The following is a 256,435-nucleotide window of genomic DNA, read 5'->3' as shown; positions in this document are numbered from 1 at the left end:
ACTCAAGTCTTTACTTTCAAGACCGATTTCAGAAGAAGAAAACCAACGACCTATCAACCAACACATACAAAGGCATATCAATCCCATTAATCCGTTTTCTTATCAATTTGAAGGCTTCCCGGATTTTGTTGAGGGTGGGTTGGGTGTTTCACGGTTTCTCATCAACTACATGTTAAATCACCCAATTACCCCCCAACGGACACTAGCCATAACCCTAACCCTAACCCTAACCCTAACCCTAACCCTAACCCTAGTTATCTGGTACCAGATTGGTTACCATATAGTACCAGAACAAAACAAACAAGAAAGCAGTGTGAATTGTCTGGAACCAGTGGCGCAGTGTGTTAGAACGCTGCCACATGATCGGGAGATGGTGAGTTAAAACCCCACTCAAGTCTTTACTTTCAAGACCGATTTCAGAAGAAGAAAAGCAAAACAAAAGCTGTGTGAATTGTCTGGAACCAGTGGCGCAGTGTGTTAGAACGCTGCCACATGATCGGGAGATGGTGAGTTCAAATCCCACTCAAGTCTTTACTTTCAAGACCGATTTCAGAAGAAGAAAACCAACAAAAAAGCAGTTGAATTTTCTGGAACCGGTGGCGCAGTGTGTTAGGACACTGCCACATGATCGGGAGATGGTGAGTTCAAACCCCACTCAAGTCTTTACTTTCAAGACCGATTTCAGAAGAAGAAAACCAACGACCTATCAACCAACACATTCAAAGGCATATCAATCCCATTAATCCGTTTTCTTATCAATTTGAAGGCATCCCGGATTTTGTTGAGGGTGGGTTGGGTGTTTCACGGTTTCTCATCAACTCCATGTTAAATCACCCAATTACCCTCCCAACGGACACTAGCCATAACCCTAAACCTAACCCTAACCCTAACCCTAGTTGTCTGGTACCAGATTGGTTACCATATAGTACCAGAAGAAAACAAACAAGAAAGCAGTGCAAATTGTCTGGAACCAGTGGCGCAGTGTGTTAGAACGCTGCCACATGATCGGGAGATGGTGAGTTCAAACACCACTCAAGTCTTTACTTTCAAGACCGATTTCAGAAGAAGAAAACCAACAAAAAAGCAGTGTGAATTGTCTGGAACCAGTGACACAGTGTGTTAGAACGCTCCCACATGATCAGGAGATGATGAGTTTAAACCCCACTCAAGTCTTTACTTTCAAGACCGATTTCAGAAGAAGAAAACCAACAAAAAAGCAGTTGAATTGTCTGGAACCAGTGGCGCAGTGTGTTATGACACTGCCACATGATCGGGAGATGGTGAGTTCAAACCCCACTCAAGTCTTTACTTTCAAGACCGATTTCAGATGAAGAAAACCAACAAAAAAGCAGTGTGAATTGTCTGGAACCAGTGGCGCAGTGTGATAGAACCCTCCCACATGATCGGGAGATGGTGAGTTCAAACCCCACTCAAGTCTTTACTTTCAAGACCGATTTCAGAAGAAGAAAACCAACAAAAAAGCAGTTGAATTGTCTGGAACCAGTGGCGCAGTGTGTTAGGACGCTGCCACATCATCGGGAGATGGTGAGTTCAAACCCCACTCAAGTCTTTACTTTCAAGACCGATTTCAGAAGAAGAAAACCAACAAAAAAGCAGTGTGAATTGTCTGGACCCAGTGGCTCAGTGTGTTAGGTCGCTGCCACATGATCAGGAGATGGTGGGTTCAAACCCCACTCAAGTTCAAACAAAAAAATAAAGGTCCAGGCTGCAATCCCACCCCAGTCTTTACTGTGACACTTTGCTTTCCACACTGACATCAAGTAGCACAGAAAAGCTGTGTTGTAGTAACCATCAGTTAGCTCAGTGTGATGAGAGGCTGTCCTTGGGAGCCACAGGTCCAGTGTTCAAATCCCACATTAGGCATAACTGTGACACTTTGCTTTGCACACTGATTTCCTGAAGGTCAACTTTAAAGCAGCCCAGAAATTCACCATGATTGTGTGCCGGTAAGTGGCCCAGCGGATAAGTCAGATGATATCCGTAGTATACCTAGTAGAAGTGTGCCGGTTCAAACCCGACATACTCCTAGTAGGCGGTGATGGTTCAAATCACTGACACCTAGAGTAGGAGAGGCCCTGTGGATAAATCAGATGATATCCGTAGAATACCTAGTAGAAGTATGTCGGCCGACATACTCCTACTAGGATGGTGCTAGTTCAAATCACCAACACCTACAGTAAGTAGGAGTGTGTGCAGTTAAGTGGCCTGGTGGATAAATCAGATAATATCCATAGAATACCTAGTAGAAGTCTGCCGGTTCAAACCCAACATAGGATGGTACTGGTTCAAATCACCATCACCTAGAGTAGGTAGGACCGTGTGCTGTTAATTGGCCCGGTGGATAAATCAGATAATATCTGTAGAATACTTAGTGGGATGGGGTTGGTTCAAATCACCATCACCTAGAGTAGGTAGGACCGAGTGCCGTTAATTGGCCCGGTGGTTAAATCAGATAATATCCGTGGGATGGTGCTGGTTCAAATCACCATCACATAGAGTAGGTAGGACCGTGTGCCGTTAATTGGCCCGGTGGATAAATCACATAATATCCGTAGAATACCTAGTTGGATGGTGCTGGTTCAAATCACCATCACCTAGAGTAGGTAGGGGGTGAGGTAAGAGTATGTAGGGGCAGAGTAGGTTGAGGTGTAGATAGGGGTAGAGTAGGAGAGGGTTGGTCAGTTAGGTGGAGGAGTAGGTGAGGGGGGTCAGGTAGGGGGAGATTAGGCGAGGGGGGGGTGGGCAGGCGAGGTGGAGAGTAGGAGAGGATGGATGCCAGGCAGGGGGAGAGTAGGAGAGGGGAGAGGCCAGGCAGGGGGAGAGTAGGCGAGGGGGGAGGCCAGGCAGGGGGAGAGGGGGGAGGCCAGGCAGGGGGAGAGTAGGAGAGGAGGGAGGCCAGGGGAGAGTAGGAGAGGGGGGAGGCCAGGCAGGGGGAGAGTAGGAGAGGAGGGAGGCCAGGGGAGAGTAGGGGAGGGGGCAGGCCAGGCAGGCGGAGAGTAGGCGAGGGGGCAGACCAGGCAGGGGGAGAGAGGGGAGGCCGTAGGAGAGGGGGGAGGACAGGCAGGGGTGCTCTTCCTATTTTTTTTTTTTTTAATAATTTAGAAAAAATAAAAAATATATATTTTTTAACTTATTTACTAAAAAAAAAGTCAGGAAGACCCATGCCTGGCCTCCCACCTCTCCTACTCTCCCCCTGCCTGGCACCCCTCACCTACTCTTCCCTCTGTCTGGCCTCCCGCCTCTCCTACTGTCCCCCTGTCTGGCCTCCCGCCTCTCCTACTCTCCCCCTGCCTGGCCCCCCTCGCCTACTCTTCCTCTGCCTGGCCTTCCCCTCTCCTACTCTCCCCCTGTCTGGCCTCCCGCCTCTCCCCCTGCCTGGCCCCCCTCGCCTACTCTTCCTCTGCCTGGCCTTCCCCTCTCCTACTCTCCCCCTGCCTGGCATCCCTCCTCTCCTACTCTCCCCCTGCCTGGCCTCCCTCCTACTCTCCCCCTGCCTGGCCTCCCTCCTCTCCTACTCTCCCCCTGCCTGGCCTCCATCCTACTCTCCCCCTGCCTGGCCTCCCTCCTCTCGTACTCTCCCCCTGCCTGGCCCCCTTCGCCTACGCTCCCCCTGCCTGGCCTCCCTCCTCTCCTACTCTTCCCCTGCCTGGCCCCCCCCCTCGCCTACTCTCCACCTCGCCTGCCCCCCCCTCGCCTACTCTCCACCTCGCCTGCCCCCCCCTCGCCTAATCTCCCCCTACCTTACCCCCCTCACCTACTCCTCCCCCTAACTGGCCTCCTCCCTCTCCTACTCTCCCCTTGCCTGGCCTCGCTCCTCTCCTACTCTTCCCCTGCCTGGCCCCCCCCTCGCCTACTCTCCACCTCGCCTGCCGCCCCCCCTCGCCTAATCTCCCCCTCGCCTACTCTCCACCTCGCCTGCCGCCCCCCCTCGCCTAATCTCCCCCTACCTTACCCCCTCACCTACTCCTCCCCTTAACTGACCAACCCTCACCTACTCTCCCCCTATCTACACCTCAACCTACTCTGCCCCTACATACTCTTACCTGACCAACTACCTACTCTAGGTATTGGTGATTTGAACCAGCACCATCCTACTAGGTATTCTACAGCTATTATCTGATTTATCCACCGGGCCAATTAACAGCACACGGTCCTACCTACTCTAGGTGATGGTGATTTGAACCAGCACCATCCCACTAGGTATTCTACGGATATTATCTGATTTATCCACCGGGCCAATTAACGGCACACGGTCCTACCTACTCTAGGTGATGGTGATTTGAACCAGCACCATCCCACAAGGTATTCTACGGATATTATCTGAGTTATCTACCGGGCCAATTAACGGCACACGGTCATACCTACTAGGTGATTTGAACTAGCACCATCCTACTAGGAGTATGTCGGCCGGCATACTTCTACTAGGTATTCTACGGATATCTGATTTATCCACTGGGCCACTCCTACTCTAGGTGTCAGTGATTTGAACCATCACTGCCTACTAGGAGTATGTCGGGTTTGAACCGGCACACTTCTACTAGGTATACTACGGATATCATCTGACTTATCCGCTGGGCCACTTACCGGCACACAATCATGGTGAATTTCTGGGCTGCTTTAAAGTTGTCCTTCTGGAAATCAGTGTGCAAAGCAAAGTGTCACAATTACGACTAATGTGGGATTTGAACCCTGGACCTGTGGCTCCCAAGGACAGGCTCTCATCACACTGAGCTAACTGATGGTTACTACAACACAGCTTTTCTGTGCTACTTGATGTCAGTGTGGAAAGCAAAGTGTCACAGTAAATACTGGGGTGGGATTGCACCCTGGAACTTTATTTTTTTGTTTGAACTTGAGTGGGGTTTGAACCCACCATCTCCTGATCATGTGGCAGCGTTCTAACACACTGAGCCACTTGGTCCAGACAACTCAATTGCTTTTTTGTTGGTTTTCCTCTTCTGAAATCGGTCTTGAAAGTAAAGACTTGACTAGGGTTTGAACTCACCATCTCCCGATCATGTGGCAGCGTCCTAACACACTGCGCCACTGGTTCCAGACAACTCAACTGCTTTTTTGTTGGTTTTCTTCTTCTGAAATCGGTCTTGAAAGTAAAAACTTGAGTGGGGTTTGAACTCACCATCTCCCGGTCATGTGGCAGCGTCCTAACCCACTGCGCCACTGGTTCCAGACAATTCAACTGCTTTTTTGTTGGTTTTCTTCTTCTGAAATCGGTCTTGAAAGTAAAGACTTGAGTGGGGTTTGAACTCACCATCTCCAGGTCATGTGGGAGCATTCTAACACACTGCGCCACTGGTTCCAGACAATTAACACTGCTTTTTTGTTGGTTTTCTTCTTCTGAAATCGGCCTCTAAAGTAAAGACTTGAGTGGGGTTTGAACTCACCATCTCCCGATCATGTGGAAGCGTTCTAAAACACTGCGCCACTGGTTCCAGACAATTCACACTGCTTTCTTGTTTGTTTTGTTCTGGTACCATATGGTAACCAATCTGGTAACAGACAACTAGGGTTAGGGTTAGGGTTAGGGTTAGGGTTAGGGTTAGGGTTAGGGCTAGTGTCCGTTGGGGGGTAATTGTGTGATTTAACATGGAGTTGATGAGAAACCGTGAAACACCCAACCCACCCTCAACAAAATCCGGGAGGCCTTCAACTTGATAAGAAAATGGATTAATGGGATTGATATGCCTTTGAATGTGTTGGTTGATAGGTCGTTGGTTTTCCTCTTCTGAAATCGGTCTTGAAAGTAAAGACTTGAGTGGGGTTTGAACTCACCATCTCCCGATCATGTGGCAGCGTCATAATACACTGCGCCACTGGTTCCAGACAACTTAACTGCTTTTTTGTTGGTTTTCTTCTTCTGAAATCGGCCTCTAAAGTAAAGACTTGAGTGAGGTTTGAACTCACCATCTCCCGATCATGTAGCAGCTTTCTAACACACTGTGCCACTGGTTCCAGACAATTCACACTGCTTTCTGGTTTGTTTTGTTCTGGTACCATATGGTAACCAATCTGGTAACAGACAACTAGGGTTAGGGTTAGGGTTAGGGCTAGTGTCCGTTGGGGGGTAATTGTGTGATTTAACATGGAGTTGATGAGAAACCGTGAAACACCCAACCCACCCTCAACAAAACCCGGGATGCCTTCAACTTGATAAGAAAATGGATTAATGGGATTGATATGCCTTTGAATGGGTTGGTTGATAGGTCGTTGGTTTTCCTCTTCTGAAATCGGTCTTGAAAGTAAAGACTTGAGTGGGGTTTGAACTCACCATCTCCTGATCATGTGGCAGCGTCCTAACACACTGCGCCACTGGTTCCAGACAATTCAACTGCTTTTTTGTTGGTTTTCTTCTTCTGAAATCGGTCTTGAAAGTAAAGACTTGAGTGGGGTTTGAACTCACCATCTCCAGGTCATGTGGGAGCATTCTAACACACTGCGCCACTGGTTCCAGACAATTAACACTGCTTTTTTGTTGGTTTTCTTCTTCTGAAATCGGCCTCTAAAGTAAAGACTTGAGTGGGGTTTGAACTCACCATCTCGCGATCATGTGGCAGCGTTCTAACACACTGCGCCACTGGTTCCAGACAAATCACACTGCTTTCTTGTTTGTTTTGTTCTGGTACCATATGGTAACCAATCTGGTAGACAACTAGGGTTAGGGTTAGGGTTAGGGCTAGTGTCCATTGGGGGGTAATTGTGTGATTTAACATGGAGTTGAGGAGAAACCGTGAAACACCCAACCCACCCTCAACAAAATCCGGGATGCCTTCAACTTGATAAGAAAATGCATTAATGGGATTGATATGACTTTGAATGTGTTGGTTTTCTTCTTCTGAAATCGGTCTTGAAAGTAAAGACTTCAGTGGGGTTTGAACTCACCATCTCCCTATCATGTGGAAGCTTCCTAACACACTGCGCCACTGGTTCCAGACAATTCACAATGCTTTTTTGTTGGTTTTCTTCTTCTGAAATCGGTCTTGAAAGTAAAGACTTGAGTGGGGTTTGAACTCACCATCTCTCAATCATGTGGCAGCGTCCTAACACACTGCACCACTGGTTCCAGACAACTCAACTGCTTTTTTGTTGGTTTTCTTCTTCTGAAATCGGTATTGAAAGTAAAAACTTGAGTGGGGTTTGAACTCACCATCTCCCGATCATGTGGCAGTGTCTTAAGACACTGCGCCACTGGTTCCAGACAATTCAACTGCTTTTTTGTTGGTTTTGTTCTGGTACCATATGGTAACCAATCTGGTACCAGACAACTAGGGTTAGGGTTAGGGTTAGGGTTAGAGTTAGGTGATGGACAAGATGGAAGTGATGATGAATGATAATTTTAACTGACAAGAAAGGAAACGGGTAACAATCAGTAGTGCAAAAAAAACAAAGGCATAATCAAGCAGCTTCTTGCTTCGTGCTCCCATGTTATCTCTATGTATACCAGCTTTTTCGTTTTGAAGCTTGGAATGAACAACTTTTTTTTTTCGTGCTTTTTTTCTCCTGAAAACTCAACTTTAACTCAACTTTTAAAAGCTGGGTTTTGGCTTCGAGTTTTCACATTTTTCAAATCTGAACAAAAAAAAAGGAAAAAAATAGCAAATTTCTGTTTGCTGGACTCAAACAGAATTATACTAAGGCACCACCATTTTTGTGATTTTTCGGTTAGTGTTTTCCCATTTTTCAATTCTGAACAAAAAAAGGAAAAAAATAGCAATTTTCTTTTTGCTGGATTAAATTGAACAAACATACTTATACTAAGGTCCCATGACCAGTTTTTGTGATTTTTCGTTTAGCGTTTTCCCATTTTTCAATTCTGAACAAAAAAAGGAAAAACTAGCAAATTTCTGTTTGCTGGAATCAAATTAAACGAACAAAAATCACAAATATGTTTTTTATATGTTGGATTCAGATTCAAATAAGGCAATTATACTAAGGTCCCCTGACCCTATAGTATGCCGTCCGAAAAAATATATAACTTTGGCATGCTACTAGTCCTACATACTTACACCTAGAATCCCCATTCAAACCTATTTAGGTTCATCTTACGGTGGACATGTTTGCCTGAAAAGGAATCTTTGAAATGTTTCATCGTTTTAGAAATATAGTGCTTTAAATTTGAGAAATTTATAATGGCAGATAGTGGCACGTCAAAAAAATCACTTTCACCTAGAAACTCCATTCACACGTTTTATAATTCAGCTTACTGTGGAGACACATGCTGGAACTTTTTACTTTGAAATGTTTTGTAGTTTCTGAGTTATTTAACTTAAACGCCCAATGCATTCCCAATGGCAATAGCACAAACTTTGGCATGCTACTAGTCCTACATACTTACACCTAGAAACCCCATTCAAACCTATTTAGGTTCATCTTACGGTGGACATGTTTGCCTGAAAAGGAATCTTTGAAATGTTTCATAGTTTTAGAAATATAGTTCTTTCAAATTTGAGACATTTACAATGGGGCTCAATGGAAGATATTGGCACGTCAAAAAAGCACTTTCACCTAGAAACTCCATTCACACTTTTTATAATTCAGCTTACTGTGGAGACACATGCTGGAACTTTTTACTTTGAAATGTTTTGTAGTTTCTGAGTTATTTAACTTAAACGCCCAATGCATTCCCAATGGCAATAGCACAAACTTTGGCATGCTACTAGTCCTACATACTTACACCTAGAAACCCCATTCAAACCTATTTAGGTTCATCTTACGGTGGACATGTTTGCCTGAAAAGGAATCTTTGAAATGTTTCATCGTTTTAGAAATATAGTGCTTTCAAATTTGAGACATTTACAATGGGGCTCAATGGAAGATATTGGCACGTCAAAAAAGCACTTTCACCTAGAAACTCCATTCACACTTTTTATAATTCAGCTTACTGTGGAGACACATGCTGGAACTTTTTACTTTTAAATGTTTTGTAGTTTCTGAGTTATTTAACTTAAACGCCCAATGCATTCCCAATGGCAATAGCACAAACTTTGGCATGCTACTAGTCCTACATACTTACACCTAGAAACCCCATTCAAACCTATTTAGGTTCATCTTACGGTGGACATGTTTGCCTGAAAAGGAATCTTTGAAATGTTTCATAGTTTTAGAAATATAGTGCTTTCAAATTTGAGACATTTACAATGGGGCTCAATGGAAGATATTGGCACGTCAAAAAAGCACTTTCACCTAGAAACTCCATTCACACTTTTTATAATTCAGCTTACTGTGGAGACACATGCTGGAACTTTTTACTTTGAAATGTTTTGTAGTTTCTGAGTTATTTAACTTAAACGCCCAATGTATTCCCAATGGCAATAGCACAAACTTTGGCATGCTACTAGTCCTACATACTTACACCTAGAAACCCCATTCAAACCTATTTAGGTTCATCTTACGGTGGACATGTTTGCCTGAAAAGGAATCTTTGAAATGTTTCATCGTTTTAGAAATATAGTGCTTTCAAATTTGAGACATTTACAATGGGGCTCAATGGAAGATATTGGCACGTCAAAAAAGCACTTTCACCTAGAAACTCCATTCACACTTTTTATAATTCAGCTTACTGTGGAGACACATGCTGGAACTTTTTACTTTGAAATGTTTTGTAGTTTCTGAGTTATTTAACTTAAACGCCCAATGCATTCCCAATGGCAATAGCACAAACTTTGGCATGCTACTAGTCCTACATACTTACACCTAGAAACCCCATTCAAACCTATTTAGGTTCATCTTACGGTGGACATGTTTGCCTGAAAAGGAATCTTTGAAATGTTTCATCGTTTTAGAAATATAGTGCTTTCAAATTTGAGACATTTACAATGGGGCTCAATGGCAGATATTGGCACGTCAAAAAAGCACTTTCACCTAGAAACTCCATTCACACTTTTTATAATTCAGCTTACTGTGGAGACACATGCTGGAACTTTTTACTTTGAAATGTTTTGTAGTTTCTGAGTTATTTAACTTAAACGCCCAATGCATTCCCAATGGCAATAGCACAAACTTTGGCATGCTACTAGTCCTACATACTTACACCTAGAAACCCCATTCAAACCTATTTAGGTTCATCTTACGGTGGACATGTTTGCCTGAAAAGGAATCTTTGAAATGTTTCATAGTTTTAGAAATATAGTGCTTTTAAATTTGAGAAATTCAGAATGGGGGTCAATGGCAGATTTTGGCAAGTAATGATTTGAGTGGGGTTTGAACCCACAATCTCCAGATCATGCAGCCAGTGTGCTAAGTCACTGATCTACTTGCTACCTGCCACAACACAGTCTGTTGTTCCCTTTGAGTACAACATTGATACAAAAATAAAATACAAAAAATAAAATAACAGGAGATTTGTCTATTGTTTCTTTTGCTGTTGTTTATCTCTAGACGTTCGAATGTTTATGAACCACAATGGAAACAAGTCTCTGGCTCTTCTGTCATTATCTATTCGGCCTTTTAAGAACAGCATGCACAGTGGCTCACTGGGTACAGAGCCTGCCTGGGAATCAGGAGGCTGCAGGTTCAAGTCCTGGCTCTGACATAGTGTCCCAAAATCATGAAAATACGACAAAATACATCATGCCGTCCCAAACCATGGACTATAGTATGTTGTTTTTTCATGATTTTCATATTTTTTTCAAATCCTCCAAAATCATGAAAAACGACATGCTATAGTATGCCGTCCGAAAAAAGATTATAACTTTGGCATGCTACTAGTCCTACATACTTACACCTAGAATCCCCATTCAAACCTATTTAGGTTCATCTTACGGTGGACATGTTTGCCTGAAAAGGAATCTTTGAAATGTTTCATCGTTTTAGAAATATAGTGCTTTAAATTTGAGAAATGTATAATGGCAGATAGTGGCACGTCAAAAACACTTTCACCTAGAAACTCCATTCACACGTTTTATAATTCAGCTTACTGTGGAGACACATGCTGGAACTTTTTACTTTGAAATGTTTTGTAGTTTCTGAGTTATTTAAGTTAAACGCCCAATGCATTCCCAATGGCAATAGCACAAACTTTGGCATGCTACTAGTCCTACATACTTACACCTAGAAAACCCATTCAAACCTATTTAGGTTCATCTTACGGTGGACATGTTTGCCTGAAAAGGAATCTTTGAAATGTTTCATCGTTTTAGAAATATAGTGCTTTCAAATTTGAGACATTTACAATGGGGCTCAATGGCAGATATTGGCACGTCAAAAAAGCACTTTCACCTAGAAACTCCATTCACACTTTTTATAATTCAGCTTACTGTGGAGACACATGCTGGAACTTTTTACTTTGAAATGTTTTGTAGTTTCTGAGTTATTTAACTTAAACGCCCAATGCATTCCCAATGGCAATAGCACAAACTTTGGCATGCTACTAGTCCTACATACTTACACCTAGGAACCCCATTCAAACCTATTTAGGTTCATCTTACGGTGGACATGTTTGCCTGAAAAGGAATCTTTGAAATGTTTCATCGTTTTAGAAATATAGTGCTTTCAAATTTGAGACATTTACAATGGGGCTCAATGGCAGATATTGGCACGTCAAAAAAGCACTTTCACCTAGAAACTCCATTCACACTTTTTATAATTCAGCTTACTGTGGAGACACATGCTGGAACTTTTTACTTTGAAATGTTTTGTAGTTTCTGAGTTATTTAACTTAAACGCCCAATGCATTCCCAATGGCAATAGCACAAACTTTGGCATGCTACTAGTCCTACATACTTACACCTAGGAACCCCATTCAAACCTATTTAGGTTCATCTTACGGTGGACATGTTTGCCTGAAAAGGAATCTTTGAAATGTTTCATCGTTTTAGAAATATAGTGCTTTCAAATTTGAGACATTTACAATGGGGCTCAATGGCAGATATTGGCACGTCAAAAAAGCACTTTCACCTAGAAACTCCATTCACACTTTTTATAATTCAGCTTACTGTGGAGACACATGCTGGAACTTTTTACTTTGAAATGTTTTGTAGTTTCTGAGTTATTTAACTTAAACGCCCAATGCATTCCCAATGGCAATAGCACAAACTTTGGCATGCTACTAGTCCTACATACTTACACCTAGAAACCCCATTCAAACCTATTTAGGTTCATCTTACGGTGGACATGTTTGCCTGAAAAGGAATCTTTGAAATGTTTCATCGTTTTAGAAATATAGTGCTTTCAAATTTGAGACATTTACAATGGGGCTCAATGGCAGATATTGGCACGTCAAAAAAGCACTTTCACCTAGAAACTCCATTCACACTTTTTATAATTCAGCTTACTGTGGAGACACATGCTGGAACTTTTTACTTTGAAATGTTTTGTAGTTTCTAAGTTATTTAACTTAAACGCCCAATGCATTCCCAATGGCAATAGCACAAACTTTGGCATGCTACTAGTCCTACATACTTACACCTAGGAACCCCATTCAAACCTATTTAGGTTCATCTTACGGTGGACATGTTTGCCTGAAAAGGAATCTTTGAAATGTTTCATCGTTTTAGAAATATAGTGCTTTCAAATTTGAGACATTTACAATGGGGCTCAATGGCAGATATTGGCACGTCAAAAAAGCACTTTCACCTAGAAACTCCATTCACACTTTTTATAATTCAGCTTACTGTGGAGACACATGCTGGAACTTTTTACTTTGAAATGTTTTGTAGTTTCTGAGTTATTTAACTTAAACGCCCAATGCATTCCCAATGGCAATAGCACAAACTTTGGCATGCTACTAGTCCTACATACTTACACCTAGAAACCCCATTCAAACCTATTTAGGTTCATCTTACGGTGGACATGTTTGCCTGAAAAGGAATCTTTGAAATGTTTCATCGTTTTAGAAATATAGTGCTTTCAAATTTGAGACATTTACAATGGGGCTCAATGGCAGATATTGGCACGTCAAAAAAGCACTTTCACCTAGAAACTCCATTCACACTTTTTATAATTCAGCTTACTGTGGAGACACATGCTGGAACTTTTTACTTTGAAATGTTTTGTAGTTTCTGAGTTATTTAACTTAAACGCCCAATGCATTCCCAATGGCAATAGCACAAACTTTGGCATGCTACTAGTCCTACATACTTACATCTAGAAACCCCATTCAAACCTATTTAGGTTCATCTTACGGTGGACATGTTTGCCTGAAAAGGAATCTTTGAAATGTTTCAGAGTTTTAGAAATATAGTGCTTTCAAATTTGAGACATTTACAATGGGGCTCAATGGCAGATATTGGCACGTCAAAAAAGCACTTTCACCTAGAAACTCCATTCACACTTTTTATAATTCAGCTTACTGTGGAGACACATGCTGGAACTTTTTACTTTGAAATGTTTTGTAGTTTCTGAGTTATTTAACTTAAACGCCCAATGCATTCCCAATGGCAATAGCACAAACTTTGGCATGCTACTAGTCCTACATACTTACACCTAGAAACCCCATTCAAACCTATTTAGGTTCATCTTACGGTGGACATGTTTGCCTGAAAAGGAATCTTTGAAATGTTTCATCGTTTTAGAAATATAGTGCTTTAAATTTGAGAAATTTATAATGGCAGATAGTGGCACGTCAAAAAAATCACTTTCACCTAGAAACTCCATTCACACGTTTTATAATTCAGCTTACTGTGGAGACACATGCTGGAACTTTTTACTTTGAAATGTTTTGTAGTTTCTGAGTTATTTAACTTAAACGCCCAATGCATTCCCAATGGCAATAGCACAAACTTTGGCATGCTACTAGTCCTACATACTTACACCTAGAAACCCCATTCAAACCTATTTAGGTTCATCTTACGGTGGACATGTTTGCCTGAAAAGGAATCTTTGAAATGTTTCATAGTTTTAGAAATATAGTTCTTTCAAATTTGAGACATTTACAATGGGGCTCAATGGAAGATATTGGCACGTCAAAAAAGCACTTTCACCTAGAAACTCCATTCACACTTTTTATAATTCAGCTTACTGTGGAGACACATGCTGGAACTTTTTACTTTGAAATGTTTTGTAGTTTCTGAGTTATTTAACTTAAACGCCCAATGCATTCCCAATGGCAATAGCACAAACTTTGGCATGCTACTAGTCCTACATACTTACACCTAGAAACCCCATTCAAACCTATTTAGGTTCATCTTACGGTGGACATGTTTGCCTGAAAAGGAATCTTTGAAATGTTTCATCGTTTTAGAAATATAGTGCTTTCAAATTTGAGACATTTACAATGGGGCTCAATGGAAGATATTGGCACGTCAAAAAAGCACTTTCACCTAGAAACTCCATTCACACTTTTTATAATTCAGCTTACTGTGGAGACACATGCTGGAACTTTTTACTTTTAAATGTTTTGTAGTTTCTGAGTTATTTAACTTAAACGCCCAATGCATTCCCAATGGCAATAGCACAAACTTTGGCATGCTACTAGTCCTACATACTTACACCTAGAAACCCCATTCAAACCTATTTAGGTTCATCTTACGGTGGACATGTTTGCCTGAAAAGGAATCTTTGAAATATTTCATAGTTTTAGAAATATAGTGCTTTCAAATTTGAGACATTTACAATGGGGCTCAATGGAAGATATTGGCACGTCAAAAAAGCACTTTCACCTAGAAACTCCATTCACACTTTTTATAATTCAGCTTACTGTGGAGACACATGCTGGAACTTTTTACTTTGAAATGTTTTGTAGTTTCTGAGTTATTTAACTTAAACGCCCAATGTATTCCCAATGGCAATAGCACAAACTTTGGCATGCTACTAGTCCTACATACTTACACCTAGAAACCCCATTCAAACCTATTTAGGTTCATCTTACGGTGGACATGTTTGCCTGAAAAGGAATCTTTGAAATGTTTCATCGTTTTAGAAATATAGTGCTTTCAAATTTGAGACATTTACAATGGGGCTCAATGGAAGATATTGGCACGTCAAAAAAGCACTTTCACCTAGAAACTCCATTCACACTTTTTATAATTCAGCTTACTGTGGAGACACATGCTGGAACTTTTTACTTTGAAATGTTTTGTAGTTTCTGAGTTATTTAACTTAAACGCCCAATGCATTCCCAATGGCAATAGCACAAACTTTGGCATGCTACTAGTCCTACATACTTACACCTAGAAACCCCATTCAAACCTATTTAGGTTCATCTTACGGTGGACATGTTTGCCTGAAAAGGAATCTTTGAAATGTTTCATCGTTTTAGAAATATAGTGCTTTCAAATTTGAGACATTTACAATGGGGCTCAATGGAAGATATTGGCACGTCAAAAAAGCACTTTCACCTAGAAACTCCATTCACACTTTTTATAATTCAGCTTACTGTGGAGACACATGCTGGAACTTTTTACTTTGAAATGTTTTGTAGTTTCTGAGTTATTTAACTTAAACGCCCAATGCATTCCCAATGGCAATAGCACAAACTTTGGCATGCTACTAGTCCTACATACTTACACCTAGAAACCCCATTCAAACCTATTTAGGTTCATCTTACGGTGGACATGTTTGCCTGAAAAGGAATCTTTGAAATGTTTCATCGTTTTAGAAATATAGTGCTTTCAAATTTGAGACATTTACAATGGGGCTCAATGGCAGATATTGGCACGTCAAAAAAGCACTTTCACCTAGAAACTCCATTCACACTTTTTATAATTCAGCTTACTGTGGAGACACATGCTGGAACTTTTTACTTTGAAATGTTTTGTAGTTTCTGAGTTATTTAACTTAAACGCCCAATGCATTCCCAATGGCAATAGCACAAACTTTGGCATGCTACTAGTCCTACATACTTACACCTAGAAACCCCATTCAAACCTATTTAGGTTCATCTTACGGTGGACATGTTTGCCTGAAAAGGAATCTTTGAAATGTTTCATCGTTTTAGAAATATAGTGCTTTCAAATTTGAGACATTTACAATGGGGCTCAATGGCAGATATTGGCACGTCAAAAAAGCACTTTCACCTAGAAACTCCATTCACACTTTTTATAATTCAGCTTACTGTGGAGACACATGCTGGAACTTTTTACTTTGAAATGTTTTGTAGTTTCTGAGTTATTTAACTTAAACGCCCAATGCATTCCCAATGGCAATAGCACAAACTTTGGCATGCTACTAGTCCTACATACTTACATCTAGAAACCCCATTCAAACCTATTTAGGTTCATCTTACGGTGGACATGTTTGCCTGAAAAGGAATCTTTGAAATGTTTCAGAGTTTTAGAAATATAGTGCTTTCAAATTTGAGACATTTACAATGGGGCTCAATGGCAGATATTGGCACGTCAAAAAAGCACTTTCACCTAGAAACTCCATTCACACTTTTTATAATTCAGCTTACTGTGGAGACACATGCTGGAACTTTTTACTTTGAAATGTTTTGTAGTTTCTGAGTTATTTAACTTAAACGCCCAATGCATTCCCAATGGCAATAGCACAAACTTTGGCATGCTACTAGTCCTACATACTTACACCTAGAAACCCCATTCAAACCTATTTAGGTTCATCTTACGGTGGACATGTTTGCCTGAAAAGGAATCTTTGAAATGTTTCATCGTTTTAGAAATATAGTGCTTTAAATTTGAGAAATTTATAATGGCAGATAGTGGCACGTCAAAAAAATCACTTTCACCTAGAAACTCCATTCACACGTTTTATAATTCAGCTTACTGTGGAGACACATGCTGGAACTTTTTACTTTGAAATGTTTTGTAGTTTCTGAGTTATTTAACTTAAACGCCCAATGCATTCCCAATGGCAATAGCACAAACTTTGGCATGCTACTAGTCCTACATACTTACACCTAGAAACCCCATTCAAACCTATTTAGGTTCATCTTACGGTGGACATGTTTGCCTGAAAAGGAATCTTTGAAATGTTTCATAGTTTTAGAAATATAGTTCTTTCAAATTTGAGACATTTACAATGGGGCTCAATGGAAGATATTGGCACGTCAAAAAAGCACTTTCACCTAGAAACTCCATTCACACTTTTTATAATTCAGCTTACTGTGGAGACACATGCTGGAACTTTTTACTTTGAAATGTTTTGTAGTTTCTGAGTTATTTAACTTAAACGCCCAATGCATTCCCAATGGCAATAGCACAAACTTTGGCATGCTACTAGTCCTACATACTTACACCTAGAAACCCCATTCAAACCTATTTAGGTTCATCTTACGGTGGACATGTTTGCCTGAAAAGGAATCTTTGAAATGTTTCATCGTTTTAGAAATATAGTGCTTTCAAATTTGAGACATTTACAATGGGGCTCAATGGAAGATATTGGCACGTCAAAAAAGCACTTTCACCTAGAAACTCCATTCACACTTTTTATAATTCAGCTTACTGTGGAGACACATGCTGGAACTTTTTACTTTTAAATGTTTTGTAGTTTCTGAGTTATTTAACTTAAACGCCCAATGCATTCCCAATGGCAATAGCACAAACTTTGGCATGCTACTAGTCCTACATACTTACACCTAGAAACCCCATTCAAACCTATTTAGGTTCATCTTACGGTGGACATGTTTGCCTGAAAAGGAATCTTTGAAATGTTTCATAGTTTTAGAAATATAGTGCTTTCAAATTTGAGACATTTACAATGGGGCTCAATGGAAGATATTGGCACGTCAAAAAAGCACTTTCACCTAGAAACTCCATTCACACTTTTTATAATTCAGCTTACTGTGGAGACACATGCTGGAACTTTTTACTTTGAAATGTTTTGTAGTTTCTGAGTTATTTAACTTAAACGCCCAATGTATTCCCAATGGCAATAGCACAAACTTTGGCATGCTACTAGTCCTACATACTTACACCTAGAAACCCCATTCAAACCTATTTAGGTTCATCTTACGGTGGACATGTTTGCCTGAAAAGGAATCTTTGAAATGTTTCATCGTTTTAGAAATATAGTGCTTTCAAATTTGAGACATTTACAATGGGGCTCAATGGAAGATATTGGCACGTCAAAAAAGCACTTTCACCTAGAAACTCCATTCACACTTTTTATAATTCAGCTTACTGTGGAGACACATGCTGGAACTTTTTACTTTGAAATGTTTTGTAGTTTCTGAGTTATTTAACTTAAACGCCCAATGCATTCCCAATGGCAATAGCACAAACTTTGGCATGCTACTAGTCCTACATACTTACACCTAGAAACCCCATTCAAACCTATTTAGGTTCATCTTACGGTGGACATGTTTGCCTGAAAAGGAATCTTTGAAATGTTTCATCGTTTTAGAAATATAGTGCTTTCAAATTTGAGACATTTACAATGGGGCTCAATGGCAGATATTGGCACGTCAAAAAAGCACTTTCACCTAGAAACTCCATTCACACTTTTTATAATTCAGCTTACTGTGGAGACACATGCTGGAACTTTTTACTTTGAAATGTTTTGTAGTTTCTGAGTTATTTAACTTAAACGCCCAATGCATTCCCAATGGCAATAGCACAAACTTTGGCATGCTACTAGTCCTACATACTTACACCTAGAAACCCCATTCAAACCTATTTAGGTTCATCTTACGGTGGACATGTTTGCCTGAAAAGGAATCTTTGAAATGTTTCATAGTTTTAGAAATATAGTGCTTTTAAATTTGAGAAATTCAGAATGGGGGTCAATGGCAGATTTTGGCAAGTAATGATTTGAGTGGGGTTTGAACCCACAATCTCCAGATCATGCAGCCAGTGTGCTAAGTCACTGATCTACTTGCTACCTGCCACAACACAGTCTGTTGTTCCCTTTGAGTACAACATTGATACAAAAATAAAATACAAAAAATAAAATAACAGGAGATTTGTCTATTGTTTCTTTTGCTGTTGTTTATCTCTAGACGTTCGAATGTTTATGAACCACAATGGAAACAAGTCTCTGGCTCTTCTGTCATTATCTATTCGGCCTTTTAAGAACAGCATGCACAGTGGCTCACTGGGTACAGAGCCTGCCTGGGAATCAGGAGGCTGCAGGTTCAAGTCCTGGCTCTGACATAGTGTCCCAAAATCATGAAAATACGACAAAATACATCATGCCGTCCCAAACCATGGACTATAGTATGTTGTTTTTTCATGATTTTCATATTTTTTTCAAATCCTCCAAAATCATGAAAAACGACATGCTATAGTATGCCGTCCGAAAAAAGATTATAACTTTGGCATGCTACTAGTCCTACATACTTACACCTAGAATCCCCATTCAAACCTATTTAGGTTCATCTTACGGTGGACATGTTTGCCTGAAAAGGAATCTTTGAAATGTTTCATCGTTTTAGAAATATAGTGCTTTAAATTTGAGAAATGTATAATGGCAGATAGTGGCACGTCAAAAACACTTTCACCTAGAAACTCCATTCACACGTTTTATAATTCAGCTTACTGTGGAGACACATGCTGGAACTTTTTACTTTGAAATGTTTTGTAGTTTCTGAGTTATTTAAGTTAAACGCCCAATGCATTCCCAATGGCAATAGCACAAACTTTGGCATGCTACTAGTCCTACATACTTACACCTAGAAAACCCATTCAAACCTATTTAGGTTCATCTTACGGTGGACATGTTTGCCTGAAAAGGAATCTTTGAAATGTTTCATCGTTTTAGAAATATAGTGCTTTCAAATTTGAGACATTTACAATGGGGCTCAATGGCAGATATTGGCACGTCAAAAAAGCACTTTCACCTAGAAACTCCATTCACACTTTTTATAATTCAGCTTACTGTGGAGACACATGCTGGAACTTTTTACTTTGAAATGTTTTGTAGTTTCTGAGTTATTTAACTTAAACGCCCAATGCATTCCCAATGGCAATAGCACAAACTTTGGCATGCTACTAGTCCTACATACTTACACCTAGGAACCCCATTCAAACCTATTTAGGTTCATCTTACGGTGGACATGTTTGCCTGAAAAGGAATCTTTGAAATGTTTCATCGTTTTAGAAATATAGTGCTTTCAAATTTGAGACATTTACAATGGGGCTCAATGGCAGATATTGGCACGTCAAAAAAGCACTTTCACCTAGAAACTCCATTCACACTTTTTATAATTCAGCTTACTGTGGAGACACATGCTGGAACTTTTTACTTTGAAATGTTTTGTAGTTTCTGAGTTATTTAACTTAAACGCCCAATGCATTCCCAATGGCAATAGCACAAACTTTGGCATGCTACTAGTCCTACATACTTACACCTAGGAACCCCATTCAAACCTATTTAGGTTCATCTTACGGTGGACATGTTTGCCTGAAAAGGAATCTTTGAAATGTTTCATCGTTTTAGAAATATAGTGCTTTCAAATTTGAGACATTTACAATGGGGCTCAATGGCAGATATTGGCACGTCAAAAAAGCACTTTCACCTAGAAACTCCATTCACACTTTTTATAATTCAGCTTACTGTGGAGACACATGCTGGAACTTTTTACTTTGAAATGTTTTGTAGTTTCTGAGTTATTTAACTTAAACGCCCAATGCATTCCCAATGGCAATAGCACAAACTTTGGCATGCTACTAGTCCTACATACTTACACCTAGAAACCCCATTCAAACCTATTTAGGTTCATCTTACGGTGGACATGTTTGCCTGAAAAGGAATCTTTGAAATGTTTCATCGTTTTAGAAATATAGTGCTTTCAAATTTGAGACATTTACAATGGGGCTCAATGGCAGATATTGGCACGTCAAAAAAGCACTTTCACCTAGAAACTCCATTCACACTTTTTATAATTCAGCTTACTGTGGAGACACATGCTGGAACTTTTTACTTTGAAATGTTTTGTAGTTTCTGAGTTATTTAACTTAAACGCCCAATGCATTCCCAATGGCAATAGCACAAACTTTGGCATGCTACTAGTCCTACATACTTACACCTAGGAACCCCATTCAAACCTATTTAGGTTCATCTTACGGTGGACATGTTTGCCTGAAAAGGAATCTTTGAAATGTTTCATCGTTTTAGAAATATAGTGCTTTCAAATTTGAGACATTTACAATGGGGCTCAATGGCAGATATTGGCACGTCAAAAAAGCACTTTCACCTAGAAACTCCATTCACACTTTTTATAATTCAGCTTACTGTGGAGACACATGCTGGAACTTTTTACTTTGAAATGTTTTGTAGTTTCTGAGTTATTTAACTTAAACGCCCAATGCATTCCCAATGGCAATAGCACAAACTTTGGCATGCTACTAGTCCTACATACTTACACCTAGAAACCCCATTCAAACCTATTTAGGTTCATCTTACGGTGGACATGTTTGCCTGAAAAGGAATCTTTGAAATGTTTCATCGTTTTAGAAATATAGTGCTTTCAAATTTGAGACATTTACAATGGGGCTCAATGGCAGATATTGGCACGTCAAAAAAGCACTTTCACCTAGAAACTCCATTAACACTTTTTATAATTCAGCTTACTGTGGAGACACATGCTGGAACTTTTTACTTTGAAATGTTTTGTAGTTTCTGAGTTATTTAACTTAAACGCCCAATGCATTCCCAATGGCAATAGCACAAACTTTTGGCATGCTACTAGTCCTACATACTTACATCTAGAAACCCCATTCAAACCTATTTAGGTTCATCTTACGGTGGACATGTTTGCCTGAAAAGGAATCTTTGAAATGTTTCAGAGTTTTAGAAATATAGTGCTTTCAAATTTGAGACATTTACAATGGGGCTCAATGGCAGATATTGGCACGTCAAAAAAGCACTTTCACCTAGAAACTCCATTCACACTTTTTATAATTCAGCTTACTGTGGAGACACATGCTGGAACTTTTTACTTTGAAATGTTTTGTAGTTTCTGAGTTATTTAACTTAAACGCCCAATGCATTCCCAATGGCAATAGCACAAACTTTGGCATGCTACTAGTCCTACATACTTACACCTAGAAACCCCATTCAAACCTATTTAGGTTCATCTTACGGTGGACATGTTTGCCTGAAAAGGAATCTTTGAAATGTTTCATAGTTTTAGAAATATAGTGCTTTTAAATTTGAGAAATTCAGAATGGGGGTCAATGGCAGATTTTGGCAAGTAAAGATTTGAGTGGGGTTTGAACCCACAATCTCCAGATCATGCAGCCAGTGTGCTAAGTCACCGATCTACTTGCTACCTGCCACAACACAGTCTGCTGTTCCCTTTGAGTACAACATTGATACAAAAATAAAATACAAAAAATAAAATAACAGGAGATTTGTCTATTGTTTCTTTTGCTGTTGTTTATCTCTAGACGTTCGAATGTTTATGAACCACAATGGAAACAAGTCTCTGGCTCTTCTGTCATTATCTATTCGGCCTTTTAAGAACAGCATGCACAGTGGCTCACTGGGTACAGAGCCTGCCTGGGAATCAGGAGGCTGCAGGTTCAAGTCCTGGCTCTGACATAGTGTCCCAAAATCATGAAAATACGACAAAATACATCATGCCGTCCCAAACCATGGACTATAGTATGTTGTTTTTTCATGATTTTCATATTTTTTTCAAATCCTCCAAAATCATGAAAAACGACATGCTATAGTATGCCGTCCGAAAAAAGATTATAACTTTGGCATGCTACTAGTCCTACATACTTACACCTAGAATCCCCATTCAAACCTATTTAGGTTCATCTTACGGTGGACATGTTTGCCTGAAAAGGAATCTTTGAAATGTTTCATCGTTTTAGAAATATAGTGCTTTAAATTTGAGAAATGTATAATGGCAGATAGTGGCACGTCAAAAACACTTTCACCTAGAAACTCCATTCACACGTTTTATAATTCAGCTTACTGTGGAGACACATGCTGGAACTTTTTACTTTGAAATGTTTTGTAGTTTCTGAGTTATTTAAGTTAAACGCCCAATGCATTCCCAATGGCAATAGCACAAACTTTGGCATGCTACTAGTCCTACATACTTACACCTAGAAAACCCATTCAAACCTATTTAGGTTCATCTTACGGTGGACATGTTTGCCTGAAAAGGAATCTTTGAAATGTTTCATCGTTTTAGAAATATAGTGCTTTCAAATTTGAGACATTTACAATGGGGCTCAATGGCAGATATTGGCACGTCAAAAAAGCACTTTCACCTAGAAACTCCATTCACACTTTTTATAATTCAGCTTACTGTGGAGACACATGCTGGAACTTTTTACTTTGAAATGTTTTGTAGTTTCTGAGTTATTTAACTTAAACGCCCAATGCATTCCCAATGGCAATAGCACAAACTTTGGCATGCTACTAGTCCTACATACTTACACCTAGGAACCCCATTCAAACCTATTTAGGTTCATCTTACGGTGGACATGTTTGCCTGAAAATGAATCTTTGAAATGTTTCATCGTTTTAGAAATATAGTGCTTTCAAATTTGAGACATTTACAATGGGGCTCAATGGCAGATATTGGCACGTCAAAAAAGCACTTTCACCAAGAAACTCCATTCACACTTTTTATAATTCAGCTTACTGTGGAGACACATGCTGGAACTTTTTACTTTGAAATGTTTTGTAGTTTCTGAGTTATTTAACTTAAACGCCCAATGCATTCCCAATGGCAATAGCACAAACTTTGGCATGCTACTAGTCCTACATACTTACACCTAGGAACCCCATTCAAACCTATTTAGGTTCATCTTACGGTGGACATGTTTGCCTGAAAAGGAATCTTTGAAATGTTTCATCGTTTTAGAAATATAGTGCTTTCAAATTTGAGACATTTACAATGGGGCTCAATGGCAGATATTGGCACGTCAAAAAAGCACTTTCACCTAGAAACTCCATTCACACTTTTTATAATTCAGCTTACTGTGGAGACACATGCTGGAACTTTTTACTTTGAAATGTTTTGTAGTTTCTGAGTTATTTAACTTAAACGCCCAATGCATTCCCAATGGCAATAGCACAAACTTTGGCATGCTACTAGTCCTACATACTTACACCTAGAAACCCCATTCAAACCTATTTAGGTTCATCTTACGGTGGACATGTTTGCCTGAAAAGGAATCTTTGAAATGTTTCATCGTTTTAGAAATATAGTGCTTTCAAATTTGAGACATTTACAATGGGGCTCAATGGCAGATATTGGCACGTCAAAAAAGCACTTTCACCTAGAAACTCCATTCACACTTTTTATAATTCAGCTTACTGTGGAGACACATGCTGGAACTTTTTACTTTGAAATGTTTTGTAGTTTCTGAGTTATTTAACTTAAACGCCCAATGCATTCCCAATGGCAATAGCACAAACTTTGGCATGCTACTAGTCCTACATACTTACACCTAGGAACCCCATTCAAACCTATTTAGGTTCATCTTACGGTGGACATGTTTTTTTTCTTTTTTTAAACATCTGTTTATTATGAATTTTTTGTATACAGGCATTCCAGTAGTTACAGTTACAGATTGGTAAAAAAAAATAGCAGAAACATATAAACAAGACAAGACTTACAATAAAAAGAGACAAAACATAACCGTCAAAGAAAAAGACAAAAACAATAAAATAATAACCGACATGGCTGATGACTACACCGCACTCCGAGGACAGAAACATCACAACACAATCTAAAAAAAAACATTTACAGTAATTAGATGACATTACGGGGCAGAACAATATCGTTTCAATCACTTCAGTCCAACACAAGCATCTCAATAATGGGTGACCAGATTCTTTGAAACAAGGGTTCCCTTTTCGACAGGGTAAATCTAATTTTCTCCAAATGCAGCACTCCTCCCAGCTCCCCTAGCCACATATCAACTGTCGGAGGTTTATCCGACTTCCAGGCCTGTAGTATTAACTTCCTAGCTAGCAGTGTAGCGAGCGAAATGGCCCGTGCCTCATATTTGTTCTGAACCTGATCTGGTTCCACCACACCGAAGAGTGCAACTAGAGGTGGACATGTTTGCCTGAAAAGGAATCTTTGAAATGTTTCATCGTTTTAGAAATATAGTGCTTTCAAATTTGAGACATTTACAATGGGGCTCAATGGCAGATATTGGCACGTCAAAAAAGCACTTTCACCTAGAAACTCCATTCACACTTTTTATAATTCAGCTTACTGTGGAGACACATGCTGGAACTTTTTACTTTGAAATGTTTTGTAGTTTCTGAGTTATTTAACTTAAACGCCCAATGCATTCCCAATGGCAATAGCACAAACTTTGGCATGCTACTAGTCCTACATACTTACACCTAGAAACCCCATTCAAACCTATTTAGGTTCATCTTACGGTGGACATGTTTGCCTGAAAAGGAATCTTTGAAATGTTTCATCGTTTTAGAAATATAGTGCTTTCAAATTTGAGACATTTACAATGGGGCTCAATGGCAGATATTGGCACGTCAAAAAAGCACTTTCACCTAGAAACTCCATTCACACTTTTTATAATTCAGCTTACTGTGGAGACACATGCTGGAACTTTTTACTTTGAAATGTTTTGTAGTTTCTGAGTTATTTAACTTAAACGCCCAATGCATTCCCAATGGCAATAGCACAAACTTTGGCATGCTACTAGTCCTACATACTTACACCTAGAAACCCCATTCAAACCTATTTAGGTTCATCTTACGGTGGACATGTTTGCCTGAAAAGGAATCTTTGAAATGTTTCATAGTTTTAGAAATATAGTGCTTTCAAATTTGAGACATTTACAATGGGGCTCAATGGCAGATATTGGCACGTCAAAAAAGCACTTTCACCTAGAAACTCCATTCACACTTTTTATAATTCAGCTTACTGTAGAGACACATGCTGGAACTTTTTACTTTGAAATGTTTTGTAGTTTCTGAGTTATTTAACTTAAACGCCCAATGCATTCCCAATGGCAATAGCACAAACTTTGGCATGCTACTAGTCCTACATACTTACACCTAGAAACCCCATTCAAACCTATTTAGGTTCATCTTACGGTGGACATGTTTGCCTGAAATGGAATCTTTGAAATGTTTCATCGTTTTAGAAATATAGTGCTTTCAAATTTGAGACATTTACAATGGGGGTCAATGGCAGATTTTGGCAAGTAAAGATTTGAGTGGGGTTTGAACCCACAATCTCCAGATCATGCAGCCAGTGTGCTAAGTCACTGATCTACTTGTTACCTGCCACAACACAGTCTGTTGTTCCCTTTGAGTACAACATTGATACAAAAATAAAATACAAAAAATAAAATAACAGGAGATTTGTCTATTGTTTCTTTTGCTGTTGTTTATCTCTAGACGTTTGAATGTTTATGAACCACAATGGAAACAAGTCTCTGGCTCTTCTGTCATTATCTATTCGGCCTTTTAAGAACAGCATGCACAGTGGCTCACTGGGTACAGAGCCTGCCTGGGAATCAGGAGGCTGCAGGTTCAAGTCCTGGCTCTGACATAGTGTCCCAAAATCATGAAAATATGACAAAATACATCATGCCGTCCCAAACCATGGACTATAGTATGTTGTTTTTTCATGATTTTCATCTTTTTTTCAAATCCTCCAAAATCATGAAAAACGACATGCTATAGTATGCCGTCCGAAACCATGAACTATAGTATGTCGTTTTTTCATGATTTTCATATTTTTTTCAAATAGTCCAAAATCACGAAAAACGACATGCTATAATATGCCGTCCGAAAAAAATTATAACTTTGGCATGCTACTAGTCCTACATACTTACACCTAGAATCCCCATTCAAACCTATTTAGGTTCATCTTACGGTGGACATGTTTGCCTGAAAAGGAATCTTTGAAATGTTTCATCGTTTTAGAAATGTAGTGCTTTAAATTTGAGAAATTTATAATGGCAGATAGTGGCACGTCAAAAACACTTTCACCTAGAAACTCCATTCACACGTTTTATAATTCAGCTTACTGTGGAGACACATGCTGGAACTTTTTACTTTGAAATGTTTTGTAGTTTCTGAGTTATTTAAGGTAAACGCCCAATGCATTCCCAATGGCAATAGCACAAACTTTGGCATGCTACTAGTCCTACATACTTACACCTAGAAAACCCATTCAAACCTATTTAGGTTCATCTTACGGTGGACATGTTTGCCTGAAATGGAATCTTTGAAATGTTTCATCGTTTTAGAAATATAGTGCTTTCAAATTTGAGACATTTACAATGGGGGTCAATGGCAGATTTTGGCAAGTAAAGATTTGAGTGGGGTTTGAACCCACAATCTCCAGATCATGCAGCCAGTGTGCTAAGTCACTGATCTACTTGTTACCTGCCACAACACAGTCTGTTGTTCCCTTTGAGTACAACATTGATACAAAAATAAAATACAAAAAATAAAATAACAGGAGATTTGTCTATTGTTTCTTTTGCTGTTGTTTATCTCTAGACGTTTGAATGTTTATGAACCACAATGGAAACAAGTCTCTGGCTCTTCTGTCATTATCTATTCGGCCTTTTAAGAACAGCATGCACAGTGGCTCACTGGGTACAGAGCCTGCCTGGGAATCAGGAGGCTGCAGGTTCAAGTCCTGGCTCTGACATAGTGTCCCAAAATCATGAAAATATGACAAAATACATCATGCCGTCCCAAACCATGGACTATAGTATGTTGTTTTTTCATGATTTTCATCTTTTTTTCAAATCCTCCAAAATCATGAAAAACGACATGCTATAGTATGCCGTCCGAAACCATGAACTATAGTATGTCGTTTTTTCATGATTTTCATATTTTTTTCAAATAGTCCAAAATCACGAAAAACGACATGCTATAATATGCCGTCCGAAAAAAATTATAACTTTGGCATGCTACTAGTCCTACATACTTACACCTAGAATCCCCATTCAAACCTATTTAGGTTCATCTTACGGTGGACATGTTTGCCTGAAAAGGAATCTTTGAAATGTTTCATCGTTTTAGAAATGTAGTGCTTTAAATTTGAGAAATTTATAATGGCAGATAGTGGCACGTCAAAAACACTTTCACCTAGAAACTCCATTCACACGTTTTATAATTCAGCTTACTGTGGAGACACATGCTGGAACTTTTTACTTTGAAATGTTTTGTAGTTTCTGAGTTATTTAAGGTAAACGCCCAATGCATTCCCAATGGCAATAGCACAAACTTTGGCATGCTACTAGTCCTACATACTTACACCTAGAAAACCCATTCAAACCTATTTAGGTTCATCTTACGGTGGACATGTTTGCCTGAAAAGGAATCTTTGAAATGTTTCATCGTTTTAGAAATATAGTGCTTTCAAATTTGAGACATTTACAATGGGGCTCAATGGCAGATATTGGCACGTCAAAAAAGCACTTTCACCTAGAAACTCCATTCACACTTTTTATAATTCAGCTTTCTGTGGAGACACATGCTGGAACTTTTTACTTTGAAATGTTCTGTAGTTTCTGAGTTATTTAAGTTAAACGCCCAATGCATTCCCAATGGCAATAGCACAAACTTTGGCATGCTACTAGTCCTACATACTTACACCTAGAAACCCCATTCAAACCTATTTAGGTTCATCTTACGGTGGACATGTTTGCCTGAAAAGGAATCTTTGAAATGTTTCATCGTTTTAGAAATATAGTGCTTTCAAATTTGAGACATTTACAATGGGGCTCAATGGCAGATATTGGCACGTCAAAAAAGCACCTTCACCTAGAAACTCCATTCACACTTTTTATAATTCAGCTTACTGTGGAGACACATGCTGGAACTTTTTACTTTGAAATGTTTTGTAGTTTCTGAGTTATTTAACTTAAACGCCCAATGCATTCCCAAGGGCAATAGCACAAACTTTGGCATGCTACTAGTCCTACATACGTACACCTAGAAACCCCATTCAAACCTATTTAGGTTCATCTTACGGTGGACATGTTTGCCTGAAAAGGAATCTTTGAACTGTTTCATAGTTTTAGAAATATAGTGCTTTTAAATTTGAGAAATTCAGAATGGGGGTCAATGGCAGATTTTGGCAAGTAAAGATTTGAGTGGGGTTTGAACGCACAATCTCCAGATCATGGAGACAGTGTGCTAAGTCACTGATCTACTTGCTACCTGCCACAACACAGTCTGCTGTTCCCTTTGAGTACAACATTGATACAAAAATAAAATACAAAAAATAAAATAACAGGAGATTTGTCTATTGTTTCTTTTGCTGTTGTTTATCTCTAGACGTTTGAATGTTTATGAACCACAATGGAAACAAGTCTCTGGCTCTTCTGTCATTATCTATTGGGCCTTTTAAGAACAGCATGCACAGTGGCTCACTGGGTACAGCGCCTGCCTGGGAATCAGGAGGCTGCAGGTTCAAGTCCTGGCTCTGACATAGTGTCCCAAAATCATGAAAATATGACAAAATATATCATGCCGTCCCAAACCATGGACTATAGTATGATGATTTTCATCTTTTTTTCAAATCCTCGAAAATCATGAAAAACGTCATGCTATAGTATGCCGTCCGAAACCATGAACTATAGTATGTCGTTTTGAAAGTAAAGACTTCAGTGGGGTTTGAACCCACCATCAATCAATCAATCAATCAATACTTTTTTATAGCACATTTCAGACAACGAGTGCAGTTCAAAGTGCTTTACAGAAAGAGCAAAAATATAACAAGAAAGAGGAAAAACATACACACTGAGCCACTGGTACCTAGGCTAGCTTCCCCTAGCGGTGGGTCCGGCACAAAAAATATTAACAGGCATCTGTCAAAGTTTCACAATGTAGGCCTACTGAAAAATATCTTGATGTAATAAAGGAAGTTTGCTGGTTGTTCATACACCCCTACACCAGTGTGCCTATTAGAGCACCACCAGACCGGCTTGGAGTGATGAGGGTTAGGGTTAGGGTTAAGGTTAGAGTTAGGGTTAGGTGATGGACAAGATGTAAGTGATGATGAATGATGATTTTAAGAAAGGAAACGGGTAACAATCAGTAGTGCAAAAAAACCAAAGGCATAATCAAACGAAGGTACAAACTAACTTAGGCATAATAATTCAAACTATAAAACTTAAACATGAACAAATCAAATACTAAAAAAGGACATTCTGGTAAACAAGGAGCAAACTTACGAATAATGCATCAACATCAAACACAGGATAGCTGTGGTGTCCCCCAGCACCTCTCCAGTGAGAAAAGCAAATGTTTGTGGCACCTGCCAAATTAGTATTATCTCCAGCCCCTGTGATGTCAATACAGGCCTATCCCGGGGGCACGGTGGCACAGTCGGTAGTGCTGTCGCCTCACAGCTAGAAGGTCCTGGGTTCGATTCCCGCTGGGGACGCTGTGGGCACTGGGGACGTGTTCCCTCCTCTGTGTCATCAGTACCCATACCCGAGGCGGGGTTGGCGAAAGGGCCCTTCTGTGTGGAGTTTGCATGTTCTCCCCGTGTCCCCTGGGTAGGTACCCTCACAAAAACATGCAGTAATCCTGGTCTCTAAAACTACCTCCCCCTGGCCAGCCGGGGCGCCTGATGGAGGGGAAAGGAACTGGTCGGAATAACGTGTTCCTTCCACGTGCTACGTCTGGCCGGGGAAACCCCCCCATCAGGTGAAAAGAAGCAGCTAGGACTCCTCATGCATAGAAGGAGGCATGAGGTCAGTCCGCTGCCCCCCTCGGTTGGCAGAGGAAGTGTAGCACTCAGGATTACATTAGATAATTGGCACTGGGTGAAAAAACTGGGTTGCAAAATCGTGGGATAAAAATCTATCTATCTCTAATCTCTCAGCCTTGGCTAAGATTCTGGAGGGCCAAGTATCGACTCAGGTTAAACTCTTTCTTGATGCACATAAAATTATAACATCAATGCAGTCTGGTTTTAGGGCAAAACACCCTAACCCTAACCCTAAATCCTTCTGTGCAGCCTTATTCATTGACCTTAGCAAGGCATTTGACACTTGCTAAATGTCCTCTCGAATACTGGTTTTCGCCACAATGTGCTAGGTTGGTTCAAAAGCTACTTATTCGGCCGCACACAGTGTGTTACATTTGGTGATACATTGTCTGATTCTATCATTATAGAGAAAGGAGTACCTCAAGGTGCCATTCTAGGGATATTGCTTTTTCTTCTGCTGTATGTAAACCATATTTGTAGTCAATCCAAGCATAGTAGGTATCATATGTATGCCGATGATACAATTCTGTATCCTCTCCACCTTGGGCCCCCTCAGTACCAATATTCACTCCTCAGTTAAGAACCTGGGCATAATATTTGACAATAATTTAAAATTTGAAAGCAGATTAGCTCGGTGGTCAAGACTAGCTTTTTCCAATTTAGGCTGCTGGCCAGGATTAAGGGCTATCTCTCCCAACCCGATCTTGAGAGGGTAATTCATGCCTTTATTTCATCGAGGCTTGATTACTGCAACTCACTGTACATTGGCATTGACCAGTCTGCCCTCAGACGCCTCCAGCTTGTACAGAACGCTGCCGCCCACCTCCTCACCACCACGAGGAGGCGTGAACATATTACCCCGGTCCTCGCCTCACTCCACTGGCTACCCGTTAGATTTAGAATAGATTTTATGTTTTTATTATTTGTTTTTAAAGCCCTAAACGGGCTCGCTCCCCAGTATCTATCACTGCTTCTAAACCTATACACCCCAGCCAGGACCTTTTCAACGATAAAAAAGGTGAAAATCATCGGCATACTGTTGTTTTTCATGGTTTTCGAAAAGCATAGAGGATTCTGGGTGGTTTTGGGCTGGTATAAATGGAGCCAAGGAAATGGGTGGAGAGTGGCGTGAAGGGCAGGGTTAAGATGTGTTTCTCTGCCGCCATGCCGTCTGCAGATGGTGACAGAGTGATGGTGTAGTCACTGTAGTGGACTGGTCCAACAAACTCGCAGTGCAGAGGTTCCATGATCAAATCCCAGTCCGAGTATTTAAACTTTACTAACTGAAGGCTAACATACAAACGAACGCTTCAACAGTACTAAGACACAGAGTGATGTGACCACTACAGCACCATTCTCTGTCACTGTGAGTAGATGTCTTAGTACTGTTGAAGTGTTCTTTTGTATATTAGCCTTCAGTTAGTAACGTTTAAATACTCCAGCATTGAACTATAGAAGGACACGGATTTGAACATTGGGTAACACTTTATCATAAGGGACAAATTCATACACATAATTACGGCTTAGCTTTAATTAAGCCTTAATTATGTGTATGAATTTGTCCCTTATGATAAAGTGTTACCGAACATTGAACCTCTGAGCTGAGAGTCCAATTGTTGGACCACAAATGGATTTATATAGCGCTTTTATCCAAAGCACTTTACATTGATTGTACAATACATTCATACACCGATGGCAGAAGCTAAATTCCCTCACTCACACTCTGTCACTCCAGCATGGTGGTGTTACGGGGAAATTGGTGACCTGCTGAGATATGTGACAATCTTGTGGATTTCACATGGAGGACTTTAAATTTGTGGCCTAGGTTGAACTCTGCTAATTAGCAAACGATTACAAACAATAGTAGTCTGGCAGCGGGGGGTGTGGAGTGGGAAATTTTGAAAATCGTTTTTGTATTGGCCTAAAATATTCATGAATCCACTTGCTGACTGGCTGTCAGCATTGAGCAATTTGTTTTATAGGGGTTAATATGTGACCATACCATTAACAAACTATAGCCTAGGCCTATATGGCAAAAATGTAAAAAATGACAAAATGTCATCATGCTTTACGTAGCATGAGACATGTCAAACTAGGGGGTTTTCATGATTCTGAATCCATTCCAAGCATTCGTTTTGCACAAAAAAACACTCCTTTGGCTAAAAACGGCCATAGCCGTCATCACAAATGTGATTAGAATAGCACATTTTGGGCACATTTGTGGGCAAGTGGCTATGGCCGTTTTTTGACCCCCTAGTTTGACATGCATGTCACAATGTACATAAAGCATAATGACATTTTTAAAAGCTTGCCTTATACAGGATGTTAATTTCCCACTTTAAACAAAAGAAACCTGTTGGCTGCCGGACTATAACAAAATGATTTACATTCGGACACTGACGTTATGTGATTGTCTACAAGATTGTCACATGTCAGCAGGTCATCAATTTCACCACCTCCATGCTGGAGTGACCAAGTGAGCGAGTGGTCGAGATTTTGGGTATTGGAATTTGGCTAGAGGAAACCATGCAAGGGACCCGGGATCGAACTGGGAACCTCATGGTTCCACTCTACCACTGAGCCACGCCCACACCATCACTCTAGCTGTTGCCAGACCTTGGCAGACAGGCACATTCTGCTCCCGCGGCAGGGCAAGCGTTTACGGGAATCTGGCCGCTGCGGCATTCAGCCGCGTGGGTGGAGCTTCTTTTCCATCCACCAGCTGTCTAAAAACCCGGAAAAGACGCCGGCAGACAGCAGAAAACGGCCGCGCCTGTCTGCCCAGGTCTGGAAAAACTGTCTGTCTGCCTAAGCAGATGTCATGAAGCTGGAACAACGTTAAAGGTTACTTTAGTAACCACGGTTGTATATATAAATTGAACGAAATACCTTTCGTTTATGGGTAGGTTTCCTTCAAAACCTAGCTGCAGAACATTATTTTATGTACTCCCAGGACAGAAAATTCTAGAATTTTCGCTGTCCTGGGCTCTAAGGGTGACGTAGGAAGCCACGCCTATCCCGTATAGATACCTGCGTGGCTACGTCAGCCCTCATTCGGAACTTTTCTTCTGCTTTAGAGAACAGAAGGGCGTTCCACGAAAGGTATTTCGTTCAATTTATATATACAACCGTGGTTACTAAAGTAACCTTTAACGTTGTATTATATAGAAATTTCACGAAATACCTTTCGTTTATGGGACTTTATGAACTCCCGTGACCTGAACTTCCAGTGGGTCCCAGGTAAACCTTTTGGGAGGGGCTCGGACCCTTTTGGGTCCAGAACCTAGTCCTTGTGGAGGGCAGGAGGCAGCGCTATGCTGCCCTGATGCCTTACTGAGCAGCGGCCCCCAAGACCGCGTGCGCTAGCGAAGGCGCTGCCACATCTAGGTTATAGTATGTGGCGAAAGTCGAGGGTGTAGACCAGCTTGCTGCTGTGCAGACTTCCTGAATGGAGACACCCTTGTAGAGTGCCCAGGAAGCTGCCACACCTCTTGTGGAGTGGGCCCTCAGGGCTTGAGGGGAATCCACGCCTTGGCTAGTGTAGGCCAGACGGATGGCTTCCACTATCCAGTTAGAGATAGTGACCTTCGTGACGGGCTTTCCTTTGGTCCTGGCACCCCAGGACACAAAGAGTTGGCTTCCTTGTCTGAAGGGAGCCAGTCTATCCGCGTATATGCGTAAAGCTCTGACTGGGCAGAGGCAATTAAGCCTGCTGTCTTCGTCAGAGGAGAACGGCGGGGGATGGAAAGCCTGTAGGTTCACTGGCACACACACTGAGAGAGCATTTTTGGGAATGAAGGCGGGGTTTGCCTTTAGGGTGACCTTGGTCGACCCCTCATCGAACCTCATGCAGTCTGGAGAGATCGAGAGCGCATGTAGGTCGCTGACCCTTTTTGCTGTCGTGAGTGCGATCAGGAGAGCCACCTTCAGGGTTAGGAGCTTGAGGCTCACGGTTTGTAGTGGTTCAAAGGGTGCTGTAGCCAGCGCCTTTAGAACCAGGGACAAATCCCACGAGGGAACGAGGGATCTGCATGTCCTATGTTCCCTGCGTACACCCTTCATGAATTGTTTTACCAGCGGGTGCTTCCACACCGTCTGGTTATCAAAGCCTGGGTGGCAGGCAGAAATTGCCGCCAAATGGACCTTGACTGAGGAGAGGCCTAGACCGTTGTCTAGGAGCTCCTGCAGGAATGACAGGACGTCGATCACTGAGGCCTGGTAGGGGACTGTTTGGTCTGGTCTTCGTGAGCACCAATGCTCGAAGACGCGCCAGGCTGTGTCGTAACGGTCCCTTGTTGACTGGGCTCTGCCTTTCTGAATCGTTTCGATTACGTTCGGAGGTAGACCCACGGCAGTCAACATCACCCTTTGACGGGCCAGACCCATAGGTCTAGGTCCTGGGGGTGAGGGTGGAAGATCTCCCCCCTCGCTTGAGAGAGGAGATCCGCTCGAAGGGGAATTCTCCACGGCTGGTCGTAGAGGAGAGGGGTTATTTCCGACCTCCAGACCCCCCACGACGGGGCTATTAGGAGCACCTTCAGACCCTGAGTCCTCGCTCTGTCCAGAGTGGGGCTGATGAGGGATAGCGGGGGAAAGGCGTAGAGAAGGGTTTTGGGCCATTGGTGTGTCTAGCCCCAACGTTGATGGTCCCCTGATTGCGAAGAAGAGGGGACACTTCGTGTTCTCCTCTGTGGCAAAGAGATCCACCTTGGATTTCCCAAACCTGCTCCAGACCTGGGCCACTGCATGAGGGTGTAGTGACCAGTCTGAGTAGCGGAGAGGTCCTCTGGACAGCAGGTCTGCCCCTGTGTTCAGAAGACCTGGGACGTGACACGCTACTATTGAGAGGACGCGTGTGTTGCACCACAGGATCAGTTTCTGAGCCAGTTGATGAAGACGAGGGGACCTGAGTCCACCTTGTCTGTTGATGTAGCACATGGCCGTGGTGTTGTCTGTCCTGACTAGGACATGGCAACCCAGGATGCGCTGCTCGAAGTATTTCAGGGCGAGGAAGACTGCCATGAGCTCTAAGTAATTTATGTGAAGGGCACGTAGTGGCCCCAACCATAAACCTCTGGCTGTGAGTCCTTCCATCGTGGCTCCCCAGCCTGTCATGCTGGCGTCTGTAGTGATGACTTTCCTGATCAGAGGCTTTCCCATGGGGACGCCCTCTGAGAGGGTTTTCCTGTCTGACCACCATTGAAGGGCTAGTATGCATTGTGATGTTACTGTTACCTTCTGGTGCCGACGGTGCATTGGTACATGTAGAGAGCCTATCCATCGTTGGAAAGGTCTCATATGTAGCCTTGCTAGGCGGATTAAATAGACCGCAGAGGCCATTAACCCCGCCATCCGGAGGCATGCATGAAAAGGAATCGAGCGTCCCCTTTTGAATGACGCCACGCACTGCAGTGTTGCGTCTATTCTCTCTTGGCTCAGGCGGGCCGTGTAGGAGATTGAGTTCAGTGTTATGCCTATAAAGTCTATTGACTGTGTTGGCATAAGCATGCTCTTCTCGTGGTTTATTATAAACCCAAGCGAGTCGAGGTGGCTGAGCACACGATGTGTGTGCGACAGTGCTTCTCGTGGAGAGTCTGCAAGTAGGATCCAGTCGTCTACGTATGTAGCGAGACGGATCCCTTGCTGTCGGAGCGGAGCGATAGCTGCCGCGGTGCACTTTATGAAGACTCTGGGACTCAGTGACATTCCGAAGGGAAGGACTGTGTACTCGTACACTTTTCCTCTGAACCCGAAGCGCAGAAATTTTCTGTGCGGCGGGTAAATCGGAATGTGGAAATATGCGTCTTGCAGGTCTATCGACGTAAACCAGTCCCCTTCGCGAATTAGGCGTAGGAGGACTGGTGGAGTAAGCATTTTGAATCGCAGCTTTTTTAAGTGACGATTCAATGCCCTCAGGTCTAGAATGGGACGGAGTCCGCCCCCCTTTTTCTTTACCAAGAAATAGCGGGAGTAAAAACCGTTCATTGATTGGTCGAGGGCCACCTCTGTGATGGCGCCTTTCTGCATTAATGAATTGATTTCCTCTTGCAGAATGGCGGCCTTTTGCCCGCTCGCTTCTGAGAAAATAATTTTCCTGGAAGTGGGCGGTTTGGAGGCGAACTGTAGCCTGTATCCTGTCTGAATTGTACGGATTATCCACGGGGAAGCCCCGGATATCCGCCATTGTGACAGATGACGTGACAAAGGGTTCCCTGTGCTTGTCAGCGTGGTGCATGGCCTGCCTAGGGGAAGACTTACTTTGTGTGAAATGTCTCCCTCTAGTGAATTTTTTCGGTATTGAGTTTGGAAAAAATTGGCGTGGAGTTCTTGGCCTGTGACAGCTTTAGCTGTCACAGTGTGGGTTATCTTTCCCACTGGGCCTATGCCCTTCAGAGTTGGTTTTATTGTTTTTTGTGTTTTTTGTTTTTTTGTTTTCTTTATTGAACAACGTGGAAAAACATACACATGTGAATTGCACATAACAATTTTCGGGGTCTGTACAACGGTGCTCACAGCACTGTGTACAGGCCCCCTTAAGCGCTTCAGCGCAGGCTCTGAGGTGAGATCTGTGATCCCCACCTCTGGCCTTGAACTCTGAGTGTGGTGGGGAAGATGACCCGGCCCGGGCAGGTCATTTGCGCTTCCCCTGGCCTCGGCCTCTGGGAGCGCTCCTGGCCTTGTAGGGCGGCGGAGAGGTGCGGCGGTCTGCTCTGCCTCGGCCTGCAGGCTGTCGCTGTCTATCTCCGCTCCGGTCCTGGGACCTGGGTTTGTCATCGGTCTTGGCCTTCCAGGGTGCCTTCTTAGCCTTGGGGCGGCCTACCGGGGCGGCCTGGTTGGCCAGCGGTTCGAGCGCCTTCATCGTCTTGGTGGAGGACTCGAGCTGTTGGATGGTCTCTGACATCTTGGCCAGAGCGTCCTTAAACATACTGTCTGGGTGGATATTTCCAGCCACAAACTCTTTCTTTGTCTCCAGGGAGATGGCGCTGGTCTGATCGACCCAACGCCATCTCTCCTGGAGGATGGAACATGCCATTGCCTTGGCGTTGTGGAGAGTGGAGTCCCTCTGGAGGGTGGCCATCTCGTGATTCAGGCGGCGTAACTCGGCCAGGTCTTCTGGCAGTTCCGCTAGCTGGACTTTAATGGACTTCTGTCCCATCTCAATGAGGAGGCTCTTCATGGAACCCTGGAGAAGTGCTCCTGCATTGAGGGCCTTCGCCACGAATGACATGTGTGCATACTGCCACTTGTTCAGTTTTGAGGCTTCCCTCATGCTGCTGGACAGGAGCTGCGGTTCCTTTACGTGGTGATCCACTCTAGGAGCTGCAGGGTTGGCCAGGTAGGCCGCTATAGCCTTGTCCATAGCTGGCATGAAGTCTATGGCGAGGGTTTGTTTATCTGGTATGTCGTTGGGCCCCTTGGCGCTGGCCTTGGGAAAATCCACCTTCAGGAGGGGTTCGTCCCAGGCGTGCATCATGGCCTCCTCGAAGCCCTGTGCCATAGGGAGCTTCTGTCTTCTAGGTGCAGGGGGGGGGGCGGACTCATCAGTCCTGCCTTCCCATGGTAGTACCTTGACAGTTGACTTAGGCCATGTGTGGTTACAACGTGCACTAGCCTTCCTGTATATCTCGTAAATATTGGAGTCATCCATGGGGGGTACAGGAGGCGGGGGGACAGGAGCCCTGGCTTGCTGGTGCTCCTGTATGTCCATGGCATCCAGGTCGTCGAAGGGGCGACGAGTGGTGCTGACGTAGTCCCCGGGGGAGAGGTCATCATGGCCATCTCGCTCGTCCGCGTAGGCCTCGTCCAGGACGTGGTAGTCCTGGAGTTGCTCCTGGAAGGAAGGGAGCTCGTCATCACGAAGCTCCCCTTCCTCCCTGGTAGTCCAATGCTCCCCACCGGGAGACATTGCGCGGTCTGGGGAAGGGTCCAGGCGGTCCACCATATAGCTGGGTGCAACGGCAGGCTGTCTGCGTCTAGCTGTATGTCTGGGCGGGCACTCAATGGTGGCCTGCACGACGTGTTGTCGAGCACGTGGAGCTGGGGAAGAGCGGCGCGGTGCGAAGGTATCCCTTGGCCTCGCGCCATGAGCCTCGTAATCAGTGGCCTCGTGAGCCCTGGTTGCAGAGGCTGAAGTAGCGTACCTGTCTCGGCTAGCGCCGGCAGATGCTGCTCTTGAAGAAGAGGCTCCGGTTGGGGCTCTGTTGCCCGAGTAGTCGAGCCTCTGTCTCGGGGTAGCTCGTTGTCCCTCTCCGGTGACGCGGGGCCAAAGCCCCTTTGGCGGGACTTGTATGCGAGCTCGTCGCGGGGGAGGAGTGGGGCTCCTCTCTCGGAGTCCGTGGGCGGCAAAGTTGTCATAATACCTTTGGACACGTCCGAGCCTGTTGTTTAGGACGTCGTCGTCCATTTTCTCACAATGGAGGCAAACGGGACCGATTTCCTCCATGGACTCACGGGTGTGGGTGAGGCCGAGACAATACATGCACTCGTCATGCCCGTCTTTGCCCGACATCGTGTTCCCGCATCCCCAGGTGGAGCACGTCTTTTGTTTGGGGCCTTCTTGACAGTCGGCGGGCACCGGCTGTCCTCGATGGCGTCTTTCCCCGGGCTGGGTCTCCCTCGTCAGCGACATGGTTGCTTGTAGAGAGAGGAGTCCGAGTGCTTAACAGCCACAGGTTTATCTTCCTCGTGGCGTGTAATAGTAGACCACAGGCGTATCTGCCTAGTAGCGCTAAGCTAACTATGGATAGCTTTAAGCTAACAAACGCTAGCTTTAGCGAGAGAGAAAAAGAGGCGCGAGCTGTTTTTTCGACAAGCTAGCGTAGCAACAAGTTGCCTAGAACTCACTTGTGTCGAAGTTCGGCTTTTTTTTCTCGAGAAGTATCCTTCTGTTTGCTTCGAGAGTGTGCCAGAGATCTCACGGTCCTAAAGAATTAATCTCTCGGCCGAGTTTGCGAGATATATTACCCTGCACACACTGGAATGTTAAAGTTCGTTCTCGCAGCTTAGCAGAAGAAAAGTTGAATGAGGGCTGACGTAGCCACGCAGGTATCTATACGGGATAGGCGTGGCTTCCTACGTCACCCTTAGAGCCCAGGACAGCGAAAATTCTAGAATTTTCTGTCCTGGGAGTACATAAAATAATGTTCTGCAGCTAGGTTTTGAAGGAAACCTACCCATAAACGAAAGGTATTTCGTGAAATTTCTATATAATACAACAGATGTTCAGGAGGCGGAGAAACATGAAAAACGACATACAATTTTAATTGAAAAGAATTATCGTCAAAAATACGACATACTGTAGTATATACGTAGTATATTTTTTATGATTTTCATGATTTTCTTATCGTCAAAAAACGATACTATAGTATGTCATTTCTCATGCTTTTCGGCGAAAAATAAGGTGAAAATCGACATACGACATACTATAACAGAATGTACAGTAAGTGTGGTCACATGGAGGTTGTTCCATGTGTATAGTAGCTGCAATGCTTTGGGGATTCTATGCAACTGCAGCTTAATGCTCTCAAGGAGAGCCTGTTCCTCTGTTGTCAGCCTCCAGCGTAGGTACAGTACTTTCATTTTTCAGTGTGTGACTGACAGCTCATGTTTTTTTGTTTTACACTGTAGGTGACTTTACTGTTGAAATGTATGTAAATGAGTGTGGATGTTAAGGTGTGCTTTCTTCAACCTGTAAATAACTCAAAAAACTAAAAGCACTGGTTTGGCACTCAGTTTACTGTGATGAGGTTTAATTACCTGCAGTGTCCCATCCGCTGATTGTTTTGTCATTTGTATGAAAACATATTTGTACTCAATGCATTGACATATTGTTATTAAGTTACAAATTAAAAATGTTAATGCAACTCACAACCGTTTACAACTTCAGACACCTCAACTGAAAATCACTTCATGTTTTTCAGTGTGAGTGAAAGGGCTTCAGAGTTTAGTAGTAGGCCTAATAGAAGTATTATTTGTATTAGTCATCATCTGATACAAGTCATACTTTTTTTTGTATCACCCATGAAACATTGCAAAAGCCAGACATATTGTTTAAAAAAAAAACACACATTTGTATCATGCCAGTATCATGAACGGTATCATGGTCAGCATCATGTCAATATCATTGTTAGGCATGGCCATTATTATGTCAGTATCATGGTTAGTCATGGTAATTTTCATGATTAGGGATGGTCAGTATGATGTCAGTATCATGTTAATTCCAGGCTGGATTACCACAACTCGTCACTCATTACTTGGCTGCCCCAATAATTCTCTAAATACTCTCCAGCTGGTCCAAAATGCTGCTGCACGTGTACAGACGGATACTTGGAGAAGATATCATATCTCTCCCTCATTGGCTTCTCTGCACTGACTCCCTGTAAAATACAGAATTTAATTTAAAACTCTTCACCTACAAATTCCATAAAGGTCAAGCATGACCATAACTTATGGTGCCCATTGTGCTTTATAAGCTTGCTAGAACACCGGTATCCTGCCAGTAACCCATATATAGGTTTAATTGAGGTTCCTTGAATATATAAGAGTAGAATCGGAGACGGAGCCTTTAACAATCAGGGTCCTCAACTGTGGACCCTTCTTCCAGCTTTGGTCTGTCAGGCAGACTCTCTCTGTGGGGTTGTGCCTGCAGGTGACAGGACAGTATGTCAGCCACAACATAATATACTCGCATTCTAGAGGGAAACGTGTTGCCTCTTTCTGCCTCCCTCCAGTGTTCTCTAGTTACCTACAGTATCTAAATAGAAGCGAGAAAAATGCCAACAAGTGGCTGGTACATCCCAAAATCATTGATGTTATCCAAACAAAATGTTTTCAAACTTCAGATCTTCACTGTCATTAGTGAACAAACATACATAGGGATTTCCATCTTTGACTGGTCAAACATAGCTGAATCAAGCAAACATTAAAGGTCCAGAACTAAATATTATATATAAATATTAGAATAATACTCACCATTTGAGTACCACAGACGAAAAACAGTCTAAGTCCAAATTTCAGATTGACCCCTCCACGAAAAGGCCTCGTTGTCCTGAACCCTTATCTATCATTTATACATTATGGATCAATAGTGTGGACTTAGACTGTTATTCGTCTGTGGCATTCAGTAACAAAATGTTCATGCTTGACATAAAAGTGAGATTGAACATACTTTCTTTGACTATATGATTGAGGTATATCCTTGATCATCCTCATCAAATTGCTCTGCTCTCTCCAATGCTCTGCTGTTCTCTAAAACCCTTGACTATAAATCAGTCTTAAACATCGGGGAGCCAGCATAAACTGCATGTCTCAAATGTTATTGGCCTTGCGATACTGCATCCATAACCACTCAGATCTGTCAGAAATTCCTCTCGTTGTGAGAAACAAGCCGCCACACAAGAATTATGACCCGAGGGTATTGTGTTGGACTCCCATCAAGCTGCCTGCTCAGTCACGCCTGTGTGGGTTGTCCGACCTGCTTCATCAATAGGAAACGGCCCTGCTCCTAGTACTGAGGCTGGAATACCTCCACGGTAATACATGATGTGTGCCGATTTCAATCTTTGTCTGATGAAACAGCAAAGAAATATGCCGCCTACTATCACAGAAAAATGCATAACCTCATCAAAATGACACTTCGCACCTCTGCATTTGCGGCATATTTCAAAGTCAGCTTTGCTGTTGGTTCTGTCAAGACAAATAAGACACACTACAGGCTACTTTAAAGTGATGTTGTGTGCCTGCAGACCAGCAAACCGTAACAGTAATCATGACAGGGCTATAACATTTTGTAATGCCCGACTGCTCTTTAGTCGACTACTGTCAGACAACCAACGCTGAAAGATCATATTTTATTCACAATACATTATTTGAGGCGTTGCTTGATATTTCACCCACTGAACATAAGGTAAGTCTCCAGTGTAGGGAGTGAAGAATTGTGAAAAAACAAGCCCTGTGGTTGCCATGATGGTACTAAGAGTTAAAAGCTAAAGGCATGAAATACTGTACACTTTAGGGCTGTGACGGAGTGGCAAGCGTTTAAACAACCTGGTGCAACTAGTGGGGAAACTCATTATGTATACAGTTGGAGGCCATCGATATTGTCCTTTTCTTTTTGCTGAGGTTTGCGTGATCTGCGCAAAAGGACAGTTAACCCATTTTGGGCGGGAACCCCTTTTGGTGTTTTAAACATTATGTTATAATTTAGCTATTGAAAAATAGCAGATCTACAAGCTCATAGCGCGCCACCGAGTGGCGCGCTACGAGCTTGTAGGTCTGCTATTTTTGAAAAATCGTGAAAATATTTATTTCAGAAAACTGGAGGATTTAGAAGGATTTTTAAAAATGTTGAGGTCAGGCCTAAATGGGTCAAATGATAAGGGACAATATCGGTGGCACCCAACTGTAACTCACACAAGATTACCTGGCTCAGATGGTGCGTGCGGTCACTCCCGTGGCCTGCATTAAATCACTTTGCAAGCCTGCTGTGCCATACTGTATGTTCCATAAAAAGTGAAAAGGCATGTCATATTTGATTATACTTTAATGACCCAAAAAGCCTATCCCACGGCTACAGCATTGTTAAAACAGGATTAACTTTAAAAAATAGGATGACAAACAAAAAGAAACTAACAAAAATCATCAGAAATAAGCAAAACAGGTAACTTCTATACATATCCAACCAACAAAAAAGAAAAATCTCTAAAACAGGAATCACATACAGTATACTGTCATTTAGATCCTGTTTTTTTTTAGGTTTAGTCACGCGTGCACTTTATTTCACCCACAGGAGTTTGTAAACAATTCTAACACTGAGCTCTGGCAGTTTTACATTTCATGTGCAATATAATACCACTACCCTTGTACCGCAAGTGTATTTGGAGTTATAACTTATTACTATTCTGTACCTTGAGTTCATTCTTATTCTTAGAATTGAATTACATTAATAATAACTAATTTATACAGCATGAAGCCCTAAAACAGATGGATCACAAATCTCAGAACATTTCTCAGAGCATTTCGGTCAAACAATAACCAGAAAATTCAGACTACACTATCACAGTGAGTCACTGTGATTTCAATTATTTAACTGAATTACTGAATTATCATTTCAGATATGTGGGAATCTCCACCCACATGTTGCCGTTTTCCCAAGCATGTTAAATATTCACTGTCACCAGCTGTTGGATGTTTGGATTGCATAGTCGTACTGTATGAATCTCTTTTAAACCAAGAATAATAATCTGATTCAAGATAAAACTTTAATATTCAAGTACATTAAAAAGGAAAAACACAGAATCCAGACTGTGGCTTTATTACTACGAGGAAATCACAGGCAGGAACATATCACCATATTAAGGTGGAAAAACAGGTTAGTTGTAAAATAGGGCCATTCCTACTACAGACATAAATCTGGGCTTAGAAAACAAATAAAAATACCAAGGCCGTTTCCCATGATTTATAAAATACCTGAAAGCAGTCTTCATACAGTATGGCACCACTCCTCAAGTCAAGTGCAAATAATCTAAGAAAGGCAATGAGAGTAAACACACAAGGGTAAGAGTGTACCAGAGTTATTAAAAATGACAAAACCTAGATAATTGCCTTGTGGCTGCTCCATTAATCTTTGAGGCTGTCAAATGTACCCGTGTGTCCAGCCGGTGCTGCAAAAACCATCAGCACTAGAAAAGGGTGAATCGTCCCTGCTTCAAAGTTTAAATAAGTTTACTTTACAAGAAATTCACATTGAAATAATGAATGTTTGTTATTGCGTAAAGGGGGCATTTGAGGAGTCACCCAGCAGCCACCCACCCAACAAATAAAAACTGAATATCATCACGCAGGTCCTCTTGACACTGCATGGGCACAATGAACAGACCCAAGGCAAATGTGATGGGAAGGAAACAGGGACGTGCTGTAGGGGTCAGCCCTGAGGTCAGGAAGAGTAAACGCTCTGCCGGTGACTTCCTGCTCTGCCCTTCGCCTTGTCGTACTTGACGGACACGATGAGGAAGACGAGCAGCGTGAGACCCTGGATGGCCGCCAGCAAAAAGAAGTAGTAGTGCAGTTGGCAGTCGTTGATATTACCTAGAGAGAGGGAAGAGGGGAGAACGGGATCACAGTTACATGCACAGCACTGTAGCATGGGAGAGCAAAGTGCTACTGGAGCAGAAAACAAGACTCGCAAGGGCCAGCATTCGGATGAAAACACAAATTATCTTTGCCATGGAAAATAAAGAAACAATGAGAAATACAGGGATACAGAGGGGGGGAAAAAAAGAATAAATCATGGCATGCTCAGTAGTGGCTGACACTACCTGCAGGGCAGATGGAAGACGGCAATGTAATTCCTTTGCTACAAGGTGCTGTTTCACATTAAAGGAATATGACTTTGAATGCAAAAGGGCGTAACCCGCTATAACTTCCTTTGGCATGTTTCCATGGTTCTGCTCTCATGCGTGGTAGACATAAAGAGCCACCATGAAGAGCACCGTGGCTTAGAACAGTGCTTCTCAACGTCTTCTGGATCAGGGCCCACATGGAAATATCTTAACGTGTTAACACAGCAGCCGAAGTGGCCAGATGGGTGGTGTCCATTCTCAGCGCATGTTTGTTTTATTGATCAATCAATCGATTGATTGTGTTCCAGCTTGGATCAATGGAACTAAACTAATATACTTTAAGTTAGTTTTATCTGCATCACATTTTTCAAGGTTTTAACAAAAATACCATTACCTTTTTCCTCTTTAATTAATATCGTATTATCATTAAAATCGTAGTGTTTTGCTAAGTATTTGGGGGCTTGCAATACCCACACGGCCCACAGGTTGAGAATCACTGGCTTATAAGTAAAATGGGGTTCTGTGAGGAAATGGGATTCCGCGGTGCAGCCTCAAGTCACAACTGTACAAGTTTCTACGTATGCAAATACATTTGACCCTGCACATAGATGTTTGTAGAAGACTGTATTGATGATGTGGGCCACAGCTGTGAGAAAACACACAGGAATGTGGGCCCTCAGCTCTGATCCTAGTCAGTGATTTTCTTTAATTCTTTGATCAGTAAAATGCCATAAAGAGAGCAAAGCATGAACGGATGTTTCCAGTCTGATTCACTGGAACCGTGGAAGGCTAATGTGACTTGTGCAGAGGAGGGTCAAACTAGAAAGACAGACCAACTTACTGACAAGGACAGCTAGAGAGAATGTGTGGAATGTGACAAGCTTGGTAAAAAAAAGCTGAAAGCACCATGTTGCCGATTTGATGCAGGGCTACAGTATGACAATACAAAGAGATAAACTACAAGAGAATTGCAGTGAGCCAATGAGCGATTTGGCGTCCATAACAATTGCCTATGACTCGTTTCAGTTTGCTGCTATTCTAACTACAAGCAAACATACTGTAATTACTAGACATGTATGTCTAGTAATTACAGTAATGTCTAAAGTAAACAACTTTAGACATTATTTACAGAAATGACTTTGCAGTTGCAGGATCCCACACAGACATGCACCTTCTTGCACTGGCCTCTGCATATTATTGTCTCCACCAGGCCGAAGGCATGGGGAGAGAGTATGTTTTGCACTCCGTCCGTGTGTCCGTCCGTCCTTCCGTCCTTCCTTCCGTCCGTCCGTTACCAGCTAATCTCCGGCACCGTTAACCCGGTCGATGCCAAACTTTGCACACACACTCCCTGGATGCCAACGATGAACCTCTGCCCCACATTTTCCAGAACGGCCTGTTATAGCGCCACCATGAGGCAGCTTTTCACATTTTTTACCTAAAACTGCACCCACGATCTGCGTGAAACGTTGCATGCACACTCCCTAGAGGCCAAGGACAAACCTTTGACCTGCATTTTCCGCATCTGCCTTTTATAGCGCCACCAGGAGGCCGACTTTTGTAAAACACATATTTTGATATTACTCCTCCAGATTCTGTCCAAAAATCTCACAAATCATTACACAGTATCTCTATGGTCTTGCAGTTTGCAAGATTTTGATCAAAAGCCACAAATCATGAACGCAGCATGCAATGTACGTGAAATCTTTCACACATTTTCTTACTAGGCTGAGGAATATATCCCACCCTTTTCACATTGGCCTGTTATAGCGCCACCAACAGCTTGATTTTTGCAAAACACATTTTTGGAACAAAATGCCTCAAATCATCCAGTTGCCATCAAAGGCGTATGAAGAAATGGCAATCGGTACACATGATCTCTGTAGTCATGTGATCAAGACGAGTCTGTTGGATTTCTCAGATTGTACACTGATTGGCTAAGATTGCCTTCCAAAGTTTTCAGGAGTGGCCCGTTGTGTACAAAATGCTGCACATGTCCTACTCATCCAGAATTATATCCTCAGAGATGCTATGAGTGATCTGGCTCTGCATTTCCTCAACAAAATGAAGAAAATTGTTGCAAAAACAAACAAAAAAACATCCTCCTAAACATTTTGCCAAACATCACACACACTCCTATCCTCCTGGTGGAGACCTGTGCCCGGAAGGGCACTTTTTCTAGTTATTACTATGACAAGCTGAGAGCTTGCAGTTGCAGGATGAGGCCAAGTTGCACCTTTATGCACTGGCCAGTATTTTTACTGTGACAAGCTGGGATTCAGTGCCTTGTTCAAGAGCATTCCAACAAAAGGGCTCCTTCACTTCCAAACAGCTTCCATCGTGCACTACCACCAAACACTACTTTACTGTTGATGGGAATGGTTGTCCTCATTTAGAAAAAAAAAAAAAAAAAACACTACAGGGGAGAACTAAACAAATCCTGTTTTCCCCAGCTAGGGTTTAACATGAAGGGCGAAGCCGACAGCCATGGTAACTCATCCATTTTCATACTTGAACAATGGACCAGTTGTGTTGCCATTAAAATCAGCTTTTCACCCCTGACCATGTAAAGTTGACATTCTAGCCTACTTTTTGAGAGGAGTATGGGTACTGGCCCGACTGCTTAGAATAGCCAGCAGACATTCAGAGGATAGCTCGTCATTAAAGGCTGTAACTGTTCACATGCTGGGCAACTGAGGGTTTGTATTACTCTTCCTGTAGCCAAGCCGATTAAAACAGCTTTGGTTCCTGTAAACCAATGCCCAGTGTGAGGCATAGTTGTATAGCTTTAATACCATACAATTGATCGGGTAGCTATAGGCTACATCATTTTCCAAATGAGAAAATATCAAAACGTGAAGCAATTTATAAGAAAGGCCACCTATTAGGTTCTCCACATGGGAACGACACAGGCAATATGGAGCCAAAGAAGGAGACGTAGGTTGGATTTTAATTGGATGAGGTGTAATGCCCCTGAAGTTCTGTCATTTCCCATGGTGGTGAATGCAGGTGGTGGGTGCAAGGAGAACAGGAAGTGGATTCTGACAGCCAAAGGGGTTCCAGACTGTAGTTTGCAGTCTACAGTAATTACACCTGTCCCTTAGAGTCAGCAGTCCTCTGGGTCAAGGGGATACCCGTGTGCTCATACAGCCAGGCTACCTACATATTTCCATTCCATTACCATCCATCCAACTCCACTACCCTTCCCGCTCATTTAGATCAGCCAACACAGTCAGGAAGGCTGTTCAAACCTTCCCCAAATCATGGCAACGCTCCACAGTGCACACATCCTAGAAGTATTCTCCCTCATGGCTCCCAAGCTGTGGAATAAACGCACTCGTCATTTTCTGCAACAGTTGCACTCCTTACTCCTCGTATCCATTCTTGTCACCTTGTTAGATGCTAGTTATTGCGACCGCACGTCACACTTACTATACAAACGAGCACTGACGCTGACACACACACACACACACACACACACACACACACACACACACACACACACACACACACACACACACACACACACACACACACACACACACACACACACACACACACACACACACACACACACACACACACACACACACACACACACACACACACACTAATATCACAGTGATATGTCAGACACTACAACTCGCTTACAATTAGCGGACCTGGCAACACTGCATCACGTCATTCCATTGGCTCCGCCGCCACCATTTTTGCCACGTCTATGAAAACAAGCCCGCAAACCCTGACTTTCTACAGCCTACTTACACACACTAACACTCGCTTACAATACGTGGACCTGGCAACACTACGTCCCGTCTTTTCATTGGCTCTGACGCCACCACGTGACCCACGGGTTTCCATGTTACATTGCCGACTTCCAGCAGCACTCATGGAAGACACCCCCCCCCCCATCTGGATCCCCTTTCACTTATTGAAACATTTGATCTTTCATTACTACCGACTAGAAACCTTGCTCATGTAGAGATTTTTTTTTCCTCCTGTGGTTCAACAATTTTGTACAAGCTCTGCCAGCATGAATGGAGGAATGGCCCACAATTGAAAACTCCACAGACTCGGACTGAATAACAATTCCAGCCTACTCCGTGGGTCCTATCCATCTAGGAGAAGGTTTAAAATATAAGAAATAGGCCAAAAAACTAAAGCCCCGTTTGAATAATTCATGAAGTGCAAAACCATGTGCTCGACGGGAGAGCGCGGGTTAGTAGTGGATTTGCAGCACGCGTGCTGATATTTCCAATCAATAATTCACTATAAACGACACTAAACTGAATGTCTACCACGGAAGTCTTAATTAACAGCAGGGTATGGCATATAGAAACTCTTCAAAAGGCACATTTAGATTGTGTGCGATAACATCGGTAAAAAAGACCCCGTTAGACTGACTGACAGTAATGGTTTCCAGACTATTAAATCAATTGAGATTAATGTCAGCGGCGAGAAGAGTGCGAACAAAATGAAAATATGGAGATTCATTGACTTGATTTACTCCTCTACCTTAAGCATGCATTATATCCCTCGTCCTCATGCGGTGGACTGGCCTTACAATTTCATTCAATACCAATTGTGTCCCTTCATTGTTACCACCTCTTCAACAGTCCGTTTAGCCTCGAGGAGTGAGCAATTTGTTCCTACGATTCCCTCTATGGTTGGAGATGTTGATAAGGATCGTTCAGCCTGAATAGTTGTGAATCAATAACACGTGCAGTGGTCCATTTATTTTTTCTTAGATCACCACTGATGTAGATAGTGAAACTCCACACTATTAATATTGTACAATGTTTTGAATTGGTTGGCTAGTTGGTTATCATCATTGGGATGATGGTACATTATCTTTAAGCATCCTCTAAGCCAGTGGTTCTCAACCACTTTATTTCAAGGACCCCCAAATTGACACTCATTAGCCTGTGGAAATAGCCTGGCTCCAGCCCCTGAATAGTTAGCCACACGCATTAAAAAAAAGTTATGTTCTTGCTATTTAGGCTCTGGTGACTATGGCGGAGTTAGCCTCGGTTGAAAAAATGATATCGCGCCTATGGCCAATCAGTGATGACGTCAAACAACAGCACCGGACCAAACATAAACAAACATGGCTGTACCCACTACGGTAACTTGCGACCGTATCGATCTGGCTATTAAATAGCCCTATGATAAATAGTTTTAGAGAAACAACAGGTTTTAGAAACATCATCATCCGACATATTACATGTATGCAGTGTTTGTTTACATGGTAATGTAGTAGCGCTTGTTGACTGTTTGTTTGGTTAGCACCCGGGTTAGCCACATTGACAACGATATCATCTGCTTTTCTACTATTTGGATTTGTCAGTGTGAACCAATCGCCGAAGACATCCGCTTTAGCAACGCGCAGTCGCCCATCCCAGAAACAGCTACCGTGGGAAGGGCTTTCAGTCTGAATAATGTAGTGAAACGAAATGAGATTTCACACCGAGTGTCAGGCTACCGCGGACACCCATTTGATGGCATTTCTATCTCTGGGACCCCAATGTATATTGTAAAATCAATGTTAATTTAACTCTGAGTGTACAAATGGAACGGGTCGATTGGGTTCGATTTGTACACTCTCCAATTGGTTCCTAACTATCATTTAGCTGGGGACCCACCGGAACTCCCTCTAGGACCACTGGGGGTCCCCGGACCCCACTTTGAAAACAACACTTATTCTCCAAGTGATTCAGAATGCCGCAGCTTGCTTGGTCTTCTCACATCTCCCCCCTTCTCTGTTCCCTTCATTGGCTCCCGGTCACTGCCCGCAGACAGTACAAAACTCTGATGCTGGCCTTCAAAGCAACCAAAGGTTGCACCCCCATATCGTGCAAGTCTGATCGGACACTACAAACCCTCCCACGCACTCAGATCAGCCAACGCAGGGAAGTACATTCACTAAAAACGTTCACTCACTCAAACTCTTCTCCCTTCAGGCTCCAAAGCTATGGAATGCACTTCCCATTGCAAAATTGAACTGCAGACTCACTCCCAATCTTCTGCCGTAGTCTGAAAATCCACCTAGACTTCATCTTAGCCCGTAGCACTTGCCCTAGCCTTGACAACCTGACAGGCGTATGCAAATGCTCAATTTATGTAATATATTGTAAATCGCTCTGGATTAAGAGCGTCTGCTAAATGCCTAAATTGTCAATCTCATCAGTATCACCCTACTTTATATAATTCCTCCTCCTCCTCTTCAGTATTCAGTTCCAATTTTGTTTACAATGTCCGCCATTTTTTCCCCCCCAAGCTGTCATGGAATGGAAACAAGCCTGGGTTTATCTAGCATCAGTATTATAATGACTCAAAGATCAAATAATTTGCATATCAGTGCCCACACCACCTCAGGACATTGTGGTACTGCTTCAGAAGCCAGCAAGAAATGACATGGACTGGTTATATCAGAGTGGTGATTTAGGCTCAAAGTACCATTAGAAATATGTTTGAGGGACATAAACAATGCGATATTAAATATTAAAAACAGTTTTAAAATGCATGTACTAGGCATGTTCCTTTAATTAAACATATTCAGGTGGTGCCGGGGATTGATAATAGTTAATAGATTAACCATAAGGTGTCCCTAATTCTAAAGTTGTATGGAACAGCCTCTGAATAACTACAGTTGTCCCTTATAGAAAAAATAATTAGCAAAAACTGCCCTAATTTCTTAGTAACATCTCCGTTTATGGAAGAGGGCAGGGGAGTTTAAGGTTTAACATTTCTAATGGTTCTGCTCTAATTTCATTACATAGTAAGTCTCTACCTCCTCTTTCCAATCCAAGGCCCCAGGGCCCACTTGGCTGCAAAATACTTTCAAAAGTACGGTGGGCTAATTATGGAAGCAAAAGACAAAACAATGACTTGCTGTAAAAATCCATTAACAAAGTCCATAAACAGGTTTTTAACACAATTAACTGCCAGGTATTAATTAATTAATTATTCCGCCACTGCCAGTGTTTTTCAGTAAAGACCCTAATTGTCATGGGTTACGGTAGGGACTGACCAATTATCGGCAACGGCTGATTATCGGCACCGATATCACAGATACCGGAAATCGGTGGAAAAACGATTTTGACTGATATTTTGGCCGATATTTGGCAGATTTTTCCTCTCTATGCAACAAGGCATAAATTAGGCGTATGTGCTCCTCTCTGCAACTGGTGCTGTTGAATGGGAATAGTCCACTGACATCATAATATACTGTACCTGTATAATATATACTGTTGGTTGGTGCCAGGATGGGACATTTGTGCTTTACAACCTGGTGCTGCTGAATTGAAGAGACCAGTTTGATTAGTTTGTTATTTATTTTCATTGTTATTTTTACAGGGGAAAAAAGCTTTGTCGTGTTTAATTTATAATTCAGTTTTTAAGTGATAACTAATTATAATGTTGCATTTGATAGAACAAAACATTTGAGGGTATAGTATTTTGTTCATTATTTAAATTTCAGTTCAATGTATAATAAATTATGTTAAATAGAGCTCCCTGCACTCCCTACACAATTAAAAAAACAATTTAAATGAATTAATATCATTTTTTAATATCGGCTATCGGTCTCTTTGTTCACTACTAATCGGTATCGGCAAAGAAAAACCCATATCGGTTGATCAGTAGTTTATGGAATGTAAACAAACGCTGTATGGTGTGACGGACGATCGTCTTTGCTTTCACCCGGAAAATACATTTTGTAACTGCGATCATTGGTTCTTTAGTTTTAGGCCGTTTGACCAAAAACGCAATTTGGGAAAATAACTCGAGATATGTCATTTTGTAAATCTGTTTAAAACCACCGTTGGCGAAGAGCAACGTTGAAAAGTAAACTACTGAAAAGACCATTGAACGTAATAATCACCATCTTTGAGAGAGAAGCATTGGTTTTGATAGGACGAAAATAACCGTTCTTGGCAGTCAATGTGATACGAGGCACGTGCTATTCGTGCTAAGCAGGTGCTAAGCAAGTGTGAGAGATCAACGTGAAGGGATGTGATACAATACTCATAACAGACCTGCCTTAATGTTATGACTTGCTTTTATCTGAAACTGGGCTCTGAGTTCTGCATGAAGACTCCAACGGATCGGACCAACAACTCTACGATCACCTTGACCTCCTCCAAAATAAGGGGTCTTTCATCAAACATGGTTGTTGAGTCAAATTACCTACAAATGGGGCCGTTCGAACACATCATGTGAGGAGAGATGTGGCAGGTCAATATCAATTTAAGGTTTGAAAATGGATCAATAACTGTAGTCCTTCAGTGCAATGTCCCAACATTTTAATGCTTCAATGCATTCAATACCACCCTCAGCTCAGAATGAATTCAGAGAGAGGATCAATGCATGTTTGCTTTTAAGAGCTACTTTCAGCAGCTGTCTTCTTCTTCGTAAAACTTTTTGATTGATGTATGAGTTTTGCACACCACCATCGCATACAGTACAAGCTGTTCACCTAGGTGCATCCACTCTGGAACCGGAACTCTCCTTTCTCCTCCGGTTATTGTTATGTTTTTATAATGGACCAAGAGTCCCAGTCTGTAATGTCTCGCGCACACACGCACGCCATTTCCGATGCATCCCGTGTAGGCCTTCTAAAACCCATATTGTATGAACCCGTAGAATACCAAAGGAGGCTGAGGAGAGCTCGTTTCAACAGAAAAAGAGGGACTTTGACCATTTGCCTCGACTGACATTAAAGGCCCCTATTAAAACATTGACATTTCATGAAGTATAATCCAGCAATTCATGAGCAGGATATGTGAATGTCAGCTCACTATGAGTGCCTGAACATGTCCTAGGCATCTGATCTTTGTCTAGTCAGTACTTACACTGGACAAAGAAAAGGCCATTTCCTTTCATGCGACCACTGCTATTTGCAAACACCAATGGCCGAAAATGAGGGAAACTGAAACACGTCCCTCGTTTAAGTACTATATTATCATGTGAGGAAGAGTGGAGTGAAGTTTGACCTTTCATTGATTTAGTCTCTGGGGTTAAAAGATCAACACTCCAATTGTAGTTATGCAGGGTGAGATGACTTTCTGCTCTGCCTGCTTTAAGAAGTACCGTACAGGAGCAACATGTCCACTGGGATGTTGTTATGGGTCAATCATTATTATACCGTACATTGACTTAAGGGGTCTTTTTTGTCAAGTGTTACATAAAGTGTGCAAATTTGCAAATGCTACAAACTATATAATAAATACCATTGCATTTAACAAACATTCAGAGGCACTTAATTCCACTTGTATCCACATGGTTAGGTTGTTCAGAAGCGGGTTTGCAGTCCGTTTCTTAACCCATTAAGACCGGGAAAGCATCTGTGTCATTTTAGATACAGGCATCTTAAAGGGATAGTTAAGATTTTTTTAACTTCAGCTGTATGAAATACTTGCTATTAATATAGTGGTTGCAACTGTATTAATTGATTGCCCGAGTCCCGTGGTGGGAGTTCTGCTCTGGTTTTGGTGAAATATTAAGTAGTTCCGGTCATTTTGTGGGGGGCACAGGGGGCCACGCATTAAAAGTAAATTAATCCACAAAAGTATTTTTTTTATTTATAAAATATTAGTGCAACTTTTGTTAATTTTTTACCCCTCTATCACACGGAACTATGTTATTTGTGTCAATATCACTACGCCACAAAAAATATTTCCATGTATTTCATACAGCTTATATCTGCAATGCTCTGGAAGGCTCTCTACTATGAGAGGTTAAATTAAATGTATATTGATGTTGATCCTTGTTTATAGGGAGTTTAAAGGGTAAGACCACTTTTTTAGAGGTTTGGGTTGTTTTCTTACCTTATTATGGTCAAACTAGTCCAGTCCAGGAGTTATTTCGCTCCATAGTGCAGTTTTACAGAAAATAGCGTTATAAAAATACCAGCCCATTGACTTACATTGTACACTGAAACAGCTCTCAAAATCACTCTTTTAGTTCGTAAACAAACACAAACAAAGTTGTTTCAGACAATATAGAGCAACACCAAACCTCATGTGGTTTTTTTTTTTCATAAAAATGTTAACTTCCTGTTGATTTTACTATATGAAGATCTGGATCCGGATCCATGGATCCAGTCCGGGTTTTCTTCTGAATAAAAATGGACAAATCAACAGGAAGTTAACATTTTTATGAAAAAAAAAAACCACATGAGGTTTGGTGTTGCTCTATATTGTCTGAAACAACTTTGTTTGTGTTTGTTTACGAACTAAAAGAGTGATTTTGAGAGCTGTTTCAGTGTACAATGTAAGTCAATGGGCTGGTATTTTTATAACGCTATTTTCTGTAAAACTGCACTATGGAGCGAAATAACTCCTGGACTGGACTAGTTTGACCATAATAAGGTAAGAAAACAACCCAAACCTCTAAAAAAGTGGTCTTACCCTTTAAGTAGACCTGACATCACAAAACGGAATGTTGGGGGCGGGGCAGATTTAGCTGTTTCAAACATTTATAAAACATATTTATTGTTTATGAGAAGCTCAAATTGTAGTATTGTAGTAAGTATTTTTTTCCCCACATTATTTGAATAGCCAACATGTACAATTATCCGTTTCCCAACACAATCAGTGCTGGGATTCCTTCAAAATAGAAGCTCTGGGGTGCCGGAAAGGCATGGCCGATTTTACCGCAGATCAAAACCACGGAGAGCGCCCTAGATGAGCAGATACGAGGCATTTTCTGCCGCGCTAACAGCTAATCGAACGGTAAGCTAATATGACTGAAAAGCGAAGTACGGTGGCCGAGAGTCCGACTGAATTTTTCTTTTTTTTTTTTTTTTTTTAAAGGAAAAAATTCAGAATATTCTCCCCTCGCCTGATATCATTGAGGATGCGCTAGGACACACGTCCAATGCACCCCTCCATTCCCTACGACGTGTGGACACGTCGGATGAACGGAAACGGTTAACCAGCCATACTGTATACGACAGCTGATCTACTAGATCATTGTGAGCTCATAGATCGACAATGTCCTATTTAAAATAGGCAGTGGGCACGGCAGGGTTAATGTGAGCAACACACAAGTTAACATGAATTAACAAAACATTTACACTCCTAGAAATGCCACAAAATGGAAAGCAGAATACCCCCATAAATGGTCCTTGCCAATTCCCGGTGCTTTTGGCAGAGCACTCCAGCGGAAGGCACCTGTCTCTAAATAATCAAAATGATAAATGAGGCCTTGTTAAGCTTGTGAGCCACTTACCATCCTTGACACACAAAAAAGAAAAAAAAGAAAGAAAATAAATAAATGAAAATAGTAAAATCCTGCCCAGTCCCTCAAAATATGCCCATGAGAATTTCTATAATGGTGCAAGATGTGCCATGGTCAATTGGCCATATCTAATTTCTGTTTGCTAATATTGTAAACAAAAACGGGCTTATTTGGCACACATTTCTTGACACAAACTGGCTTGGCTCACATTTCATGAGACCTGCTGTGCATAAGATTAGAGTTCACAAAGGATACTTGTGACTGAAGCAGTGCCATATGAAGCAATCTACCCTCACGCAGCAACTACTACCAAGGGACCATTGAGCAGGGCAACGTTCAACTGGAATTCAGCTGTATTAAGCACCTTCCAGGTTTAAATGGTTGTACTGTAAATGCATCATGTGAAACTGGAATGCTTTCACCTAAGGTGAAAGGAAGCGGTGGTGGAGGAGCATGACGAGACAGGTGACCCTAAAATCTGGCGACAGGTTGAGTGAGCAGTGCCATCCCTAAGCAACACCCAAGGGCCAGCTTTACTCAAATGGAAAGTGGCTATGTAATCAGGCCACCAGCTTGTGATTAATGTCGGTCGTCTGTCCCTGGGTCTGCTCTGCTCCGTTCAGTACAAACAGCCAAGATACTGTTTACAACATCTCACAGTGCCGCCCCTCAACCGTGGAAATATATACGAAGACCTGTTGAGCCATGTGGCTGGTGGAATGAGACAGGTCACAACCCAACAAATTATGTCAGGACAGAATGGAAGACTCCGCAGCCGCAAGAAAATGCATGATTTCTGACTGCCTTTTAGGCCAAGGCTTTGTGCCATCTGTCAATGGCTACCAGGATTTTTTATTCCATTTTTTCAGCTTAGTCACCCTTTGTCTGGGAAAAACGAAGAAAGAAAATGACTCTCGGGGGCAAAGCCGACGTTAGTTTAACAGTCAAATGATGCTTACTAAACAAACGGCCCCTCGGGTGAGGCAAGGCTGCGGCAAGGGATGGATTTATGAAGTCGTGCCGAGCATCTCTGAGTGCTAACATCATCAAAAAATACCTCCCAACCTGTCGGCACGTTGTATTAATGAGCTATTAGGTGTTTGTGGGTAAACAATTTACAGTGCTGGCTTATTTACCGCTCGCTCACAGGAAAGTGCATCTGGAGCTGGGAGCCTGGGCTCGCCAGGGAACCCATCCATCTGCTGCCACAGCCACGCTATTCATTCCACCACTTGGACAGATTTACACAAACCTTTTGTCGTTAGTCTGACATGTCTATTTATTACGGGAAAGACTCTTAAAACAAGAGAATTGCACCGGGTGTTGCCCAAGCGCGCGCGCACGCACGCACGCACGCACGCACGCACGCACGCACGCACGCACGCACGCACGCACGCACGCACGCACGCACGCACGCACGCACGCACGCACGCACGCACGCACGCACGCACGCACGCACGCACGCACGCACGCACGCACGCACGCACGCACGCACGCACGCACGCACACACACACACACACACACACACACACACACACACACACACACACACACACACACACACACACACACACACACACACACACACACACACACACACACACACACACACACACACACACACACACACACACACACACACACACACACACACACACACACACACACACACACACACACACACACACACACACACACACACACACACACACACACACACACACACACCTAATTTACAAACTCCTTAAGTGGATTTTAAATCAGGACGAGGCATAAAAATTCTGGTGGCCTGTCCCTGGGAAAATAAATTTCTGTATTGCAAATCCATACGTCCTCCTTCTATTGAGAATGCATAATGTAACTGAGATGTCCACATGTGCAAGGCATCTAACAGCTGGACTTGACAACTGTAACACTCCAGGCATTCAGATGGTGTAGGAATTGGGAGGAAAACTGGCCTGGCAAAGATCAGTGGCCAGTGAGTTGACGGCAGTTTCATGAGATTCAGGGTCATAGTCAAGGTCAAATTCAACAGTGGTAGATATGCAACCCTAACCAAGTGGATTTCAAACTTCTTGTGCCCAAGGCACATGAAAGGGCAGGTCAAAGGGCATGACTGCATTCATATCTGTTCAAAATAACATAACACCACTCCTTAACAGGTCAAAGGGCATGACTGCATTCATATCTGTTCAAAATAACACATGATGTTATCATTACTCCTTAACCCATTTTGACCTGAGATCAGATTCTAAAAATGTCTTCTACATCCTGACAGTTTTCTGAAAAAGCTATGTTTCTATGTCAGTCATTCTTTGATTTTTCAAAAATAGCAGACCTACAAGCTCTTAGCGCGACACTCGGCTAAAGCATAACATAATGCTAACACCAAAAGGGGTTCCCGCCCAAAATCACTTTTATTTACAGATGCCGAATAAAAGTTATTATAGTGAATATAATTAAAATATAAGAAAACAATTTAAACATTATTCACAATGTTTTGTATAGTTGTATACAGCAGTGGTTCCCAAACGTTTTCATATCAAGGACCCCCAAATTGACACCAATCAGCCTGCGGACCCCTATTTGAAAAGATATGCCAGGGACCCCCATAAGAGAACATTTTTACGGCTCTAGCAGTGATTCTCAACCCGACCCCCAGTTTGACATGCATTAGTCTACGGACCCCCCATTTAATGGCATTTCTATCTCTGGGACCCCCAATGTATATTGTACAGTCACTGTGAGTTTAGCCTCGGAAACCCAGACGTTTTTATTTCCAGGGAGAAAAAAAAGTCTGGGTCCGAGTCCACTTCAATTTGGCATAGAGTAGCGCAAACGTCGATCACTCTCTGCTGATTTCTGATCGTCTGCACCTTTGTTAAATTGACGCACACACGCACACCCGTATGCACACACATTCCTCTCTCTCTCTGTCCTCTAACTAATTAGTCTCATGTCCAGCAGCTGCGCACAATTTCTGCCGGCGGATCCTGCCGGGAGCTGCCTATGCCATAGAAAGCATAGGTGAGTTCCAGGCTACTGTGAGTTTAACTCTGAGAGTGTACAAATGGAACCAAATGGACCCGTTACGGTCCATTTAGCTGGGGACGCCCTGGAACTCCCTCAAGGACCCCTGGGGATCCCAAGACTCCATTTTGGAAACCACTGGCACACAGTGTATTGCAATAATACTGTGGGCGTAGTCACAACATCCCAGGGCACAGTTCACACCATACCGTTTGGGAACCAACGGCCACAGATCATACTGAACCTTACAGTGTTGATTTTGACAGCAAATTTTTATTTTGTTTTAGTCATAGCCTTTTCAATACAATTTAATTTAGTTAATATTTTAGTCACCCGAAATGTTTTAGTGTCAGTCTAGTTTTAGTCGACTAAATATCATACGATGTTAGTCGACTAAATCTAGTCGATTTTGTCGACTAAAATGGATTTTGGTGTCATACTGGCAGATTTTACACTTTGTTGGATGCTAAAAATAGCCGAAGTACAACCTCACAACGCGTCGCAGTGAGCTTGTGGATCGGCTATTTTTAGCATGCAACCAAACATAAAATTACTTTTTTTAGTTCCGTTTTCATTTGTTGACGAAGATTGTCAGTATATTTAGTCTTAGTTTTCCTGAGTGAAATAAGGTAGTCGACGAACATTTTTCATCATAGTTTTGGTCGATGAAATCAACACTGCTCAATTTCTTACCAAAGTCTCTGGTGGAGGACATCCAGCCAATCACTTTGAGGGAGACGATGGCCAGCAAACCGGATCCCACGAACGAACCGATACCAGAGAAGAAGAAGAACAATCCCATGATGGCACTCTGCATGGACTTGGGGGCAGCAGAGTAGGCGAACTCCAGACCTTCAAAAAGACAAAGAGACAAATAGATGTCGACAGTCCTCAGAGATAACAATATTATGTAGCGCATGCATTGTATTCATAGGGTACAGTGATTAACATATAATACATGGCGTAATCATCTGTAGAATATAATTTAGTCATTGGCATGCTGAACATGCTAATAAAGTCTGATCCATGCGTAACTGCCTCAGTTATCCACGTAAAGCACATATTAATTTCAGACAGAGGACAGAACATGCGGTCCATGTTTATCTCTGTGTGTGTCGGTGTCCTACCCGCAATTCAAACCGGGATCTCCAGTGTGAGAAATCAATTATCATTTACCACTCAATCAAGAGCCAATCGCCTGTTGGACAGGGGAAATATTGCACTTATGAGCTTCAAGCTCTACTACTTGTCAACAAGCATCTACATTCTTCAAGGGTAAATGGTAAAATGGTAAATGGTGCATTTATATAGCGCTTTTTATCCAAAGCACTTTACATAGATTGACAAGATTGTGCTTTACATTCACCTATTCACACACACATTCATAAACCAATGGTGGAGGAAACCATGCAAGGCACCAACCTGCATATCGGGAGCAATTAGGGGTTCAGACCATAGATATATATAAACTCTAGATAGCTCACCCGCGCTGTTGGCCAATGGAGAGCGACGTCGTTACGTGGCGGCCATCTTACCTTGGGCCACATAACATTGTGTCTATGGGGCATGTACTCTTAAATGACCATAACTTGCTCAATTTTCAACCGATTTCCAAACGGTTTGGTTTGTTATAAACGTCAGAGACGTCCGCATACTTATACGACGTTCATATAAAAATAGAAAATTAAGCAGATAAGCGTCCTGAATCATAGCCACGTTGACAACGTTTGTAATAAACCAACCCGTTTGTAAATCTGTCAAGATTTGAGCGAGTTATGACTGTTTCTGTTTGAGCTGCCATTGAACATACTGTACTGTAGCCCCGAAGTAAGATGGCTGCCGGGTGAACGACGTCAGAAACTCCGCCTTGAGCCATCTAGAGTTTATATATATATCTATGGTTCAGACCGTCAAGGACACTTGGACACTAACTCTGGGGTTCCCATCCGGCTGCTCTACCGGTCACTCTACCCCTGAGCCACTGACACTAACTCTGGGGTTCCCATCCGGCTGCTCTACCGGTCACTCTACCCCTGAGCCACTGACACTAACTCTGGGGTTCCCATCCGGCTGCTCTACCGGTCACTCTACCCCTGAGCCACTGACACTAACTCTGGGGTTCCCATCCGGCTGCTCTACCGGTCACTCTACCCCTGAGCCACTGACACTAACTCTGGGGTTCCCATCCGGCTGCTCTACCGGTCACTCTACCCCTGAGCCACTGACACTAACTCTGGGGTTCCCATCCGGCTGCTCTACCGGTCACTCTACCCCTGAGCCACTGACACTAACTCTGGGGTTCCCATCCGGCTGCTCTACCGGTCACTCTACCCCTGAGCCACTGACACTAACTCTGGGGTTCCCATCCGGCTGCTCTACCGGTCACTCTACCCCTGAGCCACTGACACTAACTCTGGGGTTCCCATCCGGCTGCTCTACCGGTCACTCTACCCCTGAGCCACTGACACTAACTCTGGGGTTCCCATCCGGCTGCTCTACCGGTCACTCTACCCCTGAGCCACTGACACTAACTCTGGGGTTCCCATCCGGCTGCTCTACCGGTCACTCTACCCCTGAGCCACTGACACTAACTCTGGGGTTCCCATCCGGCTGCTCTACCGGTCACTCTACCCCTGAGCCACTGACACTAACTCTGGGGTTCCCATCCGGCTGCTCTACCGGTCACTCTACCCCTGAGCCACTGACACTAACTCTGGGGTTCCCATCCGGCTGCTCTACCGGTCACTCTACCCCTGAGCCACTGACACTAACTCTGGGGTTCCCATCCGGCTGCTCTACCGGTCACTCTACCCCTGAGCCACTGACACTAACTCTGGGGTTCCCATCCGGCTGCTCTACCGGTCACTCTACCCCTGAGCCACTGACACTAACTCTGGGGTTCCCATCCGGCTGCTCTACCGGTCACTCTACCCCTGAGCCACTGACACTAACTCTGGGGTTCCCATCCGGCTGCTCTACCGGTCACTCTACCCCTGAGCCACTGACACTAACTCTGGGGTTCCCATCCGGCTGCTCTACCGGTCACTCTACCCCTGAGCCACTGACACTAACTCTGGGGTTCCCATCCGGCTGCTCTACCGGTCACTCTACCCCTGAGCCACTGACACTAACTCTGGGGTTCCCATCCGGCTGCTCTACCGGTCACTCTACCCCTGAGCCACTGACACTAACTCTGGGGTTCCCATCCGGCTGCTCTACCGGTCACTCTACCCCTGAGCCACTGACACTAACTCTGGGGTTCCCATCCGGCTGCTCTACCGGTCACTCTACCCCTGAGCCACTGACACTAACTCTGGGGTTCCCATCCGGCTGCTCTACCGGTCACTCTACCCCTGAGCCACTGACACTAACTCTGGGGTTCCCATCCGGCTGCTCTACCGGTCACTCTACCCCTGAGCCACTGACACTAACTCTGGGGTTCCCATCCGGCTGCTCTACCGGTCACTCTACCCCTGAGCCACTGACACCCAAGGGATGAGTAAAGAGAGCACCTCCAACCACTGCAGCTGTGCTAGTTACATTGCATGAACATACTGTACTCTACCGGCTAAAATGACGTTGTATTCATTAAAATAAGTTCCAGATCACAGCTTTAAGCTGACTTTGTAAAATGAGAGTGGCTGTGGGTTGTAGTGGTCAGCAATGTTTCCCCCACTGTGAATGATTCATTATCACAGGTATGGTCCATTACAAAATGATACACATCACTATGGGGTGCCACTTGGTATCTTCTAAGGTACCAAAAGTAGAGAATTCCTTCATAATACAGGCCTTTTACAATACATGAGGCCAAAGAGACTCAGTCAGCAGTTGTTACACTGTGGTGCTCTGAGAGGCCTTTGTTCAGCATGGGTCAGCAAAAATAAAACACCTATTAACACCCCGATCGCCCAGAACGAAGTTCACCGTCCTTTCAATTAGTAACACTCAGCGCCCAGGACGATTGATCAAAAAGACGGAGGTAATTGATATCAAAACCGATCGCATCGCTCCACAGCCTGGGAGCGCCTGTTGCGCAACACTCGATGTTGCGCAACAGTGGAACGTCATCGAAAATGCCCCCCCCCCCCCGTTTAGCCGACGAGACCGAAAATCTTAAAACGTTAATAACGCCCACCGCGGTCCTGTCGCTAGTCGCGGTAAATTTAATCATACCTCCCGTTGTTGTTGATCGCCTATAGAGTGTTTTGGCTACATCTAGCTGCGACAGCCACATCGGTAAAAGTGCTCCGCTGCTATAAATCGCTGGGCGCTATGATTTAATGGATTAAATAACCCCGGGCGACGGGAGCCCCTTTTGGTGTTTTAAACATTATGTTATAATTTAGCTATTGAAAAATAGCAGATCTACAAGCTCGTGGCGCGCTATGAGCTTGTAGGTCTGCTATTTTTTAAAAATCGTGAAAATATTTATTTCAGAAAACTGGAGGATTTAGAAGATTTTTTTTTTTAATTTTGAGGTCAGGCCTAAATGGGTTAAACTTATTATATTAAACTAAATTATTTACTGTCGTGAAAGATCGGAAGAAAGCGATTGAATAGGAAGAGAGGAGTGAAGGGAAAGATACACATGGAGATAAAGACCAAATCTTTCTCTTTGTGCTTGCAGATGTCTGCCTGCAAGCTGACACTGATAATTTCATGGCACCTTGAACATGTGATTTTTCAAATGAGGTCCTACTGCTACACATGCCAGAAGAGATTAGGAATCCTTGGTTAAATAAGGTTGCCTTCTAAGACATTCCTCGGAGTTGGACATTGCACAAATGTACGTGACAAACTGCATCATTGCAGATACAGACACTGGCACCATGAAAGCAACACTGCTTCCATATGAGATGGGATAGAAATGTGGCAACATATGGCTATTATTTAGAGGAAAACCAATTACTTTTCCTGTAGTTTGCACAAGGAAACATTTATTTATATCCTGGGATATCCTTTCGATACCATCAAACACAAGTCAATGGCTATGCAATGCATATCGCAGGGGACCACATAGATTGGTGAACTTCCCCAGAATACTGTACACCACTGCACAGCTAAGGGACTAGGAGAGCATAGTAACATTATGTTCAACCTAGTGCTTGTCCGTCAGTGAATGCAACGATACTACAGTTGGGTGCCACCGATATTGTCCCTTATCATTTGACCCATTTAGGCCTGACCTCAAAATTTTAAAAAATCCTTCTAAATCCTCCAGTTTTCTGAAATAAATATTTTCACGATTTTTCAAAAATAGCAGACCTACAAGCTCGTAGCGCGCCACTCGGTGGCGCGCTATGAGCTTGTAGATCTGCTATTTTTCAATAGCTAAATTATAACAATGTTTAAAACACCAAAAGGGGTTCCCGCCCAAAATGGGTTAACTGTCCTTTTGCGCAGATCACACAAACCTCAGCAAAAAGAAAAGGACAATATCGATGGCCTCCAACTGTACGTAGAATTATAATTATGTCCATAGCACAACAACACAAGAAACAGTCTGACCTTTCTCGACCAAGAGGTGGAATTATAAATAAAAGGGGGGTAAAAAAGAAAAAAAGAGCTGGACTTAAAATATCTTATTTTTGTTTCTCCTGAGGGCAGTGTTGGCGGGGTGATTTTTCTTTCACTGAAAATAACATTAGCCTTTAACATTTTCAAAAGAGCAATACATAATTAAAAATCCCACTGGGAATCATTATTGCAAAGTTTTTTGGATATTCGTATAGCCCAAAGCAGACAAACTGCTGGGTGGTGTAGAAGCAAAGAATACATAGAAGATGTGGATGGGAAATGTGTAAGCACTAAGCACCTGAGATTTTAAACTGATTTATTCAAAATGAATAAAACTAGGGGGGAATGTTCCTTTCCATCAGACATATGTCACAATTCTGTCAGCCAATTTTCCTTTCGGTAAACCCCCAGGGGGACGGTATGGAGAGTGAGTGGAAGAGTATTTTAAGGCTCCCAACAGCTTTGTTATGCCTCTATTTGACTTTCATGGGGACCCTAATAGTCAGGGGTGAATGCCGTTGGTTTGTAGGATCCTTAACAATCCAGAGGTGCAAGAACCTGTACAATTCCTAGGTTCGTTAACCACATGAACCCCAGCATCCCTATTCTGAGTATGTCGTAAAAGGCGAACATTTGGCAAAAACAGGCAACATTATCAAAAGTTGCAGATCTACAATTTCCCAACATGTTGCAAAGAGACATGTAAACTTGATATTTTCACTATTCTTTGTACAACAAACTATATACAGTAGGCCAGGGCTTAATTGGTTAAATGCATTTCTAAAGCGGATAGTGAAATTATGCTTTGATACAATGCAAACACCTTGGAGTGAGTGGATGAAAATAATTTCGTTGAAAAGAAGTTTCTTGCAGGGTGTAATCTTATTTTCTGATACTGAAAGCGGAGAGCTACAGTATATGTGTGATTATAAGTGATTAGAGCAACAGAAACAAAGAAACAATATTAATAATATGACTTTATCACTGCAGGAAGCATGAGGCCTAATAAACCCAAGCCATCAGAGTCATTTAAACCTGCACGGCCAGTTATGATCATGACTGCAGAGGAAATGGCAAATCAAAATAAATGACCAGGCAGATTTCTATTGATTTCTATTGTGCACCGTTGCTTAGACAGGAAGATTCAAAATGGTGCCACTGCTGTTATGCTACAATGTTTCAAGAGTCTAAATCACCTCTTTTATGTAAAGACAGTACCCATATTGATTTTTTTTGGCTCATTTCCCTCATCACAACTCAATTTCATAGTATCGCCCAGTGTTTCTCACTGCAGGCCATTATATTCTGGAGAAAGATCCCTTTAATTCTCATGAATTATTTTTGAATAGTAATTTTCTTTTTTATTCCTTAACAAAAGTCTTAACAAAATCATGATAGTTTGAACACTAACTTTGGCTTATATGCAGCATGTGTCAAATACACATTTGCAGTCAGCTCAGCAGCTGGCCTTTTTTCACCCAAGAAATCTCTTTTTATATTATGCCAAAGATATCGTCTGAAAAGAATAAGGAACCTATTTCCCCATGGAAAGCAAACCCCACTAAATTGTGAAAATGGAGGCAGTTGCTGTATCGATGAGCATGTCTCTCAGTGAGATATCTGATGATGATCCTCAGAACAGGAGGAATAGGTACAGGCACACCTAGTGCCTATGTATTGATTTAAAAGGTACATATATGATGTAGGTGGCTCTGGGGTCCACTCTGAAGCAACAGTAAAATAAGCTTAGATAAGCGAAGAAAACTCAACAAATACTGCTACTGTATGGAGGCTAATAGAACTAGGTGTTCTGTTCTATACAATAAAATCACACCCGTGTGAACTGAGCGTTGCAGGCTGCTCAACACCGCTGGCTGGCTGCAGTTATAGTTATAGTGCTCAGTGTGAATGGCCCTTTAGGCTACTCAACAGTGCCCCTTTAGGTCACGCAGCGGAATTGCAGCTGTCCGTACCCCAAACAGACAGACAGACAGACATACGTACATACATACACACGTGGCCAGTCATTGGAGCGGTCAGGCACCGTTCAAAAACCACCCTGTTATTCTGTAGCTGCAAATAAAAGGTCTGCTAGCTGACTTTAAAGATCTGACATCTCTGACATACTGTTAAAAAAAAAAAAAAAAGCTTTGTTGGCTATGCAGATTATCTGTGAATGACTGAATGAAGAATGGTTCAAAGATCTTCAGATCTTCTCTCCATTCTGACACCCATAAAGAGGACTCCTTTTTAATCTTTTATCCTTTTATAATATGTATCTATGGAAAGTTAACTAAGAACAAACGGTTTGTTTTTTTAACAGAATTGGGCTGGGGGTGTAGCCGTGGAGAGATTCATACTGGGGAGCAACACGATAGCTCATACAGAATACTGTAAATATGATGTACAGTTTGCCACTGAGCAGTTAACAGGGCTAGTTAAGAGGTTCTTACTTATTTACCAGTAGGCATTTTAATGAATAATTTAATTTAATAATAAAGTCCAGAATAGCATATAGTTCTGGTAATTGCTGAGCAGTTGTAATTCATTACGGTAATCGGCGCTGTCTGACACAAGGCTTCCTGCATACTTGACTTGTTTGCACAGCTAATCACTGTAGCCACTGACATGTGGACAATAATCTGTGTTAGCACCAATGATTTGATTAATTAAATGACCACGCAAAAGTATTTAGCAAACTTTTTATGGAAATAAGTAATTTATAAGAAACGTGTTCCTCGGACAACAGATTTCTGCCAGGCCTATAACCATGTCCCGCAAACTATGACAGGCGGAATGGGATCAGATACATTTTGATTGTTCAACCTACGGTTCAACAGTTATAGGCCAAAACGTGAACCAGGCTCTTATACTGCCACCATGATCACACTGGGAGTGTGCGTCCAAGTGCATAGGACTGGAAAACCCAGGGAAACCACCAACACCAGGCCACGCTCAATTGTGGTCAAATTCCTGAGGTTTAAGGACAGGGACGCTGTATTGCAAAGAGCAAAAAAACTGCAAGGAACCAACATCTATCTGAATGAGGACTTTACAGAGGCTGTGCGGCAGAAACGGAAGGAACTGCTGCCAGCCATGAGAGCTGCAAGGGAGAGGGGGGACATAGCCTATCTTCGCTATGACAAACTTATCTCTCACCCACCAAGAAATGGAGGTAACACTGAACAAGAAGAGGCATAGGCAGCATTATTCACTCAATATTTTTAGGAATGTGTCTTTTACATAAACCATGTCAATATCAACAAAATTACCTAGGAAAGGACTGAAATTGGCTCATATAAATATTTGTAGCCTCAGGAATAAACTGACTGAAATAAATGACTTATTAATTTCAAATAATATACATGTTTTGGCTATCTCTGAAACGCATATTGATCACACAGTGTCTGATAATGCTGTGAATATACAGGGATATAGTATTTATAGGAAAGACAGGAATATACATGGAGGCGGGGTGGCCTTATATATTCAGAGCCATATTCCAGCTAAACTAAGACAGGACCTTATGCCAAGCAGCATTGAGGCTCTGTGGTTGCAGGTTCATTTACCACATGTCAAACCATTACTGATAGGATGTTGCTATCGACCACCAAGTGCTAAGAGTGAATATTTAGATACATTGTGTGAAATGATGATTGATGTGTGTGACATTGGACATGAGGTTTATTTAATGGGAGATCTAAATATCCACTGGCTATCACGTGAATGCCCACTAAAAAACAAAGTTGAGTCTGTAACTAATGCATGTTTTTTAACCCAAGTTATTAAACAAAATACACGCATATGCATAAATAGCGCTGGTAAAATGACATCAACATGTATAGATCACATCTTCACTAATGCTGTTGATCTCTGCTCTAAGGGAGTATCAGTTCCCATTGGATGTAGCGATCACAACATAGTGGCCATAGCAAGGAAAGCCAAAGTGCCTAAAGTGGCCCCTAAGGTGATCTACAAGAGATCATACAAGAGGTTCTGTCAAGAATAATTCTGCAAAGATGTAAGTAATATATGTTGGTCAGAAATATATGAGGAGAAGAATCCAGATGAGGCACTTAAAGCCTTTGAGAAGGTATTTTATGAAATTATTAATAAACATGCACAAATGAAGACATTTACAGTGAAAAATGTTAGAGCTCCATGGATTGACCAAGATCTGAAAGAATGCATGGTTAAAAGAGATGTGGCAAAGGGGGTAGCAAATATGACTGGCAGCAAAGATGACTGGCAAATCTACTGCAAACTGAGAAATCAAGTCACCAAAACAAATAGGAAAAATAAGAAGATGTATTTTAAGTCAAAATTAAATGAGTGTAAATATGACGGGAAAAAGCTGTGGAGTACTTTAAATGATGTAATGGGCCGGAAACCCAGTTCAACTCCATCATTTATTGATACTGGTGAATCATTTTTAACAAAGCCCAGTGAGATAGCTGATTATTTTAACAATTTTTTCATCAATAAGGTGGATAAATTGAGAAGTGAAATGTCATCCACAAGTAATGCATCAGCATATTCCAACATACAAGAACAAATTATGAAAGGTAAGAACTGTCATTTTGAATTAAAGAAAGTAAATATAGAAAAAGTGAAACAGCTACTATTAAGTATCAATAATGACAAACCAGCAGGTAAGGATAATTTGGATGGTAAACTTCTAAAAATGGTGGTCAATGATGTGGCTAGCCCTGTCTGCCACATATTCAATGCCAGTATAGCAAGTGGTGTATTTCCGGAGGGGTGGAAAGAAGCAAAAGTAACTCCTCTGCCAAAAAATACAAATGATAATTTCAGTGGAAAAAACAGTCGTCCAATCAGTCTGTTGCCGATCCTCAGCAAACTATTGGAAAGAATTATAACTGACCAAATACAAAGCTTTTTTACAGTGAATAAACTATTTTCAAACTTTCAGCATGCTTACCGCGAAGGACATTCAACTGGTACAGCACTAACACAGATAACGGATGACTGCTTAAGACATATAGATAATAAAAAGGTAGTGGGCGCAGTACTATTAGATTTTAGTGCAGCTTTCGACGTTATAGATCATACTTTATTATTGAACAAACTGAAATGTTATAATTTTTCACATAATGCTATAGAATGGTTTAAAAGCTATTTGTTAAGCAGGAAACAGTATGTTTTTTACAATGGCAGTTTTTCACAAGTGGGACAGCTACAGTGTGGGGTACCACAGGGCAGTTGCTTAGGTCCTGTTTTATTTTCCATTTTTACCAATGACTTACCATTAGTTTTAGATCAGACAACAGCAGTAATGTATGCTGATGATACAACTCTATATATGCCAGCAAAATCAATTGATTATCTAACAGCCACTATGAACATAGAATTACAATCTGTCATAACATGGGTCAATAGTAATAAACTAGTTCTTAATTTAGCAAAAACAAAAAGTATTGTATTTGGATCAAAGTTTGCGATGAAAAATAAACCTCTGTTGAATCTATTAGTCAAAGGGATGCCAATCCAACAGGTAGAGGAGACAAAATTGCTAGGCATCTTTTTAGATAGTAAATTAACATGGTCAAAGCAGGTTGATAAGACTGTTGCAGCAATGGGAAGAAGTCTGTCTGTTATTAAGAGATGTTCCAAATATATACCACAACAATGCATTCCCCAAATTGTGCAAACACTGGCACTCACTCATTTGGATTATTGTCCAATTGTATGGTCTAGTGCTGCAAAAAAGGACTTAGTGAAATTACAATTGGTCCAAAACAGAGCTGCACGTATTGCTCTGTGCTGTACAAAAAGAACAAACACCAACAGAATGCACGCCACTTTGGGATGGCCACTGATTGAGGACAGACTTCATATTTCCCTGCTGTCTTTTGTCAAAGGTATTATTACATCTAAAGTTCCGGCTGTCCTGTATTGCAGGCTGAAGTTCAGCTCTGACGAACACACCTACAATACTAGACATTCAGCACAAGGTCTTTTTACGTTTCCCATCTCAAAAACTAATGCAATGCAACACACAGTAATATATAGAGCAATGAAAGAGCTGCATAGTCTTCCATCACAAATCAGACAGGCAACAAGTAAATCAGATTTTAAAAATAAGTTAAAGAAATATCTCATGTCACTTGCTTTTTGAGTCATTGAGCACTGTTTAAAATATTTCATACTGTAACGGTAGGCTACTCAAACTGAAATTGTATATATATGCAATGTTATTAATCACTTGTTTTATATTTAGTTGTATTTTATTTTTTTTAACTGTTTTTCTTACAGTCTTGTAAAATGTATTTCATATGACTGTATTGATTGTAATGTATTTTATGTGTGGACCCCAGGAAGAGTAGCTGCTACTAAGGTAGTAGCTAATGGGGATCCAAATAAACAAACAAACAAATAAACAAACAAACAAAGACTCACAACATTCGAACGCTGCATTCATGATTTGTGCCATCTTTGTGTGAAACACCCACAAACAGTGGTTTCTAACAGTAGAAACAAAAAGTGTGCTTCGAAGAAGACACACACGCGAAACTCTTGTCAGGTGGAAATGGGCATGGCCTATGCAGGAAGTTGCATCATGATCCAAGGAATCCAGGAAAAAAATAGAAGGGCCCTGTTATAGCACCACAATTAGGTAGTTTTGAAAAATCTGGGGCAGAGGTTCTGCTCCGGCCTCCAGGGAGTGTGCGTCCAAACTTTCACAACGATCGGTCCAATGGTGCTGGAGATCAGCTTCTCACAGACAGACAGACACACACCTACAATAAGGCGAGGCCAGGTGGCCGCCTGGCCAAATCCATTTGAAAAACACGACTGAGAAAAAAGAGAGGACAAACACCAGACCTGAGAACTATTAGTGGGCAGCGGATTGGCCATTGCGCACAGCGCGACCCTCAATCACCCATTGGAATGCAAATGCTTGCCTTCAGGCATTAGCGTGAATGGAAACGCCAAAGTGATTTCTAGTAGGCATAACGATGATTGACCCAAGGCCATTATAGTGACCCTCTATGCATTGGCATTCCATTGAATAACAAATAGCTGCAAAAAAGATGACCCAGATCTTATCTATCTATCTATCTAGGTACTTTAGCATGTTATCTATCTATCCATCCATCAATCCCTTAGCATGTTAATTAATTACAAAGATTGTTTAATTCTATAAATCCATCCATCTATACCAGTGGTTTTCAACCAGTGGTCCTTGGGTTTCAGGTGGTCCCCAGCTAAATGATGGAGAGTTGGTAACCAAATGGACCGGTCCCTTATATAGATCTTTCACTCAAGAGTGTTATATTATTGATCAACGTTTGTGTCTCTCTCCTATGGTACCACATCAATACAGCATGGAATTGTGGACAAAATTGTACGTTTGGGGTCCAAGAGGCTAAATCTCATCAAATGGTGGTCCGTGGCTCAAATTCTGAATAAACATATGAGGTAGGCTACCGTAGCATGTTATTGAAATATTCCAAGAGTTAAATTGCGTTAAAATACGAACTAATATAACTATTAAAACTATAAATACACGTTTAAAACGGAAGCTTGTGTAATGTCACTTCCAAGTTCCAACCAATGCTTCTCATACGAGGAAATCAAGAAATCACTTTGGCGTTTCCATTCGCATTAATGCCTGAATGTTAAAAACGTTTCGCTTGTGAAGTAACAGCGATTATGTTCTTACCAGCAGTGCCTGCCTGCCCATAGACATAAACGTAGACGCCCTTTCCGGCTCTGGAGCGTATGTGCTCAAGGGAGGGCAAAACTTTACCGAGATTCCTTGCGAAGCCCCGCGGAAGCATGAGCATGCGTCACAGAGCGCATGTTCAGGTCTGTAAGTCCCGGAAAAGATGTGCTGTGATTGGCCAGTAATCACTTGAGTGGCAGCGTGACATAACGTGCCTTCCACACTTCTGGCGTACTTCCTCTCCCAGTGTAAATTATTCTGCTCCTCCTTCAACACACATCGCTCCAACGAACTGCAGCGGCCAATGAGGCATCTATTTTTTTAATATCCATGTGCCTGCCTGCCTGCCTGCCACTCAAAACGGCCGTGGGCCTGCCTCTAAGCGCAAAGGCCGCGCCTCCTTGTTCTTTTGCAGCAGGATCCATAATCAAGCGTGGGGGGTCTGGGTGGACCATCACCTGTAGCCTACTCGTCTGGCAGGTATATCTCTTTGTAAAGCTTTAGTGCTTCTGATTGAGCGGGTGGACAGGACGGGGGGACAGGACGGGGGGACGACGACACATCTTGCCAGCCCAAAATGTAATTCCTGTAAACGCCACTGACACACACACTAGAATAGATGACCGTCGCACATAAAAGATGATTGGTTAATTAAAGCCTAAAAGCCCTCATAAATGTTTTATGTTTTCATACACACGAAATGTATCTTCAAATCCCTAGCAATTTGAGTGGAATATATCATTATAAATGACTATTAATAATAATTGAATAAATGAAGATACTTTAGAAATCATTGCTTTTCATTCACAACGTTATTTTCTTCCTTACAAGATAAGCATAAATTGCCTTAATAATGAAAAAAAATCTCACAACGGGGTCGATTCTTCATTTATCAAACTCAGTTTGACAGTGACAGGTTAATAAGTTTACTTTGTAAGTTTGTATACAAAACACCACAGGCAGATTGTATGAAAACAAGTTTACAGTCAATTTATAAAGTCTCCCACATTCTCACCCACGCAGTGGGGTTCCCGCAGGCTTCGCTTTGTCTTGCAAATGGTTGATTAGCTGTGTTTACACAAAAAAGATCAAAAAGTGAAACTGTGGATGCATGTTTGAGAGCCATGCACAACAGTTACTTAGTTATTTTGCATTGAAAACTATTTGAATATAAAAGGAGTAATACAAAATAAGAAAAGATGAGTCATATTTCACCAGCTGCTTAAAACCCCAGCGCCGCTGGGTTTCCTTGTGCTATATGCACGGGCCCGCCTGCAGTTCCAGCTTTAACCAGTAGACTCGGCGGCCTCAACGTTGGCCAGCCGTTCTGGGGGTTTGGTTTCACCAGGAGGGTTACGTATGCAGAGGCAAACGTTACACTTCCTAGTTCCATAGCCCACTGAACAGCATCCTGACAACAGTTCCCTCTACCTGCCTGGCATCCCTTCTGCAAGCACAGCAAATTGTGTTCTTTGGAACAGCCAGCCAATACAAGCCGGAGGCACTGCAGAGGATCTGAACCCCTAGTCTCCGCAATAGTGAGCAGGAACCTAATGCTAGCGCCCACGGCAATTGATCTTTTAGATTATCATGACCGTATAGAGATTTATTAACAGGTAATACTGTACATGCAGTCATGTTTCAGTATGGAAAGCCAATCAGTTAAGAAAATGTCATGATTTTAATACATTTACAACATATTGACAATACGTTAACAGAAGGGGCATTCCACTCATTTTCAACATTTTACTATGTCAGCAAATTGACCAGTTTGTATGAGTGAGTGTCATAAGTTCCTATTGGCTGCAGAGTAATAGGGTTAAACCATTCCCATAAGCCTAGGGGTTGCTTACAACCACTTAGTATACTAAGAACAAAATGTCATTGTCTTGATCTTTCTTTGTGTATAAAAAGGAAATATTTGGATTGAAATTTGAAGAGATACAAGTACAAATTGTAGCACTCTTTTGCACTTCAGTCAAGCTTGATTGCCCATTGCCTTCTCGGGAACGATGCAAGTTGGAAATGCAAGTCCCACCCGGTTATGCAATACCCGTCTGCCTGACATTGTCCCTTTTATGCCCATATATGGAGATTCCTTTATCTGTCTGTCTGTCTGTCCCTTATATTACCTCATATACTGTATGGAGTTCCGTAACAGGCATGCCCAAATATGAATTCCAAGCCAGTCTATAGACTGGTGAAGATGTGAGCTCTGCCCAGTGCCCAGTGTCTATTTTATTGCACCTGTGTTGTTCGAAATGTTGTGATCTGTCTCTAATAAAGTTAATTGGGTGCTTAGAAGACGGCGTGTAGATATTTTCTTCATAGTAAATTACGGAGACTAACCAAGCATTCCGGCGTGGGAAAAAGCCAACTCCTGTATTTTTGACTTGTCTAATCACCAATATAATCATATTTATTTACAGCATGTGAGTGTTTAAGAATTGCTGTTTGCACTGTCACTAAATTATTACTGTTTTAGGCTGCTTCTTTACATTTGCCAGGGCATAATTATCAAGCCAGACCAGAGTCAGACCCCCAACTGGGGTGGTTTGATGCTAATATTCCTTGTTGTTTACGATAGTCAGAAATTGCATAGTATATTAGAACAATATACAAAATATATTTATCATTTTTTAGCCAGTAAGAAATCGCCCAGATCTTTCCCAGATCTGTCCCAAACTTCTCACAGTGGTGTTAATTAAGGAACCCTTAATGACCACTGAAGTGCTTCATTTGTAAAACGATTAGGTGCCCGGAGATTATGAACCCGACTAAGACTCACTGCTCTCTCTCACATTTGTCAGGCACAAAGTCACAGAACACGGACAGATACGCACTGTCCAGCTCGGTTAGCAACACAGACAAACTAGAGAGCGAGAGATGCACATGAACGTAACGTTATTTACTGACATCAAACACTCATGTTTTTTCCTCTCTCTCTCTTGGGTTCGATAAGGATAGTTCCACATGTGCTCTCATCAAGTTGTAAACAATAAACATTGACAACTGTTTAGATATGAGAGGGAGGCATTATTTGCGGAGCCCTCCACAACCAACAGTTAAAACTAAAGTAGTTAATGTGAAGATTTACAAACCAAACTCAGTTTAATTTCATCCACAGTCCTTTTCCGTTGCAGGAAGGAACATTGAGAGGAATATGTGAAAGCGGAATTAACTCATTCGCCTTCCCATTTTTCCCGTTTACTTCCGTCGCACGGAAACGGAGCGAAACAGATGGGTGCAGAACAGCGTTATGAAACTAATCAATAAAAAATTTAAAAGGACATCAAAAGGATGATCTCGACGCCGAGGGCCAAAGGACGAGAAGAAGTCAAAAGACATTCTAGGTGGCGAATGAGTTAATAAGAAATACCCTAAATAAAAACGTATTGTATTGTATGTGCATTTGAGACGACGGAACACCTTTTAGAAGTCCCAGAGCGCAGGAGGCACGTCCACAAATTAAGCCCAGAGTAGGAAGCACATTGACTGTATGCTGTCAGTGGGGCATATCATTGTGTGGCCCAAGGTATTGCAGCTCGCAGTTATATTTGAGAATTGAGATCAAATTGCACTCTTGTTGGCTAAATCAATCCTGCTGTTTGGTGTGCCTCTGTCGATTCTACACGTCTCAATTTCAGCAGCGACAATGACAAGAGCAGCCCAGTGTAAATAGGGCATTGTTTTAGCAAAAGAATATTGATTAGATGAACCACTTAAACAATGAGCTGAGGAACAGTGTTACTGTCAGACTGAGGGAAGACCATTCATCACTTAAGCTCTAAAGGTTACTTTATCATTATAAACCACACTTCACCTCATTTATAAAATGCCTCATTATTTAACAATAAACTTGAATGGTGTAAGAAATGAAGACTGTCAACGGTCAGTCAATACCTGGGCCAATTAGCACTCACTATGATATCATTCACCTACCCACAATGGTATCAGGTACGGTCACCCCTAAACCATTTCACCCCTCGATTTTTTTTCCACCGACCGCTCGGTGCTGCGGTTCTTGCATTCTTTATTTTGTTTTACTGAGAATAAGGTTAGAAATAAGTTTAGGGTTAGGCATAGTTTTACAGGGGTTAAGTTTAGGTATCGGGTTAGGTTTAGGCATAGTTTTATTGAGGTCAAGGTTAGGAATAAGGTTAGGCTTAACCGTTTAAGCATAATGTACTTAGGTTACTTTAGGAACACCAGGCCGCGCCGTTCCACCGGCTGTAAATGATAAATGGTGCATTTATATAGCGCCTTTATCCAAGGCGCTTTACAGAGATTGTGCATTACATTCACCCATTCACACACACATTCACACACCAATGGCGGCGGAAACCATGCAAGGCACCAACCAGCACATCAGGAGCAATTAGGGGTTCAGTGTCTTGCTCAAGGACACTTCGACACCAACTCTGGGGGAGCCCGGGTTCAAACTGGCAACCTTGCGGTTACCATCCAGCCACTCTACCCCTGAGCCACCGCTGTACACCCGGGGCGAGTTGGTAAAGGGGCAACTCGTTTGGTATTCCCCACATTCACATCAGAAAGGTAGAAGATAGGGATATCATAATTACAATGTGAATTGATTAATGTACAGTTATTATAATCTATTATAATTGTATTAATGTAATTGTCTGTATGTTGCATGTTGTAACAGAAAAAAGTACTTTTGACACCACCGGGTAGAAGATACATTGAACCAATTATAATTGCGCAATCAAAATGGGTTTGTAAATTTGGCTTTATGGTATTGTTAAATTTAGTTTGCACAGCATGGAGTATACTGTAGTTCAAAACCCTCAAAACAGTGACAGCAAATCATACCGATTACAATTATGCACTGGAAATGTGTATTGTATTGCATATTGTATTCCTCTTTGTAGTGATAATGGTGAAGTGAAAGTATGACTTCACTGCAGTGTAAAATCACAGCCTGACTTCTACTTCCACTAATTATAAGTAAATCAATCTGACCATACCTGCAATACTGGCGAAGATTTCACTGATTCCAATCAGCACATACTGAGGCACCTGCCACCATATGGGTAAATCTGCAGCATAGTAGATGACGTTGCCAATCTGCTGGTCGATGGTACCGTTTGGGGAATTGACTACATCAAGTCGTTTAGTCTCCAATATTCCTGAAAGGGAAGAGGCAGGAACTAAGTGTTAAAGTTTGAAAGTGGTATACAAGGGCATGTGTAGTATAGAGCAGCGGTTCCAAAACTTTTTTTTAGCTCAAGACCCAAAAGAGAAATTAGACGTTTGCCAGGACTCAAATTAGTGAAAACATTTGTTTTCTAATTTATAGAATTTCTTGAATTTTTATTTGATTTCTTCATGAAATTACTGAAAAAAAGAAAATATGGGAAACAAAAAACAAAGGGACCCATAAAAATCCACGACCCTTAAAATGTGTCCGTGACCCCCAACCCAGTGTTTGGGAACCAGTGCCTGACCAACTTATCAGTAAGCCAGTTCTATCAGCTGATATTAGCCTATCACAGATGTATTGATGCAGAAGTTGTTTAACATAATGCAGAAAAATGTGTGCAATTGTTTTTTATAGTTATTTATCATTGTTAAATTCCCAGTTTGTTTCAGTGCATTGATACATTTTTGGAAAATGAAGTTTACTGTTAAACTGTTAAATATCCTGCCTTCCTTACATACAGTTGTCACAAGTGTCACCACTTTTGAGAGATCACTGCAAAAACAGCGTTTTCCCAGTATCAGGTCAGGCTCTGAAATATACTCCAGAGCTTGGTGTAAAATGGTAACATTGAATTGCAAAATCTGCAAAAGTGTTCATTACACTCTTGAGATGGACTGCAGGTACAAACATTAGATTAACACACTTTGCAATGTACAGTACCCTGTTTATGTTGTTATTGTTTTGCACCAGACATACTAACAGTAGTTTAAAGGAATGGGAATACATACTGTAGGGAACAATATATATAGGCTACAACTTTGTGTATCGGTATGTAGACAGATTATAAATTGCTAGGCAATCTTCTTCATAAGAATCTAAATGCGTAAAGTTAAATGTGTTGTAGTTAAAGAGACTGAGACACATGGGAGCAGGTTGAAAATAGGCAGCAATGCATGTTTGCATTAAGGCAATTTCCAAAAAAGCAGTATACTCAAACATATGCATGCAGTAGGGCTCGGTTCGGTCAACATTAAATTGACTTTTTGCTCAATCAGGCCAGTGACCTAAAATGAGTTTGACAGCCCTGGATTAGTGTTTATGTTGGGATCCAATTTGAAATCCTGTCAATTTCATATCACTGGAAAGGAAATGTGATGTAGTGTAAACATTAGATAGACACACAACTAATTCCTTCTCTTTCATTAGTCCTACCAACCCTCCCCAATAAATCTAGGTGCAATAAAACAAACAGGTAATTGTGGATATATATCGGTTTATATAATAGTCACAGTGAGGAGGCTCTTGTAAAACGTATTAAGCACCCTAAAGTCCATGAAACCAACAAACAGCCAAATATCGCAGGAGTTAAAGGATTCACTGACACTCCATTAGGGATTTAGCTGGTTTCAAGGCTACACTACCACTTCATTAAGATCACATCTGCATGCTCACAGATTATGGCAGTTAGTAGTGGAACAGTACAGACAGCTCGACAATGAGAGCCAAGCAGTCATCGTCAAACCACTGCCGCTTCCTAAAAGCTTCATTCGATAACCATTATCATGTAACCAGCAGCTATTTCCAGATAACACCCAGAGACAGCCTCCTATCATAACCACACTTAATGCTGTATTTGAGAGGAGCTGCAGCCTTGTAATCCAGCTATCCTATAATACCAGCCGTCCATCCCAGGCAGGGCAAGCAGCCTCCGGGTTGCCCAGAGCAAGTCTAGGGCTCAGCATAAACATACACCACCCATATCACACATCAGACATCCAAGTGCAATCCCCGAGAACTTTGCAACAGCTTTTATAAAAGCGTCCCACTTTTAGACATCAAAACGTCACTGGGCCATAACTAAAACAGATTATATAAATTACAAAGAATGTTATAAAAAGAAAAAAATTAAGATTTACTTCAAAAGCAAATGTCTATGCTGCTTTTGAATATCACCCAGCATGTAGTTGAAGTCAATGTTTCTAGTGGTAGCCTATTAGATAAATACGAGCTTAGGATGGCATGGCCAACTGTGCAGTCACACAGCATGGCACATTTACAATGTTGTGAGTGTTGATCCAGGCTGTGTCCAGGGCAAACAATGCCACTTCAAGCTGGTGTAGAGCTGTCCATCTCTCTGTGATTTCCGAGCACAATGGCTTATGCTTGTGGACGGACACCGATAAACCCACAGGAAACACGGAACACCAGCTAAGCAAAATAGGACATAACTTCATAACGGAAGACACACCATAGAGCGCCGAAGTCTGACGGCAATATCGGTAGAGGGCGCTAAGTCCACGGGTTCATGTACTTTTTTATTTGTATTATAATCCCCATGGGGGATTTTAGATCGCCTCATATAAGAACTGTGTTTGAAAAATAAACAAATCATCCTGGCCATCCTCATATGGATATGAAGAATCAACAGACTGTGAGAAAACGCTAATGCTACTGCTGCTGAATTAGTTACATTTTTGCTAGAAACCGACTATCAAATATGGCTGGCTGACTGTCGTAAACGATACAGAGACACTTCCCCGACAATATCGCCAAGACAGTTTGTTTATTTTTGGACCACAATGCTTATATGAGACGATTTTAAGATGACCCCATGTTATTCTCCATAGAGAAACACTTCCGTGAACCAGGGGAAGAGCGAGTGACGTCAGGACTTCGGCGCTCTATAGGGCATTGCCGTGGCAGACATTTTGTTGTTGGCTTGCCGACAAAGCGTTCACGGATCACAACAAACTAAACAGTGGCAACGGATGGACCTAGAGCACTATTGCTCCTGTGAAATGACATCCAGACCGGTGTTGTGGTCCCAGCACAAATGAGTGCTGTTCAAATGTAAAGAATCCACCAGTTAATATGACGCAGAAACTGGGGTTCAACATAACTGCAGTGGGGCGGAGGAGTGAAAAGGAGACGCCTGCGGTCTCCGAGGCTAGCAGAGGAGTAGCCTACACCTACAGACATGGCTGTGGTACAGTAATGAATGAACCCCATTTCAAATGGCGCATCTTACAACACGTAGCGTTGCCTACTGAAACTAGTTGATTACTTGATTCAATAACAGCCGTAACCAATTAAAGCCAACTGCATTGCGCATTGCGAAGCCGCGGTAAAAGTAAAACTTCTTTCCCTTTCTGTTGTGTGTGTCTCTCTCTTTCTCTGTTGTCTCTCTCTCTCTCTCTCTCTCTGTTGTGTGAGTCTGTCTGTCTGTCTGTCTGTCTGTCGTGTGAGAACTGCCAGTTTTATTGTTCTTTTTTTTTGGAACTATGGAAAAATATATTCTTATATTTTTATATATTAATTAGAATAAATGTGAAGAAGATGGGATAGGTTAGGTGTACGCACCCAGAACTTGAGGCAAGTAAATTGACTCTATGGGAGCCAACCCAGGGCAAAGCCAGGAGGGGACGTGCTGCGGCGCGACAGCTTGGCTAACAACACTGCAGAGCTCAAGAACCTGATGTTGGATAGGAATTTGTGGAGGGCAGAGATCCAGGAATCCCGAGTTGGTGTTGGCTAGACCTCACTCTCGCAGCAACTAACTAACTAGGTGTACACTACTGTATTTTAACTTAAGTCATAATGGTGGTACCCGGAGAGCCGAATATTTTCTGAGGTGGTACTTGGTGAAAAAAAGGTTGAGAACCACTGGGTGGATTGTGGTGGATTAGATTCGGCCCTGGCTAGATTCTAGCTGGAGAAATGTACTGCATGTTTCCCCCCTCCCTGCAATTTGCTCAAATTCCTGCTTCTCATTTTCAAAACCAATTTTTTTTAAAAGATTTTCAATATCTGAAAAAGAAACATTTTACAACCTTTCCCTCTCTGCAGTCATTTTAAAAGCATGTCCTAGAACCGAAAAATCCCCTCATTAGATTTGGTTAACAGGCACTTTACAGTAGAGGAAAAAGGGGGGAAAACTTACACTTGCTGAAAGTATTTGGCACATTTCAAATTAGACTACACAAGAACACATTCAGTTCCACTTCACAATGTCTGCATGGTACGTATGTGGAACAATCCAGGGGTGCGTGAAAAAAGATAAATTAGTCCAACATAATAAATGTACACTCGTCCTCTCTTTTACATGCACACGCACACACACACACACACACACACACAACGTGGAAACTACTTCCTCCAGGAAAGTGCTTATGGTTACTATTTTTCCCCCTGTTTTCTTGTTATGACAAAGCAACAGTAAGTGGGCTCCAGCAGCTTTGTGCACTCCCTGGAGGTGTACCAGAAAGGAGTACAGTGGTGGTGGCTGTAGCTGTTGTGTCTCGGAGGCTCTCATTAGTGTCTGATCACATCCTCACACCTTAAAGTACTTTAGAGGACCATACTGCCAACACCTCAGAGCAGTGGTTCCCAAACTTTTTAGCTTGAGAGACCGACCCAAAAGAGGTACTTGATGTCCTACCAAAAATGTACTAAAATGTATTATGAATTAACCACTTAAGCCCTAGTGGGAATATTCTTTTGAAGAATTTATGATTTGTCTTTTTTTATTTCTGAACATTTTTGATTATAGAAAATGTTTTGATTTAGTTTTCTAGTAAAAAAAACAGACCCATAACAATGACCCAAGAATGGGTCCCATCCCACTAAAGTCTGATTTACACTTCCCCACACGATGATGTCGCGTTTCAAATATAGCAGATCTACAAGCTCACAACATATACATGACACAATGTGTTGCAAGCTTGAGAACGACGGAGTATAAATGAAGCAGAAAGTCACTACACAGTTAATGTTTTAACTCTGCATAGACCTGCAAGGCCTCAGGTTTTGTCCGAGTTTGACTAGAGCTGACAGATATATCGGCCATTATTATTTCACTTTGATCATTGGCATCTGAATGTTTATCACATGCAACCTGGCCACCCAATTGTGGGCATGTCTTTATAGGTGACCATTTGCAAAAATGTTCAGAAACAGCAGATCTACAAGATCACATGATGTGACACGTTGTGAGCTTGTAGATCGCCTGCTTTTGAAGCATTGTTCAATAGGGCTTAAGTGGTTGAATGAAATAAAGTTACCAATCTGCTGAGCACTCCAGTCAATACTAAAAAGGTCAATGTGTTACGTGTGTTTATTTATATCTATCAAAAGGTTATTTCAATGTATTTTATTGTTTGCTTATAAGCTAATGCACTCAAATAGAAACTTTAATCAAATCTAAGTTTTTTAAATGTATTAGAATTTCTTTTTCCTTTTTTTCCCGAACAAAATAGCGGTCAAAACATCAGTAATTGGTGGTCTAGGACTCTCCAAAATCAGGATTGATTGATTGAATTTATTTGGTGATAAAAGAAAGGGCAAATCACTTCCGAAACACCACACATCAGATTAAAAAAACACATTAAAGCCCTAAGACTTATTTCCATTTGGTCCTCTAAAAAGCTACATTTGATCGGCATTGGACCAAAAACTCTGGCATCAGAGTAAGTTTTATACTTAAGAGTTCAATTCATTCTTTGTAGTATTAAGTGGACATGTGGGCGTGCTGCTTGGGGCTCTTTTCAAAATCATAATCAATGATGAATTATTATTATTAAAATCTAAACATCTGTGTTATGTTAGCCTTTCAGGATTTGCATGGAATTAATTAACTGCCAAAGATACACCTTGTTAACCAGAAGTCCTAATAATGCTGGGATGGCTTGTTTTGTTCTTTTTACTTTGAACTGCTTCACAGCGAAAGTAGAGTTCTTAGTGTAAACAAACCATTCACAACACACTAAATATTAATTGCTCCTCCTCACACAAAGAGCTATTAAATATGATTTAGTACATGTTTAAATATGAATTACCAATCTGCTGAGCACTCCAGTCAATACTAAAAAGGTCAATGAGGACAGAATGCATTTGCATTCTACGGTGATAGGAGAAGTAATTCTGAGAGGGAAACAGGGAGGCAGTCGCTGTGTAAAATATAATATGCGTTGGTTGTGAATACTGTTAGGGATTTGCTTTTCCCCTGCCCTGCAGACTTGTCTCACTCAAAACATTTTAGCCTGAATATATCAATGCAGGACTGCAGGAGCACCCACGACAGGCTGGGCAGAGAGTTATTTAAGATAATCCACAGGCTGGAACCGAATTGGACAGAGCAGTGCTGTCGGTCGGATGCGGGTGCAGTCAAACAGAACCAAAGTGCAGGGATGCTCTATACTGTATGTACAAAGGGAAAAAAAGAAAAGGCACCTTTGGGGCGCTTTATTTTATTATTTCTTTGCGAGGTCTGTAACTCTGTATGATAACAGCTTTCTAGAAAGTGGCGCTTTGATAGAAATAATATGAATACATTTCTGACAGACTACCTGCTGAGTCCTGGAAGAACAACGCTGTGAGGGTCAATTCCTTGTAGTTGTAACATCAAACCTGGTCAAATGCACGTGTATACATGGTATTTAGACCGCATCAAGAGATATCTCTCCTGGGGGACCAAAACTATGTGCATGAGACAAACCTTCTTCCTTTTTTGTCAAATACTTTCATTCTACATTATGGTTATTCAAACACGACGCTACTTTCAAATGACGCAGATCTATGGCATGCGTTGATGCGTGGTGTTGTTTACTCCATGCTGACATTTAGCATTGTAAACAAAGAGAGGAGGGTGTTTAGTTGGCCTATTTACTCATTTGACGGCGGCGACAGGGCATGACTGTTAGAACACTCACTCACCCGCCGCAACGGCCGACCACATGACAAAGAACATCCCCACTGCAATCCTCTTCAGGGAGGAGGGCAGCAGGCCCCGGCGCTTGAGGATGGGGTCCACTACTTTGTCCTTAAGGGGGATCAGCATGAGGATGAGCACGGCATCAAACATTGTCAGCCAGGCTGCAGGAAAGCGGAATTTGATCTGCCAGGGAATCCAGCAGGAGAAACATGAGGGAAGAGTATGTGTTAAGAGCACAAGGCATGAAAAACAACACTGAGAATGTCAGTGCATTCGAGTCCACTTCCCCACAGGTGAGCCTGTGTGTGTGTGTGTGTGTGTGTGTGTGTGTGTGTGTGTGTGTGTGTGTTGTTCTGGTCTTGTCTTGATATTGCTTTGGCGCCCCCATGTGGCCGGACACAAAACTGAACGTAATGACGAGAGAGGAATGTTGACGCAATTCACATAATCAAATGCACACACATTTGAACTGTTAAACACAGAGATCAGCCATCAAAGTGGTGGCATTGTCTATAGATGTTTCCCACTGAATGTGCATGTGTAATTTGACACACTTGACACTTTGTGCTACTACCTTACCCAAATTAATATTTCTGAGCAGAAATTGCAAATGTATTATCATGAAGTTTTATTTATTAATAATGATCAGCCTAATAACACATTATCAATAAAACAGGAAAATACATTTGACGCATACATAGACACATTTATGCTATACTGCATTTCGTTCACCGAGCATTGATGGAGCCACAAATTCCCAGAGATCCGTTTTGCAATTCAAATCCTGCAAGCCATCTGAGCTCCCAATGTGTCGGGTTTTACACTTTTGATAGTTCCATTTATTTTCAAATTGAATTTCCATTTCCTAGAGTAACTGCTGGCAAGTCATACACAGTGCTTCCGATGGTATCCCCCCCCCCTATTTGCACATTATCATATTCAAAATGACAGAAAGTGCTAAGTGACAGTATTTTCTCACACCAGGGAAAGAATGGCTGGAGTGGCAGAGAGCTGCCCCTGCGGGCTTGGTCTCAGTGGGTATTGGGGGGGGGGGGGGGGGTAGTTTATAGAGGGGTCTGCTGAAGAGGTGTTGCAACAAAAAACAACTCGTGTGTAATAATGTTGTAGACATCATGCTGGTTCGTCCATCACTACAGTCTTCCCTATCATAAAGAACGTTTTAGAACTAATGATGACATTTACCCAACATACAACGATGTTGTTGAAACCCCTATAAAACAAATTGGACATTTTTGATTATTGTTCCCCATTGCCTCTGGGTAATGCTCTTATGACCAGATGATCTCATGGGGCGTAATGGCATGCTGCTTGCTCCCACTTATCACTTGTAAGAGCGTGCCCTGTTAAAAATAGTTACGTTTTCATTTTTTACTGCAAATGTACTGTCAGTGTCAGGTGAAGCAAGGGGATGAGTCACAGGGGCGATGGCATCTAATCTCACTTCCCTTTTGATCTTCAGAAGCAGTTCAGAGACTGGAAGCGAGAAAACACGTACAGTAGTTCCTTTTCTGATAATAGAACTATAGCATGTGAAGGGGGGGGGGGGGGGGGGGCAACTGCCATTCTGAGAACTTGTTCGTGACACACAAGTGGAATACAAAAAAACAACTTCACAATTCACTGAAGTCTATAGAGTTCCCCTTTTCAAGCATGCCGGTCCAGAAAGCAGAACGGTGATGCTGAACGGCCAGAGGCTATGGCATGGAAAGGTTTGGGGCACCCTGACCTACTGTACAATACAATATCAAGCTGCTGTGTGGAGAGACATTGCCAGGTTGCTAATCTGAGAGGTATTAGTACAGTATATAGGGAGTTGTTCCTATTTAATCCCCTGGGCATTAACAACCTTTGCCATGTCCAGCTGTTGCCTGTGACTGTTTCACAGTGACCTACTGACTCTTTTTACGTTCAATGGTCTAGGATCGAATTCAAAGCCTACTCTCAAAATCAGTCGCATTGTCTTGTGTGTTTATAAAATACTGCCGTTGGCCGTAGAACATGCATTACCATTTTTACATAAATATATCCATAGATTTTGCCACTTGATCACCATCACTGTGTTTATTAAAGAGCACGCAGGCAATCTGACTTTCCTACATGCATTTACCTCGCTGGCATCAGACGTGCTGTTGGGTTCAGTGCCAGGAATCCTCAGATGGAGGCTCTGCAGAAAATATGTGGTCTGCATCTGCAACACAGTGAGAACATGTAAAACAGCAGTGAGGTCTATTAAACCTGATTTATACTTTGTCTTCTGTTGTGCATTGAAAAAAGGTGATTTACAAGCTCACGTGTTGCATGCCAGTGCATTATGCTTTTACACACACACACACACACACACACACACACACACACACACACACACACACACACACACACACACACACACACACACACACACACACACACACACACACACACACACACACACACACACACACACACACACACACACACACACACACACACACACACACACACACACACACACACACACACACACACACACACACACACACCTTGGCATATAGTGAACCCAATACCTATATTATCAAAGTCACTTGATGAATACATGTTGGTATGACATTCTCACCTGGAAATACACTGTCCAGTATGGAATGAGGGCAAGAAACACTGGCAGGACTTTTACCAGAGCTTTCAACTCCTCTACTTTCTCCTCTGGGAACTTCCCTCCATAGGTCACTTTGGCAGTATCCAGCAACGTCGGCTTAGGCCTTGGTCAAAAAGGAATGGAAAAGTTCAAAGCAGCCTGAAAGTGCTATGGCATGATTGATCGCAATGAGAGGGGGGAGAAAAAACTCCGTAAATAGCCAATAAACATTGGCTGGAATTAAACTAAACTCTTGAGATGAGAGACTTAATCAGCCTTTTTTATGAGTGCCTCCTCCTCAAATAACAGCACTTCTAGAGATAGGACAGAAACTTTATTCTAAAGCCTATAATCCCCATCTCTGGAGAAAACGCCTTAATAAGGAATTCTTGAAAGGCTGTGGAATTGGCCAACTTAAAATATTCAATGTCAGGTTTTTCAACTGATTGTGTTACTTGGGTTCAAAGTCAAGTAGCAGCACTTAGGAATAAGTTTACACCAGAGGGAATGATGATGAATGGCTGGACCAGAGGAGAAATTCTAAAGGAAAGTGAAAGGGGATATCAAAGGAAGTGTTAACATAAAGGTTCAATACCAACACCTACTGTAGCTGAACTAGTCTACTGGATCAAAGATGCCATATTCCAAAGTTTGGGTAGCTGCGAAATTGATGTTACACAGCTACGTACAAAGACCCTCCCCAGTGAGATTAAGTAGTTTGCTGTACCAAAAAAATGTTGTGTGTTTTGATAGCCAATCTGTATCAAAGATTCTCATTCAATTCAGTAAGACTGATTTTTACCCCCATATACATTATGCACTAATCCTGATTTGTAACCCCGTCCCTCTCACCGGAGAAGGTTGGGTTCCTTCGGTGGCTGTGACGAACAGCAGACAAAACCCAGGATCTTGAACATATCCGTGAAGGCACTGCCGTCCGCGGGCTTGGTGATGAAGACAGTCCGGCCCAGGATGAACACGAGGAAGGACACCCCCAGACACACGGTTGGTATGATGTAGCCTAAGTCAAAGCTGATGTTCTGTTGGATGTAGGCCACACCGCCCAGGGACACGATGGCTCCAAGGTTGATGCACCAGTAGAACCAGTTGAAGAACCGGCGAGTGGCCTCTGGTCCTCTGTCTTTGACCTGTGAGGAAAACGGGGTGCATACGTTGGTTATACATACCAACAGTCCTACCTACGGTCATTAGTCAGACAACCCTGTGCTGCCGGTTAAAAATCACCCGTGCTGGGAGTTAAAAATCACCCGTGGCTCCCGACATGCATGGCGGGTTAAAACGTATCCGTGCTGCAGATTACAAATCACCCCAACCTGTGAGGTTAGGGTTAGGTTAGGATTTGGGGAGGCATTTAGACAGCCATTTAGTGAACGAATGAATAGCCATAGCTTGACAGCCTTACCATGTTACCATGAACATAGTTACATTTTTTTTAAACTCATCAAAAATTCAACCAATGAGCAAGATCAAAACAATCAACTGTGTAATTTCTAGTTAATCACACTTATCCAAAATAGATGATCATCTCCCCTGTGTGTCCGTCTTTGGGTCTGGAGATAATTTCACACTGCGAGTAGGCCAAGGATGTCACTCCCCTCATATTTATCAAATCGGTGGTGCTATACCAGCCCAGCTTTTGGCCATAGACAAAAAATGTCCTTTCTGAATTTCCCTTGGTTTTTGCAGTAAACTCCCCATAAAGGAATGTCTAACTGGATTTCCGCATATTCTTCAAAACACACTTTTTGCTACTTCTCCAACAGATTTATTTTGTCCAACACTCAAACCACTTGCTACTACCTACACAGGACCCATGTAATAACAATGTATCATACACATTTTTATATACCATACCGACTGGCTATAATTAGCTTCCAAAGTTTGTAGGAGGGGCCTGATTTACAGAAAACTTTAATCTTGAAGTTGAAGCAGAGTAAAAAAGTGATTTCACTTCAATTCGAAGGGTGTGCCACAAACATGAAAGATATTTTTTTTGGGGGGGGGTCAATCTTCACCAAATTAGATACACATGATCTTGGGAGTCATGTGACAATGAGTGTACTCTGGACACAGAAAGGGAGAGGGCACAGTTTGACATTACTTCTCCAGAAAGTGTCTAGGTTCTGGGGATGGGGTGTGAGTCCTGGTACATGATCATGCTGTCAAGACAAACATTATGTAACATTGCTACATGCAATAATAACATGTCTGCCATCCAATGATGCTATGACAACCAGTTGCATTTATTCCACTAATCTATAGCTCTTTATGCTCCATTACTCAAACAATATATTAAACCCCAGTCGAATACCACAACACCTAATCTAAAAACATATTATGATATCGACCCTGAAATGTCACATTCTGTATCTTACACCATCCTGGGTAGGCCACCAGGCCTGGCAAAGTCATGGGCTCTCCCTGTTTCTGGTCCAATATGAAATAGAATATTATAAAATAAATGTTGTGATGAGAATCATTCTGCATTCTGCAGCCCAATTGCACACAGCTATGAAAGCCTAGACATAAAAGTCAAGCTGAAATGAGGTTTTGTCCATGGTTTTTTCTAGTGTTGTGATTTGAGGGGGGAGAAAAGACAAAACATTGGAGGCTGTGAGATGGATTTTTCAGTGTAAGAGAACTTGAACTGCACAAACAAGCAGCCTCAACCTCTTATTCACAATTCTGGAGTCAGCCCATCTCCTTATCCAGACATCAGTCATATCAAAACGTCACTCTCCTTATTGGCCTTCCGGCATGTGCACTTAAGCCTCCAATTGATCCAGAATGCCGCAGCATGCTTGGTCTTCAACCAGCCAAAATTCTCACATGTGTCCCCCCCTTCTCCGCTCCCAGTCCGTTGGCTCCCGGTTACTGCCCGCACAGTGTACAAAACACTGATGCTGGCCTACAAAGCAATCAACCTCTCCCCCACTCGCTCATATCAGCCAACACAGGGAGGCTGGCAGAACATTCACTAAAACAGCCGGGATAACGCTTCACAGCTTCTCAGTAACCTTCAAGCATGGATAGAGGTTTTAGCATTATATCCTAGTTTTCCAGTTTTCAATCAAAGCGCTGATGGAAAATTAGGTCAAATTCAGACGAATGTGACATCTGCATGAAAATAATAGATCAAGATTAACATGCAAGCAAATGACACAAAGATATCCATGTAAATCATGATTTACCAACTGAAACTGTGCAGAATGTGGATAAGTATCCCTGCGTTTGTCAGTGTATACCAAAAGTGTGCCTATCCAACACTAGAATGAATCCTGCTTTTCAATCCTGCATATGAATAAATAGAAAACAAAATGTTGAAAATGTATAATATACCAGTATATTTGAAGGTTTGAGTTCAGCATAATTTATACTCGCCCTCTATAAAGCCAACACAGTACATTTGAATTCCAATGTATTTAACATTCTGTCACTTCTGTGTACAGAACATTAACATGATCAAACAAAGTGGCTAAAGAAGCAGCACTGGCTGGAACATGTGTGACAGCAGTGGGTGTACTGCTAGTGCTAATCAAAGTTACTCTCCTTAGAAAGGCTTTACTCTTGCTTAGATTAATTTAAAAACAATGACTGCATTGATGAACTCGGTTCATATTATGATGCATACAGCAGGGGTCTACTGAGTAATAATAATACTTAAGTCGAACATTATTTTCACCAAACAAATCTCAGTTCCTCTGTTTGGTTGGTGTGTGCACGTGGGCGCGTGTGTGTGCGCGTGCATTTGAAAGAGAAAATGGTTGACAGAACACCTGACCATCGTGAAAAATCTAAACCTTGTGAGGCATATTATCAATACTTTAAATCAGCAGGGGTATGTGTGTCTAATACAGTGCTCACAGTCCCACAGCAAACAAATTGCATGTATGAACAAAAAGATGTCACCCTGCCTGATCTTGTACAGGTCTGTCCTACAGTACGATCAGAATTTCCTTCATAAAACCACTCCACGCATTGCAGATTCAATGACTTTCTAATCTGAATTCCACCAGTTTTTGAAAGCCTATTTATACTCTACCTGGTCTGCTCCAAAAGGTGTGATGTTGGACTTCACAGTTCCGACCCCTAATGCAATTAGGGCAAGTCCACAGTAGATCACTGCGCTACAGTAAGGAGCACGGTTAGGTGGGCAATCGGTGCCTGGATGGGCAATGCTTGTGTTCAGACAGTCAACTGGTGCGACTGGGAATGCCATCTGTTCACCACATAGTCCAGGCATGGTGCTTTCATTTGAAACGAATGGAAAAAATAGCATACCAGTGAAATACAGAATCAAACTACAAGCAATTGTCCAGAATTTTCCAAGGTAGGCATCGGCCAACCACCCACCAAATGGTGAAATTAAGTAAGTAATCCCCATGAACATCAGAGGTGCCTGGCTCGCCTGAGTTCCCTCCCAAATAAAGGGGCTACTCTGCAGGAAAAGGACCAAGTTGGAAGTGATGCCATAGAATGCCACCCTTTCTAATGACTCAGCCAGCAGGATGGCAGCACAAGCCAGTCTTCTGCCCTCGAACACTGATGGTACCACCGGTCTGTTCACACTAGTCACTGAATCCAAAAGAGGAGTGTTTTCACCGACATCCCGGTTGTTGGCCATTGTCAATGGCTTTGGATACTTTCCTTCCAGTTACAACCTAAAATCTGCACAGAACACAAATTACATTTAGATTAGTTACAATTAACGTTGTCATTTTTGCTAGCATGGCTTACACAGCCAAACAAACATTGTAGATAGCAGTATTACTATTAGTATTATCAATCTTAACTTCATACATGATGTAGTGTACATTTAGCCTACGGTAAACAAACATAATGATTGATTAGCAATATAAACGCTAGCTTGACGAAATAATGATAAACAGTACCTTAAATTAGTCAAACAGGCCCCCAAAGTTCCCCATTAACCTAAATTACTTAGGTTACTTTAGTATATTCCAAATAGATAGTTCGACTCCAGAGAAAAGTGGAAATAAACAAACACACACACACTGTCACAGTACTACCGCGTGACACCTCGCTCGCTCGTTCAACACACAAATTAGCACGTCGACACAGCGCGTGCCCGCGAAGCACGATCTATAGATCTCACATCTGCTGGAACGACGTCTGAGTCGGCGTCGACAGTCGATCCATGTATGTTGTAGTGCTGTTGTTTTTTGCCGACGCGGCACGCACAAGAAGGAAGCGAAACTATAGTTCCTTTTGACGATGCCACCGGGCTGAGCTGACCACTATAACATGCACTTCTGTGTCGTTTACTTGGTAAAATGTTAACTGTGTAATGAAGCGTCAGACAAAATAATAAAGGGAGCACAATGTGCTGTCTAAAAAAGTTTGTACACGTTTCCACGATAACTTGTTTCCGGGGAACCGTTTAAGAGACGGACATGTAAACAATCCAAGCGTGCTAATGTTGCTAACCGAAGGGCTAAAAAAAACCTAAAGGCTGGTACTCCGTCGCACGACGGTGTTGCGGGTCATAATCATATATCGCAGATTTGCAAGCTCATAAACGGTTGCGTATGCGAGGCGATTCAGTTTGAGGATCTACTGTTATGATAGTATTTAATCGTGACGTTGCTAACTGGTCGGCATGGATATGGTCAGGGAGGAAATGTGTGAGACCAGAGATCAAAGATACAGTATAATAAAACTGGTTCCTGGGGTTCCGCCTACTATTCACTAGTAATATAATTTGTGAGAACGTACTTGTTGATTAGTCAGCAACGAGTCATAATTAGATAATGAGGTTACTGTTTCTTGCCTGCCTCAGTCCAAAGACTGGGAACTGCACTACAGCAGACAGAATCAGGTAACATAAGGTTACTGTCCTAACGACGTGAAAGATCATTTTTGTCATGACAGCAAAGTCCAACGTGGCAACAGCTGTTGCAACACTTTAGTTTGTGTATTACAAGCTTGGTTTTGTCATTTGTATTGTATATTCTTTTAGGCATTTTTTCACGAAGTATAGGTTGTAGTAGTAGTAGTATGTTATTAGTAGTAGTCAAAAAAATATGTGAACATTCTGGTGAATGTTTATTTAATATGGAGTTATGGACAACAAAACAGGATATGTTGACATTGAACCCTTACATGTTGATGTGGGCTTTCTTGCTAGTAATAACAGATTAAGTAAAGCAAATCAGTAACAGAAACTAATGTGTTTTATTTTCTTTAGCCAGCTAAAAGTTGTAAGCATATTTTTTTCATGATGAAGGGGTTGGATGAGTTATACAGATCAAATCAAACGTCATTTATAAAGCACATTTACAAAGACCAGTGGTCAACCAAAGTGCTCTACAGATCACACGTGTGATGCAAGTTCATTTAATATGTTCTAGTTAAAACTTTTACAAGCATTGCTTTACCATGCTACTTTAACTTTATATTTAGTTACATTTATATCCTTTTTTATGATTATTGTTTTCGGCACATTGAATACTGTAATTCTCATTTCATTTCAGGGCCCACATTGAATCTGCAGGTCACACCTGTGAGCTCTATGACATCTCAGAGTTTAAGTCTTCTGCTGAAGTGGCAACTCTAATAACTCAAAAGCCAGCCTTTGAGGGTGCAGTTGCCATACACCTGTTTAAAGCCGGCAGACTTCTCCTAGGTGAACACCCTCTTTGAAAAGTAGATCTGGTGTATGGTAACCTGAAGGCTCGCCCCAAAACACACTCAAGTCACCCCCATTTATTTTGCCCCCAGCGGTTCTTGTATTCTTGTGTTCTTTGTTTTACTGAGGTTAAGGTTAGGAATTAATATTCCTGCTACGCGCTCCAAGTCCTACCAGGGAAACCCCCCCCTGTCAGGTGATAAGAAGCGGCCTTCTCACTCCTTATGCATTGAAGGAAGCATGAGCTCAGTTCGGGGCTCTCCCCAGGTTGGCAGAGGGAGAGAAGAGCGCCCAGGATTACAGTTTAGGCAATTGGCAACGGGTGAAAAATGGGTTACAAAATCGTGGGATTAAAAAATAGTAAAATATTATATATATATATATATATATATATATATATAAACCTATATATTTATATATATAAACCTAACCATGTTCCTAAACGTAACATCAGTAAAACTATGCCTAACCCTAAACGTATTCCTAACCTTAAGAGTGTTTTGAGGCGAACGTTCCTGTTACCCGGAACGTTATGAGGGTGTGTGTGTGTACATAAATGGTATTATCCTATGAGCGAGGACACATTACGGAGAGCTGATTTTGTCAAGAACCGCACATTTTGTCAAGAACTTTGTGTTTTATGTCCCTTTACACTAGATGTCCAAGTGCCCTTTGGTGTCATATTTGGTGGAACAGACTTAAATGAAGATGTGAAAGTTGAGCAGAAGCGTGTGGTTATGGAGCAGGTGCTGCAGAGAGCCAGGTGATGATCTCAAGATAGCAACATGTGAAGGAAGATATGCACTGTTTGCACACACAGCTTAGTATAAGACAGGTTAATAATAATAATGCTGGCGACACTACAAATACATGTATGAGCATTGAGCATGTGATGAATCTTGTGATATACATTATATACATATTGTACATTTAAAAAATCACATCAACCTGACTGTTAAGCTGACACTGACACTTTATTTATTTTGTATCATATCCTAGTTAAATCCAACCCCCTACCTACCACAAGCAGCTTCACCACCCTCGTCTAGTGAATCTCAGCCTCAATTTATTTTAAATAGTGCCTTTTTTATCCTCTGTTGATAATCTCAAAATCTTAATGCTATTGCTTGGAAAGCCGGGGTCAAAAATCACCTGAATATTCAGTTGTTTCATTATAGTACCATTTTACCCTTATTATGTGTGATAATGTTATACTTTATCTTTTGATGTATTTGGATCAGGTTTGCTGTTGCATTTACTAATGAACTGAAAGAAGCTGCAGAGGTATTTTTGGTATGATACTGTTTTATATTATACTCTATCTTGCATAGACCAGTGCACGAGCGTAGACAATGGGCTTATTGGGTCTGTTACTACATGTATCGCCATGCATGATGGTAAGATGGGAGGAAACTCACCACTAAGTGCTGGACTTGAAAATCATCAGAGCACTGTAATCTATAGGTTGGTGTCAATCAGCAGTGTTTCTACAATTGCCTAGGGACAGACAACAATGGAATTTTAATGTAGAACAGAATTTTGCCCCTATATGTTCACCCTTATAATTCCCTATATTTACAAAGCTTACAAAAACAATAGCAAGACACTTTGAGATCATTGTGAGCGAGAGTGAAATGTGTTTTTCAATTCAATTTTTACAGCACATTTCACAACATACAGCCGGGCCCTGACAGCCCCAATAAATAAAACAGAAGGGGTTTTTACTACGCAAACACAATATCCTGCCCCGTCCCATAATGGTGTGGCATTAAAACAGTATTACCATGTTTTCAGATTAGATTCTCCCAGTGGGCTACAGATTGAGGAGAATGGCATGCTTTATCTTTGTCATTTAGTGCTGACAGCAGGCAGGCAAGGACAGGTGCCGAGAGGCATCGCTGTGCCTTTTATTGAGACAGAAAACACACATAGGAGATGGATCTAATGCAACTTACTGTGATAACATCCAGTCAATTTCCTTTCCATCACCCCTGATTTATTTTTTGCGGGCTCATCTCCAGCATTTAGGGATGACTTCTTTCCTGTCTGCCTTCTTTTTAAGGCGGGGATTCAGAGCAAATTTTTTTTGAGTAGTGCTAGGACTGTTAATTGTTATCCACTGTTTGGCATAACAAGAACGAAGAATTTTAAAAAGAATGTTGCCTACAGTTATTCATTATTCAATGCATTTCAATGTATTTATTATGATTGCTTTTTAAGTTGACATTTCTATTGTTAACTCTGCAGCTGTCGCCAAGCAGTGAAGTATATGTCCAGCCCCAAGGTAAACTGTTGTTTAATAATCATCATTCATTGTTTTTCCCTATTATCATTGGCTGTTATGCCATGCAGGACATCCTCGTACTTCATACTGTTGTGTTTCATCCAGTAACATTATAGCAACTCGTGCTACTACATAGAGAGTGGCGAGTACTTGGCCAGCCTGAGTTTGCACTAATTGATCCATATTATTCATGCTTTGCCAGTTGCCAGTGCAGTGCTTTTCATCACACACACATTACAGGGGTTTACAGCAATTGATTTTTTGTTTTGTTTTATTATTAATGGAGACTGTTTCAAGAGGGTACTTTTAGTTTAAAAGGCAGAACAATTTAGGGGAATATATAGATTTTGATATCTATTTTAGAGTTTTAGATGTTCCATCATGTAAGACCTAATAGCCTAATAGCTTTGTGCATATGCGCACACTGGATTACAGCTCCCAGTACTTTATTAAAATGAGCAATGTTTTAACCTCATAGGGTCTTCATCAGGCATTCTTCTTTATTTTTCTTCCTTTTTCCCATTCTTATTTTTGCCTAATGGTAAAGACCCGTATTAATTTAAGCAATATTACACGAGAGGGGGTGGTTTAACGTCATGAATGCACGCCTGTGATGCTGCAGGAAAGTTCCGAAAGCAACGCAGAAGTGCATTAATGACGTTAAACCACCCCCTTGAGTGTAATATTGCAATTATACAGCAGTTACCCTTAAAACTAAGAAAATCGCTGAAAAAACATATTGTGTTAATGACAGATGTAGCAGTAGCTAGCCACTACGACCACAAATGTCCCAAGAAACTAGTTAGCCTAGCCACAGAGTTTGCAGCGCTCTGGGTGAATCTATGATGCTGATTTGAAGCACGGCTAGAAGGCTGTTTCAACCATCAGATTGCTTCCTCGAAACGACCTGTTGTGTAATATTAATTTGAGAACTGTAATACAGTCTGCTGCTAGCCCATTTTGGTTAATGCAGTACCTTTAAACTACATTTGGCCTAAACAGGAGCTGCTTTACTGTACTAGATATTAGATTTAAAATAACTACACCTACTAAAACTAATTACCTATTGATTAAATGCCATCAATGGGTAGTTACTTGCTACGGCATAACTAATTAGCAGTTACCACTAATTGACTTGTCTAATTCCTGATTTATGCTAGGTTGCGCGCCATGTTGTACACTGAAAATGCAACTCAGATATTGTAGACAGACTATTTTCATTGCACAACCTGGGCTCTCAACTAAGTATAAATCACTTTGCTGTGATGTCATTACATATTGCCTTTCACATTTTATGTTCCTTGATTATAAAGGCATCCAGACTGAAGTGGCTGAGAAGTTCTGCTGGAGTGAATTCCTGAAGAGCTCAGGTATTGATTCTCATTGGTTTGTTTTCCAAACAGCAGTTTTCTTGAGGGATTAATGGTCAACTATGTTGGAATGTAATTTAGCCCAAAACACAAAATACAAAATGTTCAATGATACAAAAGTAAACTTCCAAAGATTCTCCACAGTTTCCCCTGAAGCATTATATTTTTGTGTTGACTTTGTTGTTCAGCAGGTACTCTGCTTGCAGGGTAAGTACTTTCAGCTGAGCCCCAATATAGAGGAGGCCACTCAGAAGAATGAAATTAGACTGCACTTTGATAGGCCCATTGGGAGGGTTTAATTGCAATGCTGAGGTCCCAGAATTCCTAGCAGCAGCACCTTCTTTAGCCTTTTTTATTTTTTTTATTTTTTACTGTATACCAGTTTAAATGTATCATTACTGTCCACTGATCCAGCGTATTGTAGATAACATTCAGCCTTTATTATAACAACTAATAACAGCAACTAACATCATCTATACATCTTACAACAGTATTTTTGCGAGAATATCCGCTAAGAACGGCCATTAGAATCTAACTAAATAATATAATTTAAGGGCATTAAACCTTTACTTGTATGTGTAGATTAGACTACAGTTTAATCTACACAATGATTACCGGCTGCAATAGATACATTTTTCATCTCTCGTTCCACCACCTCAACAAATGTGACATTAGTCAGACCATCTTTAAGTACATGGGCAGGCTTGACTTGAAATTGGACGTGGCGAGATGATTTCCAGTGCAGGTATATCAGTGCTCAGGCAGAGCCACAGCACTTGATTAATAGCTCCCCAGTGTTAGACCATTTGTCACTATGCATCTTCAATGGTGGCAGTAATACTAATTGCCCAAAGTCACTTAATGCGTTAAAATGAGAAAAGGTCTGCACTATTGCATTTTCCCCTCCAAATGTGATGAAACTACCATTGTGTTTTCAATTTCATCACATTTTGAGGAAAGAATAGTGGTTTGCAAATATATGGCTGCAGTGTGTGTGTGTGTGTGTGTGTGTGTGTGTGTGTGTGTGTGTGTGTGTGTGTGTGTGTGTGTGTGTGTGTGTGTGTGTGTGTGTGTGTGTGTGTGTGTGTGTGTGTGTGTGTGTGTGTGTGTGTGTGTGTGTGTGTGTGCGCGCTCATGTGCGCGCATGTGTGCATACAGTATGCCTGTGTCCATGTAGACAGGCATTACAGCTACTGTATAACGATAGCTCCGTGATATTTACCAGATTAGTTGTTATATCCATTTCTCCTCATTGGACCTTTTCATAACACCCATCGTTGCCTCCAGAAATTATTATGAATCAGTCTTTTCAACTTTAGTTTATTTGTTCAACGCTCCTTAGACTAAACACATACAGACTCACAGAATCAACAGCTCCTGTTGCAATCTGTATTCTTTCTTTTCAACTCTCATCCTCCTCTTGCTTTCAGACACACTCAAACACAGTGTGGGACACTGTCATGTCTGCCTATTTATGTTTCCCCAGCGCTGAGCTGTCTTGTTTTCCTTTGGTTTAGTTATATTCTGAATCTGAAGAAACATATTTTGCTAAAAACTCAAATATTTTCTTCGTGTGTGCGTGCGTACGTGCGTGCGTGTCGTACCATACTGTGACATATTCTTTGTTTGGCAAATAACGACATCTCCCCCATGTATATATAGCTTTCTTATCATACTGGATCTTTGAACATAGAGACCAAAGTTAGAGAGTAGCTCAGAGGTGTACTACCAAAGACCTCCTGTAGATAATGACAGAAGTAAGGCACGCTGCAGCCCCCCCCTGTGTGTGTGTGTGTGTGTGCGTGCGTGCGTGCGTGTGTGTGTACGCGTGCGTGCGTCTGTGTTGAATGGATGCATGTATCTGTGTGCATGTAGGCAGGAATCACAGTGCTGGAATCTAGAATCTGCAGGTCCATCAAAGGCACCAAGTAAGCGTTGGGTGTGTGCCTCCTGCTGTGAGCCTTAGGGGTGGGGTTAAGGGGAGTTGGGGGGCTGGTCTTGGGAAGAGTAAGCTTGTACGTGAGAAGGCTCTCTGGAACACCAGTGAGCTATGAGCTGCAGGTAGGGAATTGTCAAAGGTGGAGAAGAATTGAACGCACTGAAGGCATGAGTGACTCTGTCTGCAAGGAGTATTGTATATCAACGCCGTTCTAATCAAATTACCCGTGACACCATTCTCTTTACGTTTTCAGTAGTTGGCATGTGAAGAGATCAAAATGAGTAGAGTCACAGGTCTAACATCAGCTCTAAACGTTCATTGTTATGCTTCAGTGAAAAGGTGTGACTGACATGTCACTCGACAAAAAATGACATATTTTCAGTATGTCAGTGAAGCATAAACTAGGCTTAACCCGCCACCCCCCAGTAGATTCCTCCAAATACTGTAATGTTGTTTGGAAGCTTTGATGTGTGTTCTTTAGCCTCTGCTTGTGTGTCACAGTGTGGCGGCTGTTGTCAAAACTGACAGGAACCAACACATTCATACACACAGGAAGCAACCAGCAGGGGGCTGAGCAGATACTTCTCTCATATAACAATATTAATAACTATGTATAAAGCACTTACTCAAAATAAGGTTTCAATGTGCTTTAAATACAACTGTAGGAGCCATTATGATTCAAATACAATTAAGAAGATGCATTAAAAGAAACATAACATTTAGTGAGGGAAATAAAACATTAAGATAATCAGAGAGTCGAGGTACCCTGACAGTTCCCACCCGAGGATCTCAGGCTGTGTACAGGCTTGTACAGGGTTAATACATCAAAAATGTAATTATGGGACAACCACAAAATGCCTAAAAAACAAGTAGTAAATTGTTCAAATCAATGTTAAAGCTGTCTTATGTAAAGAAGGGAAACGATATGCACATCCCAGTTTCAGAATACGGTGCTGGACCCAAACAATGACAAACAAAAAAGTGGAATGTCCGCACACGATAAGCTGTCTTATGTCTCTTTTCTTAGCGAATAAAATGTTATTTTGTCCAATCTGCATGGCAGAGTATGTTAATACAATATAATAACTTAGACAAGTGGGGTTGTTGTATTTGGTGTCCCTGCTCTTGGCTCCTGGGATCAGGGTCAGACTCCACTTCACGTCATTTTAAGAAGCTCTAAATCTGCCTTAACCTCCTGATCTAGTCTTATCTGCCAGCAGGAGGATTTCACCTGATGCACACAATGCTTTAAGCATATGTGTGTGTCTGTTTGTGTTTTATTTTTTACTTTCACGCATGCGTGTCTATCATCCGCCTTTGTACAATGGATTATTGTGTGTGTGTGTGTGTGTGTGTGTGTGTGTGTGTGTGTGTGTGTGTGTGTGTGTGTGTGTGTGTGTGTGTGTGTGTGTGTGTGTGTGTGTGTGTGTGTGTGTGTGTGTGTGTGTGTGTGTGTGTGTGTGTGTGTGTGTGTGTGTGTGTGTGTGTGTGTGTGTGTGTGTGCGCGTGTTTTTCTTTTCTTTTCTTTTTTGTAATGAGCTTAAATGTTCCTGGAACAGTGGATTTCCAGCATAACCATCAGGTGTCAGTCTCCAACCTTCTATAGGTTCATCCATCTGGGTCACTGACAACCTTAATACCAAGGATTTCTTGATATTTTATACCATCTATTGTTTCAAACAGGGAGGGATCAGCTTCAGGGCCGTGCATAGACTTTTGTTTTAGGGCAGGTGCCATAGTGTACAAAATAACTTTATACGCTATATTAGTCTCCAAATGTGGTTGATAGTGATTAATAATATTTAAGACCTAAGAATTCTGACAGATTAGCCCTGACAATGGAACCCTGGCAAGTTCACACTTTTTAATGTGTGGAATAGATATGCTATTCACATCCTAAAACCAGACTTATCAGGAGGGGAAATGTGGGACCCTGCCAACAAATTTGCCTGATGAAGACCTAGTGGGTCGAAACTTTGCAATTTGTTGCCTCTAAATAAAGTACGTCTCGGAGCTCTAGAAACTAGTGTGCGGATGTTCTTTCTCTTCCTTGATGTTTAGCCTGCCAACAAAACAGCAGGGCAGAGAGAGCAACTGAGATTCTTTTTTGGTGTAGGTAGGTATAAAATAAAACTGAACTTTCTTGTATGAGCACTCGTTGGCTCTAATGTTCACCTGCCTGATCTGCTTGTTTGTGTGTTTATATTGAGCCAGTGTTTATGTTGAGCCAGAGTAGACCTTTAAGAGATGTGATAACTACTGATTCTGTTCATTAAGAAACAGAGATTTTATTTAAGCATTCCAAGTTGATATGGTTGATATGTTGCTTCAATTACACATCTTCGATCCTTTATTTGTAGATGGTATTGAAATTACTTTGCCTCTAGTATTTATCTGTCTACGTACTCCGAGCAATTACTTAACTAGGAATGACTGAGTCCCTACAGAATTTGAATAAAGCAAATTTCTTTGTTGCCTGCTTCATGTTCTCCTGTGTTTTCGTGTTGATGTACGTGCGTCATGTTATGATGTACTCAGTGCATACTGCATATACAGTAGCTAGATTATTTGGGTCAACACTCTGAACTTCTCTATCTTTGTCATGTCTAGTAGTCTACGGTAGTTACTGGCATAGAGCAAGTCTACTAGTTCCCCACTAATTGTAAGGATTGAACAGAAGATGTGTATTACGCAAAGGAGTGATTTTGGTCCTTCTTGTGTCCTCAATTAACGGTAGTTTCCCCAATACATTTAATGTAGTTAGAATTATATTTCAATCTGCAATGAAAGAATTGGCTACCCAATTTAAACGCATGTTCTGCCCATGCGTTTATAACGCCTGTGTTGCTCTGACGGCTGGCGGCTACAACCATCCAGTGATATGAGCAGATAGACCACTTCCCTGCTTGGTGCGTGCGTGAACACTGAGCAGAGAATTATGTGAGAGCATTAGTCACTAGCTGTCTTATTTTCCTCACGACCTTAGATGATGAATTGCTTTCATTATCTGCTGGTGCGGTTTGGATGTTCATTATGCAGTGTGTTGATATTGTGGTGCTATCGTTTTATTGTCTGTCCTCTCCCCAGGTGTGAGCAGCGAGGAAGTGGAGGAGCTGCAAGTTTTCCTATTGGTCTGTGGCTTGAGAAGAGTCAAGGACCCGCTGTTCCTGGTGGAGGAGTTCTCAGGTAACCAGCTTTATAGCAAGAGTTTATTTGATTATTTACAAAATGTTTACATGTTTGTAATGTTTACGGCCACCAATTTAAATAGGCCGATTTTCACTCCAAATGATCAGTGATCGGCAATTTACCCAATCTGGAGAAACCGATCTTGTATACCATTTAAGTGTTATAAAAGTCAACCAGATAGTATAATATCTTTTAGCATCTTTGTGACAGGCCTAAACATTCTGCCCTTCCTCCCCACACACACACACACGCAGGAACAGTTTTCACATGGGTTTTATACATAATAGTTTTGGAAATATTCAAATTTTCTCCTTACACACAAGATACTAACCTAACCTAACGGACACAATCTGAACTGTTCCACCCACGTAGGTTAAAACAACAAACAACTTCTGTTTCTGAGAAGACAGAGAATACTGCTGATTATTGTTGTCCTACATGTTCTTAGTGCCAGTGTGTTGATCTATTGCTGTCTTTCAGAGTGGCATCGTGAGAATCCTCTGAATGTGTTGGTCATTATTGGACCAAAGGTCAGTAAGTACTCACAACACTCACACACTTGCAGAGCTGTCATGTTTTCACCATTTGCATAGTTTGCTGTCTGTTTTGTGGAAGACAGTTGCCAAGCATTCTGCCTTAGAGAGTCCACTGGCCTGCTAATTGGATGTAGCAGAGATAACAGCATTATATGTTAAGCTGGCCTTATGGCCGACATTGAGAGGGGATGGCAGTCGTCTGCAGACAGGGGAGGGAGGTTGGTCAGCAACAGTGTTATCTGTTTCCTTTTATGCTTGACTGACCCACTGACTGAATGCCTGATGTATGATTTATGATGTTTTTAGTCTAAACTTTAGAATTGCTTTAGACTCTAAAGCGATTCAAAAAAATTGCCTCATTGTAAAAATGCATTTTCAAATGACTAATTGATTTAAAGAGTAATTAAACTCGACATTTCTGAAACAATATTATACAGGGGAAAAAAACGGCATAAAAGTGTCGTAACGTATTGCCGTAACGTTTTATTCTGCTGCCCATTCTGGAGTCTGGACCAACCCCCTTTTTTATGTCAGAGTACTTATTTGGAGATATTCTTGTGTCGGGGTCGACGTCAGCAAGGGCATGTGGTCGCAACAGGTCCTAATGGCAAATCAAATGGGTTCAGATCTGTGCCAAGTCTCTGCAGGATCGAGGCACGTCTGAAGCCTGTCCTGCACAGTTTTCTGCCACAAAGGGAGGGACTTTTGCCCTATAGTTTTAGACCACGACGGAGGGGCACCACCGAGCCAGCTAAAGCCAGCGAGTTGCCTCCCTCCAGCAAGCACTCACACCACTATGATTGATTTTATTTGTATTCTTTTTTTGCACATTTGTACAATCTATACAACCCCGCTCACACTCCTATCCAATGCAGAATGAAATTAGGCATGTGGAATCACGCTGACTATTGGTAATTGCACATACTTACAGGATATGTATAATTAGATGAGCAAAATACATTTGAAGAATCAATATTTTATTATTTGAATTCCTGCAGTCAAAACACGTAGCCAGCCAGCCAGTCAAATGCCACCACCAAGCAAACCTGACAGACAATCAAAGGCTATATTACCCAGGAGGGAGTGTTGATTACCTTTAAAGGTTTATGTCACATCTTTTCTCAGTTGAACCGATTATACTTTTATGTTGGATGCTCCAATATTGATCTGCTTAGCATTGCAGTTGCATTGTGACCATCAGTGGTAGCCTTGACATTCTCTCAGTTCTCTCCTGTTCTTTTCACCTCGTCTCATCTCTAGGACATTTCACATTGATTTCTGTCCTACTTTTGTCTCTATCCTGTTATCTCTCCCTACCTCCCTCTGGTTTATGTGACATTGAAATATGTTTCACGTCTTTATTTTATTTTTTATTTTTTTCAAGCCTTGTGTTTCTTTTTATCTTCCTCTAAACAGTGGTGTCAAACTAGAAGGTATGTTCTGTTTTAGCTTGATTATAGTTGGCATGGCGTGTGCCACTGTTTCCACTTTCCACTGATGGCTTATGCTCTTACTCTGCCAATGCTTTGTGTCTCTGATTAGAAAGCTCAGTGAAAACAGATATGTTGTTGGTCTGATTCATGTAGACCCACATGAATCCCTGTGTTCTTTTAATGATTCTCTTTCCTCTATTTAAATATTTTTTATTGAAACCTTTTTATTTACTGGTTCTCTTTCCTGATTGGCAACCCACCTGAAAATTAAAGAGCTGGAGAGACAGACCCTGGTTGTTACTGAATAACTGAACCACCACTCCATTATCAGAATATAGAGTTTATAAAGTATAAAATGTTTTTTGCATTCATCTAATAATATCACTAGTAGGCCTACCGTTGAGCAACCTTATGAAGAGTGTTGTTTAACCTAGGTTTTCTCACCTGGGCTACGTATTATTGTTTTTGTAAGAACATTTATCAGCAAACCCATATCGTATGAAATTGTTATTAACACTTAATTTCACCCATGGCTGCCACCTGCTTGCTGCTCAATAATTCAGTCACATTCAGATTATAATGTGTATTGTGTATACATTCATAATGAAGTAAAATGTAAACTATAAACATGAAATGTCCAGAATGCAGCTAAGGCTGTTACAGTAAAACATTAGTCATTTATAAATAATACAAGGATAATCTATCTTTGTGTACTGGATGATAATCCAAGATTACTCCAGAAACGCAAAGATTAGATTTGTTTGATTATTTTTATTTTTATGCATGTGACATATATCAGGTTTCAATTCAGAAAAAAAGCAGGAGCTAAAGGAGGAAAAAGAAGCAGCTTGCTTGGCATTTTGACCCAAATAGCTATGCAGGACTTTGCCATGGGCAAGCTAATGCACGCAAATCCCACATTGCATTTAATCAGATTGGGTGCCCACCCCAACCTGACCCCAATCTCTGAAAATTACAGGATTTTCAGAGATAATAATTTGGTCATGATATAAATATAATTATTGTTTATCAAATAGCCTCAATTAAGTCATTGCTGGCATCGTCCGTCATGACAACATTTTGACATTAGGACTGGACTTCTCTTCATCATTTTAATATATATATTTTTTCTTTTCAGATTGATCCTGTGTTTACTGATGAAGTTGAAGCTGTTGCTAAAAGGTAAGATTTCCTTTTCTTTTTCTTGTTTTCCCTTATCGATTCAACAGCTCGTGAAATGCCAAACTTAAGGAGCTTTGCTCCTTTGAGAAATTCCAATGCCTTATCTGCTTATCCCACACTTTATCCTATGTGGCACAAGAAAATATGTCAACAAACTTTGCTTGCATTGCATACACGATAATGTGAGCAGAATGCAAATCAGAGGCAAGTTTAGTACTTCCTCCCACTTCCAAGTCACTGGCTAATCTCTCTAGCCAAAGGGCTTAACCAACACGACAGTGTTATCAAGACAGGAAGCTGGCTGCCCTGTCTTGTTAGGACTTCTTACCAGTGTTCAACTATCTTCCCTCCTTATAATTAAATAATTACTAACCTGTCAAATACTCAGATTATCCATATATCCTATTCATGCATCTTTCAGCACCACAGAGATCCCCCCCCCCCCCCCCCCCCCAATGCGGGCTCTGACAGACTCACTTCAAACAGCTGGACTGTGCAGCGTGCTTGTGCCACTGTTTCAGAACGTATCGTCGTTCATCAGTGTGGACGCTCGTATAGTTGTCGTTATTGTGACTGTGCTCTGTCTAAACAGCGCTTATGTTCCGTGTAGTGCACGTATAGTAGTATAGTATTGTACCTGAGCCCTGAGAGTCACAACACACTCTGTGATACTGCTCCTGCAGAACAGTGGGAGTCTTTCTGGCCCAGGAGAGGAGCCAGAAAGAGCTCCACGCTGCCATGAAGAGGTGTTGTGCCGTGGTCAACAGTTCTGTCTCAGAGGGAATGTCTGCAGCCATCTTGGAGGTAAACGTCCTTGGGACATGACGGTGGCCGCTAGATGAGAGCATGATTTTGTACAAACGGTTGTCCTGCCATGACTTTTGGTGCCTGTACTCAATGTAACTCTGGCTATAATTAGGATATTTAGCAGTATTTACAGGTGTCCTTATCTTACAAGCGTCAGTGTTATCTGACCACTACAGGGGTTTATTATCCAAATTAATTACTTGGCTATCTTTCCATTCCTCCAAGGGAAGCACAATTGTAATCCAGGTAGTCTCTTCTAAACACTGTAGATTAAGACAGTCCACAAAATGTTTAAACTCTTATTAGCGTGTTAGAAGTCCCTAAGCATGAGCTAAGTCGCCCCCACCTGACCCTCAGGTGGGGGCAACATCTCACATTCACTTTAACCACAGTTAAAGTGAATGTGAGATGAGTTATTTGGGAGTCTGTGCTGTGTAACCTCACTCCCAGGCTTTCTCAAAGGTCTCTGCAGTTCTAGGAGGTGAAAAGACTATACTTGATCAGTTCCACAGGTTTTGGCGATTGATTAATATTATTGAACATTTAAATGTCATGTTGTTGATCCCTCCTTCGATTTCCCGGGAGAATGTAAACACTAGCGAGTGAAGATTAAATGGAAATCCCTTAACACCACTGGATCTTTCTTTTTAATGGTTTATATAGCGCCTTTATCCATAACGATTGTACTGTGTCACCCATTCACACCGAATGAGAGGAAACCATGCAAGGCACCAACCTGCTCTTAAATGAGTTCCGCTAATGCAAGAAATGTGGGACATTAGGAGTACTAGACTAGTCTGATTATTTATTGGTATCTCTTGTGACAGGCCATGGATCTGGGAGTACCCGTGTTGGCCAGAGACATTCCTGGGAATGCAGCCGTGGTCCGGAATGAGGTCACTGGCTTGCTTTATTCATCTCCTCAGGTATACAGACACAAACATTGACCAGAACCACTACAGTGGTACTGTACAGTGATAAGCTGTGATAAATACCCAATGTATATACATACAACCCCTCATCTCACCTCAACTGACCTGGAATTCTGGATGTTTGTTGCAGCTAATAACAAAACAGATGCCATTGTGTCAGTTGTTCTTTTACATGGATTCATCATGTTCAGTCTGCCATTATCCTGTCTTTTCTTTTTCTTTTAAACAAAGAAGGCATCAACTTTACACCATTCTGTGGACCCTGCTACTTTAAATTACTATTATCATTAGTCCTGTCAAAGTACAAAAAAAAATAACAAAGCTGGACATTCATACAGTATGTTTCTATAGGGGCTTTGATTTGAATCAGGAAACACAGCCGTCATGGAATGACAGTCTGCTGAATCACATACTGATGGAACTGCATAGCAGCTAGCAAACAAACACAACTCCCACAAGGGGCTCTTGCACCTGATACCTGCAGAGGTTTCGGGGTGATAAAGGAAAATGCACAGGTTAGGGCCAGTCAACAGAGGGGAGTTGTGGAATGATGGCGTGAAGATGTCATGCTCTTGCCTGATGGTGCCTCATGATATCAGATAAATCGTCTCCAGGGGGAGGTCACGTGCCCTCAGTTCAGCCATAACACTGCGAAAGATCCCCTGCCTGGAGAAACCCTTCACAGATGGTAGGAGCCAGTAGGGTCGGATAAAGCCACGACCTCAGCCTGGAAGTTATTGACAGACTTCAAGTGCTAGCCTCTGAGCCAGAACTCAGAGAACTGGGAGTGTAATTACAGTGCGTTTTAACAGCGGGCGACAGTCAGACACATTTTCCGGAAGTGCATTATTTGTCTATGGGACCCAGCAACTACCACCGATAGCAGGCGAACGGCCGATAGTCGACAAGTGGGCGGAGGAACGTTTTACATTTAAAATCATGCAAAAAAAATATGTTCAAACACTTGAAATAAATAAATGGCATGCTTAAAAGAGAAAATGGCATTTTCATTTTAGCTGTACCATATGAGGCAAGAGTAGTTAGTTGTCCTAGGCCAAGCCTGGACACTGCTCATAACTTGAGCTCTAATCCTGTTTGAGGATTTATAGTTGTTTGGCCAAGCACTAGATTCATGTTCAACCAAGAGCCTCTTCAGACATGATCTCATCAGTCAAGTCACTGGTGCAGCTTCTGAGCTGCATGACACAATGAAAACAGCTTGGAGCATATTCTCAGTCTCCTGGCCCGGCAAACGAGACACATGAACTAAAATAAGGCTATATGGGAATGCCATGTCTCAATCCGTGCAAAGGGATAGGATCATTACTCATGTTTTTATTGCTTTATATTTCTACTCATTATTTCTCTCTCTCCCCATGACAGCGGTTGTGACAGTGTTGTTTAATAGTAGCAGTAGCTCCGTTTGCGTTCCACTCTCTTCATTAGCAAATGGGAGGTGGCAGTTATCAGAATATGCTGCAAAGGACTATTGGACAGGCATATTTGGAACCTGTCACAGATGTTCTCATTTGCCACATTTTAATGATTTACTCAACATACTGGCTTTCATTCAATTCTGTGGGTAAGTTTTAGAACAGCTTTGATAGACTTGTCTTTATGTCCTTTCAAAAAGTTCTGGTCAACTTTGTTCTTTTCAACTGGCATTCTGCTTTGTGTCTCTCTCAGGACTTTGTACACCAGTGCAAGAGACTGTTGTCAGATGGCGAGCTCAAGGAGAAACTGGTGAGGAATGGGAAGCTCTATGTGGACCAGTATCATAGCCTATTGGAGGAGAGGGAGACCTATCAGAGGCTAATTGAGACTCTACACTCAGAGTAGAGACCCCATCACTCAGCCCCACCCTTTACACTCAGGGAATTCATTGACGTCTTTTTCCTTCTTTCTTTTTTTCCCGATAAAGTTGTTTTTTATTGCCTATTCCCCCCATGAAACCACCACGTGTCTCCTGTGATGCACATGGAGTCGCCAGCCGGCCAAGCCGGAGGCGCCCTAGGGAAATTGAACCCCACTCTTCGTTGTGGTGGTCAGGAACTTTACTCCGGCACCACCCGGACATTCCATGGCAGTCTATTGTATGTGACACTGATAGTCTTCCTTGAATACAAATAGTGATAGTGGCTCCTGAACCATCAGTACCCTAACCACAATGCATTGTGTGAACAGCTAGAGCGAAGCAGAACAGGCCTAAGTGTAGGTATTACATTCCAAATGTTTAAGTGTAAGGTTAAAATTGTGTTTAGGCATTAGGTTAGAGTTTGGTGTAGTTATGATTAGGGCAAGGATCTGGGGGCATTTAGCCAATGCGATTGTGACCTCAAACTCCCAGATTTTGAGTTTGTAAAAAGTGGGTACCAGTACAGGTTCAGGAGCTATGACCTAAAAACAAACAATTCCTACCTTCTACAGGGATTGGATGGAACTAAGAAAGTTGCATTAGTCATTTGTATTTATGATGGTAACGTTTAGAAGCTTATTCTATCCAGGGAAGTTTTCGTTTTCTTTGAGAGAGGGGGCATTTCATTCCCCCATTTATTTTCTGTTTTTATTGAGACACTTTGGAAAGTTGAGATTTATGCAAACGCACAGGTACCGTTCAATTGTAGGACAGATTGGGTACATTCACTGTCTTAACTATTATATCATCGATGGGCACTCATCCAGGGAACGTTGACTGAGCACAGATGCTCTTTTACAATAATGTCATGCTTCACTTATGCAGTTACACACATTCACACCTGGGAATGTGCTATGGCTGCCCATTGAGCACCTCCACTGGGGCCATTAGGACTTAAGTGCCTAGTTTGAGGGCACCTCGGCAGTATTTGTTGAGGCTGTGGGGGGGAAACATGTCTTATTCATTGGCACAGGGATTCGAATCAGCAACCTTCCAGGCACAATGACACATCTAGCTTCTTTCCCATATACATGGAGTATAAATAGCTTTAATTTCCCTGCATCACCAGGGTCTTTATTCAAAGTCTTTCAAAAGAAATCCAGGCTGTAAATCACGTCTATGCAGAACAATCCACAAACAGTCTTATCTTAGCTGACAGGTTTGGAGCACTTTGAACCAAATACCTGATTGGTTAGTGGGGTGCAATCAAATTGTATGCAAATTCAAGAAGTTTATCTTGTACTGTTATGTTTTGTAAGAAAGTTTTAAAAATACAAAATATATATTTTGCTGTGCTCATTAAAATGGATGGAAAGGGATGATGATAAAATGGTTTAATTTCCTTCATGTGCATGCAACTCTCAATTTGTATTGTTTTATATTATACATTTATTGTATTTGCATATTAAATTCATAATGTATTGAATAATTCATCAGTACAGGAAAAAAAACGGCAAGTTCTGGCTTTTTCCCCCAGACAAATGTGCTCAGTATTTAGGTAGTGCAATCCTCTGTCCCCTTCAGTCACCACACCACATTCATTCTTCATGAAGTGCAAAGGTCGTGTCACGCACATACAAGGCATGGCGAAAACACAATTCAGTTTAAAGGTTAGGTGGTCACGAAAGGTTCATGTAATACATCGTCAGGGTCATTCTGGCTGCATGACAAGGACAAGGACTCGTTAAGACAAATTGAAACTGCACTGTAGTCTCCAAACTTGACTTTTTACATTGTGTAGGCTGGCCACCTACAAAAGTAAACTTTAAAGCAAAAGCAGTTGCATAATTTAGTCTTATAATTGGATGTTTTATGAAATTGTGCCTAAGATGGCTGGAATTGGGGAATACATTCTTTGCAGAGCAATGATTATATATTTCATAAGGCTGAGACAAATTACTGAATTATCATGGATATTCTCTCACAACTAAGGGGTACATACTGTATACTGCAATGTATAATAATAGAAGAGCAATTGCAACATGATATTCAAGATAACGTTTAATGAAAAGACAAAATGGAAATAAGATAAAACTAATAGAAAAGCTTGATCAAAGTCACATCCAAGTGAGAGCTTTCACCGCATTATGTTACATTTGGACCAAACAAACATGAGTAATTCTGCATACTGTATGTTTATTGGGCACCTCTGCATATTGGAATACCATCTGTGAGTGCAAAAAGTCTTAAGAAAAGACATGCAGTTTAGCTGTCTACTTACCCTGGCCACGCATTTGAAGCTCCTCCACGCGCATCCTCTCTGCAATATTAGCAGTAATTACACATGTAAAGTAAAAAGGCCTTGACACATGATGAGGAAGAGATTCATTGCTAAATCAGTTTCTTTTTTTATATTCTACAACAGGTTGGAGTAAACGAAGGCATTGAGGTGTTCGAAGCAACATCCACATACGTTTTATTTTGTTATGTTAAAATTATAATTGCTGCTCAGGCTCTGTGATGGGCACTTGTAGGGTCTGTCCCTCGTAACTGTCTACCTTCCCAACCCAGTGGATGCCGTGTCCGTTCTCTCTGGGAGAGTGCTGGCGTTCCAGGGTGGAGAAGGTGGTGAACTGGACCCTCTTTCTCTTACTGGTGGGTGAGTTGAGGGATTCGGTGTGCATGGGCTTGCTCCCATGAGGGCCAATGAAGCCCAGAGGAGAGTCCGTCAAAGAAGATATACAACTGGGCCTGCTACTGGACAATGAGGCAGTGTTGTCGGGAGTGATGTCGATCACCGTAGTCGCCGTAAGGTTGTCCTGCTGCAGGGGATCGCACGGCACGCTCATCACCAGCTCGGCATCTGTGCCGAGCCACACCCAGTCGTGCCTGTGGCCCGCATGTTCCTGGCCATGAGAGGTGGGTCTCTTATGCCCGAACTTAACCACATAGGAGATGCAGTTGATGAGGAAAACCAGGATGGCCAGGCAAAAGACTCCCAGCAGGCCGTACATGCCAATCTCCAAGTCTGTGAGAGGCCTGTCGGCCAGCATTTCCTCACCGCTCATATCTACGTCCGCCGCCCCCCGGTCGGGCGTATTGCCCCGCGGAGGGAAGTTGTTGTAGTTGACCAGGTTCCCAGGGGCCTTCACAGTGCTACCGAAGCCTGCGGTGCCCGTGCCCTCTGCTACCGTGTTGCCTTGGCCGTAAGCTCTGCTGCTCTCACTGGGACTGCTCATCACGTTGACATTGTTCACGGGCCTGCTGGGTCTTCTTGTGTTGCCGTTCTTGCCCACTCCGCCTAAGCTGCCGCTGGTAATGATGGTGCGCTCTGTCGACTTGATGATGGTGGTGGTGATCTGCGAGACGCGCTCCTCTCGCTCCATGCCGTATGAGGTGTTGTATCGGGGATCCCAGGAAGGGCGCGGCTGCTCCCTCTCGCTGTCCGTCACTACCCTGTCATTCCCATAATCGCTGCTGCTGTCCTTGCTGGCTCTGCCGCTGCCTCCACCCACTCCTCTGTCACTGCTGCTGGCACGGTCGCTGACGTTTGGCCGGCCACTACTGACCTCAAACTTGACCTTCAGGCTGCCGTTGCCCACAGCCAGGATGCTCTTGCGTTTGGACTTCTCGCAAGCTTCACAGATTGATATCTCCACCCTAACCAGGACCCCCTGGCCCTCACCCTTAGCCACCACCCGCGGAGGTGAGCCTTGCACAGACACCACCCTTTCATCCAGAGATGTCACCACAATGCGGTAGAAAGAAGGATCATAAATGTCCAGTGGCGTCTGAGAGCCATCGCTGAACTGCACCCAGGAACTGACCAAAGCTTCCTGTAAGAAACAAGCAAAAGATATATTAAGGACTTAATGTGAATCACAATGTCACAATGTGCACTAATGAATTTCAGTCCTTCACAACTAGGTGCATTCGTTGCACTATACTGTATTTTCAAAGGAAATCAAGTGTCAGGGACTGCTGAAAGATAATGTTTTTAAGACCCTAGAAGAAATAAAACATCATATTTTCTTTGGTCCCATCTGCAGTTACTGCTTTGATAAATGATCTATGCTGCATTGAAGTCTATTAATGTGCAGTATATCTCTGACTTTAAATGCTGATGAGACGAGACATTTTTGTCTTTCTGACAATGTGGCACCTACCTGTTTGGGGATCTGCAGAACGTCCTGTGTAGTGGTGGTAGCCAGGATGGCCCTGTTGCTCCCCGGGCTGAGCTGTAGGGACAGGGAGAGGCCAGTGACCAGCTGAACCCCCAACCCTGTAATGGTGACTTTGTCATCCACTACCCTGATGGTCTTCTTAGCCAGTATGATGTCAGAGAGTGGTGAAAACACCTATAAATGTCATAATCAGGGTTAGTTGGTGGTTGGGCACATCATATTCTCTTTATTGCAGACAGTGGACCCGCGTTGCTACCTGGATGGAGGTTGTCCCTAGGTCGCGTCCTGACAGGACTCTTCCGGCCTCTAGCCTGGCGACACGGGGGTCCTCCACTTTCATGAAGTAGCGCACTAGCCTTGTGACATCCACCTGCCAATCAGAGCCCAGGAAGTAGGCCTTGGGTTCCCGAGGATCGACCTGCTCGGCTGTGAACTGTGTGAGCACGCGCACCAGTGCATGCTGAAACTGCAGCATGCAGCCCTTCCCCTTTCTGTCTTCCTCACTACTCCAGCCAGTCCTGGAATATGAACACAATACAGGTCATGGTTGTATGACAACACACACTCCAATCACTGCACCTTGTCTCTTTACTTTATTGGATCGAGTTATTGCAATGCATTAGGTAATGGTATTAGAACACCCAAACCATCTTAGAGATATGTTGGAATGAAAATTGTTGGCAAGCTGAGCTGAGGAATGATCGTAAAACAAAAAGAAGAAAAAAGAAAAAAAAGTTTTTTAATTATAATTCCAGAATCATCTGGGTCGCGAGAGTGTCCTACCTCTTTGTGGTGCCTATAGGCATCCTCCAGCTCTTAATCTGACTCAGCTCGGAGTCAGACACCTCGATCTGTAGGGGCAGTTCTGGGGACCACACGTTGAGCTCCAGCTGAGCACTCAGGTAGCTGTACGTGAAGTTCACCGTCATCCTCACCTTACCCTTTGTCTCCTTGCCGTTCACGAACACATAGTCACACCTGTCAGACACCTGTAAAACAGTAGAGATACAGAATGAAAAACAACATTCCATCACGAGGGAGCACGGCGGCGGGACACACATTTCAGGTGCCATTATTTTGCTTGTGCTTCAGTATTGAAGGCTTGGATAAACTATATCAATCAAATGGGATACACTCCAGTCCAGTGGAATACGTGTTTATCTTGTATCCGATGACATTAAAGGTATCAAGATATTCACATATTTGTCACAATGTTTAACAGATAGGCCATCTACACAATAAATGGTGTCGCACTGGTCTTGCAGTTTGTGTGCCATAATGTCATCTAGCTGTAATAAACTACACAGGTGATCACCAGTTTGACGATTTAACAAGACACGGCATAGCCATTTTATGTTAATCAAAATATCATGAGGTGCAGTGTTGAACATTAATCCTTCACCACCAAGTACATTCATTACATTATAATTTCAAAGGTAACCTTGGCAACTTTCAGTCACTGCTGAACGGTCTCATTTTCAGGGACTTTTTAAGACCCTGAAAATGTGATACGCTCTCAGGTTTTCCTTGGTCCTATCAACAGTCACTACTTTAATGAATAGGATAATTTAGGCTGCATTGAAATTCAGTCACCAGCCACAGAGAGTGCACAGGGGAGTGGAGAAAAATGACTGTGACTTTGACGGACAGCCCAAGGATGAATGCAAATATACTGTTGTTCCCTTCCTGAACTAAGCAGGTAAGTTATAGAGAATGTGCTGTTTTCCGGTAATTACTTGTCAGATGATCCTGTACCATCATAGAATATGCACAGTCAAATCCAGAGTTAAACTACTACTCTGGATTTTACTGTGTGTGTCAATCATTTTGCTTTCAAGACCAGGCCTCTTCTCTTGTGGATGATCCTATCCTTGCCTTTATCCCAACGGAGGAGATTTTACAATATGCAGCACACACAAATGGCTGTTAATGCCGAGTTATGGAGAAGTGCCTTTGCAAGCATGAAATTGTCGACTAATCTATTTCCAGTGATGTCATCTGCAGTGCTTCTGTTTTGATATACAGTGAAGAGAGGGCATAGGCGACTGCTCAGCCATGCATCATTTGAGACCTTCTGCTCAGCCTCAGAAAGCCCCTTTGCCACGATCTGTCTCATCATCCTACTCTCTGACAGAATCCCAGAACAGTGGTTCTCAAACTTTCTCATGTCAAAGACCCCAGAATGATCATGTAATTGGCCGTATAACCCCATCTGAAAATATTTTGTCCCAGGGACCCCTGGCACAAAAGTCTTGCGATTTTTGGTCATTGCAATGCGTTGTGAACTTGTAGATGGCTATTTGTTATAGCCTGATGTACAGTTGGAGGCCATCGATATTGTCCTTTTCTTTTTGCTGAGGTTTGCGTGATCTGCACAAAAGGACAGTTAACCCATTTTGGGCGGGAACCCCTTTTGGTGTTTTAAACATTATGTTATAATTTAGCTATTGAAAAATAGCAGATCTACAAGCTCATAGCGCGCCACCGAGTGGCGCGCTACGAGCTTGTAGATCTGCTATTTTTGAAAAATCGTGAAAATATTTATTTCAGAAAACTGGAGGATTTAGAAGGATTTTTTAAAATGTTGAGGTCAGGCCTAAATGGGTCAAATGATAAGGGACAATATCGGTGGCACCCAACTGTATAGTGTTAAAGTGGTTAAACGGATCTTGATGCTATATTAACTGATGTCGATGCTATATTAACACATTTTGTTGGGGACCCCCTGGGATCCCCTAGAGGACCCCTGGGAGTTCTCAGACTCCACTTTGAAAACCACTGGCCTAGGGTGATTATCTTTTTGTTTGTTTTTTGTTTCATTTTATTAAAGGTCCCAGTTTGATATGCATTAGACCACGGACCAACATTTGATAGGCCTACTTTTCTTTATTTTATTATTTTATCTCTGTTACTCAAATGTGTTACTCGTTGTAAAAAAAGATAATAAATTAAACAGACTCAGTGTAAAGGTGCTATAGAGCATAGCAGTGGGCGTGGTTTTCTGGACCCACTGAAAAATGGCCCATTCATTTTTTACCCATAGAGATTTACAAAAATATTTATAGGCTATCAATTATTTTAAGCCTAGAATCAGGTCATCCAGGATCCTGGTGAGTCATGACCATAAAACCTTTGATTCTGTGAAAATGTTTAAATGAAAAACACTAAACAAAGGGTATTTATTAAATGTAGTATATCATATAATTAAATATTCAATTATATAGTTTTATGGTCATATGTCACCAGGATCCTGTATGGCTTGATTCTAAGCTTACAATAATTTATATAATACTTTTGTAAATCTCTATGGGAGAAATGAATTAGAGTTTTCAGTGGGTCCAGCAAACCACGGCCACTAAATCTATACAAGAGTAAATCTGTCCCTGGAAAGGACAAAGAATAGGTAGCTATTTAACTCACATCTTGAAACTTAAAGGTGTCCCCTAAGTCTACAAATTGAACCAAATGGAAACATAGTGGTCCATTTGGTTCCATTTGTACACTCTGAGTTACAGACCTGTAAGGGACCATTTGGTTTTTAACTATCAATCATTTAGCTAGGGACCACCTGGAACCCCCTCAATGACCACTGGGGGTGCTCAGACCCCACAGATCACATGACTATAGAGATAATGTGTATCGTTTTGCATGATATTTGGAGTATCTGTAGAAGTAATATCCAAAAATGTGTTTTACAAAAATCAGCCTGCTGGTGGCACTATAATAGGCCAATGTGAAAAAGGTGGCATTTGTTCCTAGTGGGAATGTGCGTGCAAGGCTTCACGGCAATCGGACGCTGCGTTCATGATTCATTTTGTTCAAAACGAGCCACTCCTGCAAACTTTTTATGCCAATCTTAGTAAAAAATCTGACAGATCTGTCTTTATGTGTATTGCAAAAACAACACTCGTACACATTTGAAAGGCCCTCCATGTCATACACAGTAAAAGGAAAGCCATTCCACCACTCCAGATTAAACTTTTGCAGCGACACAATTGTGAGCATGGGTTGTGAGCTTGTAGCTATTTTCGGTGGGCGACACGATGCGCAACCAAATATATCTCAAGCTTAAGGACGTCATTCTGTGTAGCGTCGATGAATCTACCCCATCTATGGCTGGCAGAGATGACACCCCTCAGTCACACCAACAGAGAAAACATCCCGGTCAAGCTGGTAGGCTAAGAAGATTAAAGGGATTCTTTTGTGACTGATGCTGAGAACTGGTCAGCAAACACAAAGGTTATCTGAGAACAACAAAATACTAATAGAGTGTAGAGTGAATGGATCATATAATAACACTCCTTGACATCCATTTTCTCTTAATAAATTAGACTAAATTAGACGATTTCGTAATATTAACTGAATCACCACTTAGCCTATCACTTGATGATGAGAATAATAATAATAAGGGTAATAATAATAATAATAATAACAACACAAATACTAATAATTTATACTGTATGTTACAAAGTACTAGTAGTAAAAACGAATAAATAAATAAATCAAATAAAACAGGTCAAACAAGAGTCAAAACATGATGACATGTATAAAAAACATGTCATCATGAGGAGCCAGAGGCGCCGCAGAATCCTCTGCGGCGCCTCTGGCTTGGCCAGGCATCCATCCGAGGAGTCTTTGTAGCTGCACCAGGGACTCCTACAGGTTGATCAGGGCGCCTGACTGTCAGCGGGGGTGCTGAACTGAGCCGAATAGGGTACCGTATTCCACCTCACACGCCATGTCCTCCTGGTGAGGATCCTCATTGGCAGGTGAAAAGAAGCAGCAGGCGATTCCATGTGTGTCAGAGGAGGCATGTGGTTTCAATAACATCCCTATGACCAACCAGTCAGGAAGACCCAGCAGTGACAAGACTGCACAAGTATGTGGGGAATTTGGGAATTGGCATAGCGACTAAATTGGGAGAAAAATGGGGGGGAAACTGCCAGAAAATAAACAAACATCTGTTGTTTGTTTTTTTCTTTTCTTTTTTCCTGGACATTTCAACTTGACAAAGCCTAAGGAGTGGTTTAACAGGAAAATATCAAGAGAGCTGCTTCTCACAAACCTTGGATAAATACATTCAAGCCCTTTGACATCAGGAGCCACTGGTCTTTGCTTCCCCTTGCTTTACAATCCATCAGTAAATACAGCTCAGCTGTCCTCATAGGTTCACAGAGAAAACAGGGCAATGTTAGTGGATGGAGGCAGTGATGTATGAACATTGAGGTCAGGTCTGGCAAGAAGGTCAGCTCAATATCTGACGGTTGTAGTGGGTATATGGTTGATGGGAAATGTCACTGGGGCGCACTCAGTTTGTTTTGCTGGTTGGGGGAAAAAGGAGGGGGAGGAGAGTTGACTTTGGTACAACTTCTTTGCCCTGTAGCAGACTCCCTCGTGTCACATGTTCGGCCAACTACCCCCCCTCAGGAGCATTCTGTTATTTTTACACCGAATTGACTCTTTGGAGACCTCTTAAACCAAATATTATGCTTCATAGTGCGGCTGAAAATAACCTATTTTCTGCAAGCGACAGTAATACGACAAGGTATAAGTTAGGTTTCATGCCTCAGCAACAAAGTGTTGTGCAGTGGTATAAAGTAACTAAGTACATTTACTCAAGTGCTGTACTTCGGCTATTTTCAAAAGATTGTTTCATACATTTTGAACTTGTGAAATGCGACATTCTGCACAATGAGTAGGCCTACTTTTACTTTTGCTTCTTTAAGTATATTTTGATGTCGATTCTTTTGTACTTTCAATCAAGTACATTTTGAACACGGGACTTGTACTACAGACTTGTAACAGAGTATATATACATTGCTGTATTGATACTTTATTTATTACTTAAGTAAAACGTTTTCCATCACTGCTGTTGTGTGACGTGCTGCTCAACAATAGTGTTTTTGTATAGCAACAAATCTTTGTCGCTGAAGCATAAATCAGCCTTTAGGGCTGGACTGACTGCACACAGACATCCAGAATTCCACCATTTACAGGTGGCTAAAGCAATTTTCTCTTTCCACTTCTTAGTGATTGGACATTTGGTCACAGTTCTGTGAAGCACAAACTGTGATATCTCAGGGTTAGGGTTTGCCAAGGATGCAGTTGAGATTAAATCCAAAGTAGTGTTTAGATGTTTGCAGAAACTATGTTTGACCGCAACATGCTATTACCAATTTATTGTCCAAGAGCCAAGCGCATTTATTGTGAAATAGTTTACCATTGGTATCAGTGGATTGAAATAGATTGACAAATGCTAATGCAAACTGCAGATTTGTTCACAGTAATGAGCAGTATCTGGAGATCATCTGGGAACCCATCTGCAAAAAATAGATTCCACTGCGGAGCTCTGAATCTGTCTTGAGTTTTTTACTTTAACCACTTAAACCCTATATACGTCCTGGGTCCCCCAGGGGTCCATACTGGGTCCCCTCCTTTCTCTCTTCACCGAAAATAACAGCCTGTAGATTTGCTATTTTGACCAAATGTATTCCTATAATGACATGTGTTGAAAAGAGACGCTATAATAGGTTTATGTGTAAAGCGTAAACCCCGGCAGGACCTGTACTAAATCCTACCTTGAGGACATCTTCATCAGAAGAGCTGCAGTCTGTGTAGTCAGACACGTCAGTGACTGCTCCATCCTCCTCCACTGCTACTGTCCTCACAGGCACCACTACCCTCTTCCCAGTTAGTACAGCTGTGTTTAGAATCTCTGTGTCCTGCAGAGAGACCAAGAGAATCAGGAATAGTAAATTAAATTCACTTAAGGCCGAGGGTGATGAAAATTACTTACCGTGTAATTTCATGTTACGTATTTACATTTTAGGCGTCTGACCTACAATATCAGTTTCATGCCATGGCGTGGGTTAGCATTCAGCGAGTGAGAGATCATCACTAGAATTAGCTGAAATGCAGAGAATGCCAATTTTACAGTAATTAAACCTTCCCAATGCCACACGTTTCTTTGTCCTTAGATTCATGTATATTTATGAAGCGCTTAGTAAAGAAATACAAGCCAGGCAGAAAATGCTTTTTTAAGATAAGCATATCAGATGCAAATGGTGTGCAAGTAAGGAAAAAGGACCAGGGAACGCGACATGTTTCCTGTAGAGATGTGATTTTTGTTGAATGAGTCCCAACTGGAGTGGAAAGGTAATGACATGATACTGACCACCATTATACTGACGTGATACTACTGACCATGACTAACCATGATACTGACGTGATACTACTGACTAGTGATGTGCAGGCCGGCTTTTTTTCATAACCCGCCCGTCCTGCCACGGGAGCCAGCCCGCACCAATTGACCCGCCCCGCAAAACAATATATTAATCAACGACCCGCCCACCCTGCGGCCCGCAAAAATAAAAAGTAGCCTACCATACCAACTGGCTTTTCAACACGCAGTCCAGTTTAGAGAGAGAGGGGGGAGGGGGGACTGGGATATTAACCCATCAATTTACATCTGTGCAGCATTTTGTTCATAATGTTGGCTTGGCTACTGACAGCAGATGGAGGAGACCTCAAAACAATAAAATAAGCAAATAAATATGTGTAGGCTAAAACCTACACAACCTACACGTTTTAGTAGGATAGACAATTCCTATTGTCCCTGTCTTTTATAATTGTGTAGGCTAGGCAACAAAGTCTTAGTGCAGACGGTGTGCGGGTCTTTATGCACTTGTGCATGTTTTCTGAATAATTGTGTAGGCTACAATACATGAGAGAACATTGAACGATGACGGTGAGTGTCCTGCCCTACAACATTACATGGGACATTCAAATTAAGTTGACGTGCAGCACAGGGTCGGGATATCAGGATAATGAGGATATCATTGGCAGCTGGGCCGGCCTGCGCAGCTGGGCCGGCACGGGCCGGCCCGCGCATCACTACTACTGACCATCCATGACTAACCATGATACTGACGTGATACTACTGACCATGACTAACCATGATACTGACGTGATACTACTGACCATCCATGACTAGCCATGATACTGACATGATACTGACCATGATACTGACCATGACACTATACTACTGACCATGACTACGTTAGCCATGATACTGACATGATACTACTGACCATCCATGACTAACCATGATACTGACCATAATACTGACATGACACTGACCATGATACTGACCTGACACTGACCATGATACTGACCATGATACTGACCATGATACTAACATGATACTGACCATGATACTGACATGACACTGACATGACACTGACCATGATACTGACATGATACTATACTACTGACCATGATTACGGTAACCATGATACTGAGATCTTTCGTCAATATATAGTCTGTCTCTATAGTAGTGGTTACACAACTACAGCCAGAGACCTTAGTCTCTTTGACAAGAGACTAAGGTATTTATAATGATCAAATATCAACTAATCAATAATTAAGACTAAAATCTGATAACTCTCTCTCTCTGCGTGCGTGCGCATGTGTTTGCATGCAGCATGCATTGCACAGAGAGCAGAGGAGGGCAGTAGTCTAATGTGTTTAAGTGCAGCATGCATTGCACAGAGAGCAGAGGAGGGCAGTAGTCTAATGTGTTTAAGTGCAGCATGCATTGCACAGAGAGCAGAGGAGGGCAGTAGTCTAATGTGTTTGCATGCAGCATGCATTGCACAGAGAGCAGAGGAGGGCAGTAGTCTAATGTGTTTAAGTGCAGCATGCATTGCACAGAGAGCAGAGGAGGGCAGTAGTCTAATGTGTTTAAGTGCAGCATGCATTGCACAGAGAGCAGAGGAGGGCAGTAGTCTAATGTGTTGAAGTGCAGCATGCATTGCACAGAGAGCAGAGGAGGGCAGTAGTCTAATGTGTTGAAGTGCAGCATGCATTGCACAGAGAGCAGAGGAGGGCAGTAGTCTAATTACACATGTGTTTAAGTGCAGCATGCATTGCACAGAGAGCAGAGGAGGGCAGTAGTCTAATTACACATGTGTTTAAGTGCAGCATGCATTGCACAGAGAGCAGAGGAGGGCAGTAGTCTAATTACACATGTGTTTAAGTGCAGCATGCATTGCACAGAGAGCAGGGCAGTAGTCTAATTACACATGAACTGCTGGACTCAAATTTAAATAGACAGGTGGCTTGAATTGAAAGGCATAACAAATAACCAGATGGTAAACTTGCATTTCTATGTAAACACAGCTATTTAATCAAACACATGCTTTAAGAACTAACATATTTCACTATCCCTTTTCCACAGAATACCTAGAATTGACAGGAGATATTGAACATTGAATTATGCATTTAGGAATGAGTCGCTTCTCTCCAAAGAAGGTTATAGCTTTGAAGCAGGTCCATGTAGCTAAAATAGGGAGAGCAGTGTCTGTCATTAGGTGTGCCTATTTCCTGACAGACCACTCAACCAGGCAGGTTTTACAAGCAATGGCTTTGTCTCATCTTGACTATTGTTTGGTGGGGTGGTCAAGTGCAACAAAAAGAGATTTGCACAAGCTTCAAATTGTACAAAACAAAGCTGCATATCAGCTCTTCACTGTTCAGACATTCAGGGTGAGTGTTGAGGCCATGCATGATGTTATCTCCCGACAAAAAATTGAGGACAGATTTTAAGCAATCTCCTAGTCTTCTTTAGAAATGTTTGTACTTGGAATGTAAGTGGTGCAGGGGTAAAGTTCCTGCCCAAAACGATTGCTATGGCTGTCTCTTCCACACAGCACCTGAACTGACGCGCGCACACACAGGAGAGAGTTATATTAGAGTGACAGAGAGAGAAGGAGAGAAGAACAGAGATAGGCACTGTCAAGCCCATGTGTAATTAACATAGAGAGTACATTTATAAATGTATCAAGTATCAACCTATACATACTGTGCAGTGTGCACCATGCATTGCACAGTGTGAAGTTGTGCCTCATGCCGAAGGTTATGTAACCACTGTTCCTACCTACGGTAGCAAGTTTACACATTATAGCTATAATTGACCACACGATCAAATATTAGACTGTCTCGTGCACGGGACACAGACAGACACAGATGTTCACAGAGTTTTGATATTTGTGCATCAGACAGTGTGAGTATTATTGGGGCATGTCTCCTGGCAGAGATTTGTACTCCAGTGATCGCAACTGTCTTGTTGTTTTTTTTAAATCAAAATCCCCAGCAGATATCTCTGCCCATTATACTATGCAGCTGTTTCAGTACTTCATTCATTAAGGCTAAATAGTGATCAGACCGAGCTAATGTTCCCCCTGGCTCACCATCAAATGGCCTCATGTTTGGCCTTCAGCCTGAGGTCAGCCTCCAGTCGCCAGGAGAGATGAACCATGTCAAATGTATATCACAAATCAAACTAGCACGGTCTCGTATTTGTACGCATTCCAAGCTGTACTGTAATGGAAATGCAGCACGCAGCACTGCTCCTGGCACACAGCCAGTAGCTTATCAACTGAGATACTGTATATCGTCATGTAAATTATTACATATAAACATTTGTTGCATCAATATATGATCAAAGTTACTCAAATTCAGAGCTGGTCTGCACAAAAAATAGTTAGCTTTATGAAGTATTTGAAACAGTATGGTTGTTATAGGGGGAAATGTTCACAAATAAATTCTAAGAATTTCAAAAATGTAGACATTTTCACTAATAGCAAAAATAGCTGAACTACAAGCTTGTGGACACACCTTTTGCTTTACTCATACAATGTTGCCCTAAATCGGAAGATATTATTTGATCAGTCAGATTTCTCAGATTCCATTCCAATTGGTGATGTAAGAAAACATGGGTGACCACATAAAACATGGCAGAATGGAACGGAACAAAATAGAACAGAGGCATCAGCAATCTGACAGTTGACAACACAAGGTCAATTTCCCTGCCTCAAAATAGAACCCATTTACTAAATAATCCTAAGGCATCAGCCTTCAGTGTGTTAAGATACCAGACAGGAATCACAACAAAGTGCATTTTAATTATATATTCATATGCAACGACTCAAAGGATGAAATTAAGGCATAGAATATTATTGGAAACATTTCCTCCCCCCCTTCAATACAGACACAGATGTTATTAATAGTTGGTATATGATGCTGCTGATCTGGCTGTATACTCACCATTACAAGAGGGGCCAGGCCTACAAAGTCTCTCTGGGTTGTATAGATCCTCATGGGTCCTTCGGTCTTCACTCCATCCTTGGATCCGGGAGGTAGCTCCAGCTTCCATACGATCACCTGGCTGTCAAGAGGACTGCTCAACTCGGCCACCTCAAAATCCATCTGAAGCACCTCCAGCAGACTGCCGTCAAGCCTGGTGGTGAGCAGCATAATAGGGGGTTACAAAACAAATACTGGTATTTTAACTACACAGGTAAAACCTGGTATTTCACAGTACTGTGCTTTCAGTACTATGCATGTATATGCTTGGAAATATACCATATGTAAATATCAGTACTGATATACTGTCACTTTTGCCTTTAGTGTACAGTAGACACTCGGGGACTCGAACCCACGACACGCTGTATCAGCAGCCTAGGTGCCCGGATGTCTATGCCAGCCGTCCAGGCCAATATACATGTGACTTACATAAATAATGTACATTATATGTTCAGAAAAATAGGAACAGATTTTTCTGCCTGCCATTCGAATGAGATGGTACTACATGTAGTTGACCTTGAGGCGGGAAGATTAGGTAATTTTGTGAGGAAGGAACATGCAATATCTCAGTGGTGACAAAAATGGAGCTGAACTGTGCCATGTTGGTTTGGTTCCTATTGACAACAGATGCCTGGGGCGATGCAAGCAGCCTGCATGCATTAAACAAATAGGCCACTCAGTGACAATACCTCGATTTTATGATTCTATTGATGCAACATAAAAATCCAGAGATACCCAGGACACACTGCCACTAACTACATGGTGGAAGGCCATGTCTGTACTGTCTATTGTTCCTACTCGACTATAATATTGTGCTTACAATGTACAGTACCCAGCTAGGAAATCCTTTAAAATATCATACTATGTTAGTCTGTTATTATTTTATTAAGTAAGTCAACAATAAAGGTTGGGAATTCACTGTTCAGTTACTTCCGCTTTCATGCACTGCCATTAACTAGAGTTTAACTAGAGGTTCGGGCCGCGTACATCTAGAGTTAGAGCCACTATGCAGCACACACTTACATGCATGTCTGCATCTGTCAAGTTAGTGTCGAAGTGTCCTTGAGCAAGACTCTGAACCCCTAATTTCTCCCGATGTGCAGGTTGGTGCCTTGCATTGGTGCCAATTTTAATATAGATAAATAACACTACCTAATAATTATTAATATTGTAGGGCAAAACAGAGATTTTACATAATTAAATAATCTCAACATATTGCAATGAGATAAAGACTACAACATAATGGTCTTCTGGTCAAGTATCAAAACATGACATGTTCATTTCCGATAAGCATGTACATATCCCTTTTAAGCATGCATTAACACAGATATTCCCATTTTAATCTGATCCGATGAATTGGGGGGCTGAGTGGGTGACACACTGTCATTCTAGTGAAGACAGCAGGATAATTGTGCTTACACAGCTGGCTTATAACCAGCACTCTATCTATAAGTGGCAGCATTGTGTCTGAAGATCCAAAGCAAGCTGTTGTGACAGAGAATAAAAAGGTTTTAATGTACACTACAGTCAGATATACAGCTATAATTCTTAGTGCTTTAGTATTGCTAGGACCAGAGAGACAAAACACACATGAAACACCCTCTGAGTCTGTAACCAATCAAACCCTATGGATTAGGGTCCCCACGGGATCTGTACTTGGCACCCTCCTTTTTATAGCGTGGCTGTGAGATCAACGTAAAGCCACGCCATTATTTGGACCCAAGTCTCTTGTAGCAGAGTCCCAAATCTCTAACGAAAATAGTCGATCTAGCCGGCTATTTTAGATGGATGTTCACCTATTATGACATGTCTGATGGGTATTGTCCGGAATAGGTATGCTAGGTAATTCTGTGACATACTGCATTTGTCTAACTGCCTTTGAGAAAAATAATATGCTACCAAAAAGTGGCTTTGGCAGCAATGGCTTAATCCTCAGTGAACGGTGAAAACAACTTAATGAGGTGAAAGCAGTAATGACTTCCACAGTAAAGGTGAGCGTCCATTGCCTTTTGATGTTTTATTAGTCAACTTTATCCATCCATCCATCCATCCATCCATCTTCAACCGCTTATCCGTAGTCAACTTTAGTCCCTCAAAAATGTTTCAGCTGAAATAGGCAACAACTTTATAATTATTATTTCACATTTTCAGGAGTGTAGTGTACTGTGACGAGTGACCCAGTTATTTATGCTTATCCTTGCAATGATGCAAGAATAAGATTCATGTTCACCGTCTTAAAGAATAGTGAACATAAATGTTTTACTTTCTGTAACCTACACTTGTTATGAAAAGATGTTGTTTAGCGCCACTGAGCAAAGGCTTTATTTAATACATTTAGGACCTCAAATCAGCTCAGCTCAGCTGTTCTATATAAGGTATGTTATTTCTTCCATCTAATGATTTCCCACCGGCACCAAGCAACACTGGAGTTACTATCCTATTTACACTTGTTTTGCGACCAACTTTAGATTTTTGCTTACATTTAGAGCTCAAATTTGGGACAATTATACTATTCAAATAAAAAGTGCATATTAAACTATTGTATGCTATTTAACAGTTCTGGTATAACTGCTTCTTTATTATGGAGAATCCTGTCGTTCCACTGTACTCATTCTGTTGGTAAAATAGACTGGCAATACAAATTTCTCCTGTGAATAGTATACTTGTCTTCAGAGCATGAGATGTCCTCCCCTCTAAACCTTTGATAGACTTACATCAAAGAGTTTAAGTAAAAGCAAAGACAGTAACTTTACTTAAAAGGTTAACACGGAATGTAATATGCAAACCTGTTTTCATATTAAATATTTAAAAGGTCTGCTCCAATGTCTTTCTCCGGCAGAAAAACCTGACTATCGTTCAGCAGAAGGAGCATTTTATTAGCAGCACACTATGTTTTATGTATTAACTTAAAACCTATATACATAGGGTCCCCCAAGGGTCTATATGTCTTTCCAAAAAATAGCCAATCTACAAGCTCACAACACGCCACGACAAGTTGTGAGTTTGGAGTCTGCTATTTCTTACCCAGAATAGGGACGCTAGCTAGGGCTCATGTGGTTAAATCTGCAACACAAATAAATGTACCTTGTCTTGAGAAAAATCATGGTGCTATTATAGTTACATGTGACTATACAGACTTTTGCCTGTGGATTATACCAGGGACAGTGACTTGGGCAGGATTATACCAGGGACAGTGACTTGGGCTTGTTCTTTTGCTCTTCCTCATGGGCCTGCCTTCGGATTATACCAGTGCCAGTTTACCCTATGTGGATTATGCGGTTGACACGATCTGACACTTTGCACCTTAATCCCATGTACAGCGCGGGGACTTTTGGTTTTGTGTTTTTCTCGCACCTTAACTAACGTCCATGTCTACTTAGAGCATTCTACAGCAGCAGCACCATCGAGAATGTTCTGACGAGTTGCACCACTGCCTGGTCCGGGAACTGCACCGGAACGCAAAGCACTGCAGAGAGTGGTGCGTATAGTGCAGCGCATCGTGGGAGGGGTCGAGGGGAGCTTCCCCCCTCAAGGGAACACACGATAGACGTTGTGTGACTAAGGCTGAAAGTATCATCAAGTCAAAGATAGTAGAGAGATGGAAAATGGTGTACTGCAGTGAGTGTACACACCAGCGTCACTGACAAGCAAACTTACGAACTACAGACTGGCAGGCATGTAGCGTATACCTGTAGGCAGGAAGATGGCACCCAAATAAGCCCAAATCCTACCGAATGCGTCACTATGCCCTCCCCCCATAGAACAGACACATGCCTTTTTCCAGGTGTGGGGGTCTTCCTCTGACATATCACAGAGATGGTTCCATCTGCTGCCATATCCAGTGTGATGTCCCACTGCAATGAGTTGCTGGCCCTCGCTGTGCGAAAGGTCACACCTTTCTTCACTGTTGCTCTGTGAAAAGTCAAGAAGGAAAAAGGTCAGAAAACAGTACAAAGGTAAAATGCCCTGTGTTGTAAACCAGTTTCAGATCAATGTTTATTATTTTCTTTTTTTTAAGTATACATATTGGAGTTACATTAATTGAGAATGTGAGTTACACTGATATATTGTTAGAATTCAAATTATGTTTACTGACTGCTAACTTCAATGTGAAATTACCTCGTTAGCCTCGTTAGCCACCAGGACATACAAGCAAAACAGAAGATTTACGGCAAACAGATTGGTCTCAACATCAACACAGACAAGACTAAACTGATGAAGTTAAACCCCAAATCTGTCCAACCCTCATCATCATTAACGATACTGTGGAGGAGGTTCAGGAATTCACCTACAGTGTCTGGTCAGTAAGTTAACAACAGACGGAGGTTCAGGGGCAGATGTTCAGAGTTGGATCTCTAAGGCAAGGGGAGATTTTGCCATATTGAAGACCATATGGAGATCATCAAAGATCAGCACAAAAATTAAGTTGAGGATTTTCAAGAGCAACGTCCTTGGGGTTCGTCATGTATGGGGAAAGTTACACAGGCCATCTGTCACAAGCTGGACGTGTTTCAGACAAGATGTCTACTGAGGATATTTTGCACACAACAGTCTGCAATGAAGACTTATAAAGGAGCACAGACCTGACCCCACTGTCTTAGTGCCATCGAGCTCAGAAGGTGTATGTGGATTGGACATATGTGCAGAACGAACCCAGGTGCCCTCCCAAGGGTAGCCATGAGATGGAGATGGGGAAGAGAAAAGGAGGCAGACCCAAAGAGACATGCATGCACTTCACAAGATCTGTGAAGTGGAGAAGGAAATTAAAGAACTTGGATAGACCTGGGGCCAAGTGCAACATTGGGCAGTAGACAGACAGCATTGGCATTCATTGGTGAAGGCCTTATGTGCTATCCAGCTCGAAGACGATTAAATAAGTAAGCAATTTCAATGTGGACAATTCAAAGGATGTAGGTGATTCAGTCTATTATTCATCCAAGCTATTCCTAAAAATCACACTTGTGTGAAGTGAGGGGCGCTCAGTGTATTTATATTGGCCACATGACGTCTTACGTCGTCAATTAGTGCCCTAAACAGACATTAAAGTCCATAGACTTGGCTGGCAAACGATTTACGTCATAAGAGCTCTAAACAAACATTCAAAATATCATAGACTTGGCTATGATGTAATAATCTTCACAATCCATGCATTGGAGGGGCTAGCACCAAGCCCCCAGTAAGGCTATCCAACGTTGAAGATGCCACTACCTACTGGCGAAATGTGGAATTGCAGCACTTTAATGACGTCTTTTGCCATTGACTTGGCCTGAAAGTTTGTATGGAAGAAATGAGTCCACAGACTTGGCCACCCACATGACGCCACGGGCGGCACACAAAGCCAGGCGTTGGAGGGGCTAGCGCCCCTCAAAAAAGGTGGGATGCCTATTCTGACGTTATAGTAGGTGAACATTTGGCAAAAATAGGCAAATATGTGAAAATAGACGACCTACAAGCTCACAAATCATCGCCTTTTGAGCTTGTAGATCATCTATTGCCGTTATTGTATGTACAGCAAAGTATATAGGGTTTAAGTGGTTAAATAAATCCATCAACAATTTCCAATTGATAAGTCTTCCATTGCCCTCACAGCCGTATTAACACTAGCATAGACTACATGGGGCCATGAACTTTTCTCGTTGCACAGACTTAGAAGAACAGTCAATCACAGACCATTCTGCTCACAGAGCAAGTTCCCCCCCCACAGGAAATCTTTCATTACAGAGGAGATAACATTTCATTTGAAGGAGAGACTAGAGAATCTTTCCTAAGGCCCTCTTTGTAATGGCCATGCACACATAGTTATTCATACTGTACTAATGGCCTGTAAGACTTTTTGGTCTCTCATTTGTAAATGGTAATCAGTATGCAGCTGAACATGCACACTGTCCCAGTGGACAAAGTAGAAATAGCATGCAGGATCATGTTAATGAGCTATTCTTCTGTAAGTACAAGTCTTACGATCAAGACAAGGCCAGGGAGTTGAGACATATGCAAAGTTCCTGTCCAAGCCTCTGAAGATTATTTTTGTGCATATAAAATGGCAGAAACTCATCACTAATTATCACCGCTTTCTTACTGTAGTCTGCAGCCTAAATAAATAAATTAACTGGAGCCCAAAATAAATGAACTTGAGTCAACAACCACCCATGTAATTTCTTACTTTTCATTGGCATACAAAGTCGTGTCGGTTTATCTCTGAATGATTGAGGTAAACATTGTGGCTGTAAAACAATGTTGAATGTATTATGTTTATGAGTCCCTGAGGCGGTTTACACCACTTCTTGGGTAATTGTGCGTGTGTTTGTGGGGGCATGGCGTGCGTACCCACGTGCGTGCGTGCATGCATGCGTGTCTACAAATGTTGGGAGAAATCTCAAAGCAATTCAATAAAGAGGTATTTATTGAATTTATTAATTATTCAGTGTATTTATACACTATGTGTGTGTGTGTGTGCACGTGTACATGTATTTGCATGATATTCCACATACATGTTACATGTGAGGACACTACAGTAGATAGAGGGCTCAAGGTTCCACTAATCTTGACATGAAGGTTTTTGCATTACAGCCACTGACATTATCATACTGTACAACAAAAACAGTAGCACTGTTTGAGATACAGTTGGAGGCCATCGATATTGTCCTTTTCTTTTTGCTGAGGTTTGCGTGATCTGCGCAAAAGGACAGTTAACCCATTTTGGGCGGGAACCCCTTTTGGTGTTTTAAACATTATGTTATAATTTAGCTATTGAAAAATAGCAGATCTACAAGCTCATAGCGCGCCACCGAGTGGCGCGCTACGAGCTTTGTAGGTCTGCTATTTTTGAAAAATCGTGAAAATATTTATTTCAGGATTTAGAAGGATTTTTCAAAATTTTGAGGTCAGGCCTAAATGGGTCAAATGATAAGGGACAATATCGGTGGCACCCAACTGTAACACAGTGGCATCATGTCACTGCACTATACTCCTAGAAATCAGCAGATTGTTATCTGCATGAATCACACTGTATGACTTTCCAGTCTTTTATAACTAGTTTACATGCCGTTCACATATACTGCGTCACACGAATCACCTTGAACTCTAAACCGTAACAGCAGCAAATGAAAGGCAAACCAAGTTGGTCTTGTGTTTTGTTTATTTGTGCTACTGTTGTGAATGAAGGTGACCGGCTTCATACTGTGAATGATTAGTGAGAGTGACGACAGGGAATGGAGAGGGTTAGGCATGGCCATTGTTAGCAGTCACACGGTTCCCTAGAGACAGTGTAAGCGATGCACATATTGGGCAAGGACACGCTGGGGGAGAGTAGAGAGGAGTTCAGGTCCTTCATTAAAACAAACTGGGGCTGCAGCACACTGCATGTGGACACCAGCATGAGACATAGGCAGAAAGGAAGTAAACATACCCTTTACCCTCCAGAATAGTACACAGTGGAAACTGTTTTTTGATCTTCAATTCTTAAAATGTAAGTTGCACACTACAAATATACATAAGGCTGAGGCTGCAAAGGCAAAAACAAAACAAAAAAAACACTTAAAATCATAGAAGTGCCTATAGCGATGTTTAATGCAAGGTTGAACTTTTCTTCTCAGAGAGAAAGGTGTTTAATACAGTCTCCAAATCAAATAGGCTATTCCTGTGCTGTAGAGAATTCCCGGCCCACAAATCAGGTTGCGTCAGCGAATACTTACACTTTTTATTAAATCTAAGCCAAACCTAAGCATCCTATTTCCCTTCTTCCCCACAGTTATTGCACATTTCTAAATGTTGAAAAGAAATAATGTTGAAAAGTCTGTATCCACATGTAGTATTACAATTCGAATCCCAAATACAATATTCAAATGAGAAAAGGCAATATCACATCGATTCAATCACATCGAAGAACCACTGCACTGACTGCAAACTTTTTCATTGCATTACTGTTGTTTTTTTTCTTCGATTCAATTGTGCAAGTATTTAATCTTTTATAAAGTCAAGTTTCAATTCTGTTTACAGTAGCCTATAACTACGGTTGGGTGCCACCGATATTGTCCCTTATCATTTGACCCATTTAGGCCTGACTTCAAAATTTAAAAAAAATCTTCTAAATAGCAGACCTACAAGCTCGTAGCGCGCCACTCGGTGGCGCGCTATGAGCTTGTAGATCTGCTATTTTTCAATAGCTAAATTATAACAATGTTTAAAACACCAAAAGGGGTTCCCGCCCAAAATGGGTTAACTGTCCTATTGCGCAGATCACGCAAACCTCAGCAAAAAGAAAAGGACAATATCGATGGCCTCCAACTGTACCACAACATTAGTTAGACTACTAAAGGACCATACCAGTGTCATTGCATGTTTAGCCAGCACACTGACTACACTACAGTAGCCTATAACTATACCACAACATTAGTTAGGACTAAAGGACCATACCAGTGTCATTAGTTAGACTACTAAAGGACCATACCAGTGTCATTGCATGTTTAGCCAGCACACCGACTACACTACTCCACATTTTCAGCGGGTACTATGTACTATGATGTTGGTGTCCGTTGTCAGAATAATCATTGCAGTACCCGTCATTCTCAGGCGAAGGCCTTTGCATTGACAAATACTTGTAATTGTTGCACACGCCGTTTTCAGAGAACCGCTGATATGACCAAATTCACACTCGACCATGCACCCCAGTGGAGTTACATTTGTGGAATTTATTAGATACAGTACAAGTCCTGGGCCGTGGCTCAGCGGTCCAGGTACCTTGGCTGGTAATCCAGTCTGGCAGTGTGCCGCGGGTTCGACTCCCTTTAATGCATGTCATCCCCCCATCTCTCTCCCCATTTCCTTTCAGCCTACTGTCTGTCCCTCCATAAAAAATATAAAATAAAGGCGAAAGCAAAAATATATATATATATATATATATATATATATATTTAACGCGTTAATTGAGATTAATTAACTACAGAAAAATTATCGCGTTAAAAAAAACTATTTTCACTGCAGAATGTTGTCACTGGACGAGTTTCAGACGGACCGGCACCACCCAGTGCACTGAGTGTAAGTGTCCGTGTCCTCTTCAGACAATAACACCACCAAACAGTTCACCAGACCGGGGGAAGCCGCTGAGATCACTTTGCTTGTCCCCGTGGATTGGAAATAGGATTTAAAAGGCTATCCGATGATAGCGTGGATTACAGCACAGTTGTGTGCAATTATTCAATAAAGAATTTGCATATCACCGCACCTCGTCAAGCCTCCAGTATCGGCTCGATGTGAAACATGTTGCACAGAGCCTAGCCTGGAAGCTAGCGTCAACAGTAGCTCTGGTCCATAGCGTAGTTAGGACTCAGGAGGAGTTCTATGGACACTTAATTAGATCCTTTCCCCTCACACCCGCGGAAGTGCAGGCTGTGCAGCCCCTCGTTTTAACAAAAAATATGTTGAAAGCCTACTTTCCTCCTTCTAACGCTATGGATCAGAGCGAACATTATTCCAACTCCCAGTAGCAGTTCAAGGACCCGTCCAGATGACATGGTTTCTAACTAAACGGTTATGGCCAACTAAAATGTAAAATCTGTTATGGCTGTTACTGTATACGGAAGAAACACGGAGGTGTTTTCTTATGGTCATGTCACATACAGGTATTTGCTGCACCAAGCCCCCCCCAACCCTGTGAAATGCATTCTCTAAACTCTCAGAGACATGGCCCCACCATTCAATATTGCTTTCCCCAGCTATTTAATTTATTTAAATTCTGTTTTTCCCCTAATAAAGTTGTTTTTGATTTCTCATGTCCCCCTTGTAAAGCATATTTGGGTACTCAAGAAAAGCTCTATATAAATTATTACATTTGAGATATTATTATTACCCCTATTATTACTACAAAAACAATGTTTTATTGCTTAAACTTATGTATTCACTATTAATTGATTCACTAGTATACCAAAATCCATTTAAAAAATACTTCTCAGGTTCAAATATTGATATGCGATTAAAATGCGATTAATTGAGATGAATTAATTGCAAAGCCTCTGATTAATTAGATTATTTTTTTGAATCGAGTCCCAGCCCTAATATATATATATATATATATATATATATATATATATAGTACAAGTCATGAAAACTTGCATGCATAAACAGTTAAGTCTCTCGAGTCGAGACAGACTGTTGACTCACAAAGAGGGCGCTCCCTTTGTTTTGCAGATGGGTTCCCAGATTGGTTGTTGTTTTACCAGATATTGTATAATTATATGCTTCTACAGCTATGTCATCATAATCATGGTGGCCATAGCTGAATGGGTAGAGAATCCGCCTGGGAAACAGAAGGCCAGGTTTGATTTGTAACCCCGACAAATATGTGTTGAGGTTGTGCTAAAGTCTAGCCACTTACGCAGTAATCATCTGGATGAAGCTGAAATCTGATTCATTTATTTTTGAGGGGCACTATATTCTGCTATTAGTGTAGATTTTCGTCTTACACAAACATTACATTCCCATTGACAATAAATAGACAATTTACGTCATATGTGTCTGAGCAAATTGTTTTTTTTGTCCTACATAATTCCCATTGACAATGAGTGGACAATTTTACATATAGGGCTATATCTTTAAAATAGTTCAAATAGCTGATCTACAAGCTCACAACATGTAGATGTAGATCAGCTAGTTGAACTATTTTAAAATGATTTTCAAAGATGGAGCCCTATAGCCTGGCTCCAGCCCTGAATCGCTAGACATGCCCATTAAGAAAATATGTTCTGGCGATTCAGGTCTGGTGACTCTCTCCACGACCGTGTCAGTCTCGGTCGAAAATCTGTTCACAGCAGCTGATTGGACATCAGCCCCCTCACTCGACAGGGTCAGACAACAAACATGGCTACCCCCACTGCGGTGACTCACGACCATATCAATCTGGCTATTAAATCGACATATGATAAATAGTTTCTTTACAGAAACGACAGGTTTTATAAACATCATCATCCGACATATTTTACCGCTTTTGTTTACATGCTAGTAGCGCTCGTTGGCTGTGTTTGTTTGGTTATCAAACGGGTTAGCCATTGCCTCATGATTGACAACAACGTCATCTGCTTTCCTACTATTCTGATTGGTTGGTATGAACCAATCGCCGAAGACTGCCGCTTTGACAACGCCCATCCCAGAAACTGCTGCCGTGGGGAGGGCTTTCAGTCTGAATAATGAAGTGAAACGAAATGAAAATTCAGACTTAGGCTGCGTTCGAATTGCTAGGGTTGTTCCCTACTCCCTACTCCCCATACGGGGACCCAGACTCAGTGGACTCAAATAGTGATTAATTCGGACAATACTCCCTGTATGGGGAGCACCGACTCTGACGTCAATATCGGTAGAGGGCGCTATAGGTCCGCGGGTTCATGTACTTTTTATTTGCATTGTAATCCCCCATAGGGTTCAGATCGCCTCATAAAGAACTGTATGAAAAATAAACAAATCATCCCGGCCGTTTCACTCATTTGGATATGAAGAATCAACTGACTACAAAAAAACAGTCAAAACGCTGCTGCTGAAATGATGATAAAAAGGTTATTCTTTTAAAATAACATAGGCCTATGATTATTATCAATACATTAATATTATATCCATTATCCAGCAATATGAAAACAGTGCACCACCTTGACAATATGAAAATATCAGCAGCATGATTATGAACCCCCGCTAATCCTGGGGGGGGGGGTACGAAAAAAATTGCCGATCTATAAGCAACGCGACGTCCGTATTGTGAGCTTGTAGATCGGGTACTTTTGGTAAAGAATTAAAGTTGTAATGTATTTAGCGCAATTCAATGCAATAATGTTAGGTAACATATATTTTTTAATGTCAGGAATTAATTAATATTAATAAAACATATGTTCGGAGACACAATTAATGTCTCACATGCATGTACAAAATATATATTGGACTTTAGCACATAGCTTTACAACCTCACCAACCTTTATCCAAAAACTATTCAAATATAAGGCCTTCTACACTACAGCAAGCAACTCATTCCTCTCCTAACGTCATGCGCTGGGCCTGGGTGATATGAATGAATCAGATTAGTAATACTATTGCAAATGCAAATGAATTGTTTTATTATAAATAAATAAAACAAAACAATTGCAAATAAATGCACAGATCATTTGTCTCGAGATCTGTAGCTTCGAGATCCGCCAGGGAAGAAAAGAGAGGGGAAACGAAAGTTTAAAAAGTACATTTGTGTTGATTTCTTTCGCTGGTTCAACTTCTGCCTCTTCTGAGTTGGAGCGCAATAAGCGCATGCATGCAGAAGCAGCGCACGTGCGCGCAAACGCGTGCATGTGCGTTCAAGAGCGAGCTTGCGCAATGCATTATGGGGCAGATTTGCTTCGCTGTGTTTTTGTAGTGACCATCGGATGGTCCCTACAATTCCCGGTGCATTGTGGGATACTTCAGTCCACTACATTAGGGTGCAAAAATGCTCACTACATATTCGGACACTATAACAAAATGGCGGAACCCCAAAGTAGTGCACTATATGGGGCATAGGGAATGAATTCGAACGCAGCCTGAGTGTCAGGCTAGGAGCCCTATAGTGTCTGAGCAAATCGGCTTAGTGTCTATTTGTCATGATGATGTACGAATAAGAGCGCCCCTCACTTCACACAGGTGTGATTTTTATTATTTTATTTTATTTTATTTTATTTTATTTTATTTTATTTTATTTTATTTTATTTTATTTTATTTTATTTTATTTTATTTTATTTTATTTTATTTTATTTTATTTTATTTTATTTTATTTTATTTTATTTTATTTTATTTTATTTTATTTTGCCATACTGGGAAATATTTACAATGTGGGACAATCAATGATGTGAGCATTACAACACATTTGGTGTATTAAGTCAAGTTATGGAAAACTTGCAGAGAACTATTAATCTAGTAATGGCTTCTGAAAAACTTAAACACTCTCCCTCTTGATAAAAAAAATACCCTTGTGTGTTGAGCTCAGTGGGTCAGGGGTTTTTAACTAATAAAAAGTGACAGTAACAAGAAGACTTATCGCAAGCCCTTTCTCCTGCTCCACTGACTTTAAGGAAAGCCCAATTGTGATGGTGCAAGAAGAAAAGTATTTGAAAGCAAGAAGCAGAACTGGGGCTTTTGTTAGCAGGCACTGAGGGGGCAGTGGGCAGGGAGGGAGGCACTAGGGCAGGGAAGATGGATGGCTGTGGAGACTGGAGCTGACAGTGTGTAAGGAAGGCTGCTCTCAGGTGCTGCACCTGCCATCCGTCTCACTTTTGACCAGGCAAGGCATGAGTGAAGTGCACAGTGGTTTCACATTTTACATACTCTTCACTCACTTGCCCACAAGCCTGCACTTGGAAAGACACAGCGCACGCACGCGTGCGCACGCGCGCACACGCACACACACACACACACACACACACACACACAATCAGGGATTGTAAATTTTTGGTGGCCCCCCTCGGCCAATCAGGGATTGTGTATTTTTGGTGGCGTCGCTCGGCCAATCCAATCAGGGATTGTGTGTTTTTGGTGGCGTCGCTCGGCCAATCAGAGCGCAAGTTGGCAGCTTGCTGCGTATGAGTAGTATAAAAGAGAGTAATGACACTCCCGTTGACTCTCATTGTAACAATGGAATGCGGAAGTGCTCATTCTATCTCAATGGAATAGTTCCAGCCATAGGAGCAATGTTTGCTTATGGCAAATTAAATAACTAAAAAAGTCCATGGATGCTGATACGGTACGTTAAGGGACGGTAAGTTCACAAGAGTCAGAGATAAATTGCGCGCTCTGCTCGCACACAAGTAGGCCATTCATGGCTAAGTTATGTGTGCGAAGCGCAAGTTGACAGCTCGACAGAGTGCATTTCTAGTTTTACATATTTATTCAAAATGACTATGCACAAAAACATACAACTGCACACAACTTCATACAACTGTCAAAGGGGCAGGCACAAGAAGGCTTATTTGTATCTTGTAAAGTGGTTCAGTCTGTCCGTGGGTTCTTTAAGTTATTTAACCAATTAAGAGTAGTAACAACAGCTTAACTTGGATCCATTGGAAGAGGTTATTTCTTCCATTTCCACGCACGCACGCACGCACGCAAGCACGCACACTCTCATATATAGACAAGCCCACGTGACCCTCCCTCACCTCTGTCGCATCCACTCAAAGCAGCCCATGGCCCCCTGGCCTGCACCAGTCAGTATTATTTTTCCTTCTCTTATTGGGGGCTGTTTTGTTTTCTCTAAACTTAATTTCAAGGATCACAAAGCTGTTACGTGACCTTCTGCACAGAGAGAAAAATATGTGAACATTCAATCACTCTGACAGTATACATGAGATATGGGATAAAGAAAAGCCGTATGGTGTGTGCCAATTATGAGATTTATATTCTGCGTTAATCCATTGAGACCTGGAACGCATCCATGTCACGTTAGCGTTTAACCACATTAATTAACCATTAACCCATTTTGGGGCGGGAACCCGTTTTGGTGTTTTAAACATTGTTATAATTTAGCTATTGAAAAATAGCAGATCTACAAGCTCATAGCGCGCCACCGAGTGGCGCGCTATGAACTTGTAGGTCTGCTATTTTTGAAAAATCGTTAAAATGTGCCTCAAATCTTTCCGAAAATTGTCATGATTTAGAAAACTTTTTTTTTAAAATTTCGACGTCAGGCCTGAATGGGTTAAGCTGTGCCTGATAGGCCAGATGCACTTGAACATCAAGGGCGCTATAAAAGGTGCAACATGGAGTTAGTAATTGCTCCACTGATGGAATTAGTGGCCCCATATTTGGCTTTGTGGATGTTTCACTGCCGGGCCATGGTGCCACCAGTGAACCCCAATGCAATCAGAAACAGATTAATTATGCAAGCAAATGTCCATGGTGTAGCCAGCCCGATGGCCTGCCATCACCAACGTGTTTGTTATACTTAAAGAGCACTTTGGAGAGTCGAGGAGACTTTAAGGCCAATGTTACTGCCAGATGGACACATCCAAAGCACAGTAAGATGTAAATGTCCCATTTGTCAAGTATGAGGTTCCCTGGCAAGAGCTTTTACACTATCCTGGTGATCAAGACGCTCTGTAATGTTTTCGTTTCTTTAACAAATTACATTTCAATAAAAACAGATTTACCAAGAATAACTAGTGAAACACTGTAGGCTTTTAAGGGTTGCTACAGTATACATTTATCATTATACATCATCATATATCATCTCATGAACAACTAAATTCATGTGATTGGTTAGCCGATTTGCATGTCTACATATGACGAAATGTTTTCCTTCATTGTCAATGGCATTTAATGTTTGTGTCGCCACACATTTACAGTATGTCATATTTGAGGGACATATGACCTAATTTCTCCTTTCATTGTCAATGGCAAATATGAGACATGTGGGGACAAAAGCCCCTCAAAAATCACAATGAAGACCTTCTGATGTGCTCATACTCTTTCCTCTGTCTCCAGTCATGTCTGTTCTCAGTATTGTTCACTTCACTTCCCATTGTTGTCGACGCTCTGTTGTTTTTGTCTCGCTACTTGTATTTTATTTTATGGTGAATACTTGTAGTATTTTATTTCCTTGTTTTATTGTGAATACTTGTAAATGTATGTGAAGTTGTTTGTGTGTATGAGTGTATAATATATATATATATATATATTCTGTGAAAGTATGAAACAGCTGAGGTTGTGAAAAAAAAGAAAAAAAAGCAGTTGTAAGAAAAATGTATGCTTTTAATTCTGTGAAGTTGCCTAAACTGAAATAAAAACAAAGTTAAAAAAAAAAAATCACAATGAAGTGAGGGGTGCTCTTATCATCATACATCATCTCATTCTTGCCAATCACAATTTGCGTCCTCACTTTGGTCTTCAATGTTTGTGTTTACACACTTTTGTCTTCACCGTTTCCGTTTACACAATGTTTGTGTAAATGGTGCATTTATATAGCACCTTTATCCAAGGCTCTTTACATAGATTGTGCATTACATTCACCCATTCACACACACATTCATACACCGATGACAGAGGAAACCATGCAAGGCACCATCTGCACATCGGGAGCAATTAGGGGATCAGTGTCTTGCTCAAGGACACTTCGACACTAACCCTGGAGGAGCCCAGGTTCGAACTGGCAACCTTGCAGTTCCCATCTGGCCACTCTACCCCTGATCCACCGCCGTTTATACAAACACTCAAAGCTGGACATAGAAGGGAGTTCCAACCGCGCCTCTAGCCTATGGCAGGCCAGTCTGGTGCATCTCAGAGGCAGGGTATAGGTTACAGGAGGAAAGGAGGCACTGGAGCAGCTCAGACAGTTTAAGCCCTTATTTTATTATCAGGGTGCAAGTAAAAAAGCGACAACATTTCGATGTATCAGTCACATCTTCGTCAGGTCATCAAATTGTATACAGCAGCTCTGGGGAAACTGTAGTGCCATAATTACAAAGGCTAATGCATTTAGGCAAGCTAATTGCCCTTCAGGTAAATGGTATTGTGGTAACCTTTAAGCAAATTATCACTGGGAAGTGGGAACTAGAAAGGAGCCGCAGTGGATATCTCCTATTTCTCCTACCCATATTGATGACATCTGTCTCAAATGCAGTCCCACCTAGCTCCAGACTAGCTTCCTAGTACAGGACATGAATGAATGAATGAATAAATAAATGAATGAATGAATGAATGAATGAATGAATGAATGAATGAATGAATGAATGAATGAATGAATGAATGAATGAATGAACGAATGAACGGATGAAAAGGTAAGTAAGTAAGAAATAATTAGGAATTGAGTTCTGTGGCCTACTGGCACAGGACATTTGATGTGTAGTGTAGTGGTTTGTGATGTGGTTTACTGTGATTTTAGAACAGCTAAGGGGCGTTGTTAAACCCCCTTAGCTGTTCAAAATGACTGTAAACCATGGCCTTCATAAAATGGTTACTACATATATACTAAAGTACACGGCAAGGTTTCATAAAATAAACAGTCAGCAACAAAAAGAGCAATACTTCATAGATAACAAATCATATTTCTTCTGCTAAGCAATGTAGTTCTTCATTGACATTAAGCAGAATAGTTGCCAAGCAACCCACATTGACTCAGCAACACACATATTTAGCCTAGTGGAAAGCATGCTCAAACTGGCATAAAACCCACATTGACTCAGCAACACACAGATTTAGCCTAGTGGAAAGCATGCTCAAACTGGCATAAAACTGACGGAGCGGATAGTTTATTAGCTCCATTTTGGTGATTGTTTTAAATTCAATAGCCAGCTATTTCTGGGCACACCATGCAGGTCTGAAAACAGCCAGAGCAAACGGACTACATAGTCTATTTAATGGTACAGAACTTTGTGTCTTGACTTTTCCATCCCTTTAATTTCTATCTTTTTTCTCCTATTTAAATGTCCTCCTCTATCCTGTCCATCTGTTTTCACCACTCATCCGTGCAAAGTTCAACTACTAAATCAAAACTCACGATGAGACAAAAGATATCACACTTGTGTGAAGTGACTCTGAGGGGTGCTTCACTCCTTTGAACAAATATTGTACGCTAAACAAGTCCATAGACTTGGCTGCCACATGATGTAATTTCCGAAAGCCAAACGTTGGAGGGGCTAGCGCCCCTCAAATACTGCTCAGTGTAATGTTAGCCTTTATTGCAACGGTAGGTCGCAGATTACTATGAAAACTTGCAAAACATGTCCATTCAACAGGCCTGAAAATTAAGGCCCGGCCCTACCTGGGCCCTCATCAAACCCTATACACTCAAGACACTGCCCCCGCTGCCACCCTTATATCTCCAGATGTGGAGTTGACCTGTTCTGACATTCCATATGTTGATCTGACTTCATCAAAACCCTGTACACTCAAGACATGCTCCATACATGGCCAGACCTCATCAAACCCTGTACACTCAAGACACTGCCCCCGCTGCCACCCTTAGATCTCCATATATGGAGCTGACCTGTTCTGACATTCCATATGATGATCTCACTTCATCAAACCCTGTACACTCAAGACACGCTCCATATATGGACAGTACATAATTCATTCCATATGTTGATCATGAACCCCCCCGTGCCAAAGCGCCAGCCCAGCAGTCTGCCGTCACCCAGGCGGATGCCAGCACAGTGCACGTGACCTCGCCCTAAACTTCTCGCCCTCAGGGCGTCTTACTGGTTATCAATTATACAGTACAGTACATGACACAGAGAGAGAGACCTCTGGAGAGATCCTGCACTGTTCTCCTGTACAGTACATCCAATCACACTGGAACACAGTAATGATGGGAATCCTGCCTTGAATTAAATAGAGCTTTTATCATAGATAATCCCTGTTATTTTCACAACAGGGATCAATACAAACCAGGAGGCAAAGCACACCCATTGATGCTCACAGGATAATGACTAACAAGATACTCATCTCAGGTCGATGACTATTTGAAAAGCTCTGAATGTCATTATACCAAGCTCATTTAAACATGTATTTTCCCCCACTTAATAAGACATCTACAATATCCTCAGAAAGATGGTTAACCTCTATCATAATGTCCAGGAAATGCAATAATCCATTACAAATCCCATTTCCCCCAGTATTCTCTTTTTTCTGCCATGATGCAAGTAGAAGCATATTAGGGAAGGGGACTAACTACTAATCCTTTGAGAAGAATTGCCCATTGAATTCTGATTCAATTAATTAGATATCCACTGAAATTACAGACCACTCTGCGGTGAGATTTGAAATGAGATAAATATCTAAACAATGAATGACAATGGAATCTGTCCGATTTATATCTGTATATTAATGTAGATTATGCTAATAGCTAATCGCTCATTTTCACAGATCCATCATTATCTATTTCTGTAGCAATTACACCAGACAAGCAAAGAACAATGGCTTACCTCAGAGTGAAGTTGACAAGCTGAGCAGAGCTGGCCATGAGTATGTAGAAGGTAGCGATATCGCTCTTCTTCAGGACTTTTGAGGAAGTCCGTATTATAATTGCATTCCCCAGCTTGAGTCTCGAAAGGGTTGCCATTCCTTTGGGCACCTGCAGGAGGAGCACACTGCCAATCCTTTGCATGGGGGTGACTGGGATGTACTCAGCCCGTTGTTCTGAGCTGCCCCACTGCCCTCCGTCCATCGCGCTACACTTCCCATCGACCCTGGGCCGCGCCTGGTAGTATACTTCTACAGGGTTTCCAGAGGTCGAAGCCAGCCTCTCCCGGCTGGTGCTCTCTGACCCTGGGGCAAACCAGCTCAAATCAGGTGCCAGCTCAGCCATGCATGTGCCCCTAACACCCCCCATAGCACAGGAACCCCTCACCTCCTGGGTTTGCCAGAAGGCATACACAGTTACACATGGCAGCGCATCTGTAGGGCCATCTCCACTGCCCCAGTCTCTCCCTGTAGGGCCATCTCCACTGCCCCAGTCTCTCCCTGCCACATAGAACAAAACCCGCACTTTAGGCTTAGAGGAGAAAACCTTCGGAGTCAGCAAAAAGGACTGGATTTTCCAGTTGTAGGTAAAGACCCCCGGGGCATTGAAGAGTCGCACAGACTGAACCAAGTCTAGGGGCACAGCCTGCTCTGTGGACAGAGATCCATAGCTGACATTGACAACAGGCTGTTGGCTGGCTCGTAAGATGACAAAGGGCTGTGTGTGACTCTGCATGCTGAAGTTCCTCATGAAGTCCTGCCCAGCCTCCTTCAGGAAGAAGTAGTCAGCATCACAAACGTCATAATCGACTGGCAAGTAGACAGGGTAAGGCACTGGGCTCTTGGGATTGTCTGTCAACTCCCGACTGTCCAGGTCTGTAAAGGAAAGATATATACATACTATCACAGATACAGGTATAGAGATATACACACAAAAACAAATTGGAGTATTTCTATGGTGGTAAGTAATGCTCTACATGGACTTTCGCATTGAACATTGACAAAGACATATATTAGAGGTGCTTAGGGTAGTAAATATGGTGTTACTGTACAATACAATAAATGTATATAACACAACCAACGGGACCTAATTATTGCTAAATCAAAAAAATGAAAGCTGAATAGGGATGATTATGCTAAAAGGCCACTGACTTAACTTAAAATTAAATTCTCACGGTGAATATTGCAAAAGAAACCTAGGACTGTCATCGTTTCTAAAGCAGCAGCATCAACAACTAGGGCTGTACGTAGTGGCATGAGAGAGAAAGCATGAGAGAAATCCTCTGCAATAAAATCTGCCAGTGTATTAAGCATTCAAATTGAATGAGGTCATAGAGCATTAATGTTTTGTATATGTTTATTCAGTTCACTGAAACCTTCCACTATGGGCACGCAGGAAAGATAGTGATATAATGGGGTCAAAGTTTAAAGGGTCCGGATTAAATGGATTTCATTCTTGTCAGGTGTTAGGAATCCCTATCAGACCCACTATATCTGGTATACACAACGGAACAATGGAAGCCACTGCATGTCAAGAATATTATTATAATATAGATTGTAGGCCTAAAGGGAATTATAGGATAAACAAAATGGATTGTACCCAATGAAGTCATGGAATGATGATGTACAGTGGAGTGACCCGTGTTCTATCTGAGGTTTTGCTGCAATTTGCAACACTAGATTTTGTATTATGGGTTAAATCTAGAGTTGCAACACCCTTCATTCACAGCCCATTCATCCAAATAGAAAGGTCTAATCTGCCTGTATTAAACTACCGGTAAATTAAACTCACCAACATTGCAGCTGTAAGGCAAGCTTGAATTATGCTCTTTCAATCTGCAAAGTGTTTGTTTCATAAAAATCTTGAGCTACTTTCTGTCAAGAAATTCCATGGAGGTGATTGTGTGTTGGAGTTTGGACTTTGGAAGCACTCGTCAGAAGCCACTGAACGGCCCTGCGTAGTGCATACCACCTGTTTCGAATTTACACATTTTGCAGGAGGCAGCACTGGCAGCATGATGCGTTAATGAAAACGAGCGCTTCCAAACACAAAAATAATCACATGCACGGAATTTCTTAACAGAAAGTAGCTCATAACATGTCTACGGTGGATTTTGAGGTGAAGCATTGCCCTATTACAGCAGATTATCTCAAAATGTTTGAAGCCGGGTAAAACATGGGCCAAAACAAATCATCGAAATAAATGTTTTGAAATGCTCCAATATATGATTTGATAAATTGTATTCAAATTTTAAAAAGCTGTTTTAAACTTTCATAATAAAGAAAGCGTTTTTGTGTCAAAGAGGGACACTGAAAACAAAGTCAAAGCAAAGTTAAAGATCTGCAAGTGTATTTTTGTGCCGGTTTATTTGAACAGAAGGGACATTGGAAAACATCCCGTATTGGTCTATCTAGTGCAGGGGTTCTCAACCCGTGGGTCGCGACCCCTCGGGGGGTCGCCAAATTATTGTAGGGGGTCCCCAAATTATTTTCAAAAAATATATATATATTTTTTAATTTTATTTTCACGATTTTTCAATAGCAGACCTACAAGCTCGTAGCGCGCCACTCGGTGGCGCGCTATGAGCTTGTAGATCTGCTATTTTTCAATAGCTAAATTATAACAATGCTTAAAACACCAAAAGGGGTTCCCGCCCAAAATGGTTTAAGGTTATTGTAGCAGTCAATTTATATTGGGGGTCGGGAGGGGGCGGGGCGGGGGTCCCGAGACATTGCCAAAGCATTTCCGGGGGTCCCCGGCCAAAAACGTTGAGAACCCCTGATCTAGTGCAGTGGTTCTCAAAGTGCGGTCCAGGGACACCCAGGGGTCCTTAAGGGAGTTCCAGGGGGTCCCAAGCTAAATGATAGTTTGGAACCAAATGGACCCTTATGGGTCTGTAACTCTGAGTGTACACATGGGGCCAAAAACACCTGTGCCAAAGTCTGCTGCTGGCCAGGTCTACTGAGGTGACCAGGAGCTGTTAGTCTCCAAGGAGATATGAAACATGGTTCAGGTAGCTCGCCCACTCATGGTCATAACAATGTGTCTATATGGGGCATGTACTCTTTAAATAACCATAACTTGCTCAATTTTCAACCGATTTTCATACAGTTTTGTTTGTTATAAACGTCAGATGTCAGCATACTTATAATGGACTTTCATATAAAAAATAGCATTAAGCAGATAAGCATTTTGAATCATAGCCATGTTGATAAAGTTTGTAATAAACCAAACTGTTTGTAAATCCGTCATGATTTGAGTATTTTTGTTTGAACCACCAGCTACCATAGAATGTACTGGAAAGTTCACTGTAGCAAGATGAACCGGTGAACGACGTGAAATCTGGTCTCTTTGTTTGCTACTTTAATAAACTATGTTAACGAATTCATGCCACCATTGGAGTCAGCACTCTGGCGCAAGTGCCAACAGAATGCACGAAAAAGGCAGCGAAGAAGACTATGTGATTTGCCCCTGTGAACCGGAAGTAGTAATGGCCATTTTCGAGTCAGAATCGGGCCCCTAATCTAGCGATAGAAACGCCAATATTCTAACCAGGAGGTTGCGATAATGTTTTATTAAGCTCCTAACATCATCCCTCACGCCATATCACCTCAAATCTGAGCCTCTAAAATGTGTGTGCACAAAGTTTTTGGATTTCGATGACGTCACATCATAGAAGCAGGCGGCAACGCCTAGCGACGGGAAGCTAAAAGAAGCGAACATACGGTAAATATAATAGTATTAATTCTGGATTCATAGAAATCAACGAAACCAGAGATTTCTCGGGTTTGGAATAGGAGGGTTTAAGGTCTAAACACGAGAAATTCCGGGTTTGGCATAGATTGTGTCAACCTGCCAACTGCATGCTTTGCCATCATTTGATTATGTCAGGTCGTGCTAAGAGCCTGCACACTACCTTCCTCACCCAAGGCAGGGGTGACACACACAAACACACACACATCATCATCATTTTTCGACCGCGGTCGAGATCATGGATTTCACAATGCCATGCCAGACTTCCCGGTTCTTCATTGCCATCCCCAGTTCCTGCTTACTGATGCATGTGTCCCTAGCGATGACATCAGGGAACGACAGTGTTCTTCCAAACACAAAAATAATCACATGCACGGAATTTCTTAACAGAAAGTAGCTCATAACATGTCTACGGTGGATTTTGAGGTGAAGCATTGCCCTATTACAGCAGATTATCTCAAAATGTTTGAAGCCGGGTAAAACATGGGCCAAAACAAATCATCGAAATAAATGTTTTGAAATGCTTCAATATATGATTTGATAAATTGTATTCAAATTTTAAAAAGCTGTTTTAAACTTTCATAATAAAGAAAGCGTTTTTGTGTCAAAGAGGGACACTGAAAACAAAGTCAAAGCAAAGTTAAAGATCTGCAAGTGTATTTTTGTGCCGGTTTATTTGAACAGAAGGGACATTGGAAAACATCCCGTATTGGTCTATCTAGTGCAGGGGTTCTCAACCCGTGGGTCGCGACCCCTCGGGGGGTCGCCAAATTATTGTAGGGGGTCCCCAAATTATTTTCAAAAAATATATATATATTTTTTAATTTTATTTTCACGATTTTTCAATAGCAGACCTACAAGCTCGTAGCGCGCCACTCGGTGGCGCGCTATGAGCTTGTAGATCTGCTATTTTTCAATAGCTAAATTATAACAATGCTTAAAACACCAAAAGGGGTTCCCGCCCAAAATGGTTTAAGGTTATTGTAGCAGTCAATTTATATTGGGGGTCGGGAGGGGGCGGGGCGGGGGTCCCGAGACATTGCCAAAGCATTTCCGGGGGTCCCCGGCCAAAAACGTTGAGAACCCCTGATCTAGTGCAGTGGTTCTCAAAGTGCGGTCCAGGGACACCCAGGGGTCCTTAAGGGAGTTCCAGGGGGTCCCAAGCTAAATGATAGTTTGGAACCAAATGGACCCTTATGGGTCTGTAACTCTGAGTGTACACATGGGGCCAAAAACACCTGTGCCAAAGTCTGCTGCTGGCCAGGTCTACTGAGGTGACCAGGAGCTGTTAGTCTCCAAGGAGATATGAAACATGGTTCAGGTAGCTCGCCCACTCATGGTCATAACAATGTGTCTATGGGGCATGTACTCTTTAAATAACCATAACTTGCTCAATTTTCAACCGATTTTCATACAGTTTTGTTTGTTATAAACGTCAGATGTCAGCATACTTATAATGGACTTTCATATAAAAAATAGCATTAAGCAGATAAGCATTTTGAATCATAGCCATGTTGATAAAGTTTGTAATAAACCAAACTGTTTGTAAATCCGTCATGATTTGAGTATTTTTGTTTGAACCACCAGCTACCATAGAATGTACTGGAAAGTTCACTGTAGCAAGATGAACCGGTGAACGACGTGAAATCTGGTCTCTTTGTTTGCTACTTTAATAAACTATGTTAACGAATTCATGCCACCATTGGAGTCAGCACTCTGGAGCAAGTGCCAACAGAATGCACGAAAAAGGCAGCGAAGAAGACTATGTGATTTGCCCCTGTGAACCGGAAGTAGTAATGGCCATTTTCGAGTCAGAATCGGGCCCCTAATCTAGCGATAGAAACGCCAATATTCTAACCAGGAGGTTGCGATAATGTTTTATTAACTCTTAGCCTGCCGCCATTAATTAATCCCTCGATTGCGTATTGCCATGGTTTAATCACGCGTGACACTTACTTTGAAGAGCCAAATATCCGTAATCGCATTTTACTATGAAACCATTCCGTGTGTGTTGACGAAGCTGGTGCTCGTTCTCTCGGTCGGTGGTGGAAAAAGTGGACCGCGAGTATCACAGCGCCTGCTACAGGCCGTTGAAAACGCTTGTCTGGGACAAAGCGTCCTCTGCAATGTCGCTTCTGTGAGATAAAGCCGTCTGAAAACAGAGCCGACAATGTTAGTGGATGCGCGCGCATTTTCAAAATGGCCGCGCCCATTGTGTCAGAAGCATAACAAAGCTAACTGACGGTAGATTTCGATACGATCGTATTAAAACATGCATTAATGAATACATCGCTGTTAAAACGGCTTTTCCGTTTGTGGCAGGCTACAAGATTCTACGTTTTAAAATTCCTATGTTCCTGGCGGGTAAACGATTAAGCTCCTAACATCATCCCTCACGCCATATCACCTAAAATCTGAGCCTCTAAAATGTGTGTGCACAAAGTTTTTGGATTTCGATGACGTCACATCATAGAAGCAGGCGGCAACGCCTAGCGACGGGAAGCTAAAAGAAGCGAACATACGGTAAATATAATAGTATTAATTCTGGATTCATAGAAATCAACGAAACCAGAGATTTCTCGGGTTTGGAATAGGAGGGTTTAAGGTCTAAACACGAGAAATTCCGGGTTTGGCATAGATTGTGTCAACCTGCCAACTGCATGCTTTGCCATCATTTGATTATGTCAGGTCGTGCTAAGAGCCTGCACACTACCTTCCTCACCCAAGGCAGGGGTGACACACACAAACACACACACATCATCATCATTTTTCGACCGCGGTCGAGATCATGGATTTCACAATGCCATGCCAGACTTCCCGGTTCTTCATTGCCATCCCCAGTTCCTGCTTACTGATGCATGTGTCCCTAGCGATGACATCAGGGAACGACAGTTTTCTACCTCTGGTCTGGTTTGAGGCAGGACTCCAGAGAAGAAGGGAAGATAAGCTGGGATGACCAGATCTTATGCATGTCATTGCAGGCTGACCAGGCCATACCCTTCCTAGTTTGAAAGTCATTTTGGGAAGAAGATATATATGAACCCAAATACTTGTAGTCATCAACCTGTTTCAGAGGAGTGTTGTTAAGTGTTTGTATAATGTGGTTATTGTTGGATTTGCATATATTTACGTATTCAGTTTTCGTCTCGTTGAGATAAAGACCAACACAGTTGGAGGCCTGCTCAAGAGACTGAAGGACACACACACACACACACACACACACACACACACACACACACACACACACACACACACACACACACACACACACACACACACACACACACACACACACACACACACACACACACACACGTTTAATATCGCGTCATATACTGTAAGCCAGTGTGTCTCAAATGGGGGGTACGTGTACCCTGGTGTATCGAATCTTGTGGACCAGACCCATTGCAAGATGCTGTACTCTGTCGTCGACCCTAAGCCATTCCAGCCTGTCAAAGTGGGCAGGGGTGAGGTGGGTTCGGGGGGTGAGGCCAAGTAGGAGCCTGACCAGTTTGTTTTGGGAGGTCTGGAGCCTTGTTTTAAGGGCCTTTGAGGTGCTGTGGTACCAAGAGGTGCATGCATAGTCGAATAAACCTTGTACGAGGGCTCCTGTTAAGGTCTTCAAGGTGTTTTTGTTGACCAGTGAGGAGATCCTGTACTCAGGTAAAGAGGGTACTTTGATCCAGAAATCAGGAAAAGGGGGTACTGATTTACTGAAGCCAAAAACGTTTGAGGACCACTGATATAAGCCACGTCCAAAACTAAACAAATGATCACGGTGGTTTGACTCATATGGTAAATGGTTTACATAGATGAATTACATTCACCCATTCACACACACACATCCATACACCGATGACAGCGGAAACCATGCAAGGCACCAACCAGCACATGAGGAGCAATTAGGGGTTCAGTGTCTTGCTCAAGGACACTTTGACACGAACTCTGGGGAAGCCCGGGTTTGAACTGGCAACCTTGCGGTTACCATCTGGCCACTCTACCCCTGAGTCACCGCCGCCCGCATATGGATACGAAGCATCAACTGACGGCGAAAAAAAACAATAATATTACTGCCGCCGATTTCTTTGGACCACAATTCTTATATGAGAAGATTCTAAGATGACCAATGCTATTTTCCACAGAGAAAATACTTCTGTGACCCAGGGCATGAGCGAGTGATGTCAGGATCAGTACTCTATAATGCCCATACCCTGCCTACTAGTCCAGGGGCTTAGTGCACTTTTTTAGGAGAATAGTGCACTTGCGGATAAAAGCGCCAGATTTTGTATGAGGCTTCTTTATGTCATGCTAAAGGATTTTAGCCTAGGAGCCCTTGTCAAATATCTATTTTAAATATCAAATTGCAAGACTATCAATATCAATGAAATATGTGAAATATGTGAAAATATATAGACTATATACATCATAAAATGATCAGATTACTTCCAAATGTGATAAAGTTGACTTATTTTGACATTATTAAAGTCACAGAACATGAAATATCATCAATAACACCTTTATTGCAATGAAGAATACAAATGAATATGCATCATAGTGCGAAACATGTTATAGAGCTGTGCGCATTCTGCCTAGCTGTCACAATTTCATTTGCAAAGTGGGGAACAGTCCAAATTTGCATTTCTGCATTGGCAGGTATACATCACCTTTACAGGTGCATCTGATCAGCTCTCTGCAAGCTCTGGAAACCTTTGGAATGGTCAGTAAACTAGCACCCATGACCCTTCTTCCTTGGCCCATAGTTTTGTGGAGAAGGAATCATTTGATGGCTTTGTGTGCTGGTGGCCCAGATGCCTGCTTGGTAGACTGCCCGTTTCACATGTGAGTGCACCCTGGGTGGGAGGTAATTTCTCTATCGTTCGATTTTGTTCACAGAAGAGTTATTTTCTTTTTTCGTTGATGGAGCTCAAAGGACTGGATTTGTCGTACAAAATTACTGTCAGTCTTTCAAGCTCCCGGAAGTGCTGGCAGTCAACATCTAGTTGCTGGAAGGGATGCTTTGCCAGATTGACGAATGTTTCTGTCGCAGGCAGCATCATAGGCTTGCCAGGTCCGCCAAGCTGACTTCTTACCCTTTCCATTAATAGCCGGGGAGCGGGAATAGAGATGAACCTGTGATGTCATGACATACTTTTTATTTGTGTTTTTTCTATTAACTTGGTCATTAAGGAACACAGAATGAGAGGTCTGCTCTGACCAAATAGAATAGAAAAAAAACACAAATAAAAAGTATGTTATGACATCACAGGTCCTCTCAAATTTTGGGTGACTGGCTCCCCGGCTATTAAGGCATATGTTGTGTCACAACCGGAAAATGCGTGAAACATAGGCAGGGCTCGAGATTTGGGTTCCCCTAGGCTATTGCAGTCTACCAAGCGGGCATCTGGGCCACCAGCACACAAAGCCAGCAAGTGATTCCTTCTCCACAGAACTATGGGTGGGTTAAGGAAGAAGGGTCATGGGTGCCAGTTTGGCTGACCATTCCAGAGGTTTCCAGAGCTTGCAGAGAGCTGATCAGATGCACCTGTAAATGTGACTGTAGTGTAGTACCTGAAAATGCAGTAATACAAATTTGGACTGTTCCCCACTTTGCAAATGCAATTGTGACAGCTAGGCAGAAAGCACAGCTCTATAACATGTTTCACACTATGATGCATATCCTTGTACTATAATGGAAAGGGGGAGCAAACCAATATATTTATCCGTCCGGCTTCTCCTACGAAACTTGGCAATTCTGCTCAGCAAGCCATCCTGGGAAGCAGTATAGGGGAAGGCCTCTCGGAGGACATGAACACCCTTTCTTCATACCTGAAGGACTGCCGCCTCAAGCTCAGTGTTGAGAAGACTGTAGCAACAATGTTCCACCTCTACAAAAGGGAAGCAACTCGTGGGGAGTCACCACAAAGACACTTCGCATCTCCACCGAGGCCCTAGTTTTCCCTGCCGCTGAATACTGTGCCTCAGCCTGGAATCGCCCCAGCAGAGGTCAGGCGAGAAGCAGCCACACTGGCCCTCACTCGGAAGGCACAGTTGAGCAAATCTCACCTCCTCCACAAGGTCGTCACGGAGACACCACAGCGTACGCATCTCAAGTCCCGGCGGCCCTTTGCCACACAGGCCCAGGAACTGCTCGGCACAACACCAGCCTCCAAGGCTTCCTGGGTGAAGGCAAGATGGAGGGACCAGTGGAAGGCAGCAGATACTTCCAGGCTTCACTACTACATCGAGGATCTCACAGATGTTCCTGGCCAGCGCCTCCCCCGTGGACAACCCTCAACCGCCTGAGGACGGGTGTGGGACGCTTTGGTGCATCCATGCAGAAGTGGGGTCTCACAGACAGTGCCCACTGAGAATGTGGGGATCCATTACAGACTGTGGAACACGTGCTGACCAGCTGCCCCACATACCGGCCACCAAATAGTGATCAAGGCTTAATTGACCTAGACAATGACACACTGGACTGGTTTGCTGCAATGGAGCTGAAGGTCTAAGGACATATACGACAGAAGAAGCACAAACAAATTCTACATGCCACAGGAATCCATCTGCACTACATTGCCTCCGCTCACCTGTCATATGTATTGTACAAATATTGCTTTTGTGTGCCATACTGTTATTGTGCAACATTTTGCTGTGACGCAAATTATATCACAATTTCCACATTCACCGACCCCTCCCCTTTTCACTTCACACACACACACACACACGCGCACACACAGCAGCACGGTATGGTACAGTACAGTATGGTACGGTACGGTAACGTACAGTCTGGTACAGTACGGTACAGTAACATACAGTATGGTACATTGCAGTACAGTACAGTACAGTACAGTACAGTACAGTACAGTACAGTACAGTACAGTCTGGTACAGTATTGTACAGTACGCTACAGTATGGTTCAGTACCGCACCCAAAATGTAGTCTGACTGAACAAGTGGCCACCCGGACAACTGGCCACCTGGATGGTGTGGCGCGAGACCGTCCGATGGCCGGTCGAGTTCTAGTTCATTTGTATGTATTCTTCATTGCAATAAAGGTGTTATTGATGATATTTCATGTTCTGTGACTTTAATAATGTCAAAATAAGTCAACTTTATCACATTTGGAAATAATCTGATCATTTTATGATGTATATAGTCTGAAAAATACTAAGCGGATTTTCACATATTTCACATATTGCATTGATAATAATGTCTTGCAATTTGATATTTAAAATAGATATTTGACAAGGGCTCCTAGGCTAAAATTCAATAACTGACCCTAACGAACCATCATGCAAAAAATGACGCTTTTATCCGCAATTGCACTATCCTTTCACTAAGCCTCCGAACTATACCCTGTATATTGGAATGCCCATATGGTGATTCTGCACAACTGGAAATCTATATTATGCCCATATATGGACATATCACTCAGATCAGCTGTTCTGAAAAACCGCATATCTTCAAAATGCCACATCCACAGCCAAGGTCACGTACTGTAAAGGTTATCCTATCCTCTTTCTACCACCTTCGAAACCATCGAAGGATCTACCATATGGACACTTTGTTTTTTGTCTCCACCAGGCCGAAGGCATGGGGAGAGAGTATGTTTTGCACTCCGTCCGTGTGTGTGTGTGTGTGTGTCCTTCCTTCCGTCCTTCCGTCCGTCCGTTATCAGCTAATCTCCGGCACCGTTGGCCCGATCAATGCCAAACTTTGCACACACACTCCCTGGATGCCAACGATGAACCTCTGCCCCACATTTTCCAGAACGGCCTGTTATAGCGCCACCATGAGGCAGCTTTTCACATTGTTTACCTAAAACTGCACCGATCTGCGTGATACGTTGCATGCACACTCCCTAGAGGCCAAGGACAAACCTTTGACCTGCATTTTCCGCATCTGCCTTTTATAGCGCCACCAGGAGGCCGACTTCTGTAAAACACATTTTTTGATATTACTCCTCCAGATTCTGTCCAAAAATCTCACACATCGTTACACAGTATCTCTATGGTCATGTGCTCAAGTCGGATCTGTCCGATATTTCATATTCCATCCTAATTGGCTATAATTGGCTTTCACAGTTTGCAAGATTGCCCCGTTTTGAACAAAAGCCTCAAATCATGAACGCAGCATGCCATTTACGTGAAATCTTTCACACATTTTCTTACTAGGCTGAGGAATGTATCCCACCCTTTTCACATTGGCCTGTTATAGCGCCACCAACAGGTTGATTTTTGCAAAACACATTTTTGGAACAAAATGCTTCAAAAACATGTTTATATTAATCCTAAACATTTTGCCAAACATCTCACACAGTCCTATCCTCCTGGTGGAGACCTGTGCCCAGAAGGGCACTTTTTCTAGTTTGTTTTGTTTTTTTTAGCTCCACAGAAATTTTCCCCACTAATCAGAATGAAATAAATGGTGTCTAAAATAATTGTTTTATTGTTGCTGAGAATGCAGCTGAAAAGTGCAATTGTGTGTAAAGCAACAATGCGCTAGATTGGCTGTTCAAGGTGGGTGGGCCCACTGGGCTGCATGTGAGGTCAGGTGGAGAGGTGATTCTGGTGGAATAAAATATGTGATGTCCACTATCCAGCATTAACATTGCTTTGTTTTCATTCTTCATGCATAGCGTCAGGTGGCTTGACAAAAAAGGCAAAAACACTGAAATACACTGGCAGATTCTCTCACCCATTTAATTACTATGTGGGTAAAGTAAAATCAGACCAGTCTGAAGTGAGCGGTGCAACAGCGCCCCCTGTTGGTACCCTAAACATACATAGGGACACACTGACACAGCCAGGGCATTGGCGTGGCTGCACCCTATGGTTACACCACTCAAAAATAATGTGCTTGTTACTGCCTGACTGTCACTCTGCAGGACAGGGTAGGTGGCCAGGAATAGGCCAATATAACAGCATAAAACTGCCCCAAAATGGCCCAGATTTTGTGCACGTTATGCGAGCACACAAAGATTTGCACGTGCATGTGTAGGGGACCCTTCCAGCTTCAGTGCCCAGGGGCCCTCAGAGGTGTTAATCCGGCCCTGCTTCAAAATATAGCCAAAATCAAACCCCTTCTTCCCACCCCATAACTAAAGTAATTCATGCATTAATCTATTCACGTGTTGCCTGATGAAGTGTGTTATGCACGTGTTGAAAATAAAGAGCAGAAGCAGTCGCAGTCGGTTGGTTGTTATTCAGGGCTACAGTCTAGATACACACAAATGGTAGAGAATGCCAGCGAGTTGGCTCAACCGTGCAAAGTTGTTGTGCTCCCAAAGTCTTCATTATTATAGTTTGGGTGCGCACGGCACAGGTATAAACTAGTATACAGTATAGTTTTGCAATCTCCCGTCGCAATGCGACAAATTCGTTTCGAAACTAAAGGTCAAATTGTGACGAAATATGCCAGGGAATTGAGGGAAACATCTGTCACTGATGACTCCCCCCCCCCCCCCCCCCAATGAGCAGGGCTTGGAGATTTTATTATGGAGGGTACATCATCCCTGTCCCCCATGGTGGATGTTTGATATGTCTCTGCTCTCTGATTTTTATCTTCAGAACTTCCCCTGGGGAAGAGCCTAGGAATTGAACAGCTCAAACTATAAACAGCGTTATATGTCACACAGTCCAAATGTCAACACAGCACCAATAAGGAACCATACTAACACATGTCTGTGTGTCATGTCTGTGTTCAACACAGGCCGGTGTGACAGATGTGCTGGTTAATACTAGCCCTGGCAGCAGATCGCTTTGATTTCTTTCTTCAGCAACACACTTGTCACGTTTTACAGTGTGACTTTTAACGGGTCAACTCATTCCCACTCTGCTTCCTTTTTCCCCGAAGACCAGACATCTTCAAAGTCCTCAGGAGGGCATCTCTACATCATTGTGTAAACATGCTAGGTTTAAAGATACAGTATAGGCCTAGTGAACAGCATTCTATTGCAGACTCCATTTCTGCTGTCTGACAAGTTAGCAACGTAAAGAGAGGCGTTCTTCCCCCAACGGCACCGTTTCAGTTATTTTGACAAGCAAGCAATTTAAGGAGAACTTAAATGGTCCTCTCAACATGGCAGCCCTGCCCTCAGCTGATAAACAAGGGAGCAAATCCACTCCCCCATCTGTTCCAGCCTTTCAAATCACTCATCTCGGAGGGACTCTTCCTTCTTGGCCGCCAACCCAGAAGGCGGCATCAACACGTGCCTGTCAACGGTGTGCTGGTAAAGATGCTCACCTCTGGAAAAAACACACAAATTCTTGTTGGCCTAGAATTGAATCCTGCCAACATCGTTCCTTCCTGCTGTGTCTCCCTGTCAGCCAGCCTTCTTACTGTCTGCCTCAAGAATGGTTGGGAAAATAATTGGAGCGGTGAATGAGACCTCCATGCAGACCTTCCAACACACTCTGGCTGTGGACATGTGTCCACATTGAAAGCTTCCACTCGTACAGATTTTATAATAATACTTTCATTATCACTTTTCAATTCAACTTTTCCTTGAAACAGTATGTCGACTAAAAATGCATGAATAGGGTGGAAACAAGAGGCAGTTTCCCTTTTGAAGTCATATGCCATGCAGGCTTACAGTAGGCTTACAGTGATATGCCAGGTTAATCAAATCTGTCAAATGGATTGAAATGTTTACCCCTTCCAGATTAAAATTGTCTCTGTGTTACGGTGGTTCAGAGTTTTAATCCAAAACCAGGTATAAATTCAAATTCATTGGACGAGAATAGATTAACAGTTCGTTGTCAAAAGATATTTTATAGCGCAGTCCAAGCTTATGGGATGTGTAAAGAATGTCAGTGGTTTACTTTGTTTAACAAAGTAAAATACTTTTACAAACTACACTACATTTATGTATTTGTGACACAATAATAAGCTGAACTGAATAAACTAAACTGAAAAAGCATTTAAACAAATGGTAGAATGCTTTGAGTTGTCATACTGTAATGTTAATTGAGGTCTACACTTTCTGATTATTACACTGGTTGTTGGTGCAAAACAACAGCTCACAACCACGCTGGCCTTTTATAACAGTTTGAGTGCCAAGTAATTTCACTACCACTGTGCCTAATGAAACATTTCCAATAAACAAATCACTGTGGGTCTCTCGAGCTAAAGAGTACATTCTGATGTACAGTCCATTATAAGCTTCTATACTGTACCACTTGGTTTGTCACATGCAGAGTGACTTATTTTTATTCAATATAGCATTCTTTGCCTATTATCACGTATGCAATTGTATTATTCGATTACTAAGTATACAAAGTCTGAGCAGCCCCCATGCATTCTAATGTGCTGTAATGACTTTTACCATATGTGCAAAATAGCTTGCAGAAATGATCTGACTTCAAATGGCATCAAAGAGGCCTGTGTGGATGTCTGCCTGTTAAGCCTAATGTATACTTAGTTGCACAATGGTGGAAAACCACTAATACAGTACTTAAATCGATCAACTTTCGGATTGTGCAGCAAAGCATAAATTAGGTGTCTAGATGGTTTCTAACAGGGCTAATTTTGTATTTGTTATGTCAGGTTCGGTTGGTCCATGTTTGGCATTAAATGATGTGACTTGGTTGCATACAACTGCTTACAGCTAGTGCAGACCTGTGCATAAACTCTTTCCAGGATAAATGACAGGGCTAAACATGATGGAAGAAGCACTTCCTAGACAAATGTCTTTGAACACTGTCACTGGATTGGAATTCTCTTGGATGGCATTATACTCGTATCATATGATATAGACACTAGCCGGTCTAGTAGGAACATATAAACATTCAAACAGGATGCAGCAATGGTGGTATGTATAGGGAGACAGGTTTAAGATGAGGAAAGGGGAATGGAAATTGAGATAGAAAGGAAAAGGAGGGCAGATAGAGGAAAAGAGGCCTATGCTGAAATTGCTGTGTCCAGTGAGATTCTTAAAGCGGATTTTAAAAAGCAGTCTTATTATGAGTTCTCTTTTTTGATCATCCCTTTTTATCCGTATAAATCAGCCAGTCTGTATAATCCCTGGAAATAGCTATTTTAGGGTCAGTTATTTAAGATTGCTACATGCTGTCTTCAGTCACTTGCACAAGTTGTTTACTGTTTGTTTCACATGTGAAAATGCTGCTGCTGCCTCAAAGTTAAACCAATAAGACTTCCTGGGGTGGAATATTGGATCTCACATTGTGTAAATGTATTAAGGAAAGTTTCAACATAGCCCCCCCTCCCCAATTTACCTTCAATCAACAACTCTTAACAGCAAATTAACTGAAGGTCTAGCTGTCATTAGCTTCATGTCACTAATGAGATTATTAGACCCTGTGTTCCAATGAAGTCTGTGTTCCCTGTGTTCCCATGCCAATAGGCGATTATGCTTGCCTTCAACTCTTCAAAGAGACTTGTGTTTTACCCACACCCAGTTATCTACTCTACTACAGTAGGTCAATATTACAGGAGAACTATTTTTCATCAAATTCAATAATTACACACGTTGCATGATGGTTTAACCGTACTAGTTACAGGCTACTGGAGTATAGCTGAGTGATCACAGTAGCTAATTATTCTCAATCCACATTACATGTAATTATCATTGGTTAATGTTATGGTCAGACACCTACCTTGTGTGAGAACTGTCACGATTGTCGCTAAGAGTATACCGGTACGTAAGATCCTCGAGCTATGACAGTAAAGGCTCATTTTGGCACGCGGAAAGGTCCAATATTCCATAAAAGTCCGCTGAGTTTTGGTTAGTTTCAGCAGTCTGTGGATGGATTAGCCTACATTTCTGTTCACATACTTGACTAAATTACACCTGTTTGAACAGTAGTGCAGTCCGTACTGTATAGGTAACAAGTAACAACATGACAGTAACATTTGAGAAGTCCCCAATGCGTAAAAGTTGTGCGTAAAGAGCAATGGTGCGTCTCTCGAAATAAAGACGTTCAGTCAACGAGCGCAAAAACGAGCGTAACGACAAAATAAAACAAAATCTAAATCTATTTTTCACAAAATTACTTTTTTCTTTCGCTCTTTCCTTTCCTTTCTAAAAAAAACAAAGTCACGATTCAGTTACATTTCCCCACGCAGCAGCTTCCATACATATTCCACAGCCTGTCAGCCACCGTTGGTTGGGTCATACTGTGGTGTTAAACGGCTGTTGTTAACAGATCACTGACTGTCCTGTGTGAAATCCTCCATGGCACTAAACCCATCAGCTGTCACAGTCATCCGGTGATAAAGCATGGAAGAGAGACCAATGCGCTGGTAGGATTTAACTCGACGTCGCTCGAACGTAACGCGAGGATCTGTTAGGCTACTATTAGGTGCCGTTATTCGCTATCAAAACGTGCTGAACAGTAGCCTACTTGGGATACTGTTTAATTCGCACCAGCCAAGAAGTATTAATTAAACATAAATGTTTTATAATGCTATAACACATTTCAAATCGGATCATTTGAAATATCCGGTTGTGCACAATTTCGACATAATGCATTGTTAAAACCGTGTTTCATTACATTTGTATTTTCAGCTACCAATATAAATGAATCGTTCATTTACATTAGTAATTGGATAATAGGCCGATAATCTATAGCCAGGGCCTAGCCTGTGATTAAACTTCAACCAAACTGGATAATTTCCCTTACAACTATACTAGCATACATAATATGGCCACTTACGGACATATAATGGGCAGAATGCAGATATACCCACTATAAACGATTTCATTCACTGGTGTGTAATTGTAAAGCTATACAGCCACACATTTGCAGGTGAAAGCAATTAAAGTTCAGCAGATGCTGATTACTTTTTCATCTTGTCTCTCAAGTCTGATTTGAGAGATTTTCTTTTTCCTTTTAACTTCATCCTTGAAATTAACTATAAACCAAATTGGACATTGCCTGGTCAGGTGTGACCACTGTTAACTGACTGGAGGTGATATTTAGCCATTAGTGGGCAATTAGCATCAGGCAGATTTGTAGTGCCCTCTCATGGTCGTTGTGAGGTGTTAAAATAAAGGCCTGTGATTTTCTTTTGTTAAAAAAAGTGTTAAAAGCTCTATATTCTCAATCATTGCAATAGATTGTTTGTTCATATAGGGATCTCCCTCTCTCCAGATGTTTGGTAAATAGAAAATGCATTTTCAGGTCGAGATACCGGAATAGGTATAGGATATAGTTTATAGAGTTTTCTATAGTCTAACCTTTTCACAAAAACATTTTTGTTTTAACCACATACCCTACCTTTAACTTGAAATACAGTAAGGTGAGTAGGTATTGTGTTATTTATAAATGACAAAAAACAGTAAATTCAATAGTGTTAGCATATTTGTGTTCATTGTGTCAGAATATTTGTCTTGGTCCTTCCTGTCCGGTCTATGGACAGGTATGCCTGCTGCAGAAGAACATCCATCCATCTTCAACCACTTAACCGTAGTCGGGTCGCGGGGGCAACAGCTCCACCAGAGTGCTCCAGACTTCCCTCACCAGAGTAACATTAGTGACTTCCTTCTGGGGGATCCAGAGACATTCCAAGGCCAGTGAGTCGATGCGTTTCCTCCAACTGCGCCTTGGTCTGCCCCGGGGTCTCCTCCCAGTGGGATGTGCCTCAAGGACCTCCCTAGGGAGACGCCCGAGAGGCATCCTAACCAGATGCCCGAACCACCTAGCTGGCTCCTTTCCAGGCGAAGAAGCAGCGACTCTACTCTGAGTCTCTCTCACGTGACATAATAACACTATTTACCAAAAACTGTTCTTTCTGTTCCTGCATATGCAGAACATTGTGGATATTTTCTGAATAAATATCCCCAAGCCTGTGAACAGCCCTGCCAGAAGTTCAAAGTTTGAGCAGGAAAAACATCCAAACAACTCTCAGCATTTGCATGCCTCACTTTGCATGGGTTCGGTCAGTGTCACTGACTCAACCAATATTTTTCATTGCACAACACGTTTTATACTCAAATAAGTGGTGTTTACTAACTAAAGGATGATCCACTAAATAGGAGATCTATGACCACACTTCCCAGGATGTGTGAGTCAGGACTCAGGAGGAAGCTGCATGCCGGGAGTGAGTTGTGTGTCAGCTGCACCTCAACAACACTGTGCAACACTGTGATAAGAAGCAGCAGCAAAAGCATCCAACTACACACTATACTAGTGATGGGACTGCTGCTGCCGCATGCTGTAGTGCTGCTGTGGGCTCCGTCATAATCCTGGCCTACACTGTAAACTCTACAGAGTAGGCTACTACAAATGCACCCATTGGTTACATCTGTACTGTACGCTCTCAGAGTTATATTAACCGGATTTTAGGCACTGCTGGTGTGTAATATGCTTATTGCTTATGCACCAGCATCATCTAAAATCTATAAATAAAGCTGTTAAAAAGTACGAAAAAAGATTTACTGTGTGTGTGTGTGTGTACTACACTTTACTTTATTTGATTTTACTTCCGTATACCGTTGATGCTTCTTGTTTTTCTTTTGCCTTATAATTCTGTAGGCCTACACAACCAATTCTGTAACGTTAACGTGTAACTGCTGTGGCGTCTCATGGGTGTCTGTCTGTCTGTCTGTCTGTCTGTCTACTTAGCCCCCACACTGGGAAGCATACAAAGTATTCTGGAAATACTGCCTAAATGTAATTTAATTAGCTGAATGCATATACCACAGTCAGGCTTCAATGCAAATTTGTTATTGCTGACCTTTTTATTATCAGGGTGTGTCATAGAAAAAACACACAACCTGTTCAGCATTCATTTGTTGACACAAAATGTGTGTGCAAAATGTGGATTTCAAAACATATTATGAAGGAAAGTCTCATAACACGACCTGTATAAGCTGCAGAGGTGGAGAACGTGTGTGATAATATCTGTCACAAATCTGTTATGTTAGAGGACAAAAAAAAGGCAACAGAGCCTCGGTATATGCAAGTTGCGGCGGCATTGACATAGATGGATGTCACAACAGAGATGTGCTGGAGTGGTAACAGTGTCCATAAACCTGTGATCGATGTGAACGCCACAAGGAGGGAAATGTGTTTTCAATGCACATCATCACGTCTCCGTGCGCTGACAGACAGATGTAGTCTACTGCTGACGTGTTAAGCCACATGTGTCACTCTAACCACTCACATGCTCATTATTATTCTAAACTCACACAAACAGGCAGAAATACAATTTACATGTGCTTACAGAGAGCGTCTGTCAAATGTGCTCTTCTCAAGAACAACGTGCCAGCATTGTCAGTTGGAGACGGAATGACAACCCCACAAAAGGGACTGAAGCATTATCATTCAACACAAGAAGCACACATCAGTGTGAGGTGCAGAGAATCATATAAGGAAACTAGGAAAGTGTGCAGATTCCCACCATGCAAGTTGCCTAACCAGGAACCGCAAAGTTTGGAAGGCAGTCATAGCCATATGGAATGGAACCTGTGCAATTTGACTGGTATACGTTTTGGACTGCATTTGTAGTAGCGAAAAGTGGGTTTTGAAGAAAACACAAAATTGATGAAAATGTAGTCTGGCACAAATGGTCAGGGCCTAGAGTTGTGTCATGATCCAAGACATGATCCAATACATGGAAAAAAAGATTTTGATTCTGTCTGTCTGTCTGTCTGTCTGTCTGTCTGTCTGTCTGTCTGTCTGTCTGTCTGTCTGTCTCTGCGTGTGAGAGAGCGAGAGTGAAAGAGAGACACACAGGTGGGACAGGACATCTACAAGCCACCAACTTATCACCATGCGACGCATGGTTGGCTTGTAGGTGTCAGGCCCTGTCATGGTAACAATGTGCGGTAACATACCATGTCAGTATCATACTGACATGATACTGACCATGACCACATGATAATGACCATGATACTGACATGATACTACATACAGTTAAGAGTTCTTGTTCAGAGACACCGACACATTGCCAGGAATCAAACCTGTTTCCCAGCAGCCTCTCTAGCCATTCAGCTAAGGCCTCCCCAACATTGCACCACCATGCCACCCAACAGCTTAATAAAGCCAGTCAGACCCGGTCCAGGGTGGACCGCGTCGCCTGGCCATGGCCCTGCTCTGGGGACACCTGCCGCCGGTTCTCTGCATATCCGAGCTGGGAAAAGCATTTTCAAGGAGAGGGAGTCCTCACGACCTCCAGGACCCTGGCAGGAGCCTGCACGCTCGTCTCGTGCCCGATGACGGCGACTCTCGCTTCCTATACACCCTCTCGCCTCAGTGCCTCTGATCGTGCAGTGCTACGCTGGCCAGAGGGGAGAGCGGCCTCGGATTCTCACTTCCATGCTCTGCTGGCCCTCGCTGAGAGTGGCCCACGATGGTCTATCTGCACCAGCCTGGCAGGCCGGTTCTCCACGCATTCGTGCTGGTGGGAGTCTGAGCCTTGGTCGAATGACATTTTCAAAGGTGGGTGGAGGACTCCCGACCTCTAGGACCCCACGCTCGTCTCGTGTCGTGTCCGAATATGCCACTTCTCTCTTCCCAAATTCCCATAATTTGTCCCTGCAGTGCTACCCTGGCCAGAGGGAAGAGCACTCTCAGACACTCATTTCCATACCCCACGGGCCACACCGGCCCACAATGGTCTCTCTGCCCCGGCCTGGCAGGCCGATTCTCCATGCACTCTCCATGGAATGAGGGGGACAATCTCATTCCCCAAAGTCAATCCAGTAGTCTTTGTGATGAGTCTGTAAATAGTGATATTTTCACCTGCAAAGTTGTGTTTACACAGCAGTGGAAGCAGCTGCTTTATTTCACTTCCATTATCTGGTCCAAACTGGGCAATGGAAGACAGCTCAATGAGTTTGGGATGGACACTCCCCAGGCAGGCATCTGAAGAAGAGTTTATATGTTCAGTCTAATCTTCACTGTGTGATGTTGTATGACTTCTCCCCCTGCTGTCATACTTGTGTAATCTGCTGTTTTCTCCCTTTTTAAGCCTGGGTGGCACAAGGGGGGTTTGAAGTGGGAACTACATGACGATGATGGGAACTGTCATCACAGACCCATCGATGGCTGCTGCCAGTATGCGGTTAATCCCCCAGAGTAATCCCACCAGCACCACAGAGAAATCAGTCACAGCAAAAGGCAAAGGCAGGACAGTGCACTGTAGCTCTCTGCAGTGTGCACATATATACACACCAGTATACAAAGGCATGCTTGCAAAAATACACATGGAGAAAAATAAACATGTAGATGTGTTTTTGTGCTGATATCATATGGCTCTGCAGCCAAAGAAAAGGCAGCGTAATAATACCTCATTTATACTCCGTAGTGCAAATGTGTCACCCAAAAATAGCAGATGTACAAGCTGGCAGCGCGTTGCATCTGTGGCGTGTTGTGAGCTTGTAGATCGGCTGTTTTCAGCGCGCTGGAACACTGTCGCATGGTGAAGTATAAATCAGGCTTAAGGCTTATACTGTAAATATACTGCAGGCTGTATAGTGTAAACATCAGCAGGAGCTCTCCAGCTGTCAGCACACATGCATACACAATTACACAGATGCAGTGTATATACATAATATATAATCGTGTCCAAGTACGCAACGACAGAAACACATAGAAAAATGTGTTTTGACAGTACAAAGTGCCACAGTAAAAGGGAGTAACAACTATAACTGTATAGGTAGAAAAACCCCACATTGTGGGGGAAAAAATGTCTTTTTCTTTATAGGACCTATGGATAATTTATACTGCATAATATACAGTACAACTCTGTATGACCATGTTGCCAATCAGTTTAAATTGGGCTTCAGGGTTAGGGTCTTGCTATAGGCATGTGTGTATCTGTTGCATATTGCATTCGTATTCAAATGATTGAAAAATATATTCAAAGACGAAACTTGCAAAAAAGCTTTGCATCAAGACTCTTGACGAAAAGGATTGTGCAACCAAATGAGACGTTAGAGGGCGGTGGTGGCTGAAGCTTGTTATAAATGTTAATCCATGAACAGCTGTTAATGATCATGAGATTTCTTTTGACACGTGAACATAACTTGTGCAAGCTCCCATGCATTCAGAAGCGGTGTAATCATAGATATTAAAAAATATAGGTGCCTCATTGGCCGCTGCAGTTCATTGGAGAGACCTGTCTCCAACAGGAGGAGGAAGTCCAGCGGAATCTTGAAGGCAAGTGCTGCTGGGAAAGGGAAAGAGGGCGTCGTGCCTCCGATTGGCCTACCGAACGTCCCAATGTCCCCTTCCGTTCTTCCGTTTTGCTTCCGCTGTGCTTCCAAGGAAGCTTTCAGAAGGAAAGGAAATGGTCACATGACTGGGCTGCGCCATGACACTTTCATGGACACTTTCATGGGAGCCAAAACTCACACCGGAAATTCAATGAATACATGGCAGTGAATGGAGCCAGCTGGATCAGCTTATAACAAACATTATGTCTGAACAATTGAGACATTTGTCACATAATCGGTTCAGGAATATAAAAGAAGACATATCACAGGTTGTTTTCTAATCACTTGCTTTTCGATGTGCACAGAGTGCACAGTATATAATTGTATTTGAGGATCTAAAAAGCAGCAGGTATCGTTTCTGGCTCTGAGGTATCGAGAGATTTGACTGACAGACAGGAAACGGTGGGAAGTCTCGTGATACTTCAGTACGTTCAGAAAGGTGCTTTGTGCTCTTTAGATACCATACCTCTATAAAATTACACAGTGTACACATCGAAAAGCAACACAGCAGACAATAATGTGTTACATGTCTTCTGTTATTGTCCAGAAGCGATTACTTTACAAAAGGTCTCAGTCATTCAGAAATAGTGTTCATGAGCTGGTCACTGAGCTCTCATTGACTCCAATGCATTCTGCCGAACTTCTGGATGTAGTTTGGCTCCCATGAAAGCATCCATGAAAGTGTCATGGCGCAGCCCAGTCACGTGACGTGACCATGTAATTTCCTTCTCTAAGCTTCCTTGTGTGCTTCGCAAGGAATCTCGGGAAAGCTTTCCAATGCAATCACGCATCGCCACCGCCTCCCGTTGCCTCCATGTTGCCTTCCGTTGAGATACAGACGCCACAGAGCCGGAAGAGGCGTCTACCATTATGTCTATGGGTGTAATATCCTAGAGCGTCGCAGTCCCGCCCATTTCAGAACCACGAGTGGCCCAGGAAATAATTCCCCATTCATTTTCCCCATAGGCTTTTCAAAAAGTATTTATTTAAAGACGTTTACACCGCGGACACAGCCAACTCGGCTTGTGACAAATCATGACAATAAACACAATGTTTTGGGCCGATCAAATAATTAGGGCCAGTTTTTTGTCTTCTTTTTTTTTTTTTTTTGGTCTTGTCTCGTTTAAAAAAAAGAAAATCTTGATTCTGTAATTCATTGTTTTAAATGATGATGTCTGTAGGCTATTATCATTAAATAAATCTTTACAAAAAATAATAATAATTAGGGCCACTCGTCATTCTGAAGGGGGCGGGACTGCGACGCTGTCTGCATGGTCCTGGGTGACTGAGCTCGATAGATAATAGGCTATTACCTCTATTCTCTCCCAGACTTATCCCTATGGGAGACAAAGAAAGTACAAGATGAGATCTCACTTATATAGTTCTCCTTCACCCAATGCTCTGAAATAGGTCTCATTTAACACAATCCATGCCAGTACATTACAATAGAAACGCAGACCAGGTGCCAGCGTTTCTATTGGGAAAAAAAGTTGGGAAAAAAAAAAAAAAAAAAAAAAAAAAAGGTACAAAACTGTGACGTATCCAACACTGTCCGCGGAAAACCTTGTAAAAGTCTTAAAAGTTATCAAAAACGGCGAATAAAACAAATAAAACATAACTCAGGTAACTCGTGGTCGGCGGGGAAAGAGGTCTTTATCAATTAACTTGTGTAACTCGGGTTCAGCAGTCTGTTAAGCGAGCCTCATTGGCTCCATGACAACTACAGTGAATTGCAGTACATCTATAATAGGCTGAAATGTGTGTAACAGACGCAGAGGTCAGAGAAGGAGTCTGAGGTCAGAGGTCAGAGAAGGAGTCTGCACAGACGCAGAGGTCAGAGAAGGAGTCTGCACAAATGTATCTCATTTCAGTTGCTGGCATGCTGAGACGTAGTGATGCACATTTTGCCCAATATCCGAATCCGATTACCGATTCTTTGCATGGTCAAAACGACCGATACCGATATTGCTTCTATAAACAGTGCATTCTTATAACCTGATTTATTAGACCTATAGTGACGCACATTTCAAAGTTCAAATCTCCAGAAAGGACTGATTGAATCTGCAGCCTTCATCATCACAAAGGGTTTTTCCAGCTTCACATTCAAACGTGAATTCTAAAATAAAATATCAGCTAAAACTGATATGATATTTTGATATTGGTCCGATGCAGATATTGCAATTCTAATGCTAATATAGCTGATACCGATGTGATGACCGATTAATCGTGCATCCATACTGAGAGGTCTTGACTCAAGTGCACCACATTGCCATGTGGACATGCCTAACATTAGGAGGAGGTGTTCTTTGTTTTGCGAGGGCCCCAAGAAAAGATAGTGAAGTGGATGGCTGTGACTGACCATGTCTGTATATCATATGTGAAGTAAGGGGCAAATATGACAGCTTATTTCATTGCAATGTGCAATTAAGTATAGTGCAGGCTAGGCAGCAAATGATTTATCCATATACCTTTGAAAGGGTACCTTTATATAAGGACTTGTGAGGGTGATGAGTTGATAGAAGGGGTCAGACTATGTGTCAATTGAACCCGCCATCAATGGCTGGACATTAGGTCACAGGGTAGCCATTGGTAGAATCAGACTGTCAGGAATGAAAGGTGCCAGGGGCAACGTTCAATAAAACATGAGAGCAATCTTCTCACCAGAAGTAAAACTGCCTGGCAGTTCAACTCTAGGCAGCCCAAACAGATTTCCCCTGTGAGCCCAGAGCATTGCAGCCGCTCGTTCACTGCGGCCAGCAATCCACGCTGCCGTCGACAAATCGACCGTCATCGCCAGGAATAGCACTGGAAATTGGCCAAACTATCAAACAGCATCATCTGACCTCTGACAAAGCTTATCTCATAAACGTAAACGTATGGCACAGAAATGATAGTGTCTGGCTGCCCGCTGTAGCTTATGTCTCCGCCTCATTAACCGCTGATATTGGAGGGGTTATCTCAGTCCACAGCTTACTAGTTTACAACTGTAGTTCACCTTATCCTGAGCGGAAGGAGTAGGGTTCAGTTGTCTGGAAAAAAGTATTTCAGATGAAACATCGTTTGAATGTGGTGATTCTTCATGTTGGGAGAAACACCTGCCGTTCTGCTATACAATGGTACCTGCACAGCTACCCAAGCTATTTACTGTATGTCTTCCGCCTGAGTGTGCTTCCTATGTTGCTTAATCCATTGAGACCTGGAACGCATCCATGTCACGTTAGCGTTTAACCACATTAACCATTAACCCATTTTGGGCGGGAACCCCTTTTGGTGTTTTAAACATTATGTTATAATTTAGCTATTGAAAAATAGCAGATCTACAAGCTCATAGCGCGCCACCGAGTGGCGCGCTATGAACTTGTAGGTCTGCTATTTTTGAAAAATCGTTAAAATGTGCCTCAAATCTTTCAGAAAATTGTCATGATTTAGAAAACTTTGAATGGGTTAAGACTGTCTGCCACAGGGCATATACGTTCAGAAGACAGGTGATATGCTTCACATGTTCTGGAGAACACAACCACACACAGATCCGCACACACACACACGCACGCGCACACACTGCTGATCCAGCATCATCTGCGACTGTGCCCCGGGCCAGTGTAATACTGGATAGGGGGCGCACTACAAATACCAAAACTATGACCTATAACACCAGGGATCTCCATAATTATATGGGCATAAAAGGAACAAAGACAGGTGAATACAACGGGTGACATGGCCTCCGTAACAATGACTCAGACATTTGGTCGGATTGGCGGTGCGACGTAGGTGTGAGGACACGTGTAGCAGCTATAACCTCTAGGTATAGGTTCCCTCCCTCCTCGTCCACCCTCTAGATTATATATAACTCTATGGGGTGGACCACGTTGTCACCATGACTTAGCCTGAACCATAAATATGGAGTATGTTGTCTAACCTCAATAGTCCAATAATAATGTAATTTGACCTCAAACTAATTTGCTTTAAGTAGCATGTGACATGTCAAACTAGGGTGTTTTCATGATGCTGAATCCATTCCAAGCATTAGTTTTGCATAAAAACACCCCTTGGACTAATAACGGCCATAGCCACTTGCCCAAATGTGCATCACATTTGTGATGACAAATGACAAAGCAAAAGGAAATTTAGAAAATATTTGCCTTATATAGGATGTCTATGGTGGCCATACTGTACAGGCCATTTTCAACACTCCCCCTCAGACAATTCCAGGCAACCTTTTTTCTGTTATTCAGGATATATCAAAGATACAAAATCAGATGAGTTTGGTTCTTTTGCAATTAGTTTGAGGTTGATCCTGTATTTCCCTTAGAGTTCCTGTACTACAATGTGTCGTCATGGCATCAGGCACAAACAATTTTCAGTCAGATCCATATATGGGCACAAAATGGGGCAAGGTACTTATCGCACCTTATGTCGTATACCTACTCAGGTACTATACTGCACCGGATAGATACTATGCATAATTCTGTAGATAGATTGTCTCTTCCCCTTGCCCCTTTCTTCTTCCATTTCTCTTTTATGGAAACAACAACAATTTCACCCACTGTTTTACACCTGGAAACCTGTAATGTGACGATAAATTTGATTCTGATTCTGATCCCACACCTCTATGGGAACATGCCGACTGTAGCAGGAAGACAACAGATGCAACATGACGTATGTACAGCATGTGGACACACATGGCTGTGCAAACAATCAGAACCATAAAATTGTATGTCTGAGTTATATTAAGGAACTAAAAGAAATACAGGTCCTGTACCAGCATCAGTAAACAAACTGTATTGCAGACCAAAAGGAAAACACAAAACTGTTGCTTTTGAAATTAATTTGCAATATTTTTATCTGACTTATCTCACTTAAACAAACTTGATCAACCAAAATAATAATTAAATTCAATTGAACAATCAAGATTTAAAAAAAATGTAAGTCTTGCAACCTAAAGTTCCTTCGATGTCTTCAATGAGTCAAGTATCAAAAATGTAATCCCAAAAGTACGAATCAAACCAAAAATGTATATTTTCCAAAAATCAAGCAATCCATAAAGTCATCAAATACAAACGCAATGCATTGCTCAAAAAGGGAAAAAAGTATATTCCTCACCCAACCTTCAAGTCAGGATGCCACAGCAGTTTCCCCTTTGTTCAAAAGCTCTGAATTGATTCAGAGCTAAACCCTCAGAAATGTTCCTTGGCCAAACTTTTCTTCTTCAGATCTCAAAGTTTTCCAGCCCACTACTCTGTGGTTTATCAATATCAACTTCTGATTCTGCTTTAGTATTGGCTTTAAAAGAGTCTCTTTTACAAACCACCACCAAACACTATTTTTGTTACCTAAAATGGAACCCCTGGCTCGGCTGGCCGCGTCACTTCCTGTACCTTTATAGATGTTCCTACCTCACTTCCTGTAACTATTGCTAGCATGCTTTTTCCCCACAAGATAAACACCATGCAGCTCTTCGTATGTTTCATAAATGGAGCAAATTGCTGCATGGAAACAAGGTGTTAAACGTGCCAGTAATCATAAATAAACGGCTGCACTGGATGTGCTACGTAGAGAGAGGTACATGCAGTGAGTGGTACATCAGACCCCATTGCATTCCTGGAGACAATCTACAGGGGGGGTTGACATGTTAAGGCTTATTTCCCCTTTGCCAAGATAGAGTGCCAAGTCCTTGGAATTACCTGACATGCCATGATCAGGTCCAGAGGATTAACAGGAGAGAGTTCTCCTCCAAAATAATAAATCTAAAACATTTTCATCTCCAGAGAGTGGCTTAGGTGGAGGCCAATGAGTGAATGTCAGACCTTGACCTTAATTTATGTATATTTCCCTCATGCAAGCTCACAACAGCATGACATGCCGGCTGAGCAGTTAGTCATCCATGTTATTAGATTTTTTCCCCCTCATATGACAGGAGGTGATGTTGTGGTGGTGTGTAGTTGGCATGCTGAAAGCAGCCAACATTGACATCTCACAATAAGTTAATGGACAGATATTAGAATGGCATTATGTGCAATCATGTTATGTCACACATATGATCAGGTGGGGCACATTTGAATGCCTATAAACAAGAGATTTACAAGTGCTGCAGAAATGCAGTTGTGCTGCCATCTAGTGTCATAAACAGACCTTGCTTCCTGTTGAGCTGTGTGGATGTGTTTATTTTATTGCAATATCTTTCCCCGGTGAATGCATGTGTCTGTGATGTGTTTTTGCTGATGGTAGGAGTTATATTCCAACCCATTAACGATTACAAGACCACATGATCATGTGCATGTACCATGTATTTCCGTCAAAAGGCTTGACTGTCCTCAAGTTGCAGAATATAGTTGGTACTTTTTGTTCTACAATGGGAAATGCATATTATCACCACAGGGAATCAGACTTGATGCTGCAGAGATTGCCTGCTCTGTCCTCCAAAAACGCCCGCTGTGTTTGGGCTCTGCTCTGTGATTGACTGCAGGGATGGGCCACAGCAGACTAAAGCCACTCATCATATCAGGAGCTATAGATGACCCAGGAACAGCACAGACATATCACACTGTGTCATATCAGGAGCTATAGATGACCCAGGAACAGCACAGACATCACACTGTGTCATCTGTCAGGCAAGCTGTGCAGGTGCAGAAGAGAGGATTGGCCAATAGAAGATGAACTGGACAGGAATCTGAAACACTTAAAGGACAACGTTGGTTATTTTCAACCAAGGTTCATGTTTTAGGTTCTTATTAGAGAAAGTAAAAGGTGAGCGTAAATGTTGTTTCATTTGCTGCTTTCTTTCGTTTTAACGATTTCACATCCAATAGATCCTGTGATCTTTTGTGGCCAGATGTAATTTCCTGGGGTCTAATAGGACTACAGTAAATAATAATAATCGCCGTAAAAGTTTGTAAAAAAAAAAAAAAAAGACGATAAGATATTTAGCCACTTGTTCAAATGCCTGTCAAAAATAGCTAAAATCGTTAAAACAAAAAAAGTTTAACACTCATCTTTTACTTTCTCTAATAACAACCTAAAACATGAACCTTGGTTGACAAAAACTAAAGTTGTCCTTTAAAGCACTACTTTGTTGCATGACGAATGGCGAACATCTGCTATTTTCTATTTTGGATAATGTATTACATTTTTGAACAATTTTCTAAATTATCCCCAAATAAGGATGTCAGGGCTTTAACAACCTCCCGCTTCCCCCTAAACCCATTATGATGCAGATCATGTGATCTGCTATTTTCAACATTTCTGGGGGAAAACATACATAGATATTTTAATTTGAAACATTTTGAAAAATCGTCACCAGTTTTGGGGAAAACGAGGGTGACATGGTTAACCACTTCCCCCTCCTCAAACCCCCCAACACAGCCCTTTATCTCACCTCACACCATCACTCATGCTGAGATATGTCCTGTGTGTTACGCGCCACAGAAACAGACTTTAAGGCTACAACTAGGAAATAAAGGATCTGTTGAAGGATGATGGGGTTCTACAACAGCCACACTGTGGTTGCTGCCATGTAGAATCGGAATAGGATTCTCTTTATTCACCAGTACAATAAATGTACAACTACAAGGATTCATCTCGGTGGCATTGGTACAGAGACATGATGTCTGTGTTCCTAGCAAGAAACATTCCTGCATGTCTGTACACAGAAAAATCCTGTTAACCACATGTGTGAGTGTAGCATCCATTCTGGGCATGTCATATTACGTGAAAATTCAGAGAAAATAACAGTAAGTAAAAGCTCATAACTTGTGGCATTGCGGCATGGGGGAAGGCTAAGCTTCTACATCTGTTATTTATTTTGAGTGGAGAGATTTCCTTGTAGATTGGCGATCTTTGGCGAAGAGATTTGGTGTAGACTAGAAGGGAAAAGAGAAGACCAAGTTTAAACCCCTTTCTTTTTGAGGCGAATGCGAACAAAAATAAAAGCCTGGGTACCGAGGCTAACCCCTGGGTTACCCTGGTCAACAAAGTATATAGGCCATAGGGTTTAAGTGGTTAATTTAATCCTTGATGGTAAATCTATACACCTTTAAGTTAAATGAACAGTCTGGTAGTCATAGTAGCTCCTTGATGAAGGGTTACAAAGTGGAGAGGGTCTTATTTGTTTGGATCGCAATCCTTTGACTCTTTGAATTGGCTGAAGCAGTTTATGAACATTCCAAAAAGTAGATTCTCACAATGTGTTGTGAGCTTGTGAACCGGCTTCTTTTTGCCGTTCTTTTTTCTGTAGGCTTGAGTCATGGGGGTGAAAAATAACAAAATAGAAAGAAATTAAACAAAAATAAAACCATTCACAGGAGGCCACATTTCTCTTTTGAGTCTCGAGCTGAAGAAGTTTGGGAAGCGCTGCAATAAGAAATTGTTATTCCAAAAAGTGGCACAGTTCAATGATCTGTTGAATGTGATCAGTGGGCGAGGTAGAGCCTCATAGACGGACATATTGCTCTGGTCACTGAGAGGAGGAGGAGGGATTGTGTGTGCTCACTGGAGCTGACAGGTACCTACTTCTGATCCAATGTGATTTATTTCCACATAGAGCCTGGATGTGGACAGTGCATGGGCAGGTCAATTTAGTTTGGGAGAGGGGAGAGGTTTCTGATTGATAGAGTCTGGGGTCCAACCATGTTCCCTCCACTCCGCTCCCCCCCATCAGGGCCCCTGATATGGCCGATTAATCCTCAGTACACACAACAGAGGCCTCTGGCAGGGAGACCGAAATGTGTGTCTGTGTGTGTGTGTGTGTATACTGTATGTGTGTGTGTGTATACTGTATGTGTGTGTGTGTGTGCGTGTGTGCGTGCGTGCGTGCGTGCGTGCGTGCGTGTGTGCGTGCGTGCGTGCGTGCGTGCGTGCGTGCGTGTTCCAAATCCAACCTGCCAGCCAAAGAGCAGACTCATGCTCAATGAGCCCAAGATGGGATCCTCCATCTCTGCTGGAAAGAACTTGTGCTCTCAAGCCCACTCAGGCAAAAGATTGAACGTTTAGCCTGGAGGCACGCTCTTTAGTTTCAACACATTTTTATAAAAGGCCAGCATTTTAAGTACTTCAGATGGGAAACTATAGAAGGAAAAAAAACTTTGAATAAATGTTAGGTTTACCCCCACGAAAGTACGAAATTACTGTTTAAATAAATTAACCTCACCAGTAGATGACAATAGCTGACATCTAGAAGTTGAATAACACTGTTTCAATTGTCTCAAGTTAAAAAAAGATCACACCTGTGTGAATGTGTGTGTGCGAGCGTGCGTGTGAGACCTAATGCGACCCCAATCCCTGTGTGTGTGTGTGTGTGTGTGTGCATGCGTGTGAGTGTGCATGCGTGTGACCGACCTGTGAATGCGACCCCTAATCAGCATCAGCTGCAGGGGTCAATAGGTCGTACTTAGACATACGGAGATACACACATAGACACACACACACTCAGTCGATGCGATGCGATGCGATGCAACTTTATTGTCAGCTTGCACTGAAATTTGTTTTGCGTCCATGACGTCACCATCCAAGATACAGACAAGACATAGACACAATACATTACAAAATGATAGACATTACAGGACAAAAATCACAGAAACCGTCAGGAACAAGAACATATCCTCTGGTTTAAAATAAAAAGATTTTGGTTTAAAAACAGGACAGACTGATGTACAAAAGAGTTTTTTAGTCTGTTTTTGAGTGGTGCACTGCAAACCACTCCAACAACTGGCTTTGTACCCGTGTTTGTTCGTACCAAAGAAACGAGCATGGTTGCTATGGTTAGAACCCAAAAAAACGAGCATGGTTGCTATGGTTAGTATGTGATGTCACTGACATAGCTGATCAGACTATATAAGACCTTGCACCACTCAGTTCACACAGGTGTGATTTTTCTTATATTTAGAGACTCTAAACCGCCTGGAGGGTAACAGTTGATATTCATCATTTAAAACATATAAGGGGTCAGAAGAGGTACTCTTCGCTAGTCTAAGCATGCTCTTGGACTGGGCCTCTTTAATTTAAAGGAATGTAACACAACCTCAACAGGCCTACCAACAATTTTAGCGTAGATCTTAATTTGGCTATCACTCTTGGGAGAGCTTGGCACCGTTCAAAAATATTCAGAATCTGTCTTGTTTCAGTGAATCTATAGGCTGCAGAGACAACAATTAAGGCAACAAACTTCTAATCTTACCGGGGAGTGTTCACACAATCTGGGAACCCATTCGGTAATAAATTAAAAAAAGGGATTCTGCAATGCACTGAAGGATCTGTCTTGAGAGATTACAGTTCACACAAATTCTATTCCTCACAGAGATCCGGAGGAGAAGCCTTTTTCAGTGGAGAAGAGATTGAAATTTGAAACAGGGAGAGATTGTGAACAATTTGATCTCTTCGAAATGCTGGGTGAGCAACCCTCTCTAGCAAACACTGTCACAAAACCCACAAACCCCTTCAAAAGCTAGACATGTGAACAGGAGCGGAGCGATTCGTTCCATTATAAATATCATACATCAGTGTGGCTGTACCACCAGTCCCTGGCGTTTGATTCAATCTCCCTTTTCCTGGCAACACCACCACGACCTCCCTGTAGGACGGTGTGGTCAAAGTCAAAGTGCTTTCTGATGTTCCATCATCAAGGGCTTGTCCACCGCCTCCCACTCACATCATCCCATAAACCCAGCCACGGTGAGCCACCTTAAGTGGGTTTTATACTTTTATCCAAACAGGACAAGACCTCCAGATAAGGATTCAAATCAATATTAAGGCCAGTTGTATCAGATATCTATTGAGGCGGACGGTATATCTCTTTATTCTCTCCTCTCTGGCCCGCACTGAAAGATTTTCTTTTTTTTCTCATGTTCATCTCTCTCCTGAAGAGGAGTGACACTTAATAGATAGCCTCCAACTAATCCTATCTTTATGCTCCGGGGGAGTAAGTTACAGGACTGTAGCCCCCCTTCACAGTTTACTTCTTTGTTGCTTTATATCATAGCCTACTTAATGTCATGCTCCATGCCAGTGGCCCTTGCAGAACATGAGCGACTGACACATCAAAGAAATAACAAGAATTCTCCCAGTCAGGAGGTTATTGTAGTCGTTGCTGCAGGAAATTCTTGTAGATTGCGTCTTGGCAATATGCCCTTTGTGCCGGCATTGTTTTTGGTTGGGCAATTTCAAAAGCTTCCCACGCATGTCATTGTACAGAGCTGGTCTCACACTCCCAGGGATGACCACATGATTTAGTTGTAATCAAGCATGGTGGAAAGAAAACAACTAAGTGCATTTACTCAAGCATATTGTACTATTAAGAAGACTTTTTAGGTACTTTTGCTTTACTTGAGGATGTCCATTTTTCAATACTTTTGTAGTTCTACATCACTATATCTCAAAGGCAAATGTTTTTACTCCACTACAATTAGGCTATTTGAAAACTGTATTTACATGTTAGTAGATTTTGATTATCATTACAAAACAACATGAAACCATTAAGCCTTAGTTTATACTATACTATTTGAAAATAGCCGATCTACAAGTTCACAATATCGCGTTATGAGCTTGAAGATCTGCTATTTTTAAACTTTAATTGAATGGAATGCGTGCACTACTGAACTGGTAGTGTATCATCCTCTCCAGCAGGAGGTGGTGGAGAGCCAGCATCTCCATAGACTAGAGAGATATCATGAAAGCATGCTTCAGACTGTGTGTGTGTGTGTGTGTGTGTGTGTGTGTGTGTGTGTGTGTGTGTGTGTGTGTGTGTGTGTGTGTGTGTGTGTGTGTGTGTGTGTGTGTGTGTGTGTGTGTGTGTGTGTGTGTGTGTGTGTGTGTGTGTGTGTGTGAGCACTTGAATTACTATAGGCTACTTGCTCCTATGCCACTACAATGTGGAACGCCCTACCAACAGCCATTCAGACATGTGAATCCCTTGACTCCTTCAACACCGCTCTCAAAGAGCACCTACGGACGTCTGCAATTCGAAACTGGCCCCTAAATTAAGTCTGAGTCCGCCCCCACCCCTTTCTCCCCATACTGTACATGTTTTTCCCTTTTTTACTTTCTTTATATAATGATTTCCTGTTTTGTTTTATAGAAGTGTATATTTGTACATCTCTAAATGTTCTGATGAATATTGAAAATGGTGGACCCTATTGTAAATAAGTGTAATGCTTAATCATGGATCGTCCACAAAGTAACACTTATTGTATTGACTTGTGCTTTTGTTTGAAATGTACCCATTCTGCATACTGTGAAATACAAATTTCAATAAATCAATCAATACTTGAGACGGCCCACTGCAAGGCATTGTGTGAGCTTGTAGATCTGCTATTTTCTCCTTTAAAGCTGGGGTTCAAAGTGGCAATTTAAAAAAAAAAGTCATTCGTAAATTGACCATCCTAAAATGTTGATGTCCTCACGACTCAACGAGTGAAGTAATACAAACAAGTGTGTGTGCGCTTGTGTGCATGCATGCCATGCATGTGTTGGGAACTTGTCCCCAGAGTCCTACCTGACCTCTCGTTCCCCTCTGCTGCACACACCTTGTCAGCAGGTAAGGGTCTTATCTGCTTGGAACTGAATTGAGGCATTGAGCCCACACTTGACCTTGTCATTATCTTGTACATGCCTTTGTCTCTGCACCCCGTTCTGCCTTTTGTGTTTCCTGACTTTCCCTTTCTGTACTGTTTGAACAAAGATAAGAACAGTCTCTTTCTACTGCCCCCCCCCCCCCCCCCCCCCCCACACACACACACACACACCTCTTTTTCTCTGTCTCTTGCTCACAAATGCTCTCTCTCTCTCTCTCTCCTTTGTTTGTGAAAGAAGCCTGTTGTATGTTACAAAGAAAGGCCATAACCGTGACCTTCCACGACTGTTTGAGGTGTACCTGTAAGGTGGTGTTGAAATTACCTGCTCTCTCATTTGTAACACAGAGGAAGGGCACACTACTGAAACTCAAAATCAGAGAAATATTAATTCATGTTGATTCATTGCCATGGCATTATACATTATGCCAAGAGTAAAACAAAATGTCCATATGAAAAGGAACATGAACACAGGTACAACAAGAAAAACACAGTAACGTCAAGTCAGGTCATAACTCCCAGACTATACACATAGAAAAGAAGACATATTGCAGTGCTAAATGTTTGCATGGGAGCGGTGCAACTATACTTCCCCGCCCCGTCGCTCTCGTGTGGACTACATGCATAATTAACATAACCGCAATGTGGACGCTCGAAACTTTAATCCTGTTTTCAAACGGGTAACAGCCCGAGCCGGTGATGTGGTGAAAAGGTGTGATTGAGAGATGCAATGATTCAAATACCACATTGTCACCATCAATATATATGCTATAAAAATGCAATTCATTAATAAAATAATAGAAAATAGAAAGCGCAGTAGACTTGATGAGGTTTTATTTATTGCCCAAATTTTCTAAATTTAACTATAGTATCCTCATATGACACTTCATTCTGTCTGGTAACTCATGTTTGAGTCTCAAAGTCATTATTGGAATTACAAGATGACGGGCAACATTTGTGGCATATGCTACGATAAAGCAAGTACGATACAAGAATGAATCTGTCTATCAAAAGGTTCACAGGCAGCAGTGGGCGCAATGGCAACTGGCCTTTGATTTTAATGCTAAGAGCATAATTTATATAAGATGTTTGAGTGGGCTTTTGAGTGAGAATAGATTAAAGGAAGTTCGAGCCCCCCCCAAAAAGTGCCTGTGAAGCAATGTTTTTAAAACCTCCTGAAGGGAAGCAACTAGGTTTATGAAGGGGGCTGGGTTGCAAATTACGACGATTAGCCCGCACCATTTTACTAAGCGAACAAAACAATGTGCCAATCAAGCACATCCCCTGAGTTTTCCCTTTTCTTTCTGTAAATATGAAAGGCCTTGTCCCAACAGTGACTTCAAACGTGGCATCGGCAGCCCCCATTCCAGGCCATGATGTCTCCCAGAGCCCATCCCCTCTGCACATCAAAAAACCAGCTGACAAAAGCTGCTCTAGGTGGAATAATGAGACTCCCTGCTCCTTTCAACTGTACGTGTGTTTGCGGTGTGACATTCTCTCCCTCCATGTGTCTTGTGTTGACACTGGGCCGTGTCTGGCTGAGGCCGACCGGACAGTCCATGCAGGCAGGGCCTCCCTGCTCCTTGGACGCTAGCCACTCAAAGGGCAGCATCAAAGCAAAACAGTTTCCTGAGGTCAACAGTCAGACGTGTATGCACGTGTACAATTGAACAGTGGGGAAAAAAGTGAGTTGGGAAGTGAAGTGTTCAGCCTGATTTATTCTCAGTTATGTGCTGGACTGGTGTCACTCACCAAAAATAGCTGATCTATAAACTGACAAGTCACAGCAGCGCTTCATCTTATAGATCAGCTATTTTCGGTGCAGGACCCCATGTATAAATCAAGCACACAAAGTATAAATCACACCTAAGGTGTAGTTGATTGTATCTTGCGCTGGTTAGTGTTAGTTGTACAGTAGTTGATTTTTACTTGAGTTGGGAAGTGTTAAGGTCTCTTTGGGCAATCAGGCCGTTGAGGAGCATCTGTGTCTGATCATTAGTCGTAGTTTGTGTGATGTGTCCCATGCCAGTGGTGATAGCAGGGCCCAATCACTCCATTAAGTACGTTGAACTGGTGGCGGAGGTTGTTGGAACAGACAACTAAAACTTGTTGGAACAGTGCTCTGAGCAAATCAGAGAAGAAGTGAAGAACAAGCCAACGAGGAGACCAAGAGCTCTTCAATGCGAGTACTCACATTTGCACCTAAAAATGGAGAGGTGAACTGTACAAATACAGTACAAATACAAATACAATGTGTGAGTAAAGATAGATAAAGACAGAGGGAGAGAGAGACAGAGAAACAGAGAGACAGAGCGGGGGGGATACTTGCACACTTCACATTTTATGAAACATGCTAATTTATGGTGACAGATTGATAAGCTATGCTTTTATTTGTAATGGTGGATATTCCTGTTGCAAGTGTTGTGCCTTGTGTGTATGTTCTGGGTTGAACATATACACCAGAAACAAAAACAGAAAAGGTAGACTTGTCTAGTTAATTCCAGACATTTGTGGACGGCGCCCTGCCGCTCTCGTGTGGACTACATGCATAATTAACATAACCGCAATGTGGACGCTCAAAACTTTAATCCTGTTTTCAAACGGGTAACAGCCCGAGCCGTTCTCGTGTGGAAGGCCTTTGAAAGAAAGCTATACCTCTGAAGAGCTGTGATTTCTACATATTGGATAAATTGGTGTACTGTAGCTCCTCTCAGGCAGGAGACAGTGAAAGGTGTGCTGCTGCCTTGTGACTGAGTCTCTGGTATTTTTGGGTGGTGATGAAGGCCATTATCAGTGGATTAGCAGAAACAAAGATGGTGGGGGCCCACGGTGTTGGAACATACTGCCCTACTTCTCACTCAACTGCATCCCATGTATTACCTTCCTCCACTGACCAAGAGATAAGACTGTCAAGACTGAAGCTATGCAGTCACATTCTCACCCCAACTCCTGACCATTCTCTCTGAGCTAAAGAGGACTTCAACAACCTGTAGAGGCCATTATACCAGTGATTCTCAAACTTGTTAATAGACCACAGACTCACATTTGGTTACATTGTATACTCTCAGAGTTACAGACCTGTAAGGGTCCATTTGCTTCCCAGCTATCAATCATTTAACTGACGACACCTTGGAACCACCTCAAGGACCATTGGGGATCCCCAGACCCCACTTTGAGTACCAGTACATTATACAACCCACCAACAGCGAAAGAGAAAAAATCTTATTGGCTCTACATTCTCCCCAAGCGCATAAAGTAGCGTTCAACAACATGTCACAACACAGCCAAAAAAAGGACAGGTTTCTAACTCCCTGGAAGCACGCACACAACAGCTGCATTAATATTCGCCCTTCATTCACTCCCATTCATGCCATAATACAATTGGACAGGTGGATTGATCATCATGGATCGTGGATTTTTATTATCCCATTCCTCTCACTTTTCAAATAGTTTACTTGGAGCCTGAGGGTGTGAGGCATCCTGTTTTCAATGGCTGCAGAATTACCTCAGAGCGTGCGGTGCCTAGCTCACTGCCAGCGAGGGAGGCGGGTATTGTTTTCATGACAGAGATCAATGGGTGGGTGAATGTGCTTTAATTCTGCAGGAGCTCCTCTCCCAGGCTAATAAATGCAAGCCTCCCTGCTGACTGGGCTGTCGTGCTGGGCCCAGCGGGGGTCAGGCTTTTTGTTTTCCTGTGCCCAAATTATGGAACCATCAATACGCTCCCTGGAACCAGTCAATAGAAGGCTCGCTTTGTGGTTGAGGGGAGACCAACTTCAAGGCTGATCTAAAAAAAACAAAAACACTAAGCTCTGACACATTTACCAAACAAAACCAGGAATCGGGTTCTCGGAATATATTTAGAAATGCCAGTTGTGCTACTGTTGCACATGCGAGAGTTTGTTGGTAGTACAAGGTTGGTGGATTTGATTTGGTATTTGTGGTGTAGCCTGGCATTGGCAGCCGCCATACTAATAAGGACTATTTTGTTTTAGCTCTGGCAGATTTGTCAGGTTTCCAGCCCAGGCTATTCGTGGTGTTTATTATAGACCCATATTCTGTAACAGTCTGAGACAGATTCTATACTTGGCTGTCTTAATGTGAACCTCTACAGTATGTGAAGGTTTCCAATTTAATAGTGATTCAAAATGTTCTGCTCCGTTTTAAAATATTCAAAGCTCATATTGATGTCATCATATCATTCCTTGTTTTAACTTTTAGGTAGGCTATCTTGAAAAATCTGCGTTTTATTTAGAAAATCCTCTAAACTACACTTCTGAATCACAAAACTCAATACTTTTACTTTACTATCTTAACCAAGATCTGGGGTCCTGACACTTTTTCTTCAACAGTGTACAGGCCATGAAAACTGTTGTCATCCATGAATGTGTTTCCATACTGTGTGGCTGCTGCTTCTAGCATCAAGTGAATTATTAAGTACCCAGCTTTAAAAAAAAAGAAACTTGTAAAACTCTGTCCTCCTCAAAAATCTGAAACTTTTCGCTTTCTTTCTTTCTCCCCTTTTCGCGCCCTTTTATATTTGTTGCCTTCTCAAACATCAAGTTGTCTCTGAATTTTCAAACGGGTTGAAAAATAAGAGTTTCCCCCAGCTTGCAAGCACCATTCAAAGGGCGCGTTCTTCAGATGTGCCACCTTGCAGCGTGGCGGTGGCTGTGTAGGAGCAGGATCATTCAGATATGCTAATGGATCAGCAGGGTAGCTCAGAGCGCGGCTTACCCCGCTTTAAAAGACAGCTGCCTTCTCCCTTTTCTTTTCATGCCCTACACTCTCTCTCTCCCTCTCTATGGGCCATGTCTCTCTTCCCCTCTTTACCACTCTACATTAATAGCAGGTTGAAATTTAATAACCATTTAATTTCTACTAATTAGACAGACAGAGCAATTAGCCCGGTGCATGTAAATCTAGGTTGTGAAATATGCTGGACAAGGAAAGAGCACAAGGGGAAGACTCTGGGAGGTTGTTGATCGGTACCCAGGTTCGACTCGGTGTATTGTAATGATATCATGCACAATGCAGAGAGCTGGAGATAATACAGCCGGTGCCCACTGGCCCTCCCCTTGGCAAAGTGGCCCTCTGTGTCAGGGACTGTGTACGGGTGGCTGTCGATGCTGCCCCAAAGCCCCAGTCCGCGGCTATCTATTCTCTACAGCCAGGACCATGCTGCGCAGGAATCCTGGGTGATTGGGTTTCTTTCAGAGGCCTTATAGTTGGTCATAAATCAGAGGGGGATCCTGCCCGGCCCCTCGCTCTCGCCCCCTAACCCTGGCTCCAGCTGGCAGGGGGATGATTGTTGGGGAGCCGAGGTCACTGCGGGGTCGCTCTGTGTGGCGCTTCTTAACTCCCCTTAGCCTATTTTCTCTCCTCCTCCCTGTCGCTTCTCCTACCCCCTGTGCCCCCCCATCTTTCCTTTTCTCTCTGTCTCCCGGCTGAGGTTGCTAGGGCTTGGTATTTGCTTTTTAAGACCATGTTGTAATTACAGAGGAGCTCTGGTCCCCTTGCTGCCCCTGGCTCCCTCTCTGCCTTTTTTTATCACTGTTGATTGGTGGTAAGAAGCTATGGCGGGGCCATCTCCCTCGCCCACCCATGCACCCACCCACCCACCCACAACAGGCTTTTATGCTGCCACCTCCCTCTGGGCAAGCAACAGAGCTGAATCATTCACACGTTCTAACCTTTACAGAACCAGGAAAGACGAGGGTGGGCCCCTCAAAACATTGGACAGCAGCAGCAGCCGCCAGAGGTGGAAGTCACATCTGCAGAGGCCCACCCCATGTATAACATAAGAGCAAAATGGTCACTGTGTGAATATTATATATTATTATATTATATTATTATTGTGGATTTGAGTAGCAAGTCCACTGTTATTCGTATCGTAATTATTCCTGGGGCCATTTGCCCTCTGGGATGTGACGTCATGTGGGTCAAATTGGTCAATACATCATCATCAAGTAAAGAGCTACTCGAGCCCACACACAGCTGTTTCTTCAGGAACAGTATTTTCTAATTACTTGCGCAAGCAGAGCGCGCAAGTATTGTGGTTGGCTGGACGTATAGTATTGTATGCGTGGTAGGTATATATACTGGATATTAATAGTGACGTAATTAAGATATGTTTCAATGTCGGGTTATAATTGGCTTTTGATGGTGACGTAATTGAGATAGGTTTCAGATTACATACATGTATACATACAGACATAACCTTGTATGTTTAAGTGAAAGATACGTGTACATCCTAAGATGCACTGGGACACATCTTCAGTGATTGTGAGATCATCAGGGGTTTATATATCATTCTGGTAAACCTACACAGTTGTTTCTACAGATACAACCCACCAATACTAGACATGGCTATGCCACCAGACAAGCTATTGGTCGTCACTTTACTCCACCTTTAATACCTAGAACAAATGCGCTTAAGAGAACAGTAATGTATAGAGCAGGAGCACATTGGAATGAGCTCCCGCCACATATAATAAACATAGAGAATAAATCAAGCTTTAAAAAGAAATTGAAGGCTGCAGTGATTAGGAATGAAATCATGTTTAGTTAGCTTGTTGAGTGTTTGATTTAAATTATTATTATGTAATAATAGGCCTAGTTATTATGTTACTATAAGTAAGACCCTATAAACAAACTGGTACCAAAGACATTTAGCCACCTCACAGTATATGAGCCAGATATACTGCCAGGAGAAACCCAATGCCTAACTGTCAAGGTAGTGTAAGTCATTTTCTTTGAGTAAAATAAGTGTTAAAAAGCTCTATATTGTGATAGTGTGTTTGTTCAGTAACAGCAGTCTCCATGTCTCTCCAGCTTTCTATTAAACAGAAAATGCTTTTTCCTAAACTGAAACTGGTATACCAATTTTATCCAAATCAGGATAGAGAACGCAGTCAGGATACATATTAAACAAGTGGAATTGTAAGTGATGACACAGAGAAATGAGCAGACAAATTTGGAACTGGAACAGCTCATAAATAGCTACTCTCTCCTGATTGGCTGATATTTTGTCCCCTACCTGAAAATGTCTGTTTATTAAAGAGCTGGAGAGACAGAGAGACCTCTGTTACTGAAGAAACACTATAGCAATCATTACTGTCTACTATCAGTCTACTGTCTACTATCAGAATATAGTGAGTGATTTAACCTTTTAACTAAATATTTTAGTTTTAACCAAAAAATATCACTTTCACTCTATCCCTTTAATAGGGTCTGTCAGAAAACCGTTGTGGTTTCTAGCCACACACAGAGGTGGAGCATGTTAGTCTACTTCTGAACGGGGAAGTAGATGCATTAGACAGGATGTGAAAGAAGAAACCACTCAAAAGAAGTGGGGAGGAGGCTCCAGACTGTATGATGAAGCATTTGGAAATTGCGAGAGTCAACAGTCTGGTAACGTGAGACTACTCAGACCTACAGCCACTGAGAAGATAGCTACTGTACAATCTGTTAAAGAAACATATGTATTAACAGAATGACTGATGAGACTGCATCCAGCAATGAGCCCGAGGCCAGCTTCCAGGAGGAGAAACTGATAAGTTACGTGAAGACTAAGAAAGGACTTATTCTCGCGGCAGAAGTAGTCCTTGTCTACTTTGTCGCTGTCGTTCTCATCTACAACGCTGCCTCATGGTCTGGCTGGATCGTCATGCCAATTGGGCTTGCGATTTGGGCTTTTTTGGAATCTTCATGATGGATCTGGACAAGCAGTTCAGATGGGTCCACTGGCTCTGGACCGATTTTTTCCGTGCTGTCGTTGCCAGCGCGTACTTCCTTATTGTCTCTCTCATCATGGTGTTCTGTCAAGTGGATAGTGTCGGCATCACAGGCGAGCTGTTTGGTCTGACCGCCGGCCTTGTGTACGCCTACGGCACTTGCACCATCGTCCTGCAGCTGAAAAGCAGCTGGCAGCAGAATGAAGCTGTTGGTGTTTAAACTCTGAACGCAGAGCAGCCTAAACGAGCCAAAGGACACGCTTATCCCCATAAGAGCACACTGAAAGACAGAATGAACAGTCACCAGAGACAACTGTCACGCAGAGTGGAAGCCGGTGGACAATAAAACAAACAGATCATAATAGCCACAGTTCTGGTCTCAAAAGAGGAGAGGTCATGTCAGAAAGACCAGGATGCCGTAGCCAACAACACAGTAAAATCCTCAGTGTTAATTTAACTCTCTGACGTCTCAAAAGGAGCTCTGGGTATTTTACTGTGAATAATGCAGTGGGATGTGACGTGAGTGACACAGGATGCGGCCGAAGGCTTTTTTTCTCTTACTACTGTAAATTAGGATTAGGGTCTACTCTACGACGTTGTTATACCTTTCAATCTGGGTTAGCATCTGTGTCATTTTAGATGTATGAACATGAATCTTAAATTATAATCTTAAAGGCTTTCATTGTCCTCACTCAGGTAACGCCTAGGCTGCTCGTTTATGTGTTAGCATAAACAATGGCTGTTGTTTATGTATTAGCAATATGTCCAAGGGGGCACATCACAAACCCAAGAACAGCTACAAATCCCACATCTATATTTAATGTAGAAAGCCTTTATGTTTAATTATTTTATATTCTTTCCTGTTGTGGAGAAAAAAACCTCCAAAAGGCAGAAACGCCTCATTTGGAAGACGATCGATAGTATGACGTCTTGGGATGACGTCACGCTTCTCTGTAGACTTTCATTGAAATAATCAATTAATTGGAGATTATCTACCTCAAAGTGTATATTGCATATAGCTATTTTTTGTTGGGAGGCTAGACCCCATCTTATAGCTGTTTGCAGCTATATTTATTGTCTCCGAACATTCCGCCATTTTAGCAGTTTTGGCTGTTCTGTGCAATCGTTCTTCACAAAATTCAGAAACATGGTAGAGGGCCGTGAGGATCCATCAGGAACTGAAGCTCACACTCGTCAAAAGACCTTTGACCTTTAGATCTCCCAATGAGTAAATTGTTTTGTGATTTGCTCGATCCACTTTTCGGCCTTTTTTGGCCACGTCAAAGAAATCGCATTTCCATACATGCAAATGGAGTCAGACTCTGGTTAACGGTATATGTATGATGATGTATGATGTCATGATGTATGATATTGTCAAATAAATTCATCAATGTTTATATAGCTCATTTTGTATATTGCGTATAGCTTTTTTTCTTTTTGGGCTTGACCCCGTCTTATAGCTGATTGCAGCTATATTTATTGTTATTACTAGTCTATACCCGTTCGGGGATATGACATACCCAAAGTATGTGCAGAGTTTGGGTTGTGTGGCGTCACTGGTGTGTACATGCATTGCATTTGTATTGCTGAACATCTCAAATCCCTACCTCTCTCTCCCCTCTCTCAATCTCTCTCCCTAGTAGTAGTAGTAGTTGTAGTAGCCTACTTTCGTAGTAGTAGTAGTAGTAGTAATTGTAGCAGGCCTAGTAGTAGTAGTATTACTACTACTACTACTACTACTACGAAAGTAGGCTACTAGTATTACTACTACTGCTACTTATTTACTTACTTGAAATAGTAAGTAATACTATAGCTAATTTCACCTCCATGCAATTTACATTGTGAAAATTCCAGTCAGACAGACAATGAGGCATTGCAAAACAATAAAAAACATATTAAGTTGTTTTGTTTCCACCCTAATTGTTTGCGAGCAAAACAAATTGCCACAGACTTCTTCGCTCTCCTATATCTGTCTGGGCCAATGGTTGCTTGTTTTGGTAAGAAGGGACTATGTGCACTGTTTTAAGAGCCCATGATACCACAGAGAACATCAGAGACAATACTGAGGGGCTTTTTTCTGTGGGATAGCCTCATTCTCCAAACATCTGGAGCCATAAACCAGCTGAGATCAAAAAAGTGACAATGAAAATAATACCACAATGAACACAAACAATCATGCCATTAGACCATGAATAGGAGGGAGACCCCTTAAACCTCAGTAGGGTGTCTTTGCATTCAGCAGGAAGTAAGGAGAGAACTCACTCACACTTGTGTGCAATTAAAATGTATGTTGCACTTGAATAGGGATTTACAATATTGTTTCACCCTTTCACATGTAAGATGTTAGTCAACAACTGCTTTTAATGGTAAAGTACTAGTCTCGCATTACGCATAGCGATACTAATACTACTAACAATAATTTACAATACAAATTTACTTAATTTGATGACGTCACTTCCTTCAGGGTTCAGGAAGTAGATCGGACGTTGTAATCGCGTGATCCTATTCTATGTCCGAGCATAGACATGGTAATGCCTCACCTGCCTCTGATTGGCCTACTGACACTGCCGGCCTTACCAGACTTTCCACCGCTGTATAGTCTGATGTGAGATTACTCCGAGGTGGGAAATAATACGGTATACAAGAGAATGACAGCTTGGTGACGCTCCAGAATGCAGCCTTGTGACTTGTAACTTTTTGAGTGGTGCAAACCACTCCAACTACTGGCTTTGTTAGTACCTGTGTGTGTGTGTTTGTGTACCTGTCCCTCAAAAGAATGAGCATGGTTACTATGGTCACTGACATTACGTCAGACCACAGCTGATCAGGCTATATAAGACCTTGCACCACTCAGTTCACACGGGTGTGATTTTCTTTTTGTAGAAGAGGCAAACTAATATTGTTTATGCCATTTGCTTTGATGGAATAATTGATTGAAAACGTAATGTGCCGTAATATGATTTGATTTGTGTGTTCTAAATAAGTGTTTGTGTTGATTATTGTGTAATTTATTTGTATGTGTAAACTTGAAACATTATTGTACTGTAAAAAGGTCTCTTTTCCCTTGATCTTTATCCTTTTAATATAATACTATTAGTTTACTATAATCTTGCCACACTAATTGAAAGCCCTGACCCGTTTATCCATTCGCCTTTGTCCGCCTTCTCCTACCAAACCACACTGTTTGCACAAATCTCTCCATGGACAATACCTACTGCACGATGAACACTAACACTTTATTTAGAACACAGCCAAATCAGATCATAGTACAACGTACGTGTTCAATCAATTATTCAATCAAAGCAAACGGCATAAACAATATTAGTTTGTCATTCTCTTGAATTAAATACCCAAATAGAATAGAGGTTTCCACAGAAAGAAATGAGGTCCAGTCAGGAGCATATATGGTTTTGTCAATTCATTTTCAGTTCGGAGAGTACAGAACAGATCCCACATACAGCCAAATTACAAAATGTCTCTCTCCTGTGCCACAAAATGGACACGGTATTTATATAATTTTAATCAAAATTTGAGAAGGCACATAGAGCAACGTGTCAGACAACCAAGAGATGTACACACTGTCACTTCCTATCCAAACCAGGAAGCATAATGCATGGGATATGTAGTTTAAGGGTGAATTGTAGTTTATAATTCAAGTGACGGGCTACTAGTAAACGTTAGTAGGAGACGGATTGTCTCAACTTGTCTGCTCTGGACGCATAGATACCAAGGGCAAAAACATGTTTTTCACAGGGAGGAGATAAACGGGAAATAACAATTATATATCTTACTCGCTGACTGGGGGAGAATTAAAATCAGTGGGACCATAGGGCATGAAGATACAAAGTCATTGGAGACATGTAAACAAATCCCACAAAATAACAGATCTACAATATTATCCATCAGTAACCTCGCGTCTTGGAGGACAGTCAAGACGGGCGGTGTCAGTAGGCCAATCAGAGGCAGGCGGGGCGTTAACATGTCTATGCTCGGACGTAGAATAGATTCACACGTTGCAACCAGCTAGAGTTCACTTCAGACCTAAAGCTCTCACCCAGCGGCATGAATAACAACTCTTCTTATCTTTCATTGCTATTGTTTCGTGTGAGCTGAAGCAAGGCTAGCTTTCCAGGTGGTAATTTAGTCTTAATAACAAATGCTCCCAGAGAGGGGAAATATGGGACAAGGTTCAAGGCTTACCAAAACAAAGACATCGTTATCAAGAAATGGGCTTCAACCTTATCAACATGACATGATGGAATTTAGGCCATAATGATAAAATGGGACATGTCGAGATCATTCATAAAACAGATATTACATTATTATACATTATTCTATTACTTTTTGGCAACAATAAACTAATGGTTCAAGAGACCATTAATACCATTGGCTACACATTTTTACTATTAATAACAAATACATAAAAAGCCCTATATTCTGTCCATTTGCAGTAGGACCAGAATGTTATTTTGTAGCCAAACACATAAAAACCCTGTTAACTTCCAAACTAATGAAGAAACACTTAACACAATGGAAGAAATGTATCAGATATTGACTGGTGGTCAATGTGTATGTAGAAAGTGTTACCTGTAATGAGGGCATAGGTCTTGATGCGTCAGCCTCCAGGGGTGCCACAGGACCTCTCACCAACTGCTGCTGCTGGGACATCTCTAGACTGTTGGTCGCACACACACACACACACACACACACACACACACACACACACACACACACACACACACACACACACACACACACACACACACACACACACACACACACACACACACACACACACACACACACACACACACACACACACACACACACACACACACACAGTGAATAATAGCAACACCATTCAATACTGTCCAATTTATGTTGATTTGAAATATCTGCCTGGCGCTCGGGTGACACAAAGCTTGCCACCCAAGATGGGTTTCCAGGATATTAGTCTCTCTCGTCAGACTCAACAGACCAGTAGCGTATGCAGGAATTACAAGTTGCTGTAATTCCGCGGAGTTCTCGTCTGAAAACCAGGGCTGGACTGGGTCAAACATTGGGGGGGGGGGGGGGGGGGGGGGTGGCGGCCCAAGGCGAACATGACACCAGCACAAATTAGTGACTCATTGACAGCATTAACAGCAAAACCAAATAGTGCTGTGATGTCTCAGAACATGAGACGGCGGGGTTTTCGCTTGAACATCTCTATAACAGAATCGTAGTTCAAACCTCTTTCAAACGCTAGAAGACACAGACCATTTAGGCGAGAGGTTGTCATTGTACTTCTGAGTGCACTTTTTACTCTTTGTACACTAGTTTAGTAAACAGGCGTTCAACAGTACATGTGGTCATTGGCAGGGTAATTAGTGCCCTGGACACTCAGCTGAGCACGCATCAAATACCTTCAGTAGTGTGTCAAATGTAGCTCCCTTGCAAGGTAGAACAGGTATCCCCCACCTCCTCCCCTTGGCTTGAACACAAAGGTGCTACATTTGCATGTCTATGGGAGGGTCGCGCCACATAATGGACACGTCCGTGAATGGCCGAGGGGCCAATGGAATGGTTTTCAAGTAGAGGCGAGATCGAGACTTGGTAAGATGGCGGCCTGGCCTCGCCTTATTGAGAATACGCCTCTGCAACAGACTGTTGACTCTGTCAAATTCAAAGGAAAAAAGGGCGCTGCTCCATTATTTGCCGATGGGTTCTCAGATTGCCAGGATATAGACTAGGATGTAACAATAATTGGCTGTGTTTAAGGGTGTGAAGCCAGGCAGGCAGTACTATGACTGGAACTGCACTATAGACTCCTACAGGTTGGTCTGACTGGGCACCTGTTCAGCAGGGAGAGAACTGGGTCTGATAACTTGTTCCTCCGTACGTGCCCGCGGGCCGGGGACCTTTCTTGTGCAGTGTTAATTATTTCAGAATCGTTTGATTTAGTCTTAGTCTTTTGAATAACACATCATTTGACACATCGACGACTCTTCTCCATCCTTACTTAGGCCCATCGCTCCCAGTGAAGCATAGGCCATCGACGACTCTTCTCCATCCTTACTTAGGCCCATCGCTCCCAGTGAAGCATAGGCCATCGACGACTCTTCTCCATCCTTACTTAGGCCCATCGCTCCCAGAGGAGCATAGGCCATCGACGACTCTTCTCCATCCAACGCGGGTTTGGGCTGTCCTTTCCGCCTCTCCCCAGCTGATTCCCTGTCTCTTCAGCTCCGCCTCAGTGTCCCGCCCGCCTCCAGGTGTTCTTAGGCCGCCCTCTCTTCCGCTTCCCCTGGGGGTTCCAAGTCTAGTTGTACTAGCTGCCGGTTTCCTCAGGGTGTGGTCAATCCATCCCCACTTTCTCCTTAGGATCTGTTTCTCCACTGGCTCCTGACTCCCTTCCCTCCAGAGTTCTTCACTTCTGATTTTGTTTGGCCACCAGATCTTGAAAATACGCTTCAGACAGCTGTTAATGAATGTCTGGATCCTTTGCAATGTCCTCTCATCCTCTGATCTCCATGTCTCTGAACCGTAGAGAAGTATGGATTTGACGTTGGAATTGAAGATCCGTACTTTGGTTGTCAAGGCTATTTGTTTAGAGGACCAGGACCAGATGTTCTGATGATGAAGGCTGCTCTAGCTTTACCTACTCTAGCTGTGACGTCGCTCTCTGTTCCGCCCTGCTTATCTAAAATGCTGCCGAGGTAGGTGAAGGAGTCGACTGCCTGAATTGGTTCGTCGCCTACTGTAATTGGGTTATTGTTCTGGGTGTTGATTGACATTATGTTGGTCTTCTTCTGGTTGATTCTCAAACCTATACCCAGGGATGTATTTGCCAGCCTGGTTGTCTTGTCCTGCATCTGCTGGTGATTGTGTGACAAGAGAGCCAGATCATCGGCAAAGTCCAGGTCATCCAGTTGTGTCCATAGGGTCCACTGTATGCCGTTTTTCTTACCTGCCGTGGTGGTCTTCATGATCCAGTCAATGACAATTAGGAACATGAACGGCGATAGGAGGCATCCCTGCCGGACTCCAGTCTGCACCTCAAAACTGTCTGACATTTGGCCTGCATGTAGCACCTTGCATGACATTCCTTGGTAGGTTTTTTGGATTAGGCTGAAGATTTTCTCTGGTATGCCATAATGCGGCAGAAGTTTCCAGTGTCTCTCTGTCTACGCTGTCAAAAGCTTTTTCATAGTATATTAAATGTATACATAAGGGAGAGTTCCATTCTATTGCTTGTTCTATAATGATGCGCAGAGTGCCAATCTGGTCTGTACATCTATTACTCCGAAATCCTGCCTGTTGGTCTCGAAGGATGGGGTGAACTGCTGAACTCATCCTGTCCAGTAGGATTCTGTTGAGAACTTTACCAGGTATTGAGAGAAGCATTATTCCTCTGTAGTTGTTGCAGTTGGTAAGATCTCCCTTTTTTGGGAGTTTGATGAGGATTCCCTCTCTCCATTCTTCTGGAATGTTCTCTTCCTCCCAGATCCTAGTGAAGAGGCTGTGGAGCATATCAACAGCAGTATTGATGTCCGCCTTTAGTCCCATTTAGTCTCATGAAAAACCTTTGTCTTTTAGTCTTAGTCTGAATGCAATGTACATTTTGCCAGAAAAGATAGTCTTAGTTTAACAATATAAATTTAAAAAATCACACCCGTGTGAAGTGAGGGGCGCTCTTATCATTGTACATCATCCATTCATTGTCAATGGGAATCTTTGTGTAGGACAAAATAGCCGATTTGCTCAGACACATATGACGTAAATTCTCCAGTCATTGTCAATGGCATTTAATGTTTGTGTTAGGACAAAAATCTACACACTTAGCTGAATATAGAAACAATTAAAAATAAAAGATATATATATATAAAAAATCACACCCATGTGAACTGAGTGGTGTAAGGTCTTATATAGACTGATCAGCTGTGGTCTGACGTAATGTCTGACGTAATGAAATCACACCCGTGTGAACTGGGTGACCATAGCAACCGTGCTCATTTTTTGAGCACGGACAGACAGACAGACAGACAGACAGACAGACACGTAAACTAACAAAGCCAGTTGTAGGAGTGGTTTACACGATTTTGTAACCCATTTTTCACCCCTGTGTCAATTATCTAATGTGATCCTGGTCTCTACACATACCATCCGCCAACCTGGGGAGAGCAACGGACTTGAACTCATGCTTCCTTCATGCATGAGTGTCCAAGTCGCTCCTTTACACCTGACAGTATGGTGTAGTGCCATATGACATGTGAGATTACCATAATCACAGTAATCCTTAAATTATATTCCATCATATTCAGGCTTTTGGAGAGAAATGAGACAGACTCCAGTCACTTAGACTAGAGCAGGGTGTATGGAGAAGAGAGTAGCCAGCAATGGATCACCACCATATTCAGGTAATTGTGGAAATTGTGAGGACAGTCAGGACACAGACCTGAATACTTTTATTAGTCACAAATGTAAACAGGAACACAAGGTATAGTCAGACATTAAGGCTAAAAGCATAACACAAAAAGGTCCTGGCTGGGGACTCTGTCTGGGGACTCTGTCAATAAAGTATTCAAACAATCAATCAATTAAAACTTGTTTCCATTGTGGTCCTAAGAAGAACCTGGGTTGTCGGTATGGTCCCACCCCCACACAGGATTTTACATTTTACTAAAAATGAGATGCAAAAAAATGTCCACTACAGAAGACAAAATTAAACCTCCAGGCAGGCTCTCAGTGGGACAACATAATCACAACCAAACAAATACTTTCACAGCTGATTTAACCTGCCACACATGTCAGGAGTCACAGGTGAGTTTTTTTCTTTTTCTTAATAATTTTTATCCCACGATTTTGTAACCCATTTTTTCACCCCTGTGTCAATTATCTAATGTGATCCTGGGCTCTACACACCCTCCGCCAACCTGGGGAGAGCAACGGACTTGAACTCATGCTTCCTTCATGCATGAGTGTCCAAGTTGCTCCTTTACACCTGACAGGGGGAGTTTCCCTGGTTGGACGTAGCGTGTGGAAGGAACACGTTATTCCAACCAGTTCCTTTCCCCTCCATCAGGCGCCCCGGCTGGCCAGGGGGAGGCAGTTTAGAGACCAGGATTACTGCATGTTTTTTGTGAGGGTGCCTACCCTAGGGGACATGGGGAGAACATGCACAGGTGAGTTTTAACCAGCCACGGGTTAGTTGTAACGGGCAACGCATGTCGGTTAGTATGTCTAACCAACGTATGCACCCCAGATAACCTTGCTACTTATATTTGGACATATACGTGTAGATAAGCTCATCAAGTAAGATCAGTCTATATTCCATCTAACCTGAGCCAGTAATACTGTACAAATATTTCATTAAAGGACCACTTCACCACTTTTCAACTTAACTTCATATAATTGGTCCTCCTCCTCACTAATGTTCAGAATCCACTCAGTCTGTATCTCAAAGGAGGGCTGTGGGCAGTTCAGAAACCCGTCCACTAGTGACATCATCGTTAGGCAGAATTTTTTTTAAACAGATTTCCTTTTTACATATTTAGATTTTCATTATCGTGAGAACGATGGCTTCCATTCACATTGCAACTTTTCAGGAATAGAAAGCCTGCAGTTTCTATTAGCTTGTGGACGGGTTTCTGAACTGCCCACAGCCCTCCCATGAGACACAGACTGAGTAGAAAAACATTGTGGCATTTTATCATAAACATTAGTGAGGACCAATTATATGAAGGTAGGTTGAAAAGTGGTGAAGTGGTCCTTTAAGTGCACTCCATAAACTGGCATGATCATTAAGATAGGAGCCTGAGATGAAGAAGCTCATAGTCTGCATATCATAAGAATCAGGCTGAAACTAAGGCATTATCATCTTTTTCATCAATATCACAAAAAAAAATGCTTCTCTTTAATATGAGGGAAACATTTGAAATTTTGCACAGCCAGCTCGCAAGTTATTGCCCAACACACTTCAAAGGGAAATAGAAGCAAAACCCCAGATAGAAACGTGTGAAGTGTACAGCCCTATAGAAACATGCCATGTCTTTCATGAGGATGGAGCAGTGCCACAAACTGAGCATTGTTCCCAAGCTGTGAAATAAGACGCAGGCTTCATGAGAGCTATTGTTCTATTTCCGTTGGTTTGAGTCTCGTCCGTTGTGCACTGCAGCATTCTGACTTCTGACAAAACAGCATCTGCACCAGGGAGGACACTTCCTCCCATGGGACAGGCAGGAACAAACACTAGTATAATCACTTCAAAAAAACAGGATGCCATTAATTGTCTGCCCTTCCATTTGAAGTATGTCCGTGGGTATTGAACGAAAGCTCGATTAATCGTTTCACTTATTTGATGCCAGTGAGGAGGGATGAATTGTTTGGCTTGGAATAAATTGCTGGTTGATGATAGTCCTTAGAAGGCTAAGCTTATTATTGGTTCCATAGAATCTTCTTAACTCATTTATACTGTACTGTATCTACCATGCACAACTATTAATAGCTGGGATATTATAGGCTACATAAGAGCGTAACCATATTCAGCAATGATTGGCAGAGCAATGATGGGCATAAATGCTGATAACCTTTTATTTTCATCTTTTATGACATGCTGGTATAATATTTGTAATATATACAGATTGGTACTTCTTTAGCACAGTCTGGTGTGCTGCCTTAGCATTTCATACACGTATGAGCAGGCTATGTGGCAAATAAAGTCTTTGAATCTTGAAAAAATGATCCCATAAAATCCACACAAGCATTCAACAAGAAAATGTACGATCTCACACTAACTGTAAAACAATACATTTGCAAACACGTCTCATGTACCGTAGTAGACATGACATGCAGCGATCTCTGTCTGGAGGCATGAAGCATGCCCTGCTAGCCAAGCTCATATGTCAACCCTGAACCAATGTCAACACAGGGAAAACAAACACCTCCAGACAGCAGAGCAAACAAGTTAGAGCGAAGAGAGACTTTACTCCCCAAGGACTTCCTCCCGGTGTGTTGTCGAGCCTGACTGTGTTGACGTTGTCACAGTGGCGTTCCGGCCCTGGCCAGATGACAGGGTCCGTAATGATGGGCTGGATGAAAGGGTCTCACCAAAAGGTGCTAATGGAAATGGCCCTATGCTGAAACATCAGCCATGGGCCTGCCAAAAAAAACACAGTGGGGGGAGGAAGAGGAGGAGGAGGAAGAAGGAGGGATAGGGAAGGAGTGGTGGAATGAAACACAGTTGGGCAATGTAGGAAAGAAAGAGAGGAGGAAAGAGAGACTGAAAGGCCTTTACTGGGGGGGGGGTTGTTTGCCCAGACACAGTGGTGAAAACACGCCCCTGTCTTTTGCGATAATGACTGGAGCGCAGGGGACCTGGGTGTCACTCGTCACAGCAGGGCAGAGGACAGGGGACCTGGGTGTCACTCGTCACAGCAGGGCAGAGGACAAGTGGAAAGACGAGTCAACACTGTGAAATGCTGAGTGCTCATTTAACCACTTTCAACCTGGCATCTCAATTCGCAGGCAAGCGTTTTCCTCAACATTTAAAAAATGCTCAAAATAGCAGATCCCCAAGCTCCATGATTTGAACATGCACGCCACGGCCCACGGTACATCATTATCAGGCCTAAATTTACCCTTCAACTTCTTAGCTCTATATTGTGATAGTACTCATTGATATAGTGTTTGCTCAGTAACACAAGTCTCCCTGTCTCTCCTGCTCTTTAGTAAACAGAAGATCGGGATATAGCCTACAGATTAAACAGTGATGGCACAAAGAAAATTGAAACGGTAACATTACACATTTTAACTTGACATGATTATTATCAGAATAGAGTGCTGGGGGGTCCAATTTAACATTGAGGTGCCACTCTTCTGGTTACCAAATAGTCTGGTTACCAAGTAAAGCAATAATGTGCATACGCAGCAGCAGCAGCAGCAGCCAGATTTGTGAGATCTTGTGACAGGAAGAGGCCATCCAACGGAATAGATCCACCAAAAAGACTAACACTTTTTTCATGCAAGCTCGCCTCTATTCAGAATTCAGAAGATGGACAAAGAATAGATGTGCGTATTACCTTGCATTGTATGTTATATATTGTATGTTGCTCTCTGGATAAGAGCAAGAGCTAATGGCTTAATTGTAAATAAAGGAATGAGCAAGGAAATAAATCAAAGTATAGATTTAAAAAAGAAATCATATATATATAGTATAACTTGTAGGTGGTGGGGGGTGGTATGTACAGATTATATATGATTATTTTAGACAGGTGCAGCAATAGGTTGAGGTTACAAATAGCAGTAGGCAATCATAATCCTATGTGAATCATATGTGAATTCATCATACTATCATATAAATAGTATGATCTCAGTACATAGACCTACTAGTGCAGTGGTTCCCAAACCTTTTCATGTCAAGGACCCCCAAATTGACACTAATTAGCCCGCGGATCCCCATTTGAAAAGATATTCCAGGGACCCCCATGAGAGAAGATCTTTACAGCTCTAGCAGTGTTTCTCAACCCGTTTAATTTCAAGGACCCCCAGTTTGACATATTAGTCTACAGTCCCCCATTTAATGGCATTTTTTATCTCTGGGACTCCAATTTATATTGTAAAATCAATGTTAATTTAACTCTGAGAGCGTAGAAATGTAACGGTTCCATTTGTACACTCTCAGAGTTACAGACCCATAAGGGCCCATTTGGTTCCAAACTATCATTTAGCTGGGGACCCCCTGTAACTCCTTCAAGGACCCCTGGGGGTCCCCGGACCCCACTTTGGGAACCACTGTACTAGTGTACATAAACAGGGTGATGTCTATGGGTTGGAAAACTCCTTGGCAACACCAGTGGTCCTGTCATTTTAAGAACTGGCAGAAGCTCTGTTGTATGACTGACAGCCAACTCTGTAAACATGTGTTTCAGTGGGCTGCCCATGCAGTTGACAAATGCAAAAGATTATGCTTGTTTTGCATTCCATCTTGCTGGTATAAATAGCGTTTATTCAAGTAATGATTTAAAGTGTTTTGACATGGCAGTGTGTCAAAGGCAAATGAAGACTCATGGCTACAGGCAATAAGCTATATGCACAGGCACCTACTGCCTATTTAAAAGTGTATTTGACAGAGCCCTGTGTACTAGTATAATGTAAGGCAGCTTAGAAGCGCCTTTGCCAAATTCAGATGTGGAGTTGCTTCTTTAGCCATAGAATACACCAGTAGATACAGGAACATCCCAGCTGATAGACGTCACGTCACTGTACTCTAACCAGTAAGACGCCTGAGGTGCACGCATCCGCCTCATTGACGGCAGACTGCTGGGCGAGCGCTGGCACTTTGGCATGGGGGGGTCAGTCCAACATCGAATGAATTCTGTACTGGCCATATAAGGAGCATGTCTTGAGTGTACAGGGTTTGATGAGGTCAGATCAACATATGGAATGTCAGAACAGGGCAGCTCCATACAGTATATGGAGATCTAAGGGTGGTAGCGGGGACATTCTCTTGAGTGTACAGGGTTTGATGAGGTAGGGCCGGGCCTTCATTTTTGTTGAGAACTGTAGTTTTGGCCGGCTGCCAGGTGCGGCTGCACTAATAACTTTGGGGCAGGCCCGTCTAGAGTTTGAATGGACAGGTGGGCCTGTTGAGAACTCTAGTTTTCGCCAGCTGCCGGGCGCGGCTGCACCAATAACTTTGGGGCAGGCCCGTCTAGAGTTGTGGACATCGAAGAGGAAGGATGAATGAGAAGGATGTCAGAACAGGTTCTGACATCCTTCTCAGAGTTGCTGGCCAATATTGATGACATCAGGGATCTCCATATATGGGCTTAACTGCGACAGCAGGTCGCATTTACTATGACATCAGGGTCTCCACATCTCCATCCCTGATGATGTCACGATAAACTGTGTGTAATTTTAGCTTTAGCATTAATAAATGTGCCCAAACTTCTGGCATATAATTGTATTTTTGTTGTTATATATACTGTATTTTAATGGAATATAAGTGTCTCACAACTCCTTGTGAGGCCACACTTTTTTTTTTTACTTTATATGCTTTGTATTTTATAGTGATGCATATAATGCCATAACCATTTCTTTTCCCATAAATCAGGTAGCTTTAAGGTACGGCCATGACAGCAATGGTAGGAAAAAATATTATAATAATCATATTCGGGTATTCGGTTTTCAGCCAACTGTTTCCTATATTCGGTATTCGGTTTCGGCCAATCATTTCCCTTAGATAGATACCTATACCTATCTATTTATCTATCTACAAATAGAACAGATCTACTTAAAATACAAAACTGCTGCTATATTTCTTTCTCCAACTCTTACATTTTAACCTTGTTTATATTTTCCAATAACAAAAGCAAAACAGCTTTTATTTTTGAGTGGTGTAAACCACTCCTACAACTGGCTTTGTTAGTGCAGAAAAAATGAGCATGGTTGCTATGTTCACCCTGTTCACCCGGGTGTGATTTCATTACGTCAGACAGACATTGTTAGTCTGTGCAGAAAAAATGAGCATGGTTGCTATGTTCACCCTGTTCACCCGGGTGTGATTTCATTACGTCAGACATGATTTCATTACGTCAGACAGGCTATATAAGACCTTACAACACTCAGTTCACACGGGTGGGATTTTTTAAATATAGTATAGTATTCAGTTATTTTATTTGTATTGGTTGACTCTAAGATTGTAAAAACTGAGGGTTAAATGAACACTAAGGAGTTGGCTGCGAGTGTTGTCGCTCACGTCGGCTGACCTGTTTGCACTACAGCGGAAACACAACTGAGTTTAGACATCCCACGGTCTCCTCAACCCACCCTTATTTCCCTCCTCCATCAACAGCACTTGACACGACACTGTTCAAAGGGGAAAACAGAAGTTTTGCTCATGCCCTCGTTTTGGCGTTACAGGGAATGAAGGCATAGATCTACCCAACATCTGTTGCAGAGATGAAACAGAATAATAATTGGGACGCAATCATGAGTGTGTCTACAGTCCTTGTGAAGTTCACACTGGCAGGAATCTTATTGTGATCAACCCTGCAAACTTATTGTGAGGAACTTTCTACTAGAAAGGGGCTTATACGTACATGAAATACAGAGTAAATACTAATACTGTACAGGCATGTAGTTTATGATTTATTTACGTTCATTTTTACGGTCATTTTTAACCAGTGGTCTATCCCTGCCCCCCACCTCATCCCCTCTACACTAACCAGTGGTCTATCCCTGCCCCCCCACCTTATCCCCTCTACACTAACCAGTGGTCTATCCCTGCCCCCCACCTCATCCCCTCTACACTAACCAGTGGTCTATCCCTGCCCCCCCACCTCATCCCCTCTACACTAACCAGTGGTCTATCCCTGCCCCCCCACCTTATCCCCTCTACACTAACCAGTGGTCTATCCCTGCCCCCCACCTTATCCCCTCTACACTAACCAGTGGTCTATCCCTGCCCCCCACCTTATCCCCTCTACACTAACCAGTGGTCTATCCCTGCCCCCCACCTTATCCCCTCTACACTAACCAGTGGTCTATCCCTGCCCCCCACCTTATCCCCTCTACACTAACCAGTGGTCTATCCCTGCCCCCCACCTTATCCCCTCTACACTAACCAGTGGTCTATCCCTGCCCCCCACCTTATCCCCTCTACACTAACCAGTGGTCTATCCCTGCCCCCCACCTTATCCCCTCTACACTAAATCTCTTCTAGCCAATCTACTGCACAAGCATGTAGATCGGCGATTTATGTCGAAGGTTCTCCTATTTTTGCTTAAGGCTTGCCTATTGTGACATGTGGGGACACAGAATTTCTTGTGAGCTTCGAGATCGGATATTTCCGCCGAATGTTCGCATATTTTCGCAGAATGTACGCCTATTATTACGTGCCCAGAATGGGGACAATATGGTTCATTTGATATAGTTAAGTGGGGACACAGCATTTCTTGAAGTTATAATCAGTGAAAAGGACCTCAACCAATTCTAGCATCCCTAGTCTGGGGAGAATATTAATTTGCCAGAAATATCAGATTCTATAATCTACTACAAAGAATCACATTTTGGAAAAGAGATTTGATGTAGACTGTAGAGGGGAAAAAGAGTGGGCCGCACGAGTACACAGCCAACTCATGTTCCGGTTACTAAGCAGAGAGGTTTAAGTGCTGAAAAACCTTTCAGCAAAGTGCATGAATATAAAAACACAAACATGAGCACATGGCCACAAAGGTGTGGCCATGTGCATGGAGCATGGTGATCTTTGAACATTCAGCACACACCTGCTTCCTCTGTCTTAGCCACTGACTTGACATAAGAGCCACCACCCTTTAAAATTTCTTTCAAATCCCTTGACAAAAGAGTTTTAGTGAGTGCGCGTAGTCTATACCAACATCCTCCAACTGTCGTGAGAAGAGGCAGCTATACTCATGTGTGTGCACTGCAGCGAACATAAGGAATATAGAAATGAGAAGAAAAAAAGAAAGGTGCGTGCGTACGTGCGTGCGTGCGTGCGTGCGTGCGTGCCTGCGTGCGTGCCTGCGTGCGTGCCTGCGTGCCTGAGTGAGAGAGAGACAGTCAGAGAGAGCTGAGAGAGATGCATACATATTGTTTCAGATGTTGTTTAATGAGTGGGAATCCAGCCATCCCCAAATGATCCCATCCCCATACTTGGGATGAAACGCCACCATATGAAACAGGATGCCAGAAACATGCATTTCAAACAGCTCAGAATAGGACTGAGTGTCACACTGTACAACTTATTTTGTCAATGTTATATGTCTCATTCACAGGTCCCCTCACCCGCCTAGTTAGGAGGTTTGAATTACACCTGCTATTGAAGTACGAGGGGGAAACAGGAAACACCAAGTCATGACTCTTGTTTAGAGAGTATGGGGGGGGGAAAGAAAATGACACCACAGGGTAAATTCCAGAGCAGGATTAACAACTGCTGTCGCTTTGTCAAGTCTAATGATTTGTGTGAAGAATGTATTTATTTTCATTACTGCCGTCATTCATCATATTTCTGAGCCTATAGTATCTGTGTTCTTATCTCAATACGCAGGTAGCTGACCTGATGATATTATATAGTTCACCTGATGATATTCTCTTTTGTCTCTCAGCTCAACTCTGTTTCCGGAAAAAATGCTTAAATGCCTCTTCATCTTGAGGTTTTACTGTTGCAGGGTCATTTTACCCCAAAAGAAATGGACCACAAAGCTTGATCCTGCAGCGACTTCCATGTTTTGAAGGGGCGGGGTGACAGGTTATTTAACACTGTTTTGATATTTGAGTCAGAGGAATGCCTAACGATACAGTAATCCCTCTGTCTGACGAGGAAGCTTCGTAGATGAGGTAAGCCTGCTCACAGCTATGAAACAATATCTGAAACAGATTTTCCTCATGTTCCTTTATGGCCAGGTGTTACACCTGACAACAGAGGCGGAGAGGGCAAGAAATTGCATGCGTACACATGTGCAGGTGTATGTGTGCCTGTGCGTGTGTGTATGCGTGTGAGCCCACGTGCATGCATGCGCACGTGTGTGTGTGGTGTGTGTGTGGTGTGTGCGTGCGTGGTGTGTAGTGTGCGTGCGTGCGTGCGTGCGTGCGTGCGTGCGTGCGTGCGTGCGTGCGTACGTGCGTGCGTACGTGCGCACGTGCGGTCGCGCGTGTGTGTGAGTAAGAAAGAGAGAACGAAAAGGCATACGCGTTTCAGTTGTACAAGCATTTGGCAGTGACAGAATAGCATTTTAGATTTCTTATCAGTTTTCATTACTTTGAGACACACCGTTTTAAATGAAGACTGATGTGGGAGAATGACACCAGACGGGCAAACAGGGAGTCTCAGGACTGCCGTTTTCTCTGCTGATGATGATTACCGTCCAGACACTGATTGTTCCAGCTTGTCTTCATACCATCTATGGGTTTCACTGCAAGGCTTGTCAATCCCTCCCGAGACTTCAAACGAAGCCCTGAATCCTTCACCTGCGCCTTCAGTCATCCCTTCACACCTCGCAGACAACCTGTAGTGCAGACAACGCAGTGGTAAATTACCCATAATTATCCAGATTTGAGCTCAACATAACAAAGGCATTTTTGTTTGCTGTTGTTATTACTGGAACATCACGTTAAAGCTAACTCTCTCTAATTAAAGTTGACATCTTTCTGTGCTGTGCGGCACTGTGAAGCTTCATTCAAACCTGATTCTTTGTACCACGGCGCAGTATAAGCAAATAACTGCTGCCAAAGAAAATGTCTGAGAAAGTAACTCACTGTTCTTGCAAATGTAAATAAACTTCAGAGTCCTGACACTCCACATGTGCTTCCTCAACAGAGAGAGACATGCATCAGGTAAGTATAAGATATTGGCCGTGTGTCTACTGTGTTTCTAGATTCAACCAATAGCCACATAGGAATGTTTTCGTCTTAGTACCGTAGATGTAGCCAATCGTTCTGTGTCTTACTGTAAAACTAAAACAAAGTCTGCCTGCCACGTTACACATTAATGACTGAGGCCTGCCACAACAAGCTCAGTCACTCACTGCGTTTGAAATCACTGATCATTATGCCGTTTTCTTTTTCCGTCTATAGTCATTTTTTGTCATTTCCTCTCTCCCTGCAGAAGCCTAGGAGCCTTCAATGCCAGCACTGAGCACAGCACAGCCAGCTCAGTCCCACAGAGTGCAAGCAAAGGCGGAAATCAATAGAGAAAATATCGCTGCAGGCTCACACATTTTTATCTGGCTTTGAACGAGTCAGCTTTAATTTTGCTTTGATCTCAATTTGCTGCTTTTGGGATTGCTTGGCTGCACACAGAAACCATGAGGAATAAGCCTCCACCAGGGCTTTCCTACAAAAGACCCTTTCAGCCGAAGCCTTTATTTTGCCTATAAGTTAGTGTCCATTACTGGTGCACAAGGAACAGAGGCACATCACGAACCAAAACAACTGATACAGCAGTACAAGGACACACACGCATCAGAGAGATCCTCAGACAGGCGGCCAACTTTATCTGTTCAAGTCAGGGAGGATTTATGGCCACGCAGAGCAAATGTTGGACATTGTTGATGGGGGTGGGGGAGGTGGGGGGGGCAGAATAAAGAGATCCTTGGTGTTGCTGACAGAAACAGTTTGGTGCAGTTGTGGAGTAACAGGTTGACACGCTGCACAGCTGGCGCCGTTCTCAGGGCTCTACCAGCCCCCCCGCACCCCACCCCACCCCGATAGCCACACCTCATTAGAGCTGAGACACCAAAGGGCTGGGTGATATCATGGAATCACCTAAAAATGCCATCACCCACTTTTCCAAAAGTGCTGGGGGTGGCAAGGGGAGTTGTTTGGGAATTTGTTTCTCTTTTTTATTGCAGAGACAAAAGGGGTGGAATGAAGGTCCGGGCAGAGAAAAGACCCGCGCCTTGCTGTGGAGAAAGGGAAGGGTCTAATCTAATTTGGTTGGAGGAGGATGTGTGTGTGCGCGTGCGTGCGTGCGTGCGTGCGTGCGTGTGTGTGTGTGTGTGTAAAAGGGCACATGTGCATGCATGTGCGTGTGCGCGCGCGCGCGCGCGCGTGTGTGTGTGTGTGTGTGTGTGTGTGTGTGTGTGTGTGTGTGACTGTGTGTGTGTGTGTAAGACAGAGAGCATGGCTCTGCTGCACAGTGTGAGAGGACTGTGGGAATAGGACAGGAGGGTTCTCTGTTGAATGGAGGTTCCAGAGCCAGAAGCAGTGGGGAGTCTCCTTAGACGCGCTGATTCCAGGCCGGCCACTCAAAGAGGGATTAGAACTGAGAAGGCCATCCTGATTAGCAATTCACACTCAAGTGCCCCCACAAGGACCTTGGGTAATAATATTGCCATCAATTCACTTCAACGACGCACAGGCCTAAAAATGTTTACCCTCTTTTTCAACCGTTTTCCACGAGCACAGACCAGCGGTGACGTCCGTAAAACTGCTCTCATGTTCGGAGATGTTGCTACTCTAGTCTACTGTATATGGCAAACTGAAAACTCTCAACACATATTCCCATTGGGTCTCGGGTCTAACTTAAAAATAAATAAATAAATAAGTTTTGCAATCACTTGACTGCAACTCTTTTGGTTCCGTCTCAAGCGTGTGAACTCAGTGTGAGAGGACACCCGTCCCCCCTCCCTCCCCCTCCCTCCCTTCTCGTCTCTTTGCTGCAAAACGACCACCACATGAAAGGACTATGATGTAAGAAGAAAATAACTAAACTAATATACTATTTCAAAGACGCCTCAGACCAGACTTTATTGAATTTGGTACATACATAGCAAGCTAAATTAATTAAGAGTGTTTATCACAGTGAGCTGACGTTTTTCCGGTCATATCTGTAAACTCTTAAACGTTGACAATAGCTCAATGATTTCTGTACTCTTATCATCCACCCCTGCACAGTGAATAAGGGGTTAAACTTGTCAAGTGATGGGACTGTATATGCATGATATAACAGAACAACCATGCATCTGAAATAAAGCAGACTTTCGTGGAGCCGAAGCTGAATGGAAAAGTGGGACAAATTATCCCTCATTAATAAGTTACTTTATTGAACTATTTAAACCATATGCGCAAAGAATACTGGCGGCTTTGATGTTGAAGGGGCTCCTCAATAATTAATTGCTGGATTCATATGCATTTCCTCAAATGTCTGACCCTTTACTAAAACTGATGCTCTTATTAAAGTGCTTGCATTTCAAAAAGGATGGAGAAATACCATCCGTGGTATTAAATGGGATTAGCCTTGCAAGCACTTCTGAAAAAATCTCCTAAACTGGGCTAAGTATGACTTCCTGCTTTATCATTCACCATCCTCCCAAAATGGTGTGTGTTGCTTTTAATTGACTATTTCACATTCTTATAGCAAACTCTCAGACTCAGACTAGTTTAATTTATACACCATGTTCAGGTACCAAAAGTTTAATGGAATGAAAATGCATCTAACCGTTCCCGTTTCTGACAAGCTATCACTTCACGAGACCAGTAAACACATACTGGTTACAAGAAAACTGGTCCAGAATCATAATTGGTAATGAGGATCATCAAGGGCTAAATGCTTAAATGCATGCGACTGGGAGTGAGAGCAGGATCCATGGACAATGTGAAGGGCATGTGGACAAATAGTCTCACCTCCAACCAACTGTGTTGTTTCTTCTTATTGTGCTCCCTGAAAGGGAAGAGGAGGGTCTTGGTTAAGAAGATTACAGCCCTACCCCACCCGTACGTTTAATCAACATGCCCTTTCAGCTCCGGCAACAATGCCAAACATGTCTACTAAAACGTCCCCCTCATCTCTCCCATGGCATACCTCACATGTTGTAACCGACTGCCAACAATCTAAACCGCAGTAATTGAAGAAGATGCTACACTTATTTTTTTTGTTGATCCCGAGTCTGTGTATACAGTAGGTAGATTACAATTTGCTTCAGGGTCATTTTGGTGGTGTCAATTTCAGAAATACCATTCATACCAGCATTGTCAATACTTGCATTTAGATTGTTTGTAATGACGTGCGCGTGTGTGTATATGTATGTATGTATATCTTTAGCATGATTGATGCTAAAGATATCATGCTAATATATCATGCTAATATATATATATATATATATATATATATATATATATATATATACACACATACACACACATATATACAGTATGTGGAACGTGATGTTCCATATCGTCATGTGTATATTAACTTCAACTAATTTTTAACTGATCAAAATTCCCCAAAGGGATCCACGGAGCTATCCTTCTTCACCCGTCATTTCTTTCATCCATGGTTAAATATGTAAATAAAATGTCTAAAGTCATTCTTCAAAGGGGAACAAAAGAAAAAAGGAGGCTGAGGGAAAAGACAGCCATAAAATTCCTCCGATTCTCCATAACATTAGCCAGAGGGGGTCCAGCTTCCAGCCAGAGCCTAGCAGCAGGGGAGCAAGCTCGCTCCATAGAATCACACATCTCAAATCCCACACACACAAAAAATAAAATATCTTTTCAGCTGCAGCCATCAAAGGGCCCCCTCCTTTCACTTTATTAGTTACAGAATTATCTCACAGTTGCTGATTTCTCAGAGATGGAGCTGCGCGGCTTGCTTCATAGCATTGTTGTGGTTGCAAAGATGAGATAGAGTCGCTCTGTGTGTGTGTGTGTGTGCGTGCGCGTGCGTGCGTGCGTGCGTGCGTGCGTGCGTGCGTGCGTGCGTGCACACGTTGAGTGTGGAATAGGCAATAGCAGGGTGCATATATGAAAAAGAGGGGGTGGCAGACAGAGAAGGAACATAAAAGAGACTGTAGTAGCTGCAGTGGCTACAGATGCTAAAGATTGAACAAGGCTGGTTCATCCCATTTCTTCTTCTCTTTTACAAAGAGGAATCACCATGACCAGCAAAACAATCATGAAAGCCAGGAGCCAGAACAAAGATGACAAAACGCAACAAACGGACATGGACTATGTTGTCCTGTGAATACATTATTTTGTAGGTTTCATTAAACCATAGAAGCAGATTAATCAGGGTGGATACTGGATACATGCTTTAAAATACGCCAGCGAGGGTATCCTGAAAGCCAGGTGATCAGTAAATGAAGAGTGGGCCCACCTTGGCCTCAGGAATTGATATAACATGATTAATTCCCCTTACATTGAAGCTCTCATCTTTACAAGTACACATAGTCTCCACAATGAACGTATAATGGGGCGGACGGGGGGAGGACGGACACGACACGACAGGCATGTCAGCTGTTGTCCTGGTCTGAGTCATTGTACGGTGTTAGAATAATGCAAAGAAAGGCCCTAGAACTTCTGCAATGGCATTATTTCAACAAAGGACAATTGTTTGTCCATATGGAGAGGCATTCCAAAACAAGACACTAAACAAAACTGCAAGTACTTACTTGCACATAAACTGACAAAATGATCACTGGTATCAAAGTAAGACCTTCACACGGGACAAATTATTAGCTATCGCAACACCATTGCTAGTACACCTCAGGCGCTATAATACAATGTCAATGTTATGTCAATGTTATGTATATGACGCAATGATATGACGCAGTGAACATCTGGTATATTTATTTCCCCAATGGAATACCTTTTATATATGGCTCAAAGATTTAGATAACTGGATGAGAAAAAGCAGAGCGATGTCTGAGTGTCGTTTGAGTTGGAGTGTATTCATTATATATATATATATATATATATATATATATATATATATATATATATATATATATCACACACACACACACACACACACACACACAGCACGCTGAGCACCCAACAGCTGAAATGCCACCAGTGAGATATGCTGTATTAAACCATTTAGCCACGCTGGTGCCAGGTTTCTCATCTCACCCCAACACATTTCTAAAATACCTCTAAACGCACTTTGGTGGCTCTTGTAATAAAAATGTACTAAACGTGGTCCCGTTTACTTGTGATCCGGATTTCACCCATGATGTAGACCATATGGCTTGGACCAGAGCGAGTTATACATCTTACAACTCCAGGTGTTTACCAAGTAATGTGAGTTAGCTTTGTGACTCACTGCACACTGTGGAGGAGGCGGAGGCTCAGAACAGGGCTCTCAGACAAGTCATGCCACCCTGCTCCAGATAACATGCCGACATACCACAGAGTCAGGATGGAGTCGTTATCCTTTGTAATAACAATGAATAAATACTGGACACCAGACAGAGTTCCATGTTGCATGCAGCCACTATGAATGGTACAAATTGACTTGAAGAGATACATGTAGGCCTACTCTGTGTGTGTGTGTGTGTGTGTGTGTGTGTGTGTGTGTGTGTGTGTGTGTGTGTGTGTGTGTGTGTGTGTGTGTGTGTGTGTGTGTGTGTGTGTGTGTGTGTGTGTGTGTGTGAACACAATGCATTGTAAAGTTCTTGGTTTACAGGCGCTATATTATAAATGCACCATTTTCCAATACACTTCAAATGGAAAAACTACATACAAATGCTGTTACTTTATTCCTGGAGGAATACTGCATACTGTAGCTCAAAAACATCCAACATCTAATCACAGGCCGATGTGGTGACTGATCTGTGGAAGTGTGATGCTTTACTGATTGAGTGGATAACAAAATGTTAAATAATTCATTCATACGGTATTGTTAATTTCTGTATAGCGAAGACGCAAAAGCTATATAATCCATCCTTAACCAGAATGTGTGTTGTTCCTGTGATCTCAGTCAGTGTGATCAATAAAACACAAACAACTCACTTCTGAAGCTGGAAACCAGAGAGAACAAAGGCTTTAATGTGTGATCTAATCAAGATTAGACTGTCTGCACATTAAATGGTTATTTTCTATTGACAGTAAATGGGACATTGATTTTGTGGGTTCATAGAACCCGTTTGATACTTTTTTTTCCATGTGCATTATTTGATGTTAGTTCTGAACCATGAAAGGCCCTCATCATTGCAGGTATCCACCCTTATAGGGTGGCTAGAAATTCAGCACACATCTAATGCCTTGGTTCTCCTCTATATTCATGATGACAGAACAGTGAAAATTCATACATCCATCCATCCATCTTCCACCACTTATCCGTAGTCGGGTCGCGGGGGCAACGCGTGATTTATTTCTATGTACGCTTTAAGACATAGACCCGCCCTTGGTGACGCCCCGCGCGTCTGATTGCAGCTTCTGCAGCAACACACACACTACAGAAAATCATATCATGAGCACACTTACATAAACACACACTTTTGCCTACACATGCACACAGGACGTAAACGTAAGCCATAGTACACCGTCATGAATCATGTCATGATTATGATTATGTCATGCGGCGACAGATACATGTTGGCGTTTTAATATTATTATCGCTAAATCGCTAACGTTTTAATATTATTATCCCTACTTCCTCTACTCTTCTTCTGACAGCAGCAGCATAGCTAGCCAATAAGAGGGTTCGCGGCCAATCAGAGGTAGGCTGGCCGCGCGGGGCGTCACCAAGGGCAGGTCTATGTCTTAAAGCGTACGTAGAAAGAAATCACACGGGGGCAACAGCTCCACCAGAGTGTTCCAGACTTCCCTCTGCAGAGCAACATTAGTGACTTCCTCCTGGGGGATCCCGAGACGTTCCAAGGCCAGTGAGTCGATGCGTTTCCTCCTACTGCGCCTTGGTCTGCCCCGGGGTCTCCACCCAGTGGGACGTGCCTCGAGGACCTCCATAGGGAGACGCCCGAGAGGCATCCTAACCAGATGCCCGAACAACCTAAGCTTCATACATATAAAATAAAAATTAAATTAATACGAATTAAAATATAAAATACATACAGACATGTCAATTTCATGGTGAAAACAAGGGTTTAAATTAATTTCGCTCCTATGCCACTAAAATATGGAATGCCCTACCAACAGCCATTAAGACATGTGAATCCATAGACTCTTTCAAAACTGCTCTCAAAGAGCACCTATGGACGTCTGAAATTCAAAACTGGCCCTGTAAAAAAAATCCCTTTCTTACCTTTTTTAACTGTATGATAATGATTGATGATGATTTTCTTTTTTTCATAGAAGTGTATATTTGTATGTCATTAAATGTTCTGAATGAATTGAAAATGGAGGACCCTTATGTAAACAAGTCTTTGTGCTTTTTCTGGTCCTATCCTATCCTATATAAGCAGTTTTTGTATTGACCTGTACTTTCGTTTGAAATGTACCCATTCTGCATACTGTGAAATAAAACATTTCAATCAATCAATTCAATCTTAATATGTGTAATGATATAATTAACCATATTTATATTAGGTCTAATCAATGATCAATCACCATTAACTATGCATTCCAAGCCAACTTTAAGATGTATTGGTCCAGAAAATGCCACAAATAGTGTTCCCCATGCACTCCGTCTGCAGTCTCCACCAGTTTAACTGAATTAAAACTTTTCTTCTTCTTCCATGAGTCATATAAAGGTCAGCTGGCCATATAGGCTCTGTAATGTGTCATTGTGTTTACACATAAAAGTTTATTCACTGGAAAAGGGAGAGGGGGAAACTCCCGTTCACACTCATTCTATTTTCTCACTTATGCAGACCGTGAAAATTGTCAGTTGTGAGCCAGAAAGAGAGCTCGCTTGGCGCGGCACTGAATCAGTGCAGCTGTGGGGGGCTTCACATGATGAGCAGACTCAGCCGAGCGCAGGCTGCACTGTTAATGTTACTAATGTATTAAAAAAAACACTCATAATTTGTCTGCTCAAAGTTTTAGGACCAAGACAAGCAAATAGAGGATAGCAAGTTTGTTGTAAAACCTTTAAAAATCTTGTAATGATTGGCCAACACGCTGTTCCGCACGATTTGAAAATAATCACCGTGTCAGTTGTCTTTCTTATGCAAAGTAGCAGTCTTTGAAGGCGGATCTTTTGGCAGGTTAGTCCAGGACGGAGGCAACGACCAACTCAAAACGAGCGCAGCCTGCCACTAAACGAACGCATGAACCAACTGACTGTCTCTGGTGTGTGGAGGATAATCCACAATTTTGGAACAGTTACTTCTATTTGGGAATATTTACTGTGGATATTTTTCAGATTTTGAGGACACTCTGCGAACTTCCCAGCACAGTGTTTTTTTTTAAGTTAGGCAGCAGACATCGGAGTCGGACTGACTGAATCTTGATAGTCGGATACGCGCGGAACGTCCGTATCGTGTGTGGAAAGTGTCACGACAATTTTGCACCGTCTTCAGTGCACTTTGCGAACAATTTAAGGAACATAATCAGAAAGAAGCCCGAACCGAAACCACAACCAGGGAGAGAAACGGCGCACGCGACTGAACATCTTCAATAAGCTATATCGGACTATAATAGCTGCAGATTGATTCATTTCAAAGCATGGAACTAAGCGCGCAATATTTTCAACAAGGTCGCCGTTTTGAACATATCACCGGAATTATACTTTTACCAAATCATTGACATTTGAAAGGGGGTAAGGATGGTCCTACCACGGACAGTCTTGTAAGTTTGATCATCAACATCCACCACATCAACCAGTGCTCTTCGCACCGCAGTTGTTTTTATATACTTGGGCTTTGTCCCAGTGGTGAACATTTAACTTTGTTTATTGTAAGGCAGACCAAAGCGGTGAAAATGAGTTCAACTACCAAACGTAGACTGCTGCTGCTGTGTGTGCTGCTTGTGCTGTGGAGTGCTGGGGGCATGGCCATTAGTTCAATCGACCCTGACCGATCGGGAGAAGGGAGATGTCAAAACATCCACATCCCCTTGTGTAAGGACATTGGTTATAACATGACTTGCATGCCAAATCTGATGGGCCATGAGGACCAAAACGAGGCGGCTATTAAGCTCCACGAGTTTGCCCCATTAATAGAAATTGGGTGCCACAGTCATCTTAAATTCTTCCTATGTTCCCTGTATGCCCCCATGTGCACGGAGCAGGTTTCCACCCCTATCCCTGCCTGCCGAGTGATGTGCGAGCAGGTCAAGCACAACTGTTCTCCCATTTTGGAGAAGTTTAACTTCCCGTGGCCTGACTCTCTGGACTGCTCCAGACTGCCATCCAAAAACGACCCCAACAACCTCTGCATGGAGGCCCCGAACAATGGCTCAGAGGAGCCCCACAAAGTGTCCCACACGCAGCCTCCTGACTTCAGGCCCCAGCGGCCCCTCGGTGGACAAGACCTGCAGCTGAAAGACAGAGGCAGCAAGGGGACCTGCAGCAACCCCGGGAAGTTCCACTACGTGGAGAAGAGTGAGTCGTGTGCCCCTAAATGTCACCCCAAGGTGGACGTGTACTGGCGACAGGGGGACAAGCAGTTCTCCCTGGTGTGGATGGCCATATGGTCCATCCTCTGCTTCATGTCCAGTGCGTTCACCGTGCTCACGTTCCTCATCGACCCCCAGCGCTTCAAATACCCAGAGAGGCCCATCATCTTCCTGTCCATGTCCTACTGCGTGTACTCTGTGGGCTACCTCATCCGGCTCTTCGTGGGCGCCGACAGGATCGCGTGCGACAGAGACAGCGGGGTCCAGTACATCATCCAGGAGGGCCTGGAGAGCACGGGCTGCACCATCGTGTTCCTCATCCTCTACTACTTCGGCATGGCCAGCTCCTTATGGTGGGTCATCCTGACCCTCACGTGGTTCCTGGCCGCGGGTAAGAAGTGGGGCCACGAGGCCATAGAGGCCAACAGCAGCTACTTCCACCTGGCGGCGTGGGCCATCCCCGCGGTGAAGACCATCATGATCCTGGTGATGAGGAAGGTGGCGGGGGACGAGCTGACGGGCGTCTGCTACGTGGGCAGCATGGACGTGAAGGCCCTCACGGGGTTCGTGCTCATCCCGCTCTCCTGCTACCTCATCATCGGCACGTCTTTCCTGCTCTCGGGCTTCGTGGCCCTCTTTCACATTCGCAAGATCATGAAGACGGAGGGCGAGAACACGGACAAGCTGGAGAAGCTGATGGTGCGCATCGGAGTCTTCTCCGTGCTGTACACGGTCCCCGCCACCTGCGTCATAGCCTGCTACTTCTACGAGCGGCTCAACATGGACTACTGGAGGATCCTGGCCGCGGAGAAGAGGTGCGGCGCGGACGGCGGCGGGCCAGAGTCGGACGAGTGCGTGATGAAGACTTCCATACCGGCTGTGGAGATTTTCATGGTGAAGATCTTCATGCTCCTGGTGGTGGGCATCACCAGTGGCATGTGGATCTGGACCTCAAAGACCCTGCAGTCGTGGCAGAACGTGTTTAGCAGGAAGCTCAAGAAGAGAACGAGGAGGAAGGCTGCCAGTGTGTTCACCAGCAGTGGGCCGTACATTAAACCTCACCCACCTCTCAAAGGGCACAATACTAAGTATGAGCCCACGCGGCCCCCTCCCACATGTGTATGAGCTGGCTCTCTGTGTATACCCCCCCCCCCCCCCCCCAACCAACAACAACAAAAATACTTATAAAGCCCTTACCTAAACCAGACACTGTAATCAAGACTAAGAGTGCCATCAAAATAAATAAGGTTCATGTTTTATTTATGCAAACTGCATTGAAAATAATGCAATGTAATATTTTCTCTTTTTTCATCTCGAAACATCTCAAGCTACAAAACTGCCTTTGTTTGAGGGGGAAAAAATCTGCTACCCCTGGAATCACTTATCCCATTGAGGAACTTTAGTAGAGAGAAAAAGAAAAAATCGTATTGTTTCTGAGACAAAGAGAGTGGAATAAACCATTCCAATGTGCCATGGGGTTGCTTGAATAATGTGCAATAGTTGTTTTCCTTACAGGCAAAAATGGCACTTGTACTGTTACTGACATTACAAACAATGAAAGGCCTCCATGGACAATGAATGGTCTGAGAGATGGAGGCCTTAAAAGTGTCACGTTTTGAGGCATTTTAATGGAAATCAAGGCAGTGTCGTACATGTTTGAACTAGAGTGAGAGCAGCTGTTGAAAAGCGCTCAGGACCTTATGGGCTGCCTGTTGTGAGGCAAATTCATGCCATAAATTAATCAACAAGCACTAGTTATTGAAAACTTATTTGTACACACAGTTGAGTTTTCCTGTTTTTGCTGTTTTATAGCACGAGGAAGCATTTGTATATATTTCTAAAAGTCGATATTTTATAGAAAAATAAAATAGTTTAAGATGTTGATAAAGATGGAATTGTGTACTGCGACTGTTTTTCTTTACAGCTGTTACATTTACCTCTATGTGAATGGGGATCTAAATCCAAGTTTAATTTCCTTTTCTCCATTACAGAATGTGTTCCATTTGATAATGGCTCCTTTTCGTCCCTTTTACCGGTAGTTTGTATGGCTGTTCTTTTGGGAGCATTTTTCTTTCAGGTTTTAAGAATATGTTTGGCATTCAAAAAGCCTGCCATCACTATCAGTCTGATTATCATCATAGAACACGATACAAAAATATAATTCCATGCACCATAATAATTATAACTAATGCATGAAATTCACAGACAATCTTTTAACAGCCTCAGCCTGACACATAATAGTTTCAACAAAGTGATTCAACACTTCATTCCGCTTTTGTCACACAGGTTATAACTGATATAAAGTCAACAGTTGAGTTGTTGAGCTCAATTCGAGCCACTGGGCAAGCGAGTGTGCACATGGCGTACATTATATCTTTGTGTATGGAGAAGATTACACCTCTCCATCTCAGTGAAGATGAATAATCCCCCCCTCCACACTCATGCCTTCTGGAAAGGAAGGCATGTGGACCCACAACTTAATCCATTAAGACCTGATTCTACAAATATTTTCATATAAAACATACGTTTTCTGAAAAACCTATGTTTCTATATCAGTGGTGCTTAAACTTTTTCATGTCAAGGACCCCAAATATTATATATTTGGCCGCCGGAACTCCAAATGTAAATGTGTTGTGTTGTTTCAGGGACCCCCCAGAAGCAAGGATTTGAGTTAAAACGTTTGCTGTGAAAGTATATATTCAAAGATTTGCACACATTGCACACAAAAATAGCAGATGTACAAGCTTGTAAATCTTCTATTTTTCAATAGCTAAAGTATAAAATAATGGTTAAAAGCTAAAGTGACAGGTCTGAAGGAGTGACAGTCAGAGAGCATGCATCTGAACTCAACTCATCTTCAAATCTTTAATTAAGAGCATGAGATATAGCCTGCACCTCCATGACGGAATTAGTCAGACATGATACATTTACATTTTAGATTTAGATGTATTGATAGTGTACATAATATTCACACATTAACCCATACAAAGATCCACTGCATATATATAAGGCCAGCAGCTCAGTATTCATTTTAACTTAATTTATTTGCTCTTATTTATCTAGGATTTGTTCTTCACACTACTCTTTATTTTGGGTTTAATTCTCACTGCTGCTGCAGCTGCTATGACGTCTGAATTTCACTCCAGGACCAACAATGATTTATCTTATCTCTAAGAGAAAAAAGTTGGATGACATCAAAGAGATTATCAGAGTCAACCATTTATGAGAATGAGCCTTTCATACAGTTTTCCTTTAGACCTGTTGCAACCTATACGTTGTTATACCTTTCAATCCAGGTACCACTCCAGCTACCTCTGAGTCCTTAGTTGTTGCTATACATGTAGCAACATTATTATTTGTTATTTTTGAATAAGAATTTGAAGGTTTTCAGAAAACCTAGGTTTGGTTTTAGAAGGTTTGTGTTTCCAGTTCCAGCATATGTTTTACAACATGCTTATTTATGAGGTGGAGCTTCTGATATGAACACCTTTTTAAGGTCTAAAAACAAAACAAGGATTTATTCAGGTTATTATTTTTGCATTTGTAAATTTGGATGGAAAAAACAGCATTCACCAATGGGCATTTCTAATTATGCACAGCTCTTTGAATATAGAATACATTATAATTATAAACATGAATGAGTGTGGTAATCTGTCATACCTTCGAGATGCAACAACACAACATAGACATCATGGTAATTCGTAACTAACTCCACATTTAAGATACTTCATCTCATCCTCTATTATATCTGTCTGTTTATGGTGCCTTTACAATATTTCTTTCAATTATTATTCTTTGTGATTGGCCTGGAGAGGATTGAACATATGACATTACAGTTACATATGACATTACAGGGTAATATTACTGATGATTTTATAATCAATTTCCATCTTTGTCTTCCATTCTCTCACACTCTCCCCCTCTCACTTTTGCATGTGTGTATGCCTTTGTATTTGTGTGTATCAGTGATTATTATGCAATAATCCAGCACTCAGGGCGGGATTAGTGTGTTTGAAGGATCTGCCTTTGAAGGCTGGATAGCTGCAAAACAAAGTAAGGAATATCTGTCATCTCCTTTCTTATCAGGAGTACATGATGACATTTTCAAAAGACACATCTGGTCTGGATTTGAAGTAGTTACATATTGACTGAAGCCTTCTTTTAAAGAAATGCCAAACAGAATACATCGTGTGGTACTTGATTGTTTGGTGTTAATTGATCCTTGAATTGTAAACAATTTAGGTCACATCCCTTCAGAACTACAAGTCTAGACTTGAGTTTTCAAACCAACCAATTTAAGCTCTGCTTCAACTTTTGTCTAGGCAACAATGTAAGAAGTGTGAAGATATGGTTTCTTTGTTCAAATGGTGCATTTACAATAGAGTGACTTTATCAAAGCGCTTTACAATGTACATTACATTCTCCCATTCACACACCGATGGCAGAGGCAACCATGCAAGGCACCAAGTCACACATCACTCGACGGGCAGGCAGTATTTAGGGGTTTAGTGTCGTGCTCAAGGATACTTCGACACAAAGCCCGGAGGAGCCCGGGATCGAGCTGGGAACCTTACAATTATCCAGACGGCCACTCTACCTCCTGAGCCACTGCTGTCTCTTCTGATGGCATGGCACGCATGCTATTATGGTTAGTTGTGGTACTCTGTCCCAGCTGCTACATGGACATAAACCAATGTCTTGACGAAGGCTACTGAGAGATCTTCAGAGATGTGCACGGCATTTATAAAACAAAATAATGCATGTTCTGAGAATACTGGGTTCCTTTGGCCTTTTAGGATGAGAACCCCTTTTGGTGTTTTTACCCTTCAAGACGGGAACGGGAACCCATTTTTGGGTTCTTGTTGCTATGTACAGTGTATAGCAACATTACATTTTTGTCATTTTTGAATAAACCTTAGGTCAGGATTTAGAAGGTGTTTTTAGAATCAGCATCAATCATGTTTGAGAGTTTCAAGCCATGCAGAATAGTACTGTCAGTTCTAATATTTAAATTTGCAAGAGTAATGTTTAATTTATACTACGTGTATAAATATACCGTGGCGTGCACCGAAAATAGACGATCTACCAGCTCACGTGGAGATCCGGCTTGTATAAATCAGGCGTGAGTTGAGTGTACTGTAGTAACGCGCAATCCTCGGGGGCATTCAAGTTCCAGCATCAGCCCCAGCCCGACATTCAAAAGCACATGACTCACAAATCTCTATGTGGCCGAATCAAAGTCAGGCACTGTCTATTGATACTGTGTTGAGTAAAAAAAGGTGAGTGCTTCTGAGAGCTTCGGTAGAGGCCACCTGGATAACAGCCCCCAAGGTGTCTGGGAAGGCTGTAAATATAAATGACAGTTACCACTCCCCCTCAGGGCTTCTCTACCCAAGCAGGCTTCACTCTCTGCTCTTCAAAGGGAAATCTATTGACTGCTCGGAGAAAGGGCAAAGGGAAGGTTTTGAAAAGTATAACAGTCTTGTTTTAACACATCACAGATCAGAGTTGTCCACATTCAGCAGTTTAGTTTAGTTGTTTTCCTCCGCTTAGTAATATGCTCAAATTCAGCGCGTCCTCTCGTCTGATCTGAGGTCCTAGTAGTCAATTTGTGGAAAGGTTTGTGTGATCGCAGTAACATTTTTCTTTACAATGGTATTGTTCTATAAATGGTCATCATCAACTCTGATGGATGAACAAGTAAGGAAGGAAGTGTCAATTGTAGAATATGTTCTAAGAGCAGTGAGAGTACAACTTGGTGCGAATGCCTACTGTCAAAAATGTACAAAAAGTCATGCATGAACTTAATTTGATGAATCTGGGCATATAAAATAATGTCCCAATTCCCATACACAGGAATAAGGTCAACTAATTATCTAACTAAATTATCTAACTAACAAACTAAGTAATACATTTAGCTAACAGCGGGATTGTCAAGAGGCTCATCAGATTGTGTGTGTGTGTGTGTGTGTGTGTGTGTGTGTGTGTGTGTGTGTGTGTGTGTGTGTGTGTGTGTGTGTGTGTGTGTGTGTGTGTGTGTGTGTATATGCATATGCGTGGCGTGTGCGTGTGTCACAGGGCCCTCACACAGCTGTTGTTCCTGGCGATGGCATGGTAGCCGTTTTTGTTTGTCCCACAGTGGGGAATCTGGCAACAACCATGTGACCATGGCAGAGACATCACCTTCACAACATATCTCAAAGCTCCACTGTGGCCCCTGTCTGAAAGACCATGAACACTGCTCCACCACTCGGTGACTCTCGAGCCCCATTCTCACACCCCTGCCACCACTCCACCCCATCTCTCCCTCTACCCCCACCAGCCTCTCACCACACGTCATTCTCCTCATTAAAGAAGACTTGTGATGTGTTGACAAAAATGAGCTTCAGCTTCGGATCAGCTTTATTAAAACAACATTGATCCTTTGATATTTATCCACCAAGCGTGGATTTTAGTTTTTTTACGCTCTGCAATTGAGATGATAAGTGCCTTTTGTGGAGCCGAGGAGTATTGCAAACATGAAGTCGAGACTGCGGTAGAATTAGGCCTAACGCTGTACTGTACGTCAAAGGTTGACTCACATTCAAGAGGCAAGCAGCATCCTCACCAGACGAGTCCTAAAACCAGAACATCAAAAAACGTCATACATGCCTACACAACAGCATGACGACTAAACACCTCTCCCTACTTTGTTATTATTGTTGCCATGCCGTTATATGTGAATTTTTGCGGTGGAAATGGAATGTCGTCTCTCTCTCTCTGGCTGTGTGTACCTTAACTTTGGCTGCTGCCTGCTGCTGTTGCAAGCAGTCATAAAGCTCTCTGACACAGTGACATAAATCAAGCTGCCTGGATGACTGGCGGCTGAGGCAGCCTCTCCTTGATCAGGCTTTCTGGAGACGCCCCATGGAATCATCGTCAGCTGCCCCAGCAGCACCTGTTTACTAGTTCGGGCCTGCCTGTTAGGAGTACATGAGCTGAGTTCCTGCAAGCTCCTCAGTAGGGTTGCACATGACTCCTACCCACAAACGCACACATGCACACATGCATGCACGCACGCTAAGGAATTTGGCTGTTGCAGTTAGAGGTGGGGGGTTCTTCCAATGTATGGTCCTACTGCAGTTTGTACAATTAATGTAAAAGACGCTGTTTCATCTCAGAATGGTCTTTGGCTCTGCTCCCTCTATTTAAACTACTTCCAGTAAAATGTGTTTTGTCTCTTTGTCTGACTATAACTGCAAAGGTAAAAATAGAATGTGTGTAAAAAAAAAAAAGAGACAGAAACCGCGAGTGAAAAGGTTATTGTCAAAATGTTACAGGAAGTTTCCGGGAGCAATACCGCAATGAAAGCACCCTCTCATCCCCCGAGTTTGTCTAGTGCACCAATCCCAGAGATAAAGAGGATTATAGTTTAAGCAAGTTTTGGGTGGGCTCCGTGTTTTAATTTGATCTACGTGGCAAAAATCTAGGGCAGAGTAAGTGTACAGTATATGTGCACATTCTTCAATCACAAAAACCCTAATCAACAGCACACAGAGACAAACAGAAAGACAACGTACTGACAACGTACTGACGCGCGCACGCACGCGCACACGCGCACAGCCGCACACACACACGCGCACACACACACACACACACACACACACACACACACACACACACACACACACACACACACACACACACACACACACACACACACACACACACACACACACACACACACACACACACACACACACACACACACACTCTTGCTGTGGAGGCAGCCGTTCCCCTTCACTGCTGAAGGTGAGAGTAATTACTCAAAAACCTGGCAACAATGAGCTCTCTTTCCCTGCAAGGCAGGGGCAGGGCACTTTTTTCAAATGCATAATGATCTGCCTCTGAGGGCCTCCGCTGATCAAACAAGTGTTTGATAGTGGCTTTGGTTTGAAAGAGGCCTGAATATGTTTATTTGCATGTTGAGAAGTGAGCGACTTTGAGGTGCAGATCAGGCAGATTAGTGTTAACGGAGAGAGACCTGTGCTAACAGACACTCCCCCTGCATACGGCATGGCAGCAGTGCATGCACTTCCTCTGAGGTCTAGTTAAGCTGAATACAATATCAGACAGACAAAAAAATGGCAACTCCTGCTACTGTTCCTCCTTTGTTTGTTCTGTGTGCCAGTCTCCTCACTTAAGCCTTCTTCAGTATTTCTTTGAATGGATTTCAGATAGTATAGCATACAGTTCATGTGAATACACGCATTCCAACCTCAGGTGAATAATGCTTAGCAATTAAATGGAAATGGTGAAGGTCAGGTGTTGTTTGATTTAACAGGCAAGCTATATTTTTATTTGGGTTGGATTTTGTCACACACACACACACACACACACACACACACACACACACACACACACACACACACACACACACACACACACACACACACACACACACACAGACTGTGGCAGTACCCATGGGAGGCAATGTGAAATTGTGTGGCTGTGAGGTGATGAATAGCCTGGTGTCAGCTGGAAGCAGGGTTTTTGCCATGGTGACTAGCAGCAGCAGATTGTGACGCCCTAATCTGCCACCTTCCTAATCCTCATTGCAAAGTGCTCTGATAATAAAACAAAAATAAAAGCATCTGAATCCCTTGGCCCGATATCTTTGTTGCCCACGACTATAGAGAATGGTTTATGTCTGGGTACATTCATGCACAGTCGCACACAAACAGCGTACCTGTAGTCAAGTCACAGAGACACTGCTGGCATGCTCGATTATGTGCGTGCGTGCACGCACACACACAGATACTGAATCTGCAATGAGTGTTGAATGCCTCACACGCATGCCGTTTGATATACTATGTATACATGTGCACGTGTTCACTTTGTGCTATGCTCCTGTAATTATGTGCACATAATACATTGGAATGTGCATGCAAACAAGTGACACTGTCAGAGTTAAATTAACACTGATGAATTGTACTGTGCCCCGTGCGTGTGTGTGTGTGTGTGTCAGTCACATGTGTGGCATTTTCAGAGATGCTGCCAAAGCAGTGACAGGATTGATGGCGGAGTGGAGAGAGTGTGCACACCAGGAGATCGTCAATGTGTTGAGCTGTGTGTGTGTGTGTGTGTGTGTGTGTGTGTGTGTGTGTGTGTGTGTGTGTGTGTGTGTGTGTGTGTGTGTGTGTGTGTGTAGCCAGTATAGGAGCTATAGAGGGATGATGGATCTGACGGGGCTCATGAACACCGCTGAGAGAAAAAGCCTGTTGGTTCAAAGGAATTCTCAGCAAACTTAACAAAGACACGGGGAGAGAATATGAAACCAAACTACACCTTCCACAGCTCAGTCCCACCAGCAGAATATATGCAGTAGATATTTGACTGATTGTGTATAATGGACAGTGGCAGCGCAACATACAATGCATAATAATTACATTCATAATTATGAAAGAAGGTAAACAAATTATGAAAACAAAAAAATCATTTTGTCTTTTACTTTAGATTATGATATCTTGATTGGTTTTAAGAAATAGCAACCCTGCTCTGTTTATACGTTTAAACCATGCAGCACATTAGTTTATGATTGGAATAGTTGTACAGTACAGTTCCACATTTTTGAGTACTATAGAGCGTCGCAGTCCCGCCTCCTACCCTGGACCAGGAAATGAAACCCAATGCATTATTCTCATAGACATTTCTTAAAGTATTTATTTAAAGACGGTTACGCCGCGGACAAAGCCAACTCGAGTCGTGACAACTCATGACAACACAAACAATATTTTGGACCAAACAAATAATTACAAAGAAGAAAAAAACGGCAGGTTACAACACTTTTTTTGTTGTTTTTCTTCTTTGTAATTATTTGTTTGGTCCAAAATATTGTTTGTGTTGTCATGAGTTGTCACGACTCGAGTTGGCTTTGTCCGCGGCGTAACCGTCTTTAAATAAATACTTTAAGAAATGTCTATGAGAATAATGCATTGGGTTTCATTTCCTGGTCCAGGGTAGGAGGCGGGACTGCGACGCTCTATAGTATAGACAAATAACAGTCTAAGTCCACACTAATTATCCATAATGTATACATGATGGATAAGGGGTCAGGACAAGTAGGCCTTTTCGTGGAGGGGTCAGAATAAATGTTGGACATAGACTATTATTCGTCTATAGTACTCACTGGGTAGATAAGCCTAATTTACAAGTTGTTTTATTAGCTAGCATTACTTTGTTACTATTCAGACTGGTGATGCTTGTAATGTTACTATTCAGACTGGTGATGCTTGTAATGCTTCTGGACATTCTTGATGAATTGAATACGTAGGACCACAAACAGACCTTTGGTCTTTTCTTTTTGTGTTATAATGTTTTGCATCTTTATATAATCGTACCACTGTACGTTTTGCAAACTGTTAATAAAGTACTCAACCAATCAATCAAAAACAGTATAGCACATTTTCATTGCTGCAATCAGTTCCTTTAAAAAAAAAACACACCCTTGTGAAGTGCAACTCCGTGTGGGGGTCCCCGGAAGTTCCAGACCCACAGGAACGCGCCATGGGGGCCAGCCCGGTTCCAGTGAGCCGCCACGCGTCCGAAATGGTTGAGAAATGACAGAGTTACCGTGTGGGGGTCGCCAGGGGGTCCCTCTACTGTACTGTACTAGCTGTACTGTCACTGTATTGTACTGTCACACCCGAAATCATCATATATACAGTTAATATGTGTGTGTGTGTGTGTTAGGCTGCACAACAGTGACACTTGGTGGTGATTGAAAACCAACCAAACGCTATTTTCAGGCTCAGACGGACGGACCCAGGCAGCCAGCCAGGGACACACATAGCTGTCTATAGGAGTGGTTGCACCACTCAAAAAATAAATCAAAAAAATAATTTTGTGGTGTGTTTTTTTTCCTCCTTTTTTTCTGGAAGTATCAAGTTAATGTGAACCGGCATTTACAACACATAACATGTGTCAGCCCACAATGGTGTAAGACAAAGTCCCATTTCTATTCCCAAGTGACTTTACTCAGTGACAGGACTGGAAACAATTTAGGATAAGTACAGAGGAACACTTGAAGAGATGATAAATGGCTCTATTGTTGAGCTTTGGCTTGCATCTGATACCAGGGCTCGTGTTCCTTTGAGTAATCAAGCTAAAGCATGGGGAAGAAATCTCAGTTTACCGGACATTAGTGGTGGCCCAGATTGCTTTGTCCTGATAGTCGTAATTGGTGTGATGGCAGGAATGGCTAATCTACAGAGAACAAGACAGTTGGGGTCAGGACCCACTTATCTGGCCTGAGTGGAAAATGCAGACCCACTTAAAGGGCCAATCCCTGATTGCAATGTGGCACCAATGTTGAAACGCTGTTGCCCTTCTACTGGCTTTGTTTACATCCCGTTTATTTTTTTGTGATAAAATAATTGTTACAATGTTTGTAATTAATAGAGTAGAATATTTCTGTTGTTGTGATGAGCTAAGTAATCTCAACTGGATGACTGGTGACCTGTAGCACCCCATAAAGCAAATGCTTCAAAAAGCATGTCAAAGAGCTGATTAACAGCAGGTTGTCACTTACCCTATAAGGCTATAATCCCACCAATTTAACTACTGACAAAACAGGTCCACAGACTCCACAGCCACAACACTACGCACTCCCTCTCCCATCTTGAGAAAATAAACTCTCGCATAAAAATGCTGTTTATAGAGCAAAATAAATGTCTATAAACTGTAACAATACAAAAATAAAAATAGAAACTTGAACGTGTCGCCAATTCGTCAAGGTGAGGGGTTGATTTTTAGCCTGGTTAACCACTCCCCTTGAAATCACATTTAATTAATTTCTGCGAGAGAAATGAATGAAATGTGATTTCAAGGGGAAGTGGTTAACCAGGCTAGTTGATTTGACCCCAGAGCCATAGAGTACAGACAGAGTTACGCAAACTCTGTTCACTTCATGGGGCCAGTCTAATGGCGGCTCTTCTACATAGACTTCTGTTGAATGGGGACAACGAATGGGGACAATCGGAAGTTTACGGAATGCATTGCAGTCTATGGGCTCGCACGAGTACATGAATCACGTGACCGGGCTGTTTTCTGCCCCCTCAATATGGCTCTGTTTGACCCATACCTAGATGATCAAAATGAATAGCTGATTGTATCTTTAAAGTTTGCCTGCACAACAGCTGCCATAAGTGAGAGAGGCCCAAAGTCAAAGACATGGCCCTCTGCTGTCTGTGGTAAGGGTGTGCCATTAGGTCTCGCACAAACACGCAAACTATGTGCCATGTATTTACTGCACAACACCTACTGTATACAACAGGCTTGTGAAAGTTCAGACAAGAAATGAGGAGCTAAACTTAGCTGCTTTATCATTAGCACTGACATGACTTGGTTAAAAGAACAATAACACCATGCATGGCGCCCATGTGGGTCACAGACTTCATGTGGCCAGTCTATGGCATCAGTCATCTACACAGTATGATGTATCTATGACATATGACTATATTTGGGCACGGTTTTCATCATGTTCTGCCATTCACTTCCATTATAAAAATCATATTATGATTGTACATCATCCATTCATTGTCAATGACAATTTGTGTAGGCAAAACAGCCGATTTGCTCGTCTACATATATTATGTAAATTCTCCATTCATTGTCAATGGGATTTTTTTTTGTGTAAGACGAAAATCTACACTATAGCTGAATATAGGAGCGGCTAGCGCCCCTCAAAAAGTAGATTTATTTTACTCATATGGATATGGAGAATCAGCTGACTGTTATTAGTTAAATAGTCACATACAGAGACACCTCCCCGACAATATCGCAGAGACAGTTTATTTTTCTACTGTTTATGAGACGATTTTAAGAAACCCAATGTTATTCTCCATTGAGAAAATACTTCCGGGAACCATGAGCGAGTCACGTCAGGCTCTATGCCTAAACTGTAATCCTGGGCGCTACTCTTCCTCTGCCAACCTGGGGAAAGCCCCGAACTGAGCTCAAGCTTCCTTCAATGCATGCGGAGAGACCGCTGCGGAGAGGTCGCTTCTTATCACCTGACAGGGGGGAGTTTCCCACGTGGAAGGAACACGTTATTCCAACCAGTTCCTTTCCCTTCCATCAGGTGCCCCAGCTGACCAGGGGGAGGCAGTATACTACATGATTTTTGTGATTTTGTTTTACCTACCCTAGGGCTAGGGAACACAGGGAGAACAACATGCAAACAACTCCAGACAGAAAAGCCCTTTAGCCAACCCCACCTAGGATATGGACGCTCAGGCGCTGATGACGTGGAGGAGAGAACACGGCTCCAGCGTCCGGCGGGAATCGAACCCAGGACGCTGCGACATCGCTACCGACTGCACTACTGTGTACCCACAATAAATAGAGTTAAATATTTAAAGCAATATATAAAACATGTGGTGAAAAGAATTGATGTAATGCACATGGAGTACTTCCTTGGAGTAGTGGCAGCACGCACAAGACATTTGGCACGGATTGGTCCAGAGGTTTGCAAGATTAGCCCCAGACAAACACACATAAACATGAAACGCCTCTGATTCTGTTCTTCTCCATTTTCTATGAAGCGTTTATCCTGTCTTGCTGAAGATAGGAAGTATAATATTGTGAGCATGCTTCTCTTCTTTGTCATTTCTATTATTGCTACAGAACAATACTTACTGGCAAAAGTGTCTCTCTATTGTTATGTTTTCATATCATGTTTTAACTTAAGTATTATATATTCACCTTTATTTTATTTTTGTATAGTGGGACAGACAGTAGGCTGACAGGAAATGGGGGAGAGAAATGGGGGAGTGACATGCAGTAAAGGCCGTCGGGATCGGGAGCCGAACCCACACTGCCAGACTTGGACTACCGGCCAACGTGCCTGGACCGCTGAGCCACGGCCCAGGCCCAAAAAACGTTGAATTAATTTTGAATGAACGTGTCATGATTTAGACTAGAGTTGTTTAACCCTGTGGATGTGACTGTAGTTGGAGCGGGTCTAGAGAGGTCGGAGAGGACAAGGAGAGCTTCTTATGTGAGTCGGACACTTTTGAGGACTGTCACGGGGGGCACGGAGTCAGTTCATTGATATTCAAGGATTTGACCCACCGACAACAGGGATGTCACCAAGGTTAAGACAGCCGCGCCTCTTGTCATTGTGCCGATCCCAAAAGCTAAGGGGTCCCCTGGCCCCAACCCCCTACACATGGTTGTCATGGCGAGCAAATCAAGCCGGTAGCACTTTGTCACACTCATGTGGGCACATTCTCTCTCTTCTTTCCTGCTGCTTCACTGAAGGAACTGCCAAAGGAGCTTTCTTTCTGTCCACTGACAGTTCCTAGTGAGTCATGGACATCCAGTATATATTTATATACAGTGTATGCATACATATATACAATACAATTTGCAGTGTATGGCAAGAGATATTTCCTGTCTCCTTTGGGACGAGTACGAGTACGAGTCATGGTTCCTCATTTCTACATTCACACAGGTCAACATATCCCTGTATCATGTGTCTCTTCCCACAGCTGGAATGAGACAACTGATAAACCAGTTGTGCCTCGTGCCAATTAAGGCCTGTGTCATATGCCATGTTTCCTCAGAGCTACTACTGGAGCCTTAGCCTTTACACCAGCTCATTCAGTAACAGACCACAGTAAGAGCACTGTCACAAAGTCTGTGCCGATAAGAGCAAAAATCAATCAACAGAAATTAATTTATTCACTCTTTAAATATACATTCCTCATGAACCTTACTGTTCCATCTAATGGAAAACAATTGACTGATGTTTGGCAATAGGCCCCTGCAGTGTCTTGTTGTCATACAAGAATGCTCACAGAGCCAATGTCAAGGAGATTAGGCTGAAGAGAAAATTGCAGCTGTATTTAAAGGGAAGAATCCACCCTAGAACAGAATTTACATCGTGCTGTTCCTATGATCGTAAGACAGTTAAAGATTCAAGATGTTTATTGTCACACAGATGTACAAGTACATGCATTGTGAAAAACTTAGGTTGGGTGATGCTCCACAATACACAAATAAAAACAGTAAATAAATAACGATACTAAGGGGATCATAAATGAACTTGAAACTAACGTAGTATCGCAATGAAAACTATTTTTTCAAGGTTTTAAAGAAACAAATACCATGACATATTTTAACATTATTTGTTTTTTTTTATATTCATGTTATACTCTCAATAAACTCTTATTGTTTTGCCAATATTTGGAGGCCCAATATCCTCACAGTCCACCAGTGGGCCCTGGCAGGGCTGGCACACAGGTCGGAGAATCACTGTCTAAGCACAATGTAGATTCAGTATTAAGGTGGATTTACCTCTTAAGCAGCAGCAGTTGGCTGCAGTGTAACTACTCTCAGGTGATTGGGCATGTCTGTGCCTCACCCCACCTGAACCTGACGCTGCTGTGGCTGGCACTGTAATTGCAGTGCCAGTTAGTCATGAATCACAGAGCGAGAGATGAAGAAAGGGGGGGGGGGGCTATTCTCAAAACATCTTTTAATAAAAACTACTCCATGCAAAACAGAAACATGAAGCATTGTTTCAAGCACATACAGAGCACGCGCACACACACACACACACACACACACACATAATAAACTATGCAGAAAGATCATGTTTTGTCTGTGTGTGTATATATATATATAAAAAAAAGATCACTTTGTGCCCAGATTAGAGGAGGTATACTGCCACTTTATATTTGAAACGGGTCGTTATGTTGGGCTAGATGAAGAAGATCGAATCTGCCAAATGTGTGATCTCAATGAAATAGAGAATGAGTGTCACTTTGTGTTGTACTGTCCTTTTTATGGTGCGGTTAGAGAAGTGTTGTTTAATAATATAAACTATGTTAATATGATGGATATGAATGATGCACAACTCATTAACCGTTTATTTGAAAAATACTTCAGAACTATAAGTGTATAACTGTTTATTGTAACTTGTGTGAAAAGGTGTCATATAATCCCATGAGGGATGGGCCACAAGGTGGCATGACACTTAAATAAATAAAATCATTCATTCATTCATTCATTCATTCATTCATTCATCATTCATATATATATATGGCAATGTTTTTAACAGAGGACTCAAATTATGGTAAAACAGTGCTCACGTGAATAGATGTTGACTAAATTATTGTTGACACAAAGTCAGGAGATCCAAAAGGATCACAATGTAAACGTGGAAATGTGTCATCAATTATATCATTTTTGTCTCCACCAGGCCAAAGGCATGGGGAGAGAGTATGTTTTGCACTCGTGTGTGTCCTTCCTTCCTTCCTTCCTTCCGTCCGTCCGTTATCAGCTAATCTCCGGTACCGTTGGCCCGATCCATGCCAAACTTTGCACACACACTCCATGGATGCCAACGACGAACCTCTGCCCCAAATATTCCTCAACGGCCTGTTATAGCGCCACCATGAGGCCGATTTAGGCAAAACACATTTCTGTAGATTACTCGTACACATTTTATCCATACATCACACAATTCGGTATACACTATCTCCATAGTCATGTGATCAACACAGATCTGCACAATTTCCCATCTTCCATCCTGGTTGGCTAATATTGGCTTCCAAAGCTCACATGATTGGTCCGTTTCGAACAAAATGCCACACATCACAAACACAGTGTGCAATTTCCGTGAAATTATACACGCACATTTCCACTAGGCCAAGGACGACATGCCACTCATTCTTTTCCAAATCAGCCTCATGGTGGCGCTATAACAGGCCAATTCCTGTTTTTAGCTATAACTTCATCAATCTGTATACAACTTATGTATGCGCACTCCCTAGAGGCCATGGAAAAACATTGTCCCTGCATCCCTCCACATCTGCCGGTTATAGCGCCACCATGAGGCCGATTTCTGCTAAACACATTGCGCACAGATTTCATCCAAATCTCACGCAAATCGGTACACATGATCTCTGTAGTCATGTGATCAAGACGAGTCTGTTGGATTTATCAGATTATACACTGGCTTGGCTAACATTGCCTTCTAAAGTTTTCAGGAGTGGCCCGTTTCGTTCAAAATGCTGCACATGTCCTGCTCATCCAGAATTCTATCCTCAGATTCGATGAGTGATCTGGCTCTGCATTTCCTCAAAATGAAGAAAATTGTTGCAAAAAACAAACAAACAAAAGAATATGTTTATATTACTCCTAAACATTTTGCCAAACATCTCACACACTCCTATCCTCCTGGTGGAGACCTGTGCCCAGAAGGGCACTTTTTCTAGTTTTAACTGTACTGCCGTACTGTTTTCAATATTGCTAATAAAGGATATCTTTCTCTTTTTCAAGTAGAGGTTGAAAAAAACGCAGGCAGTGCACAAGTGCGTTTGTGTGCTTGCTTGTGGACAAGTGTTCCAGCCAGCATGAAGTTGTATTTTGCCCAGGTTCAGCCTGTGAGTCACAGGCTGAAACTGGGCAAAATACAACTTCATGCTGAAGGTCATGGCTGTGGCAAAATACAACTTCATGCTGAAGGTCATGGCTGTGACCTAAAATAAGTTTGACACCCCTGCTCTAGCTAAACTGTCAATGAGCAGAGAGAGCAAAAAAACAGACCCTCACTGGCATGAACAGTTGGAAGACCTTGCGACCTCCGCCTACTCTGTGGTTCTCATTTCAATGTGGGGTCCGAGGACCCCCAGTGCTTTTTAATGGGGTTCCAGGGGGTCACCAGCTACGTAAATGACTGATAGGAACGGAAAAGGACCCATAAGCATCTGTAACTCTGAGAGTGTACAAATAGGCCTAATAAATGCATTTCAAACTGGGGGTCCAGTATGAATCGCTGCTCTATGTTCTCTCTGGTTGAGTTCTGAAAATAACTCCACTGCCCTCCATTGGATTGCAGTAACTCTGGAACAGGGACAGCACCAATGCTCCCTGCATCCATATATGTACCTACTGTACAACCAGCATGTCAAAAAAAGATGTTTCACACAAGATGGTCACCAAGTTCACCAGTTCACCAATTCAACCAAAATGCCGCCATGCTGGAGGAAGGAGGATGGAGATGTATTAGCATTAGGATTGATTGATTGATTGATTGATATTTGGTGGTTAGTACTGCTTTAAATGAGCAGTTCCATTTCCAACCTAATCTTTATAGAATTGGTTCTTACTAATGCTCATTCTATACTCTCTGTGTTTCAGAGGTGGGCTGGATAATTCAGAAATCTGCCTAATGGAAACTACAGCCTTTCTCATCCTGGAATGTTAGCATGATGACATAGTAGCCATTGCACTTGTATCAATAAACATAAAAGGTTTGAAATCTTGTTTGAAATGACCAAATCTGCCTACTGATGTGATGATGTCAATGGTGGGCAGAAACGCAATGCAAGTGCACCTTTAACATAGAAATAGCTACATATGGCAGAATGGTGTTGGCAGCTACAACAATCGCTTTCTGTGGACATGGCCTCTAACAGACAGAAGAACAATATTAATTCAGAAAAGAACCTCGCCAGTGGAAAATAAAGGAACATTTGGAAAATCTCTCCACTGCCATGCTCCAGTCACTCCCTCAGTCATAACCCCTTCCCAGCATGCCAAGAGGGAGAAAATAAGAGAAAAACAGGGAGAAAGAGAGACAAGAGAGTCGCATGACAGGGAACAGCATGCACTGTTCCCTAAGTTATACATATTGTAAAGTCATTCAAGACTTTCTTCATAATAATCACTTATTATGTGTGTGTCACAGGTTTTATGGGTGCAGTTTTCTTTTGATCCATTTATATTTTTGGACCACAGTTGGCTGCTGTATTTGGGAAACATAGGAAAAACTGCATTGAAAGTCACAGAGCTCAGCCCACATCATTGTGCCATTTAGCTACTACAGACAGATAACCTGGGAGACTTTTAGGGGAATGCGTTGCATTGAATAAGTGTTCTGTTCAGGTTGACAGGTATACTACAGGTACTATCACGGCTGTGACTGCCCTTCCTACCTGCTGTACCTACGGTCTCCTCCTGTGCTGTATCACCTTGCCCTGTGCTTCCTAACCTGTCCTCCAGATGTCCCCAGTGTGTCTGTGTCATCTGCTCCACCTGTGTTAATTTTGTTCATTGTACTCACTTTACAGTGTCCTGTTGTGTGTCTGTCCTCTGTCAGTAAAGTTGTTGAATCATCTATTGTTATATACTTTACCCCAGCTGCTACCTTTGAAAATGAACTACAGCCTCTAAGCCTTAGGCTTTGGTGGTGAAGTTTATTTGCATTTTATAGTCTAAGAGGGATGCACATGAGGAGGCTGGAGGAGGTACAGTAACGTGTCCTGCTACTCAATGATTCACAGAGCCACAGTGCATCATTGCCTGTGTAGCATTTGCTGCCGATCCCAGATAGGTCTGAGGCCGGTAACAAAACCAAAACAACGAAAGCAGTCAAATTTGTGTTTCTAGCTAGCATGTTTGTCAATTCTCCAAAGGAAGCTGATCTTCAGCCATTCCTTACAAAAAGTATGCACTTAAACTAGCAGATATAGTTGCTGCAGTTTCCAGTAAAAATAGCAGTTTCTGTTAACTTCCCTGGCATATCACTGTAGTGTTGTCAGTGAACTTGACCACTGAGTTGAAGCTCTGCTTGATCATGCAGTTGTAGGTGTACAGGGAGTATAAGAGGGGACTCTTCTTATGGTGTTGAACACTATGAAAAGTCTATGAAAAGCATAGCCTATGAACAGCATGACTGTCCAGGTGTAAGAGGGCAGCGGGTAGTGCTGTGGTTGTGGACCTTGGTATCAGACATATGGACCTGTTTTGTCGGTAGTCACTTTTTCAGCAGCGGAATGATTGTTGCATATTTACCAGCTGCCGATAAACCTGAATAGATGAATGAACCCTTGAACATTAGCCCACATTTAATCTGTTATTGCTATATAAACTTCTTACCGTAACTTGCTTATCTAAACTGTGAAAAAAATACTGTGCTCCATCCGAGCGCAGCTCTTGGCCAGGCCATAATATGTACCGATTCAGGGATGGACAAAGTCTGAGTAGTAGCAAAAACTGTGTTTTGAAAAAAACTAAACTAAACTAAGTAAATGGTGGAAAGCCTTGTCTGGCGGAAATAGGGAGTTGTGCCATGAGCCAAGGAATCATGAAATCATGAATTTTCCTTAAGGGGCGCTAGCCTTAGCTATAGTGTAGATTTTTGTCCTAACACATTAACATTAAATCCCATTGACAATGAATGGAGAATGTACATCATAGCAAATCGACATGTTACGTCATGATGATGTACGATGGTAAGATCGCCCCTCACTGTGATTTTTCTTTTTTTACTGTACGACCTGTGGTTCAAGAGGCATAGGCCAAAAGGGGAAGGGCCCTGTTAGGGCTACTATGAGGCAGATTATGAGGGGCGCTTTACCAACCCATCATCTTACATCATCGCGATATTATAACATATCATATGCCGATTTGCTCAGTGACAGACGAAACAAACATTAAACTCTGTTCATTGTTATTTGGCATTTAATGTTTGTGTTAGTGACAAAACAAACAAACATGCCATTGTCAATGACGTTTTTAATGTTTGTCTAGACAAGACCACCAAACCTGTATAGGAGGGGCTAGCGCCCCTGAAAAATGTGGGGCAGAGGTTCTTCCTTGGTCAACTGGGAGTGTACGTGCGAAGAGATTCACTCCGATTCCGGTCTAACAGTGCAGGAGATGAGCTCCTCACAGTCACACAGTGTGTGTGTGTGTGTGTGTGTCACGGCTTGGCCTGTTGTAGCGCCACCATGAGGCTGATTTGAAAACTGTCAAGTGGCATTTCTTCCTCAGCCTAGTGGGAATATGCATGCACAGTTTCACCGCAATCGGACGTTGCGTTGAGTATTGTGGCAATTTGTACAAAACGGGTACAAAGCGGGCTACTCCTGAAAGGTTTAGAAGCCAATCGTAGGCAATGAAGGGGGATTAGGAGAAATCAAACAAACGCGTCTTGATCACATGACTATGGAGAGCATGTGTACCGATTTGCGTGAAATTTGGATAAAATCTGAAGGAGTAATATTAGAAAATGTGTTTTACATATGTCGGCCTCCTGGTGGCGCTATAAAGAGCAGATGTGAAACATGGCGCCACCATGAGACTGAGTTGAAAATGTTCACGTGGCATTTCTTCCTCGGCCTAGTGGGAATGTGAGTGCACAATTTCGCGGAAATCACACGATGTGTCCATGATTTGCAGCATTTTGTTTGAAACTGAGCACTCCTGCAAACTTTGGAAGCCAATCTTAGCCAATCAGGATGGAGTCTGAGAAATCTGAAAGACCCATTTCGTTGAATGGCTCTAGAGAGACTGTGTACCAATTTGCGTGATGTTTGGACAAAATCTGTAGGTGTACTGTCCAAAAACTTGTTTTGCACAAAGCGGCCTCCTGGTGGCGCTATAACAGGCCGTTCTGGGAATTCTGGGGCAGAGGTTCATCGTTGGCATCCAGGGAGTGTGTGTGCAAAATTTGACATCGACCGTGTTAACGGTGCCGGAGATTAGCTGTTCACAGACGGACGGACACACACACACACACACACACACACACACACGGACGGACGGACACACGGACGGACGGACGGAGTGCAAAACATACTCTCTCCCCATGCCTTCGGCCTGGTGGAGACAAACAGGGAGTTTAGGGTCACCTGAATGAGGACATGGAAATGAGCATGTCTTGATAGCGTTAGTAGGACTTCAAGGTCAGTTCCCCTTCATGTACAGATAAGGTGGCAGAGAAGTCGATCTATTGTGTTCGAGAGCCAAAAGACCACAACATTGTCACCCCCATGATCCACACAATCATTACCAGGGAGTTATCATCAGGTTCCAAAGGACCAATGGCTCACTTTTTAAATAAAACATAAACAAGGGAAAATATCAGACCCATTAATCTTTCATTAAGCTTGCTGGATAAAAAAGAATCGCTTAAAGTATCATTCGTTACCATCACCACCAGTGCAAAAGACCCCTGCTAACATCAAAGGCTTCTCAAAGAAACAGAGCGGGAGAGAGTCAGTTAGCCAAATTTGGCAGAGAACCAGCTTGTGGTTGGATTTCATCTAACTTTTGAGGAGGAAATGGGGACTGAGTCTATAATGTTTTGTGTGTGTGTGTGTGAGGGGGGGGGGGGGGGGGGGGGCATTGAAGCCTTTAAAGCAAACACTCATATAAACAATGTGCTGCCATTATTAAAGGGCCTCAGATTCAGAGTAAGTGTTGACAAAGGATGAGAGCTCATCCTCCTCTTGCACAAGTCTTTGTGTCATTGAAAGATCAGAGGATTCTCATGAGAATGAGCACAGGCGAAGCCCATTTCAAATATCCTCCACACACACACACACACACACACACACACACACACACACACACACACACACACACACACACACACACACACACACACACACACACACACACACACACACACACACACACACACACACACACACACACACACACACACACACACACACACACACACACACACACACACACACACACACACACACACACACACACACACACACACACACGAGGGAGGAGTGCCTGGGATGTTTGTGAAGGGTATGTAACTGCACGCTTTGGGAACAGATTCATTCTGCCTTATAAGTATGTTTGAGTGGGGCCATCAAGGGTATTCCACTAAACTGGACAATAGATGAATATAGAATATTTTTATGAATTCACCAAAAAAGAAAATCTGTTATTTCAGTGCCAGGCAGTTATTTAGTAATAAAGTGATAGTTATGTGTGACTTTTTAATGCTCGCCTCTAAAAGGGGCGTGAACAGTAGGGGCGTGAACAGTAAGGGGCGTGTGACAGTCTGTGACATTTGGCCACACATCATGACTTCTTTGAGGAAACACTATAAATCTCCGATTACCGTTTTGCCCATTTTTATACTGAGGCCTCTCGTGATTGTTGTGCCAAAACCACACAGTGTTGTGTATATGTATCCATTTCTAAATCTGTGAGTATACAAATGTAACCAAATGGACCGGTTTTACAGTATCATTTTTCAAAGCGTTGAAATCTTGGCAGTGCATGGTGCCAAGTGGGTTAATAACATTGGACGGATTAAGGTTTGGCGTTGCTACAGTATTGGAGTAGAAGTGATTTTGGGGGTAAAAGAGCAAATCAGCAACAACGTAAACGATTTTGCTTTTATGTGGGTGAGGTACATCACATTCATTTCTCTCCACAGTGTACAGAATTCGTTTTCCGATTGCCTTCAGAGTCCAGTGTATTACATGCGCTGGTCATGCCTCTTAGTTCTTACTGAATTAAACATGGGAAGAAGTTCCTTTTTATCTAGAGCCAAAGTACAAAATCTGACCACAGCAGCTAATACTACCCCGTTTCAAATTCTCCCTTTGATACTGCAAGCATAGTAATTTCAAATGTTCTAATTATCTTAAGAGTTGCAGACAGTAGAAACATAAACAAACTGATCCACAGGACATTGAAGAGAAAGTTTGTTTGTTTTTTTCCCATTTTGTTCTGACTGAATTTGTAGCTGTGTGTTACAAAACTTGGTTTATTCTTTTGCTTTTGACATTTTTGACGGGCGCTAGCCCCTCCTATAAACAGCTAGTGTAGATTCCAGCTAGTGTAGTCTTAACACAAACATTAAATGCCATGAATAAATTAATTTACGTCATATGTGTCTGAGCAAATCGGCTGTCGATCTGTCTGTCTGTATGTCTGTGGAAACCCTTGGCCAATAAGGGACCACCATTCTTGGTGACATAAGTAGAGTATGTTTCAAGGTTGGTATAAGGTCAATAATTGATTAGAGCGCCCCTCACTTCACACGGGTCATGTTTTTATTTAATACAGTTACCGTACTTCCACTTGAGACTCAAGTCAAACTACAGTGAATAATACCATTACTGTACTTACCAATAGGCAGTTTTCCTATGCTATGCTAATGCTTCACATTTAAATAATTATAATGTTCTATTTGACTCGTATCAAAATGTGTCATTTGGTGTCATATGGGATGCCCCTTTGTTAGTAGCAGTGATATTTTGGGACTTGCAGGCAGGCATGAAAGCCCATGGTCCTGTGGCTAATGAGAAACCAAGGCAGTGGGGATGATGGTTTTAATTACTGCCCGGCACCGGACTAAAGGGATTGGGGGGTGGGGGCTGCTGAAGAGCGTGCTGAGTGTCTTAGGTTGGGAGTTCAGAGCCATGCCAGTCATGCTGTGCTTGGCTGCCTTTGAAGCTCACTTCCCTGTGCTTTTTTCCTCCCCTCGTGCTTATTAGATCCTTTGCCACATGATGCTTCACTGCACCTTTGTTCAAGCCTATGCTTTGGACAAAGAGAGGTATAACCACAGAAATCTCAACTTCAAAACCCCCAGACAGTTTCAATGATGCAGAGCTAGGGGCAACTTAATCTTTTGTGGAAATGAAATCTGGCTCTTCCCTGTTGTGAGGAGGTTTTCGGCTGAATCCGCCAGAGAGAGAATAGGTTTGTGACTTGGACGAGACACTGTAATCTTCACTGTCGAGAAAAATCAAAATGGCTGAAAATTGTCATTGTGGTGAGCATTGAATACAGAGGAAAACCAAAACGAGATCCTAAAATAGCAACTGCTGCATCTGTGCGAGGAGGGGGAAAGCTGAAGTAGAAGGGAAGATTCCTGTCTTATCCCATTTCAGAAGAGATGTGTAGTGCAGATTCAGAAGCAGGCAGGGTGAGTCCTGCCTCTCTGGCTTCACCCAGCAGGAGGGTGTTGCTACGCGCCTGCTCTCTGTTCCCCCTGTAGCCCAGCTGTGGACCAGCCCTTCGCTGACTTTTCAGATCACATGGCATCCTCTCTGAGGCAGGCTCTGAGGGAGGACCAGCCACGGCAGGAACACTGCATCATGGGTGTCTCTCAAACCTCTAACCCCCCCAAAAAACAACCACAACTGGTCTGGTTAACATTTGAACACGGCAAGCTTTTTGCAAAACACAAGATAAATAGAAAATAAAATGTACATGAAATTTAACTTAACTAGACCTGCACTGGCCTACACAGGAACGATGCAAGTCAGGAACGATGCATGTCGGGAAATAATGCATGCCCCACCCGCTTATGCAAACATGTTGTACCTATTGCCAGAGTACCTGTTGTAACTGATATGGACAACTGGATCTCCATGTATGCCTATGTGCGTATCAGTTGGATCAGTGTTTCCGGAAAAACGTCTGCCAGACCGACTTCAAATTCGGTCGGATTCTCGAGATATACATGAACTACACTAGAAATATTTGTATATGGATCTACCCTTGCAGTGTCTCTTCACAAACAACCTTCAACAAATTTAGCCTTTGGCCAAGAAAGGGTTTTATTATCAAACTCAGAGGAAACAGTATTGCCAAATCTGAACAAACTTCACAGTGGGTGCATTTTTATATCTTCAGAGTTAAATTATCTTGAAAAGGAGGGTGTCTTGACGGAAAATCTTTTCTTTTGGGGCGAGCGACAATGTCATGTGACAAATTGAAAATGATGCCGTAGAAAGCTTTGAAATCACAAATGCAAAAGTACATGCTGTGCATCACACGGGTCAGAGAGCCATTGGGAGTTGTACTGTGGCTCAAGAGGTAGAGCAGGTCGTCCAATGATCCATGGGTCGGCGGTTCGAATCCCGGCTCCTCCTGTCTACATGTCGAAGTGTCCTTGGGCAAGACACTGAACCCCAAATTGCTCCCGATGTGCTGGTTGGTACCTTGCATGGCTTCCGCCGCAATCGGTGTATGAATGTGTGTGTGAATGGGTGAATGTAATGCACAATCTATGTAAAGCGCCTTGGATAAAGGCGCTATATAAATGCACCATTTACCATTTACCATTTACTTTGTCTTAACTCTGTCTTATAACATGTTCTGTAACAGCTGGAGTTATTGCACAGGAGTTATGTCATCATATCTCTTACACACAAGTGAAACCATGTCAAATTCTACTAAATTGTCCCCCTTTCCATCATTATTCAGTCACTTCAAAGCCTTGTTTCATCGGGAAAGTTTTAATTGAATTCAACTCCATGTGAATGTCAACGCACCTCAGATGACTCAGAGCAATGGAGAACAGGATCGTGACCATGATGGTGGTCGGTGAAGTGAATGTAGTGACATCACTGACATCATCAGCTCAGCACCCAATATCAGTGGTCAACAATGTGTCCTTACCAGACAAATGTGTCCATGGCATGCAAGGGAGAAATCGCACTGTATTTATATCGGTCACATGACATCTCGTGTCGTCATTTTTGTGCTCTAAACATACATTAAAGTCCATAGACTTGACTCGCAAACAATTTACGGCGCGTGCCGTGCATGCGCGCGTGCACACGCACACACCTATAAATGTAACATGTGCAATGAAAGAACTGACTATACTTATACAACCCTATTATTGAAATCCCAAACACGGAATAGAAGGACCATGCCGGTATGTACGCTGACTTGCCAGTCTCCAGGTTTTCTTCAGAATAGGTAAGACGACACCGATTAATTCATGCAGAAACAATTCATTTAAAAATGTGCAACAACTTTAACTTAGCACATTGGAGTAGGCGCTATGGCGCATTAGGAGTCCAGTTCACTACATTTAGGGCTAGGCCTGTGTTTCTGGTAAAACATTTGACCGCTTTCTTTAATTTGATGAACAGAATCACCCAGTATGTATGATAACTGTCTATACTAGGCAGTTGGAGCAGACAGACAGACAGCACACAGATCAAAAGCTTATTCTTCTTCCACATTCTACAGTATACATGTATGATGAGGACAAGAGAACCTCATAGGCTTTAGTTCCGACACTATTATTCTGAACCTTAAGTGAATAAATGCTGTGTAAAGGGAAGCCACGGGTGATTTGTAACCCACAGCACGGGTGATTTGTAACCCGCAGCACAGGTCGGACTATAACGGGTGGTCCCCATGTAAAGTGCTGCACAATCGTATATTCTTTCACCCGAAAAATACATTTTTATTATTGGGCTGTGAATAAAGCTTGTTTTGACCAAAAAAATGCAATCTGGGAAAATAATCTGAGATAAATGCATTTGAGTAAATCTGTTTACATTGAGGCGGATGGACTTTTTCACTTCCGGTTAATTTCTGGTTTCATCGGTTTCCTAGCAACCTAGAGCCATTCATATGTTGGCAAAGATCAACGTAATCAATGAAAACCCTGAAATGAGATGACATTGGCAGTTGAAATGACGTCCAGGGATATCTATGGCGGGGAATGTGTTTTAAAGGCCCCTATACACACCGACCGAACTGAGTTGTGCTAACCAGTGACTACTACAGACTATACGTCGGAAGATCATCATTTGGGTGAAAGGTGCGAAAAAGTTGTTGAGTGCACAGTCTGATGGCGCTATTGTGTGACTGCGTGAAATAAGAGGAAACTAGATAAAGTGCCCCTCGGGGCACAGGTCTCCACCAGGCCAGGTCAGGTTGTGGCCTCCTGGTGGCGCGATAATAGGCCAATGTGAAAAGGGTGGGATATATTCCTCAGTCTAGTAGGAAAGTGCGTGAAAGATTTCACGTAAATTATAACAAAACGGGCCAATCCTGCAAACTTTGAAAGCCAATGTTAGCCAATTAAGATGGAATATGAAATATCGGACAGATCGGTCGTGAACACATGACTATAGAGATGCTGTGTAACGATTTGCAGGATTTTGGGACAAAATCTGGAGGAGTAATATAAAAAAATGTGTTTTACAAAAGTCGGCCTCCTGGTGGCGCTATAACAAGCCATTCTGGAAAATCTGTGGCAGAGGTTCATCGTTGGCATCCAGGGAGTGTGTGTGCAAAGTGTGTGTGCAAGTTAACGGTGCCGGACATTAGCTGGTAACGGACTGACGGACACACACACACACGGACGGACGGAGTGCAAAACATACTCTCTCCCCATGCCTTCGGCCTGGTGGAGACAAAAATATCCATGCCAGGAGGTGGCAGGAGTCTGCAGTCTTGAGAGAACTGGAACTCAAGCAGTCAATAAGGAACTTTTACTTTATATCGTGTAGGTGAGAAATTGAGAATGACGTAACTGGGATTGTTCAGAATAAAGTCAACACGTAAATGCAGATTCAGATTGAATTGTTTCTCTTTGTTGGCACGCACCTCTCTCACTCCCCTCGATGTTGACCAAAACTTATTTATGACAAAGAATTGTAAAATATATCACTTGCATTTAGGATATTCTTATCCTAATGGACTATGGCTAATAATGAACTGGGCATCAGGCCATGTCACCTATTCCTGCAGGTGAGGAAGTGATCTTTCAAGCTTGCATGAATGACAGTGCTTTGCATTCTTATATAAAAAACACACCCGTGTGAACTGAGTGGTGCAACTGTTCACACACTACGTCACACACTAACCATAGCAACCATGCTCATCTGTACGTGGCCCCACGTACAGGTACACACATACATGGACACATAGACACATAGATACAGACAAAGCTGGTTATTGGAGTGGTTTGCACCACTCAAAAATAAAGAAACAGCAAGACAGAGAAATCTAATCTATATCCTCCGCTCCATTCAGTACCAGTGACTGCGTCGCACGGCTGAAAACAGTCCATCTGTCACTCAGGGGTGCATGTGTTTGGTCCGTACTAACAGTCCTACAGTCATGTATGTATGTCTAACAAACGTATGCACCCGGCCGTCACGGAGAACACAGTGTGCGAAGAATATCTGCACATACAATTTTCAATTAGCTCTGAAATATAATTCATGAATTACAAATCAAGCAGACATCAACCACTAAAGAAGACAGCTTAATTGTTATTAAGTCATTGCAGACGGGTGCCCTGTTTTGTGAAAGACTCGTCTCCTGCACATTTCATGTTGTCATCGTGTTGACAAAACTATTCGTTCAGGCTGAAGGGTAAACGAACAGCCAGAGAGACCCCTGACCTATACACCATCCAGAAAAAAAATAAACAAAGAATAAACAGCTCAATGGCCTTGTGGTTAGTGTCCACCCTGCGATTTAGAGGTCAAGGTTCAGGATGCTTACTATATTTAAGGTCACATGACAGCACAGTTTTCTAGATAAAGGGCCACGGTTCAATTTAGCAACTGGCTCATCTTAACCCGTTCTCCATACATGGTTGCTAATCTGTCACATTCAACAATCTGATTGGCCACCACCCAGACCATGTGGAAGAGTGTCACTGCTTCCTGTATGCGTTATTTCAAATGAAAAGTTTTGCGGCTTTTCAGATCATCCACGGCAACAATACATATTAGCCTAACCGAAAGTGGGTGCATGTGTTTGGTCTGACGTACTAACAGACCGACGGGCAGGAAGTCATGGGTTAGTTTTAACCTGCCACGCACGCATGCCGGGAGCCACGGGTTACTGTTAGTATGTCTAACCAACGTATGCATGATGCATCCCATCATGTTCTCCAACCTCATACAGTACTATGTTTTGACCTAGGTGATGCCAGTGTTCCACAGAGCATACATGTACATACAGTATTACATTTGTCATCTAACCTGAATCATGGCCTAAAAATTCAACTAAAAGTACATTATTTGAATTCAGAATCCCCTGTTGTTCCAGTCGTGCAATCAAGTTGGAACTTCATGGGAGCTCTGTAGGTCTTTGGAAATCAATCTGAATGTCCATGAATGCCATCCAGAATCATTTGTGGGCTTTTTGCATCTCACAGTGCTTGATTAGTGTTAGTGTGGGTTGCACACTACTGGGGGCTACAGGGACGGATTGAAGCCTGAAGCGCATTCATCACCGTCCCTGGCAGGGGGCACCTTTCTCAGCCTCACACAGCTCAGCTTACAGCCGACTCTGTCCAGCTTTTCATACCTTTATTTTTATTTAACAGATATTAAATCTGCAAAAGTTAATAAATTAAATTATTTTTTGTTTAATGGCCTTACTTTAAAAGATTTGCTGGATGTACAATCACTGAAATCAAAAAGTACTAGTGAAAGAATGATATACCCAAGACTTTGTCCGTTGATTTACGAAAGCCAGAATACTCACATTGGATATTAACCAAATAGTATTAAAGTGGTCTTCGTTATATATGCAGTATGTGCCTACAAGGTTTCTCTTATGGCAGTCTCTGGTGCAAGACCTATTCAAATGGGGGTCTACGGCCAAATCAATTTGGAGGTCCCAGACCTAGACAAGCCAACTCGGGTTAACTCTTACCGCCTAGACCCGGGACGAATCTATTCAATTCCACCATAATTTACAGAGACATTACAGGTTGCTACCTTTACCAAAATATATTCTTGAATCAAATGTGCAAGCCACTTGCAAGAAAACAACAAAAGAGGATTTAAAAATGAATAGCCTACGTAAGACGATGAAGAAAAGGAACACAAACCATGATCCTGTGAAGAGTTGTGAGGGTGAGCAGATCTGACTCTGAAGATGCAGACCATTGTCGACACCGGCAGTGATGGAGAAGAAGGTTGTGATTCTGCTGAGGAGAAAGAGGATGGGGTGATGTTTGAGACATAGGAGATATGATCCAGGGGTTGACATTAAGGTCTCAGAGGCACTTGCCCGTCCGACAAATCCCGTCTCAAACGAGCACTTGGAAGCCTGAAAGCAAACTCCACCTGCCCGAAAGTTTTATTTACCTGCCATAGGCATAGTCTCTGGAAAGTACACTCACATTCATATTAGAAAAGAGTGAAACTACACTGCATCAAGGCTTTTATTGGGGTTTATTATTCTTCTGGTTTGAGGGAAAGGAAGATCTGGTTTGAGGGTTCCGGACTTCCGGCCTGATGACTACAAAACAATGACTACAACATGACGTAACAATATCATCCGCTCCCGACCGCCGGATCACACGGCAATTTAGTAACACAGACCAGGCTTTCCTCCGAGGTGGAAAGCCTGGTGACGCGAGGTTAGGCAACCCTTGTCAATGCCTGACGATCTTTCCAATTAGTGCCCTGTGTTTGTTCCAGTGAATGGCAGCAGCACGTTCCAAATAGTGGAATACATCTCAGACTAATGATGATGAAAGTTATAGTAGCAAAGGGTGGACCAACTCCGTATCTATGATCCCATTATGCTTCCATTTTGCCACCACAAGACCATAGGGAGTGGGTGGCTCACATTTTATATTCCAATTTATAAAATAAAATGTGTAAAATAAATGTGTTTGATAGAGTTAAGGCCAGGGGGTATGTGTAGAGTACAGACTAGTCATACAAGTTCTTTCTCACTCATCTTGACAGGAAATGGCCTTCCATAAACCGTTGCCATTTTGACCGTTTTCACAGCAGCAGAGCAGATATATTGGCATGATATAGATTAGTACATGAACCTATGGTGGGAAAGTATCAATACTAACTGCAATATTACAAGTTAAAGTCCGGTAAGGGACCAGTCGAAATTTAGGTGGAGGAAAACAGGGGAGGGTGATGCCTTTCTAATTTTAGTCAGAGGGAGGGTGAGTTAATTTTACTTTGAGTCCAAGGGAGGGTGATCCAATTTTGATAATACAATAGGCCATGTTATTATAGGCATATATATTTTTTTTACTACAGCTTTTCTGAATTCAAGTAGAACTTTGGTCAATGATACCCCTCCGTTACATTCACACAGTTCTGTGCGTAATTTACGCAGCGTAAACACAACACTTCACAGTTCACACCTACTACAATTAAGCTTTACAAAGCTGCCGAGTGTATATCGGAATGCATATATACGGTCCATAACCGTCCATTGTTGTATGTGTGTGTAGACAGTAGACACTGTGGATTTTTAAAAGCCAATGGAATTGCGTGAGCTACTTTTAACTTCAATGGGTGGGCTATCAAATTAACGCAATAGGGTTACCAACGACCAACCATCCCGTAACGGGAACGTTCCGTATTTCTAAGCTAAAAGACGTGTCCTGTACTGAACTGATAGGGGATCGGGTCGTGGAAGAATGACCGCGTGTCATGGTGATTCTCACGGTTTCTCAGTTACTCACACTCACACACATTGCGGACAGCGTGCAGGGTCAGCGTAATCCATGCGTTCGATCACGCAGGGGTGAAATTGGGCCATTAAGAATAAGAAAAGTGGACGGCAGCTGTCAAAATCCCATAACCTGCCAGTGTACCACAAACAAACGCATGTGATGTGGTTGACGAGCCACATCGTCCGGCACGTCATTATGGATTATTATTTCACATAAACAACAGCACACTACACATCTACTGTTCACTGAAGGAGACCATGAGGCCATGCCTGTGCACAGTGCTTTCTATGGGAAACCTTCACATGTCAGTCTCGACCCGAATATGGATGTGCCCAAATATGGAGTTCCAGATCGGTTGTGCCCAAATGTGGGGAAAACTGTCCATGACGCGTGTCCACGGCCCATGTCACTCTAAATACGTCACCCGTAAGTTATAAATAACCACGTGAACATTAGTCGAATTCTCTCCTTCGTTTTTTTGCGGATGATTCTGGGCTTGAGTTTGAGATAAAGATGTCGAGGTTTATACTAACAATGTGCGTGCGACTAGTGCTTCTCCTTTGTCTTGTCGCTGGTGTATGGTGCGTACCCCCCCCCTCCATGCCACCACCGTGCCCTGAAAACTCTCCACTACTCCTTGGGCCCGTGAACGTGGAGTTCAGTTCCAAGGAGAGTCCTGAGCAAACTGCCAAGAAGAACCCCAAAGTTGAGCCAGGCGGTCGCTATCATCCCAGAGACTGTGTGTCCTCCCGTAAGGTGGCAGTGATCATTCCCTTCAGGAACAGAGAAGAGCATCTCCCATTTTGGTTGCACTACCTCCACCCCATCCTGCAAAGACAACAGCTGGACTATGGGGTCTATGTTATCCACCAGCATGGAAATGAGACATTTAACAGAGCCAAGCTGATGAACATCGGTTACTCCGAGGCGCTGAAGGATTATGACTACGACTGCTTTGTGTTCAGCGACGTAGACCTGATTCCGATGGACGACCGGAACATATACGGCTGCTTCAGCCAGCCGAGACTCCTGGGCGGCTTCATTGAAAAGTTTAACTTCCAGTTACCATATCACACTTTCTTTGGAGGCGTGACATCGATGAGGAAAGAGCAGTTTTTGAAAATCAATGGTTTCCCAAATAACTACTGGGGATGGGGAGGAGAGGACGATGACATTTATAACAGGGTTGTGTATAGCGGTATGCATGTGTCACGTCCCAACCAAGAGGTGGCGAGATTGAGAAACATCCCTCACGCGAAAGACAAAGGCAACGAAGACAACCCGGAGAGATTTGACCTTATCACTCGCACCAGGCGGACCATGGCAACGGATGGGATCAACTCTCTGTCCTACAAGGTGGTGAGGACAACAAGAGAACCGCTGTACACCAACGTCACCGTGGACATCGGCAAGCAGCCATACACCAACGTCGTCGTGGACATCGGCAAACGGTCATGAAATGAAGCCTCAGACGGGACACAGTGGCGCAGTCGGTAGCGCTGTCGCCTCACAGCAGAAGGTTCTGTACGAAAACTTCTACACATGCACTTTGGACCTATACGGACAAAGAAGGCTTTGCCACCCGCCACCAAAACTGAAACTAGGGTTTTGTGACCCCAGGGGCTCACTGGGGACAGGGAGGAACTCCTTATATGGTCAGCACACTCTATAGTAGGGAGGATTATCCAAAAAAAATAAAAAAATAAGTGATATTTGAATGATGCGAAATCACTGAATATACCTGAAAAAATGAAGTTTTAATGAGCCAATGAAAATTGATGTTTTGTGGAACTACTTCTTCTGCACCTAATACCTACATGAAGCGTCATTTGCTTATGCGACTTTACAGTATGGTAGAGGGTCATGGCAATGCCAAATAGGCCTGTAACCAGTCTTGCTCCAATTGGTCACTCATGCCTCGTTTTTGCCAAAATTCATGGCACTTGTTTCCATATGTTCCTTGACTCATGGGGAACACATCTGTCACTTTGAAAAGTAAGCTCCGCCTTCAGATTTTCCGCCATTTTGAGCAGTTTGAAGAATGCTAATACCTGATTTTATGCCTGTTTTTTTGAGCAATTGGCGTGAAACGTTCTACACATGAAGCGTCATTTGCTTATTACACTTTACAGTATGGTAGAGGGCCATGCCAAACGGTGACTATACGAAGCCCATGACGATTGGCCAAATGGTGGCGCTATAGCACTCAATTGAAAATGCAAACTTTGAACGTGCATATCTCATGAACCGTTTGACCGTCGGCAATGACACTTTGATACACATATGTGTCTCATCATGCCGAACAACTTTCGTGCTCTGACTTTTGACTTCTGACCTTTAGATCACCCGCCATTTTTTATTTTATGAAAAACAGTTAAAATGTACAGTATCTGCTCCCAGGATCTTTGATGAAAATGCACGAAAACTTCTACATGTGAACTTTGGACCTATACGGACAAATAATCGTAGCACATTTTTGTTAAGTGAAAAAAGTTTTTATGAGCCAATGAAAATTGCTGTTTTGTGAAAATTATTCTTCTGCCTCTAATACATACATGCAGTGTCATATGCTTATGTCACTTTACAGTATAGTAGAGAGTCATGTCAAATAGCACTGGAAGCAGTCTTACTCCAATTGGCCAAAGGCGGGCGCTATTTTTTGAAATTCATGGCACTTGTTTCCACATGTTCCTTGACTCATGGGGAACACATCTGTCACTTTGACAAGTAAGCTCCGCCCTCAGATTTTCTGCCATTTTGAGCAGTTTGAAGAATGCTTATACCTGATTTTCTGCCCTGATTTTTGAGCAACTTGCGTGAAACGTCCTACACACAATCTATGAACCATTAACTGAAATTCCAGTTGAAGAGAAGTTTGTACGTGAACACATGAACAGCACACACACTGTAGAAATGGATAATGACATGCCCAAAACGAGGACACATTGTTACCAAAAACACTGAATGGTTTTGCTGTTTACAATGCAGTCACTGATTGTCTCCGTGTAGATTTAGCTCAGTCAGTAGAGCTCTCGCCTTTGGACCACAAGATGACTAACAGCAGCGCTATAACAGCCTGACTGTTATGTAGAAACGCGGTGAACCTGGCAGTGTTAAAGTTGAACGAACAGGGCCTCCTCGATAAACTGAAAAACAAGTGGTGGCAAGGGAGAGTGCGGCAGCAGAGGAGGAGGGGAGAGCAAGGTTAATACACGCACGCACGCACGCACGCACGCACGCACGCACGCACGCACGCACACACACACAGTGTCCAGATAGCTCTAGCTCAGTCAGTCAGTCTTATTTGTGCATATTGTTCTTATTCCGTATTGTCTTCTTTCTTGGTCCCGCCTTATCGCTGCTTGCAGCTATATTTAATAGTTCTGATTGGTTCAAATCACAGTCACGTGTCTTTTCTGAAATAAATGAAGCACTTTGCAACAATTACTCAGATGTTTAAGAGAAAGGATAGAATTGAAGGAACTGATAATGTGGTTAAAGACGTTTTGAGACACATGGGGAGTAGACACCCTGTAATGAGAGAAGTGACAGCAGGACAACAGGTGGGCTAATTAATAATAACTGTGCTAAAATGCAGGGTTTAGTTTTGCTGAGGTAAATGTCATGTTATTGTTTAGGGGAGGGTGATTCATTTTTGTTTAATCATTCAGGGAGGGTACTTTAATTGTATTTTCATTCAGAGGGAGGGGCATGGTATTTTATATCAGAGCTCAAACATTTCCTCCAGGGGTACCCCTACTTAAATTTCGACCTGTCCCTAATCAAAATGTACTTCGTTAAAGTACAAAAGTATTGGCATCAAAATATACCAAAAGTAAAAGTACTCATTATGCAGAATGTACCTTTTCACAAGTTATCAATCATATGTCTAAAATGTAGCTATTATAAATCTTTTAAAAAGAGCAGATCTACAAGCTCAGTGTGGCATTATAGGGCTGAAAGTGGTTAATGCATGTTTTGTAATAATAATCAAAATAAACAAAGTAGCTATAGGGGTATTTCACTTTCAAACATTTTTCTAACTTCAAACTCCTTATAAAACATGATAGATTCATTGCAAACACAGGTCCTTGGTTTGTAGTGACTGATATTCTCCTTCTAATGGGGGGAGGGGGCTGTGATTTTACATCACAGTAAATTGATTTACCAAAACAAAAAAGGCACCCCTCGCTTCACACATTTTTAACAGTAGGCTACTATATTTCTTTCTATCATTTATAGTGTATACTGTTTAGATATGTTTTCTCTATCTCAGTGATGATTTTGCCCACATACTAGAGCCCATATGGTTTTGGTGCCCAGTTGACCCTAGGGCCCAGATATTTCTTGTGCCCAACCTGTTACTAGCTCTGGTCCATAGCCCTAATGGCTAATGCCCTTTGCTGCTGAGCTATGGACTAGAGCTAACCTGTTACCATCCCTTCAAGTTTTCAAATAATTGTTATTGTAGTGGAGTAAAAGTATAATATTTTCCTCTGAGATGTATTTAGAGTAGCCTATGAGTAAATTAAAGTATAGGCTATAGAAAATATTTGAGGAAAGTAAAAGTACCTCAAAAGTTAGTGCCATATGTGCCTTCTGAGCATAGGGACTGAGGGCACATGCCCTCTGAGCGTAGGGACTGTGCCCTCTGAGCGTAGGGACTGAGGGCACATGCCCTCTGAGCATAGGGACTGTGCCCTCTGAGCGTAGGGACTAAGGGCACATTCCCTCTAAGCATAGGGACTGTGCCCTCTGAGCGTAGGGACTGTGCCCTCTGAGCGTAGGGACTAAGGGCACATGCCCTCTGAGCGTAGGGACTGTGCCCTCTGAGCGTAGGGACTAAGGGCACATTCCCTCTAAGCATAGGGACTGTGCCCTCTGAGCGTAGGGACTGAGGGCACATGCCCTCTGAGCATAGGGACTGTGCCCTCCGAGCGTAGGGACTGAGGGCACATGCCCTCTGAGCATAGGGACTGTGCCCTCTGAGCGTAGGGACTAAGGGCACATGCCCTCTGAGCATAGGGACTGTGCCCTCTGAGCGTAGGGACTAAGGGCACATGCCCTCTGAGCATAGGGACTGTGCCCTCTGAGCATAGGGACTGAGGGCACATGCCCTCTGAGCATAGGGACTGTGCCTTCTGAGCATAGGGACTGAGGGCACATGCCCTCTGAGCATAGGGACTGTGCCCTCTGAGCGTAGGGACTAAGGGCACATGCCCTCTGAGCATATGGACTGTGCCCTCTGAGCGTAGGGACTGAGGGCACATGCCCTCTGAGCATAGGGACTGTGCCCTCTGAGCGTAGGGACTAAGGGCACAGGACTGTGCCCTCTGAGCGTAGGGACTGAGGGCACATATGTGCCCTCACTGCCCTCTGAGCGTAGGGACTGTGCCCTCCGAGCGTAGGGACTGAGGGCACATGGGGCTACTCAAAATTGTACTTAAGTAGTAGCACTTAAGTATAGGCCTACAGTACTTGAGTACATGTACACCACTGGTATGAACAAAACAATTATAGCCTAGGCCTACTAATCAAGTTTATGTTCCATTCATTCAACAACAGTCAGGTTGCTGAATGCTAATTGAGTATATTGGTCACCTGTGAAGGACACCCTAATCATATTTATGTCAATATGGCTGCAGTGAAAAGGGCAAAGAGATAAGAAATAAATAATAGACATTATTGTCTCCACCAGGCCGAAGGCATGGGGAGAGAGTATGTTTTGCACTCCGTCCGTGTGTGTGTCCGTCTGTGTGTCCGTCCGTCCGTCCGTCTGTGAACAGCTAATCTCCGGCACCGTTAACCCGGTCGATGTAAAATTTTGCACACACATTCCCTGGATGCCAACGATGAACCTCTGCCCCAGAATTTCCAGAACGGCCTGTTATAGCGCCACCAGGAGGCAGCTTTGTGCAAAACAAGTTTTTGGACAGTACACCTACAGATTTTGTCCAAACATCACGCAAATCGGTACACAGTCTCTCTAGAGCCATTCAACGAAACGGGTCTTTCAGATTTCTCAGACTCTATCCTGATTGGCTAAGATTGGCTTCCAAAGTTTGCAGGAGTGCTCAGTTTCAAACAAAATGCTGCAAATCATGGACACATCGTGTGATTTCCGTGAAATTGTGCACGCACATTCCCACTAGGCCGAGGAAGAAATGCCACGTGAACATTTTCAACTCAGCCTCATGGTGGCGCTATAACTCGCCGAAAGTGTTTTTACCTCTAACTGCACGGATCTGTGGATAACTTTGTATGCCAACTCCCTAGAGGCCAAGGAAAAACCTTTGCCTGGAATTTTTCACATCTGCTCTTTATAGCGCCACCAGGAGGCCAACATATGTAAAACACATTTTCTAATATTACTCCTTCAGATTTTATCCAAATTTCACGCAAATCGGTACACATGCTCTCCATAGTCATGTGATCAAGACGCGTTTGTTTGTTTCTCATAATCCACCTTCATTGCCTACGATTGGCTTCTAAACCTTTCAGGAGTAGCCCGCTTTGTACCCATTTTGTACAAATTGCCACAATTACTCAACGCAGCATCCGATTGCGGTGAAACTGTGCATGCATATTCCCACTAGGCTGAGGAAGAAATGCCACTTGACAGTTTTCAAATCAGCCTCATGGTGGCGCTACAACAGGCCAAGCCGCGACACACACACACACACAACACACCACACACACACACACACACACACACACACACACACACACACACACACACACACACACACACACACACACTCTCTCTCTCTCTCTCTCCTGGTGGAGACCTGTGCCCAGAAGGGCACTTTTTCTAGTTTGCAACTATACCTTGCAGCAGGCCTATGGACCATGGGAGCAAAACATAACACAGCAGGAGGCTCATGTGGCTATGCATGGCTAGTAGAAGATGGGATTAAATTGCTTGATTATACACTAAATCATGACAACTCTTACATGCCAATGATGCCATGTCCTGGATGTACATGTAGACCTCTATGACTTCGACACGACAGGCAGGTTGTTTTTGACGCTTTGAGACAAGTAGCCTACTTCCTGGCTATGTAACTGGAGGAATGTTTCACTATAGACATTCAATGTAGAAACAACGTTGAAACTATCCTTTGCTTCCATCTAGTGGACAGATTGTAGATTGCTCACAAACTCAGAATTTTAATTTGAGTCATCATTGTTTGGTATTTGGTTAATTAATACACAATGCATGACTTATTTACTTAAGTAAATAGTCGTATTGTGTCTGCAAATGCTGTTAAATGGTGTTTATATCTTTTGAAGTTATTGTGGGAGTCAGTGACGGAGCAACCCCTCTAAAGGCCCTGGCGCTTCACCAAATGAAAAGGCCCTACATGTGATTCAGCCAATCAATTAATTAACATGCATGTGTTCAGCGCACCCGCGCCAACGGCGCACGTATCCACCACTGGGAGTCCTTGGTGCCCTGAGTGTGGAGGACTGGAGGTCGTGCCTGGTACTGGTAGACAAGGTCATTTCTGGAATAGTTAGTGAGTTTAACAGGTTTATTTTACAGTAGCCTATCCATGTTGTGCTTTGCTTTTTCTCATCTAGTGTTGTATGAATGTATTTATTATGGATTAAAAAAAATCTGTATACATTTGCTAACCAACAACCCACCAATGCCACCAATAAAAGAGCATTTGCACTCAAAGGACCCTAATGCTCTCAAGCCTATTTGTGTTTATCCTTTTGAAAGATATTTTCAAATCTATGGTCAGTATGCTGCATATTCTGTCAATACTTCAAACAATAAAAATGGGAAAGGATGCTATACCATGAGATAAAAAAAAGAATAAAGAATAAATAAATAAAAAAGAAAAGGTTTTTCCAAATCAGAAATCATGGGTTTGATGGATCTGTCCATGCTGCTTGAGGCTCATGAACAAATGGAAAACAGCATAAAACAATAATTCATCCAGTATAGATATCTCAAATTGTTACTGCACATAATATACAAATGTATACATACAGTACACTTTACATCACATTCTATGAAGACACTAAGCTACCTCAGTGCCCCATGGGATACCTTGGGGCACTTTATCTCATTCCCATTATTATTCCTTTATTGCATTCTATATATTTCTTTACCTGTGTGATTCTAGATTAAACCTTAGGACACTTTTTCAGACTACAGCTACTGTAGCACTCATTGTTTGACTGACTAAATTACAATAAAATGATGCAAACATGGAGACTACTCTGACTGTACATTTCTGGTGACATTGCATTGAGCATAAAGTCTAACTGTCAACAGTTATGTCCATGTATTGTGTATAGAATAGGCCAATATCTGCATTTATTGCAGCAAACTGAGGAGACTGGGTGAAAAGGACAGACATGACTTTCTGTCCAGTGACAGCATGGGGATTCACTATACCCAGGCAACATTAGTAGTTTCTTTCCTAATGACATAAGGAAAGAAAGTATATGCATTATCTTTACCCATGTCTTATTGCCTGTTTCTATTCTACATGATGTAACAGCATAACTGAAGCACTGCAGAGTCACATCACATTCATAGCTGTACTGGACATTGAATCTGGTTCTCAGCAAGTAGGCTACCATTTTATTCATGGCATGCAGTTCAACTCGGCTCCAGTAGTGAGACATTTCTCTGCTTTAGCATTGCTTTTTAGACCTAAAAACTGATCTCTGCAATTTTGTCACGGGAACCAAGGTCAGTACAATATTTGCATATGGGTGACCATTTCTGACCGAAAAAACACCATTGGTGTGTATTGGAACACCTTAAAAGTAAATTAAAGTAAAGTGAAGGTATAACCAGCTCAGTGGCCTTGAGGTTAGTCCGCCCTGAGACTGGGAGGTCGGGGTTCAATCCCCGGACGGGTCATACCAAAGACTCTAAAAATGGGACTCCTCCCTGCTTGACACTCAGCATCAAGGGTTGGATTGGGTGTAAACCCTGTGACATACTAGCGTCATGTCCAGGGGGTGTACTTGTATATCAAGCTGCCTCATGCTGCGCAGTACCATTTTATTCATGGCATGCATATAGAAACAGGAGATAGGCTCCTTCCCTATGGGCCTCATGGCTCAGCAAGGCTAATTAAAGGTACTTAAGTAATAAGTATACTACTCAATACTTGAGTAAATATAATAGTTACTTTCCATCACTACTAGCATGTGACTGTATGAATGTGAGGCAGTGTGTAGTAGTGTATACGCATGGCTTATAGAGTGGCTATTTGTGTGTGTGTGCGCGTGCGTGCGTGCGTGCGTGCGTGCGTGATTCTGAGAAAGAGAGAGATTATTCGATTGTAATCGCTACTGCAGTGAGACCACAATTTCTTTTTTTACTTCTTGTAACTCCGATCCCAGTGAACTGAATTTCCTCCAGTGTTGTGGCATGACCTGTTTTCCATGACATTCTGAGAGAAAGATTCAATAGGCATGCAAACATTACAAAATATCAAATTTATTATGATCTTTAAAAAATTTGCACATGCACACCCACACAATAATTTGTAACCATCAATATAGGCTGATATTTCTTATCATAAAGCTAGCACACAATTGCAGACTTTTAAACATTATGGTATTGAAGACACCATGGGGAAAGCTTGCACTGTTTGATTATAAAGTTAAATGTACAAAAAAGGCAGTTTGAAAATCAAGTATAAACATTTAAAAACAATTTACAAATGGACAAAAGTACAAAAAGAGCAACAGTCACTCAAACTGAACAGAAGCAATGACTGATAGTTATATGGTCCATAATAGGAAAATGTACATCAATTCACTGTAGGTTCAACATGTTTGGCTGAGAATTGTACAGAAAGTTTTACAGAATGTTTTTTCATACATTCCTTTTTGGCAGTCTCAGTTTAAATGTATATAGAAAATATAGGCTAGATCTTTTTTTTAAGGATCGGAGGATGGGATGAAGAACAGAATAGTATGAAGGAAAATGTGGAAAACCGTTTCATTTCACATACAAAGACTTGGACATCGGCACAATCCTTTTGGGTAGCTTTTGATAAATACATTGGCTTTCATTTCTTCATACATTCACTACTC

The 256,435-nt window shown here is 42.4% G+C and overlaps 5 protein-coding genes across 11 annotated transcripts; 3 read left to right on the top strand and 2 right to left on the bottom strand.

The window, feature by feature from the left end:
• Positions 1-43,810: 43,810 nt before the first annotated feature.
• On the bottom strand, positions 43,811-92,328 carry slc15a4 (solute carrier family 15 member 4). Its single transcript, XM_079517312.1, has 9 exons — positions 91,805-92,328; positions 90,955-91,580; positions 87,744-88,039; positions 86,874-87,015; positions 86,388-86,468; positions 84,262-84,442; positions 77,375-77,536; positions 59,870-60,028; positions 43,811-44,650 (listed from the first exon to the last, which is right to left on the bottom strand). Exons 2-9 carry the CDS (start codon positions 91,534-91,536, stop codon positions 44,499-44,501), a joined length of 1,755 nt encoding a protein of 584 aa, XP_079373438.1. The 5' UTR covers positions 91,537-91,580; positions 91,805-92,328; the 3' UTR covers positions 43,811-44,498.
• A 12-nt stretch (positions 92,329-92,340) lies between these two features.
• Positions 92,341-110,452, top strand: glt1d1 (glycosyltransferase 1 domain containing 1). Of its 4 annotated transcripts, none has more exons than XR_013791327.1 (13): positions 92,341-92,751; positions 93,407-93,558; positions 94,219-94,324; positions 94,803-94,854; positions 95,809-95,845; positions 97,159-97,215; positions 102,242-102,340; positions 102,824-102,873; positions 105,451-105,494; positions 106,178-106,298; positions 107,129-107,227; positions 108,920-109,407; positions 109,502-110,452. XR_013791327.1 is itself a non-coding variant. In XM_079517314.1 (12 exons), exons 1-12 carry the CDS (start codon positions 92,684-92,686, stop codon positions 109,070-109,072), a joined length of 1,029 nt encoding a protein of 342 aa, XP_079373440.1. In that variant the 5' UTR covers positions 92,341-92,683; the 3' UTR covers positions 109,073-110,452. The 4 variants fall into 4 exon arrangements, 2 of the variants coding, with proteins under 2 accessions (XP_079373440.1, XP_079373439.1); XR_013791328.1 differs by having other exon boundaries at positions 108,920-109,444; positions 109,507-110,452; XM_079517314.1 differs by having other exon boundaries at positions 94,803-94,845; positions 108,920-110,452.
• A 690-nt stretch (positions 110,453-111,142) lies between these two features.
• Positions 111,143-172,081, bottom strand: LOC306933509 (transmembrane protein 132D). Of its 4 annotated transcripts, none has more exons than XM_079515757.1 (9): positions 171,983-172,081; positions 143,329-144,241; positions 128,192-128,329; positions 124,379-124,571; positions 119,851-119,994; positions 114,056-114,261; positions 113,529-113,790; positions 113,255-113,446; positions 111,143-112,924 (listed from the first exon to the last, which is right to left on the bottom strand). In XM_079515757.1, the coding sequence occupies exons 1-9, from the start codon at positions 171,987-171,989 to the stop codon at positions 111,584-111,586; spliced, it is 3,396 nt and encodes a 1,131-aa protein (XP_079371883.1). In that variant the 5' UTR covers positions 171,990-172,081; the 3' UTR covers positions 111,143-111,583. The 4 variants fall into 4 exon arrangements, with proteins under 4 accessions (XP_079371883.1, XP_079371884.1, XP_079371885.1 ...); XM_079515758.1 differs by lacking the exon at positions 171,983-172,081 and adding an exon at positions 171,402-171,570; XM_079515759.1 differs by lacking the exon at positions 171,983-172,081 and adding an exon at positions 171,407-171,570.
• Positions 172,082-213,017: 40,936 nt separating this feature from the next.
• fzd10 (frizzled class receptor 10) lies at positions 213,018-216,226 on the top strand. The gene has a single exon (XM_079517111.1). It carries the CDS (start codon positions 213,697-213,699, stop codon positions 215,455-215,457), a length of 1,761 nt encoding a protein of 586 aa, XP_079373237.1. The 5' UTR covers positions 213,018-213,696; the 3' UTR covers positions 215,458-216,226.
• Positions 216,227-246,961: 30,735 nt separating this feature from the next.
• LOC306934414 (beta-1,4-galactosyltransferase 1-like) lies at positions 246,962-247,819 on the top strand (the record flags this gene model as incomplete). The annotated part of the gene is made up of 1 exon (XM_079516983.1): positions 246,962-247,819. The coding sequence occupies one exon, from the start codon at positions 246,962-246,964 to the stop codon at positions 247,817-247,819; it is 858 nt and encodes a 285-aa protein (XP_079373109.1).
• Positions 247,820-256,435: the final 8,616 nt, after the last annotated feature.

The sequence above is a fragment of the Electrona antarctica genome (assembly GCF_951216825.1).
Source record: "Electrona antarctica genome assembly, chromosome: 12".
NCBI lineage: Eukaryota > Metazoa > Chordata > Actinopteri > Myctophiformes > Myctophidae > Electrona > Electrona antarctica.
This window is presented reverse-complemented; position numbering and strand designations above follow the sequence as displayed.

What these genes read in the sequence shown, in the direction of transcription:
- slc15a4 (XM_079517312.1), bottom strand. Translation starts at nt 91,536, where the DNA reads ATGGCCAACAACCGGGATGTCGGTGAAAACACTCCTCTTTTGGATTCA. An exon ending in CACCTTTTGGAGCAGACCAG is followed by an intron (nt 88,040 to 90,954) that starts GTAGAGTATAAA and finishes TTTTCCTCACAG; the next exon opens with GTCAAAGACAGAGGACCAGA. An exon ending in GTCCTCCACCAGAGACTTTG is followed by an intron (nt 44,651 to 59,869) that starts GTAAGAAATTGA and finishes CCCTCTCTCTAG; the next exon opens with GTAATATCAACGACTGCCAA.
- LOC306933509 (XM_079515757.1), bottom strand. An exon ending in CTTGTCAACTTCACTCTGAG is followed by an intron (nt 128,330 to 143,328) that starts GTAAGCCATTGT and finishes GACTTTTCACAG; the next exon opens with AGCAACAGTGAAGAAAGGTG. An exon ending in CCTATAGGCACCACAAAGAG is followed by an intron (nt 113,791 to 114,055) that starts GTAGGACACTCT and finishes TTCATATTCCAG; the next exon opens with GACTGGCTGGAGTAGTGAGG.
- glt1d1 (XM_079517313.1), top strand. Translation starts at nt 92,684, where the DNA reads ATGAGGTTACTGTTTCTTGCCTGCCTCAGTCCAAAGACTGGGAACTGC. An exon ending in AGCCGGCAGACTTCTCCTAG is followed by an intron (nt 93,559 to 94,218) that starts GTGAACACCCTC and finishes CCTTTACACTAG; the next exon opens with ATGTCCAAGTGCCCTTTGGT. An exon ending in AGTATATGTCCAGCCCCAAG is followed by an intron (nt 95,846 to 97,158) that starts GTAAACTGTTGT and finishes TTGATTATAAAG; the next exon opens with GCATCCAGACTGAAGTGGCT.
- fzd10 (XM_079517111.1), top strand. Translation starts at nt 213,697, where the DNA reads ATGAGTTCAACTACCAAACGTAGACTGCTGCTGCTGTGTGTGCTGCTT.